Here is a 288358-nt window from a genome sequence, read left to right on the forward strand (position 1 = left end):
TTTTAACATAAATCTTGAGCAAGCATAACATGTAAAACACCACTCAGGGCCATTACAGTTATGTTAAGGTTTTATTTTCCTTCGCCAGTGGGATTTCTCTCTCTGCTGGTATTATCTGTGCCTGCCAAAGCCATATAAAAAGTGTTCATGGAGAAAAGTTTCCAGGGCTAGCAGCCAATCCAGTTCTTTCCCAAATCAGAAGTTTAACACGGGGCCTGGAGACTGGTAGGAAATAGATATCAGGAAAGACGCTGAGTGAGGAAAGCTTGGAGTGCATTCCGAGCCCAGAGTCCTGACCCGAGCTTCGGCTTCGTGGGAAGTCTGTCACGCTTCAGTTCACTAGAGTCACGCTGAAAAGAGACTGAAGTTGGTGGCATGTTTCAGTGATGTTTATCTTCTCATCTGTCAGGAGTTGCTTTCTGCCAGCAGGGATAAGCTGCTAAAAAAAAATCCCCAACCCAACCCAACCACATAGTTCACAATCATCAGTGTGTACCAATGAACTTTCCACACACAGGTACACCAACACTAATCACCTGTCTCCCCTCCCCCTTTAAAATGAGGAATTACTCGGAAAGCCATAGGAGGGAAAATGATTGTCATTGTCTATAATAAATAATAGCTTTGGACACACACACATACATACTCTTCCCACGGCATTTGGAGCAATACAAACCTGTTTTGCACTTTTTATATAATGACACGGACCATACACTCAGGACCAACGAGATAGATAAAAATTCTGAAGTCCCCTGCGATCACCCTGGATGAGGAAGGCCTTGTTTAGCTTGGGGCACTTTCACGGGACAATGGGCTACGTGTGATATAAGTAAATGTGTCCTTTTCCCATTACTGGAAGCTATCTTTATGCTTAGACTGGAATAGCAACATCAATCCTGGGGTTAATGCGACTTCTTGGCCTAAATGGAGAGAGCAGGTTTGAGCAAGAGGCAAAAACTGGGAATCAGACACATGAAGTTCTAACCTTCACCATAGGCAAAGGGTTCTCATGCAATGCTGGAGAATCTCTTTATGTTTTTGTGCCTCATTTGCTGTGTTTGGAACTCACAAAACCCACCTCCCTCAGGAGTATTATGAACCTTTATCAAGAGTTTCACATGAAAGTCAGAAGAGATTGCTAAAGTATTATTATGACATGTCATATTCCCATACAAGACACTTTTCAGATCAGTTTAAGCCCCTGTGTTATGAAGGTGGCACACTGAGAGACATGCATATCAATAAAAAACATTATTAATCAGGGTTAACAGTTATTGTTTATTGGCATAACAATTATTTTTTTACTGGCATAACTGTTGCAGCTTATAAAGAAAACATAAGAAATTATTTATTTTTTTTCTGGAGGAAAAGTTGCCTTACTAAGCAAACTGCTCACACTCTTGGACACCCCCAACCTAACACCAGGAGGTCAAGGAAAAATGGTCTAACTTTGATTTAATTGATCTTTCCATACTCATCAAGGTTACTGATTTAACCTGTGATACAAGTTTTTATTTCCAGAATGCCTGAAAATAACTTGATCAGTTTCTCCAAGTCAATATGCAATAAAAGACAGGAGGGAAGAGACTAGCTTAAAAGACTTGAAGGAAAGTTAGCAAGTACTAACAAGTATATTGGAGTCACTAGCAAAGCAAGCAGAGATGAACATGGGCACATTTTTCAGTGAGGTTGGGATTTCAAAGAGAAAAAAAAAGTAAAGATGTCATTTAAAGGGAGAAAGCACCAAGTGCTGTAAAAGGAAGAGTTCAGATTCTTTTAATTAAAAAGCAAAACAAAGAGTAAAGATAGGCTTGCAACTGTGTGAACATTTACATAGACTGTGTTTAACGTTTGCAAATAAAGAGTTGTTTTGAAGCTCACTTAAAGAGTATCCATCCAAAGAAGTTAAGACATCACCTTTAAAAAACTGTTCTCTGTGAAAGAGGCATTTGGCTGGGTTTCCCATCCAAGGGCTAAAATGGTTAAGTATTTAATTTCTTAGGAAGTAAAGCTATCATTTCAGATTTCATGCATCATGAATCCTTTTTCCTAATTTGAGGAATTATGAAAGGAAAAAGAGATTCTCTGGAAAGTATATTTCTGAAAGAGCTCTCCATAGATGTTTCAACATTAAGTAGCTCTGATCAGGAAGGGGTTCTTAGCAGCCAAATGAGGATCATGTATCAGAAGGTGAATATGTGAAACTCATGTCAATGAGGTGATGTCTACCTTTGGATCTGAGCATGAAATCACTGTATAAATATGACTTTTTGGAAGCAGGGCATAAGAAAAAGAAAACCATTTCAGTAAAGCCTCTGATACTTCTCACAGAAAGTTGTGCTTTGAACAAAACATCCCAGTCTTGAAAATTTAGTAGTAAATTTGTACACCTATGGGAAGAGATTAGAAAGGGGAGACAAGGACAGATGGATGGGGAGGGGTGTTGGATGAACAGAGGAATTACATGTAAGGCAGAGGCCCAGTACCTATGGCAGGCATCAATGATGGTCTGTGGTTTGGATAGATGACTGGACAGAGGGAGGGAAAGATTTTGTGGTCACAAAGAAAGGTCATTTTCTACTTTTTCTTGTGGAACCCCCCAATGATTGGGAAATTGGGACTTCTGATTAAGTTGATTAATATGCCCTAAAAGAGCCACTTAATTTCAAAAAAGCATTTGAAGACCTTAATAACATTCACACCACACAGATCAAGCCAAGCATGATTGATGTGATTCTTTGGTGAGTCACAAAGCCCTTTAGGACACTGCACAGCCTGAGCATCATTTATCACTTCACCGTGCGGCAGAAGCATTCTGCAAACTCTTGTTTTCAAATAACTTGGATTCTTGATGAATAGGCATTTCTTTTATTTGAATTTTAATTTTAGATTATGAAACGTGCTTATCTAATCTACCCTTAAAATTTTGACAAGGGAATTTTGCAATAGGGGGCCATCAGTACTGACCTTTGTTGATGGGTTTGACCTTGGCTAAGAGGGATTCCCCACCGTGGGCAGCTGGGGCTCTGTGAAAGAGCATTCTCTGCAAGTGAGAAGAATTGGCTGATCTAAGCCACAAGCAAAAAGCTGAGGTTCTGGAATTTCTGTCATTGAGTTTTCTCTTTGTGACCTTGACTCCATTTATAATTCAATGGGATAGACACTTTCAATTCTTCCTTAGGTTATTTAAACTTCATTGCTCTTCAAAAATATTTTCAGGAAGTTTTCATATTTAACTCTGTTAATTTAGTGAAATATCTAAGGATCACTTATTCATTGCAGCCAAGAAGCTGGGAATTCATCCAAAAACTGTCCCTGCCCCCCAATCCTTCCATTTCCCTCAGACACAACCTATGTATCAATATGCTTTCCCAGGATTCCTATTCAAATACAGTTTATTTTAAAATTAGTCAGATTGTAGATTCTCTAAAGAATATGCCGGCAGAGGTCTGTGCACATCCTACCTTTATAGAAAAAGCAGGGTGGAAACCATTAACCACAAAAGGTTTCAGGAAGATGCCGAGTGACTAGCTAGGTGCGACTGATGAGGCAACCTGAGGATGACGAGAATCTCTCTAATGTGTCATTAAGACACCTCCAGATAAAACTCTTAGCCCAACAGAAAACCCACCAGAGCTGCTTAATATACACCAGACACCTCAAAGCCACCTTGCTGCCAGTGGAAGTTTCTGTGTCACCTGCTTGGGAGAAACTTCTCAGTGGAAGGCTGGTGTGTAGGGCATCAGCAAGAACTCATTAGTGGCCCCTCCTCCTCCTCTCTCCCCCCAGAGTCCTGGCTTCCTGGGCTGTTTCATGTGCCCGATAAATGTCTGAGTTTCTCATCAGCCTGTTGTTTGTTCTAACTGCCCCCAAAGACATCCTTCCACCTAGGGCTCAGTCTGAGTCTGATCAATGAATGACCCACCTTGGTTCCCACCTTGTCTTGCTATGAACCAAATTATAACCTCCAGGTATTGACCTTGTGCTGATGTATCAAAATAGTTAACATGGACCTGGTTGACCTTGCTCTGAAACATCCTGTGAAGATATAAAGTTTGGTGGAGCTGGGGTTGTGGCTCAGTGGTAGAGGGCTTGCCTAGCATGTGTGAGGCACTGGGTTCAATTCTCAGCACTGCATATAAATAAATGAACAAAATAAAGGCCCATCAATGTCTTAAAAAAAGATACGAAGTTTGAAAGAAAAAATGAATAAGAAAGAAGGACAATTTTCTGATAATATGGTTCATCAACGGGAAGAAAAGGAAGCTAAGCATGAAGACAGAACTTTGAGATGCCTATTAACTATTCAGCATCTTTGCTACTGTGTTTATCTACCATGTAAGGTGATGTTATCAACGTGGATTCAACTGTCCCTTCCAACTAGTGAATGAGGAGTATTGATGAATATCCGCAATCCTGAATGAGCTGGGAGACACTAATACCTTCTATGTGCCAAGTCCTAAAGCTAGTGTGTGACACATATGACCTCATTTAGTACAAAACAACACCGCCAGCTGCACAACACTGCCCTTTCTGTATACGTGGAAACTGAAGCTTGAAAGCCCGCTCACAGTCACAAAACAGAGATGGGATCCAACTTCAGAATAAAGTATGTTTAAGTCTGTCCAAAGCCTTAGGGCTTTCTGCTGAGAATGTGGAGTGTGTGTGTGTGTGTGTGTGTGTGCGCGAGCGCGCGCGTGCGTGTGCTTGGGACACACATCTATCCCCAGGCAGCAGGCAGAGGCAGGAGCACGTTGGCGAGACTGTGCCCCCTGTGCTGTGGTTCTGGCATGCTGGTGAGTTATCTGGCACGCCAGCCCATAAGCTTCTTTAGTTCATTGACTTTCACATTGTCAGTGGCTCACACAGCTTAACACATAAAAGAAACCCAATAAAAGTTTGTTAAATGAGATATTGTGATGTAAATTCTGTATAATCAAGTCCTGGAGGGCTGCCTTTTCCATTTATCTAGAGATCTTGTATCTTGGCTGCATTTACTGTGCTAACTCTAGTTTTATAGGCGTCTGGGACACCTACCTGACAGCCCAGACACAGCGGCCCACACCGCCCTCTCCTTCCTCTGCTGATTGTTATGACTGCTGCCTGCATAGACATTGGGCTGCTGTTGACATCTGATTCACACATCTCATTTGTTTTTGCCCCTGTGGGAATTATGGTTGGGATAAATAAAAAAAAATTTAAAAAGTGAGAAATAAAAATGAGAAAGCAGAGCAGGGGGGTGGGAAGCTTTGACATCGTATTTTTACAAGTTATAAGTGCCGAATGGACACACACACCAAGAATAATGAGGAGGTGAATTGACATCTGGTACCATCACCGACTCGGTGTGATTCAATTCAGCCACAAGAATGCCCAACCCATCAACCAATCATCGCCTAGGTGTTACAAGATTTACGAAATCGGCTTGGGGTGCTGAGAATGTGGAAGTGAGAATTTAACTCTGGGTGAACCTATGACATTCTCCAGAAAGGGCTTGCAAAGCTGCCCTGCATTGTCTCCCCTACCTCACGTGCCTGCAGGGATGTCCAGACAAACGCTGCCATGAGAGGAGAATTAACCGCGCACATGGCCCCTGCTGCAGACATCTCCGTGCTCTCTGTGTCCTTCCCGCGCCCTGTTAAGAGTCAGTACTGGATCACTCCCCCACTGCAGAGCAGGCTCTGAGAGGTGGAATGTTACCCAGTCTGAGAACAACTTTGTTCATTACCCCCTTGGAAGGGGTTGTAGTTTATGTAGGTAGAAGTGGGCAGTTGAGGTATCATCCCTGCTGCCCAGACTTTCAACCCTCACTCTGGCTTTTTAAAATTTAATGGAAATAAATTCGAATAAGAAGAAATTGTGAGTACTCCAAGTCACAACGAAGAACACTTCCCCTCAATTTTAATAGCATCTCTCTTTTAAAGGGTTATGATTTAAGTTTTGTTTGGAAAGGTAAATGAATGGGAAGCTTACAAAAGGGTACGTATTACAGAGGAAGTCTCCTTCCCATCTCTTTCTCCCATCACACACTTCCCCTCCCGAGGGGCAATCACTGCAACTGGTTTCTTGTGTTTGCTCCAGTTACATCATGCATCATAGATACAGTAGGCATTCATTTAAAACACAAGTGGATGCTGGGCTCAAGTGGTGCACGCCTATAATCCCAGCCACTCAGGAGGCTGAGGCAGGGGGATTGCAAGTTCAAAGCCAGCCTCAGCAATTTGGAGAGGACTTAAGCAACTAAGCAACTGGGTGAGACCCTTTCTCAAAAAAAATCTGGGGGTGTAGTTCAGTGGTAAAGAACTCTTGAGTTAAATCCTTAGTACCAAACCAAACCAACCAAACAAAATCCCACACACAAATGGAATTATCCTCTATTTACTGTTTGACAACATGTTTTTATTGTTGTTTGTTTGTTTGTCAGTATATGAAAATTCAACCTCCGCACATGGAGATGTTCTTTTATTCTTGTTATGAGTGGTGTTATGGTTTGGATGTGAGGTGTTCCCCAAAAGTTCATGTGTGAAACAATGCAAGAAGGTTCAGAGGAGAAATGATTGGGGTTGTGAGAGTCTTAACCCAATCAGTGAATTAATCCCCTGATAGGGATTAACTGAGTGGTAGGGTGTGCTGGAGGAGGTGGGAATTTGGGTGTGGCTTTGGTATATATGTTTGCATCTGGCAAGTAGAGAACACTCTCTGCTTCTTGATCACCATGATGTGAGCTGCTTCCCTCTGCCACATTCTTCTGCCATGATGTTCTGCCTCACCTGGAGCACAGAGGAATGGAGCTGGCCTTCTGTGGATTAGGACCTCTGAAACTGTGAGCCCTCAAATGAACCTTTCCTCCTCTACAATAATGCTGGTCAGGGTTTTAAGACGTAGCAGTAAAAAAGCTGACTAAAACAAGTGGCATGGTCCTCCCTTTTCAGGATTAAACCCTCATGTATTTAACAGTACCCTTCACCAGGTAGTGAAGTTATTTCCCACTTATGCCAATACAAATAGTGCTTCCACAAATGTGCAGAGATTGTTTTACCCCCTTGAGTTTATATGTAGGATAAATTCCCATCAGAGGAACTGCCATGTCAAAGGAATAAGTTCTAAATACAATCATCTCTCTTTTTCTTTTCTTTTTTTTCCTTTTTCTTTCATTTTCAATTTTTGTTGTTGTTGTTGTTCTTTAACTTTTTTAATGTTTTTAATTTTTTTGTTTTAATTTTTTTATTTTACTATTATTATTTTTTTAAATTTTAATTTTCATTTTTTATTATCATTATTATTTTTGTAAAAAATTTTTTTCTCTTTTATTTCTTTCTTTATTTTCTATTTTTTTTGTTTGTTTGCTTGTTTTTGTTTCTTTTGTCGTTTCATTTCTTTTCAATTTTCTTATTCCCCCTTCCTTGAATTCTACCTGCCTACTCTCATTCTCTTTAGTGACTTCTTCCCTGCCCCTCTAATATCTTTCCTCCCAAGCATCAAATAAATTTATAAGAGTAAACAGTAACTCAGCACTCAAACAGAACAAGAAGTAACATGAGCAACATAAAAAAGCAAGGAAGAAAAGGACTACAAACAATGAAGAACAGCCTAAATATTCAGGAGGACCTAGAGTCAGCAGAAAAATGGTCACATAAAGAACTCAAGGAATACCTTAGACAGATGGAATGGAACCTTAAAGAGGATACGAGACAGCAAATCCAAACAGTGAAAGAACACATTGAAAATGAATTACATAAACAGATAAAAGAAGAAGTTAAACATCTTTATCAGGAGATAGAGATTATAAAAAAAATCAAACAATAATTCTAGAAATGAAGGAAATGATAAACCAAATTAAAAACTCAATGGAGAGTATCACTAACAGAGTGGAGCAAGTAGAAGCCAGAACATCAGATAATGAAGACAAAATATATCATCTTGAAAAGAGCCTAGCCAACTCAGAAAGGCTGGTTAAAAATCATGAGAAAAACATCCAAGAGATATGGGATAACATAAAAAAACCAAATCTAAGAGTCATCAGGATAGAGGAAGGTACAGAGATTCAAACCAGGGGAATGAGTAACCTGCTGAATGAAATAATTATAGAAAACTTTCCAGAAATAAAAAAGGAAACGGATATACAAATTGTAGATGCATAAAGGACACCGAGCACACAAAATCACAGTAGACCAACGCCAAGACACATTGTTATGAAGATATCCAATATACAGAACAAAGAGAAAATATTAAAAGCTATAAGAGAAAGGAGGCAGATCACATTCAGGGGTAAACCAATAAGGTTAAAAACAGATTTTTCATCACAGACGCTGAAAGCGAGAAGATCCTGGAACAACGTATTTCAAACACTGAAAGCCAATGGATGCCAACCAAGAATTCTGTATCCAGCAAAATTAAGCTTCAGGTACAACAACGAAATAAAAATCTTTCATGATAAACAAAAGCTAAAAGAATTTTCAGCCAGAAAACCAGCATTGCAAAGCATCTTGAGCAAAACACTACACGAGGAAGAAATGAAAAACAATAACCAAAACCATCAGTGGGAAGTGCCTCTATAAAGTCAGAGAGTGGGGGGAAAGCTAACCTTGGAGAAACAAACTAAAAGAAGATAAATAATCAAACATGGCTGGAAGTACAAACCATACATCAATAGTAACTCTAAATGTTAATGGCTTAAACTCTCCAATAAAGCGACATAGGCTGGTAACATGGATTAAAAAAACAAATCCAACAATATGCTGCCTCCAGGAGACACATCTGATTGGAAAAGACACACACAGGCTGAAAGTGAAAGGTTGGGAAAAAATATACCACGCACACGGTCCTCGTAAGCAAGCAGGGGTGGCCAACCTCATATCGAATAAAATTGACTTCAAGACTAAATTAATCAAAAGGGATAAGGAAGGACATTATATACTGTTAAAAGGAATCATTCACCAACAAGACATAACAATTATCAATATTTATGCACCAAATAATGGTGCTGCGACGTTCATAAAACAAATTCTCCTCAAGTTCAAGAATCAAATAGACCACAACACAATAATCACGGGTGACTTCAACACACCTCTCTCACCATTGGACAGATCCTCCAAACAAAAGTTGAATAAAGAAACTATTGACCTCAATATCACAATCAATAACTTAGACTTAACTGACATATATAGAATATATCAACCATCATCAAGTGGATATACTTTTTTCTCAGCAGCACATGGAACCTTCTCAAAAATAGATCATATATTATGCCATAGGGCAACCCTCAGTAAATATAAAGGGGTTGAGATAATACCATGCACTTTATCAGATCATAATGGAATGAAACTGGAAATCAATGATAAGAGAAGGAAGGAAAAATCCTACATCACATGGACAATGAACAATACGTTACTAAATGATCAATGGGTTATAGAAGACATAAAGGAGGAAATCAAAAAATTCTTAGAGATAAATGAAAATACAGACACAACATATCGGAATCTATGGGACACAATGAAAGCAGTTTTAAGAGGGAAATTCATCGCCTGGAGGTCATTCCTCAAAAAAAGGAAAAACCAACAAATAAATGAACTCACACTCCATCTCAAAGCCCTAGAAAAGGAAGAGCAAAACAACAGCAAATGTAGCAGAAGGCAAGAAATAATTAAAATCAGAGCGGAAATCAACGAAATTGAAACAAAAGAAACTATTGAAAAAATTGACAAAACTAAAAGTTGGTTCTTTGAAAAAATAAATAAGATCGACAGACCTTTAGCCATGCTAACGAAGAGAAGAAGAGAGAGAACTCAAATTACTAACATACGGATGAAAAAGGCAATATCACAACAGACGCTACAGAAATACAGAAGACAATTAGAAATTAATTTGAAAACCTATATTCCAATAAAATAGAAGATAGTGAAGACATCGATAAATTCCTTAAGTCATATTATTTGCCCAGACTGAGTCAGGAGGATACAAACAACTTAAACAGACCAATATCAATAGATGAAATAGAAGAAGCAATCAAAAGACCTCCAACCAAGAAAAGCCCAGGACCGGTTGGGTATACAGCGGAGTTTTACAAAACCTTTAAAGAAGAATTAATACCAATAATTTTCAAGTTATTTCAGGAAATAGAAAAAGAGGGAGCTCTGCCAAATTCATTCTGTGAGGCCAAGATCACCCTGATTCTGAAACCAGACAAAGACACCTCAAAGAAAGAAAACTACAGACCAATATCTCTGATGAACCTAGATGCAAAAATCCTCAATAAAATTCTGGCGAATCGGATACAAAGGCACATCAAAAAAATTGTGCACCATGATCAAGTAGGATTCATCCCTGGGATGCAAGGATGGTTCAATATACGGAAATCAATAAATGTTATTCACCATATCAATAGACTTAAAGATAAGAACCATATGATCATCTCAATAGACGCAGAAAAAGCATTCGACAAAGTACAGCATCCCTTTATGTTCAAAACACTAGAAAAACTAGGGATAACAGGAACTTACCTAGACATTGTAAAAGCTATCTATGCCAAGCCTCAGGCTAGCATCATTCTCAATGGAGAAAAATTGAAGGCATTCCTCCTAAAATCTGGAACAAGACAGGGATGCCCTCTATCACGACTTCTATTCAATATAGTTCTCGAAACACTGGCCAGAGCAATTAGACAGATGAAAGAAATTAAAGGCATAAAAATAGGAAAAGAAGAACTTAAATTATCACTATTTGTGGATGACATGATTCTATACCTAGAAGACCCAAAAGGGTCTACAAAAAAACTACTAGAACTAATAAATGAATTTAGCAAAGTGGCAGGATATAAAATCAACACGCATAAATCAAAGGCATTTCTGTATATCAGCAACAAAACTTCTGAAATGGAAATGAGGAAAAACACTCCATTCACAATATCCTCAAAAAAAATAAAATACTTGGGAATCAACCTAACAAAAGAGGTGAAAGATTTATACAATGAAAACTACAAAACCCTAAAGAGAGAAGTAGAAGAAGATCTTAGAAGACGGAAAAATATAAACTGTTCATGGATAGGCAGAACTAACATCATCAAAATGGCGATATTACCAAAAGTTCTCTATAGGTTTAATGCAATCCCAATCAAAATCCCAATGGCATTTCTTGTAGAAATAGATAAAGCAATCATGAAATTCATATGGAAAAATAAAAGACCCAGAATAGCAAAAGCAATTCTAAGCAGGAAGCGTGAATCAGGCGGTATAGCGATACCAGATTTCAAACTATATTACAGAGCAATAGTAACAAAAACAGCATGGTACTGGTACCAAAACAGGCGGGTGGACCAATGGTATAGAATAGAGGACACAGAGACTAATCCACAAAGTTACAACTATCTTATATTTGATAAAGGGGCTAAAAGCATGCAATGGAGGAAGGATAGCATCTTCAACAAATGGTGTTGGGAAAACTGGAAATCCATATGCATCAAAATGAAACTGAATCCCCTCCTCTCGCCATGCACAAAAGTTAACTCAAAGTGGATCAAGGAGCAAGATGTCAAATCAGAGACTCTGCGTCTGATAGAAGAAAAAGTTGGCTCCGACCTACATATTGTGGTGTCGGGCTCCAAATTCCTTAATAGGACACACATAGCATAAGAGTTAATAACAAGAATCAACAAATGGGACTTACTTAAACTGAAAAGTTTTTTCTCAGCAAGAGAAACAATAAGAGAGGTAAATAGGGAGCCTACATCCTGGGAACAAATTTTTACTCCTCACACTTCAGATAGAGCCCTAATATCCAGAGTATACAAATAACTCAAAAAATTAAACATTAAGAAAACAAATAACCCAATCAACAAATGGGCCAAGGACCTGAACAGACACTTCTCAGAGGAGGACATACAGTCAATCAACAAGTACATGAAAAAATGCTCACCATCTCTAGCAGTCAGAGAAATGCAAATCAAAACCACCCTAAGATACCATCTCACTCCAGTAAGACTGGCAGCCATTATGAAGTCCAACAACAACAAGAGCTGACGAGGATGTGGGGAAAAGGGTACTCTTGTACACTGCTGGTGGGACTGCAAATTAGTGCGGCCAATTTGGAAAGCAATATGGAGATTCCTGGGAAAGCTGGGAATGAAACCACCATTTGACCCAGCTATTTCCCTTCTCGGACTATTCCCTGAAGACCTTAAAAGAGCATGCTACAGGGATACTGCCACATCGATGTTCATAGCAGCACAATTCACAATAGCTAGACTGTGGAATCAACCCAGATGCCCTTCAATAGATGAATGGATTAAAAAATGTGGCATTTATACACCATGGAATATTACGCAGCACTAAAAAAATGACAAAATCATGGAATTTGCAGGCAAATGGATGGCACTAGAGCAGATTATGCTTAGTGAAGCTAGCCAATCCCTAAAAACAAATACCAAATGTCTTCTTTGATATAATGAGAACAACCAAGAACAGAGCAGGGAGGAAGAGCAGGAAGAAAAGATCAACATTAAACAGATACATTAGGTGGGAGGGAAAGGGAGAGAAAAGGGAAATTGCATGGTAATGGAGGGAGACCCTCATTGTTATACAAAATTACACATAAGATGTTGTGAGGGGAACGGGAAAATAAACAAGGAGAGAAATGAATTACAGTAGATGGGGTAGAGAGAGAAGATGGGAGGGGAGGGGAGGGGGGATAGTAGAGGATAGGAAAGGTAGCAGAATACAACAGTCACTAATATGGCATTATGTAAAAATGTGGATGTGTAACCGATGTGATTCTGCAATCTGTATATGGGGTAAAATTGGGAGTTCATAACCAACTTGAATCTAATGTATGAAATATGATATGTCAAGAGCTTTGTAATGTGTTGAACAATCAATAAAAAAAAAAAAAAGATTTCTTAGGACTAGAGGGAAGAGCAAGAAGAACCTAATGACCATGATCAGGGCACCCTTAAACTACCAAACCAACTCAGCAATTGCTTACTTCAGGACTTTTTGTAGGAAAACAGATTATCCTTTCTTCTGTTTGTCTGTATGCAGTCAGTAATTAATAAAAACGCATGATTTGTATCTCAAAATAAATAAATAAACACAATCATCTACAGATACAGGACACAATGTGCTATCCCATCTTGTTCAACTTCCTGATATTCTTGGCTTCCAACTAACATGCCAGTCACAGGAAACCACTTGAAAGTGCTGTGTTGTCTTGGATCTCTCTATCTATGTTTTTTGTTTTTTTTTTTCTGACCAAACTGTCTTTTCTTACTAGCCACCTCAACCCCACCCCCTCTTCAACACAAGATCCTTTGGATCTCAAGTTAGATTGTTTAGGTGGATTACTTTCTTTTGGCAGCTGTTTCCTCCCTGGAGGGCACAAAGGCGTTTCCTGGGTCCCCCCACCCCCAACACCTGTGCGTCTACATTATCACAAGGAATATACAGAAAATTAACAGTAAATAAGCAAACCAACACGTGGAAAAAAATGACTGCTGAGATAATGGAAACAAATAGTGTTATGATAGCGAATAGAAGAACGTCCTCTTCACAGGATGTTCAGCATAAGGAGGAGCAAGTCCTGTGAAGAGCCAGGGAAGGACATTCCAGGATGTGTGAAGGGCATAGGCAAAGACCCTATGTGGGGAGATTCTGGTTGTTTGAGAAACAGAAATAAATGAGGTGTAGCTGGAGCACAGAGGGAGCTGCTGGAAGAGGAGTGGATTGAATCTAAGAAGTAGGCAGGGAACAAGATGAGTTAAGCCTGGTGGGCTATGTGGGGAGGATGGATTTTATTCTAAGTACAATGGGGAGCCATTGAAAGGTTTTAGATATATGAGTGACATGTACTTGATTGACGTTTTAGCAAGAGGGCAGACAATAATCGGTGACAGTGACCTGCACCAGCCTCCTAGCAATGGAAACAAGCAGATATTAAAGGAATGAGATATTTTGAAAAGAGCCAGTTAGGACTGGCAGACACAGTGAATGTGGAAGGGAGGGATGGAAAAGGATATCATGAATGGACGTTCCCAGGTTTCTGGCTTGAGTAACTAAATGGATTCTGGGTACTTAAACAAGACGGTGACATCTTGTTTGGGGAGATGTAGATGGATTTGGGAACTATTTAGGAGGGAAAACTAAGGGGATGTTACGTTATCGGATGTGGAAAAGGTTGATGGAATTGAGGTTAGGGAGGAATTATTCCCAAGATTTTTGTTTTACCTAACTAAATACATGAGGGTAAGCGGAAAAACAGAAGGCAGCCTAGGCTTGGGGTAGATAATAGCATGAAGTTAGGATGGTATTGCAGGGTTTGGGGATTAAGGACTTTTGAAACATCCAAATGAAGTGGAACAGACAACTTAGGAAAGTTTTGGATCTTGAAGGAGAGATAAGGGCAGGACATATAGCCATAGGCATTAACAACATCATTGAAAACAGAAGTTGAAAGTGGTTGCAATCAACTAGAAGCAATTTTAAACAGAAAGTAGAACACCCAGGTCCAAACCAGAGGCACATTTAAAGCTCAATTGGAACTACCATATGAAGGACAATAGGGACCACCTAATTCTGAATCTTCCTATTTACGATCCTACAATGCCCATAAATCCAGCAAGGAAAGGCTATAAAATCACTCATGACCCTCACCTTCTGCAGTATGAGTAGACAAGAGAATACCATGGGACTCAAATTACCTTTAAGTAGAAAAACAAACCAAATTAAATGCCAACAGAACTTGTGCTGCCCACCCCCTGCTGCCAGCCTGTGGGTGTGGAGAGCAGCGGAGAGGAGCTTAAAAGAGGAACCAGGGCTGAGGTGTAGCTCAGGGGTAGAACACCGCCTAGAATGTGGCAGGCTCTGTGTTGGATGCCCACTATGGTAGAAAACAAAAAAGGTCTGTGCAGAGATATTAAAGTTGCTTCTGAAGAAAATAAAATGTCACATATTAACGAGCTCAGTCATCTGTTTTTATGGGATTCTAACAAATGGACAGAATCATCTAAGCTTATGACCCTTTCTCAGTGGGTTTCTTGGATCCACAATGCCACTGGCCACTGTGCTATTGATTTAAGGTAACCAGAGCAATTTACTAAAATGCAAATGCAAAAGGAGGTATAATTTCAACAAAAACTGTGGAGTTGTGACCATCTCAACTCCAGATAAGGTGGAGTTCTCTATGGAGGACACAGGTCTCCAGGAACATTTGTGACCAGGGATGGGAAACAGGGACTCAGCTCTTCTATGTGATCAGAAAAATCTGGAATTGGACACACATGGGACAATCACCCGATACAGAGTTCAATTATTTCTATACTGAAGATAATAAGGGCAGGGAACTTAATTAGAATGACAAGGGGCAGGAATAGTCACAGATAGGAGTTAGAGCGCCACAGTGAAGACAGGGGGTCTGACCTCCAGGCTTTCTCAACTTCAGGGGTTGTTTTCTTAAACAAACAATCAACCCCCCAATCTATCATCCTGATTTGAAAACCAAGGGACCCTAGAACTAAGCACTCATCAAAGGCAATCACGGTGGATGTATTTATGACGGGGTTTTAAGAAGCACAGACAATTCAATTGTAAAACAGGCCAAAATTTTAACATTCAATTTTGCTGCCAAGTTTTGAAGTGCTTTTCAAACTTCACTTTATATCATATCACAGATGAGGAAATATGTGAAGAAAGTGTAGCTGAAGCTCACAGTTCTGCAAATGACTGTGATACTACAATAAGGCTCTACTTCGGGGGTCAGCAAAATTGTCCTGTAACGGGCTAGATGGTAACATTTTAGGCTTTGTGGGCCATAAACTCTCTGTCACAACTGCTAACTCTTGCCATTATAGCCTGAAAGTAATCCTAGAAAATACTAAATAAATGGGTGTGGCTGTGTTCCAAGAAACCTTTACTTGTAATAAAAACCACACAGAGGATGGAATTGGCCTTCAGGCAAGGCTATATTGTTCACATACCAGCAGAAAGTATGGGAAAAGGGGGTGGGGAATGGAAGCAGGAGAGAGGAGGAGATAAAGATATTAGGAAAAATATTTAAAATTAGTGATTAGTGAACTATTTCAGCCAGTGGTTTCCAATCCTGGCTGTTCATGAGAAGCACCTCCGAAGCATATTTTAATGGCAGATTTCCAAGTTCCGCCTCTAGAAGTTGTCATTCAGCAGATCTAGGAATATTTTCATATTTCCAGGGAGACTCCTTGATTTTCAAACACTGAGTGCTCATCACCATCCTTAACAGTGAACTGCTGGACCAAGCAGGAGGAGAGGAAAAGGACTGCTGTGTACCAACCCTCACGGGGCAATGGGGAGTCCACTGTTCAGGAGTGCCTAGGCCCACTGGTCACACATTAACTTCTACTTCTGAGTTGGAGGAAGAGCTGAGCTTAAACCCAGGCATTGCCACTAACCACTGTGGTCTCTCCCAGCAAAGGTTTAGTGAAAGATGCCTATATCAAAATGGAGTCACGCATACCAGACCTAACACAATGGAGCAAGGAGGCCAGGAGGGCGGGGCTCTCATGCACAAGCCACTGTGATGAAAACCACTGCAAAGACTCCCTGCACGAAGGCCACTGTAACCTTACACAGTGACTATTTCTACAGGGATGTCTGCCCAGCAATTGCCTTTTTAGTCTTGGGCCAGTAACACCTGGGTTAGGAATCCTTGTAGTCAAGGGTAACTGCTTCAGAACAACTTATGTAGTCTCTCTCATTTACCTTTAAAAACTTGTCTTTGTCTCCCTGAATTATTTATAGCACACACATTCCAGTTTGCACTTTTCTGAACATTCCTGGGTAAAGTCTTTTTTAGATCTCAAGAGAGCCATTCTCTGTTGTTATATAGGTTGACAATTTCCTCATCTGTAACACCTCTTACAACACCGAGTGTGGGATTTTAGAAAACACAGATCTATTGCAGCTCATTCTGGGAAACTGTAATCTTTTATCCTCTCTCTTATGAAATTAAACTGAACACAGTGTTTAAGAGTGAAAGAATATTACAGATGGTGGCATTTAACTAACCTTTGACAGGATTTTCACAGAATCACAAAAAAACAGAACTAAAACAAAGTTCTGAAGGGCGTTTAGTTTTGAAAAAAGGTACTCAACTCTTTAGGGTTTTCTTTTATGAAAGAACTTTCAACAATCACTTTAAGTTTTCAACTCTAATTTCCCTGCTTCTGTGGTCTCCAGAGTCACTTCACCATGAGTGCCTCTTTGATATACCGACAGTTTAAAGATACCAGTTCAGAATAACAGAAAGGGGAGCAAAGGAAGGTTGGCCAGAGGCTGAACAAGGTTGTGTAGGTGTGCTAGTTACTTTTTCTGTCATTATGACCAAATGCCTGAGATAAGCAACTTAAAAAGAGAGAAGCTTTATTTTGGCTCATAGTTTCAGAGGTTTCCATCCCTGGTTGCTTGGCCCTGTCACGGGAAAGAGCGAGTGAGCAAGAGAGAGTAAGAGAGAGAAACATGGTAGGCAGGGGAATTGGACCAGGATCCACATCTCCTTTGTGAGCACACCCTCAGTGACTTGACTTTGTTTCACTAGACCCACCTCTTCTAGTTTCCACCACCTCCCAAAAGTGCCACATACAGGAGACCAAGCCTTCAACACATGGCCTTTGAGGGACAGTCAAGATCCAAGATCCCTGTAGTATCAGGGCACTCCTATCATAGAAATTTAAAAGGTATAGCAGAATTTCTGTCTTTTATGAAGTCTAATTCTTATGTTGTTAATGTAGCAATCTCTACATCATGTGATTGAAGCTTAATAAAATGCTATTTAAGAAGATGGGAATAAAGGAAGAGATGGAGCCATTTATTTTGAGAGATCAAAGGATACACATGCATAATAGTGACTATGATCGCTGATTTGTGCCAACTCGTGTGGGGTGGTGTGGGAGGCCTCACAGACCTCTGATGGTAAGAGTTCCGGGAGTTTAATTCTTTGCTCGACCTCTGGGCCCATTATATACATGCACATACTATGGCCATTATTGCTCATGACACAGAGCTCCTCATAGCTTGCACTTAACTCCTAACCACTACTTCTAAAGTGTGTGTCAAGGGTTAATGCTTCATAACAACTTTTGTGCTTTTTAAGTTAGAAAGAACTAATTTTCTGGGACCAGGAAAATTTTCATTTCAGGAAATTAAATAACAAAAATGAAGGAAAAACACTCAACTCATCCACAGGAAAAAACAAAACAAAACAAAACAAAAAACGAATTAAGCTCCCCGCTGATCAATCAGTTCTGTAATAATGTGACAGAAGTGTACCTAGAAATTAGTTTTAGGCAAAAGCATACAGTAAAAAATCAAATAACTTCTCAGGAAAATGAAACTAGGGGCCCAACACCTTAAAACTACACTACTCATGGTCCCCCCCAACTCAATAAAAAGAGCAGGAGTTTCCAACATGCTAAACGGCTAGAAAATATAAATACCAAAGTAAATACAAAAAATTCTGAAAAATTGAGTAGAGCCTATGATCATGGCTGTCAGAGGATCGCAGCTCTTGGTGATTATAAAGTGGAGAAAGAAGGGTGATCTGAGGCCAGACAGAAAGTCCTGGCTCCAGAGGCAGGTGGGCATGATGCATCACACCTTAGTGAACCGAGGCGCTGGTGATGGTTTGAGGTGTGTCTTGTGTGTTTTTGTGTGGCTCAGTGCAGTTGGTGCAGTTTCCCGTGTTGGTCTCCTGTTCCTTGGGCACCAAACTGCACACAAACAATGTGAAACATGCACCATGTTTAAACCATCCCCTAGTATCAACTGAAGTAGAGTGTGCATTTCCAGAACAAGTGCTACCACAGCACCATGTTTGCTTACCAGGCACCAACAATAGTGGGATGACATAAGATGGACTTCTCTCCATCAAAGTATCCCAATGAAGGTTTCAAAAAATGCTGACCCACAGAACTAAGATGGGTCAAAACTTAAGATAACCATGTGGCTTCTGGGGTATTCTCCAAAGAGATTTTTTTTTTTCTCTACCTGTCCATCTTGAAGAAGGTTTTATTAGAAAAGTAATTTTTATTTAATGAGAAAATAGTTCACACATTGAAGGCAATGCTCTCAAAACTGAAAAAAATTCAAGTTGACTTTTACCTTTTCATGGATTAGGTAGATACTCTGAGTACTGAGCATTTAAAATTCATTGGCAGCACAGAGAAACACAGCTGAGACAAAAGAACAAAGGATCCACCTTGTGAGTCATCAAAGTGCTTTATTTTGTAAAGCCTGGCTCATGACTGGAGTGTATTGTTAGCACTGGGAGATACAAGGCAAACTTCCTCACTCTGTCCAAACAGTTTATCAACAGAAATGATTGACAGAGGCTGTTACAGACAAAAATAAAGCATTTTGTAAACTTCTAAAAGCATACACAGATTGGTGACAAAGAAAATGGTTACTCAAATCATGAATATGTACCTTGTCTTTACTTCAGGGTCTCACGTCTGTAAGTCTTGGGTCAAAGGAACCACGGTACAACTTTGGGACACTGAAGTGGGTGGGGTTGATGCCATAATTAATGGTGGTAGTGGAGAACCAAATCATAGCACTGATTAATTTAAACACATAAAATACAGACTTGTGCAACTATGTTACAGTGGAGCTAACATCACTGGAGAACAGATCATGTAAAGTCAGGAGATGGTAATGGGATGACACTGCTGCTGGCTTCCAGAGACTCTGTGAAGGCAGCCCACATACCCTGGGCATAGCTGCAGCCTCCAGTAAAGTGCCGGGAAGAGGCAGCTTGGGGGGGTGGGTGGGTTGTAGGTCATTATCAAAGGGTAGATTTATTTTTCCTTTTCTGAAACTGCCTACAAAAACCATCTCATGTTTTGAACAAAGAGTTTTAAAGGCACAGCTTTTAGCACAGCATATAAGTTGATAACCTACTCTAAGCAAGTCTAATATTTTATAACTTGATGCCATTTAGAAAATGCAGAGAAATTGGTAGGTCTATGGTTTACGTTGGAATTTTTAAACCTGATTAAACACAATCAGCACAGTTTAGGGCAATGAACTTATATAACCAGATTTGGATTAATTTTTTTTTAAATCATTAGGTTGATAAATGTACATCTGGAGGAGACAAAACAATCCTTTTCTTTTTATTGTAAGACTGTCTACCACATACTTTGAACAAAACATTCACTCAAAAACACAACTGCAGAACACATCTCAAAATACAACAAACATCATTTCACCTACACTGTAAAATGACTTTACATGTAAACTTCAAAAATCACATGCTGTATATTAAATTTTTAGATTCAAAAATATCCCTGTTTTCCTAATAATGTAAACAGTAAAACTGAGGGTTTCAGTTAAAGGGATAATTCGTAACAAAACACCACTGTTGTTTAAATGGTGATCAAACACAAAACTCTTATAATTCAGATCTGCATTCGATCCAGGGAGAATTCAGTTTTATTACTTTGCTCATCTTCCTGCAGCGGGAGATGTAGCTACCATTGCCCCAAACTATGCGCCTCTCAGGTAAGCTTGGTTTTTATGTTGTAGCATTAATTCCTAGACTGCAACATAGGGTGTAACAGTGAGTCTCCAGGCAAGAGAAGGGAAGCAAGCAGTTTTCCTGCACATATTTACGGAGGTGAAAATGTAGACAGAGTCCCGGCATCAGCTTCTTGGAGGAGGAGGAGGGGTGTTACTCCAGGACACTAGGAATCCCCACACTGTGGGGATGGAACCCCAAACCAGTGCACATGGAGATGCCAGCATTCTCCCATCCAGTGCCCGGGGGCTCAGGTGACAACTATTAAGGAGTGTCTGCGTGCTGGGGTGGAAGTGTAACATTCGCAGTAAGGTTTTCTTTTTTTCCTTTTAATCATCATCATTATTATTATCATCATTATTATTATCTTCATTATTATTATGAATACTGTCTCACATCTTTCAACTCAAAAACAATAAACTGATCCACAGTTTATCGTGTGATGCCTACCCGGCTGCTCTGACGTGCGTTTCCTTCTACCCTCCCCCCATGTGCTCATTCATTCCTTCACTCATTCCTTCGGCCACAGCCCGAATCAGAGGGTTTCCTGTGGTAACACATTCTGATTCAAGCCGATGGGTTTTAATTAATTAATTAATTGATTATTTTAAAATGTGCACGCGAGTGTGTGTGTGCACACGCACACACAGAAAGTCAGAAATAGCTAGAACGATGCTGGGAAATATCAGGTAGCTGTTAAAGCGAGTAGCTCCCAAATCAGTCATCTTGGCCTGAAGATGTAAACAAGGAGGTTTGCTTCCTGCAAGATGAGTGCTTCATTGAGTTTGGTTTTCATTTTTCCTACACCGAAGCCACCTCTGTCCTTCCCACGCTCATGTCTGTCCAAGGCTGTGTGGGAGGTTACGTCAAGATGTGACCAATAAAGTCCAAAAAGCGCTTTGAATACTGTTCTGGATTCACTGTTGAGATCTCGGCTCCAGCCTAGGCAGTTTCAGAGGAAAAGAATATTGATATAATGTTTATGGTTTCCCTAAATTACTACTCAATATTTATAGTTATTTCCCATTGCAGATGAATATAATGCATATAATAATATAATGCATATAATAATAATATAATGAATATAATTTTTTTTGGTAGTAATAGGGATCCAATGAAAGTCCTCAAGCATGATGGGCAAGTGAGCTACACCCCCAGCCCTCCAGCTAACAATGTTCACATCTCTGTAGTCTCTAACGTTGAACTGTAACCCAAATTACCTAGGCTTTTTGGCCTAGTAATCAAGATGCCTATGAATCTATGTCTGAAAACGAAGCAAAGGCTCACAGCAGCACTAGAGACTATTATCATATATATATATATATATATATATATATATATATATATATGATAAATATATATATTTTTAGATTGTAAATTTTCTTTACATATATATATATATATATATATATATATATATATATGTAAAGAAAATTTAATATCTAAAAAAATAAAATAAAACTGGCCATGTTTGGTACATTAACATCAAATTGATATGGTTGACATTTTGAGACAAAGGGACAATGCCTTTACTTTGCAAGAAGGCAGACTGGAGAATGACAAAAAGGAACAACTGGCAAAAGTGAAACCTTGATAACAACAAGGATTGTGTTAATTTTTCAGGACCTCCTCATTTTACAAGAGGTAAGTGATAGCAGTGACAGATCCTGGGACACTGCCCCAGGCTCTTTCCTGGTACCATAGCCAGGTGACACTCCTGGCACCCCCAAGGGGGAGGGGCTGGTGTCTTGGCAGCAGGACAGGGGTGCCACTGTTCTCCTTTCACAGAGACCTGCATAGAGTCAGGAAGCATGACCCCTTGCAGAAGCCCAGGGGGGATTTTCTATTCTGAGATGAACAGTGCTGACCGGCACACTCAAGGCAGCTACTGGCCAGCTTCCTGAACTACAAAGGGTAACGCCAGAGTTTAAGTCCCTAGGTTCTATGGTTAGACACTCAAGTTCATGGGCAAACTGGTAATTTCCAGGCCTGGCCTGCTGGGGTTTCCACTGAAGAGCAGGCCATGATGGCAGGCTGACCCCTAACACCAACTTAGCACAGCACCTCTTTACTAAGAGTAATGTTTTGTTCTTACAAACTGCCCATGATTTTAGGCCATGTTACAGAGCTAAACTGGTAACTTACTTGGGAGACTAAGACGGAGCCATGTTGGCCATGGTACACTTCAGTTTCATAGTGTGCTCATACATCCCCCTGTAACTCCCTACCAAGCAAGGCATTAGAACCCCTTTATCAGTCTAGGGAACTAAAGCTCCCAAAATATTTCCTCAAGGTCATACAAGTGGGAAAATGACACAGGGATTCTGCTCCAATCCTGTCTTTGAAATTACTGATGGTTTTCATCTGAGCAGAACCAACATGGAGCCTTCTGAAGACCTTTCCCTCAACTTATGAGCTGGAATAACCAGGGGAAAAAGGACAGTGTGCCTGTCATGTGCATAATGAAAATGGTGCTCAGAAGGTTCTGATGGTGACCCACTGTACACCTCTCTTACTGATGTGCTCACTGGGCCTTGGTCTATGGTCTGTGGCCTGCATATGGCAGAGCCACCATAGCTATTGTTGATAAGACTGAAATATTTCTTTGGCCAGTGGAATATGGTTTTAGGCTAGTTCCATCTCTGGGATGACAAAGAGCCTTTAATTGAGTTTGCTGGTCCTGGTGTATCTTGGTTAGCTCCACACAATCTGTGGGAGGCACCTCTCCTCCAGTGTCAACAAATAGGACCCAAGTTCATCTGCATGGGATGGAGCTTCATGACTTTTTAGTACCTGGAAGGCTGTAATGGATCTCTGCAATGCAAGTTCATATGCCTAGGATAATGATAATTCTGAGCAAAAAGGGATAAATGTGAGGGGTTGCTGTTATGAAACTTAGATATTATACTCAAGAGATTTCTGTAATAGGAACAAAATACAATTTACTGAGAAAAGAAATAGAATCCTGCATATTCAGGAGAATCCTACTTCAGCTTGGAACATTTCATATGAAAACACTAAACTATCTTTCCTAAACTTTTATTTCTTGGGTGTTTTTCAAATACAGAAGAATCTTTATAATATTCTAGTGATGCATGTGGCTATTCATATCCCCAGTGCAGAAACTCCAAGAGACTCTCTGGAGGCACAGAAGTCAGGGTAAGTGCAGGGGTCACAGCTGGACCTTGCTGGCTCCGAGCCTTGCTTTCAGACTCAGGGAACAAGCATCACCTAGAGGACTTGGAACAGATGGGTGTGGAGAGGGCAGAGAGAAGGAAGAAGCTGAGACACTTACGCCATGTTTAACAGTTTTTGCGGCATGGGCAGCCTTCTTTTTTGCGTCGTAATGAGTAAGAATGTCAATGATCGCCATGAAGTACACCTCCTTCCTAGGTGAGTCTGGAAAGGGAGAAGAGCAGAGGAGTGAGCTGGGTGAGGGGGAGTCAGCAGGAGGGGCAGTGAAACCAGCTCACCATCTCTCCTGCATCTCTGCTGTGTTCCCTGGACTCAATACTCTTTCAATCCAAAAAGTAACAACAATAAAAACTCTAAACAAACAAACAAAAGTCAACATCACAGCCCCAGAATATGAACAGCAGAGGTCCGAGGGTGAGATCAAGTGTTTATATTTTTGTTAATCTTTATTTTGTTTCATGATAGTGTACTAATTTGGTATAAAGAAAAATGCTATTTTTAAAATGCTCTAACTAGTAGAACTAATTATGTTCATTAAGGCTTCTCTACTCTTAGATACACTGTTCATAATTCTCATTGGACACAGTATCAGAATTGATGAAGGCTTTCCTTCCATTATCTACTTCCTATATATTTTCAAAATTATGATGTTTCAAATGATAAATGGTAAGAAACGTGAATTTGACAGTAATTTTGTATGTTAAAGAAACAATTTTGGTGAGAAAAATAAAAAGATTAAAACAACTCAAACCCACTTGGTTAAGATGCAGTTTGAGATTTTACAAAATGTTGTGAGGGGGTAGCTCCATGGTAGAACTTTCCTAGCATATTCAATCCCTAGTACAAAACAAAACAAAACAAAACAAAAAAAAGGTGCATGTTTTATTGTTCAAACAACAAAAACAATATAACTAAGACTTTTGAATAAATGGCTAAGGAAGAATATAATATTCCTTCAAATATTCAATTACATAGATATTAAGGATTAAGATGAATCTGACTTATAGAAGAGGGTCCTATTCCCACAAGAAGGCCACCTGAAGGTCATCGTGAGCTCCACACATGTGCCTCACTCAGGACAGACTTGTGATACTTTTGACTTACTTAAAAGATAAGACAGGGGACGCGGGTATTTCTCCGAGTACTTGCCTAGTATGTGTAAGGCCATGGGCTCAATCCTTAGCACCACATGGATATAAATAAATAAGAAAGACAGCTAAGAAAAAATATTTGACAATATTTAAAAATATTTCTTGTATATCTTACCTATAAATGTGTATACGTATGTATATAGATATTTATATTTGTAAATGTATAAATTATAAAGCTAAAATAGTTGGTGGTTTTTCCCTATTCCCTCAACATCACAAAATTCAAGGATCTGATTTCATTTAATTCTAACATCAGAAAGATTCCATTTCCCTTTAACATACTTTTGATCTCAAACCAATTTACTTGCACTTTGGAGAGAAGTCTTACAGGACAGCACACTTGTAACTGGGGTCATGATTACTGATGCATCACGGTGCAAAAAATCAAACGACTTCACTGGTAAAAAGAATTGATGGTAACTGAGCTTACTTTCGTGGCATTTAATTCCATAAACATCGATGTTTGGATCGAACTCCCCGGGTGCCAAGGGTGGTGAGCTGTTGAGTGTATTTCCGGGACTGTCTGGTGGGGTCCCAACTGGATGGGTGCTGTCGCTTTCCCCCTCCTCCTCCCCATCATTCTCTTCGCACTCCACCTCCTCTTGCTCGGCTCTCTCCACGTCATGAATTCCCACCAGAAGGCTGTAGTCCATGAGCTTTAACTGGGCAAGGAACTGGAAGGAGGAGTCGACACAGTCAGCTATATCTTAAGCAAGATTTAAAGACCAACTCACATATAGGGAAGGCTGTGAGGGAGGGGGAGGCAGAGGTGCCAAAGGGGTCCTCCAATCCCCCTGCATGAGGGTCTCACACTCCAAGACAGTTTTTCTGGCTAAAACACAGCCTTGTACTTGGGGCCAGTTCAGAGTTAGGGTTATTTTCCCTGAAATGCAAAGTTGCATGCTGAGGCATGCATTTCTCACATGAGGCTGGGTTACACCAGAGAGCAGAGAGCATGACTGGCCAGAGAGAGGGAAGGGAAAGTTTCTCTCAACAATGAGACTGGCTAACAGGAAAAAAAAAAGGGACCTCCCAAGTGGCTTCCAGCAGTGTCTCGGAGTGGTTTGGGAAAGCATTCTGAAATTCAGCACACCCTGCAGAGGAAATTATTATGTGGTCCATCATGAATAAGTAAAAGCCCAAGTGTCCCAGTCAACCAGCAAATGAATTTTGTTAGTGCTATCACGAGTAGTGGGGTCCCTCTGTCCTGACCCTTGTCAGGCCTGGGGGTGGAAGGAGGGGGATGGAAGAAGCTGAAAGTGCTTTGCCTGGTGGTTCCTTTCACCTGCTTTTCTCTGGTGCAGCCCTGGCTGGAATACACTGTCAGGCAAGACCTAGCTCTGTGGGTTTGGCTACTCCTGTATGCCAAGTTCTTTGACTTTCCATGCCATGATTTTTTTTTCTTCCTTTTTTATTGGGTGGATGCACCCAGGTATGTGCTTTTAAGCGCAGTGTTTCAACTGATTCACTCGGTGTGGACGGGTTACTGGGTGCGCATGGCAGTGGTCCATTCTGCTGGATGGGACTAAACGGCTGGCTTCCTAATCCCCCAGCTGGTGGCTCTGCTTTGATTCTAGTTCTGATTGATTCTGAGCTTACGCAGTCCAAGAAGGTGTGCACCCCTGACTCTTGAAGAACTCAGAACCGTTCCTGATCACTGAGTGGAGTGGCTGACAGGCCTCTGGGCCATTCTAACAGAATTGAGGAGACAAACTTCATACACAAAGGGCAAGCATAAGAAATGACAGGCCTTGAAGTTCTGGCTGAAAATGAAATAAATCTGTGGAGACCTGCAGGCCATTTCTTTATCCTGAGACATCTCAGAGAGGAGCGAGGAGGCACGTTCCCTCACTGGCAAGGATGGAGGACTTCTGGATGCACCTGCTCCAGGGGGCTGCTGACCAGCTGCCTCCCATGACTTTTCCTCTCCATAGGCCCAGGCAGCCTGCTCTGCCACCAGTCCTTTCCCAGCTCCCATGTGGGCACCTTCCCACATGGATCCCTTGGGCCAGCTAAAACTTCCCCATGTGTTTTGAACTCAGACAAAAAGAACTTATATAAATATTATACTCAGATATGGAGAAATAGAATTATTTAAAAGTAGAGAGAAGCACTGGGCCCTGTGGTATACGCCTGTAATCCTGGTGGCTCAGGGGCTGAGGCAGAAGGATGGCAAGTTCAAAACTAGCCTTAGCAACTTAGTGAAGCCCTAAGAAACTCTGTGAGATCTTGTCTCAAAATAAAACATAAAAAAGGGCTGAGGATGTGGTTCAGTGGTTAAGTGCCCCTGGGTTCAATCCCTGGTTAAAAAAAAAAAAAGTATCAATCTTTTAAGTATCGATTTTATTCTTCTTGGAGACGGAACCCTGGGCTTTGCATTTACTGGCAAATGATCTATCACTAAGCCAGCCACAGGACCAGCCTCAGATGACCTTAAAAAGAAGAGTCTAGGGGCTGGGATGTGGCTCAAGCGGTAGCGCGTTCGCCTGGCATGTGTGGGGTGATGGGTTCGATCCTCAGCACCACATTAAAAAAAAAATAAAGATGTTGTGTCCACCGAAAACTAAAAAATAAATATTAAAAATTTTTCTCTCTCTCTCCCTCTTAAAAAAAAAGCAAGTCTAGGTTTTGGAGTCGGAAAGGAGAGTCTTATTTATATCTCATTAGCTCTGTGCCTTAAGTAGTTTACCTCTCTGAGCCTCAGTTACTATAACATAAAATGGGATAATAGCACTTACCTCCCAGGGGTATGGAAAGGATAAAACAGATAATGTAGCCAAGACTATGGTGTCTTGTGCACAATAGTGGGAAACGGTACTACAACTGCCAGTCTGATTTCTACTATGGTAGAAGGCCTTTCTTTGATCATCAAATATGCAAGGGACACTGGCTCAAGCTGATGGGCTGGGAAGAGAATTGTGGAAAAGCCTGTATCACTAGCTCTTGTCTTTCACAAACTTCATTTCAAATATCTTCCGAGGTAGAGTGAAATTAAGTGGGCTGTTGAAACCGAGATTCCTGTTAGAGAAGATCTGCAACATGAAATCACAAAACCACTGTGGGCTGGGAGCCCAGGGGTAGGGAAGGCAGACCGGATGGCTCAGCTGTGGGACTGGCCTCCAGCTAATGACAGGAACTCGAGACACAGCTGCTCTGTTTTCCCTGTTCCTTCCTTCAAGCCTCTAACTCATGTGTTTGGTTTTCAAGTACAAAAGATTTCAATGTGTGAAGATTTTTAAGTCTTTATGTTCCCTGCTTTTCCTTCTTTGTAAGGTCTTCACAATTACCCGCCAGATCTCTGATCTACCTCTTTTTCTTTCAGAATATCCCACTGAGTCGGATTCCTTAATAATTAATTCCTTATTACACACACACACACACACACACAGATAGATAGATATAGATAGAATGGAACCTAGGGCTTGAGCTTGCTAAGCACACATTGTACCACTGAACTGTGCTCTCAGCCTATAACAAATCTGGGTGCTGGCACCTTCCTCACACTCTTTAAGCCCCATCCCAAACTCTTCTACCAAACCACATGTCAGAGGAGCAGTGAATGTACTATCCTTCACAACAGATTTAAATGAACCTTACTTTCTAACTTTAGTCACACATTTGCTTTAATAAATTACCATCTCCCAACACACCTGAGATGTAAATTAAAATTCTAGTCAACCCTATTCAACATTTGATCACTTGTTAAAAATTTTAATTCTCCTCTTTCAGAAAAGAAAATTTCAGCTCTGCTTTCAGAACCATTTTGAATGTACATTTGACATCTGTGTATTTAGGAGTGAGGTCTCTGATGATCTCAAATTTCTGTCTCAATTTAGTAGCTCTGTGTCTTTGAGCAAATTACACAGATCTCTGAACTCAGTTTTTGCATTTATTAAACTGGGATAGTAATAGTACCCACCTTTCACGAGCTGTTTTAAGCATAAAAAGAGATAATGACTGCACAGAAAGGACTTAGGCTCTGTGTGCTTCACACTAACCATGCCATTACCCCCCTACCTCATCCACCTCTTGCTCACTGCCATAGTTATGGGTCCATAAACTTGAGACAGCTGTGATGTGCTGTACTCCATGTGGAGAGCACAGTTTGTACTGTGTAATATCAGCTCAGTGTGAGCCAACAGAAGAGAGATCCAGGTGATTCTCCAGGGTCATGACCAGAGTGGACAAGAAGCAGGGCAGAAAGTGACTTTCATTTTCTACATAGTATCCTCCTGAATGTTTAGTTATGTGTAAAACTATCTGGACTAAAGTCCCCAGCCTGACAAGTGACTAGTAAGATAGGATTTCAATTGTAGGAAAAAAAGCAACAGATTCTCAAATACAATTCCGTTTTTAGGGGGAAAAATAGATCATTTACTGAGTCATAATAGGTTCAGACATTTTACTTTTAAGCAGAATGAAAAGAAAACAAAAATGAAAAAAAAAAAAGACTAAACAAAACAAATTCTACTCAAACTTCAGTGGCTAGGCCAGTCAGCTAAATTAGAAAGTGTGGAACTGATGAGAAAAAGAAAACTAGATTAAATTCTGGTCTCATTATCAAGATCAGATGTCAAGCTACTTCACCATAATTACCTGCTTAAAAATTTAATGATGCTTCTGCATGAATTTCACAACTAAAGACACTGTTATCAGCCATTGAGAAATTTTTAAATGAAAGAACGCTTTATGCTCTGCCTTTATTTCAACAAAACCGCTGAGTGTGAGAGCCACGAACGGGATTAAACTATCCAATCCTTTAATCAACGACATTATTAGAGACAACAAAAGGCTAAGAGGATCCTCGTGTAATTCAACTGTAAGTTTCAACTGCCCGAGTTACGTTATTTCTGGAGGCTAAATATCATAGAGATGTACAGCCAACAGAAAAAAATAAAAAATTTTTTTTTGGGGGGGCAGGCCACAGATAACCCGAGGGCTATTTACCATCATTGCTAAAAGAATATTATTCTCAGGATCAAAGATCTGCTGATTAATCAGTAGAAATCCAAAAGAGAATATTTTCCCTGTGGTACTATTTCATTACCAGTTAAATCAAGTTGACCCCCAAACAAAGAGGAAATGCTTAATAATAATCACTGACAACTGAGGAAAAATACGTGTTTATTAATAAAAGACCAGAGAAAAATGTTACATGATAAAAGCAAACACTATTTTTCTTTTAACTAGACACTTGTATACTTCACAAGTAACCAATACTAATGTTCTAATCCAAATATGTATACCATGGAGGTTAAAATAATGTGAAAAAATTTTGTTAAATGATCTAAAAATAATTAGGAACAAACTTGGTCAGCCTGAGTGTTTTGCAATGAAAAGAACTGTTAGAAGATTAAAAAGAAAATTAAAATACTGCTTCTGCCTTCATGGGGAATCAAATGCATGACATTCATTCTTTGGCTCTAGCCAGTTTAATTGTTTTTGTTTAATGACATGAAAAAGAAAATCTTTCCACAAAGCCTCCCTCTAAGTAGCAGATCTTAGTATGTGGGGAACAGTACGTCAGTAAAAAGAAAAAAGAGCACACACGAACGAGAGGAACAGCCTAGAGAAACTTAGTTTAGTAATTGCCTAAATTAGAATTCTCTTTTATCTGTCTTGTAACTCAACAAATTCTAAGAAAATAAGGTTTTCTCTGAGCTTATTTCTCAAATAATGAAATAAGGAAGCCCAATGGGACAGCTGCAATGTCTTTATACTAAGCAAGACGATAAGAAGAGGTATATTTTTAATTCTTAACACAGTATTTACAAAGAGCTCTCCTCCATGACAACCTGAAAGCCCCCTGGAAAGCTGGGTCTTATTTCTCCCCGCCCTCCCCCAGGGCAAGCCTGGCTCTCCAGCCCCATGAGAATATGCCTGGTGGCTGGTGGAAATTTGAAAAGCAACCAGCGACTGTGGCTGCGTTTACCAACACTGAGATGTGGTTTAGAGGGAAGAGTGCCAAGATTCTAACAGTTACTAAACATTTTTTTTTTTTTTTTTGCCATGCTCTGCTGTCTGACAGAACCCAGCGTTCCCCCACCCTTCCCGTACTGGTGTCTGTGGGCAGGAAGACCGCCATGGGCGGTAACTACTCCTAAGGCCAGCCCCCCAACCACCACAGGGGAACCTGAGGGTGGGGATACCCAGCAGATGATAGCAGGCCTTTCTGGGGTTTGTCATTCTGAACTGGCACACTTCATCTCAGAACCAGATCCCATAACAAGAGGTATATCAGTTTGTAATCTAAGTTGGAGAAGGCAGAATATATATATTTTTACCTTGGTTGCAGATTTAAATAGAAGGGATAAAAGCTCCTAAAAAACCAACAGTGTTGACACAGACACGTGCAGCTGTCCTTCCCAGGTACTTTTCTTACCTCCACATCCTTTCTCAGCTTTTCCAGGAACACCTTTTTGTTGTTGTCATCAATATAGATTTTTTGGCCCTCATTAATGAAATCATTATCCTTTAAAGTTGGCAGTTCTTTGGCCTAAAACAAATGAGAAATAGAATGATAAAGAAGCTTGAATAAAATATAAAAACTTGCACACCCGTAGGCCCTGAAAATTACTTTGCCCTGCTCACTGCAGGGGTCTCATTTAAGGCAATGAAATGTGGGGTGGCTCAAGTGCCGCCAGGGGGCACCAGTGAGCTGTGGTCACTGGACACATCCCCCTAGGAATGGGGGTCTAGCATGCTCCCTATTATAAGCTTTTTGCAAAACCTTTCATGTTCTTCATAGGAATGAACTCCATTGCTTTCTTGGCTTCACTTTCTTAGGAGAGGTCCTCTTTAGAACTGGTATTCTTGGAATACTTGGTCAGGAACCCTCAATTTTCTTACTGGTACAACCCAACTCCACCCCTCCTCAGACTCTTGAGTAGCCTTCGCTGGGTTCTGATTACAAATAACATGCTATCTTGCCCATGAAGTTCCATCTGTAATCATATCTACTCTTTGAGTCAGCTTCCTCTGTCCCTTGAAACCCTCCTGATCACACTCAACTAGAAAGGAAATTCTGTTGTTCGGATAATGTCAAAGAAAACATCTCTTTAAGCATGTTACACATATTAAAATGAAGTCTCTATGTTTGGCAAATTAACAAGAGGGTAAGCCAGCAAGTAAACAGCACTCTGCCAACCAATGAAGCATAATGGGTGACTCAAAATGTGGGTCATGGCAGAGAAAGTTTTAGCTTGTGCTGTGCCATACAGGATAATATAGACACCTAGTTTTAAAATAGTGTGAAATAGAGTAGTTTGAAACAGAATTATCCATTCTGGGAAAGTTCAAGAAACCAAAACAACAACAACAACAACAACAACAACTCCCAAACAAAACAAAACACAACACTTGGTACCCAACTCTTTCCAGCTAAATGTAACTTATCCCTTTGAATTGAAAGGAACTTACTTCTGATATTGCCTTTCTTTGTAATAATAATGAGCCCTGAATGGTCCCTTTCTCCTTAAGTGTGAACCAAATGAAAAAAAAAATCCAAGGAAACAACATATTCTCCTTCCTAGTCCCACCCAGTTTGTTCTCTGCTAAAGAAAACTCACAGGGTATATCTACTGAATCATGTTTCGATTGCTTGAACTGCATAATTTCCCCTCTCACTTGTAAAGTTTACACATGTATGTCAACATATTCACATCTGCCTATATAAATATATGTGTGTATACCATACATTTCTGAATTAACAGCATGGAGTATTAATTTTGTTTAACTTTGAAAAAATTTGAACATTTTGTAACTTTAAATTATGTAGGACTACTGTCAAAACATTATCTTTACAAAGTAGGAACAGAAAAGCTCAGAAAACCAAAGATTTGATTTAACAGGCAGTTATTGCACTAATGTCATATAAAGGGATAGGAACAGGTAAAAATCTCTGTTATAAAGGTATTTGTAGAACTGCATAAGAGAAGGACATGAGAGCCAGTAAACATAGCAGTGTAAACATGTAAGAGGCACAGATAAGTAAGATTCTAGGGGAGACTGAATGATTTTGTCACTTTTATGATGAGTCATGAGAGTCTTGAGGAAATAATGCAATGCCCTTCGTCAAGAAATTCAGAACAGGCCTTGAAGAATAACTCCCTAAATTGGTCATTAATAATTAATAAATAATGTAATCAATGTAAAAAAGTAAAACCCCTGAATGTCTTTAAGATCAATGTTAAAGGTTCACCTCAACCATGCTAGAAAGGGTTAAGCCAGATCTACACACAAAAAAAGAGGAACTGGAGAAGGATCCTGATTCTCCAAGCAGACAACTTGGGTGTTTCTGTGTAACTATGTTAGGAGATGGGGCTGTGTGGGACTGTAGGTGTTAAGGATTAAGGATATCCATCTCAATTCCACAACTCACTTTATATGTATAAGAAAAGATGGGAGGGGGGTGTGAGAGTGTGTGTGTGGTGTGTGTATTTGAGAAACATGAGGGCTTACATGACAGACCACAGCCAAGACAGTAAATTACACATTAGAATGTGTTTGTAACACAAGTCACATTAATGAAGATGAATGCCATTTCAGGTTCACCCCAGCAGAATTACCTCATGTGACAGGGAATGTCTAATCCTGCCTCATAAAACTGTGGACAGTTACTGTATTACTAAGCTTACTTGTGAATTTCACAGGCACTAGGGACATATTTAGATTGGATCAAGTTCAAAAAAGGGCACACAAGATTGGTTAAAAGACTTAAGGGCTTACTGAAAGGATCAAGAGGCAAGGAAGGGTCCTTAGCAGGGCAGCTGAGCAAGAGGAATCCAACACTAGTTAACAAATACCCTCCTCCCAAATGTCTGCCCTAAGGCAGTGCTTAGAAACATCAGGGTTTTGAAGTCATGAATCCTGAGGTTCCAATTCTAGTGCTACCATTTACTTGTTAGAATTGGAGGTTAGTTTCTGGGCTTCTCCAGGATGTTTCTTAATGTGAGGAACGGGAAACACCACTATCCCTGCAGGACCCATAAGTGCTGTGCTAAGTACTCCACATGAAACATTTTATTGATATGCATCACATCAATTACTCTTTCCAACAACTTTAACCATCATTCTTACCCATATTTTACAGACAAGGAAACTAAAAGTATGCAATATAACCAATGTCTCACAGCTTGGCAACTGATGAGTTGAGCTAGGAATCCAGGTAGCCTGACTCAATCATTCTACTAAGGAGAGTTATGCTGAGAATTCAACCAGAAACAGTGTGACACATTTAAATGGTGAATGTACTTATTACCACGACCAGCGCTCATAAGCACCAACACCACCACCAGGACTACTACCATCTCTGTGACCATCACCACCAGTACCACTACCATCATCATCATAACCATCAGTATCACCATGACCATCACCACCACCACCATTATTATTGATGTTAACATTCAACAAATTGCATGGATTTAAAACTGGTATTACGTGTTGAGAGAATGCATACAAAATATTTTCTTAAAAATATTTAAAAGGTTAAAAATATTAAAAACGTTTCTAAAAACCTTTCTCTTTTTTACTAAGAATTAAATGATCAAGATCAAGTCACATAAAAAGTGCGTTGTGGGATTGAGATGGTCATTTAATCCTTAATACCTCCAATCCCACACAATTCCATCCCCCAGGGATTTGCACTCAAGGAAAGTTTATGGCTTAGCTTTTAAAAAACAATTTAAAAAAATCTTCAATAATAATAGCAGTTAGAAATGCACCATTTTTTTTAAAAGTGAGGAGGAACACTACCATGAACTAATGGTCTTAATAAACTCTTGGTGTAAAGCTGTCCACAAAGGTGATGTCTGCAGAGTAGCACAGAATTTTGGGCAGTGATATCTTAATGCAGCAATGGATTCTACCTTTTTTTTTTTTTTTGGAAGGCTGATGGGTTCAGTTTTCCAAGGCTGCAGTCTTTGAGGTCTGGATCTTTAAAACCTGAAACAAAGGGCAGAGGAAGCCAAGAGGGCTGACTGAAGACACACAGAAGAGCTTCCTCACCGGGAATTCCCCACCTGCCTCCAGCTTGCACTCAGCAGTCTTTCTGGCCAACTCTATTTCTTTGCTCTGAAGTCAGTTCTCCTGGATGGTTTCATGGTGTTCGGGAGACTCCAAGGGTGGCAGGGCCATATGTATACTGACTACTGTCCTCTCTGGGCCCTCCCCTGCTCCCCATACCATTCCCAGAGTGCCCGGTCTTTGGCCTGGACTCCTGAGCTGCTCCAAGGCCCCAGCCAGCAGAGGCTCCTCAAATCCAACCCCCACTATGACCCTGGTTCACATTCTAGTCCTAATAGAAAAACTCACAAAAAATCTTAAATTTTTTTTTTTCTGAAAACCAAATGAAAATAAAATGTGGCTATATGATTATAAAAATGGGATAAGTTAGCTTTTTGAATTATCTATAGTTTATAATATTTATTAAATACATGGAATAACATTTAGTGATTTTATATATATATATATATGGTCAAAGACAGAAATTTGCTGACTTTTGTCTAACCTTAATTTTCCATGGGTTAGTTTTTCTAGTGAGCACGATAATAGTGGGTAATTTAGTGAATGATATTTTGCTGACTTAAAGTAAAAAAATCCATAAACTGAAAGCTTAGAAGCCATAAAATACAACCCAAATATGAGGGAGTAGTGAACTCATTCTTAAGGAGTAAGTAGCGAATTCATTGCCAACATTGAACTCTGTATGAGCTGTAACACCTGACATTTTTGTGAAGTTTTTCTTTTAAAGCACAGGATTATAATCTGTCTCAGAGCAAGTCTATATTCTTCAGTAGTAAGAAATACACTTTATAACAATATTGGTCATGGTCAAAATGGTTTATGTGTAACTAAGAGACAAATGAATATGGACATGAGGTCCAGATGTCCACTCCACTGTGCCGGAGCCTGAAGCAGACAGCAAGCGGATACTTTTAAAATGTACAAAAGCCTCTGAATATAAATAATCACTTATTATCCCCCGGGGTTCAATAAAAGACATAAATGATCTCTAAGGACAGATTTGGCCAGGGGTTTGAGATTTGAAAATATTCAGAATGGCTACAAAGTTCAGTGCTTTTATTTTTAGAAACGAACATATGCCTCTGTGGACAGCTAGACAAAGACCCAAGAACTGAGAGAGCACAGGATCCCGCAGGCAAAAGAGACACTGGATTCTGCTTGCTTCCCATTGGAACTGGGTAGAAAGGAAACGAAATTTGTTTAATATAAAAATACTTAGCACTTTTGTATTTAAATATTTCAAATTACTATGAATTTTTGCAGAATCTCTGAAGACCAGCACAACAGAGTGTTACTGAAAGGATTTAAATATATTTATTTCAAATGGGACCTACCCCATTTGTGTGTGTGTGTGTGCACGCGCACGCATGTGGGCGCGCATGTGGGCACTTATTTTATTTGGTTCTGTGATTTGATATTTAACTCCTGTCATTTATATGGAAGATAGCATCATAGGATATCTTACGGTTCAATAAAACCAGAAGTTAAAGGGGAATTTTGTTTTAGTGAGAGTTTAAAAAAAAAAAATCAAATTGACTTTTAGGTGTCAAAAACCATTTTTAAAATATCACAACACATTGAACATCTGTGTCTATGGTTAGAAACATGACTTTAAAATACAGAATTCAAACTAAATTAATACAGGATTTTACTATCATTCTACACTTTGTAAGAAAAGAGCCAACTGTATTGTACATGACCATTAACAACAGAACAGGAAAGTAAAAAATACAAGTTCTTAAAGTGCACGAAGCCCACATCTCTGTAATACAGAGCCAAGTTTTTGTTTTAGTCTGGATATAAACCTTACTGGGAAGATGAAATGCACCCGGTCACACTTGAGTGTTTAATGCAAACAGGATTTTGGCACCAGAAGGTTTCAATGCAAAGGATGATATATATCAAAATACTCTGTGATTAAAGGACTTATATTTTAGAATGAAATGAACTTTTGTTCAATGTACTCATTTAGTAAACCATTAAAAAAATCTAATTGTAAACCTTGATGTCAAAGATTGCTGTGTGGTGTCCCTTTGATGGGCTGATACTGTGACCCTCTCAGCTGCACGCACGACTTAAAATATATACATACTAATTATTGTCTTATGTTAGGGACAGCTTATGTTCCCGATTTACTTGTTATTCCAAGTGTACCTAAATGAAAATAAACTTAGGAAACAGAATAAAACTTCTTTTACCATGCTTGCCAAAAAACTTCACAAAAATCAGAGCCTATGAAGTTGAAAATACACTCCCGAAGCATTTCTGTCAGAGGGAAAATTTCAGATAATCCTTACATTGGAGCCAGGATAAAAATAATTTGATGGAATAACATCATATATGTGGTATCAATTTTTGGGTAACAAGAGATGCTAGAGATTTATAATAAAATCAGTTCTGCTTCTCAAAAGAGCTAAGCCACAAATTTGATACATGCAAAGGCAAATTAGTGAATGTGGATAAAGTTCTTTCAGAAGCAGCAAAGATAACAGGTGTTTTCTCACAAAAGCACATATCGCAGCCTCCCTTAACGATATAAACAGAAGGTCTACATAAGTTTCTGGTTTGCAAAATGATCCAATAGCTCATTACTAACTTCTAATTTCCATAAAGAAAAGAGTGAGAATGTACACATCTGTGACCATCATCCATGTGTGAAAGTTCTGTGATTCTAATTCCGAATCTGTTTGCCTGTATATATGTAAAATATGGAAAGAAGATACACCTCGACATTCTTGTGAAACAGTGCTATAATTAAGAGGCACAAAACTGGATAAACTTTGCTGTAATTCTGCTGTTTTGAATTGTTAAGACTGGTGAGGCCTAGCTGTTGGTTATTTTCTCAAAAACTCTTTGTGTGTTTGCGTGTGTGTGTGTGTGTGTGTGTGTGAGCACACACACAGGCTGCTGGGGATTGAACCCAGTGGCACTTCACCACTGAGCTACATCCTCAGCCCTTTTTAAGACAGGGTCTCACTAAGTTGCTGAGACTGGACTTAAATTTTTGATCCTCCCGTGTCAGCCTCCCTAGTCACTGGGACTACAGGTGTGTACCACCATACACGGCTTAATCTTCAAAAAATTTAAGCTGATACGTAAAATGTGAAATTGACTCCTTTTCTGGTATTTTCATACTCTTATAAATGTAAGTATAGGTAGCAATGCCAAAGTGACAGTTTGGTCTTCCTCCACAAGCAGTGATGTGACCACTGATCTGTATGTAGGATCTACAAAAAGAGAACCTTTGAAACAGCTTTGTTCCCATCTGATCAGAAGACTATGTTGCATAGATGTCTACAGTGACAATCCAAATATCAAAGGCTGAACACTTAAGGAGTCTGCTAGTCCTATTATTTGTGGCTTAATATTAATTATTTTATTATTATAAGGATTACACATCTGTAGCAGTTTGGATTAAATTCAGGTGACATTAAATTTCATGTCTTCTTTCTATTTCCAAGATTTTCTAGAACCAACTGAAAATGCTGTTATCTTAAAATAATTCCATTAACTAACAGCACTGTTCCATATGTGCTTGTGAGTGTCTTGAGTTCATCTAGTGAAATAAAAATTAAGGTAATTTAGAGTTTATATATCACTCTAAGCCAGTAAATCCAAAAGGCTTGAGGACTTTAATGCTGTAATCTGAGAGAAAAGTCTGGAAGATGAGACTCTCTCTCTTTTTTCACATGCCACACTTACTAGTCAGAAAAATTCCAAATGCACTGAAGTTGAAAACCCCTACTTCCTGGCTGGGGGTAGGGGTAGCCCCAGCCATACTTAGCGTGCTTAGCATGTATGGTCCCTGGATCCAATCCCCAGCACAAAACCAAACCCTCCAGAAAACGCACTTCCTAGAACACCCTCATGGTTTGCAGGTAGGGTTCTTATGGCCTGCTTAGACATCTGCTGTTATAATGATACAGGACACTTTTGCATTTGTAATAGCTATCACTTGAACCTATATGTAGAACAGAGGAGATTTTAGCAACTGTTAAATCCAGGAATTCCCTAAGTGAAGTCTACTGCTGAGTGGAATTTCTAAAGGAGGGTCCAGAGAAGCTTCATATGAAACAAGAGATTCTCATAAACACGAAAGCATGAGAACCAATGATACACTCAAATCCTTTAATTTTATAAAGAGGACAAAGTTAAATGACCTTTCTCCAAATCCCAAACTTCCATTAATGGCAAATATCTCCTTCCCCCAGGGATGGGACTCAGATTCCCTGATCCTCTGTTTGGTACCTTTGCCTACAAACTCCCTTTTATAAAACATCTCTGGTCCAGTAGGCAGAAGTTACTAGGGTTGCCTTTAAGGTCTGAGAAACAAGTCCTGCCTCTGCCCAGGAGGGGGACTTTGTCCTGTGCTTTGGGTGGTGGGATAGGTGTTCCTAACACTGCTGGCAGAGGGAGATGCTCCCTTCTGTCTTGGGAGAAAATAAATTTTACGGAACAAGGTTAAAGCATTAGTTGAATTGAGGGTTGAAAACCGTGGCAATCTCTTTTTAACTGATTACTTGCCTACAGTGGAAAAGCAGGTCCTTTTAATGGAGAGGAAAAGGAAGACTTCCAGAAGGAAGCACTGCTGTGCTTTTGTACCTTCTATAGGGGCCTGCCACCCTTGTTACCTTGCCTTTGACTGCAGTCTGAAGGACCAGATAGAGATAATTAATTATAATTTGTTACAATTTAAAGATCACAAAAGAAATGCTGAAAACTGGTTTAGGAAAGCATTTTTAGATGTAAGGGTATTAATGCTTAATTCTCCCGAACCTTCAGTCAGTAATAGGTAAAGTGTCAGAGATGGTGACAGTCTCTTAATTGCTAGTGCAATTCACAATGCATAAGAATCGACAAGGTGGCTTTTTGTAGCCCATTATCAAAGTGTCAACAATGATTATTGCCAATATAGTTACACAAATGCCAATTGCAGGGCAGCTGTTTTCTTTCAAATGGGTTCCAGGGAGAAGGCTGTGTGTTAAAAGGAATCTTCTTATTGTGACCCTATGACTCCATTACACAGGCTTTACTTTACCTAATAAAATCAGACATGAGTTTTGAGAAGAACTGTGCAGAACGATGAACAAAATGCATATTTGTATAAATCCCCAGGACTCTCTCTCTCAAGAACATGGGCTTTTTAAAGAGTCAGGTCAAATCCCCCAGAGATCAAGTGAGTCCAGTTATGTTTTCTTTTACTTCCCCGGATTCCCTGCTGAGTAGCGTGCTAGCTGGCAGCATGCTAAGACTGTCATTTGTAAAAAGCAGTCCGCTCAGCTATAATTACTAATTTGATGTCACACTGGAATTGCAGCGCAGCTGTGAAAAGATCGACCACCAGGGAGATTCGCATTTCTCTGTCTCATTTAGAGGAGGCGAAACTGCTGGAGCCATGAATGGAAGATGCCCTTCCATTAAAAAGGAAAGAATTAAGGAATAAAACAAGTCATAGCAGCTGTCAGAATTTGACAGTGGTTAAAAAAAAAAAAAAGTAGTGTTCTGCTCTTTTTTAAAAAAATTCCAGACATCTGTACATGCATGTTCTGATACTTGTTGCCATGAAAGTGATCCCATTATTGTTAGAATATAACTTCTTTATTTCCTTCTGTTCCATCTTCATTATTATGCTAATGCAAATCACACTAATTATGTGTCAAGCTGAAATCCAAGGGATGGGACTTGTCTGCACCTATATCACTAAATATTTGAAATGACAGTTTCAAAACTTGTCATCAACAAGTGAAAAGTATGGGAAATTAAAACAGTTATAATGATTCCAATGAAAGAAAACCTAAGAAGAATTGAGATTACTAATTAAGCCATGTCAATGGAGATTCTCTATGAAAAATCGTTCTTTGCACTGTAATCATCATTTGAAGAGAACATCATTGCACAACGAGAGCAATGAGAATAATTTTCTTGCAAATCACTTGCTTTCATTTCTAAAAAAGATGCAGAAAATAAATATTTTTAGCCTTCCAAATATTTCAAACCAAAGATAGCAGTGATTGTTTTGATAGCATTATGATTTTATTTGTGAAGACAAAAGAATTTTATGGTTTTTTTTTGAAAGAGTAAAAAATATTAGCTGATTATAAAAGAAAACATGAAAGTTGGCAGAAAAGGTGAGCAAAAAAATTTTTTTCAGAGCTTAAAAATCCAAAGTTTTTTTTTTTTTTTTAAGAGATCAGCTCCACTAATGAATTTTATGTAATCTATTATAGTTTAACAAAATGTTTCTGCTGTAAGCGAGGAGATGCTCTGCTGCCAGGGCCAACTCCTACCGTGGATTATTAATTGCATTACTTTTACTTTCCATACTTATATTGCTCCTCTACCCTTCTAGTGAGCATCTGTAATGTACAATGACAGATGAGGTGGCCTTGTGGAGCCTCTGCCTTTTGGGGAAGAAGAGCTATCAAAAACCTAAGCCCCCAAAGAAGTACAGAGCCCTGGATTCTTTCTCAGGTCAACAGTGTGGACAATTCAAATGTTTACATAGTGTAAGATACAGGGAGAAAGCTCTGTGTCCAAAAATGCACACTTGAAAGTATGTACAAAAACATTCAAACTTCTCAAAAGAGTTGTTTTGCCAACATAGTATGACACTAAATGACTTATTTTACTACTTTAAAAAAAAGACCCAGGATGATCTCTTGTAGCATGTATATAACTCTCTCACAATGTTTCTGTCAATGTAGTGAAGTTTTCCTCATTCATTTTCAAGGCTAATGGAATTAACACGAATTTTTGATACATCCTTAAAAGAAAGAAGACACAGAGAGAGGGGGTGGGAAAGAAACACTCCTAAATATTTAGAAGACAGAATGGTACAGTGGTTAGAAATATGGGCTCTGGTGCTAGAGCACTGGGGATACTAACTGTGGGATCTGGGACAAGTTACTGAACCTATCTGTGAAGTCACTCTGGACTCAAAGGAATTAATAATTGCAAGCCTTCTCATCTGGTGGTTGGACATGACCAAATTCATGTATGATTCAAAATAGTCTGGGGCATATAGCTTTTATCAAAAAATATCTGTTGATATTGCTCACATCTACAATTCTCAATACACTGAAACTAACATTAAAAAAAAAAAATCCCAGATCAAGGCAGGGTTTCTGCATTTGCCATGAGCTGTGTGAGGCTGCCTGGGTATCACCCTAGGTAAGGTGAAAGCTGGACCCTGATCTGAAACCCTCTTGGGTTTGCCCTTTCTCTAAGGCTACCTCCAAAGAAGATATTGAGAGGAAAGAGGATCACACATTCATAAAGCAGCCTAGCAGAGTCCTGAGAAAATATTTCTGCTCAAACAAATTCTATATTCTTATTTCTTTCCACAGAAATCTGCACTAGGCAAGGGGCTGAACTTTTTTTTTGGTTCAGGGCAGTGGAACTGTGGTTAATAACACAGGGTTCTAAAAAGCAGAGAGACCTGTGGGCAGAACACTGGAGAGGGACATAGGGAACTGCACATTCTTCTTCTGGGGAAATCTCACAGCTATAAGGTATCACATAGTTGTGGCTTTCCCTGCTACGTGCTCGTGTGTTGTGATTTAGCCTTTAGCAGCCATCATACCATTAAGCTGCAACTGTCTTTTCTTGGCACTGGTTATCATTGGAGCAGATCCGGCCCTGTGGATTGAACCTGAAGAAATCAAAACCAACAGAGGAAACTGATGCTGCTCATAGTAGTCTTAAGGGACTTGGGGATAAAGAAAAAACAGAGCAACTGATGTGGAATAGGAACATCAGCGTGTCCACAGTTCTCACTTAGGTTGGCATGGGGTTAGGATGTCAAAGATATGTGTGGCTCTTACAATCAGATATTTTCTCCTAAGAGAAAATCCCAATGATATTAAACTGCTGAGTTTCTCAGAGGTTGCTTGCTTAAGTGTTTGGCACTTGACACACTTAGAGCAGCTTGGAAGTTGGCAGGCATCATTGCTGCTTCTTAGGGCTAAAGCCATTGTCTTCAAGGTGACTTGCACTGGGGTTGAAATGTAAAAATACACACCCCACTAAAGCACATTAAGAACACAAATGGTTAAAGGAGAACCCATTTCCTTTTCTCTTCCTCACCTCTTCATGCACTGGAATCTGGCTTCTGCTCCCACCCATCTCCCTCAACCAGATCCCCAGAAATTTCCCTCTTCATAAATGCAGGGGATAACTCTCAGTGCTTATCTTACCTGGCCTTACAAAAGCATCCAATATCCAATTCTAGAAAGTTCTCTTCCTCTAGTTTCTGGGACATTACTAGAGTGCAAGTTTCATGAGGGTAGGGACTGTCCCATCTGTCTTGTTCCTGAAGCATTTCCTATAATATTTGTCAAAATGCTTGCTCATCAGATACTCAAGAATTATTTGTGCAAATGATCCAGAATGCTCATTTCCTGTCTCTGGCTATCCTTTTGCAGGACTCTTCTTGGACTTCCCCTTATATGGTGATGTTCTTCTGGGCTGGACTATATATGCTTCTCTTCTACTCTACACATTCTTGATGGGTGACTTCACATACTCCTCTCTTTGCTGACCATCCTTTCTGCTATGCCGGATTTCAGTGAGTGTGAAGAATCGCTACTCACTGTCCAACCCCGAAATGCAGGGGTCATCCTGAATTCCCCTCCCTCTTGGAATTTCCAGGTCCTAGTCACCACCTGTATTCCATCTCTGAGTTCTGTTGATCCTTCTCCCAAATTTCTCTGGATTATATACATGTACACCATACCAGCTCAGGCCCCATCTTCTTGGGGGCACCCCATCAGTCTCTCCAACTGGCCCTCTTTTCCGGGTGGGCTTATCTCTTTCTCCAGCTAATATAAAGTACCCCCTGGGCCTCAGCACCTGCTGCTCTTCCTCACCTCGTCCCCTGGCTCACTCTTCCTTATTTATCAGGTTCCTAAACATCACCACATTTGGGAAGTTTTTGCCTGACCCTGCCCAGCCTGAGTCAGATGGTCTTGCTACATGCTCTAAGCTCTCTATCATAGTTCATGGGATACCACTATTTCCTACTTACTGGCAATGCCCCCTGATGGATATATCTGGGTGGCCAAATATTTAAGCCTCTGAAGCTGGGACACTAATCATGAAGATATTCACAAACACTTCTGAGTGAATAAGTGAAAGCAAATGAGCAAATTTATAAAATTTAAATCAAAACGGAATGATATGCTAAAAATTTAATTTAAAATGAAAGTTTAAACAAAAATCTTGAATCTATCTTTCAAATGGAATAGTTAAGAAAAGGCACTTCTGGAACCTAAATTATCACTATTTGCAGATGACATAATTCTATACCTAGCAGACCCAAAAGGGTCTACAAAGAAACTATTAGAGCTAATAAATGAATTTAGCAAAGTGGCAGGATATAAAATCAACAAGCATAAATCAAAGGCATTCCTGTATATCAGCGACAAATCCTCAGAAATGGAAATGAGGAAAAACACTCCATTCACAATATCCTCAAAAAAAATAAAATACTTGGGAAAAAGAGGTGAAAGACTTATACAATGAAAACTACAGAACCCTAAAGAGAGAAATAGAAGATCTTAGAAGATGGAAAAATATACCCTGTTCATGGATAGGCAGAACTAACATCATCAAAATGGCGATATTACCAAAAGTTCTCTATAGGTTTAATGCAATCCCAATCAAAATCCCAACAGCATTTCTTGTAGAAATAGAGAAAGCAATCATGAAATTCATATGGAAAAATAAAAGACCCAGAATAGCAAAAACAATGCTAAGCAGGAAGTGTGAATCAGGCGGTATAGCAATACCAGACTTCAAACTATACTACAGAGCAATAGTAACAAAAACAGCATGGTACTGGTACCAAAACAGGCGGGTGGACCAATGGTACAGAATAGAGGACACAGAAACCAATCCACAAAACTACAACTATCTTATATTTGATAAAGGGGCTAAAAGCATGCAATGGAGGAAGGATAGCATCTTCAACAAATGGTGCTGGGAAAACTGGAAATCCATATGCAACAAAATGAAACTGAATCCCCTCCTCTTGCCATGCACAAAAGTTAACTCAAAATGGATCAAGGAGCTTGATATCAAATCAGAGACACAGCGTCTGATAGAAGAAAAAGTTGGCTACGATCTACATACTGTGGGGTCGGGCCCCAAATTCCTCAATAGGACACCCATAGCACAAGAGTTAATAACTAGAATCAACAAATGGGACTTACTCAAACTAAAAAGTTTTTTCTCAGCAAAAGAAACAATAAGAGAGGTAAATAGGGAGCCTACGTCCTGGGAACAAATCTTTACTCCTCACACTTCAGATAGAGCCCTAATATCCAGAGTATACAAAGAACTCAAAAAATTAGACAATAAGATAACAAATAACCCAATCAACAGATGGGCCAAGGACCTGAACAGACAATTCTCAGAGGAGGACATACTATCAATCAACAAGCACATGAAAAAATGCTCAGCATCTCTAGCAGTCAGAGAAATGCAAATCAAAACCACCCTAAGATACCATCTCACTCCAGTAAGATTGGCAGCCATTATGAAGTCCAACAACAACAAGTGCTGGTGAGGATGTGGGGAAAAGGGTACACTTGCTCATTGTTGGTGGGACTGCAAATTGGTGCAGCCAATTTGGAAAGCAGTATGGAGATTTCTTGGAAAGCTGGGAATGGAACCACCATTTGACCCAGCTATTCCCCTTCTCGGTCTATTCCCTAAAGACCTAAAAAGAGCATGCTACAGGGACACTGCTACATCGATGTTCATAGCAGCACAATTCACAATAGCAAGACTGTGGAACCAACCTAGATGCCCTTCAATAGATGAATGGATAAAAAAAATGTGGCATCTATACACAATGGAGTATTACTCTGCATTAAAAAATGACAAAATCATAGAATTTGGAGGAAAATGGATGGCATTAGAGCAGATTATGCTAAGTGAAGCCAGCCAATCCATAAAAAACAAATGCCAAATGTCTTCTTTGATATAAGGAGAGTAACTAAGAACAGAGTAGGGACGAAGAGCATGAGAAGAAGATTAACATTAAACAGGGATAAGAGGTGGGAGGGAAAGCGAGAGGGAAGGGAAATTGCATGGAAATGGAAGGAGACCCTCATGGTTATACAAAATTACATACAAGAGGAAGTGAGGGGAAAGGGAAAAATAATACAAGGGGGAGAAATGAATTACAGTAGAGGGGGTAGAGAGAGAAGAGGGGAGGGGAGGGGAGGGGAGGGGGGATAGTAGAGGATAGGAAAGGCAGCAGAATACAACAGACACTAGTATGGCAATATGTAAATCAATGGAAGTGTAACTGATGTGATTCTGCAATCTGTATACGGGGTAAAAATGGGAGTTCATAACCCACTTGAATCAAAATGTGAAATATGATATGTCAAGAACTATGTAATGTTTTGAACAACCAACAATAAAAAAAAAAAAGAAAAGGCACTTCTGAAGCATGTGTTGATTTGGGTTAGTTTAGATTTACATATAGGAATCGATTTCTCAATTCAAATTCAAATTCTTATTCAAACTGACCCTTCAAGTTGCCTATGCCTCTAATCTTGTCTAATCAACTAAATGTGATTCAAATATTACCTATTGTACCACAAGTCAGAAAAATATTTTTAAAAATATGTTCTCTTTATTCCTAATTTTTAAGCAATCATATATGTATATATATATAAAATTTCCTCCTGCCTCCACCCCCAGACAGGGTTTTGCTAAGTTTCCCAGGCTAGCCTTGAACTTGTGATCTTCCTGCCTCAGGTTTCTGAGTAGCTGGGATTACAGGTGTACACCATGCCCTATTTCCTATCTTAGTTGGAAAGGATTTTGGAAGCTCCTCCAAGCCAATACTTTACAGGTGAGAAAATAAAGACTTAGAAAGGTCAAGAAATTTATTCAAGGTCACATCTAGGTAGTAAGTGGTAAAGTGGCCTTGGGGACCTGGTTCCTGGACCTGCAGGAGAGCATCCTGAGCTATAGATGCCATCCTTGTTAAGCTCACTATTTAGTTAACTAGGTTTTCAGCACATGTAGCACATGAAATGCTTTTTTCAATCACACTTACAACTAATAACTATTTCATTATTCAATAATCTGAGGAAAGGAAATGAAGGAGAATAGTCCTCAGTTCAAAAATGTGAAGGAAATGGGAAGAAACAGTGATGGAAGATGCAGAAAAAGAATTAACACTAGAGGGATGGAGCCAGCAAAGGCCAGGCACACACTGAGAACGGCACAAGGCTTACCTTTTCTTTGTCGCTAGCTTCTCTAGCCACTGTAGAGCCCTGAAACACAAAGAAATAATAAAAAATGTGCATACACCAGGCATCAAGTCTCAAACATATGAAATATGAAAATGGTCATGGGCAGAGCTGAGAATTCATTGAGTGCTGTTCTGCTCCAAGGCTCCTTCCAAGTGAGCTCCTCTTCCTTCCCCAACAAAGCTCTCAGCCTCATCTGGGGCCTCCCTGTAGGTGTTCTTATCTACTGAACACTCTTCTTCAACCCCACCCCTGTTGTCCTTACCTGGTCCATCTTTCTCTGGTTCATATCCATCTGGTGGAAGTCAGAAAACCTGACAATCACTTGAGCAATAACTTAAGTACTCGATTAAAACTACATTCATTGTCAAACATCAGTTAGTCTTAGTATTTTCAAAGGGGAAGGCAGTCATCAGTTGGCTGTGGTGACTGCCAGGGCATTAAGTGCCTTTTCCCTGCATCACATCTTCCGGATGAGGGCACATCCTAACCCTTGGACTGCCTTCTCTACAACACCCACTGTTTCCTCTCATGTGTTAAGAGTTACTGAGGGGCAGTTTCTCCTTGCTCACACCTAAGCAAGTCCCCTGTGAGCACTTACTGATCCCTTTACTTTGGAGATTCCTTCAAAGACACACATTTACTTGTACCTCTTTTGTTCCAGGCCCTATGCTGAGCAGAAAGGTACAAAGTGGAAGAAAACACAGTCCTTGATCGCAGCAGTGTCTAGTCTACTGCAGACGTTTTCAAAACTGTTCCTCAGAGCTCTGGGTGTCCAAGACAACCAGATTCACCCCAGATGCCAACAGGGAGGCTTTGGGGAGGGGGTACAGTTCAAGCAGAGAAACTTCCCTTTTCTTGACTTTCTTTTTTTGTGGAAGATTTTAATTCAAAAGAGAAGCCGGGACACAAATGGTCCAGTATATTCCTACATATGTTAACACAACAATCATTACTTATTCTTTGTACTCTATTGGGATGTTTTACCCACAGCAGGCATTTGCTGACTAAGTGGGAGAAAGATCACAGATCAATGATGGTCCCCCTTAACCCTGCACTAGACACCTGAGCTACAACAGGCCAGTCAAACTATTTGTTAACTAGACTGCAGCTATTGCCTCGGAATACTAAGGTTAGCCAACCATTGAGGGACCTTATATTTGATTTGGGCAAAATGAAAGTAGCTCCCAGCTCTGTCATTCAGAGCAGCTCAGGTGTTGATAGGGATGCAAGTGGCCTAAAATTCACGTATGAAGACATTTGGGCTGAAGGGGCGGGCGGGAAGCCAAGACCAAGCTGCAGTCCCCCAGAATCAGTGTCCATCCCCTAATGTCCAGTGTCCCCAGCACTGTGGATGTGAGAGACCTTACCAATGCAGCACAGAAAATGCTACTGGTGCTTGGGGACAGTCAGAGGAGCACACAATCTATTTATCTAATTTTGCAGTACTGGGAATTGAACCCAAGGCTGTGCATGCTAGACAAGTATTCTACCATTAATTAAGCTAATCTCCAGCCCTTTCTATATTTTGTTTTGACACAGAGTCTCACTAAGTTGCTCAGGCTGGCCTTGAACTTGTAACTTTCTACTGTGCAGAATTTATTTAGGGAGATGAAATTATGAAATGTAAGGCAAAATTTAAAAAATAATATCCAATATACAATTATAACTTATACCAAGACATGTTTACTAGATGCCTACTTGTAGGAGGCCCCAAATTAGGCATTTTGGGGGCCCCAAATTAAATAGAATTGGCTAGAAATGCAGCTCAGTGGTAGAGTGCTTGCATAGCAAGTATGAAGCCCAGGGTTTCATCCCCAGCACTGCAACAACAACAACAAAAAAAACACAACAACAACAGCCTACCTTGAAGGTGCTCACATGCTAGCAAAATGGATGGGATAACAGCTGTGCCTTACTCTGGATGGCACACATATGTATCTCATTTAATCCTCCCAACAACCTCATAAACACAGGTAAACTCATCCCTGTTTTAACAGATGAAGAAACTAAGACTCATAAAGGTTCAGTAACTTGCATACAGCTACCAACTCATAAAACCCACACATGTGTGGGGCAGGGAGTATAACTTAGTGGCTAGCACTTGCCCAGCATGGGAAAAGCCCTGAGTTCAATTCCTAGCATCACACAAAAAGAAAGCCCTAGCATAAGTGTTTTTAGAGGTCACTCTGGCTTTCTGACATGGGACAGTCAAATTAGCACACAGACTGAATGTGCTGAGCAGCTCTGCAAAGGCTTCAAGAAAGAGCCAGTGGGGCAGGAGCCCTGGAGGGTGGCTGGGATTTCCCAAGGGACAATTCCAGGGAAACAAAATGGCTTGAGCTAAGACTTGGAAACAAGACAGGGCAAGGCTGTATGTGATAGGTTGATCCAGTGGGTCTGGGAGATAAGCCTAGATTTCCTTCACTAGGACTAGCATTTCTCAGTGTGGCTGAAAACCTGGGTCTCTTATAGGAGTCTGTAGAGTCGAAACTGATTTTAGTAATTCTGAGTACTTTTATAATACTGAGACACTACTTGTCTTTTTGTTGTCTTGATATTTATACGAATACTGCAAAAACATTAGTGGACAAAACTGCCAGCAGCTTAGCCCAAATCAAGCACAGAGAGGCACTAGATATATTGCTCATTTAAAAACAACAAAACAAACCTCATCACTTAAGAATGTCCTTGATGAAGCACTAAAATTAATTGCATTAGATCTTGACCATGGAGTATACTCCTCCACTATTCTGTGTGGAAGTATGCATGAAGCACTTTTGTTTACAAAGAAATAATGTTTCTCAAGAACCATTTCTGTGATGGTTTCAGTTATGAGCTGAACTAGCCACCTTTTTCATGAAACAATATTTTTACTTGAAAGAAAAACTGACAATCTGTATTTGTTTAGCTCTGAGACTGGCAAATGTTTGCTCAAATGTGAACAAAGCTGCTAGACTCCTGTGTGTGCTGGGGAGCTATGTGCTCTCATTTCACAATTTGTTGATAATGATAAAAGGGCTTTCAAGAGAAAACCAGAATTTTGAAGAACTGATATCTACCTCGAGTTTGCCAGCTTCCCAGTACATGAGACTTTCCCAGTGAGATTGGTGATGATATTGATATGACTTTTTTTGATACAAAATAATGAAATGTGCCAATATTTGGAAGAACCACATAACTTAGGGAGTAAATATGTTCCTGATGACATGTGGCAGAAAATTACCTATGTGTACAAATAGACCAATGGATTTTAATATAAAGAGCACAAAATATTCAATGATATGCTATCAGATTCTACAATGAAACTACACTTTGAGAATTTACCAACAGTCAAGTTTTGATGTAGTATAAAAGAAGAATATCTACAATTATGTGAAAAAGTCATTAAAACACACCCTTTTCCTTCCCAACTACATTATTGTGCAATGTCAGATTTTCATCCTTTACTGAAATCAAATAACATCACATTAAACTGATAGCACAATCAGATATGATATTCCATATTAATTCAGACATTATAGAGATTTATAAAAATTGTAAAGCAATGCTACTTATCTCATTAAGTTTTTCCTTTTGTTTTCATAAAAATATGTTAATGTGTAATGGTCTTATTATTTAAAATAAAATAAAACAAATATTTCTCATATTAACTTCTAATACTATAAATTTCTATAGACACAATCTACATAAAGGAAAGGCTTTTTGGGGGGCTTCTTTTATGAGTGTGAAAGGGTTCTAAGACTAAAAATCTTGAGTACCAACTGCTATAGAACAGAGATAGGCAAACTTTTCCAGGGGTCAGAGGATAATCAAGTCTTTGTGGTCTATAATGGTCCTTATAGTTACTGCTCAACTCCACCATCACAGTGCAAAAGTATCCACAGACAATACAGAAACAACGGGCAGGGCAACATTCCAATAAAATTTTATTTATAAAATGACTCCCAAGCTGGATTGGCAGATCATAGATTGACAGTCTTTAACTTGGGCATTCTTCCACTGAGTCAGTGTTTCTGGAAGTCAGAACACATCACTGTACTCTCTGAATTTCCTGCGGCCCTCCTCACTCTAAGTCTTGGGGAAAAGTCTTCAAAGATTATGGCCAAGAATGTTCTTCCTTTAGCTCATCCCTTCATCTTCAAGTCTCTTTAATGTCATCCTGTCAGCTAAATCTTCCTTGATGCCCTATTTAAACCTACATCCCTTCCCCTCTTTGTTTCTATCTAAACACTTGCCACTTTCCTAATAGACTATGTAGCTTACTTATTATTCTTACTGTCTGCCTTTACCTGCCAGAATGCCACCTCCTTGAGGGCAGATTTGGTTTGTTTTGTTCATCATGCTATTCCCAGCACCTACGACAGTGCCCAGTAGGCAGCTGATGTTGAGTAAAGAGATACAACATCTCTAATATGTACAGTGTCTTTTGGTAAGTCAGTAAGCACTGATTGTTTTACCCAAAGGAGTGCACTGCTAATTTCCTGGTAGTTTTAAGCTCTGAGTGCCTCCTAAACACTCATTATAATCAAATACAACATTTATTACATGAGTGAATAAGCTTGAGTCATTTAATGAAAATACAGTCAATCTTACCTTTAAGTCGTATTTCCTATATACAGATAAACGGTGGCTGAACACATTTCTTGTAACAATCACATATATTTCAACTCCATCAACATTAAGCCGGTACATGCCCAAGAACTGGGGAAGAAGGGTGATGCCGTGACATTCCACTATGTACTGCACAGGAGAGAAAGAAAAAGGAAATCTCCAATCAAAAGATGCTCATTTAGATGTTAAACACAAATTTTCCGCCTCAGGTGCTTATACAAGGCAAAAGCCTGCAACTATTAAATATCTATTTACAGAAAATGATCTCATTTGTACTACTCACCCATTAGATACAGACACAGGTTAGAAAACTCAATTTTATCTGCAAAGATTTTTTCCACAACATTCTAAACTAGTTTGTCAAGTCAAAAACTTTGATATGATGGTGCAAGGTATGAGCACAAGCAATTGGTCCTTTCTGAAATTCCCTTCTACCTCTGTTTCCACTTCAGAAGTCCTGACTTTATGTGGTGGAGGGAAAGTGAGTTGGTCACTAAGGTCAGTTTCTTTAATGGTGCTGACGTCAAGATTAGAGGAAATTGTAGAAAGCCTTGTGTTAGAAGCATAGGAAATTGTAGAAAGCCTTGTGTTAGAAGCATAGGCTTTCTGTTGCTCACCAAGACATTAAGGCTTAGAGTTAAATTGCTCACAATAGCAGGGGTGTGAAGGGGCCCTGGCTACCATGGTGCTCACACTGGCTCCATAGACAGTGATGGAGTCTTTGGTCCTGTGCGGTTTCCATCCTGTCTACTGGACAAGCTCCAGGGCTGACACTGTTGCCAAAACATGGGATGGGTGTGCAGCACCACACACACACACACACTAAAAAAAAAGAGTTGCAAAAACACAACATGACTGGAGGTCTTTAATGAAAATACCCCAAAGGGCCACAAGATGGAGCTACTTCTCCTGGAAAGTAGCTCTTTATTAACTGGTTTTCAAAGGAATGCTACATTTTTCTTTCTTTAAAATGGGGAAAAAGAAGATTCCCATAAAGCCCTTTTATATCCATGACATGTGTGTCAAATCTACAGGATAAAAAACAGCATGAATACCATGATTCCTATATTGTGCACATCATAAACACTGTGCATATTTATACAGAAATGCCTAGAAGAATGCTTGTCTAATGGTAATGGTTGTATTTTGGGCAATTTTGATCCTTTATAAAAATTATATGGCTTGAAATTTTCTTTTTTTTTCCCTTTACAATCAACGTTTAATAAAAATAATTAGGATGTTCTACCAAACTTCTTAGTGGTAAACACTGTTAACATTTAACTATCTTATGAATTAAAGAGCCTTAATTTTTATCTTTGAAGATGAACAACATCAGCATCTGGGTTTAATTTTGGCCACCCAGAGTTTTGACAAATTTTAAACATGCTATGCACCACACTTTTTCTTACTGACAATAATTGAGCTATATATTTAATTCGATGTATTTTCTGAGTCGAGTTTCATCTTAGCTTGTTATTTAAAATCAGATGAATAGAACATTTTCTATTTCTTTCCTTTCAAAACATAATAAATCCACTTGAGTTTTACTAATGCACAACAGGTGGGAGATAGTGCTTGGCTGAGAAGAAAATGTCTCACATGTGATCTAGAAAATAAAAAGGGTTGTTGTTTCCCACCTGGAGAAAGGTGGTCGAATGGGCCTTAACAGAGATTGCTGGCATCTCTACTGTGTAAGTGAGGTAAAAAGATGGAAGGTTTGCAAACTAGAGAGACATGCACGCATGTCTTCAGGTTGCCATTTACTAGCTGTGGAATCTTGTGTAAGGAACTAAATCACTCTGCACTGTAGTTTCATTTTTTTTTCCTCCCCAGAAAACAAGTACCATAATCCTACCTTGAAGGTGGCTGTGGGGATGACAAATAACGGTATGTTAAAATACCTCATGCAAAGCTGTGTACTGAAATAAAGTCTTCCTCCAGCTGCAGATAATGGTAATAATTTTCCTTCATAACCCTGTTGAGAAATTTTATCTGGGCTCAGGGTGTATTCCTGTAATCCCAGCAGCTTGGGAGGCTGAGACAGAAGGATCACAAGTTCAAAGCCAGTCTCAGCAACTTAGATAGACCCTGTCTTAAAATGCAAAATAAAAACAGGCTGTGGATGTGACTCGGTAAATAAGCACCCCTGGGTTCAATCCTCATACAAAAAAAAAAAAAAAAAAGAAGAGGAGGAGGAAGAGGAGTAAGAGGAGGAAGAGGAAGAGGAAGAAGGAGAAGGAGAAGGAGAAGGAGAAGAAGAAAGAAATTTTAATGTTATTCCTATTTTGGAGTTTTGGCTCCAAAGCCAGCCCTGTCTTGGAGGTATGCTCCGAGAGGGATTCTGTGGTAAGTATTTTTCTTTGTGTGTGTGGTAGTTATTTCAGGCCCATAAGATTCGCCACTGCCCTGGGCATTGGCTGCTCATAGAATTCTCATCCTGGACAACCAGTAAGAAGTCCTGCCAGTGGAGAATGTCTCTTTGATTAAAACCTCTGCAGAGTCTCAGAATGCCTGGCTCACAGTGGATGCTAACCATGATCATGCTGAATACATTAAAGCAGTCCTTCCAGTGTTATAGAGGACATCATGGACAATTTTTTTTAAGGGAAAAACACCCCATACAGATTACATTCTATAACTTTTCTACCTTTACAATTAGATACATTTCTACAATGAAAAATCAGATCAGATTTCATCTACTCCATCAACGTGTCAACGTGTACTTGTTCTCAAAGATGTGGCTTACCTGTGGGGCTCTTTGGTGAACATCTTGAAAAATATACATTAAATGAACTTCAAACTCCTGAGTGTATACACATGTACAAAGCCATAGATCATATCAAAGCCTACCTATTAGAATTCAACGCTGCCAAGATGTAGTTGGTATTAAAAGTTTAGAGAGCACTGAAAGGTCAAAATTTTGTGGAACAGAAAATTCTACCCATTCACTGTATTTGTGTGTGGGGATACTAGAAAAAGGATTTACTGCTGCCTTTTAGTAAAGGAAGAGTGAGCTGGGGCTGTGAAGCCAGGGTTGGGGTCCACTGTACTTCATCATGACATGCTGCTATGTGCAGGAGTTAATGAAAAAAAGTCTGTTAAATTTGCACCTGCTGACTATGGAGATGCCACACACAAACTCCTAACACAAGTGGGCATATCTACAAGGACTCCTGCACGTAGAGAGTGCTAGAGGTGATCCCCAAACCAGGGAGATTGTAAATTCATGCTCATGGCTTTAGCTGGGCCCTCAACACCAATCACTAGCTTTGTGAACTTGGGTAAGAGTTATTCAACCTCTCTGCATCTGGAAAATAGGGGTAAGAATAGTACTTAATGCATAGTGTCTCTGTGATAACTAAATTGATTACAAAATTCTTAGAACAGAGCCTGAAGCATTAAAAGTAGTATGGAAATATTATTTGTAATTCAAACTTTTAATGTTTTCCTCAAACCTTAACCCCCCAGCTCTTAATATCCATTCATAAATTCATATTAAAAATGCTTATTAAACATCCATTAAATGCCTACCACTGAGTGGTGCCAACCATACAGTGGGGAACAGACTTGGTTCTCATCCCTATGTACCTTATCCTTCAGCGGTGGGAATAAAATTCACACCCAGAAGTTTACATTCTTGGTTTCCTGTTGCCAAATCTCCCAGCAGCTGCAGGGTGGCTCCACAGCCCACCTCATGCTCTAGTGGGAGGGGTGATGGTGGAGCTCCTTCCTAACGACCAGTCTCTGTGCTCATCCTGGGATCTACCTCATTGGGTTTTCAGACATCATCCACTCCCAGCCCAGGAGCCTCAACCTGTGTCCCTCCACTGGTAGCTTCTCAGCATAAAACAAGTACAAAAATCAAAACACTCCCTCAACTAGGGATTCAGTGACACGAAGAACTGTCTGGCAGTGACTGGACAGGCCTTGTAAGAATAGCTGGGGACATGTGAGAACTCTACTCGCTGGGTATCTGGTGATATCAGGAATTAACTGTCTATGTTGTTAGTGTGATAAGATATATTTCAGAGAAGTATATTAAAGTATTCATAGAGGGAATAGTGTTTGCCATTTACTTTGAAATAATTCAGCATAAAACCAAAATAATGTGAACATGGTAAAATGTCAGTTGTTAAATCCTTGATGATGTGTATAAGCTACCAATTTTCTGAATGTTTGAAAATTTTTATAATAAAAATAAAAGTAAACAAAATCTTTTCTTTAACCTCACATCTCTTCATCTATGGTGTCACTTTTTCTCTCTCACAACTTGTTGTAAGATCTGTCTACACTTTGGTTCTTCCTTATCTCCCATCCATTCTGGAACACACTGCTTCCTGAATTGTGCCCTCCTCCTCTTCAGTGTGACTACTCTCACTAAGATCATCAGCGACGCTCAAGTGGTCAAATATCGGGGTATAGATGCTTCTCAGTGTTTCTCTGAGCAAGTGACCCTCTTGTTTAGGATCTTTCCTGACTGATGTTCTTCCTTGGCTTCTGAGATACCATGTTGTTCTCCTGGTTTTCTTCCTTTCATTCTTTCAACCCTTTTCCGACCTGTTGGTCAATTCTGCCTCCTCTATGTGCCCATGAAATGTGGGATTTCCTCAGGGCCTCAACCTCGGCAGGCTCTCTCATCCCATTCTATACTGTTACAGGCATTTCTATTAGTACCTCCCAAGCTTATCATATCCAGTCAACAATCTTTCTATTGAATTTCACACTCACAGAATTAAATTAGTTTAATGAGGTTTCCATGCCAATTATAAGTTTCATAAAGGTAACACTGTGTCAATTTTATTCAATGTAAGATCTCCTGTGCTTAGTGGGTGGGATGTAGCATGTAAGGGTACTTAATAAATGACTTAGACAAATAAATGAATGGAACTAATTTAAAAAGTAACCTAAGACTTTTCTTACAGATGCCTACATTCTCCACTATGTTCGTAATTAATACCATGACTTTCACCTCTGTTGTAAATGTGAAGATTCTGGAATTTGAAAACAGAAGAAAATCCAACGTGATTTGTGATGAAAGACAAGCCCAGGAGTTTTTATCATGATGCATGATGGCTATGATAAATGAAGAATATGATATGAGAAAAATGTGGGGGATGGGGGTAGTTAAAGGCATATGGCAATCATAAAAGGAGAAAAAGAAGGTATCACAAAATAATTCTTTAAGGATGTTAATCTTATAAAAACCACTGTTGCATGGTTAACCTAGGGGTAAACTTGGAAAGGAATGCGGATGTTCTAGAGCTTTTACTGTCTGGAGAAACTGCACTGCTGGGTGTTTCAGCACTCTCTGCACCATAAAGCCACACATGAGGAATACAACTTTAAGGGAAGGAGGGAGAGATGAATCATAGAATTCCTGATACAATTTATTGCTAAATAAGACCAAAGAATAATGCTCAATGGTTTCTATAGAATCCACACTTAAAATTGTCCCAACTTCCCCAAGAATGTGTGAACTTATAAAACTGATAAATAATGACCTCTTTAAACTGCAGGATCACAGCAATCCAAGACTGTCTGCTCCCTGCCCTTGATTCCTTCCTATTTTCACCCCTGCAGAGGAGAAGGGGTCTTCTGTTTTAATACTGCTTAGATGTGGTACTTAGGGGGCCCTCCATTTGAACAGGAGAGAAACATGCTGTTTTTAAGATGCCCCTCTCTAAGAACAGGAAGAGAGGGACACAGGGACTGCGGATGGCTTAAGCAGGAAAAAGAAGAATAACGTGAGCAAGACCTGGGGGTTTAGGGGGTAATGGAGTTGGGAAGGAAGAAGGAAGGCAGGCAGGAAGGGAGGGAGGGAGACTTCCAGGAGCACCAGATGGGATCCTAAAATGATCTCTGAGAAATGGTTTTATTTTAAATGCATGATGCAAACTCTAAGTTTTAAGGAATCTCCATAAAATACCTTCCAAAAATGAATAATGTTGGGTATGTTGATGTATCTGTGTATCAAGTAAGTAATATTTTGTACATAGACAAGAAACATAAAAACATTATTTCTACCTTCTGATACTTTTAGGCTCACAACTGAGACTGTTCCCTTTAAGAACTTAAACATCACAAACAAATTAACAAAATAACTTGACAATAAGTGCTTCAAAAATAATAAGGCTGCACTGGGGGCACCATAATTTTATGCTTTTAATAATCTATTATTTAGCATGAGCATTTTTTCATAAGTTAAAAATATTCTCAGCATCTATCCACTTCCTTTTAACATTACTGATTCAATTACAAGACAATCTAAGGATGGCTGCTTTCTCCCTTCTGCAAGATTAATTTCTATATTGTAAGAATGGAAAAGTAACTATTTAATCCTCAAGATTACTTTTTAAGAAAAGTACAAATATTTCTTCCATGTTCAACCACTGTCTTCTTGTAGCTACCAGGTACTCCTTCTCCACTGGCAAAAAGGCATAATCAAAATGGGGTTTGCTACCTGTTGTACCAACGTTTCAATTTATAGGCTCAACAGGTACCATCAAAGGAGATTAGGCCCCTGTTGGACCAACATTTAGCAACACTGGCCATTGTATCACATGTGTGGCCTGAAATTAGGAGCACACATTAGACTAGAGATTATTCTCCAGGGAAAGGACAGGCACATTTGTGTAATATTCAAGAGCGCTCCTGTCAGTGGCTCCTCAGATCCGGCTTTCCTCCACCCCACACATTGCTTTCTGTGGTACAATGCTCCCTAGGTCTCTTGCAGCAAAGTTCTTTTCCAACATCAAAGAAGTCCCTTTCTGGAATCTGTAGTGATAACTTTCAAACTTTTTTTTTTTTTTTGGTACCAGGGATTGAACCCAGGGGCACTTAACCACTGAGCCACACCCCCAGCCCCTTTTACTTTTTTATTTTGAGGCAGGGTCTCACTAAATTGCTTAGAGCTTCACTAAGTTGTTGAGGCTGACTTGGAACTTGCGATCCTCCTTGCCTAAACCTCCCAAACTGTTGGGATTACAGGCGTGAGCCACCGCATCTGGCCTGTAGCAGTGACTTTCAGATGCTTATAATGCAACAATAACACTAAGCTTTCCTTTGAATAGATGCTGAATATTTAGTTCCAAATTTTAAAAAGTGAACTTGATTATCATCTATTCTTATTATACTCTTTATATGCAGTCAAATCAATCAATCAATCAATCAATCACAATTGTTTTGGGGGTCAGCTTCCATATTTTCCACATTAAATTCATTGCATTAGCTATGTTTGCATTTTAAAAATTGTTTTTATTATGCATTGTTCACCCTTTTATTTTCATAGCAGGGCACATCATGTCACCTCTTTCAGTTATTTATCATGCAGGGGCTTCTGTTTTTTTCTAAGAGTGTTCTTAGAAACTTATATTTGCTGGTTATGTTTGGTCTGTAAATGCTGGTTTCAACATTAACAGCTATTACTGTTTTCTGTCTTCTTTTAAAAAATGCATTTATAAGTGATGTCATGGTATCATCAATAGAGGCAAAATTTCTTTCTTCCTTGGTTTCCTTAGAACTTTTTCTGGTATAACTGTGGGCTTGTTACAACTGTGATGCACTGATAAATTGACATCATGGAAGCAGACTTTCAAAAACATAAAATGTTAACAGCCACAAGATCTCAGTTCTCTTTGCTCTTAGGCAGTCACTGAGAATAACAAGTATTATGAATCCCTGATTTGTTGCTCTTCTCATGCAAAATGAAATGCCATTAAAAGATTCACAGCTGACTGAAGGCTTCAGCAGAGAGGGTTCTAAGTGATGTGCTCCAACAGATAAATATTTATATCTCCACGTGATAGTGTGAACCTGGGCTCTGGCTTTCGGAAATTGCTGTTATTATCACGTTTCACTCATTTTTTTTTTAGAGGCTTGAAGTGACAATTTAATATAGCTTCAAATTAATACTTCAATGTAAAGTCTTGTTTCACTTAATGTTTTTGAAAGGTTAAATTATCTGTAATCCTTATTGTGCCTCTGGCTATGTTTACAGGCCACCCCAACAACAGAGAGAAAGAGTGAGGTGAAGATAGGAGAAAGGAGAAAGAAAGGAAGGCAGGGGGAGGGAGGAGGCGGGTGGGGGGGGGCGGCGGGGGAGGAAGGACTCAAGCCAATCTGATTGCTTTGTTTTAGAATGACCAAAGAAATAAATAATCCAAACTCCCTGAATTCCTGCTTTGGTATGTTTTGAGACATGGTCTATAAGTATCAGTTAATAAAATACTGATAAGATTACTGGCTTTGAATAGTTCTGAATTCAAAGAAGAACATAAAGATGACTTCATTTAAGCAAATGTAAATACAAAACTCTACTGCTTTTCTTAAGCTTCAGAAAAACCAGGCTTAAAAGGAACAAACATTCTTCTGTGGTACTTACAGTGATTCTTAGCACTAAGATAGAAAGAATATGTGCAAATGCAAATGCTGCTCTTAATTCCATTTGTTCCATGCTACAATAAAGATCTATAAATAGCATCAAGAATGAAATAACTTCGTAAAACATATCACAAAGTACTTTATCATGAGCACAGATGGAATTTACTATAATTGAGAAGCAGAATGGCTGCTTGAGCATCACAACTAATGGGGAATGCCTAACAGGAAGCTTAGCTGCTATCAAAGCCAGGAGGGTTCCAGATCTGTCCCCTCAGCCCTCAAATATTCCAGAGCTGTGTCCTGAGTAACATAGCCAGGGACCAAGGTGGGGAGGGGGTGGACATTGGAACAGGTGTGCCCAAGAGCAGGTGGAGAGTTCAGGGCCCCAGATAGTGTGGGGTGCAGAGTTGGCAGCAGCCAAGAAGTGCTGGATAGAAGCCATCACAGAAATCCTCAGTGAGAAGGGTGAAGGGGGCTGGTTGGGTCCTGAATGGGGAGCACCTTTCTCTGCAGAGACAAAACTCTCTGGGGAAACAGCTCCCCTTAATCAGGCTCTGAGACCTTCCAAGGCCTTCCAGAGATAAGGATAAGCAATGAGCTCAGCAAAGCAAGTGTGGACCAGGGAGAAGTGATAATTAGATCTCTATAGAGATGCCTTGCCACCTAGCTGTAGATGGCCCACAGGTGCAGCTCCTTCTGGATCTCACACTCCATAGTGCCCACCAGCATGGCTGAGGCTCCATCGGGACATCATGGCACTGTGACTTTTCCATTTCCCCAATCTTACTTCTTTCCTCTGCCTTGCACAGGCATTGATCCATGATCAAATGCTGCCCCTAAAGTTTGGGTGTGCATATGGTTTGGCAGGTCACTGTATGAGCGTCAGCAGACATGAGACTCAGCAAATTTCAGAAACCAGGAGTTGCAGAGGTTAAGACCACCAGAAACAGATTTTGAGCAGTTTTGCACAAAATGTTTTAAAGGATGAAATATCATGGCTGGAGATGGAGCTCGGTGATAGAATTCTTGCTTAGCTCATGTGGGCCCTGGGTTTAATCCCCAGCACTTTTTTTTTTTTTTAAGATGCAGTTTCAGAGACAAGCATATTAAAACAAAACAAAACAAACAAACAAACAAACAAAAATCCCCAGTAATGAACTGGCAGATTTGGAAAAATTTTCTAGGAATACTTCTGGGATTAGAAAGATACTTGTTGAAATAAAAAAAAATCATCAGGCAGGTGAGATAATAGATTAAAACAGCTTAGGAAATGGATGATACAGCAGAGAAACTTGCCTAGAAGTGAGCAGGATGGAAAATGGTAAAAAGAACAATTAAAATTAAAGACTGCAGGGCCACAGTGAGAATATTAAATATATAACTCCCAGAGAGATTGGAGAAGAAAATACAGGACAAAGATAATGTTTAAAGAGAAAAGAACTATGAAATTTCTAGAAACTGGAGAAAAACTGCTATAGGAAAGCTTGCTGGGGAGTGTCCTGGGCAGCCCTCTAGATGCTGGGGGACCAAACGGCTGAGAATGCTGAGACCAGAGGACTACACATGTTCTGAGAGCAGAAGAAACTCCATGATGGCAAACATCCTTCCTGAGGTTTCCAGGAGAAAGCAAGAAAAGTGTCACAGCTTTTTCTGGCAGCAGAAGGTCTGGTGGGAGCTCAGGTCTCATAGTGCTTTGGTACTTATAGGATGCAGAATCTTAAAGTACTTTTCAAATTCCAACTGGCCATTCCTCCAGAGAGTGAATGAAAAGACAAAGACCAGGGCAGTGGTGGTGCACATCTATAATCCCAGCTATTTGGGAGACTGAAGTGGGAGGATTGCTTGCGTATAGGAGTTTGAGGCCAGCCTGGACAACATAGCAAGTTATCTGTCTCTAAAACAAAACACAAAAACGAAAACAAACAAGAAAGTCCAAGGGCAGACTCAGGAGAGAGCTCAGAAGGTTCTGTTTCAAATCGCAGGTACTGACCTGTCCTGGGGCATTGAGTCAGAACTTGCGTTTCCACCGGATTCTCAGGTCTGTCACAATCAAAGCCTGAGAAGCACTAATGTAACCCATTACCTTTTCTCTTTCGGAACCACCCACCTTATTCTTTTGCTTTTAGTGTCTCAGTTTTATTCTACTTATGCCTCATCCTTCAAATAATAATACCAATGCCACTGTCCCTCAGGGGAGGATAAACAAAGGTACTCTAAGGAAGTTATGTTCACACTAAAATCTTCTACTGAAAGTTAAGGCACTAACTTAAGGACAGATTTGAACTTGTTTTATTAATTTCATCAATTTATTGATTCAGTCACTTTGAAATAAAAAACAAATTTAAACCCTATATTTGTTTTCTGTAGTTTTTTTAAAATTTGTTCTTTTTAGCATTACATGACAGTAGAATGTATTTTGACATATCATACATACGTGGATCATAACTTCCCATTCTTGTTTAAACCCTACATTTCAGAAGCTTAAAATAATTATTTTTAATGCTATTTTTGTAAGTTCTTCCTTGATCACGCTACCTTGTAACTTTCCAAAAGTTATACTGTAAGTCCTGTAAAAGTTCTAAAATTTTATTGACAGTGTCTCTGAATTTTATACTAGATTTTAGCTAAAAGGCCAGAACATCATTACCTTTTAATTTTAATTTAAGATGAAGCTATATGATAGCCAATAGTTCAGGTGTGTGTGTGGCGGGGGTGGGGGGAAATCAGTCAACTTAGGAGAAATAAGATTCCTGACTATTTTTTTAATGTTCTTCTGATGTGTTTAGCTAATTAGTTGTTAATCATCACGTATAAGATCTGAGTTTGTTGTAGTCAAGCAGAAATTTGAAAAAAAAGGATATTTATACCAAAACATTATATTCCTAATTCAAGAAAGAATTAAATGAAAGAGATTTATGAAGTGTGCAATACATAATATGAATTTACCAGTGGTCTGAGAGATGATGCTGTCCATTCTTAGCACAGAGTGGAATCAGGGTAGAATTTGGGCATCAAATAAAAAATAGGGCAAGAGCCTGAAACCTGCGAGAAAATCCTAACTCCTTATAGTTCAAATCTTCATAAACCTACATCAGTGCTGGGCTCTGCCAGAAACAGGCCCTCTAGTGGATTGAAAGAGTTAATGACTGACATTGGGATCATTTCAGCATTGGGATATAAGAAGTGGAACACAAGAATGGCATTTAATTATCTTAATCAATTCTATAGCACTTCTTATATAAATAAGAAGTTCTAAGCATAAGTACGAATCCATAAGCCTGAATTCACCTAAGAAGCACAATACCCAAACAAAGGAGTACTAAGATCCAAATTTTTAGACTAAGAAGCTGAAGCCAAAAGGTTGCCCAAGGTTGCATCATCGGTTGGGGCAAAACTGGGATGTGACGTTTCCCAGTCTCTGTTCCATACTACTTGCTGCACCACACTGTGGTAAGGGTTATTTGTCAGAAAATTAATCCCAAAAGAATTTAGTTGAATAACAAGCAACCTCTCCAGATGTTGGTTTTGTGGTAGTTTTAATCCTCCAGAATATAGCTGCAACTGTGAATGTTATTTCACTAAAACAAAAAAACAACAAAGGAAAAGAAAAGGCGAGGAAATGGCTATGGAGCAACCAAAGGTGCCAGAAAGTCCATCTAATATGCTCCACAGAAGAGGCCCTCTCCAGAGCCCATCTCCTCTATTGCTATACAATTTGAACAGACTTAATTGCTTGCTGGGGCATGTCCTGGGGCAGCCCTCTAGACTCTGTGGGGAACACATGGCTGAGGATGCTGAGACCTGAGAAGCACAGCTAATTATAAAGTAAAAGTAACAAAAAGCAAACATTTTGAAATAGAAGAATTGACAGTCACCACTGAAGCACAGGACAGAAGCAGTTTAGACCTACTTTAAGTAAGAATAAAGGTCTAATAGTTACACCTCAAATGTCTCTGAACATCTCAGAACAGAATGAGAGAATGACAAAGCTTGAGAGGACCTCCAAGGACTCCAGATGGGAGGCCTGTGTTTGGGCACACGGAATCACATAAGGGCATGTAGACTGAGCTTCCCACCATGCACTATTTATCAAAACCTTGCCTGGAAGTGGTTTTGAGAAGGGCAATTGAAGAATATTCCATGGAAGCCAGTCTGATGGAGGGTCAGGTGGCCAGTGAGCATTGTTTCCCCGCCTCTCTGCAGAGCTGTGTTCACTAAATAGAAATGACATGTCACTGTGGTTTTAGCAGCCCAGACTGATGATTATTTTTTAAAAAAGATCTATAACATTTTTGTGTTTCGCAGCTTGTGGAAAGGATGTTGTTCATAGGATTGGATGTCCTGTGTCTTCTCTGGGGAACTCCCTGGAGACAATCCTGTTGGATTTTATATCAAAAATAGTTGTATTTCTCCTTAGCAACAGAGTGCAGCTAACTCAGGTTGCTCTTTCTACTTTGGCTGCTAGGAAGCTTGGCTCAAATTAGTGGCCCTCAGAGTAGCAGACATGCTACTAAGACTCTTCCAGGCTCCAACTTGTTCCTTCCTGCATTCTATTTTCCCTTTTCTCCCCCATTTATTCTATCTTGTATTTCAAACTTTCTTGAAGGCTACTTTACATCTTTTCTGGAGTAAATACCTGAATAAAACAGGTAAAGGAATGAAATGTAGACAGGAAAACTCAGTTCAGAGATTGCTGACACAACAGGTTCATAACAAGGTAGGATCTATGTCTCCTGATTTCAACTTATTGTCCTTTAAGTAAATTGTATAACAATAATCATTCTCAATCATCATGACCCTTTCAATAATATTTAAAATATTCTATTTTTAAGAAGGCAAAAAATAGATATGGGCTAAATGAACTTTTCTGAGTAAAAAAAAAAAAATACCCAAAATAACAATTTTGTAGGAGTGGTACAAAAAGAAATCTTTAGCACTTTATAGCTCCTGCAGTGTGCCAACAGACTGGTCCCAATGTGTTTTGTGACACTGGGGGTATGTCTAATCTGTAGTGTTAGGTCATAGTAAGTACCCCAGAGAAAACATTTCAAACTGTGATTTCTGTAACATCAAAAGACTGTGAACTCAAAAGTTGTCATCAAGAAGTGGCTACCTGAATTGTGTGTCACATTTTATTAGAATGGTGTCACAGTCACTTGTCAGAATAATATGTTCTCATGAGTCATGAGATATTTCTTTGCTTTGAATGTTGTAAGCCAACTGAAAGGAAGTGTAAAAAGAAAGTGTGAGTATGCATCAAATTCAAGAGCGGGGAACCCGAATATGAAAAATGAACAGGTGAAGAGTTAAAAGCAGCAACCTGCAATTTAATTCATTCAGAAGCCAGTGCCTTGGTGTCTTCCCTCTGGTAGGTACTCTCTGAGCACTTTAAATTCCCTTTGTCATAGGCAATAGCCTGAGCCTGGCAGAGCAAATTTCAAAGGCAATAGATGCTATAAAAGACATGTGAGATGTTAAATGAATTTAGAGACTGACTAATGCTTTTAAGAAAATAAATCAGAGGTGGTACCAAGTTTACAGAAACAGAACGTTGTTCAAAGATTGTTATAGACTTCAGCGCAAGCAAAATGCCACTGATCACATTTGCAAAGACTGGAAGAATAGCACTGCCAAGAAATAATGTGTAGTATTTGAACATGAAGCATGACCCAAAGTAATACTTTTAAACAGACACAAATACAAATAAGTGCTGCCTTCAAAGTAGATATTCTGAGAAGCTGATACTTAATAACTGTGATGGTTTAAAGTCTTTGAGCATTATCCTAATGCAGGCAGGGCTTGAAGCACTTTATTTTGAATATTCTCTGTGAAAGACAATCTTTACCTCTGAGGAGAATTTGGACTCTGCTATAGACTGAATATTTGTATCCTCCCAAATTCATTATGTTGAAACCCAAATCACCATTGAGAGGTAATTAGGTTATGAAGGTGGAGTCCTTGTGATGGAATTAGTGCCCTCATTGGAGGAGGTAGCAGAGAGCTTTTGCTTTCTGTTCTTCCTCCCATGTGAGGATACCAAAAGAAGGCAGTCATCTACACGCCAGGAAGAGGGCCTTGCCAGAACCTGACTATGCAGGAACCCTTATCTCAAGTTTCCAGCCTCCAGAACTGAGAAGTAAATTTTTACTGTTTAGTCCACCCAGTTTATGGTGTTTTGTTATTTCAGACAAAGGAGACAACTAGGTCAGACGTGGTGTGTGTTCTGTGTGTTTCAAATACCAGTTCTAATCATCTAAGAATGATTCCTATAATGTTGCAGCAATGGTCATATTCATGCCATAAGACCACAATTTCTCAAGATGACTTATTGTTATACAATAGACATTATCTTGATAACAGTGAGGCTGCCACCACATCCACCATATGCTCAGGTCCTACTGTGTGACAGATACTGTGCTAAGTACTTGGTATATACTTCCCATTTACTTTTCAGGACTCTGCAGTTAGGTGTTAATATCCTTATTGTATAAATGAAGAAACTCAGTCTCAAAGTCCAGAAATCAGTCAGTAAGTGATAGGGCTGAGATCTGAACCCAAAATGGTCTGGTAGTTTCAATCTGAAGGGCAATTACAAAGGGATAATGCTTAGGAATGAAAAGGGACAAGACGTAAACCAATACACCTACAATTGGAGAATTTCCTCTACAGTAGAATGGGGCTATTCGGTGCATTTTTCTAGAACTCTGACAGGAAGGAAAAGTGGGAGCAAGATGAGACTTGGAGATGTAGGTGGATTAAAAACTCTGAAGTCAACATTTAACTTCTGCCACAGGTAAAATCTTCTGGAAAGTTTCCAAATCTTAAGCAGAATGATTTCAAGACCAGTAGTGATCATTGAAGTGATCATACAGAAGGTATTTAGGAAAAGCATTATATACATAATGACCTCTATAACATACGCAGTCTTAAACGTAAACTGTCAGGAATCTGGCCACATTCCCTTTAGAACAATGGGTGACAGGAGATTTTTAAGTCAAACATATCTCATCATTTCCTACCTACATATTGAGACCTTTGGCCTTGATGACACTTGGTCATGGATGTTAACCTTCTCAGAGATTCAAATACAGATAAGGAGGGCTGGGGATGTGGTTCAAGCGGTAGCGCGCTCGCCTGGCATGCGTGCGGCCCGGGTTCGATCCTCAGCACCACATACAAACAAAGATGTTGTGTCCGCCGAAAACTAAAAATAAATATTAAAAAAAAATTCTCTCTCTCTCTTTAAAAAAAAAGAAAGAAAAAAGAAAACAAAACAACAACAAAAAAATACAGATAAAGAAAAATTACCTGGTGGTATTTCTTCAGGATGTTGTGCATCTCGGCCACATCTTCACTGGTAATGGTCTTGATGACATATCTTTTGTCGTAGGAAGTGTGAAAACGAGCCCCGCTGCGTGCCTGGGAGTCATTAGGAAGGGGTGCACTTCTGGTCAAGGAATTCTTCCCGGTTAGGGTAAGGGGGAAGAGGGAAGAAAATTGGTTAGAGGTAGGGATTTCTGATACCCAAGTAATTTGTTGTGATAGCAACATTTGTGCTTGGAAAAAGTTGACAAGCAGGCTGACACTATTTTATATTCATGGTAACTCAAACTGCAAGTCTTTCAAATGAAATGGAAACAGCTTGGGCAAGTACTATGATTCCAATATTCTCAGAGCAGGCTGATATCTAGAATTAAGGTCACAGTTACTTTATTCACCTTGCTATTCTTTTCAGAATTAGACATGAGCTCAAATTTTTCTTCTGGATAAGATTAGGTTTCAGTTATGAAAGAAAATTTCACAGCCACCAAGCATTCCCTTACATGACGAGTGCATACCAGCATTTTGCACCGGGCACTTCTCCTCATTCTGATAAGATTCATTTGCAGCGGTATCATTATCACCATCCTTTGGTAAGTAAGGAAATGGGACAAGAGAGGTTTAATAACAGGGCAAAGGTCACACAGCTAATAAGGGAAGAGCTAGAATTCCAGTTCTGGTATGGCTGGCTCAGAGATCAAGTTCTCAACTAGTAAACTATGCTGCCTATAAAGGAGGAAGGAACCTCTTATTCTATAAGAGCTTCTCAGAAGATTCCAGATGAGTCCATCCTCTACCCACCCCTCTCTCCTGATGTTTCTGAGCACTACTGATCCCCTGGAGGGTAAACAGGGAAGGCCTCTGAGTAGGACTCTCCTGGCATTATTTCATTATGGTGTCTCATTTGTGCTGTTGACACTAGCTAGGGACATCTACCTCTTCTCCCATAAGCAATTCCATTCGTGTCTCCTCTTCTGCAGAGCTTCCCCACCTTTCCCCATCTTTCTGACATTGGTCATTAGATTAGTGGAAGTAGCAAACTCTGGCACTTGAGGAAGTCTATCCTTCATTGCTGCTAACTGTGCTCTTGTGCTGGGCCTCATTGAACTACGTGTGGGATTCAAAGGCAACTTCTTCTCTAAAAGTGGGCATTCAAAGGCCAGTGAACCAACGTTGTCTAATTCAGGGAACATGACACCCTTGAAAGGAAGGAAGCATCTCTGCCCTATAGATTTCAATGAAAGTGTTCCTTGCTATCTTGTATATTCAAGACTCCTTATCCTTTCTAAATGAAATCCAGCAGTGTCCAGCTATCTAAGGGAGAATCAAATTACAGTGGCCCAGAAGCACATGGAGGCCCTAGGATTGAAGGGGGCACTCTCAATTCTCATGAGCTCATTCTCAATCCTTGGGATGTGTCCTGGCACTGCCACAGCGGTCTGTTACATTCTAAGACAGCCCACCTCAGATCCAAGTGCAGGCAGATACACCTGCCAAAGTACAGAATGGAGAATGTCAATTAACCAAATCTGCTTTCCTTAGCTCATTAGAAAACTTAAGATGAAAAAAAAAATCAGTGTAACTCCCAATGACTTTAACCAGCAGGATTTGAGAGTGTTAAATCATTCCTAAGACTACTGAAATTCATTGAGAATGAGGAAAAGGGTTTTCAGGATGAAAATGACTATACTCACATGAACATTATTTTTGGTCTTAAAAATTTTCCCTTTGTATTTCCTACTTACAATAACAAAGAAGAAAATCAAAGTGAATATACTCTTTTGGAGATTTAAGTGTGAGCTTCCCCAAACCTCTCCAATTGTTGCTCTTTTTTAATTGTTTTACTTTCTCATCCAAAACACCAATTTGCAAAGGGGCATCTATTGCAAATAAAACAAGAACTTCAGGAATTGTAAGACTTCAAATTATCTTCAGGCATAAAATAAAAGCTGGAATGATCAACTTTCATGAAAGCCAGGTGGAACAGACCATAAACTTTGTAAAACTGACAATTCATGTAAAATAATTTTTAGGGGGGTGGGGAATAGTAAGGGATAACTGTATTTAGCCAAGATGGAATTACTGCAGCACCTGTCTTATAGCTCATCTTTTTGTACATCTTAGATAAGAAAGTAAAACATTCTCTCATGGGCCAAGCGGGGAGAATAAAATGGAAACCAGTATCACTAGTACTTTTCAATAAAGTTCAATGAGCAACTGAATCATCTGGGACCACACTAAAATGCAGATTCTGATCCGAGAGGTTGGGGTGGGGCATTTTAAGAAGTTGACAATGCTGATTGTGGTGGTCTATGGACCACATGTGAGATACAAGGGTGTACTGAATTGTGATAGTGTCTCATCTGGCACATAAGGAGCAGAGTGTAGTGTATTCCAGGCGTTATAATGATACTTATCTGCATTAATGCCTTTCCCATTATATTCTCTCCAACTCTGGTTTGGTTAAAATGAGGAACTTTATAAATTCATGACATTCACTGTATTCATTAAGTAAACATTTAATAATGTTGACTCCTCCCAAATTCTTTGCTTTCAATTTCAAAGACAAAGTTATAATCAATTATTTCAGACTTTGCATTAGGATACTGGCTATGTCTTAATCCTTTTTAAAAATTTTATTTATTCTAATTCGTTATATATGACAGCAGAATGCAATTTAATTCATAGTACACATATGAACACATTTTTTCATATCTCAGGTTGTACACAAAGAAGAGTCACACCACTCGTGTTTTCATACATGTACTTAGGGAAATAATGTCCATCTCATTGCATCATCTTTCCTACCCCCATTCCCCCTCCCTCCTACTACCCTCTTTGCCTAAAGTTCGTCTATTCCTCCCATGCTTCCCCTACATCTCCAATATGAATCAGCATCCTTATATCAGAGAAAACATTCAGCATTTGGCTTTTTGGGATTGGCTTACTTTACTTAGCATTATGTTTTCCAGCTCCATCCATTTACCTGAAAATACTATGATTTTATTGTCTTTTAATGCTGAGTAATATTCTATTGTGGTATATATATTCTATATATACCACATTTTCTTTATCTACTCATCTACAGGAAGGGTATCTAGGTTGGTTCCACAATTTAGATATGTGAATTGTGCTGCTATAAACATTGATGTGGCTGTGTCCCTGTAGTATGCTGTTCTTAAGCCCTTTGGGTATAAGCTGTACCTGATTCTGTGTCAACTTTTGTTCTTTTTAGTAATCCCTTCAGAAGTCTCAACCCACAATATGTACTTTCAGAATGTGGGAAAAAAATTTTTTTTTTAAGGCTCCTGGTTTTCAAGTAATCAGTGAAATTTTGTCAAAATTTAGAATGTACCTTTCATATCACTATTAACATAAAAATATATCAAATTTAGTAAAAACATCATCTAATAGACAAGTAGAATATCAGATAAGATAATGCAATTTTACATAAAATGCCTAATCCTTGGAATGACTCTAAAGCCTGGAAAAATCATCATTATTTCATATTTATTCACAACATTACTATGAGGCAGGAGGAGCCAGGTGCAGTTTTCTACTTGATGATAAAAATCTGGCTTACAGTGGAATCAAGTACAATGTCTGAGATACCTGCCTAAGGCTTCCTCTGAGGTAACAAAACAGGCAATTGGCAAAGATAAGACCAAACTTTTGCTATTATGAAACACTATAACCATCGAATTTTTGTAGCCTTTGGAATAAGATAAAGTTATGTTTTAAAGGTAGTGCAGTAAGTAATAATGGTCAGAAACAAAGAACATTCTCTGCCATTCATTCTATCTGCCATTCATCAGCACTTGCTTATGTCCTTTAGCCTCATTGATCCTCATAGACAATAATAAGCCTAGGGAGAGAGCAGGCTAACTTGGAACTCACATCAGATCTTTAATAACTCTAAAAATGTATTTACTCTAAGACAGCTCATTGCTCTCCTGGAGGGCATGGACCTTGAAGGTGATTCAGTACACGTTTCCCTGGGAGAATTCAGTGAGAAGACAGGACACCATCACTTTAGGCCATTCAGGCCAAGGTTACAGAAAAGACAACACTAGTTCTTAGAGCTGCATGAAAATAATACTTCCTTTGGTCCAGATGCATTCAGGACAACTTTGGCAAGGAGGAGCAAGTGAGCAAAGGGAGGAAGGAGGTCTGTGTGTTAAAAGTGGTCCTTGCGCTGCCTCCCAATAGCCTGCTACCTAGCAGAAACTGCATATGAAACTCCTCAGGGTGCTCTGTTCTGTCCCAAGGAAGAATGAGTCACAGCATTGTACAGGATGCTTGGACAAAGTGGGACAGCAAGAAGGGGAGGTTTGAGGGAAGCAGCCTAGAGTGATCTTCCGGCACCCCCAAAGAGTCTTTGCATGTGTAATTAAATATCCTAACCAAAGAGTATTAGAATTGGAAGCAATCTTAGAAATAATTCCAAACCACTTAACTTAGATAGTAAAACAGAGACCCATAAAATATGAATGACTCGATCATTTTAGCTTTTCGCTGTATCAACTGGGATGATACACGTGGAAGATCCAGGTCCCACAGTCTGCTGGGCAGCATGATGGGAGAGCTGATGCCAGTTTTTCCATGGTGACAAACACCTTCTAATACCAATATGGGGTGTGAGTCAGCTGGCAAAAAACCAAACCTGTCCTTATGTTTTCAATTTTGCCAAGTAAAGTGTGCAGAAAATATTATTAACAACAGCTAATGTAATCCAGAGTCCTTTACTTACATTTTTATGAACCTGTGTACCAAGCTATCATGATTCTAGGGCTGTTTATTGCTTGACTGTAACTGAAGGGGACAGGAGTAGGAGCTGTCTTCTCTCGAGGCAAGAGCTGAGACAGATGTGTGTTTGTGGAACAAGGCTTCAGGACAGAAAAACTGCTGCTGAGCCCTGGGCTTGGAGTCAGAGGATTCATGCAGCGTGAAGACAGGCTGAAGGGTGCCTAGTGCTCAGTACTTCATAAGTCTTTTCGATTGTAGAGACAACATCAGCCCTAAGAATTCTTCATATTTCTGACCATGTGGCACATTTCATCATGTCTATTTTAATTAGTTCACATGGTCTAAGAATTGGTGGAGGTTTTCATTCCCCTTCTACCACTGGCTTCTATCTTTAGAACAGTATCCCATCCTCTGCCTTTCTTTGCTCAGAACTGCATGGGTTACGCTGGCAAATAATGGCAAGAACCTAAGTAATCTTTTTACAGTAGGAATGCTGAATTCCAGGTTACTTTCCACAATACTAAGCTGGGAAACAAACACAAACAAAAAAGAACCAGGAAAAGCAGTTAAAATGAAATCAACAAGCTAGGATGAGATCTACGTGAAGAAAGAAGGTCAAGCAGAAGGCAACATGAAAAAAATTCTTTCTCATCTTAATCTCTGGATTTAAAAGACCAAGCCTCAGATTCAAATCTGATCCAATCAAGGCATAAACAGCACCATTTGGTTATCTTCAAGATAATCTCCCATTTTTAAAGTAAAATATTCACATTCAGAAGTCTTTACCCTCATTTGCCTGTCTCTATGAGACAGCTGCCAGATGAAATCACCCTAAGAAATCTACCCAGAATCTGGAAAGATCTACTCTCATTAAAAATTAAATTCCTTGTCATGGACACAGCTTAGAGAAGTATGTTCTGTAATAGAGTGACATTACTTGAACTCAAAATCTGGGATTCTGGACCTATCAGTTCAAAAGTGATAGCAGGAAAAAAGAAAATAATGTACTTATGAAAAAAAAGTGATAGTAGTAAGTTATTTTCTAAGGCTCTCAATAATAACCTACGTTTTAAAAAGGGAATTTAAAACATTCTACAAAGAAGTTTCAAGCTGAAAATTACCAGCTTATCCAATCTTCCTTCTATCCTTGGCCTCACTGCCCAGCACCCTTTCAAACCACAGGGAAAGAGTGGATACAATGAGGTGGGGCCGGGGGAGGGGGTGAGCAGAAGGTGACAGATAAAGATCACAGTCCCACAGCAGCAAGTTAAAGTCAGGGGCTCCAGGCCCCTCACCAACCCCCTCCCCTACACCCCTTATTCTCATCTGATTATCTGTTGAGAGCCACAGCCAAAGGGGCCCCAGCAAACTTCCAGCTCCCAGCTGATGATTGGTTCACCAGCAACATCTAGCTGATTGGCTCCTCTGCGGTGATGTTCATTGGGCTGTTTCCCTGCCCTTCAGACTGCCAGCTGATGATTGGCTCACAGCGGCCCCAGCAACATCTAGCTGATTGGCTCCTCCACGGAGCTGCTCACTGGGGGACTTCTTTGGCTCCGCCCATGCAACCCAGCCAATCGGCCTCAAGAGCAGGAGGATTGTGGGAGGTGGAGAGGCTGGTGTGGGTGTGAGAGGCTTGTGGGAAGCCGGTGGTGGCAGTTGGGCTCTGAGGGTTTTTTCCTGAGGAGCTGTTTTGTTTGGCCTTTGTAGTTCTAAAAATAAAGTTAGTTTCTTTTGACAAGTGGCTCCTGAATTGTGCCCAGCCAGACTGCGGCAATTATCTTCGAGGTAAGACAGCTGGAGTGAATGGTTTCTAAGTTTCCTATTTGCTCTTCTAATTATTCAGCATTAGTTACCTCTGTCATTTCCCAGACATTTAGAAATGGATAATGATTTACTATTTGTTTATGGGACCAAAATGCTGATGATAAGTGTAAATAAACAAATTGCAAAAAAAAAAAGCTCTATTCATCAGTGACTCCTTTCCTTCTATACATTTGATAGTTTCATATTACAAACTATATAATATGACCACTCAGTCCATTCCTTAAATTCACTTGCTCAGAGTGGAAATGGTGCAATCATAATCTGCCTTAATCAAAAGGTATCCAGGGCTGGAGCTATAGCTCAGTGGTAGAGCACTTGCCTTGCATGCATGAGACACTGGGTTCGATCCTCAGAACCACATAAAAATAAATAAAAAACAAAATAAAGATATATTTTAAAAAAGGTATCCAGAATCAGTATGGGGGGAGTCTCTTACTGAATATAAACTAATTTCAAACTCAAGCACACTTCTTCATTAATAGCTTTACTGAAATAGAGTTCACACAATATACCATTCACCTATTTATAGTACATGATTCAATCATTCTCAATACATTCACAAACTTATATAAATACTGCCACAATCATTTTTAGAACACTTAATCTCTCCCAAAAGAAACCCCATATTCATTTGTAGTTACTCCCATTCTCTCTCCCATTCTCCCAACCTAGAAGCCACTAGTTAATTTACTTTCTGCATATGTGAGGCCTTGGGTTCAATCCCCTGTCTGGATATTTCATACCAAAGTAGTCATCAGTATACAGGTGTATGTGATTGGCCTAGACATTCTTCTTACAAGGCCCCTAAACATTCATCCCCGACCAGGTGACCTACTGTGCAGCTACAGTCCCCCACTGTCTCTGGGTAAGCAAGGTGACCCTGTGGGTGCTCTTACTTCAGCCCCTAGATGTGACCGTAGTAGACAGTAAGTGCCACTTTGAAGGACTCTCCAAGGCTTGCTGGGGAGCAGGTGGGGGAGATGAGGACAAAGCGAATGGTTGGACATAAGTTCAAGTTCTAGGGCAGGATTACCAGGTACAGGGCAGGTGAGAATATGACTGCTCAATCCATCTTGGCCTGACTATCCTGAAACTTGGCATGTAAACATCTGGCCTTATGACATCCTACTTCAAACCTCAACAGCTGTGTTTGAAGCTCTGGTGCCATGCTGGCCCTCAACAGGAAATAAAGGAAGATAATGAGATATGAAGCTTCCTCTTTGATGGCCTTCTTACATTTATAATTCGAAATTTATTGTCCCTAAGAAAAGGATAAATGGTGCTGTCCACTCCCTCTCCTCTAACAGTCTGCGTGGAAAATGTTTATTTCCGCAGTGGGAGGTCCAGGATTAGTGAGTCTCCAGAAGGGTGGAGGAAATATAAAGGTCAATTTAATTAGCTCATTCCTATGGCCAATCTTTTATACCCCTCATAAAACTGTAACATAGTAACTGTTACGTTCTCCTCTATTTTTTTTTTTAGTACCAAGCATTCTGCACATTTAATTTTCTTAAACTAATCATAGTCTTGTATATATAGATTTTCCCCCCATTTTGATAGTTTGTACATTTGACTAAAAATCACATGTGAAAAGTTCTTACTGTCATTCAAAAGAAAGGCCACTTAAAATCAATTCTGTCATGCTCAAGTGTGTAAAGCCACATTGTAGCAAGAGCATATGTCAACATTGTATACAAGAACCTAAGTGACAGTCATGTACTCACTTGACTTAATAATAGATTCAGCGATCTGACAGCTTAGCTGGGAGGGACTGGGCATTGTGTTTTTCTCCCTCATTTTGCAGATGAGGAAACCTAGACCCCTGAGGGTTAGGTCAATGGTTTACGGTCACTGAAGACCTGAGACTCTACTGGGCCTCTAACTCCTAGGAAATGTTCTTCTCCCCAACCATGTTACCTGTTTCATGGACTTGAAACCTGGAAACCAATCACTGTCCTGCTGACAACTCAGGATTATGATTACATGCTTCAAATCACACAGCCCGGGAGATGGGAGTGACTTCCCAGAGAAGCCTGCTTTCTGGTTTTACATTTGACATCTCTGAATGAGCACAGATGGTCTTCTGACCTCGTCAGAGAGTTAAAGACCAACATGCTAACTTGAACATCATCATCAAGGATTTATTCAATGCACACTGTGTTCAAAGCCCTGTGTTAAGCCCTTGGGGGAATTTCAAAGAAAGCCTGAGTGTGATCCCAGGTGTAGAATGGCTTTTATTATAGAGGGGAGCAAGACACAGAGCAATCTAGTGCTTATCAATAATGAAACAACTTATCAGAAAAGAAAAAAACATAAAAATGAAAGGTAATGCTCAACAGAGAAAGCAGCAGAATTGCAGGAACTTCATGGAGTGCCATGAAATCACCTTTTAAAACTTCAGACTGCTACTTAACTATGGAGATTAAAACACTAGAGACAGGTCCCCAAAGCTCATGAAAAACAAGCATGCATTTAACTTGATAGGAGCACCTTGTGAGAAGGATGGCTGACTGTCAGGTCTTGGGTCCACAGCATGAGGTGCAATCCCAAGCAGGTTCAGGGCAGGAAATACAGGCAGATAGGAAGTGTATGCTCATAGGTGGGGGCAATCTGTGGTGGGGCTAGTAATTTGTTCAGCTTGCAAAGAGGAGGAGAAAAAGCACCAGAAAAGTCTAATGACGTTGACAGGCAGTGAGGGTAATCCTGTGGGGTTTAGTCCAGAAGCATCTTTGCTCAGGGCAGAGCTGCCTTCCAGGGCTCACTGGGAGGCACAGAGTAGCTAATCCAAGAGGACAAATGTGAACAATGAGCAAACCCAGTGACAAAGGGATAAAAGAGCATAGACAGTTCAAGGAGCAAGCACATACAGGGTAGTGAGCATGCTGGTATGATTTTAAAGAGACAGGACCACCGGGGACTTCGATGACCATGTCAGTGCCCATCCTTCCCATAGTAGGGCTTCTGCTCCTCACCCTGTCCTGACCACCAGCCTCATGGGGGAATCTCACAGTCATTTCCAGAGCCAAGGGGTCAAAAACTCAACTTCCTCCTCCTCTATCCCACCCTCAATCTTCCTTCCCTCTGCAATCTGCATTAATGCTCCTTTGGCTGCTCGCGAGGCCCCCAACTCAATGGCTCCTGTCCTAGGCCCCTGAGAGCCACCAGTCTCCTCCCCAACCTGGCAGTTTACATGTCTTAGTTCTTGGGAAGCCATTCTCTGCTTTAGGGTGTCGGTGACAAGTGCCCTGGCCCTGTCAGGTGTGCCTCCTCCTACTCAGTGCAATACGCCACAGTCTCCTAACATCTATATCTCTACACATAACCAATCAATCATCTCTAGAAAGTACAGACCTCATGTTATGGCTCCTCCCCTGCGCAAAATCCACAGGGCTGTTAGCTGGCTGCAAAACAGGGTTGAGGTCTTCAGCCCTGTTCCCATGTGAGTCTGGCTTTCCCCCAGCTTTGTCTTCAATTCCACCAACATCTAACTGCTTCACATGTATGAGCTCTGTTACCCCTATTATGGCCCCTTGGCCTCTTCTCCCTTTCTTCCATAAATCTCTCTTGAGGGTCTGTCTCTATGCTAACTACTGGGAAGGCAGCCAGGAAATAACAGCCACAGTCCCTGTCTTCAGGCAGTTTAAAGTCAATTTGAAAAATCTACATTTGAAGAACATTTTTTATTTGATAAGACTTAATATTCAGATATAGCAGTAGATTTCCCCCCTCCAAAGGTTAGTATTCACTGAAGAGCTTAATGCTTTAGAATTTGAAACTTGAAACAAGGACCTCAAAAGTTTAAACTGTTAACTTTTAAAATTAATCATTTTAAAATTAGAATTCTTGGTTACAAAAACAAAGAAAAGGCATCAAATGCGAATAATGAGGGATTCTAATTCAGGAGGCGCACGCAGTAGGGGAAAAGTAAACCTGATATTATCCAACACAATGAACAAGAGGGCTCAGTTTCAATTATGTGGTGTATTTAGGTTTAATAGCTGGCTCCGACCTGCAGAACTTTTTGGTTTATGGTGGGCAAACCCTCTCTGCATCTCAGAAATGAACTGAAGCCTCCATCTGATTTCCCAAGAGGAAATGTTACAAGAGGCTCTGAAACCCTGCATGGCTAAAAAGAGTGGCATAGATTTTCTTGAAGAACATCAAAAATTTTAATGCCTGGTTTTCTGCAAATCTCTTTAGCAGCTAATATAGAATTCATCAAAGTGACTGTTTCACTCTTCTGTATTCCCTGGAACGTCTAGCACAGAGCCTGGCATGCACCAGGTACAAATAAACACCCACTGAGTTGATAATTGCGCGTGAAATTATGACGGAAGGGACCAGGTCTTAAGGTGGCAGTGGCATGGCAGAAATAAAACTGCAGCAATGGTAACAGTGGAGGCAGCCAGGGCAGCATTCATTTTGAAAAAAGGGCCATGTGGAGTCACAGTGGCCAAACAATGAGACGAACATAATTCAACTCTGAGCATATTACAAACCAATCATGTTACTTTTAAAAAGTACTAATTGTTTTGGAGAAAGTTCTGAATTTGGAAGCACTAGGTACACACATGCAGAGGTTTACACATCTACGTTAGATGGACTGTTATTAATGATGAATATTCTAGAATTATTGTTTGAATTTGTCTTCAATAGCAAGGAAAATAAGTTTTTGTTTTAAAAGATAATCAAGAAATAAAAACAGGAAAGACACAAATGTTTACTGAGCTAGCAGAAAAGTTTTTTTAGTTCCTTTCAAGAAGTTTAAGATGACAGATAGAGGTCAATTAGGTAGGCAGATTACTATGGTCTACTTTTATCAGACTTCCATTAATCAATACTGACATTTTTCAGGTGCAACAAAAAGGCATTCACACAAACAAGTCCAGCCCATTTATCCTTTTGATTTAATGGAAAAGTCTGAATACAAATTGAATCAGATGATGAAGCTCTTTAATGCTACATTGATTTTAAGTTGCTTGTCCAAAATGCAAGTGCTTCAGAAAATGAACACAGGGTTGTGCGTCCAGAACTCAGGAGCAGTACCAGTGGCCAGTGGGAGGCTCTGCTCAGCTCTAGCAGGGGAAAAGGAAACTGCTTCTATTCAGTGATCATGTGCCAACCCACATCTGCTGCTTGAACTGGCCCTGATGAATGGACCCGCAGGCAACTGATGTGATGGGCCCCTTTGGTCCACGCCTTCCTTCAGCCTTTGCCCCTGCAGTGCACAGGGCCTATAAGGTGTGATTTCACGGCCAATGTCATCAGACCTGCCTTCTTTTCTTTTTCCAAACCAGTAGTCAACAAACCGGGTTAATCTCCACATTTACAATCTTGTCTATAGTTGAAACTCAGGGACTGCTGTCTTGGGAAGTATAGACACTGAGAAAGGGAGGCAGGATGGGGGAGAGAAGAAAAGTGTATGGGAGGTTTACTAAAGCTACTCTGAACACCCACTCTTCTCCCCCCCCCCCCCCCATAGAAACACAGTTGCCAAAGAAAAAGCCACAATTTAAATGCCAAAAGCAGTGAGCAGAGCTGAGGCAGGGAGGGGTGCTGGGATGGTCAATCACACTCACACCCACTCTCCTCAGTACTGATCTCTCAAGCTAAGAGTTTAACAGACTTGCCAATTAGTTACTTGTGAATCATCCTCCACTTGCCTCATTTCCCTTCAAAGTTTGTACTCAGCAATTTGCACTTACTTAAATACCAACTTATACCATTTTGTTTTCAGGGGGAAATAGTAGCATCTTAGTATTTCAGCAACCAAATTGGTCATTTTCAGAGTTTCAAAACTAACTTTTTATCTGCTTCAGGGCAGAATTCAGAAAGCAGTGTAATCAGTTTAGGCCTCTTTGAAGGGTTTGGGCTCTTAAAACTCAGTTTCTGTTAAACGCCAATGCAGCCATTTCATTTTTTTTAAAAAGATGGGGACAGAGGAGGGACACACTCATGTTGGGAGTCAGGCAGAGGAGATTTCCTAAAGATGTCAATGTAATCTGCCATTAATTCCTTTTAAAGTGACTAGTTCATTTTCATATGGCCCATTTAAATATAGTAACAGTTCTTAAATCATATGGAATTATCCCTTCTTATGTCATATGAAACCCTTTTACTATTCCAACAATTATTCTTTAAAAATTACTTGTTTTTTCAGCAATAAGTGTCAAGTGAATAAGTGCCATCTAAGTCTTACTGACAAAGCCCCAGTGAGTGTTGGCTTCAGTGCAGTTTTAAGAGCAGAGCACCCACACCCTGCCTGCTCCCCTCACTTGCCCTCAGCCCAGAGCCTGGGCTTCTGTGGAGACCACAACCCCGATCCACAATAAGGGGATGTCACCGGCAACCTGGCCAGCACAGCTTTCTCAAAGTATGGCAACATCTCATTTTGAGTAAGCATGGGAGAAATTCTTGAAGGCTTTCAACAAGAGCCTGGGTGGGAAGTGGGAGAAAAGATCTTTAGGAAAGAGTACTAAGTGTGACTTGCCTAAAGGATCCTATTTTTTAATAAAAAATTCAGGGAAAGCCGTGCTAATATTCAACTTGTAAAGCCACTGAGAGTATCAACATAAATTAAGATTTTTTAAATTAGGGCAAATAATAGAAAGTGGGTTTTTTGTTGTTGTTGGGGGGGGGTATACTGGGGATTGAACACAGGGGCACTCAACCACTGAGCCACATCCCAAGCCCTATTTTGTTTTTTTAAATTTAGAGAGAGGGGGTCACATTGAGTTGCTTAGCGCCTCACTTTTGCTGAAGCTGGCTTTGAACTTGAGATCCTCCTGTCTCAGCCTCCCGAGCTGCTGGGATTACAAGCGTGTGCCACTGTGCCCCACTTGAAAGTGTTTATTGTAATTGAAAAGATTTAAAATAAGTCAGTACTTAGAATTCTGTTCGTAAGGAAATCCTTATGGATCTGGTTGACTATATTAAACTTTAACCAACGTCAGGTCCTTTCTTAGGAAAATGATCATGCAACAAGAAATATTTAAAAAGTTAAGCTGTATTTCAAAGTTAAAATCAAGACCAGGCAAAGACAGGGAGTGAAGCAACAGTGCCTATTTACATGTGGGAGGAGCCGAGAGCAAGAGGAAGATGTTCCACAGCACTGTGCCAAGAACTGGTGGGTTCCTGGTGGTGACAACAGTGCCATGGCCACTCTACAATCTAGCATTGTAGTGCGCAAAGTGTGGCCTTTGATGAAAACACTGTGGCAAGCGTCAGAGTTTGCCAATTCAACATGCAGCAAATCAGCAAGAAAACAATTTCTGAGATTCCTGTGAATTCAGCGCGCACACACACACACACACACACACACACACACTGGCACAGCTGTGGACACACCTGACCGCAGAAATCAGGAGGCAGCTCCTCTGGTAGAAACTTCCACCTGGAAATGAGAGTGTTCACCAAATGCTCACAGCTTGGTCTCTTTCTAAAGATGAGTCATTTCTTATAAGAAATTGCATACGGGGCCCTAACTTTGAGAACTCTTTACTTCAGAAAGAACATTGAAAACTGCTTATGCAAAATGCAGACTGGTACTATATACACACTTATAATGATAAAAATATACAAATCCAGTTTTACAGAGCAAAAGGTATGATGGAACCCATTTTCCAGCCAAGGCAACTGTTACAAAAGCAACTCACCTGGAAATCCTGGTCATCGATTCCAAACCTCTCTCGCAAGTTACGGAAAACCATCGGGCAGTATTCCTTGAACTTGAAGTGGCTTGGCATGTTTTCTCTGAAATGATCACATTGTGGAATAAAGTTCAGTCAGAAGAGTTAGCCACATTGAATCTGCTCCCATTTAGCTCTTTGTGTACCAAGGAAGTGTCTGGAGTTCACTGTCCTGGATGATTTCACAGAACCAGGTACAACCCAGTAAGATCTAGGAGACAGGGCTGGATTGTGACTCAGTGGTAGAGCACTTGCCTAACATGTGTAAGGCACTGGGTTTAATCCTCAGCACTGCATACAAATAAATAAAATAAAGGTCCATCAACAACTAAAATAAAAAATTAAAAAATATCTAGGAGGCAGAAGGGGACAGATACCACCTTCTGTCTCAAATATATTTGGACTGTGTGACCCCTTAACCCTGGCCACGCATAATAGCCATTCCCCATAGAAGAGGTGGAGGTGGAGAGGCCAGGTGGAGGGAAACAGTGAAGAACAAGAAGCAGGAGTGAGAGAAAGGGGCAGCCCAGCAAGCGCCACAGTGGTCCCCATGTTGTTCTGTTACTAAGGCCCCAAATAACCTGTTGTATATAGATACCACATTCTACATTTCCATGGAGAAAATTCCTAGAAAAGCTAACCTTTACACAACATTACGGGAAGTATGAACACGTCAGTTTCATATGAGAACAATGACCCCATTAAGAAATTTCATGAAGGTCTGGGATGTGGTTCAGTATGGAGTGCTTGTCTAGTATGTGTAAGGCCCTAGGTTTCATCCCCTAGCACCACAGAAAATAGAAAGGAAAAGAAAATGAAAAAGAAATTTCATAATTGATCCACATGTGGGAGGGATTTCTTAGAGAAATTTCTACTCCTTCATGTAGAATTGCTTTCCCCTTTGTGTTCCCATGGATCCAAATACATAAATTACATACACACATACCCCCCCCCCCCCCAGGCCTTTTTTTTGGTTCCGTGGATTGAATCCAGAGGCACTTAACCACTGAGCCACATCCCAGCCCTTTTTTATATTTTATTTAGAGACAGGGTCTTGCTGAGTTGTTTAGGGCCTCTCTAAACTGCTGACTGGCTTTGATCTCTTGATCTTCCTGCCTCAGCCTCCCAAATGACTGGGATTACAGGTATGCACCACCATGCTTGGTGATACACCCTTATTACTGTACTTTGCACACTACGTTACAGTGATTTGTTCATGTGTCAGTGTTCAACTACTGGTCTGATGGTGATCCCTTGTGGGCAGGGCAATATCTTATATATCACTGCATTTCTCACTCTCAATGGATTACCTAAGATCTAATAGGTGCTCCCTGATGATGCCTAAAATAACATTCCATGAAGAAGAATATTCTTTTTTTTTTTTTTAAAGAGAGAGAGAGAGAGAGAGAATTTTATTTATTTATTAGTTTTTTCGGTGGACACAACATCTTTGTTGGTATGTGGTGCTGAGGATCAAACCCGGGCCGCACGCATGGCAGGCCAGCGCGCTACCACTTGAGCCACATCTCCAGCCCCAAGAAGAATATTCTTAATATCCAATATGGCACCCAATTATGTGTTATAGGAATATACCTTAATTCGTTATTGTTCTATGATGCAGTCATTGCTGTTCACAAAATTATCATTTTCGAAGTGTTGTGCAAGAGAGCAGAGGTTCATCATTGCTCAAAAATTCAAGCAATTTACAGCTTCAAAATTTTAAATTGTAATGAAAGTATCACTTTTAACGTATAAGATATTCATAGAGAACAATATGCCATATGGCAAAAGGATATTATCCCAGAGGGCCTGCTGTTGCTTCTCTGAAAATGACAGATGGTTATGTTTATCACAGGATTAACTTCATCAGCAAAACTTTACTCCTACCCATTGAAAAAATTATGTGATTACAGAAATTCACAAAAATCATACTCTTACAGCAGCCCCAGCAGGCCTATGAGAGGTCGCACTTATACTTACTTGTTAAAAAGGTGATTGTCCACCTTTATCTTTGAATAGGCTTTGAAGTCATCTGGCATCAACATGACAGGGATTTGAACATGGCTCAGTTCATTGATCTAGAAAAATAGAAAATAAATAGCACCAGTTATTACCATCCTGGTGGGAAAGGCTTGACTTAAATGCATACTGGCGAAGAAAACCTGGTTGCCTGCTCTCTCTCCTCCCTACTCCTACTCCAAACTTTCTTCCTCACTCCCTCGTCAGACTTTATCCACTACCTCCCGGCTCCCATCCAGCTCTAGCTGCTGCTTCTTATCTCTCTGTCTGATGCTGGACCTTAGTGGCCACTGGCAGTGACCAAGGGGAATACTGGGGGTGGGGGGTAGCCTTTAAGGCTACCTGTCCCTACTTGTCCCCATTCTACTCTCCTCCGTTCCCTCTAGACCCTTGGCCCAGAGCTCCTTTGATCATATTTCCAAGACAACTCCTCTCTGTTCTCTGAGATGGATTTTTAATTTTGAGGTAAATATTCGTTGATTAATAGACGTGATTTAAACTTTGGAGAGCTCAAATAATAATAATGACATTCAGGAGGTCTTTACCATTCTTAAGGGAACTAAGGTTAAAAAAAATATATTGGGGTAGGGCATAAGTTACCAAGAGAGGAACCTTCTCAGAGGGAACAAGGAAGACAGCCGGCCTGGGACTACATGAGAGGAAGACGGACTGGACAGGAGTTTGGAACAAAACAAAGCTGTGGTTCCAGAGGACGCAGGGTAGAATCCAGTTCTGTTTAAATTCCAGTGAGTGACAGGGGCAGCTTCTCACATAGGACTGTGAAAAACTTGACCTTTCTTCTTGATTAACCATTTTTGTATCATGGTTTTCAAAGTACACACCTCCCTTGTTGCTAGCAATATAAGCCACTTTAAAGATCTAGACTTCCAGTAGAATGGAAGGTACTCTAAGGAGTCTCAGTTCCCCAAAGTAAAGACGAGCAAACAAATAAACAAACAAAACATGAGTTCCTTGATACAGCAGTTTTTAACACATTGCTGGGTTCACAGAAAGCAAGTCTCCAAGGCACTCTCCTTCCCACAGTGAGTGTCATCCAAAGGGACTGTGATCATGTTTGTCAAGCAAGCCTGAAGACTAATGCCAATTTCAACCTTTTCTTGAGCCAAGGTTAAAGGGTTCAGAGGCTTAAAGACAACACAGGAACTTAAAAGAGTGATAACAAAATGTGAAAGAAATGGGGTTGGTCTTCTGGGCAGAGCTGAGAGTCGACTTGCAGTGCATGGTAGCTGATTTTTAGAGAAGCAAGTGACCTTGAGGAGTGGCAGGCCAGCAGAATTTGACTTCAGGAGTCCTTCAGGTTTAAGGATTTTTGCTGGTTAAGTGTGATATAAAGATAAAGGAGCAAGGGAGTTCCAGGACAATCACTTGGAAATGGAAAATTGGTATAAAATACAATCTCTGACTATACTGAGTTTCCATTATAGCTAATGGGGCAGGACATCACAACACAAGAGTCAAATACAAGGCAGCTACAAGAAATAGCAAAGTCTTGTCAATAAATGCCACAGGAACTCAGAGCACGGAGTGCACTGTCACAGGTGAGGGTGAAGGGCTTCTCAGAGGGAGCAAAGTCTGATGTGGTGCTAGAGGAACGATGAGCCATGACTAAGGTGCCATTGAAGTCTGGGGTCTAGGGATGTAGGTAGCTCAGTGAGGGTGCCCTTGCCTAGCATGCACAAGGGCCTGGCTTCACTGTCTAGCATGGGGTCAAAAACAAAAACAAAAAATGCCAGGGAAGCAGTATGTGGTGGTGCATGCCTGTAATCCCAGCTACCCTGGAGGCTGAGGCAGGAGGATGCCAGATTTGAGTCCATCTTCAGCAATTTAGCAGGACTTTTTTCCAGAATAAATTAAAAAAGGACTGGGAATACAGCCTCTGGTAGAGCCTGAGGCCCTGGATTTGATCATCAGTGCCCCTTTCCACCACACACACACACACACACACACACACACACACACACCTACCTCCAGGGAATATGTACTTTTAGTTATTTCTAGAAGCCTCATTTCCTATAAATCAGGCTCCCTCCAGAGTTAGGGAATACTTGGTCCTCATCAGTAGGAAGATAGGAAATGAGAAGACAAATCAAAGATGATTACACTTACAGCTTGGTTTACGTACAGAAGATCTGAAACTAACAAAGAACTTCAGATTATACAGTCTAATCTCTCATTGTGCAGATTATAATATGTCCTGGGATAGCTGTAGCTATAGCTTTGTAATTGAGGAGCAGGTTGAGATGAGTTATGCTCTTTATTTCATGGCTACTTTCTCTTTCTTCCAGACTGCCTTTCATTCACAGTAGGTTCAAATTTCCTTTGCCCCCCCCCCCCAAACACACAAATCTACTTCCAAACTTCTAGATGTAATGATCTGTGAACAAATAATTCATGAACCAGAAAATCTACCACTTAAACTATCTATACATATATTTTAGTAGTATACCTATATGAGCCCTTATATTATTTTTTTCTATAGGCACATTTCATTTTGTTGTATATGAGGATTGGCAGTCATTCATCAGGTTTATTGAACTGTAGTAACTCCCACAGCCTGGTCTTTGAAAGGTCATTTAACTTCTTGGGAACACTCTCCTTTAGCTTATTATTGTGCTATTCATTACATACACTAAACTGTGTGGCTTGTTTCTAGTTTAAATTGATGAGCTGGTGCAGGTAATAACAATGACCTACCATCTTTAATAAGGTGGGGTTAATCCTATTAATTTCTGTATTTCAACTGTGGCTCTTGCTTGGGTGTGAACTTGACATTTTCAGGACAAAATTCTTAGATTTAGAAGTCTTCAGTTTGGGAAAATTATAATTTATTGGTTTGATATTCTACCTAGCTCAATCATTCTATATGGCCCATTCCAGAATTGATAACAAAATGAACAATAACTGATCATTAGTTTATATTTATTATCAGTATTTTTTAAGCAAAGAATTCATATGTTGTCTGTCTTTATAGATACTTAAATTGAGGAACACATATTTATGAAGGTTATATAATATTCATGAAAGGAAACAAAAAGATTTGTATTAACTGTTACTGTTTTGAAGGAAAGAATAATACCCCCCTTAGGAATAAGCATACATTATGAAATCCAAAATTTATGGAGATAAAAGTGGTTTTGGAGTTTATTAAAATTTTATTAGGTTAGCTTAAAAATGGAAAGCGATAGTTATATTACTCAGGCACATTGACAGTTCTTTCAGGTTGCAAATATTTAATGAACTCTTATAACAAAAGGGCAATACCACTTTATACTTGTGAAGTACTTAACAGTTGTCAAAACACTCTGGCAAATACACTCTGGTTTTCTATTTCTGCTGATAGTCATATTCATAGTTCTATAATGCTCATTATTTTGTGAGTGTATTAGAAATACTTACACGTGGAGAGGCTGCAGGCTGGGTATTTTTGCACCATGGGAATGATGTGTTCCTGTTTATGCTGGGACAGTCACCCCCAAAACACAGGTGTGGATCAGCACTGCCTCTCTGCCTAGCCATCGGGCATGGGTGCTGACAATGCTGGGGCCCAACATATGAAATAAAGCAGCTTTGTTGTCAGTATCAGTGGAAACAAGGCCAAAAGTGGGCAGGGAGGTTGTGTGCAAAGGTTTAGTACAAAGTGTCAACATGTCCCTGATTGTATTATAATTCAACAGTGAAGGAAGCAGGAGGGCAGAGAGGAGTTGGCATGGTGGGAGGAAGGAGTTTTGCTTAGCTGTGCCTCCGCTCACTTTATTACTCGTTGCTCATGCTTACTGGACATGTGCCAAACATCATGTTAAACACAGTATCTTATCTGATCTTCACAACCCAATGTAGTAAGAGCTGTCATTATCCCCCATTTTACAGCTAAGGAAATTGAGGCATAGTGAGATCAGGTAAGATACTAGCTTCTAAATGGTTGAGCTGTACCTGGAATCCAGCCTAAGCTGAAATCTTCCTAGTCAAGGCAGCTCACTTGAGTTACCTCAGGTACATAATTCAGGGAGTAGGACTGATGGAACCCAAGACCCATTCAAACATCTGTTTTCTGTGAGGTTGGGAGTCATGGTGCATCCATAAGGCATCTACCTTAAGTTTATGTCTTTACTGTGTTAAAAATTGTAAGGATTTCTTGTTTTCTTAAAGTATAAATGCAATGGTAACTGCATGTTTAATTTATTGAATTAACTGAATATGCACCATGATCTATAATTAAACCAGCAGAGGTTTCTACAGCACCATTTAAATTTGGAAAAGGCCTGGGTCACTGAACAGTTATCATCCCCCTGACATTGCCTATCACTTCCAAAAAGGAAAAATAAATATTCCCCAAAGCTCTACTTAAATCTTAATGATTCGTAAACAGTATCCTTGAAGGATGTAAAATCAATTTCCAAAGAAATTATTTATTAGAAATAATTATCTTAGTTTTACTTTAAGAAAAAACATGTTTAACACAAAGTGCAGTAAAATTAATGTGTATTTCCTCTTAAAATGCCATATAGCCCAACTCAGAAAAGGTGTCTCAATTCCTCTCCTCAGCAAGACATTCCAATTTACATCAAATGCAAGTTCCCTCCAACACTGTAAAATACAGGTTTGTTATTTTGTGAGTTAGCTCTGCTGACTGCAGTGAACATCACTCCTGCAGATGTGAGACCGAATTCACACTGGTAAGGAAACAGAGGTTGCAATTAAGCTTCAAAAAAATAGAAATAATAAATAGCTACTGGACAAGAAATAAATAAGCAAGACCCAGCTGGCAACAGTTCTGAAATTAAGGCATGCAGAGGTATCCCCACAAAGCCCATGCTGCAACACTTTAAAAGTAAACCTCACTAATTTATAAGATTTTTAAGTCAAGCAAAGAATGTGTTCATAAATGGTGAAGCAATATTATTGACAATTGATTCATATACATTCATTCTAAACACTATGTTCTCAGACTAATGCATAATTAGCAACTGATTTTCATTCAGCTAAGAATACACAAAAAGGAAAAACAAAAACAAAAACAAAACCCTTACATGTAGAGGAGACACTGAGATAATCTGATTATAGTAAAGAAGATTCCCTACAAATTATGCCTTATTGAGATGAAATAGGAAGTATCCAGTGTGGGAACTGCTGGCTACACTGCTATTATCAACTCTTAACAGAGGGACCTACATGGTGGCAGTGCAGCTTTGGGCTAAGAGGGGAGATGACAGTGGAATGGGATGATCTTGAAAGACCCACTTATCCCTCCTCCAAATCTCAAGATGCAGGTTGAAAAGGGCTTATTTATCTCCCAAGCAACATTCTTACCACTTAAGTATGAGTGCATATTTATAAGTATAATTTAATAATAAAGTGAGAAATTTCAAGGTGATAAACCAGAGCGGAATAAGCACCAAGGATTCGTGATCAGCAAGGACCCAATGGAAAAAGCACAGTAATACATAACCAAAGGATGATAGTTTTGGATACTAGTTTAACTTTCATTCATTTCTTAGGTGAATTAACAACTAACAAATATGCCATACAGAGTCCACAGACTTTACCAGATTTTCAACTGCTTCCAGCTTCTACAAAAGGATCCTGACTTCATGATAAAATATGTAAAATATGACATCACCACTAGTATTAATTTCTCCCCCCTCTTCCATAACTTCTTCTTATCAGTATCTGAAAGTTCTTTCCACTTGCTGGACTTAGCCTAAAAAAATTAGGCCCCAACTTCCTTAATAAGACTCCTGCGGTGCAAGAATTAAAATCAAGAATCAATAAATGGGATGGACTCAAACTAAAAAATTTCTTCTCAGCAAAAGAAACAATCTGTGAGGTGAATAGAGAGCCTACATCTTGAGAGCAAATCTTTACCTCTCACACATCAGATAGAGCACTAATCTCCAGGGTATATAAAGAACTCAAAAAGCTAAGTAACCAAAAAAAAAAAAACAAATAACCCAATCAATAAATGGGCCAAGGACCTGAACAGACACTTCTCAAAAGAGGATATACAATCAATCAACAAATATATGAAAAAATGTTCATCATTAGAAATTAGAGAAATGCAAATTAAAACCACTCCAAGATTTCATCTCACTCCAGTCAGAATGGCAGCTATTATGCATACAAACAACAGTAAGAGTTGGTGAGGATGTGGGGGAAAAGGTACACTCATACACTGCTGATGGAACTGCAAATTGGTGCAGCCAATATGGAAAGCAGTATGGAGATTTCTTGGAAAATTGGGAATGGAACCACCATTTGACCCAGCTATCCCTCTCCTTGGTCTATACCTAAAGGACTTAAAAACAGCATACTACAGGGACACAGCCACATCAATGTTTATAGCAGCACAATTCACAATAGTCTGCAAGTGCCCTGAACCCCTATCTTCTAGTAGTCATGATTTTAGTTTTCTGCTTATCTACTTCCTAAAGTGAATGAACCCCTAGGTTCATTCAAAAGATGAATGGATAAAAGGTGTGGCATATATATACAATGGAATATTACTCAGCAATAAAAGAGAATAAAATCATGGCATTTGCAAGTAAATGGATGGAGTTAGAGCAGATAATGCTAAGTGAAGTTAGCCAATCCCAAAAAACCAAATGCTGAATGTTTTCTTTGATATAAGGAGGCTGATTCATAGAGGAATAGGGAGAGGAAGCATGGGAGGAATAGACAAACTCTAGATAGGGCAGAGAGGTTGAAGGGAAAGGGAGGGGGGCATGGGGTAATTAATGATGGTGGAATGTGTTGATCATTATTATCCAAGTACAGGTATGAAGACACAAATTGGTGTGAACATACTTTGTATACAACCAGAAGGAAAAAAAAATCCCCAAATTCTTTTGTGGCTCCAGTTGATAAACCATACAATTCCTCCCCCTACTAATCACTAACTTTAAAGATTTTTCTGCTTTGGGGTTCATTCACTTTAGGAAGTAGATAATCAGAAAACTAAAATCATGACTACTAGAAGATAGGGGTTCAGGGCACTTGCAGGATGCAGGAATGCATCATAGCTGGAGGTTTTAGAACTGAAGTCACTGAGTTGTCCCTCAGTTATACAAAACCACTTCAGTCCCATTTCTAAGAAAATATTTTCCACAGTATGACCTAGAAAAGCTGTCAGGATTGTACACTCTCTTGCCATACTCTTCATCAGAGGCCTCGGCACTCACTATTCCTGCAGGGAGGGAGGTTTGATGAGGACAGAGAAGAATGTAACAGCTTATAATTGTAAATAGCAATTAGGCAGGCTGCCTGGTTGACACAGAATTAGTCTCCTTGGGTGTGACAACTATGACCACTCCTCCCAAAACCTGGGAGTAGACGGAAGAAAATCTTTGTCTGTCTGTCTGTCTCTCTCTCTTTCTCTGGTAAAATGTGGATATCACCACTAGGTGTGTGCCGAAGTTCATGTTTCTGATGTGAAGTGGTAACAATGACAATATCCTTAGAACAAAGACCATCCTTTTTGCCAGCTTGAGCCAGGGAGTTGGAGACTAACCTTCAGGAGATCCTATCTCCTGAAGAAAGTATGAAGGAGAGAGAAGAAAAGAAAGAGCATAATATTCCTTTACATTTTTCTACTAATTTTCTTAGTAAGTTTGGTGATAGAGGAAACTACCTAAAATTTTTTTATCAGAGTTTATTTCTTTTTATTTGAAAACTATTAGTAACTTCAAATTCTATATTAGGGAAAAAGAACTCCACTGACTTTAGCATCATTTGGAAATAATTTTTATAATGTTGTAATGAATATGGGTTCAAATAATTAAGAATTTTAAAGATGAATTCCCAGTATGACTCAAGTATGTAGCCCATACTTGGAATGGAGTGGCTCCTATTATAACTTACACTGCAAACTGAGTAGCAATTTGAAAGTTCTGAGGTTTCAGAGAGACAGAGCAAATTAGAGTCAATTATAGAGGCAGGAAAAAAACAGGCGGCTGAAAATGTTTGTGAAATGTACTTTTATTTGTCTTAGGGCAAGAGGTCAACTTTCTACAGCTGCTTCATCAATATTCATTTTCTAAGATCTTTTGGGAAAAGTTAATGTCTTTATGTTATAAAGACTGAATAAAGATTGAGTACATTTTAATTAAAACCTTCTTCTGAAATGTGAGCTACCTTCCAATATGCAGAAAATAAATGCTTTATTTTGATAAGCCAAATAAAATTGTCCTGATAGCAAAGCTAAGCTGAGATGTGAATGCAACCACAGGTCTGTCCTTCCAGTACCTGTAAACTCCAAAGTCTAAATTAATACACGTAAGGAATTTTTTTGTTTGTTTTTCTGTTGAACAAGAATCATTAAGTCAGTTTTTTTGTTGTTGTTGCTTTTGTGTGTGTGTGTGTGTGTGTGTGTGTGTAGCTAGGGACTGAACTCAGGCCTTGCACATGCAAGGCAGGTCACTCTACCAACTGAGCTACATCCCCAACCCTAAGTCAGTCTTTTGATTAGTGGCTACTTAACTAAAATTAAAATGTCTTCAGAAATATTTAAACTCTCTGGCTTCAAATCTTACTTTAATTTATAATAGAGATACAAACTATATCATCCGCCAACATGGTATCTTTAAAATTGATCAGACACTTCTGACGCATGTGCCTGGTTGGCTGGCACACTGCCGACTTCATCCAAAGAATGGAGTCATATTAAAATTTCACCTCACATAAACCATAGAACCTGACATGAAACTAACTGAACTAAAGCCAAAGATGTATGAGCTATTATGGAGGTAATATTAGCTTTTAAAAATATCCAGAAAAGACTTTGCCAATGAAAACAAGCACTTACAATATGATCTATTCTAAAGGATCCCAGGCTGAGAGTCAGGAGACTGTGACTGGGTGCTGGTCCTACAACTTGTTCACTGCCTGACCTCGAGCAAAGAGCCCTGGCTCTCCTGATCTCACTTTATATTTTTAAAAGTGGGTTTGAGAAGAAATCTCAAGTGATGTGCTGTTTGGCCCAGACAGTGATTTAGAAAATGCATGAATTAATTGCCAAAATTCAGACTTGAGAAAATTTACATACAAATTTGGATTTCTGGCTTCTTTTAAAAATGGACAGGGATGAGCTGGCACGGAGCCTGGCATTACTCATCTGTTGCTGAGCGGCTGCAGCATGCACCCTCTACTTGGGCACAGTTCCTGCCACTCCCTATAGCCTCTGCCTGGATGACTTTACTCATTCTAGGGTTTCAGCCACCACCGGACACCAGCTCCTGGCCCTTGGAGGAAGTTTCTCAAATATAAATGGAAGATGCAGGGCCCCCAGCAATTCTGATGGGGGCTGCCAACTCTCAGAGCCCTCTGGGAGTGGTGTCTGGCTAGTCGTGCTGAAGATGAGGTAGAGTTTAGCATGTCACACAGTTGTCCCCTTCCACCCTGGTGCCCCAGAGAGCTGCATCTGCTCAAAAAAAAAAATAAGTGATGGAAGATAACCATGCCTTTAGAAACCAATCACTTTCATACATCATTAATAAGACCTGCAAGACAGTGGAGAAGGGACAGAGGTGCACAGTTCTTCATTTCTAAAACAAGGATTTCTTCAGCAGACTTCAGAAGCTATATTAAGGTTCCAGAAGGGAAACACTGAATTCCTGATTCAGAGCTAGACATTGTTCCCCCCCACCACACACACACACACACACACACACACACACACACAATGAGCACAGAACAGAAGAGCAGCCAGTTTCACTGCCTAAGATCTGTTCTAAGAGAACAATGTAAGGAAGGTTACCATTATGTCATTTATGCAGCCTTCCTGGATTCCTGTTTTAAGTGATAAATTGACCATGCATTTTTATCTCTTTCCCTTCCAGAAACTATGCTAAAATGACAAGAGGAAGTTAGAGATGGAAAACAAGACAAAACAAAATAAAGGGGAAAAAAAAGACACACACAATCATGGCAAGAACAACTACAGAGCAGACAGCAGAAGAGGAGAAATTTCAATGATTTTTTAAAAGGCAGAAAATAAGTAGAGGATTTTTAACTGACAGGAGAGGAGAGGGAGCTGCCAGCTCCATGCATGGCCACTTGATGCCTGGGTCTCACAGAGGCCAGCAGGCTCCCCAGCTGGAGTGCAGGTAGGGCACAGACCATGCAATGCCTGTGGTCAACCACGTCAGCCCTTCCCACTGAAGACAGGGTGTTGATTTCTTGAGACCCAGACCCAAGAGACTTCAGGTTTGGAGAGGTCAAGATCAGAGCAGGCTGGGTGGAGCACCAACTGAGCACAGGAATATATGAAATCTACGCTCTAACCCCTGGGACCTGAGCCTCCAGCACTGCTCTCTGCTGCAATCACTGTACCTGCAGCCTGGGCACACGCACATCACTTTGAGATACAACAGTAAACACCAGGGCAAATAATTATGTGTGTCTGTGTGAACTAGAGTGCAGGCAGAAAATGAAAAGTGCTCAAAGAAAGAGTGTAAAGTGAAAAAACAAGATATAGATGTGTTTAATTTGCTTTCCATCTTTTCTTTTTATTTTCTTTTGGCACTGCAGATTGAAGCATGTGCTAAGTATGTGTCCTATCACTGAGTTACACTCCCAGACCCCCTACCTATCTATCTACTTACTTACAGAGGTTATACATTCATATATTTGTCCTTGCAACTTACAGAAAGCACAGACAGAGCTGGAGAAGTGGGTTTAGGAATCTGAGGGAGGTTGAAGCTCACCTTCAGTTGGGTACTTCTGTACTTTTAAATCCTATATTGATTGTTATTTTCATAAGTGGAGGACAGAAAAACCAAAACACCGGAAGAGTATGTGAGGCAAGGGCACAAGCTACATCTAAGGCAAAGCTCCTGTTAGGATTTATGCTCTCTGGGACGAGACAGTAGAATTTCCATTTATATTTATTTTGGATCTAAAAGAATAATCTTTGGGGGCTGGGGCCAGGGCTCTGTTTGTTGCCTTATACATGTAAGGCACTGGGTTCGATCCTCAGCACTGCACAAAAATAAATAAAATAAAGGTATCGTATCTATCTATGATTAAAAAAAAAAAAAAAGAATAACCTTTAGATCTTCCTGGCTCATAAGCATGATGATTGGGTGTTTGCAATGTTGTGTGAGATATGCCTTCTCTAAACCTTCTTTCCAAGTTTTGGCACATATCTGTCTGATGTTATTTATAAGGATAATCTTTATAAAACTGATTAGACAGTTTGACATATGCCCTCAGTAGTCCCTATGTGAAACAATCACGAGCTGCCTCCTACAAAGGAGGCATCTTGAGGAAATGGTAGGAATCCCATAACTTAGAGGGGTTGGCAGGGAACATGCTGGGTCTTTCCCATGACCTGTGTACTGTTCTTGTACAGCATACTGCAAATGACTGAGGTTTAAATGTGCCCAGTTAAGTGTATACACAGATCAGACCATCTGGTTTGAACTAAGTTAAATTAACCCTCACAAAGCAAACAAGTGCTTAAAAGGATGCCTACAAAGAAACCACAGTCTGAAGTTACCACTACAAACAAGCAGCAGTTAACAAAGACCTGCCAGAGCCAAGGCAGTTCTCTCCATCAGTTTAACTAAGAGGGGAAGGTGTCATAAGATAGGACAAGAATTGTTCAAAACCAGTTGAAATAAATAGGAAGACTTATTTTAAAACATGGGCTTCCATCCATTTTTATTACTGATAACTGTCCCCAAGTGATGCCTCGAGGTATTAGTTGAGGAAGGCTAGGAATTGCTGAAATGGGAAAGTCATCCAAAATCTCATCACTCAAGGCCTGAAGACAAACATAATGACAAACCTCATGTATTACTAAACTATCAAATTTAGTGCTTCACAAAATTGTATTAAATTTATGATTAATGTACAGGACAGGAACTTCTTGTTAGATTTCATTAATAGCAAAATGCCCTCCACCAAAAAAACAAATAAACAAACAAAAAACCATATGCCACTGGAGAAAAGCTTGATATTCCTACTGAGGTCAAGATGGCTGAAAGTGCACAAAAAACATGAAATCATATTCACATGAATTCCTTTGTCAGCAAATATTCATTGGCAGATGCACAGAAAACACTGGTCAATATTTCAAGACTCAAGAAGAAAATGAGTTACACAGCACAGGAAGTTTACTTTATAGCTGCATCAGAATAAAGATGATTCTAACTTTGCTTTGGCATTTGCTAAATTACTTGCTATCTTTTAAGAACGACTGTGTGGTTGAGAGGAAAGCAGAGCACAAGTCCTTTAAAAAGTGGTATAATTTAAAAGATGAGTCATGCGCTTTTCCTTTACAAATTGGTGAACCTTGGCAGGGGTCAGAGGTGCCACTTGGCACTATGCTACCTAGCAGCAAAAAAATAAACACCTTAAGCTTCCTTTTAGAGTCAAAGGTGAGACTTAAATGAAATAAGAAAGTAACTGCTTTTTAACAGAATCCAAAGCTTTGAAAACAGTGGTCAAAAAACAGACATTTGGAAATGTTTCCACTTGTGTGATCTGGTTGCCAAAACAATATGACTGGGTCACTTATGAGAACTCACATCAGCACACTCAAAAACAAATGTTCAACCCAGTTAGAAACATGGCCAGAGAGTTTCAATCCATTTGTTAATGGATTTTGAATACTTTGTTAAAAGTTTAAAAATGCAAACATCTCCCAGAATCCTTTGAAGTTTTCAGGAAAAATAAAATTTTGCCATCTGAAAGTGAACTAAAACTTTCATAAAGCCAGGGGGATGGGTCGAGAATAGTATGATGATTTTCTACATGTGGCCAGTGATACTATTCTTCCTTTCGTATTTACAAATTTTTGTGAGGTATATTTTTCAACAATGAGAGCCTTAAAACCGAGAATAAAAAATGTGCAAAACTTGGGCTGGGGTGGTGGCTCACTGGCAGAGCACTTGCCTTGCACATGTGAGGAACTGGGTTCAATCCTCAGCAACATATAAAAATAAATAAACAAAATAAAGATATTGTGTCCATGTATAACTAAAAAAATTTTTTTAAATGTGCAAAATAGAGCGAGGCTTTAAAAATGACTATTAAAACAAAATTTTCTAAAATATCAAAAATAAATTACATTGTTCTCACTAAAAATTAATCTTAAGAGCGAGAGAATTTTTATAGTGTTGAAAATATTTTAAAAATGTCACCTGGCTTTTTTAGATTTTATATGCTGTAAAATGAATATAACATTAATATTTATCCATGAATAAAATATATAACTCACATGCATGTCACTATGCTCAGCTTTCACATATACACAGCTATGTAGGTGATTAAAACCAAAAAACAAAACCAACATCTTGGAGTCTATTGTTCTAGGGAGATTCTCCACAATACAATTATTTTTACTCATCTATACCCCTGGGCTGGGAATAGGGTATTTGGCTGTGGGGCTTGGGGAATTTGAAAATTCTCTGATACAATGCTTTCCTCCTCTGAGTGCTGAGGAAGCACCACGGAGAAAGAAAGTGATCCCATCATGCTCCTGCTGACTGTCAACACTTAGTCATCGCAGCAGCACCATTTAAAAGATGGCTCAGAAACTTTCACATAGACATGGTTTTCCCCCCTTATAACACTGAAGTCATATTACTCTCACTAAACGGAGAGACAAAGTGAAGTTATTCTCTCTCAGCAGAGAGAGAATAAATGGCTTTCTCAGGTCATGAGAAGAAAATATACAAATGGACTCCCTTCGGATGAGCCCCATGCTTCCACCCACCTCACATCCACACAGAAATCTGGAGTCCGACACTGGACCCTAGGGCCCTTTCTACATGGACCTTAGAGTCCTCAAGCAAGTGCCATATAGAGTTTCCTCTGTGGTCTAGCAATTCCCATGATATTTTTCAAGGAAGTGAAGGAACAGCTAAGTCTCCTTCAGTGGGCTTGTGGAAGGATGCATTTGATGAGTTTGCAAAACTTTGACAGTTTGGGATATAAATTGATACCAAGCCAGATACAGTGGCACATGCCTGTATTACCAGTGATTCCAGAGGTTGAGGCAGGAGGATCCCAAGTTTGAGGCCAGTTTCTGTAATTTTGTGAGACCATTAGCAACTTAAACTAAAAAAAAAAAAAAAAAATTAAAAAGGGCAGGAGAAAAAACTCAGTTGTAAAGCACCTGTGGGTTCAATACCTAGCACCAAAAAACAAACAAAACCAAAAAACCCCAAAAACCCATTATCAAGGAGTTGGGAATGGAAGTGTGTAGCTCAGTGGTAGAGTACAAAACTTAGCATACATGAGGGACTGTGTTGAATCCTCAGCACCAAAACAAAACAACACCTAAAAAAGATATTAAATAATTGCAAGGATTAATACTTTCAGTATTTAAATTTCAATTTTCCATGTTAATTTCTCCTTCCTCAATTTCTAAAACACACTCTGTTCAGAAACTTCTGAATCTAAAAAGTCAATGACCAAACGCAGGGTCATCCATATTTTTTCCCTGTTATTTCCTAAGAGTTTTATAGCTCTGTGTTTTACATTTAGATATGTGATCCATTCTGAGCTAATTTTTGTTAGGGTTGTAAGATCTCTGTCTCTATTCATTTTGTTGATTATGAATGTCCAGTTCTTCAATGGACATTGAGGCCTAAATTCTAACAAAAAGTGGTAGTCATTTACTTATTTAACAAGGAGTCCACTGGTCCTGAACGGAATAGGTGATCCGTAAAACTAAATGAAGTATAAATTAGCCATTCCCAAAGGAAACTAATACTATTCACTTGAAAATAAAAAAATCACCAGTTGCTTCTTGGGGAAAAACAAAACAAAACAAAAATTTCTAAGCTTAGAGCTTTCCTATCCGATATGCTTTATTAGTCATATTTCCCTGGTGAGTTACATTCTTTAGCCCCAAAGACTATTTCAAGCATGTGTAAATTGCATTGAAAGAAAGCAAGCCAAGAGGCAACCCAAGCTTTGTCTAAAAAAGAAATAATTGTTTAGCAAACAATATTCCAAAGCTATTGTATTCAGAATAAAAGGATATTGTTTATAAGGTATGCCAGACTACATTTCTTATATAAATTTCTTTTGTCACTGAAAATGTTTCTGAAAATTGAGGATAAACTACCCTGTTCAGAAAATTGTTATAAGACTTTTCAGCTTAGGTTTTAGTGTACCTACCCCTTATCTCATCACACTGAACTGAGGAACACCACTTATTCATAGAGATACAAGTTTATTTCATGTTTTGATACAAAGTACAGGGATATGGTTTTAAAAAAAAAATCATTAGCTTCATCAATTTCTTTTTCATGATTGGAAATCGTTCTTTGTTTGTTTATTTATTTTTTGTTGGTACTGGGGATTGAACACAAGATTGCTTTATACTGAGCTACATTCCCAGAACTTTTTATTATTTATTTTGAGACAAGATCTTGCCAGGTTGCCCAAGCTGGCCTTAACTTGTGATCCTCCTGACTCAGCCTTCCTAGTCACTGGAATTATAGGCGAATGCCACCAGACCCAGCTGGAAAAAAGATATTGGTAACTGTTTGTTTATTTTGTACTAGAAATTGAACCCAGGAGTGCTTATTCACTAAGCCATATCCTCAGTCCCCTTTTTTTGTTTGTTTTCAAAACAAAAATGGCTCGATAAATTACTAAAGCTGGCCTTGAACTGTAATTCTCTGGAGTTGTTGGGATTACAGGTGAACACCACCATACCTGGCTGAACCCTTTATTTAGATGCATGTATATTCACTAATAATGTATTTAAGTGCTTTACAAATAACATTTTTTAATCTGGTAAAAAAATAACTGTCACTGTTTCATGATTAATTAATTTTCAAAAACATGTCGTGGCAATTAACATATAGCTCTTATCCACAAATACTCCTGTTCTCAAACTGTCAAAAGAACAAAAATGCTTCTGTTTGTATTCATTATTTTAGGAAAAAGAGCACTTGCCATCTCATGAGGTTGCATAAATAATTCTCTATTCTCCCTACCTCCTCCCACACCATTCTATGTACTCAACTATAAAAATAGATGAGCAAAATAAACCAGAGATCTGGATGACAGAGAATCCTAATTCTTAATTAGATCAACGAACATAATTTTTCATTCTCCATATACTATGAACACATACAGGCAGTTCTCATTAGATTTTAAATTCAGGAACCTCTAAAAGTTTGAACAGGGAACTGTACTCTTAGCTATTACAAAATACCCTAATTTTCCTTTTGTCATGATATTTCAACTACCTTTTGGAACTTTTTCTGAATCACAGGAGGCTGCTCATTTCCATCAATTACCCAACATTTGCAATCCAACATTACAGATAAATTCCTAGGAACAACATATAACTGCCCTAAGTGGTCTTTCCAAGGTTCTGAGGTAAATGTGCAGATCTTAACAGTGCCTTTGTTTCCTTAAAAGTTTCCCATGAATGCCTGTCTCTTTTACCTAAACTCCAGGCAACCAAAGGTGACTTTCCTTGCTTATCAAGGATGTGAAATCTAATGCTTGAAATAAATTTGCATTTGTTAAACCAGAAATCTATCATGTAAAGAAAGATAAGGAAAGCCACTCACTGTGGCTTTGTAAAACCTGCCCTGACACACGACAAATGACACTTTTCTTTGCTGCCATCTAACTATTCGATGGTTTTGCCTGTGTGAATTTAAGAATTCCCATGATATTTAGTGACAGCAATTATTTGAGGATTGTAATGATTCCTCATGTAAAGATAGTCTAAGGAAAATGCAAGAATAGAAGCATCATTAGCTGTAACAGCAGGATAAAGCAAAAATTTTTCATAATGAGAGAAAAGTGGGCCTACAGATGTCTTTTTTCTCTGAAGGTGGGGACAGATCTATTCATCTTTCTATGTTCCTGCTCATCCCCAGGGACAAACTACAAAAAAGAGTTGCTGAGCAAAATTTTAATTACTTCTTTCACTTATAAACTACAAAAGTGATTTACTATTGCATCTAGCAAAGATCAATCTGGATACTCATATTGATCTCTCAGAAAACCAAACACTACAATGTCAATGATTAAATTCCTATTTCCCCAGTATGCAGAGTTTGTTCTGCTTAAATGCAAGACGACTTATAAAAATTATTTTAGTTGCATAAAATAAATGAAATAAAGTATTTATTAAACACTAATTCCACCAGCATAGTAATTCTTGGGGAAGGTTTATTATTATACATTTATATAGTATTTTTAATTTAAAAAGATATTCACATCCATTACTGGGATGATCTTTTTAATATTATAAACCTTTGTCATCATCTGCAGGTCTGGAAATTCACAGAAAAATGATAAATGCTTTAAAAAGTTACTGTATACTAAGGAAATAGTAGTTCTCCATATTAAATTATTAATCAAACATTAATGAAAACAACAGACAACTTCCTCTCTTACTGCCATACAGTCTGCTGACAGCTGATCAAACAAAGCAGAACACTTACCAAAACTTGGGTTAATAATGCTGAAGGATGTGTTCAGCCTTGATATACAAGTACCTTTAAATTTAGCAAACTCTAAACATAGACTATTGAAACCTTGAAAAAGACAACAGCAATTAACAGTATGTTTTATTTACTATTTCACTTACATCTGGTTAAATTAACTACTTGCATTCTTTAAAAATGTGGATGCATAAACAGGTCCCTGGACCTCCAGTTATTCTAAAACAACTGCAGTTATACCTCGACTGGTGCAGGATGCTAGAAGACGATAACATTTTTTATTTTGAGGAAAGCAATCTCTCCACTGAGTCAATTATAAAACCAGGTTATCCGTTTATAAAAATACAAATTCTATATTATATTTCAAAAACCGAGTGATTTTTAAATAATACTTGGAGATAAATTTAAAAACAAAAACTAACCTACGCAAAATTAAGTTTCAAGCGCTTTACTACTTTGACTGAACTAGGTATAACCTTATCAGAGCTTTAGGAAATGTCATTTCCAAATTTGATGATACAGTTAACTTTAGTCTCCCTAGTGTTCTTCTTTTTGAATACTCTAGGAGGAATATACTTCCTAATTAGAATTAGTCAAATACAACAGAGTCCATAGTTATTTATGACAATAAATGTGTTCAATTCTAAAGGAGGCAGAGGGTAGGGGGCAGGGAGCCTTCCTTTCTAAAAGTTTTTTTTTTCCCTTCAAAATAGGTTAACAAATGATATGTAAACTTCACTAAATAATGGAAAAAACAGAGATGTTATATTAGTTGTTCTTCAAAAATGTTTGACCCCTTGGCTGACCAGATCACTTGCATTACCTACATGATACTCTGTGTATGTGGTCAGCAGGCTCCACCTGGCTACAAACCTGTGCCTACAAGGACAGATTTCCAACTGTCACCTTGTTTGATATGAAGTTGTCAGTGTTACTATGCCACTTCCTCTACCCAATTTCTAATTCCCACAATGACTTACACTGCCTCTAATGATCACAATAAGTTTCTTCCTGTGGTTTACACTCTTTGCTCTGACCTTAGGGCACAGAACACTGAGATGGAGAGTCTGGATTGTGTTTATTATATACTATAGATGTTATAATGAACGTTTAAAATGCCCTACTTTGTAGATATTTAGAATGTGTTTAAATAGATATTAAGATACAGAATTACTGAATGGCTGTTAAAAATATGACTGGACAGAAATGATCCTTATAACATATGCAATGGAGATTTGGCAACAAAAACTGCTTTCCCTTGTCGATGTGAATCCACCAAGTCAGCAGCTTCTAGAACTGTTGTGTTTGTTCGCTTTTACAGCAATGACCCTACTGTTCTGTTTTGGGACATTAGCAAATATATGATTATCAGCAAAACACTAGAATGAGCCACAGAGAATAAGAAAAAAACAAAAACAAAAACAAAAGACCCTCATGTTCTGTAAGTCTTGGTTTCAGAAACCCCACACCCACCTAAAGCTCAGAAAGAATATGCAAATTTGAGGTATAACTGCAAAGTAGCTGGGGTCTGAGTCTTCTCACTTTTCATTGCCCTCCATCCCAATTAAGCCAGCAAACTCAGGCGCCTTAGTTTGGATACATCAACTCTCTTTTTCTTCCTACAAGAGTAAATGCTAATGGATAGTAATGTGGAAATGGGGGGTGAGGAAGGTGGGCAAGAACTGCAATGACAGCCTCACACATTGGGATCAAGTCGTGCACACTGCCCAGAAAGCAGCACAGTATGGCCACAGTACACTAACGAACCGTAAGTCAATAAACAGGCTCTATGCTTTACAAGGATTCCTTCTTCTAAATAATTTCTAAAAGTAAATAATAATAATGGGTTTTGACTGTTCTGGCCTTAATGTTCATGTCCCCTCAAATTCATATTGTAGAAGTCCTAACTGCCAATGTGCCTTTATTTGGTGATGGAACTTTTAGGAGGTTTGAGGTTAAATGAGGACATCAGGGTTGGGGCCCAGCATCCTTAAGAGGAAGAGACACCAGAGAGCTCACTGTCTCCTTTACCTCCACCCCTGCAAACCTATGTAAGGACACAGCCACATAAAAGGTCAGGTGAGCATACAGCCAGAGGTGGCCATCTGCAAGCCAGGGAGAGAGGCCTCACGAGAATCTTGGGCTTTCCAGACCCCAGGACCACGAGACAATGAATACCTGTGGTTTGAGTCACCTAGTTTATGGCATTTTGTTATGACAGCCCGAGAAGACTAATACAGTAGCCTGCAGAAATGAGTCTGTCACCAGAGTAGTTCACAGAGAGGAGAAACCTGACAAGAGGGGTCATTGGCATATGTGACACAAAAGAATTTCAGCACACAGCAGTTAGAGAGACACACTTATTTAAGAAAGCAGATAGACATTCAAGGGAGAATGTGGGCCATCTCCAGAGGGAGAGATGGCAACCTCTTTAGGTAAGGTGTTCATACTTACAGAGGGACAGTTGCTAGGGGCTGAACTAGAGTCAGAAGGAGTTACAGTTCTTTGCCAGTTTTCCCTGGGCTTGTGTATTGCCCTCTGGTTAATTTTTGCAGGCAAGGGTGTGGGCCAAGGCTTGGGTGTGTGTGTGTGTGTGTGTGTGTGTGTGTGTGTGTGTGTGCTTGTTTTGCATTTCAAAGGCTCATGGGCATTTCCTGCATGCCAATGGCTCCAGGGAGCTTATCTTTCGAGATTCAGTCTATCTAACTTTTTCTGTATCCCCAAATTCTGATCTGAAGTTCATGCTGATTTTTAAAACTATAGGTGATTAAATGGGGAAGAAAGGCAAGCTCTTCCTTATAGAATTCCAACTAACAAATGCAGACAAATTGATGAAAATAAAAAACCATTGATATGTAAATACTACAGTAATAACTGTTGCTGGTAAACAACAGTTAACAATGCACACTAAAATTAGTGACCCACAGCATGAGAAATAGGACATTCACATAATCTCCAACTAACTCCTCACAACACTTCAGAATAGTGGGAAAGATAATTAACTTCAGAGTGCAGGAATTGGATACCTCCATAACGAAGTACTGTTGGTTACATATGATGTGAGCATCTGGATGGCGGGGATGTGGGTGTTCTTCATATTATTTTTTGCAACATTTTTGTATGTTTGAAATTATTTCAAAATGAAAAGTAAAAACACTGAAGTGGTACTTTTATTATCGTACACGTACCACCGTTTCTCTCCCTAGTAAACTGCACTATGCTTACACAAGTTAACAGCTTGGTCTTAGCTCAATTTGCACTTTTCACCCACACAGTTCATCTTACATATTGGAATATTTCTCCCATGCCCCACTGGGATGAGCAATATCATTTGCTCTATTCCATCAGCAGAAAACATGTAACTCAGGGGTAAAACACACACATTCCAGGCACCTAGATCAGTGCCTAGCTCACCTTTGAATGAATAAATAAATGAATTCCTAACATTTATTTTAAAATAAAAATTATGGAAACAAAGGCAGGGGAACAGGACATAAAACATTCTGGATTCTGACACATCGTCAAGTTTAATACGTAATTTCCCATCAAGGAGGAGAAAAACATAAACTTGACTTTTAGAAAGTAGTTCAGTCTTATACTTTGTTTTATATTCTTTGGTTTTCTATTTGTGCAGCACTTTTTCATCTGAAAATTGATCATTTCTAAAAACTGACAATAACAACACAACACCAGAGCTAACATTTATTCAGGGCTTAATACATATTTGCTAACTGCTTTATAGTGTCCCATAAAATCATCTTAGCAGCCCTGTGAACTGGGCACAGCAATTACACACTCCTCCCCTTTACAGATAAGGAAACTAGGCTACAAGTGGCTAAGTGGCCAGCTCAGGGTCATGAAGCCCTCTGGGTGGTGTCCTGGGTTCTATATCTGCCACTGCAGCTCCAGAACCTGGGCTCTCAGCCAAGGCTTTCAACAGCCTTCTGATTTATATACACATAAACAAATGAAAAAAAACAAAACAAAACAAAACAAAAAAACGCTGCTCAACTACTTAAAGAAGTAAGGCTGGGGGCCGACTACTTAGGGAGTAGACAGCAACTAGATAAAACAAACACAAGTGTCCATATAAAACACACTCACCCACTTCATGTTTGTACAACTTCCTGCTCTTCTCATTTTACCCACTCACAGTAAAAATTGCCTCATGCAAAAAAAAAAAAAAAAAAAAAAAATCCCAACTTTGCCCTATCTGATAGTAGGGGGGTGGGGGAGATAGAGAAAAACTAACCTTATCCTTGTCATTCAGGACAGGTGGGTGCTTTGGGATGCTCCTCAGAATAGGGAGCAAAAGGTGCAGAGTTCATCCTCCAGCAGGAAGAAACTGCCAGGTGATGCTCAGGGGGAAAGGGACACAGGGAGCAAAACCCAGCATGCAGGGAGGTGTCAGAGACTTGGTGCCAAGTCCTTCTCAACAGGACTGTCATTATTTAATGCCACCCTTGAAAGCTGTTCATAACATACTCTAAACACACTTCCTACCAACGGGCAGTACTACTTTGCCCCAGTATGGCAGTAACTGGGTTCAAACAAGTGAAAGACCAGGCAGCAAGAGTCCACATGTAGAAAAGCTGGTATGAGTAAGCCTCTCACATGGAGCCTCAGGAGCTCAATGTCTCTAGCTCACATGCCTGGGGCTGCTGTAAGGAGCAACTGAGTCTGCAACAGAGCCTGGCACATGCTGAGCAATTCTTACCATCACTGTCATCAATGTTCCCAGGATGCTGCTCTGGAGTAGACACTTAACATATTTTTGCTGATATTTGCTGAAAACAAAATGGAATTAAAACAAAATGGGATTAGTTGACTTAGTTGTTATGAGTGTGACTAAACTGAGAAAGTTGCAGCTGATGATCCACAGAAGAGAGGCCCTGCAGATGAGCGGGGGCTGCCCAGGGCACCTGTAGTGTGTCCACGGATGACAGCACAGACCAAAAGCTTAGCCAAAGGGGTTAGGAAGAAGTAGGCTCCACTAAAATGTTCCAGAATTGGCATTAGCTGTTGCCCTTCCTCACCATTAGCAAATCTAAACTACCATGCAGCATACCTTTGGTTCTAAGAAACTATGCTTGTCTCTGGCGCATCACCTTCCTTTCCTATACTGCGTCTTGTTTACTTTTCAAGTTCATTTCCTGTAATGGTTGCAGTTTGAGAGGAACATTTTGATACTTGCTGACAATGTTGTTCAAACAACTTTAAAACTCCATATCCTTTCTTGTTTAGCTTTGTGTAGCAATATTATACCACGCTCTGCATACATTCCTGCTAACCTGTTTGGCATTTGCTTGCTTATTTATTTTAATTAAATAGCATCTTTTAGAAGTCCAAATTTAGAAAGTCAATTAAGGGTTGATTATTCACATTATCAAAGGAGGCTGCTTTAAAGGAGGGTTTGCTGGAGTATTCCTTTCCAAGATCCAATCTCTCTCTAGCAGAGGTGAAAAGTGTTTTAGGAAGCTGTGCTTTTTAAATCATGGAGAAACCACTCAGAAGGGAACACATACAAACATTACACAAAGCAAAAATCACTTCTAATTTCACCAGATACTTATTCACCTGCACCAAGCTGAACATCATCTCCCTTAACCTTCACATTTCATCTTTCTAAAAGCAGACTCAAAACTTGGTGGTTGGTGTCCCCTTCCAAAATTCCAAATCTGTGTAAAATCCAGGCCTTCCTTAGGAGATAATTACTGCTTTTTAATTGGGATTTTAAAAATGTAATACATATTTTCATATCTTTAGAGATATATGGAGTAAGGGGGAATTAAGACAGGGGTCAGGGGTGGCTCATAACTTAGTGAGAGAAACTAATACAAACGTGAGCAGGGTTAGCTGCTTCTGGGTGAAGGAGGCACCATCAGGCAGAGCACAGGGGATTTTTAGGGCAGAGAAACTACTGTGATCTGCAATGGTGGGTATGTGTCATAGCACATTAGTCAAAATCAACAGAGTGTAGCACACAGAGAGAGCCTTGATGTGAACTAGGCACTCTGATAACAAGATGTGACTCTAGTTTGATGAATGAAATGTCCTTATCTGGTGTGGGGTGGATGTCGAAGGTGGAGGAGGCTGAGTGTGTGTTCAGAAGGGTATGTGAAAACCCTATGCATGTTTCATTCAATTCTTCTGTGAACCCCAAACTTAAAGAAAAAAAAAGTCTACTAATAAAAAATGTGAACATCATGAAATGCTAATAGTATTGAGAAAGAAGAGACTGTTATTTATTGAGTTGGACTAAGAAGATGTTGGAAGGGGATACTGAAGTAGGGAAAGGACTTGGGTTTGGATAGGAGAACACATCATTAAACAAGGGAAATGACAGTAAAGGGTTTCAATGGGCCAAACTGACCAGACTCTGACAGGCTGAGGAACCTGGTTTCTGTTCTTTGACATTTGGGAGTCATGGAAGGTTTTGGACTGGGGGATCATAGGAGATTGTGGGATGGGCATCTCTGAGGTGGTTAGCTCAGTGTGTGGAACTGAATTTGGAAGAAGATAAAGACTGGAGGCCAGGAATCACAGTGCAGGCTTGAGCACCTGCCAGGCATAGGATAGAGGTGAGTATAAAGGGGGAAGAGGCAAGGGATGGCAGGGCCTCAGAATGCGTGAGAGGTTTCAAGCCTTTGAAACTAGAACAGTGAAACTATTGCCTGAAATAGGAAATGCAAGAAGAGAAGTTGGTTTAGGGCATACAGAGGATGCATTATTTTGGAGTGTGCACAGATCCATGCAGAGATGTCTACCATGAAGTTACAAATGTAATTCTGAGGCTAAAAATACAGAGAAGTAATCTGCAAACCTAAACTTGGAAGAGCTGTGGCTGTAAAAAATGATAATGTCAGAGAGGGATTTAGAGTGGAAAAAGAAAATGGCCAGAAGCAGGACATGGTGGCACACACCCATAACACCAGTGACCAGGGAGGCTGAGGCAGGAGGACCACAAGTTCCAGGCCAGCCACAACAACTTAGAAAGACCCTGTTTCAAAATAAAAATAAAAAGAACTGGGGGTATTCTCAGAAGTAAGGTGCCCCTTTGTTTAATCCCTTGTACAAAAAAAAAAAAAAAAAAGCCAGAATCTCTAGAAGACAATGCCCTACAGGAGAATGAAAAGAAATTTTATTGAAAGAAGAACCAGGAGGGAACAGGCTCTCTCTAGCACACTCTGGGAAGTACACCATCTCCTTCTATCACCACAGATCATTTATTATGCTCTCCTCTTGCATTACAGGGGCACAGATACTGTTAAGTGGAAGTCACCCTGTTCATTTCTGGAAGTTTACAAACTACAACAGGGCACATAGACCTATACTTTAAGTTGGAAGGACAGACATCCAGCATACAAGTTGAGGATATAAATATGTGGCAGACTGCATATTAATCCCAACAAGTCAAGCCTCCTGGTGTCCACACCCTCCCACAGCACCCTCCCACACTGACCTTGATCTTCCCCATGAGCATGGCTTTGGCCAGTGGGACATCAGCAGATGAATCTCAATGCCTGAGATCTGGACTTCTCTTTCTAAAATGTTGCTTCTGCAATAGCCCCAGCTGACCACCAGACATGTGAGTGGGGCCATCCTGGATCATTCATCCTGTGGATTTCCCAGGTGATCACAGCCATGTGAATGAGATCAAGAACTGCCCCACCAAGCTGAGGTCAAATGGCCTCGAATCATCAACCAAGAGAAGGGTAACTTTAAGACACTAAGTTTTGGGGTGATTTATTTAAAGTTAGGGGTAATATATATATATGTAGAGAGGCAAAGATGAGTAAAAGTAAAACAAGTTTTAGATTTAGAGTTCAAAAACCCACAGAGATCGAAAATGGCCCCATGATTGGAAACCTAAGCTGGTCCCCTTGGCACGGAGCAACATTCCCAGCTGGATCTTATAAAATTGTCATAGCCTCATCTATTGATTCATCCACAATGATTTATAGATATGGAGTCAAGATTTTAAGAGTAGAAAGAATGAAGAGATGACCAAGAAATGATGAAATAAAATTTAAAAAGTGACTCATTTCTAAAGTAACATAACAAATTACTTATGGTGTCAAAAACAGATTCTGGACCTGCTACCACTGAATCCAGTGCACTCTGGACTGTGAAAATGCCCAGTCATAACTACACACCCTGCATGATTTAGGCTGCTACAGACTCTATTTATAGATCTGTTATCTTCAAGAAAACTTGTCTTTCTCCTGCCCTAATGCACACAGGGCATTTGGTCTTTTATTTCTTGCACTGTGAGTGAGGCTCAATGGCTGGATGGAATCATCCAGGGGGCGAACACATAGTGTCAAGTATACCTGCTAACAGGTCATGACAATCACACTGCTAAGACAAAATCAGAATTTAGACCCATCCCCACCAACTCAGCTCAGGCACAAACAGCACACCTGCCTTACACTCCCATAGAACCTATTTATTTGGCATTAAATCCTGATGTACACGAAGTTGCAAGATGTACAGTACTTGTATACCAAAAGGGTCTCACGAGTGTACTTTGAAACAGATATTTCTAATTTGCAGAAAAAAATTTGAATGGATAATTTGAAAATAAGTGTGAAGACAGTTCTGTAATGAATCTGGAAATGAGTTCCATCTCTGGAAAATCTGCCCTTTAGAAATCCTTCGTTTTGCAGTTTGATCAGCTTATTCCCATCACCCCTCTTCCTGAGCAGTCCCCCAGGATCTTGGCCTACAGTGGAATTTAAACTAATGATCCCCAGTGGGGCTCTAGGAGGGCTGGATTTTGGATAATAATTTGCACTTTGAAGCAGGTTTCATCTTCCTGGTGGACTATACTTGCATAGAATGAACAAAATTAAAATAGAAAGTATTCTGTTTTGATTAAAAAACATCCTATATAAAACTAGAGTTGGGGACATTAAAAGCACATCATATTAAATGAACTCCACTCGTCTCTGCCATGCTGTCTCCTTTCTTTGAAAGATCTCTCCTTTATGTCTCCTTATTAAGTTCCTACATGCACACAGTCATATTCTTTGGTTAATTTGATGTAAACTTGCAGCTTTTCTCAATAAATCTTTACCTGCCTTCTATACAGAATCATTCTTCCTGATTTTCTGTCTTCATTTATTCTTTAAAATATCTTTTAAAGTATTTCTATGTAAGTATAAAGCCAAAGGAAGAGGGCAGGAAGAATCCAGCATAACTACTTAGGTTCCCCCTTTCTTCTTTTTCCCTACTTTCTCTTGATTCTTATCTTTCATTTTTTATTTCATTTATTAACATTTTAAATGAAAACTTTTTACTGTTCCTCTATTAAACTGGGATCAATTTTTAAGAGGGAGGAAACAAAACACTTTTCTATTATTGTTCTATGTTCAATTGAAAGACACACTTTATTAGCTTTTGTTTTATGAGAAATATGTTGTCCTTGAAATTTAATGAAACAGGAGGTTTAAAATTTAGGATGCCATGAAATATTTATTATAGATTTTCTAAAAGACTAAAAATATTAACCCATGTTAGAATCTTTCTAGTAATTATTCATTTTTAATCCTCACATATTTCAAAAATTTTAAAAACATTTACTTTGTTAACACCATCCTGAGGATGTGCTTGACTAATAAGGCCATGGGAGTTTAGCTGGAAGATGTCTTCTGAAGACCACAGACAGTAGCACTGGCACACATCTTCAATGGTGGCAGCAAAATAAAATTAGTTAGATTATATTGATAGGAAACACAATTACTCATGATCAAATCTTGTAGCCAGGAGGTGGGAGAAGAACAGAATCTTCAAGACAATTGCAGCTTTTCTCAATAAATCTTTACCTGCCTTCTATACAGAATCATTCTTCCTGATTTTATCAAATAAAGGTAACACAGAGGGGACTGGGGTTGTGGCTCAGTGGTAAAGCGCTTGCCGCCCACGTGTGAGGCTCTGGGTTCAATCCTCAGCATTACATAAAATAAACAAATAAAATAAAGGTATTGTGTCTATCTATGACTAAAAAATGTTTTTAAAAAGAGATAACAGAGAGAAAGTTCAAGGCCTATCAATTAGTCCAAAAAAGGACAAATACAGAACTTTTACTAGGCACATGATAAAACCAAAAAGTGTGTAGAGAAGACACCAGAGGAGTTTGCCAAGAGCATTTATTTATACTTAATAGAAATTAAAGGAAAATTTTAAAAGATGAACATTTTAATTAAGATAGAGACATAAAAATTTATTTTTCCTCATGTTTTCATTCAAGAGTTAGGATTAATAGGTGTAGGGGTGTGTGTGTGTGTGTGTGTGTGTGTGTGATTTTAAAGTATGCACATTCCCAACTTTTTTAAAGTCCTAATCGATTTGCAGATGAGCAGGAGAAAAAGTGGATAATACATGCAAGAATGCAAATTGGTAAGAACACAGAGCATGCACAATTCACAGAATACCCAACTATAAAATTTTCTTAATATTAGAGCACAATTTCTTACAATATAAAATGTCTCTAATTGTCTTAATTAAAATCCCCAAACAAAGGGGAACTCTGATCAATGGATATAAAATTCTATTTAGCTATGAAGAATAAATTCTTACATTCTATTGCATAGCAAGATGAATATCATGAATTATAATGTATATTCAAAATATCTGAAAGAGCTATAGTAACAAAAACAGCGTGATAATGGCACCAAAACAAACATGAAGACCAATGGAATAGAAGACAAGAGACAAACTCACATAGATATAATCATGCAATACTTGACAAAGGTGCCAAGAGCATACACTGGAAAAAAGATGGCCTTTTAAACAAATGGTGTTGGGAAGACTGGACAATCACATGTAGCAGAAGAAAACCCCTACCTCTTACCTGACACAAAAGTCAACACAAAGTGTATCAAAGACATAGGAAGGCTGCAGTGGTAGCTCAGTAGTAGAGAGCTTGCCTAGGATGTGTGAAGTACAAGGTTCAATTCTCAGCACCGCATATAAATAAAAAAGATCCAATGACAACTTAAAAAACATTTTAAAAAAAGACTTAGGAATTGGACTAGAAACTCTGCAGCTGCTAGAAGAAAATATAGGCCCAATATGACAACATATTGGTGCAAGCATTGACTTCCTTAACAAGACTCCTAAAATGCAAGAAATAAAACCAAGAATCAATTAGTGGTATGGCATCAAATTAAAAAGCTCTGCATGGCACAAAAAAAAAAAACAATTAAGAGCTTGAACAGAGAGCCTATAGAATGGAAGATCTTTTCCACTTACTCCTCATGGGATTAATATCCAGAATACATAAAAAAACTCAGAAAACACCCCCTGCAAAAAACACCCAAGTCACCATATTAATAAACGGGCAAAAACAAACAAACAGATACTTCTCAAAAGAAGAATTACAAACGAACAATATTAAAAAAAATGTTAAACATCTCAAGACATCAGGGAAATGCACATGAAAACTACATTGAGATTTCATCTCACTTCAATCAGAATGGTAATTATCAAGAATACAAAAAATAAATAAACATTGGTGAAGATGTGGGGAATAAGCGCACTCATACATTGCTGGTGGGACTGCATATTAGAGCAACCACTTTGGATAGCAGTATGGAGATTCCTAAAAAACTAGGAATAAAACCACCTTATGACTCAGTATCTATACTTCTCAGCATATATTCAAAAGATCTAAAAAAAAAAAAAGGCATACTACAGGGATGTGGGCACATCACTGTTGGTAGCACAATTCATTATAGTCAAGCTGTGGAACCAATGTAGGTGCCCATCCGTAGGATAAAGAAAATGTAGTGGAGTTTTACTCAGACATACAGAAGAAGGAAATTATGGCATCTGCTGGTAAATGGATGGAACTGGAGCTCATTATGCTACATGAAAGAAGTCAGACCCAGGAAGTCAAAGGTTGAATATTTTCTATGATAAGTGGAGTGGAGGAAGGGGATTGAGGGCAAAGGAGGAAGGACCTCCCAAGGGAAGAATGGTGGGATGGAGCTGACTTAATTTTCCTATGAACTTATATGAATGTACCATAGTGAATCTCACCTTATGCACATCCACAAGGCACTAATTAAAAAAACTATAAATAAATAACAGAAAGATCAGTAGAGGGAAGAGAATAGCTGGAGGGAGGAAAAGAGGGAAAGTGAAAGTACTGAGGACTGAATTAGAGCAAATTATATTCTATGCTTTTGTAATTATGGCAGAATGAACCCTAATATCATGTATTACTAAAATTAACTAATAAAAAATAGTTGAAAGAAAAAATTTGAAGTGTTTTCACATTGAAGAAATGACAAAATCTTTGAGGTGATGGTATGCTAATTTGCCTGATTTGGTCATTCCACAAAGTATACATGTAAAAAAGCATCACATTGTACTACATAAGTATGTAATTATTATTTGTTGATTAAAAATAAAATTAAAATTAAACATTCAAGTGGACAGTTAATAGAAAGTAGCCAAAGCTTAGAAATGAATTATTGCTGGCATAGTGGCACAAACTTGTCATTCCATTGACTCTGGAGGGTGAGGCAGGAAGATCACAAGTTTGAAGCCAACCTGTGCAACTTAGCAGAGCCCTGTTTCAAAACAAAAGGGCTGGGTATATAGCTCAGTGGTAAAGTGCCACAAAAAATCTGAGGGGTTGGGGTTATAGTTCAGGGGTAGAGCACTTGCCTAGCAATGTGAGGAACTGAGTTAGATCCTAAGAACCACATTAAAAATAAATAAATAAAATAATGTACTGTGTCCATCTAAAACTAAAAAAAATTTTTTTAAAAATCTGAATTATCTATTTTAGTGATTGATTACCTTCAATATGCATAAAAGAATTTTTGTGAGCAGCAACAAAAATAAAAAGTTGTATTTAATTCATAGAAGCAGGCACAATTAAAGTCATGTAAAGTCTTTATCTACACAAACTCACAGTTCCTGCTTTAGAACACGGAGAACATGTGAAGGAAATTACTAAGCTGATTTTCATCCAATATCCTGCTGTATTTCAATTTTCAAACTTAATTAAAACTGGCAGTTTTACTAAGAAGAATCAAATTTCAATCAAATCGGTATACCATCTTTTTTTTCTCCTTTTTTTAAAGAAAAGGCAAAAGAAAAATCAGGTTTTCCCAAGCAAAAGATTAACAGAGCTTTGATTAGAATTGAAAGTCATGAGTTAAATAAGTGTTTTGAATTATGACTTTTATTAAAACACAATCCTTTACATGAAGCTCACTAGATTTTTAAAATTAATTCTAGAATATTGAAAGAAAATGTATGTTTGACTTAGCCTAATAGGAACTCATAAATCAGGAGGAATGGTGATAGAGTTGCATCCTGGGAAAATCCCTCCTTCAATGGCTCCTTTGGTGGCACCAGGTATTTTAGCACCCAAGAAAGAGCACCTCTTAACCAAGTCCTGTTCATGGGAATGAAGCATGAAAGGGCCTAAGGAGCAGCAGAATTGGCTGGCAGGGCAGCAGCTGGGGCAGGAAAACAGGCTGGCCAAGACCCACTGCCCCACAAAGGACCTGGGGAGTGGATTATGCTGATGTTGTGTAATAAGGCCACACGCCCAGTGACCCGTGCAGAGCCTCGGGGATTGCCTGCCCTCTTCATGGAGTTCTGCTGAAAGAGACAATGATGGGCACATCCTAATATTCAGGCTTCTTACTAGATCCAATTTATTTACCCTCTCCTTGGCCTGGGAAAATGGATTCTGGACTCAGTGATTGACACTAAGTTGCTTAAACATGGCTTGGTTTTGTATTCCCTAATGTGAAGTGGAAATGAAGTGCAGCTGCAACAGAGCAGAAGCAGTTGCAGTGGATGAAAGGGAATGAAGTTTAATATTCTCTAGAAACACAGAGCAAGGATGTGGAGCCTAATAAGATCTAGGGGAAAGCCAAAAAGTAATTAATGGTTCTAAAAGCTGTGAGAAAGATTTGGAGACAAAATATAATTTTATTCATGTTCCACCTTCAAAAAATATTTTAATGCCTGTATCTTTTATGATCATGTCTTATCAATCGGATAAATGACAATATATGCTTGTGTGATAGCAGTGTTTTTTTAATCATCATAAATCTTATTGTAAATTCTATTATATTTTATGACACATGGTGCTGCAGACAGACACAGCAGTTTTCCACCTCGAGGGGACTCTGGAGACCACCCCATCTATCCCCTTGCTTTATAAATGAAGAGACTGAGACCTGAGGTCACTCATGGAAAAGCTGGGTAAAACTCCAGGGACTGCCTAGCCAGAGGCCTCTATTTTACCCATAGTCCGAGTGACATAGTCCTGAACTGACCAAGGCCACTCTGCCACTAAGAGTCTCTCTTGGAAAACGTGTCTTTCATTGATGACACTAAAACAGAATTTAACATGAGTGAATTATGTTTCTCCTAAAGAGACTTCATATTTGCTTATTTAATGTATACTCCACCCTCTCTTTGGAATGCCCAATTTACCACCCATATCCTACTCTCCCTGGACTCCAAATATACCTGGTTTCCATGGGAGTAATAATTCTGTATGACTATAACCCTGCTCCCTGGCCATAACTGCTCAGTCCAGGGTTGACCAGACCCAAGCAGGGACAATGAGTCTTCTTTTTCAGGGTCTCATCAGGGGACCTTAATGTCAGCTTCTCCCCACTCAATGCTGAGATAGATGTACAGAGGTGGTCAGTGTCCAACACAGTTTGGCCTGTAGGAGGCAGAGAGGCAGAGGAAAAGAACAATCCTGGCAGTGTCTGCACCCCTGGTTCCAACTTGCTGCAGGCTCGGCCACATCCCTAACTGCGGGCTCCAGAACCATTCCAGGAACCTGGAGGCAAACTCCTCTTTCTGCTTATCTTGAATTGGGTTTCTGTCAATTACCTCAGACAGCACCTTCAAGTTTCACTGAATTTTGCTTTGAAGATACTTAACATCTAATGTATGTTTTCAGGCAAAATAGCATTATTTAGGCGAATAAAAGTAAACTAATAAAAAAGAATATGAGGATGGGCTGGCAAAATCAAGTTTGCCACTCAAAATCTTACTAAATATTCAATTTACTAAGGCAAACAATAAAGATAACTTTAACACATAACTTGAGACATTTTAAAATATATGGTATTACATACTCAAAATTATGAGTATTTATGACAGTGCTTGAAAGACCTGCTTCTTACTGATTTAGAAAACAGCACGTTCACATGAAAACATCTAGAGCTAGGAAAAGACCAGCAACGATTGTGCGGTTTAAGTTAGAGAAGAAAATTGGTCTTGTTCATTAAACTCCTAACAACCTTCAAATCTTCAGAGATGGTTAATTGTATATTTCACCATTTTCACTGCCAAGAATTTTCCTTTATACATAATGTGTCTCCTGTGAATCTTTAGTCCATTTTCTTAAGGTATTGAGTAAGGTCAACAAATCCTATTAGGCCCGAGATTACCTGCCTCTTTCATTAAGCCATTTCCTAAAGGCTGCTGCCACAGGGAGGAGGGGTGGAAATGACAACTACTTCCAGAGGGAGTGGGCCCCTCATCAGGATGCAGCCAGGGCAAGGACTTGGATTCTGAAGCTCTAGTTTTCCTAACTCCAGGTCTCAAGCCACTTCTTCCCGCCCACCTCCTTTCACCCAGCAACAAACTGCCCTAGTTTAGGGTTGGAAAACTATAACTTTCGAGCAATTTGGCTACCTCCTGCTAGTGTAAATAAAAAGTTTTTATTGGAACAGAGTCATGATCGTCTGTTCCTGTGTGATCTGTGGCTGTGTTCATGGTATAAGGACAGAGTTGAGTAATTGAGAAAAGATGGATGGGCTGTAGGGCCTAAAATATTTATTATGTTTTGACAGAAAAAGTTTACTTATGAATCTGGCTTAGGAAGAAGGGCAAACCAGACCTTCCACCCCTGGTTAATTCAGTTGTTACAAGAATCACAACCCCATTGAGTTAGTGCCAAAGATCTCCTAACCTGATCCAGCTGAACCCTACATCACAGATCTCCAAATCCTTCCCTGGACCTCTCAAAAGTCATGATTTGTCGTTGACAAAAATTAACCTCTCCACTGAGGCTTTCTTTGATCTTGCAGCCAAATTCTGACTGTCCCCAAGGCCCATGCTTCCTTGCAGCCCTCTCAAGTGTTACCTTCATGGCCAGGAATCACTGGGCCAAGAGGTGGGGCAGGGGCTCTGTGTCCCTCTTTGCCCATTCCTGACCCCCCCTTCCCCCTCCTCCCTCACTCACCATTTCCTTTGAAGTATCATTGTCAGATTATACAATACCCCCCCTGCCTCCTGCAAAGCTCCTGGCCACCGTCCCCTGCCCTGGAAGTGCTCATCGTTCTAGAAAAGCCAGCAAGCCCATCTATGATGCACTGGCTCTCCTGTTGTTACCCTCGCTCCCATCTCTCCTCTGAATTCTAGACTCAAATATTCTGCCTAATCAGCATTGCCAGCTGGGTATCTAACACTCATCTCAAAAAACAAACAACTCACACAAATCTGGGTCTTGCTTTCCCCTCCAAGCTCTCCTGCTGTTTCTTCATCTCTGAGTGGCACTTCCACACACATGAGGGCTCCGGTCCCAAGCCCTGAAGTCCAGCTTGGCTCCTCTTTCACCTGCATTCAAATCACCAGCAAATCTTGGGGCTCCTTATTCAGAACATGCCCCAAGCCAACTGTTTCTCACTGCCACTGCTTCTCCTCTAAGCCACCAACATGTCTCCTCAGAATACTGCAAAGCTCCCTAGGAGGTCCTGGCTCTCTATCAGTCAGAGCTCCACTTTGAACTCTTTTTTGCTTTTGTTTTTGTTTTGTACTGGGAATTTAACCAGGGGTGGGTTAGGGAACAGTTCACCACTGAGCTACATTTCCAGCCCTTTTTATTGTTCATTTTGAGTCTGGGTCTCACTAAGTTGCTGAGACTATCCTCAAACTTAAGATTCTCCTGCCTCAGCCTCCTGAGTTGCAGGGATTAGGGGCATGTGCCACCATGACCAGCAAACCCAACTCATCTTTTATGAATTTAATATCAGGTTATTTTTCATATTTGCCTCAACTCCCCTAAAAGTCCTTAACTTGGCCAAGTCCCTGCCTGGTCCCTCTGCCCCCACAACCTTGCTAGTTAGTCCCTTAGACTTTCAGTCTTCCCTCCATTCTCTGAAGTCTCTCAAACATTTTCCTCCCCCACCGCTTTGCACTGGACAGTCCCTTTGTTGGAGCAATCCCCAACCTCCTACCTCGAGTCTCTGCTCAGATGTCCTCTTCATCGAGGCTCCCCTGACCCCATAACTCCAACCTCGTTTCTCAGTGTTACTTTCCTCCTGAGCACTTGCTATACCTGACATTATTCTTCATTGGTTTAATTTTTTAAAATTTATTTTATACTTTTAATTGTTAATAGACCTTTATTTTATTTATTTATATGTGATGCTGAGAATAGAACCAGCACCTCACACATGCCAGGCAAGTGTGCTACTGCTGAGCCCTAGCCCCAGTCCCATTAGTTTATTTTTTATGTTTCATCTGCTATCTTAGAATGTAAGTCTTCCCTAGTGTATATTATCTATCCCCTGATCCTATACTAGCGCCAGATAGGTAGTAGGCAGCCCACAAGTATTTGATAAATGAAGGAATTTAATGAAATAACCAGCTAAGTCCCCATGATATATTTAGCAGCAGCTTCCCCTAATTGCAGAAGGAACAAAATTTCAGATCTATAATCAGTAAATTTCTGGCTCTGGTTCTCAGGGTTTACTGTCTGTTCTTCCTCTGCTGGGCACTTACTAAAAGGGCAAAGAAATATCAAAATATCAGATGTAATCAAAGTCATTACAATTGGTCAGAATTTACTTTTAGATGATCAAATTCCCTAAAGAGAGCTCCCTGGCCATAACATATTCAATTTCTTTATATTGCATAGTCTTCATACTAGGCTAAAGAAACTCATTTTTGAAAATACAGTATTTTTATTGTTTCAGGAAAATGGGTGAGGATTACAAAAAGCAGTAACCTATGATACTGCAAATGCATTTTGCGAGTTATTAAAAATAAATTAGTTTTGCAGGAATACAAACGAGAAGAAGATACTGCTGCAAACTTTGCTATAGGTAAGAAGTGGAAAATATCTTGAAACAATTAGCCCATATGTTTTAGTTTTAATAATGTAATCAACCCAGGTGAACCATTTCTAATTTCATGAACAAAGTCCCTGTGAAAACCAATAAGACTGGCAGTACCTGTAACCAGTCAACAAAGAGATTACATCTGAGGGCCAGCTTTCCTACAGACACATTCCGGAAGGAAACAGAGTCCTGCTTTGGTGCTTTAGTCCTGAAAGGGCCACCCTGCATGTGATGTGCCTCTCACTGAAGACACTGCTTGTCCCCAAATGTGGCCTGAGAATGAGCCAAGAGAAAGCAGGAAAGGAAGGTTAAGATTTCCACAGGCTTTTCTTGCATTCTTACTTAAATAATTCGGATAGCCTTTCATGGAGTTTTTCTTCCTCCTTTGTCTCACATAAAATAATTTGTCACTGCTCCAGCACTTCATTTTGTAGTTCCTGATTACCTAGCACTCATCTGTTAGGTGGCAGCGGGGGCGGTGGTTTTCAGTACATATATTTTTTCTAACAAACAGCCTGGAGCTCTGAGAGACAGGAAGCCCACTGGTTTAAATGGCAAAGAATCAAGACCACCCTTAAGTTCTGCTGAGAATAATTGTCTGGAATGTTGATCAGTTTATCAGAGTAAAAGCTACAGTACTTAAACTGCATTTCTAACGGTGAAGGGCACTTTTCCTTCCCTCCTTGGCCCAGGCAGGATAGGAAGCCAAGGTGGGTCCACCTAGGAACATTTGTGGGGGCAGGGCCTGTTCTCAGCACCTTGCAGTGCAAGATGGTGAGGACCTACCCAGGGATCTAAGCAGGCTTATGAGAAGAGACAAAGGTATCTAGTTCAGTCATTTCTTAGGTCAGCTAGCCAATACATACTTTTCTGTAATTGTTGTTTTCAATTCTATGTAAATTAAGTGGAACTTGGACTCTTCACACAGAATCAGCAGGAAAAATAAAACCCAGAATGCAAACTGACAAGAGCATCAGCCTGTCTGACACATGGGTGTTTTCTCTCATTATGATAAACAAAATGTATTGTTTATTCACACTATAAAGCTTTTTCAAACAAGGAGCAAAAACTGCTTTATCTGGCTTTACAAAAGTAGCTTTATTGCTCTCTGATAAAAACAGGATAAGAAACACAAGGCCTCATAAGTACTATTATTAATAATAATTACTCTCATTATTTCATGGGCTCTTAGAAGCCTCTTGAGAGAAAGTGTGTGTGTATCCACACACTACTTTCAGTAGTGCTACCCAGGACAGGAGAATAAAATTCTAAGTCTTTCCAGATAATTCAGAATCTAAATAGTACTGTGTGTGTCTGGGTTTTTCTGCTTTGTCTTAAAGTAAACACAGTGCTCTTGCATGCAAGGCTTTTGGGACAGAGGTACAGGCAGGGATACAGATAAGAAAATGAAAGGCGCAGGGGAGGCAGATGGGAGAGATAAACATGCTCCTGGGATTTGAAGGCTGAGGTCCCCCATTACACCTCATCTGAGAGTTGTATGATCTACACAGTGTAGAAGACAGAACAGCGAAAAAACGATGACAATACCGAAGTCTGCATTCAACAACATGGAGAAGACAAAGTGACTGGTATGATGGTCGGCACAGAACACTTCTTTCGATCATCAGCCTGTCTCATCTTTGTCACAAGTAGCAAAGGAAATGCCCCACAGATGACAGCAGCCAGGCAGCACGGTCCACTGAGGGAGCTTCCAGATCAATCCATAGTAAATGACCCAATGAAAATATGCTACTGACAACAAGTACAGGCAAGTGACCCTTTGGGATTTTGAAAACAAAATCTCCAGGGAATTGCAGGAGAACTCAGCATTAGAAGCCCTGAAAGCAGAGAGCTGAGAAAAACAAAACAAAAACAATGTGTGAAAAGAAATAAGAACCATGTTCTGAGAAAAGAATCTAGAAGATTAAAACAAAATATCACTTATGACGGGCCACCCTTATCTAAAAGTCCTCCTGAATCCTTTCCTAAATCTACTCACCCATAAAGGCCATTCAAGTTTGATTTCCTTCCTCCTCAAAGGCTTCCTGGAACATTCTACCCCTGACTGATCTTCCTGCCAGTCTCTTTCCCTCCAGAGTTACTTGCCACACAATTCAGTGTGTTTATCTGCATAGTTTTCTTTCTTCTTTTCTGCAAAGGTTATATCTCACAATATACTGAGTAAAAAGAGGGGGAAAGTGCCATTATGTATAGAAACTACTCAGAGAGCTAAAAAAACTAACAGTTAAAAAAGTGGGGGAAGCAATTAATTCCTCAAGTCTTCATGGTACAGTGGCTCTGTTAATACTCTGTTGGCTGACATTAAATGGCCCTCAGGTCATTACTGTACCAAAGAAGAAAAATCATGTGAAGAAGGTTTCTTCCATGGGACAACTTCTTATTCTTTATTCCTTTCATTGAAATTTTTATGAACATCTTTGAAAGTATTTAACCACTTGTTCCAGGACAATGAGCAGTTAGTCTTTTCCAAGTATTTTCACTCAGACTGAGAAACCCTCATTAATATTTGACTTTTTCCTGTTATTTCATACATCTTTCTGATATTATGGGAGGGACCCTGATACACGTGACCTTTTCTGTATGCAGTTTCTCTCCAGGAAGAACAGAAAACAGATTAACCACAATCAAACATAAAAAACTTCCCTTGCTCTTGTGGTCTGAAACAGGCACATTTTCTTTGCATGCTTCAAGGCAACAAATATAATTGAATGTAACTATTTAAAACCTACTCCAAGCCTAATGAGCAAGAAGCAGCTGTGCCAGACCACAATGTCTCTGAGAGATCAATTTGGCCAATAAAGGCTGGAGACTACACACATTCCTCAAACAAAAAGAAAGCAATTCCACAAAGAGGTATTTGTGATCACCAGAATATAGCTCAAAGAGGTACCGTTTGCCTGGGTGTGTAGAGGTACCTCTACACACCAATATCTTACTTTCAAGAATTAATCCTCTGATTTCCCTCAAAATGTCATTTTTATAAGTCCAAAAGCCCGAATAAAAATTATTCACTAATTAGGGCTTTGTAATATTTTCATTCATAGCTCTAATTTGAATTGGGTGATCTTTCATCCAATTTATCTGAATAAAGATTTCTCCAAAAACTTTTAAGGCTGCATGACGCATTTGTTTAATGGCTTCTCTAAAAGGCCTTGCCAAATTCTAAATGTTCCATCATGCATTTATTTACCAGTTATCAGGCAACTTATGAATAATTTAATGTTTTCCGGTATTCCATTATCAGATGGATCTATAATGTGTCTCAGATTCTTTTTCCTTCAACTGTATTTTTTCCACTCAAAAAGAAGTTCCTTTATTAAAGTTCTCATTTTGAAACTATTAACTTGGCTGCCAAATGCATTGTCTTTCACATAAATGGGCAGTGATTGGAGCCACTGTTGAATTTCAGACACCAGCCTGGGCCAAAATACAGGTCAACTGTCATTTCTTGTCTAGGGATATACCGTGTTGCACCCAGCACAGAGCTGGTGGCCAGAAAGCATAAGGAAACATGCTCCCTGTCTTCCAGGAGTTAGTTAATAAAGTGACTAGAGAAGTGACCTCTACACACAAAGAAGGAAAAGGCTTGCAAGCACCTGTCTGTAGGCTGATGGTTAACATGAATACACCAATCTAGCTCGCCTCTGCGGTGTGAGCGTGCTACATGAGTGGAGACACAGGAACAGGGTGGGCAGCCAGATAGTACAAACTCCCCAGGTAGAATAGACCATAACCACAGCAGTCCCCTTGGTGACCTCATATGGATGGACTGACCCTGAGAGAAACGTTAAATAGAATCATTGGTCAGTAAACTACCACAAGCTTTGCTTATTTTGTTTGTTTCCCCTAAGGCCATTCATTCCATCCTCCCCTGCTGTCCCATCTGGTCACAAAATATCCCTTGTACACCCTGCAGGAGAACTTCAGGAACACCCATCTCAGTGTTTAAACCTCATCTGTACCTGTTTTATCTTCTCCCATCAACCCATAAACTCCCCAGACAGAGATTAAGTTTCGGCCCAGAACCAATCCCTGGGTTTGGTTCAACAAACATTTGTACTTAACTAACATGCTTCCAGACTGGCCCAAGACCCTGCTAGGCTGTTGCTCCATCATAAGTGGTATGCCCTGTGTCCCACTCCCTTAGGGATGTCTCAGGTGACAGATGACCTGACAATCCATCAGAGGAATTTACAAGTGGGTACAAACACCTTGCTGTCTTGTCACTCTTTTTTAACCTCAGTTTTCTGAACTATAAAATGAAAACAAGAATATTTGTCCTACATATCTTGCCATGAACTATCAGAGTACAATAAAATAGCACTATATAGAGAGTAGATTTCAGCTCAATTTTATTGCTAATAAACTGGACTTCTGGCCTCATATAGTCTCACATTTAGGTGTCATTTGTGGTATATCAAGAGAGTTAATAATCTTTACAGAAATTCATTCTTTATTTTAAATTAGCTTTTCCAGGTATGGCCCAGGTGCCAGCAGTACTGGAAACATGAATCAACCTCTACACTCTCTAGAAATGGTCTGTTTTCAAAAATAAAAATATTACCTGCTAAATTAGATAGTTTCCTCTTTGGGAATATACCAATTTTACCTGAATGTCTTTCTACTTTGTGCAGGCTGTCCTTGCTCTGGCTCGGCCTCTCATGCCACCCTCCTTTTCCCCACTACATGACTCTTAGCCTCATCTCTCTATGCTCTTGCTTCTGCTTGCTGATGCCCTCTGAGCTCCAGACCTCCATATCCAATGACTGTCTTGGTGTCTCCTTTCAGAGGGCTCAAAAGCACTCTCATCACCCAGGGAATTATGCCAGAAACAAGGGCTTTCTTTTTCCTGCAAGTCTTTTGCTCTAGTGTCCACTGCCTATCACTCAGAGTCCAGCTCCTCTGCCACCACCCTAGATAAAAGCCACCGTCATCCATCAAGATTTTCCCATCTGCCACAGCAGTCTTAACTGATCTCCTCCTATCCCTCATCCAAGCTATTCTTCAAGTGCAGCCACTGAGAGTTTAAAACACTCATTTGCTCTCATTCCTGAATTTAAAAGTTAACTTACAAGTGTTATTAGAAAACATCCTTATGGTGTCCTCAAGTTTTCATCAGAACCACCCATGCCGAGCTCTGGGCCCTGCTGCCTCTCACATGAGTTACACTGAGCTTGATTCTGCCCTCCCAACAAATTCAGGCCTCCCATTTGGTCTCCCTGGCATTCCCCTGCCTGCCCCATATCTGCTTCACTTGCCAAACTCAATGCAACCATCGCATCTCCACTCCCAAGGCCTTCCTAGCATCCCACCCTGCCTCCAATTTGGATTAGACCCCCTTAATACCTATTTCTAAACACCACAGAACTGTCCTGTGCAGCCTCATACCATAGGAATCTTTGTTACTTGTCCTAGGTGTCTGAAGTCTGTCTCCTCTAGACAGCCAGAGAGCATGACTGTGGGCTCAGTGGCTGCTGCAGTGGTGCCAACAGCAGATGTGCTCTTCCTCGAGTGCCTTCCTGTACTACTCAGCTGAGGAGCTAAAAGTTATAGTTCTCATACAAGTGGCGAGCAAGGACCTGAGTGATCTGGATACAGCATCACAATTCCCTACCCACCAGCTCAGCCCACAACCAATGTTCATATCAACTAATACAATTAATTCCTCACCATCAAAATCAGCTACAATGTATCCTGTTTTCTATAACTGAACTCTGATACTCAATACATGTTGGATAATCACTAATATTCATGAATTTATAAACCACATACTAAATTCTCAACCTACTTTAGTAACTGTCCCACAGTGAACCCCTGAGCTGTGACATTTGGGGGGATGACTCCCTCCACAAAGCGATGTCTTCACCATAACCAAAACTGTGGTTGTAGTGAATCCAAGAAATAACTGAAAAAGTTTAAACATCTCTGTTAAAAATAAGCATTTCATGAGCTGAAGGTAACATTTGCTTTTAAAATAGTCAAATGTGTATGAAAACTAAAAACTGAAAAAGTCTGCACTGTGGGATAAATTCAGTCTTACAACTCAGGTTACGGTTAATGTATGCAACACAGGGAAGTGAGAAATGATATTTATTCAACAAACACTACATAAATAATTCCCCACTGAAAAATGCTGCTTCTTGTTCTACTTCAATACTGCTTTTAAATGCTTTAAAGAAAGTGTCATCCCTGGGGTATGAATCATAGTGTAAGTTCAGGGACATTCCAAGGACAACTATGAGGAGGAAAATCATTTTCAAGAACAGATAAGGAGAAGAAACATATAGAAAAGAAGGAAAAGTCCTCCCTCTGGTCTCCCATGTGGAGGGTGTGAGAAATGAGAAAATGAAGGAGGCTGAGTATGTTCCACTGAAAACTGAAGCCATTTCCTTCCCTTTCTCCCAGCCCTTATTCTACCTAGTCACACTGAGGGCCACCTAAATCCCTGGACCATGGTAATTTAAAAAAAAAAAAAATTCTCTAAAACTTCTAAATCTCTTCTTCTCTATTTGAGGCAGTTTCAGCGAGGGAAGTGAGCTCTTGGCAAGAACAGTCACTCCATCCACCATATTAATCTTTCTCTAGAGTTCTCCATTTAACAGATGCACACTGGGAACACTTGAGTGTGAAACAAAAAACAGTAAAATAGTCCCTGCCTTTCAGCAGCTATAGTTTGGCCTATTAAGGAACAGCCTGAGGTGTAGCTCAATGGTAGAGTGCTTGCCCAGCATGTGGAAGGTTCTGGGTTCTAGCACCAGGAAAAAAAAAATTGCTGGGGTAATCCCATTGCTAGATGGTACTTCAGGATTTTTATTGGTACCCTCTTTATCCCTTTTGAGGGGAGGGGTCTTGCTGTATTTCCCAGGTAGTCTCAGAGTTCTGGGCTCAAGTGATTCTCCTGTCTCAGCCTTTCAAGTAGCTGGGACTACAGCCATGAGCCACCATGCCTGGGGAAATTAAAGTCCGTGAAGACTTTGGTAAAGGTTTGTGTTCTGAATATCAGACAATCTGAGGTCAGTATTAATACCAAGAGGAAAACAGCTGTTGCCTCTGAAGTGACCCCACATTTTATAAACAGTGGCTTGTTGGGGAGTGCTGCACTGGCCTTGCTTGCTACTGGCACAGATTTAATGCAAAAGAGGAAAGGAAACCCTGCAGTTAGGGGTTCTGGACTGATAAATAATTTTGCTCAGTACAGATGCCCAGGGCCATTAATATCTCCAATTTAAATCTGAGAAACAGATGTCTCAGTAATTTTTTTTAGGAAAATTTAATCTAATTATTATTTCCAAAAATGCTATGAAAAATTTCCTTGAGGATGAATTATTTTCTTTCCTCAAGGTTGGTCAGTCAGTCACTCAGCACTTACTGAGTGTTCCCCTAGGAGAAAAATCAACGTCAAGGAAATGGAAAACACAGCTCTCACTTTCCAAGAATTTACTGTGCAAAAAGAGAGAGAGAGAAAAAAAGTACAAACTAGACACTTGAGAGCAGACAAATGATCCAAATTACAAGATATAAAAAGCTAAGCATTCAAGAGCCCGATTAACCATGACACCTGTGACAGGCATTCTTAACATGGGCTAAGACCTTAAAATAAAAAAGGTGGCAGTTAAAAGGCAGTGGTTAACTAGACCAAATGGTGCTAGTTTAGTTGTGTCTGAAAACCAAAGTCTTCAAAGATAAGAAAGTTTTAAAGCCACATAAAGAGGGGGAGGTGATGTGCAATTCCTAACCAAGGATCTGGCCTTCCAGCTGGTTCTGGCCAAGCATTCCCACAGGTATGAAGCAACACAGGACCACAGTAAGCAGCAGCTCTGGAGGCGGAGACCCAGGTTGTGAAATTCTGGGTGTGCTTTCAGACCTCTGCACCAGGTGCAATGTTGTAAGCCTGTAATCCAGTGGCTCAGGAGGCAGAGGCAGGAGGATCAAGAGTTCAGAGCCAGCCTCAGAAACTTAGCAGGATCCTAAGCAACTTTGTGAGACCCTGTCTCTTAAAAAAAAAAAAAAAAAAAAAAAAGAACCGGGCATGTGGCATTGTGTCTCCAGACTCAATTCCTGGTACCAAAACAAACAAACAAAATCTCTGGATCCTCTTCTCCCATTTTAAACGGGGACTACAGCATCATTTACCTGTCACAAGACATTAAGTGACATAACGAAGAATGTTTTTGACAATTATGAAGGTTATGCCTGTGAAATTTCAAATGAAAGGTCAATGATGAAGTCTGTGACTAAAGAGGACATGGGGCCTGACAGATAAAAATGCCTGGGACAAAAGATCCAGTGCCTCAAGAGAAGGAGGAAAGCAGACTGTGTTGTACAGAGAGAAGGATGTACCCAAGGAAGCTGAAGGAGGTCCTGTAGCACCTCCAGGTGGAAAGCGATGACTGGACCCAAGGCTGGAAGACACACTTCTAAGGACTCCAGGACAGATATGTTCTTAAACCAATGTACCAGCTGCCTGTGCATGCAGACATGGATGGGGTCTTCTGGGGCCCAACCCTTGGAAGGAGCTAAACGCCCTGTGACTGCTGCCACAGCTTTCAGAACTGTGGCAATTCATGTTCTCTCTTTGCAGAAACCTGATGCCCCATATTTCAACTGCTATCTCTTGATTCCACTAGTTCACAGCTGTGTGATCTTTTCTTTTCAAAGTATAAAGAACAGAGGCAACTGTGGTATTCTTTTGATGCACTTTCTTCTAGGCCTTTGTGTTCTAAGGAGTCTACAGATGGCTGAGCTTGTACTGCAAACAATCCTATAGATTAGTTTATCTCATTAAAAAATTCCTCAAAATATTTTAATGAGTAGGTGCTCAATAACTTCTTCCTGAAATGTAAACATCACTAGATGGCTAGAAAACATTCCAACATGCATCTGTACCGTAACTCATTTATGTATGTCCTGGGCCACTCCCCAGAGTTTCACACTGTGCATTATTTTTTCAAGTCTAGAATTTAGTTTCTTGATTCCTTTGCTGGCCTTCAGGGCTGGGTCTATTATGTAGTGCTGCACTGTTCCACTGGAGGGTCACAAGGGGTTGGAGTGGACATCTTCAATTCTGACACCAGGCATTCACTTATTAGCACCTTTGAAGCATAGAACCAAGAATTTTACCCATCCATAAGAGCCAAGTTCATATACCTCTTCTCCAATGTCTCTTTTATGTCTCAATGTTTACAGCCCTATACCACATCCAATGAAATCATATATACCTGTATATTTAATGTCATAATTTTTTTCTTTTGGATTAGTCTGTCTCCCACTGATGGTCCCTGGTGGTTCTTGCTGCTGGGCATCTACTCATCTCCTTCTGCTAACAGTTTCCCATGTCCTCACCTGTATACCAGCCCCCTTCTGACCCCTCATCCAGCTCCAGAAGTAGAAGATGAATTGTTCCCCGGAAATAAGCACTTTCTGGTTGCTGGGACATGGCAGCTCCTTCCTGGCGGATATAAACCCCAACGTGGGCCAGTGACAGCCAGGCTTGAGACTTTAATCACACTGTTAGACTTTAAGAGACACTATCTTGCTGCACTCAGTGATGAGAAAAGTCAGGCTGGGCCTGTTAAGGCTGTCTTGCCACCACAAGGGTAAAGATAATGCAAACACAAGGAATAAAACAAGAGACAGGCAGTGGCAAACTGTGTGAGTCCTCTTTCCAATTAAGCTAGTTGCAAAACTGATCTTGGGTCCATGGTTTATTTTGCTCTGTAACTGTCCCAACACCTAATACTATGATTGACTATCAAACATCTGTTTGTTACTCTATAGAATTCAGGTCTCCAATTGGAACAAAATACCCTCATAAACATCAGCCACACTGCAGCCTGCTGGTGGAGACAACTCTGTTGGCAACTCAGTGCTTCCTGCCCTCTGCAACAGGATGTGTCCACCTCCAGACATCCCCAGAGAATAGCTGGGAATCATCCCAAATCACTCAGGCAGCGAATGATTTTTAGGAACAAAGCACCAATCTTCCATCAGCACTTCCATATTTCAAGGGACTAATATTTGTCTTTTCAAGGAACTTCATAAATTTTACTTTTTACCATTGTGCATTTGGAACAATTTCTCCAAGAGCAATTTCAGATTTTGCTCGTCACCTGAAGGATCTCCAAAAGGATGCCTTTAGTCTTCCCAATCCAAAAGAAAGAAAAAGATAGACTGCTTTGTCAATAAAAATATAGGCTAAAATCAAATTTTGATTATACACTGGTAAACACCACATTCAATACTCTTGAAAAGGTAGACAGTATAGCCAGCTTGTTCAGTTGGAAAGCTAATGTCCAACTTTCTACATATGGGATCAGAGATACTAGATGGGAAGATTGTTATTTACACTACCAATATTTAAAATGGATATGCTCATGAATTTCAGATTCAGTATTTGCAGGGGGAATGGACATAAGTTGGTACAATTGGAAGTCATTTTTCAGTTAGACTTATAAAATGGGACCTTCCTATTTCGGGGGGTTACAACCTCCACTGATGTCACTACTACAAAAATATGTGGCGCCAGAGTACAGACAGGAAAAGAAACGGGTAATTTTTTTCTAAGCAATCAGCTATGAATAAAATGCACAAGTACTTTACTTACCCTACCGGAAAAATGTTTTGTAAAAACTTCCTTCGTTGATTTTCTCAGAATTACATGTTTTAAGGTTGACTTTACTTTGACTATGTGGCAGCAAAATGTCATGCCATAATACACAGCATTTCAGAAAAATATTGCTAATTAGAAAACATAATAGTTACAGAAAGTGAATGAAAAGTGTTGAGTGTGACATAAATCAAGATGGAAGAGATTTGGGGACAGCTAGGTTATTCCTGGAAAGAAGTGAAACACTGTGCAAAATAATGCCATCTCTGATATAGAAGCCAACCATAGTATATTAATGTTTTATGTACACATAGGAATCTGAAGACTTCTAAAAAATGCACGTTAAAGTGATACAAATAAATTAAAAAGAAAAACAGGAAGGATAACAGATTTAAATTAGCAAGCAGACAAAATACAGAGAAAGAGTTAAAGAAATGGAATTAGAAAAAAGTGCACATTTAATTAAAAAAAACCTTAAAATAAATTAGCCTCTGTAACCAGATTTTCTCCAAAATTCCTCCATTTCATAAATCCACTGGGATTATGTAGTTGCTTATGTAGGAAAGATCTCAGGAATGACATTGAGGGCATCCCTCCTTTTTAACTAAGTAGTTATCTTAAGTCCAGTAATAACACAGGCATTTTACATATATTATTCCATAAAGTCTGCAGAGTGATTCCATTAGTTATGGATTTTTATTCCATTTTAAAGATGACAAAATTGAATTCAGAGAAGTTAAATAACTCACCCAAGGTCACAAGGTCATCTTTAATCCCACAGATATTGGACAAGAAAGCCTAGAGCTTGTCACATCCTCTTGAAAAAAAACTCTTAAATGTCCCTAAGCAAGTCTATAGGCTCCTTCAACCTTCTTGGGACAGCTTAACACTAGGGAATATACACAAACCACAATCCAAGAAATCTGGAGACTGCCCTCAGCTTCCCTACAATTCAGACAGGGTAGTATGGATGGGTCCTGGCTCCTTGGGGCTTTAATAATTAGATTCCATATGAAAAATCAAGCTCCCCCCATCCCAGTCTCCAATGGTTTTCTTTTTCTTTGCCTAAGCACATACCACACCATATACTCATAATGCATGTCCTTTTAGCCACAAGATGATGCAAGCACCAAGAAGACTAACTAGAGGCTCTTATTTAATAGCCATAAAATACAGATCTACTGGGGCTGTCTCTCTAGAGGTTGTTTTTGTGGACACGATGACTGTGGCAGAGTTGGTTATCTTTAATTTAAATGTCATGTCTTATGAAGCTATCCCTGCTAGACCTCACCCCTCTTAGTGACAGCAGAACTCAGTCCCTCCTAACTGTGAGGCACAGACACTATGTCTGTCCTTAAGCCCCACACACAACTGGATTATTTCCAGGACTTCCTGTCTTGCTAGACTGAGTCGCAGGGCATGAATACATCTCACATGTCTCTAACTCCAGAACCTCTTTGCTACATAATGCCTGACATACAAAGGTTTTCAAAAAATGCTTACTGAATCCTAATTTTCTTTTTTTGAAAGGCAGGTAGGAAATTAGATGAAAGAAAAGATCTTGGTGATCTATGTGCTTTATGACTCTGTATCCCATTTAAAAAAAAATACAAAGTATGGGCCCATCTCATTTTACACAAAAGATGTATTCCTGAAAGGTAAGGAGATTCAAAAGTTGATTCATCTTGCTAACAACTTCTAAGATTCTTATGTTAATTTCAAATGTAGTGCCTCCTTAGATTTTCTTGAATAATCTGTATAGCCTCCCTACTTCCTGATACCAATAAATATTTCAATACACTGAACCTTTGTAATTGAAGAAAATTTATGAGACTTTTTAAAGCAAAAAGTTGTGTAAGGTGGATATCTGTTATTAAATATTTGCCCAAACCCATAGGATATACAACGTTAAGAGTGAACCCTAATGTAAACTATGGACTCTGGGTGAAAATGAATGTAGGTTCATCAATTATAACATATATACCACGGTGGTGTGGGATGTCAACAGTAAGAGAGATTACTATGCATATGAAGGTTTAGCAGGTATATGGAACTCAAAATTCTTCTGATAAGTTTTGCTATAAACCTAAATGGCTCTGAAAAAAAGGCTGATTTAGAACGATCAAGGAACCTGAACCACATCAGTTAATCTAAATTGTTAGAGTTCAGTATTTTAACTCAGACCACTTATTCATCCTGACAGCTGCAAAACACATTAAGGCAAAACCATTATTACCTGCAAGCATCTAAAAATTAATTGCATTGAATTTCCCCATGAAACACAACAATTTATCCTCCAAATTCATCTTGTTTTAATTCAGACTGTGTATATTAGGCTACACTTACCTGTACAAGTGCTTTTTCTATAGGAGAACCAAGACAGGAAGTGACACTTGTTCTGAAATGAAGCCTCAGAGCCAGATGATAACAGTCAAGAAGGCTTCAACAGAGGGACCTCACGTTAAATGGATTTTGAAAGAGAAGAGTGAACACAGACTAAAGAAGGGATGTTTCCTAATAATGAAATATACAGGAGAAAAGAAAGAATGTGGAAGGACAGTGTGTGAGGGACAGCAAAGGGGAGAAATCCAGATACAGGCAATCCTCCCTCCAGGGTAACTAGAAGATGGCTAGACAAGCTCACGGACCACCCTCTTGCTGCCAGGCTCTCCCAACCCTTCCATCTATCATGTGCACCCATGCTCCCCTGCAAGCCACAATCACATTACAGCCCATGATCCCTCTATATTCTGCAGCACTTTCTTCATACCACATGCTAATAATGTGGTCTAAGAAAGTATATGCTTTTAAAAATTAAAATATTAGCTCTTTGAAAACAGAGGACTTGATTTTTATTGCTTTATATTCCCCTGATATGTAGTATATGCACCCAATGAATGATGTTTGAATGAATGAACCAATAAACAAATATACTATTTTCATTGTTTCAGAACAGGGAGTTACAGATACTAGATGGAGATCCTAGGGTGGAGGTTCAGAGAGAGGAGGTTGAAAATTAGAGAACCAGTCTCACTAAGGAAAGAAAATATAGAAAATGTGAAAAATGAAGAAAGTTGATATGGAAAGAATCCAGTAAAATTTAGCCATAAACCAAAGTGGACCTCATGATTTGTGAGAACTGAAATTCCTTACCTAGGAGAAATAACAGTCTTGACAGTTTATTATAAATCCAATTCTGAAAAGCTGGTGGCAAAGAATGATAAGAAAACATAAATAATACCCATTACCTATGCTGTAGGAAGTAGAGGCAAAAGCCTTACTACCTCTAATACTAGATTCTGCACCACCTTTCTTACTACATGCTACTTTCCTATCCCAAAATATTTTGATGTCCCCAAATCTCAATTGCTTAATAAACAGAAGAATCTACAACCCTTTATCAGACTATATTCCTTCAAAAGTTATATCTATCTCCCCATACTCCAAATCCTCTTCTCTTCCTAAATATGATTCAAAGCCTTCTGTAAGATCAGAAGAGTGAACAAAGACTAAAGAAGGGATGTTTGGGTTTCATATTTCAGGGAGGTTTGCTGGATGCTGAAGATAGTTTCTGGAATGTTGTGCTGTGAAGTTTCCAAAGGGCAACCGCAATTTGACATTTGTGTGCACACCAACAGATTCAACTGAAAGCATTTTACACGTAAGTAGAGGTCCTTGCCTTCAGTATTCAGCTCTGCCCCTTTAATATGCAGGGTACATTAATTTTCAATATAGAGAGATATATAATACCCATGTTAGCTAAAAGCTCATTTGACAAGATATGAAGTCTAATAACATAAAATGAACCTTTAGCTGGATGACCACTTGCATGGCTTAAAAACTCACAGGCACCCATTAGGAAACAGAGAAAATACCTGACCAAGCTAGGAGAAAATAGGAAACTCTGTGTGGGCTGGGGATGAGCAATGTAGCCCCCATGCAGTTCAGCATCATCAACTGGCCTAGGATGAACAAAGAGAAGTTGATAAACTCCAAATTTCTGGAATTAGGGTGCATATTCTTTTAGGTTCTGCTCTTCCTACTGACAGTGAGATGACCTGAGGTGACTACTAGTAGATCAACCACTTGACCTTCATGTCAGAAGTAAATTGAGAGGATCCTGACAATTCTGGCTGGATTTAAATCCTTGGCTTTCCTCTGAACTAGCTGTGTGTTTCCAAAGGACCTATCCTAAAACTATTTCCTTGTCTAAAAAGAACTGTTTGTTATGACTGTAACACAGTAATAGATGTCCAATATATACTTGCTAAATTAGTAAATAAATGAATACTTAGTTGAAATAATATATATGAAGAACTGGCATACAATTAATACCAAATATTCACTATCATTACCTTCCTTTTCCCCTCTAACTTCAAAGAAATTTTTCATATATAATTTCCATGTGATTGGGTGGGGGAGGTTGGCTTTCTTTTAATGTATTACATGGCATAAGAAAATTTTTTTCTTATTATAAACTAATACATGTTCATTATAAAAGTGAAAAAAATTGCATATTATATTTGTAAGCTGAGAAATGTACTGTGTGTTGGTAGCATATTTCATTATAGATCTGGGGTTATCAAAATATTAAAGCAATACTAAAAGAAGAAAATAAAACTCACTCCATCATCCAGGGACTGAAACTATATGTTTTGATACACAGGACTCTCGACTTTTTTTTTTTTTTTTGTGCAGTGTACATAAGAATTTTGTACAGAAATTGAAATCATACTATACATATTATTTTGTTCACTCATTTTCCATATAAATAAACAGTCACATCATGATTTGTAACATGACTAAAATTACATAGCTATACCATAATTTAATATTATTATTATTTTTCTCATGTGGCCATTATGACCAGAGTTGCATAATAAAATTCACTGTGCATACATCTTTAAAAGATGGCCCTAATTAGACAAATCATGATAAATTCCTAGAAAAGGAATTTTTAACTAAGATCAAGGATGTGTGTGTGTAAGTGTGAGTATATTTCTTATCTGCTGTTCAGATATAATAAGCCATGCATAACTACTGTTTTAATTTATACTGATTATTACTATGGCTCATTGGTTATTTATATTTCTTTAAAAAGAATTGTTTTGTCTTGTTGATCACACACATGATAGTATGTCCTCATGTTGCCAATTTTTCTCCATGTTTTTCTTTTCAGTTCACTTATGTTAAGAATTGAAGTTAAATCTATCAGTTTTTCCATCTGCATTTTCAGTTCAGTGTCTATGTGCTCACAAGCAAAAATTCAACAATCCTGAACTTTAACTTTTTGACACCTATAAATAATGTTTTAGGGATTTAATACAAAAGAAATGTTTAGCTTTGTGACTTCAATACAAATTACTATTGAAGAGCCACAAATATTTTCTAGGTATGAAGACATGACGGCACATTTCATTAGAAGTTTGAGGTTCATATCAGAAGGCTAATAACACAAAGTTGAAAATTAGACATAATTTTCCTTTCATGTGCTGCTCCATCAAGTTTTATTTTTCTTTCACATTATATAAATACAGAGTTCTTCTTTTGAACATGGAGTTCTTGAAAATGAATTCAAATAAAGAAAACAGGAAAAACATGAAATATTCCTGTAACTGCAATATCGAAAGGTATTGATCATTTTTGTATGTATATATTTATGCAATATTTAATACTCATATACAAATAAGCATTAATTTTTACATAAACAAATAATTGGTTTTATAATATCTGTCTTTATTACTTTACTTTTCTCCCCAAAACTCATCTCACTCTCAAACCTCACAGCCAATGTGGGTACTTGGTTGGTTTATATGATGATTTAAAAACAAAAGAGAGAGAGAGAGGGAGACACACACACACACACAAATGCTTTGTGTTTTAAAAATTCTAAATTTGGGGCTAGGGTTGTGGCTCAGTGGCAGAGCGCTTGTCTAGCATGTGAGGCTCTAGGTTTAATCTTCAGGACCACATAAAAATAAATAAATAAATAAATAAAGGCATTGTGTCCATCTACAATGGAAAATATTTCTTTTTAAAAATTAAATCTTAAGATACACTGTCTAAACCTTGCATTTCATGAGTTATATCATAAAGATCCCTTCAACTTAACTGGTCTAACTCACTTTTAAGTATTCCAGAATATGAATGCAATATAATTTATTTGGCAATTTCACTACTGAAGGTCATTCACTGTTTTCAAATATACATAAGGATGAAATAAACGTGTGTCTATGTGAACTTATTAAGCAGTGTTTCCTTTCAGGAGGGCTGTGTGATCAAAAACTATATAGTTTTAAAATTCTGATAGCAATTTTCAGATAGCTTTCCTGAAAGACAAACATCCTCCAAAACATCTGAGATAGAATTCTCTCTCTCTCTCTCTCTCTCTCTCTCTCTCTCTCTTTTTCTATCTCTCTCTTAATGTGGTGCTGAGGATTGAACCCAGTGCCACATGCATGATAGGCAAGTTCTCTACCACTGAGCCACAACCCTAGCCTCTAAGATATGTTTCTAATAAATTTGACCAAGTAAAGGTTGGTCAAAAATCTTCAGGAAAAAGAAATTAAATACCCATGGAACACATTTTAATTATTCTCCCCAAATTCCAATGGTCTGGTTCTGTGCCACTTTCATTACTCCCACTGTTTCCCAATAACTCTTTCTTATCTAATTATTAGTATTACATAGTGAAGCACAGAAAAGATTATACATTTTTTACACCATAAATTTTAAAATAAATAACCAAAAAACACTGAGACATCTTTAAATTGGTCATCTAAATATGGGGGTAGGAAACTTATGTATAAAAGTCAGAAGTGAAACCAGAATATTTTAATGCCTTTTTCCGCAATTTACCAAAAAAGAGCGGCCTCTTAGGCAGAATGAGGGCATTAATTTCGGAAGCCGCTTTGGAACACTATCAATCCAAAAGGCTATAATCAAATACTTAAACAAAACTGGAGCAGCTCTGCAATCCTACTCAGAAGACAACGCCAAACACCTAGCACAGCCATTCTGTCAACATCTTGCAGCTGGTACGGTATGTGGCCCGCACAAAACCCAACTGCAGCTGTTCTCAAGTCGTCCCGCACTGCTTCCATTGTTCTCACGGACTTTGCGCACTGTTTTCAGGGACCTACTTTTTTCTTTATAGGCTCTTTGGAAACAGCTCTTCAAGTAGTCACTTGTTTTTGGTAAGTTCTCTGACCCCTTTGATCCCCTAACATAGAATTTTCTATTACATTGCAGGAAAAAAAAAAAAAAGAAAGAAAGAAAGAAAAAAAATCCTATGTAAAGAATAATATGCCAGCACAGCATCAGAATAGCCAACATTTGTGTTTCTGGTAGAAACTTAAATCACTAGCTGATGCATATCAATCTATGGTGCATACCTAAATAGGGCAGGTGGGGGGTTGGGCATGTAGTTCAAGGTAGAATGCTTGCAAAGGCCCTGGATTTAACCCCCAGCACTGCAAATAATAACTAGAAATATATCTTCCAGACAGTTTTGCCCAGAGACTGATACCTGCAAAAAGGGTATCTGAGAAAAACTTTGAAGAGCAGTTTAAAACTCTTTTGTATTTGCTCAGAAGTAGGTTATACTTTCAGAATTGATAATGACTCTGAGCCATGGAAAAGTCTTAAAAGTTTTCTGTGGACTTCTATGTAGTATTTTTAAAATCAATCTTTTAAAATCCCTGCACTAAAATTTTAAGATTCTGGAACAGCTTTTTGTTTGTCTGTTTGGTTTTTGTAGTTGTAGTTGTAGATGGACAGAACACCTTTATTTGTATATGGTGCTAAGGATCGAACCCAGTGCCTCACACAAGTAGGCAAGCACTCTGCCATGGAGCTATAGGCAAGCACTCTGCCATGGAGCTATAGCCCCATCCCTGGGACAGATTCTTGGTAGGCCTTTTCATCCCAGACTATATCACTAAAAAACTAAAAAGACAAGAAGTTGATTTCAAAGCAAAATTAAGACCTTTCTGGGGTAATTAGCAAAAAGCAATGCTGGATGAACTAGAAATTGCTGGACTATATTTCAAAAAGTTACCAAGTAAAAGCCCTTTGTTAGTTCCCAAGGTTTATAGCTCCCCATAATAAACTGGACTGTTGTTGCAAAAGGGAATTTCTAAGCTCATTACTTGAAACTCAATTCATTTTCCTGAAAATTCGATGTTAAAAACAGAAGTTGTTTTTCTAAACCTGTCCACAAAATTCGTTATGGTCCATAAAATAAAAGAAATGCTATGTGGATCAATGTAGAAAATATACATAATTTCCTTTGTAACATTAGACATTAAACAATACATAAAATAAATTATCTATGAAACATTTACTTCTCTTGATGGCTACTGCTTGAAGAAAATCTGTTTGATTGTTTAAAAAAACAAAATAATTTAGTAGCAAACATCGGGGATATATCTTTATGTCTCACTTCTGCTATCCAATTGTTTGTCTTAATGTATTTCATTTTTAATAGAGTAAGCCTAGCTTTGATACCCCTCCTGTTACTGTTGATAACAATACACCATAATTACACAAGGATTAGTTTAAAATTGTTGAGGACAAAACAACTATGAAGTTTCAAGAGCACCAGAGCCCCCAAAACAGTGTGTTTAAGTCCCATTTTACTTCAAATTAGATGGCTCTGAAATTCTTTAATGAGTAAGTGTCAAAGGAACAAACCATGTATTTTTCAACTTTAATCAGAGGAGACCTTGGGGACACACAGAGAATGAGTGTAAAGGAAAATAAGAGAAGCTGAAGATCAAAACACAAGGGAGGAAAGGCATGGCTGTGTATATAAAAGGGAACAAACAAAAACCCTAGACAACCAACAAACCCAGCTTCATAAAATATATTTCATGCTAGTTTAAATATATCAAAATAGATTCTGTCATGTATAACTAAGAAGAACCAATAAAAAAATAAGTATAAACAACAATAAACTAAGTTATGAAAGGAAGAGTGAAAAGGAGCACCATTCCCTCAAAACTCCTTTGCATGGCAAAAAGAGCAAGACTCACGGTGCAAAGAAGCCACATGCAGACATAGAAGCTCACACCTAGTGTGCCCCCGGCAGAGGCAGCTCATGCTCAGACAGGTGGTTTTCCACTTGGCAAGTTCTGGAAACAGGTGCTAGGGCAGTGTAAGCTTGGAAGACCCAGCACATTCACTTTTTAAATGTTTACCAAATAATCTTTACTTGCAAATACATTTGGCTTTCTGGTTTGTAATCTGCACATTCCATTGTTTGCAGAAGTGCAGTGAGAATGAATGAACACAGTGCACATCCTTACTGCCACTAGCAAAAGGGAGGCTGTGGTAGTCACTAGAAGCAGACCAGCTTGATCTCAATGCTATTGAATGGGATCTCAGGAAGTATCCAATTACAAATTACTGTCTAACATAACAATGTCTTGTGGTCTTTCTTAGTGCTTCCATTAATTAAAGACTTTTAAGACAGTAATCAAAATAGCACACATAATTTGAAATTCATTTGACAATTTAAAAAACTACGATTGAAACCCACTCTTCTAAATTCTATTTGACTGATGAATTTCTCTGGCATGTCAATAGCTGTGCCCTTACTTCTGCAGGGTGTCCACTAGAAAGCCCATGGGTCCATTTGTTCAACATTTCCTCTTATTCAACAATTATTATTGCATATACACTGTGTACCAGATCTATTCTAAGGGGTAAGTAGTATAACTAGCAATAGTTATAAATTATTTTTCTCATCCATATATTCTCCATCTTCTATGAGACTATATTGTTTATATAATTTGAAAACAAATTAGTAAAAACTTACTTTTATACTTCTTCAGAGTATCTAAGAAGTTAGTTCACTGTACATCAAAGAAATCTGAAAAATACGGCTTCTTATCTGACATTGCCAAAAACTGATGTTTATCATTAACCTTCAAACTCTTGTTGGGTGTGCTGGCTCATGCCTCTAATCCCTGCAACTTGGGAGGCTGAGGCAGGAGGATGACAAGGTTGAGGCCAGTCTTGGCAACTTAGTAAGAACCTACCTCAAAATAAAAAATAATAAAACAAAGACTGGGAATGTAGCTCAGTGGTAAAGTACCCCTGGGTTCAATCTCCAGTACCAAAACAAAATAAATTTTCCCCTAAAAATTCTTGCTAAGGATAGTGATATAATTCTAGTTTTAAATTTTAAAAATGGCAATGTAAGTATGTGACACTGGAAACTATTATTTGAGTGCAATTATAGTCATAGCTGTAGTGAATACAAAGTTTCTGAAACAAATTGGCTCAAAGTGAGATGGAGTAAGGAAGCCATGATACTCACATCTTCACACAGGACACCTAGTAACTGCAGGCTGACATGTGATGCCCCTCCCTCTACGAGCACCCAGCAGACACTGTGGTGAATACTAGTATATGCAAGTCATTTCTTAGTGAAGATCTGGGGGAAACATACACTCATGCACACATGTGCGCACACATGCTTAATTATACATGTATATGTACAAATATATATAAACGTTAGTCTAAAATCTCACAATGGCTAATTTTATAAACTACTGAATGCCTTTGGCTATAGACAATTAGAGAAAGAACTATGAATAAATAAAGAGAAAGAAGGAAGAAAGACCCAATGAAACTTATCTATCTACTGGTCTCTTCTGAATGGAGACAGCACACCTGATTAATTTTTAATATGAGCTGGTATTGAAAGATTACTCAATCTGGTCAGTCTCCATTCCAAGAGGCTTACCTAAACCATTTCACTGAATCCTCCCACCAGACTATGGATGCTGTGGGTGATGGAGGCCTCAGCATGACCCTGCTGGGGAAATAGCAACAAACACAGAGTTGTATGGGTACTGACAGGCATGCTGGGTGCTACAGCAAAAAGGTGTGTATGTAGGGGGCGTGGGTAGGGGACAGATCAAGAAGGCTTGATAAAGGCCCTCTTAACAAAAGTTCTTAATTTTAATTGCCTGATTTTCTGAATTTAGTTGGAACACACACACACACATTTATGCACATGCACATACATACACTGGTGATCCAGGACTCGCCTCCAAGAATATTGTCTAGCTAAATGTAGAAAAGCTGTTGTTCTTTCATAAAGTAGGCAGGCCCGTTACCATTAAAAAATGTTTTGGATTAGCACCTGCTGGAAGTAGTAAACTGTCAAATAACTAATAACATTTGTTAATGTGCAATAAATTCTTCTGACAGTTTATATTTCCATGTATATCAAAACTATTATAATAATATGCAGCTTTACCCATCATCACTCCCTGACAAAACCCATGTAAGGTATGTCTCAACCTAAAGCAAATATTCTTCCTCCAAAAAGACTTCTTTTGATTTTTATTTCAGTAGAAAACAGTCAACAGCATGCAGTTATTATTTAAAGCAGAAAGCATAGCCACTTAGCACACTTAATGCCACTATGTCCTGAGTCATCTACCAGCACCAGCCCTCTGGAATCAGCTCTTCTGGCTGCCCAGCAGCCCTTACAGGAGGGATGGGACTAACAGTTGGAATTCAACACAGTGAACCTTCATGGCTAGCTCCAGAGAATTATAAAACGGATAGATTTCTTATCCAAGTGATTTAACCTTAAAAACATGCTTATTTTGGTATCTTTTAGATGCATATTTCTTACCAATGCCAACTTTTGAAAATACATGTCTGCCAAAGGGGCACATGAGAATGTATGTGAGATAGAAACCAATCCAGCCAAATCCACGGGATATCTACACATAAGGGGTAGGAATGAGGAAGGGCTAGAGAAAATCAAGATGAACGTTTTAAATCTGGAGGAGATGGATGCAGAGATAAATCCCATCAGGGCAGATTAAAAAGGGACAGAAAGACACCAAAGCCTAGATAAGAAGGAACGGAGATAAGGACCAACAGACAACACAGGGAGAAACTTAAGAGTCTTGTAACAAACCTGAGTCATGCCAACCTTGATTTAGGACGTCCTTGTTTAAAATGTTGCCAAGTCAATACTCAGCCATGGACATCCTAAAAATGTTGCCCAGCAAGTTAATAGGTCATCACCAGAAGCCACAGAATGAAACTTTTTTGAGAGAAATTAGTGAGTTCCTTGAAAGTCTTCTAGTACTGACACAGCTGCATTTTTCAAGTGAGGAAACCAGGACCCAGAGATCTCATTCCTGCAGCCTCCTCTCCTACATCCCCGCCAGGGTACCATGTTACTTGCTATGAGATTGCTTCTGCTCTGAATGACCTGCAAAGCTCTTGACCCCACTCCCACCCCCAGAGGGGCTACTTCAGGTCTCACATCCTCCAGGGAGTCTTCCTCCCTGTTCCCCACCAAGGATGGTCTGGGTTCCTTATATTAGGTCATAGAACTGTCCATATTCATGTCTATCTTGGCTGCTGATCTCTGTGATCCTCCAACTAAACTGATTACTATGGGTAGGAACTGGATTTTATACATTTCTATAGGTCCAAAACTTAATGCAGGAGAATAAAATAAATGTTTATGAATCAATTCATTGAACAGTGAAAGGAAAACCTGGGGTTAAAACCAGTTGCACCAGCTCTGGTCCCCAGCTCTTGTTCTAAATTCCAAGTAGGATGTGATATTCAGAAAGAAATCTTAAAGGGTATAAAATCTTAGAGGGGGGCTGGGGATGTGGCTCAAGCGGTAGCGCGCTCGCCTGGCATGCGTGCGGCCCGGGTTCGATCCTCAGCACCACATACCAACAAAGATGTTGTGTCCACCGAGAACTAAAAAATAAATATTAAAAAAAAAATTCTCTCTCTCTCTCACTCTCTCTTAAAAAAAAAATCTTAGAGGGCATAAAAGTTATTCTAACACAACTTAAACATATACCACATTGTAATCCCTAAATAACTCCTTCCTTCTCTGTTCCTGTAGCTCCTCACACTAGACCCTTCTGTGAAGAGGTGAAAATGCAAAAAATAATCCCACTCTCCTGTAACTGTGCCCCATTATGTAACAGGGACACAGAAAGCACTGTTCCCAACCTAGCCAATGATAAACTAGACCCTAACACTAGATGACTGACAGTCCTTATAATTTTACCCTAGGAAGAACAACAACAGAGACTATTTTTATTCATACCAGTATTTAATCCTTTTCCTCAGTAATATACTAGATGGCACTAATTTCTATGGGTTAATTATATATTCCTGCAAACAGAACAGGTTTTTCTTTAGCCTTGTTTTACTAGATTCACAGAGCCATCCCAGAGGAATATTACAGTCAAATGAAAAGTTATTTTACCAATTGAAATACTGACTTATTTTCTTCAGAAATTTGCTATGCAAAAATGCTTCTAGGCACAGCATAAACCACCCTCTTGGTTTTATACACAACCTTTGTCTTTCTGTTGCTTTTTTCCTTTATAGCATTTTTTAAAAGTATATGGATTACCAAACAGTTTTGTTTTATTAAGAAATTTCCAAATATACTTTTCACAGGCAGCCAGAAGGTAGCTAATGTAGCCATTAGTCAGAGAACTTACTTAACTGCCTTAAAAGAACAGCTCAGAATGGTATGTAACATCTTCCTGAAACTTCATTCTTATTATTGATATTGTTTTACAAACTTGAGTGGTACATTGAGTATTGGGAACATCTGTATTAATACAAATAATAGAAGTGCAGAGACAGTGGTGAGCAAATGAAATTCTTCCATCAGAGGCATCACCATGAAGAATTACCTGACACCTTTGATTTTACTTTTAGAACACCACTGAGAAGAAAATAGTAAATAAGAAATGTCAACAAACAAGTTTTTGGGGTTTTTTTGTTCTGTTAAATGAAACAGTCTCCTGAACATGCAAGATGGCTCTCTTCAGTGCACTTCTTAGAACATAAGAACTGGGTTGCACAAAGAGAACATCAAGTCCCCTTTATACAATGTTCAGAGGAGTCACAAGCAATGCCACAAATTTCAAAGCCTCACTAATGCTTGGTCTTCATCCTTGAACACTATTTATTTGATATTTCCTGAATTGGAAAAAAGAAATGAACTATGTTTTGGGAAAATAATAATTTATTGTATGTTATCTCTTCCTGAAATGCTTTTGGGATGTCAGCTAGATTTCTCTTCACAAGAAAGTGGGCCTGCTCCAAGTCCATGCTCTGTGATGGCAGTGAGCAGTTTGGCTCCTTTTCTTCATCTCTTTCTAAGGTACAATGCAGAGCATTTTTCAAATGTACTATTGTTCTGACATCACAAGCTCAAAAACTCCTGCTCTGGCCTGGTGCTCTGGCATGCACCTGCAGGCCCAGTTACTCTGGAGGCTGAAGCAGGAGGATCGATTAAGCCCAGGAGTTCAAACCAGCCTGAGAAACATATAGGGATCCTGTTAGATAAACAAACTGTTTTCTTTTGCTTGTCAAGATGCTTTACACCAAGTAGCAGTAAGAGCAAAGCTTGGATTTGATTTGATTTCATTAAAATTAACCCACATGTATTCTCCTTAAAAATTAACATCAAAAAAAATTTTTAAAAAAGAATTAACATCAACAGAACTTCACAGTGAAGATGTATCTCCCAACTTCAAATAGGTCAGCTCTCCATCAGAACCTTTTATTCACCCTTTAAACCAATCATTTCTCAGTTTTCTGCCTAAAGAAAATAGCATTTAATATTTAATGTATGGTGGCCAGATGAAGAGATGACCAAGTCATGGGGTGTGTTTCTTCCTCTACTAGACCATCGTTCTTTAATATAAATTTCCCAACACAGAGGAACAGGGCAACAGTCTAACCAGGGGGACGTTTGAACTTCGTGATGGGCTGATATGGCAAACATTTCTTTGACAGTTGTCCCCAGTCCAGCTTTTCATAGGCCCTTCTTGCTGAAGAATCAAAGTGAGAGAGCAAGAAGTAAAGCAATCACTCATGAATAAGCACCTTCTACAGATTCTGAGCACTGTTGTAAGTGCCCAACAGAAGAGAAAAAAACATTTCTTGCCCTTATGGTAATACTCCATGGAGGAGACAGAGGATAAAAACCAGTGGCCAGTGATAGGAAGTGCTGTGAGGCAAAGGCTTAGTTGGTGGTGGGTGGGAGGTGAGCATGGGATATTAACAGATTGTTGTTTTGTCTAAGGAAAGGCCTCCTTGGTATCTCTATCAGACACCCGAAGAAACCAAGGAAGCAAGCCATTCAGGACTATTCCTTTTTAAATGTCTGCATTCCTGTGTGTGTGTGTGTGTGTGTGTGTGTGTGTGTGTGTGTGTGTGTGTTATAAAGACATTAGCCAGTGTTTAGAACTATTATTTACTGGTGGGTTAGTCTGACACAATCTATACTCCCAGTACTAGAAGGAGGAAAGGGAAAAAAAAAAACATTATCTTATTGCAAATCACTTTCCCTATGTCTCTTTTATGTTACAGTTAGGGTATTATATTCATTTAAAGAAATAATCAGCCTGGCGAGGTGGTGCCTGCCTATAATCCCAGTGGCTCGGGACACAACGATGAGGCAGAGGGATCTAGAGTTGAAAGTGAATTCAGCAAGGCCTAAGCAACTCAGTGAGACCCTGTCTCTAAATAAAATACAAAATGGGACTGGGGATGTGGCCCAGTGGTTGAATGTCCCTGAATTCAATATCCGATATCCCCCCAGAAATAATCTATAACCTGGGATGTAGCCCAATGGCCCTGGGTTCAATCCCCAATACTATGAAGGAGAAAGAGAGAGAGAGAGAGAGAGAGAGAGACAGACAGAGAGAGAGAGAGAGAGAGAGAGAGAGAGAGAGAGAGAGAGAGAGACAGCATGCACAAACAATATTACAATATATAGGTTTTGTGCAAAAGAGGTACTGGGTCTACCAGAGTGGAGAATTCACTCCTGCTGGGGTGTGTTTGTTTACTAGGTCATCACTGAGCACCTATCTCATGCCAGGGCCTTCTGTGTGTGGACTCAGGGAGTCAGACTGAAACTTAATAGGCACATCAAACAACTATAATTTGTCAAAATAATATAAAGGAAGAAAACAAGGGACTTCCACAGAGGTAGGATGGGGGTAGGTTGTTTAGCTATGAGGGCCAGGGAAGAGCTCCCTGAGAAGCCCCAGAAGATAAAGAGCACTGCTAGAGTAGCCCTGAGGCAGCATTTGACATTTGCAACCTACCTAAATAGGGACTAGCTACTAAGCAAGTGCTCGCAGCCACATGTAGCTAGTGTCTGCCTTGTGGACCACACGGAATGATGAAATGAAGACGGCTCTGAGAAGCTAGGTCACAGGTCTGTGGGTGGTGGTGGGGTGTGACTATTTTCTGTACTTTGAAATGCTTTAATGTTTCCATTAATAAAAAGGGAAAAGGGGGACAATACCCTCAAAGCCACTTCTCTTAACAATTTTCCTACAAATTCTTTGCCTTAATTTAGCTTATGTCAAGCAATAACAGATCCTAAAACCTCAGAAAATGTTTTTAAAAGAGCTAAAATAGGTTAGCATCTCAATCAGTTGCTGCAGCCCTAAAGCAGTCCTCTCACTGAAGTCTAACTAATGGCAACAATTTGAAGGTTTATTAAAAGGAGGCTAAGTGTACTCTAACGAAGAGTCAATATGATAGGCCTCTGTGGGCTCTTAAAAGAATCTAAAAATACTAAAACCCTCATCTGCTACTCTGGTTCTTCTAAATGAGAAGCTGACCATTAATTATGTTAACACTGATTTCACAGGGCCAGGGCATCACTTAAAGCTCCGGTAAGGTTTTCACTTCTTTTAAACCATTATGAATAAGTGATCTAAAAATCAGACTCAAATTTTAGTTGTTGGACTTTTCCTTTTTAAATGTCTGTATTTTGTCATAATTGTTTGAAAAACGTTGCTCCAGTTTCAGCCCTGCCAATCTCCCTTTCAACAACTCTCAAGAAACTGAATGCCAAAGACCAGAGCGAAGAGGCGCACAGGCCCCAATTTCCCCGGGGCCCCATCGGCTTGTGTATCTCTACACGTGAATCCATGCATGCGCCTATCTTTATACAGTCTCCACCCTTTTTAGTAGGGCCTGATAACACACACACACACACACACACACACACACCTCCAGGAGGACAGGGGGCACTGGCACAGTTGTCTGTCTCACTCTTGCTCGATGGGAAACAGTCTATTCTCCCACCATAAAGGAAGTTAAGAGAATCAGCTGCTTGAAGCCCAGCAGACAGTGAAGGCAGCCCAGCCCTACCAAACGAATTTACAGCATGGAAAACTTTCAGACAGCGGGTTCTTATTCTTTCTTCCTAACCAGCTGATCAGTGTTCACATTCTCCTGGGAGGCAAAGCTTAGCGACTTGGATTTTAAGGCAACCTTCCCATTCCACCCTAGGTAAATATCCCGCAAGACTTGTGGTACCAGAATGAAATTATTGTCCAAGTTTTGCAGTTTTGTTTGTGGCAAAAACTGAAATAGAAAGACTTTATGCCCATAAATAGGTAATGATGGGATAAAGTATACTAAAACCATAGAATAGTCACCAACTATTAAAAGAAGGTGCTTCACATGTATTGTTCTTGAAGGATTTCTATTAAACACACACATACACACACACCCACACACACACACACACACACACACACACAGTACTAGCAATAAGGAATCTAAGGTAAGAATAAGTGAATAAAATGACATGTTTGAAATTCTCTAAAATCTTTCTGGCCTTGGGTTAGGCCAATGGTTTCTTAGATATGGCACTGAAGGAAGAAGCAACCACAATAAGAAAACAGAAACACTGGAGTACATCAAAACTCAGAATTTTGATGCTACAAACAATAGAAAGAAAGTAAAAAAAAAAAAAGCCAACAAAATGAGAGAATATTTGGAAATTACATTTCTGATATAGGATCTGTATCCAAAATATATGAAGAACTCTTACAACTCAATAAAAAAGACGACCCAATTAAAATTGGAAAAAAAAAATTTTGATATTTCTCCAAAGAGAAACATGGCCAATAAGCATATGAAAAGAAGCTCAACACCATCAGTTATTTGGAAAATGTGAATCAAAACCACAATGAGACACCACTTTCAAACCCACTAAATGGCTATAATCAAAAAGACAACATCAAGTGTTGGCAAGGATGTAGTGAAATTAGAAACTTCATACACTGCTGGGGAGAATGCAAAAATACAAGCGCTATCATGACTATTCAACTCTGCTAGTTCAGGGCAAAAACTACTATAAATAGGCAAATAAATGAGTGTGTCCAAGTTCCAATAAAACTTATTTATGGACACTGTCATTTGAATTTCACGTAATTTTCATGTGTCATAAAACATACATACAAACCATTCTTACCTCATGAGCCACACAAAAAAAGAGCCAGATCTGGGCCACATGCCATGGGTTGCTAATTCCTGTGCTATAGTTAATCTAAAAGGTGAAATGCAAATACCTAAACAGGAAATTCTCTGATGAGTACCTTATACACACATCCACACACATTTCCTATTTAGAGTACACCACTCTGAACCAAAAAAGAAAATCGAATCCAGGTCCGCAGTAAGTACGTTCTACCTACCCCTCCCCTGACCATCTTTGCTAAAATTTTCAGTGTTCTTCAACCGTTTGCCAAAGAGGCAATTTTACCTTTCATTAAACTTGTATTGTGCTTCAACTACTATTTTTTTCAATCCATTTGATCATTTCTTACTGTTCATCTTCTTGGCTAGGAAGCCATAAAGTTCTCAAATTCAAATACAGATACCTTGCCTTTACTATTAGAAAATGTCAACAACCTAAGCACAAGGAGAGCACCCTGATCTGATCATTCTATTCCTAATGAATTATTAGGACTATGCCATTAAGAGTCTTCAACAAACTTTAAAAAATAAAAAGTGCTGACAATTTGACATTTTCTGGTTTTGCTAATACACAAAAGGAACAAGTAGCACTATCAGTACTAGAGGTGGCAGAAGCAGAAACAAGTTGATAAAGCATATAAACGATGAAAGGGCTTCTAAAATAATGAAAGTATCTGTTCTTCCACTAAACCTGCCTTAACTGTAAATTCCTCCTGATCTGAATTTGGTACCTTACGCCTTTATTCAAGAAGGAATAACTACAGGGTTAGCGAGGGGGAACAAGCCACATTAACTCTTGTTGGGAACACTTGGTATTCTCACCAGGCATCTGAAGAGGCACAGATGGTCCAATAGCCCTTAAATATGCATCGTGTGTGTCTGATAATCCTGGCACCCCCAGCAACTGAGGAAGTGAGCAATGTGCAATCATCTACCACATTACCTATGGTCCTTTTTTCACACGAGACTGATCTTTTGGATCCTTCTGCTTTTTGCCCAGCAGAAGCCATCTCTGATACAATGAGGAAACAAGGAGCTTATTTTACATCTCAGAATAGGGCAGATAAATATGAAGGGACTTTATGCTGGACTAAGCCAATCAACTTATGCCTGTCAACCGCTGTCAGCCTCTAACAAGGAAAGCTATGACATGACACATTGCTCTCCTGGATTCAACCCCAAGTCAAAGCTTTTCTTTAGGGTCTTAATAATGACCACATTTGACATTTTTTTACTTTATTCTATAGAATAAAGACACCAGAGACAGACTTGACAGGTGGTATATACAGATTCTGAGTCTTCCACCCTGGGGTGTAGACAATATGGAGTGTGTAATGTGGAGTGTTTAACACAGTGGGACAGGTGTGAGGGCCCAGGGTCAGCTGGGTATGATCCCAATCCACTGCTTATTGTGTTAACCTAGCCAACTCACTAATTCCCAGCGTCTTCTCATCCGTCAGATGAGAATAACAATGTGTCCCCCACCCCCAGTATGGGACAGCTCAGATGACAAAGGTGGAACTGCCTTGCAAACCATGAAGCAGACAAAGATATCTTCTTCTTCCATGAACTCTCCTCCTCCAGCAACAGCAGCCGTCTTCTGTTCAGTTCTGCAGGGCTTGATAAAGAAGCCTGTGGAGCCCGTTGGTTTTGTTTCTTAATCACAGCTTCATCTTTCAAGAAGGAAGGACTATTTGACTGTAATTTCTTCTTGTGGTTTGGTACCTCTACCAGCTGCCTCCTCTTAAAATTTCCCAGCTCTCCTACCTAACAGTAAATTAGCACACACATACACATACACACACACACAATTAAAAATATAAGCTCCTAGAGTAGTTTCTTTGTACCTGTTCTGAAACTGCCTAGCACTTCCTCACTGTTATTGGCTGTAATAAGCAGCGTATTGGCCCAACAGACATTAGAAACCTGTCTGAATGATCCCTGTCTACCAAGTAGCTCAGAGCTTAATATGTGATAAATATAATGTTGAACCCAAATGCATTATTTCACATCTTCCTGTACACAGTATGATAGTTTCTCTACTTTCACAGTTTTGGGTCTGTAGCAAACCATCTTTTAGTTTATTTTCCACGTTGATTTGCTGCTTTACTACCTAATATCAAAATGTACAATTATTAGGCAACCTCAAAGATATAAGTGATTTTTTAAAATTAAAACCCAGCACTGTTGAGCGACAGTAAGTGCCCTCTGTCTTGCTCCATTGTTTTGTTCTCTTACAGCCCATTCCTCTACTCCTGTGGCCAAGGAAAATCACTTAAAAAAATGTTGAAGCCTATCTACCCATCCCCACAACTGCTCCCACCTAAAGTATTTTATCATATTCTTTGCCCTGTGCCGCATTTCATTATATTCTCTTATACATACATTTTCATAATTTAAAAAGTTATTTCAACTGGTTCACCTTGTCCTCTTGAGAATATTTCCAAGCACAAACAAAAAATGTTATCACTGAAACCTGATTTGTTTTTTCAGAGAACCTAAAGCTCCCTCAGTACTGGCTAGAGCTGCCGGTTATCAAAAGGATCCCTTTTCTGTAGAATGCCAGAGTCACCATGGGAGTCCTCAATGTAAGCAGAGTCACCTGCAAAAAATCTGTTCAAATGTAAGGGAGGTGACCACCAGCATAAGGTACCTTTGATTCGCTGAAAACTTCTGGCAAGATGCACAGTCTACCATGGTTGCTCCTGGGCAGTTCGCTGCCCTGCCACGTCCTCTGAAGCTGTGCTTTAGCAGGTCCTCAGGGTGCTGGTCCTGCCCAACTTGCCTGTGCACCCCACCCCATACAGCTGCTTAGCCTTCGCATTCTTGGCTATTTCAGCAAGTGTCCAGCCTATTGAGGTGAGGATTATAGTTATACTTGTGGAACAGATGCAATGAAAAGAGACCTCATTATTGGTGACAATATTATTTATCTTCAACTATGGCACAGCTGCCACAAATATATATTTTTCTCAAGAATTTTGATGTTTATATTTTCAATAGAGCTTTGATTTGGAAAATGGTTCTGCTTTAATTTGAGAGTGTTTAAAGCTAAGGGTGGGAAACTATACTGTGACTTCTAATTACATAGCATAAGAGATTATATGTGTATAATTTTTAAAAGGGGTTTAACAATGTACAGCTGTATGCTCTTCAACTGCTCTCTTGTTTTTTGAACCAAGATTTTTGATATTCAGTATCAGGTCAAGTACCTGCTACAAAATAAAGAGAGGGGGACTAGTACATAAGAATCAAAGTCTCCATTTCTCAATATGCCACAGTATCAATAATAATAAATTTCAGAAGAAAATGAATCGTTAAAATGTTCCTTATAAAATTTTGGTCATGGCAAAATCAAAGTCTCAGGGTTTAAAAGAAAAAAAATTAAAAGCTACCAAATCCTTCCACCCACCTGGTGCTGATGTCCTTCAACAATGGCAGAGTATAAAGTCAACAGACATCAACTCCAGTCACACATATTGGTGACTGTACAATACTCAATTATCTATTTTGTTATAGTAAAGATTAAGCATTTCTAAGCTGGAAATCCAAAAATTTAAAATGTTTCAAAATCTGAAATTTTGAGCACCAACATGATACCACAAGTAAAAAATTCCAAGGTTGACCTCATGCAGTGATCATAGCAAAAATGCAGGTGCACTTAAAATACTGCATGAAGGTTCCTTCAGGCGATGTGTACAAGATATAAATGAAACATAAGTGAATTCCATGCACTGACTTGGGTCCCCTTCCCAAAATACCTCCCATATAAGAAACTATTTCCAACTCTGAAAGGAGTCAAAAGCCTAACACTTCTGGTCCCAAGCATTTCGGCTAAGAGATACTCAACCTGTAATTTGGTACTAATAACAGATTTTTCTAATCGCTTGCTGTTTATACATGAACCAAGTAGATTCTATGCCCCATCATATCTCTTTCTTGAGTGAAAGGGACAGGGATGGAACCACAGCTGGTGTCAAGAATGGTGCACAAACCTGACTCTGTCCATGAGTCCTCTCTGCTTGTGAATGTTTATCCAACTTTTCTGTCACTGTGGAAAACAACTATGAAACATGCTGAGCCGGCACGTACTCAGAAAATTTCAGGAACAGGAAATTCATTATACCCAAAGAGTTGACTGCGTCCTTGGACAAACTGAACTTGTAGAAATTTGTTCTTATCTACTAATCGCCCAAGAATTTCCACAAATTACATCTTAATTAAACTCCACAAATGAATTGAGGGAGAGGACGTTCAATCTCTGGATTGCTTTCAGAGGGCTGACAATTGTTCCTAGGTTTCCAGTGGATATCAAAAAGACTATCTTCTTCCTCTTAGTTATTCTCAGTTGAGAAGCAGCTCAACTATTGAAGAAAGCAAACCCTACTTTCTGCTTTAATCTCTATGAATAAAATGGGATTAGTTCAATATTTTAAATTTCTCATGTTGACACAGATAAATTAGCCCAGTTTGATTTTTATAAGTCTTAAAATCCTGGAATCACATTCAGGGCCTGTGTTTTCGAGGCATCCCACAAGGGAACAGGGCACATGTCTGCCTCCCACCCGGCAGGTACTGAGAACAGCACAACGTCGAGGCTCACTCCAGGATGGATGAAGTTGTGGGGGTTTTTTGCGATTAAGAGCAATGAAGGAATGTGATGGGAAAACTACATGTGTCTAAGGGCTTGAAATATTTACTGAAGTGTAACATTGGCAACCATGTTAGAAGGTACTCAATTCATCCTTAACACTAGTCAGATGGTTAGTATTTTGAATCTGGTACAATCTAGTCATTTGTTTATTATTAGACTGGATAAAGAGGCACTCCTATACCTAGTGAGTTCCTTACATACATGCATACCCAGGGCTTTTATAATTTATCACACATCTCAAAATAATGGATTCTCATGAATTAGATTCACAGCTGAGTGCAGTAATCCCAGTGACTCAGGAGGCCGAGACAGGAGGATACAAAGTCCCAGGCTAGCCTCAGCAGTTTAGTGAGATCCTAAACAACTTAGCAAGACCAAAATAATAACAACTAGATTCCTGAAAGCAGTTATTTAAATATTCGTTTGTCTGTAACTTTAGAAAACACTGAGCTATCTTTTTCTTCCTCCTGGGCAGGTGTGAGGTAGTTTCGGAGGAGTGGCTTCCTCCACAGCAGGCCCTGTGCTGCCTGCCCTTCCTCTGCCCCACTGTCCAGGCAGCCCTGGAACCAGTCCCTTTCTTCCCCCTACAGAAAGCTCTCTTTAACATGCATATAACACATCCTGAGCTAACTCCTGAGTGTTCAGTTAACAAAATTCCCTATATCTAAAGGTATTTTTTAAAAGGTTAAAAGAGTTATATATCTATGTTGATGGGAAAAAAAATACATAAAAATGTAATTTGTAACATCAATAATAAAAAATGAAGGAGGCAGTAAAAAAAGTTAAAAGAAAAAGCAATGCTTTGTGCTTTGCAACAGCACACTAATCCCCTAGATGAAATGCATACATGCATTTCAAGGGGCATAACAGGAAAGGAATACATCCCTTCAATTTGGAAACAAACAATGCATAAAGGTATAACCTCAATAAAAGTAGAAGCATGTGAAAGCCACCTAACAAAGCACACCCACTGCAAACTGACAGCTGTGGCCACCACGCCCTGCAGTATCGCCACTGACCACTCCAGCTTTTCTTTAGCAAAGTTTTCATGTCAAAAAAGACTGAGGCACAAAAGTAGGATCATGTAAATACATCACTGAATAAGGCCAGAATTTGCTTACTCTTTTAAAAGCTTGAGTCCTGCAGAAAGGGGGAAAAAATTGTAACTGCTTATCCCAAGAAGGCATTTTATTCTAATTATTTCTTTAAATTTACATTAATCTTGATCTCACTAGTATTACAGCAGCAACAGCAGCATAACAATAAATGGCAATTAACTGTTCATGGATTCTAAGGGTTTCATGTACATTAACTTATCTAAACCTCAAAACTACTTCATTTGGGGGTAGGTGGTGAGGGTGAGAAAAACAGTATGCCTCTGAGGCACAGAGAGGTTAATTAGCTTGCCCAATGTCACAGAGCTCATAAATGCTGGGGCCAAGATTTGAGCCCAGTCAGCTAAGTTTAAATTGTCAGGTACTATGCTGAACTGCCTCCCAAAGTCAAAACAGCATCAGGTCACATTTAAATCATTAGGGTTCCCCCTCAGAAATCATTAACTCCACTAATATCATTAATATTGTTTACTCTCTTAATGTGTTTTTCACAAGTTGGAACATTTTAAATAATGTTTTGAAAGATTTTCATTTCTGCCCAGAGGAAGACAGTGATACAAAACTAAAGTGTTTCCTTTTTTAAGAGAATTTTTCAAGGAGCACAAATACCACAGAAGTGGGTGGGAGGGTCACTAGTGCTCACGGGGTGTCCTGTGACTACATTAACACCACCAGGCACTCGAGTCTTACCTCATTGTGTCCTCACAGCCACATGGCAAAAAATACCATCCATTTCACAGAGGAGAAAACGGAGCTTGGGAAGACAAGTAACTTAGTCAAAGGCAAAATAGACTAGAATTTTAAACAGTCAGGCTCCAATGTCAGCGCCGCGCCTCCCATGCAATGCTGCCTAGATTGTGAAATGTACTTCCTCTAAACAAGGAAAAAGACTAACAAAGGGATCCAACACAAGAGCAGTGGCATACAGTTAGCTGTGGGGGCCCCTGAGCAAATGCTTCACCCCCCTCCCCACCCCGGCACCTGCTGGGCTGGGCGGCAGGGCCCCTTGGGCTCATGTGTCTGTGGTCCCCCACAGGAATGCAGAAGCTGTAGGATCCCTGCTTCACAAATGAGAAAGCAAAGCTATAAGAAATGCTGGACTCAACCTCTGCTGTCACCTGTGCCCTGTGGGGGGTGGGTGGGGGAGCACTCCATTCAGCTCCCAGGACCCAAGTTGTGCTGAGCTGTTTCCCCCTGGCTGATTTCCTATCAGTCTGGCTAGAACGGGCTGGAATCCTCCCTAATTGTCTCGGACCTTAATAAGGTGAAAAGCCTCCACTGGGTGCTGTGGCTCCTGCAGAGGTCCCAGCTACTCAGGAGGCTGAGGTAGGAGGATGCTTGAGCCCAGGAGTTTGGGACTAGTCTGGGCAGTATGGCAGATCCTATCTCAAAACATAAACAAACAAATGGATGTCAATAAACAAAGCAAGCCAGCCTGAGATACTTTCCATATCCATCAATTTTCTTTCTCCTCCATGTGCAATAGAGAGATTCCTTCCCCCTCCCTCATTCCTTCACCTCTCAGGATGATCTGCTTCCAGCCTGTGCGTTTCTTTGTACAGGCATCTTTGCACAAGGGATTTCTGTGGTTTTCCTCCAGAAGTTCTAGTAAAAGTCTCTCCTTCCTGAAGAGTTTTTGTTTTTTTCTTGTTTTGTTTCAAATTTCACTCCTTCCTTTTGTTTATAAAACAAAAGTCCCAGGCTGGGGCTCCCTGGAGCATGAGCTTCAGCATGCACAAGGCCCTGGGTTCAATCCCCAGCACCAACAAAAAGAGGTCCCTACACCATCATTTGTGTAAAACAGAAACACTTTTAACACTTAAAATCATTCATTCTCTACATCTGGCCTACCTGATTCCACAAATGATGAGACAGTACTTCCATTATCGCTACGTTGGGTTGTCATTTTGTGTTTTCAGTCATGAATTCTCAACAAAAAGAAAACCTGGCTCTCAGCCAAATGCTGACCCAGGGGGGCTTTGCCAACACCTCAGGGATACACTCCAAAGAAGCACAACTCTAACTTCTCAAAAACCAGTGCTCTTCAGAACACATTTCCAGAAATTACTAAGTAAGAGCTCCTGAAAGCGTCTTTGAACTCTAGTTGCCACTGGTGGTCTGTCAGTGTCTTTGATGATGGAAAAGAGTCTAAAGTCCACACCAGATCCTGTGAGGAAGAGGGCAGGACAGCAGGTGACTCTGACAGAGGAGCCAGAGGCTGCACGGAGCTGCTTGTCTAACTAAGGCCAAGCATTTGGTATCCTTCCTACTACTTGTCTTCTGTGCTTTGACGCTTAAAATCTGGGGGCTTCCACTGAGGTCTGTGTAGAATGCTTTATCAGAAATACCCAGGTCCTACCCGTAGCCTTCCCTAGAGATGGACAAGCCCCTCATTTGAGGCCAAGAATCGGGTTCTCGACCTAAAAAGATACAGTCTTTATTACCTACATAGTGTAGAGACAATTCAGTTAACAATGAACATGAAAACATGTCCTTTCAGCACTCACTGGTGACCTCAATTTGTCACCAAGCCAGGCTGGAAAACTTGATTCTTGCAGGAATCATTTACTGATCTCTGTAGAAAGTCAGACTGGGTTAAAGCCACACACCTGGGCTGTGTCACCCTGATACATGGTGTCACATTTTGCCTTGGTTTTCACTGAACTTGATATTAAATAGTCCTGCCTACCCAACTACCTCAGCCCTCTCTTAATCTGCTGAGGTCATTTGTTTTGTTGTTTAATCCCCTTCATAACAAATTTCCCTCAGAACCCAGGAATGAAAAGAAAACAGTATTTGTCCTCACATAAGACAAGAATAGTTATATCACAGTTTTGTCAAGGAAGCTAAGAAACCGAGACCCAAGTTTCATGGTCAAATGTCAGTTTTCTTCACCAGGACTGCGAAAAGTGAAATGGAAAACATTTTTTCCTCCCTCTCTTTACAACTCGATATTTAACTAAATGCTTTTTCCTTTTCTTTTGTTTTTGTTTGTTTGCAATCAATATTTCTTTTAATCAAGGGATTTCGGGGGGGGGGGATGCAGTTTTTTCTAACCTATGCTTTCATTTGTTAAGTCTTGAAGGATTCTGAGAATAGACACATGATAAGGATTTCACCTTCATCACTGAAAGTCAAAGAGACATTCATTGATGCTGCATTGCATCTTGATCCACTTAGAAGGCTACTTCTCAGGAAATGAGAATCTATTTATGAGCCTGCTTCACATTTCAGTCATAGCTAGACGGAGCATGTGTCTATAAGAAGGAAGCAGAAAGAGAAAACACTATTGATGATTTCAAGGCCATATGTTCTGGGAGGCAAAGGAAAAGAGCAGAGAGATCTGAAAAGGAAATTAGTCTTCAGGAAGTCAGACGTCAACAGATCCCCCGTGGCTTGCATCTGGGAGCTGCTGGTCATCTACATGTTGTTCACAGATGAACTTAATAGACACAAGCCTTGTGCCCGGTAGGGACAGAATTCTAGTGCCGGCTCTACCACTCAGTGCTATTCCTCTATTTCTCTGTCTCAGTTTTCTCATCTATAAAATGAAGGGACTGGGGGTAGGGGATCACAAGAACCATCTGGTTCTAACATTTTATGATTCTGGAAATGGGATCCAAGAAACAGAAGAGAACTTGATGGAAGAAGTGTGACTCTGGAGTCACGCAAGCTCTCCTTCATTTACATGATGTGCTTGGGAATCTCCAAAGGCCTGTGTACAGGGGAGGAGTAAGAGAAACCATCTCAAGGGGCGAGAAACAGCGCCAGGAAAGTCTAGACCATCTACCTGCAGTCAGTCTGACCTCAAAAGGCAGAAATGCAGCTTTTATCAACAAGGGCCACACATACTTGGATTCATATGTTAGATGGCTGCACCTCACTCCTAACTCAAAAATAGATCATAATTCTTTGGTTCATTTATAGGAGGATGCTAGGGACATGGTATTAAAAAAAAAAAAAAAACTTTACCCAATGAGGTAGGGTGAGACACAAAAATATTTTTATATTTTGTACTATACAGAAGTGTTCCAGCTTATTTCTCTTAGGGCAGAATAAAATAGAATTATTTTAAGTATGATTAGCATTGCTGGGTGCGTTGGCACACACCTGTGATCCCAATGGCTCTGGAGGTTGAGGCAGGAGGATCACAAGTTCAAAGCCGGCCTCAGTAATTTAGCAAGGCCCTAAGCAACTCAGCGAGACCCAATTGTATTTTTTATTAAAAAAAAAAAAAAGAGAGAGAGAGAGAGGGAGAGAGAAAGCTTGGGATGTGGCTCAGTAGTAAAGCACCCCTGGTTTCAATCACTGGTACTAAAAATTAAACAAAACAAAATGAATGATTAACACATTTTTCTTTACATGAGTACAGTTTGTTCCAAATTTATACACTAAACAAACATTAAAACAAATAATACACTACCCATCAGGTACTTTTTTTTTTTCTTTTTAATGAGCTCACTTCATCAAGTGCAAGAAAATAATGGTTTTTCTGGGAAATTCATTCTATGGAGAAAGCTCTTTGAAAAGAAATGTGCTTTTGTATTTATAGAGAACTCGGAAGCACTTTTCTAAACTACCTTAAACTTTTCAATGAATGTAAAAAGGTTTTTCACTTTTAACCACCTACATCCTTATTAATATAAACTGAAACACATTTTGTGAGAATTTAATGATCTTAGGGAAAAGATGCCTGATAAATTTTAACCAAAATTTATGCATAGCTGGAGGGTAGTTTGAAAATGAAAATCAATAATTAATAAGAATAGTCAACAATATACTTCATCCATGTGAATATTGCTTTGTGAGATAACGTTTTTAGCTATTATACCTTTTTTTATTTTATTTATTTATTTATTTATTTATTTTGGATACTGGGGATTGAACTACCCAGGGGTGCTTTACTACAGAGCCTCACTCTCAGGCCTTTTTTATTTTTTTTTGAGACAGGGCCTTGCTAAGTTGTTGAGGCTGGCCTTGAACTTGTGATCCTCCTGCCTCAGCCTCCTGAGCTGCGGGGATTACAGGTGTCTGCCACCATGCCTGGCCCATATATTTTAATGATAATTTTTAATGACCTCAATAATGGTTTTTAATGAGAGCAAGTACTTAGTTAATATTTGTCTTTAGTGAATCCTTTCAAAATGTGTATATTGTGAACCAAATAAAATAATCCATTATTAATAAACATTCATATATTGAAAGGACATGCTCAAATTTCTCTCTGATGAGATGTGCAATAAAAATGGACACCTGTAGGTAAATTAGTGGTAATCAGAGTATGTCTTTGTTTTTTCCAAACTCACAAAAAATGACACTCTCAGAAAAACTTATTACTTAATTATTTCTCCAAATACAAACAATATTTCTTTTAATCAAGGGACTTTCTGGGAGCGGGTACTTTATATCAAGCAGATATACCCATTTTACAAGCCAAAATGAGTTATTTCTGCCTCAGTAAATTCAACATACAAAACATTTCTTCCAACCACCTGTTTTACCTTATAACCCTTTTTGTTAGTTATGAAAGGACTACACACTCAACATTTTTTTTAAAATCAACCTATAAAAAGATAAGTAGGAAGTGAAAAATTTTCTGCAATCCCTTCTCCCTCCTGAGACATATGACATTTTGAATCTACACCAGGTTCTCACTTAATATATGAATTAGTCACTTCATTTCTTCACACCAACCCCTGTCAACGTGTAATAACTAGTGTGTCAATGTACAGATACATCATATTAGCCCAAATATCCTACTGATGGATATTCTATATCATTTTCAACTTGTTTATCATTATGTAAGAACTGAGATCAGGTTTTTGTTTGGATTTGTGAAAGGAAGCGAGTTATGTGGGTCCCATTCAATTGTACCCAACAGTTACAAGTAAATGTTTTTAGCTTAGCTTATAAATTAAGACAATTTCATGAGCCATCAGAAAGCCCTTTCTTCTTATAAATACCCAAACTGAAATGAGTTCTTAAATAGACCTTTGTTTTATAGGTTTAAAACTCTAAATAAATTTATTTTAAAATAGTGTTTATTCATACTGTTTAACAGGAAAGCAATTCCATCCAAAATATCACTCTATACTGAAGATTCTTGCAACTCTTGCAGAAATTTTTAAACACAAGGAAACAACGTACTTTTTCAAAAGTAGAAGGGACATGAAAGATTTATATCCATAATTTTGTTTTAAATTTTAAATTAGTGAAAGATTACATACAGTTCATTCATACTAAAAAGTCATCTACTTCCCAACACCTATTCAGAATGATCTGGTTTTGGCAAACACTTAATATTTTTAAGTAGTAAGAAAATAAGAAATAATTCTCTATTAGGTAATCATACAAATTAAGTATATATTATCATCTTTTACAAAGGGTCCTTAAATTTCCTACTTAATTTGAGCTTGAAAAAAATGATAATCAATTAGGATTCATTTTAAAAGAAATTATTATCCAAGGGCTAATTTTAAAGCCTGCATCCTCTAAATAGTAATTCAGGCCCTCTGAAATTGGCAACTATAGTTACTACTGTCACAATAACATACATCCACATACAGCAAGTGACAGTTGCTGCAGTAGCTTTGGTTTATATGCATAACCTTTCCTTCCTTCCTAAGAGAGCTCTGCTTTTGTTCTTTTGGGTTTTTTTTTTTTTTTTTTCAGGGTTCTCAGGAGGTTCATTTTCTTCAGCAAAAAAAAGAAAAAGAAATTGTACTTCCCCTATAGTATGTTAGAATTAAAATCCACAAGCACTTTCTCCCTTCAGAAGATCTCTTACCTACACAGACCTAAGCCTGGGCATGAGTGACCTGGGAAAGCATCTCCCTCTCCTACCTGGCCATGCTGGCTCTGAGGTCAGCGGAGGTGACTGACATATTTATATCAGATAATGCTGAACAACACAGTGGACACACATGGAATCAAGCTCCAAGCCAAACTGCAGGACCACAAAAGGGTGATAACCTCTAGAAAGAAACACGGACCTGGGTGGATGGCAGGGCACAGTACATTTTCTAAATGGTTTCAGCTGAATCATCCATAGGTTAAACCTAATGTTAAGCAGTCAGACTGGATAGCCAGCTACAGACCTACCTACTTATACTTGAGGAATTCTGCCTGCCATCAAACACTTTGGGTACAGTAAAAGCAGGTCAGGTGAAAACTGCTCCCCTTCAAGGGCAGCCTCCCTGGCCAGGACACCTACCTGGGAGCCAGGCCAGCCTTCAGCTGACACCCCTCACCACCCATATGTGCACCTCTTTTTGTTGAACTGGTAACACCCTCTAAACAGGGATTAAGGGTCTGTTCCTCAGCTCTCCCTCACTGTGACGAAATACCTGAGATACTCAAAGGATGAAAGGCTTATTTTGGCTTGTGGTTTCAGAGGTTTCAGTTCACGGGTGCTTGGCCCTGTTGATTTGGGCCTGTGGCAGCACAGTATATCATGGCAGGAGCACGAGGAGGAAGAGGCTGTTCACCTCCTGGTGGAAGGGAATAAAATGGGTATGGGGGAGACAAGGTCTTAAACCTCTGTCAAGAGCACACCCCCAATGACTTAACTTCCTTCCACTAGCCCCCCCCATAAATGTTCCCCCATCTTGCAGGAGTGACACAAGATGGTGATCAAGTTGAACACAGGGCCTTTGGAAGACAAGACATTCAAGTTCCAAAATACAGTAAAGAGCATATGTTGAAAATGATACCTATTTATTTTGATTTTTCTTATTCAACTTAGAAATACTCAAAACAGTTGGTCGCTGTGGGGCACGCCTGTAATCACAGAGGCTCGAGAATTGAGGCAGGAGGATCATGAGTTCGAAGCCAACCTCAGCAATGGCAATGCACAAAGCAACTCACTGAGATCCTGTCTCAAAATAAAATGCAAAATAGGGCAGGGGTTGTGGCTTAGTGGCCGAGTGCCCCTGAGTTCAATCCCAGTAACCACCCACTCTTGGTAAAAAAAAAAAAAAGAAATATTCAAAGCAGGAGATTGGGTGAAGTGATCACCACATTACTGGGATTGTAAATTGTTATAACACTGTTTGAAAGGAACTTGGCAGCATGTACCAAGAGCCTTAAAATATTCATACACTTTGACCAAGTAATTCCCCAAAAGGAGAATATGTTCTAGGGAAATCATCCAAAATGAGAAAAAGTTCATACAGAGAGATGTTAGAGCAGCATTATTAATGACAGCAAAAAATCAGAACCAATGTATAGACCATTAAAACTTCTTTAGATTATCAAGGCAGCCATTAAGAGTTTAAAATTATCATTGTGAAGAATACCTAAAAATATGAGAAAATATGTAAACAATGTAATCTCGATGGAATGAAAAAAAAAGGTATTGAAAAGAAACATAGTCATGGTAATTTTCTCTATACTTGTGTTTATTTTTCACATTTTCCAGATAATGTGCTACATATTTGTACTTATTAGAGTTTAAATTCCACTGAAGTCATGAGAGCTTAGAGTTCACTTAAATACACAGAAAAAGAAGTTTTATAAAACATAAAATATTCATTATTTGCTATTTACGAGATCAAATATTCATTGGAATGTTTTAAAGCTGTGAATATGATACCAAACTGCAAGAGAAAAGTAAGAAAAGGAATATAGTAGCTTCCCCCAATCTTTTTTTTAAATGTCAATTAAATTTGCTCTTGTCCTCCTATTTGGCTCAATGCACCAAAAAAAAAAAAAAAAAAAAAAAAAAAAGTGCCTTATGGCTTTATCATAATCATCACTGAACAGATCTTTCTATGCCAAAGCATTTGAACTTCTCACCTGGATGCAGGCAGTACCTAATTTATAAATGGGTTGTATTCCAAATATGCATTGGTAAATTGGCTATTTATTTCTGTGGGAAATGTATTCCAAGTTCTAATGCTATGGCAAAAGCCTGAGGTCTTGCCTCTGAAAGAGAAGGGCCAGGTGAAAGGAGACTTTCTTCTAACATCCTTGGGCACAGAGGCAAAGTTTGGAAAAAGGTAGTTGCTTAGGGTCAAGGCACATCTGTGAAAGATCTGAACATACCTGGAGTGAGAAAATTGGAAGAGTAATGAGGTCCAGCAGGAAAAATCAAGGAAATTTAAAGGGTCTATCAAGAAATCCACTTTCAGGGTGCAGGCCAGTGGTAGAGTACCTCCCTAGCATACTGAAGCCCTGGGTTTGTTCTCTAGCACTGAAAAACTAAATAAAATAAAAATAAGTTTTCTGCTGTTTACAGTAGCATCTTTTTACTCTTTTAGGCTATAGACCACTTGGTCAGCAAAACTTTCCCCACCTCTATACCTCCCTATCCCTGGAACAAATAACCAACAATGATTACAGTTTCTCTGGGAGGGTTCCAGCCTGAGCACACAGTTGTTCAAAATAAACTGTAAATGCAAAAAGTTCCTGCTGTGATGCAATGTATGTATTCCCGAACACTTTAAGTTCTCAGGTGAACTAAAAGCCAGATTTCAAGCAGACCATTAAAATAAAATTTTAAATACCTAAAAATATTGAAAGCCTAAAAATACACATACCAGTTCTCAAAATTGTTTGATTTCTAATAAAGGTAGATGGGCTTTAAAAACACAAAGGTGAGGTGAATGAAGATCACTTGAAGGAAGGAATGTAAGGAATAACTAAATTTCTAAGTTATACACACTAGAACAAAATGACCCAATATTGAAGAGAACACTGAAATCAGGACTTCCAAGAAAGCACCTGGCACTGAAGTCAAGTGGAAGACCGGCAATGCTGAACAAGGTGCACAGTCGGGTTTCTGACCTGGTTTACCAACAGTGATGTACTCAAGGAAGACTGCATATGGTCCAATTCCTGCATCATATGTGACATTTTTCATTTACCATTCCTACGTTTAAATTCAGAAACAGGCAAGCAGCAGAAAAGATTGCCCCGATGGTGAATTTCCTAAAGTCAAGTCAAATCTGCAAGAGGACTTTTAAATCCCGCTTTCCTTTCTTCTTTCTAGCCTAAACACCTTCCTAAAGCAGGAGCAAGAGGGGTAGCTGCTAGCACGTAGGACACCACCGTGCTCATTACAAAAAGAGCCTCTTCTTTGTGGGCAAGTTAACAAGAAGGGTGACTGTCCATGGCCAACGCAGCCCCTTGCCATGGTGTACGGCTGGCAATACTGATTTTAGCCCGTCTATGATCTACTTTCTCCAGCTTCTTCACCAGGTTAATTCCAGCTCAATTTCTAAAGAATTCCAAGATTCCACTCAATGCCAGTCACTATTCCCAGTTTATTATTTCTCTGCTGTTTCACAGCATCTGTATAACCTATATAATCCTGGGTGTCTGTGTGGAGTGGACACCTTGCCCAGGAAGACCTTGAGGCTTCTGTCCATGGAGGTGGTGCTCAGCAGCCAACCTGCGCTACAGGAGATCCACTCCTAAAAACCACAATTAGTTGGATCAAATTATCCATACCAATAGTTATAAAGCTAGAGTACTCACCTACTCACCAGAATAGTTAGTGTGACAAAGAAAACACTCCCACAAACTCCATTTTTGACTTCTACTGACAGTGTATGAGAGCACACAAGAAGCAGAAGAGCTAGCTGAGAATTACATGTGGATCATCACAAACTAGTCACACTACTGGAAAATACCTTAGGTCATTGGTAGACTTTAAATATTAAAAATCACACCTTATAAAATGAGGTATTAGGGGTTGGGGATGTAGCTCAGTGGTAGAGCACTGGCTTAGCATATGTGAGGCACTGGGTTTGATCCTCAGCACCACATAAAAAATAAATAAATAAAGCAAAGGCACTGTGACCATCTAGAACTAAAAACAAAATTAAAATGCAGTACTAGATAAATCTGGATCGTTAAACCACATCTCAGGGATCTATTAAGATTGGTGACCTTAAATGCTGAATTATCCATCAAATGCTGTTTATAATCTGATATTTGTGAAAATTTCAAAAATAGAAAGTATAATCATTTCTGCATATTAGTGTAGAATATGAATGGTAGAAACCTACTTAGGGACTCAAACTTGAAAACTTGGGTCACCTCAACTCCTCTGCTACAATTTGGATGCTGAATGTCCCCCAAAGGCCTGTGTGTTAGAGGCTTGGTCTCCAGGGTCGGGCTACTGAGAGGTGGTGGGACCTTTCAGAGGTGCGGCCTTGTAGGAGGTTTGCAGGTCACCAGTGGTGTATCCTCAAAGGAGTTTGGGGACTTCAGTCACTTCTTTCCTGTCTTTGGCCAATGCGGTGGGCAGTGGGCTCTGCTGCACACCCTGCCCTACCATGCTGCCTTGCCATAGGCTGAAGGCAGCAGGGCCAATTGATCAAGGACTGAAACCTCCAAGATTGTGATCCAAAAGAAACCTTTTCTATTTATAAGTATATTATCCCAGGTATTTTATTATGTAACAGAAATCTGACAGACACACCTTCCTACCTATTCTTTCAAGTAGTCACCAAATGCAGTTGATTCTACTTCTTAAACACCTCTGGGAACACCTTTCTTTCTGTTTGCCACACAGCCCATGCTCAGGTTCTCCTATCTCTACTCAATTGATGGCATGGATTCCTTCCTTCCTTCAGTCCTTCCATCTGCCCCATAGACTTCCCTCATTAACCCATCCTGGGGAAAGCCCCAGAACTATTCCAGGGCTCTGACATGTCACCCCTTAATTACTGGGTGCCATCCCTTTTCCCAAGAAACTTCGGTGCTTTGTAGGGTGTAACGCAGTGATAGAACACTTGTTTAGTATATATGAAGCTCTGGGTTTGATCCTCAGCACCACAAAATAATAATAATAATTTTTAATAATAAAATTAAAAAGAAGAAACTTTGGTGCAAATTTCCAATGCTGCTAATAGCATTTCCAATGCTGCTAATTTTCCAATGCTGCTAATAATAATTCAGATCAACACTACCACTGAAAACAAGTAAACATTTGGGTTTTGTCAGCTTTGATTTGGGTTTTAGTTAGCTTTTTGTCATTGTGACCAAAATACCTGAAAAGAACAACTTAGAGAAGTTTATTGGGGGCCCACAGTTTCAGAGCTCTTTGTCCACAGACCACTGCCTCCATTGCCTGGGCCCACCCTAAGGCAACATATCATGGGGAAGGGCCCAGAGGATGAAAGCCTTTCAGCTCACGGCTGGGGGCAGAAGAGAGGAGAGAAGGAAGGGGCCACAGGGAAGATGCACCCTTCTAGGGCATGTCCCCTTGACCACCTCCTCCAGGCAATCTGCCTAGATTAACCCCCCAGCCCACTGAAACTAGGGTGGACTGATCAGGTTAGAGCTCTCACAATTTAATTGTTCCACTTCTGAAACACATTAACAGGAGCGTTAGGGGGATACCTCATAATCAAACCATAATACATCCTGAATTTTATATACGTGTGTGTGTGTGTGTGTGTGTGTGTGTGTGTGTGTGTGTGTATGTTTAACATCTTACAGGCATCAAAGAGGGGCTCGGGCTGATGCTCAGTGGTAGAACACTCACCTAGCACTGGGTTCGATCCTCAGCATCACATAAAAATAAATAAAGGTATTGTGTCTACCTATGACCAAAAAAATATATATATGTTAAAAAAAAGGCATCAAAGAGCTGAAATGGCAGGAGAGGGTCACCCTGTCAAAACTGAAGTGAAAGCTCAATGAGAGAGCTGAAAGTTAGTGAGGGACATCACTTTGGCTCTGAGAGACCTGATGGTCCTGTGGGTTGAAAAAAACAGAAGTCAGAACTTAGGGCCCACCCAAGATGTGGGGTCCAACAGGAAACCCTTTCTCCATAAGACTACATTGGAAAGGGTGACACCCTAGAGTAAGGGTGAACCAAAAATAAACCCAAACTACCCATCAGGGACCTGAAGCCCAAATTCATATCCCTATATGGTCCAGAAACCTCCAAGCGGTGACTTTAGTTTAAAACAGTGGAGGTCTATAGTGCCCCTAGACACCTGACATAAATAAGCAGACCTCTTAGGAGGTTCACACTGTTACCCTAAGACTTGAGGACTCCTCTGCAAATAATTGTCCAAGGGCAGTGAACAGCTCGTAGCCAAAATGAGCCAAATACACATAGCAATGAGGCACCATGAGAAATAACCAGCAGAAATAATACACAAAGACCCACAAGGATTTGAGACACTAGAATTATCACTGTTCTTTCAATGCTTATGAATTTTAATTTTAGCTTATGGCACACTTCTGCATACTGGAATTTTTAGAGCACACCGAAGCCGTTGAAAGACCCCCAGTTACTGGGAGCAAGTCACAAGCAACAGCCACAGTGCACTTCTGTACATAATAATAGACTGTTTAGAAATCATTCACAGTCTTCACACAGTTTGGCTGATGGCCCTTGGGCATTCTGACACCATCTGAGAGAAGCTGCTTATTCTCTGAACCTTCCCTGTTCTGTTCACAAGGCAAAAGTCCTGCATGGTCTGTAAACATAAGCTCTTTCTTTGGCAGGGGCCTGCGGTTATCCCACATCTCTTATCATCAACGTGCAGCAAGTTTTTCCCACTCTCCAATGCACTGCACAACTTGCTTATCAAAACGCTCTAAATACTGTGCTCAATCATAATAACAATAAACTTCATGTGTTGGTGAAAATTAAAGGTGGAAGGGTGTTATGGTTTGGATGTGAGGTGTCCCCCAAAAGCTCATGTGTGGGACAATGCAAGACAGTTCAGAGGGGAAATGATTGGATTCTAAGAGCCTTAACCCAATCAGTGAATTAATTCCCTGATGGGATTAACTGGGTGTGCGGCTGGCAGGTGGGGCATTGGGGGTGTGGCTTTAGGATATATTTATATTTGGCAAGTGGAGTCTCTCTGCTTTCTGATCATCATGTGAACTTCCCTCTGCCTATGGTGATGTTCAACCTCACCTGGAACCCCAAGGCATGGTGCCAGACTTCTGTGGACTGAGACCTCTGAAACTGTGAGCCCTCAAATGAACTTTTTCTCCTACAGTTGTACTGGTTGGGTCTTTTAGTCAGAGCAGTGAAAAATGTTGACTAAAACAAATGGCTCATCACCAGCTGCGCACTAATGGCCTACTGTACGCAGTCCAGCTCATTTGTTAATATTTACTGAGCTCCAACCATGGAGAAGCACTGTTCTAGGTGTGGGGATACAGTTAGTTGTGTGGAACTTACCATTCTAGTTTGGGAGAGAAAAATAATAAACATGGAAACAGCTGAGTTTCAGATGACATTAAGTGTCATGGGAAAATAAAGGGGGACTGTGAGAATGGAGGAACTACCTTAGAGGAGCAGGTCAGAGAAGGGAGCCATTTAGCTGAGATTAAAATACCAGAGAGGGGGCCATCCATTCAAAAATCTGAAGGAAGAGCATTCTAGACCAAGAGTAAGGTAAATGCAGAAGCTCTGCGGCTGTTCCGAGTTTGTTTATTTAAAGACCAGAAAAGACCAATGTGGCTGGAAAGTAGGAATAATGAAGAGAGAGTGTTAATGAGGGAAAAGAGGGAAGCGGGGCCAGGCCAGTAAAATCTGTGAGCCACAAAAAAGAGTTTGGGATTTATTTTAAGCGCAATGGGAAGCCTTCGGAAAGTCTAACTGGGGAAGTGACCTGGTATATATACATTTCAGAAAAGTCATTCTGTCACTGCTGTACAGAATCTGGATGGGAGTAGAGCAAGGGTAGATACAGTAGACCAATCGATACTGAGTGACAGTGTTGAGGACAGGGTTTAAGTGGGAAGAGAGAAGTATGCAGATTCAAGACACAGTGGTAAGGAAAAGAGGAACCCAGGCTGGTACCCAAGTTTCTGTCTGGAGCACCTGGGGAGATGGTGGTCCATTTACTGAGAGGAGGAAGACACTGGTTTAGGGTATATGGTGGGGGGGGGGAGTAGAGGAGGCGGAAGAAACCAAGAGTTCTGTTTGCGACATCTGTGATGTCCACTAGAGATTCACATGTGATAAGAAACTAAATTCAGAGTCAGAGAGAGAAGAGCAGAAGATACAAATTTCTCAATCAGCATAAAATGCTATCAAAAGCTGAGATTAAGATCATGCAGGTAAAACACATGGAGTCATGGATGGCCCGCCCCAGCCACAGTCCTGGGGCATTTCAACATGTGGGGACTGAATAAAGGAAGAAGAGTTCAATAAAGCACCTAAGAAGGGATGGCCAGCAAGGCAGAAGGAAAACAAGAAAAGACAAAAACAAAGGAACCGCCTGGATTAGAACACCTGGTGTCACTACTGATGTTGAGAAGAACAGCTTCCTGAGAATGAGGGGGTTGGAAGCTAGATTGGGACAGGTTAAGGAGAACAGGGCAGATGAGTGGGGTAAAAGGTAAGAGGAGACAGCAGAGAGACCAAGAGACTGCGTGGAAGCGATAGTGAGAAGAGGTACATTTTACTTTGTTTCAAGATAGGAGGTCTTAGAGCAGGGAGCACCAGTATAAGGTGCTGTAACAATGGAAATTGACTATGGTGGCACTGTCCAAATTCAGTAGTCACTAACCTCACGTGTATGGGTCACTTGATACGAGAAAATGAACTTAAGTTCCACTAAGTAAAATCAAAGTAGCCAGCCATGTGTGGTTAGTTCCTACCTAACTAGATGTCTGTGGACTGATGAATTCAACAGCCCAAAAGTTGGCAGACTGAGGGGTGGGAATTGCAGAAGTTGAAAGCTTGTACTTGTCCAGTGCTTTCTAAGGGAGGAATCAGCCAAAGGAGGACTACGGGACAAGACAGTAAGACAGAAGTTTAAGGAAAGGGGGAAAAGTAAATGATTTCAGAGAGTACAGAACACACGAGGAGGCAGCAGTAAAGTATTGGAGCCCCCTTGGGGTAAATTATAAAGCAACACTTGTCAGAACTGCTAATAGCTCTTCCCTGCAAACGGCTACTTAGCCCTTCCAATCTGGCCTCAAACTATTTTTTCAACTATCTCCTTGACATTCCCCACAATTTACCTCTGTGGTTCTCAATCTTCTTGTCTGTAGAACCTTCATTTCCTGGTACATATTATGTTCAGTGCTCTAATTAAAGAAAGAAACAAACAACAACAACAACAACAACAAAAACCCCAAAGACAACAAGGACAAAAACAAGCTGCTCTGGATGAAGCTGAGTTTGCAGCTCAGCCTCCCTCCCACCTGCCTCTGGGGCACATCCAAAGAACCCTGGGGCTTGAAACCAAAGACTGCCCTAACCAGTGCCTGTCCAAACTGCAGGTACTTACAAATTGCCCATCTAGTTAAACTGCATTCTGTTCCAGTAATCTGCAGGAAGGCCCAAGACCCTGTATTCCTAACAGCTTCCTGGGTGACCGATGATGTCACTGTTCTCTGAACTACAGAGATGGCCACAGCCACCGTAGAGGACTCACTCTACTCCACTAGCTTTTGCCAGTGGTCAACCTCTTTACCTCATAATACCTATCTTTCCCTGTCTTCCGCACCTGGGAGATTCTACTTAATCTTCAATGTTCTCCTCAGTGTCACCTCCCCTCAAGTCTTCTCCAAGTCTCCCAAGTGGAAGTAAGCAGTATCCAGCCACTGTTACCACTTGGTCCTCATTCCTACCTTTAGCCCTCTCTCACTCTGCTCCAGCTGCACAGCCTTCCTTATATTTCCCTGGACATGCCAAGCAAGAGATAGTCTCAGGACCTTTGCACGGGCTGATCCCTCCTGATCCCTCTGCCTGAGGGGATCATTTGGGGGTGGGGGGGGGTAACCAGGGATTGAACCCAGAGTGCTAAGCCACATTGCAAGCCCTTTTTAATATTTTATTCAGAGACAGGGTATCACTGAGTTGCTTAGGGCCTCACTAAATTGATGATGCTGTCCTTTAACTTGCAATCTGCCTGCCTCAGTCTCCCGAGCCACTGGGATTACAGGATGTGCCACCACGCCCAGCCACTCAATGTCCTCTTAATCAAGGCCTATACACTCTCTACCCTATTTCATACCACTTACCCCCAGCAGTCTTGATTCTCTAGTTAACTGTGCATGTATCTATTAGAACTTTCCTTGTTCCAGCAACTATTTAGGCATCTGAGAAACAAAATCAGTCCCCAACATACAGTTTTTCACTTTCAGTACACTATCAATAAGTTACATGAGCTGTTCAACTTTATTGTGTGAGATGACTCTACCCAGGTGTAGGCTACTGTAAGTGCTCTGAGCAGGTCTAAGGCAGGCGAGGCTAGGCCATGATGTGTGATAGGTTAGGTGCATTAAATGCACGAACAATATTTTCAACTCATGGTGGGTTATCAGGATGTAACCCCACTTTGAGCAGTGGAGCCTCTGTGCTCATTTAATCCACCTAACAACCCTCTGGAGTAGGTACTCTTTTGCATCGTTTCATAAGCAACGAACCAAGAGGCTATATAAATAACTTGCTGCAGGTCACACAGCCAACCAAGCACTGACCTCAGAGCTCAGATCTTAACCACTTCCAGTGGAAAAGTATAACACAGCATTTAAAAGCCTGTCTGTAGGTAAGTTACTGTTTTAAAACTCCTAAAAAACATTTTTCATGAATAGATTGCATATTGATTCTCTATCCACCTGCTTTGCACATAGCTATGATTTTCTTTCTGTAAAGGAAAAAAAAAGTGTTTTCTAACAGCCCCTCCCCTCATATTAATAGCTAATAATGTGTCCATCCAAGAACAGCTTTTAAGACTAAGAATAGGGACAACAAGATCCGAAAGATGTGACTGACACAGGTAGCCCAGTAGTGGCTAAGGGTATGGGCCTGACCCCCACCGTGAACTAGGCACTGTGAGTCCAGCAGGGATGAATTCAACCTGAGCATGTTCGGTCTGCATACTATTCTTCCTGGCTGTGGCATGCTCTCCCCCATTTCCTACCCCATACCGCCCCCATCTTATTCTTTCAACAGTTCTTAACTGCCCCGCCAAGTTCTTAGAGCCCCCAAATAGTCGCTGGATAGAACTTGAGGGATCTGTGAACTTGACAGGATGAAACCTGTTTCCTTTGTTTTAGAGCATTACTCTGAGAATAGAATCCTGACCTTCACACAACCATGAGACTCCACAACACCAAAAAGGAAAGGAAAGGTAGATAAAGGTAGCTGTAGGAGCCTTAGCTCGGAGGATCTGATGGCAGTCGAGGGAAAAAAATAAATCTGGCTAGGAAAAGTAGAGGTGAGAACGACAGACAAGAGACGGAGTCAAAGAGAACCCTGGGAATTCCTAAATTAAATGACACCTTTCACTCTCTACTTCTAACCTTCTAAAAGAGGAGCCGCCTCTATTTCACTTATTCACTCTTTAAGAATTTATAAACACACACACACACACACACACACACACACACACACACCCTCTGAATCAACCACTCTCAAGAGTACATCCACAAACAGCAAGTTCTCGGGAGCACCTAATTCTCCAGTCTCCTTGCTGGGTTTTCTCTTTGATTCTTCTTCCTTCTTCTCTCATCTTCCCTCAGAGTTGGCCCCAACCTGTCCCATCAGAGTTCTAATTAACCCCCATAGCTTTAACTACCAATTCTGTATGAATAATTCTCAATTCTTTATCCCAGCCCTCATCTTGCTCCTGAGTTTGAATTCCATCTTTCCAACATCCCATGGGATATTATAATTGGACTTTCCACCCACCATCACCTACAAGTCAATATTTCTTTAAAAAAAAAAAGTTAATATCTTTCCAATACACAATACCTTCTCCTAACTTTCCTAATTCCATCATGTGGTCCCTGTTCTTCTAAAGACTCGTCACATACCAGTCAGGGGACAAATTCTGAACATTTCTCCTTACTTTTAAAGCTATTCCTTCTACTGCTTGGCTACTCAAAGTACAGCCCATGGACCAACAGCATCAGCATCACCTGAGAACATATTAAAACACCCCCATCAGACTGATGGTAATTTTAAAAGCCCCCATGATTTGTGTGATTCACGTGCATATTAAATTTGGAGAAGCACTAGTCTAGTGCTATTAATATGCTACCATCTTACATGCATCCAAATTCTATCATTTTAGGCATCATCTACTGAATCCTTATTATGGATCAATTATAGGACTAGGCCTTAAATACATTATCTCATTTAATCCTCAATATCATCATTGTCTCCATTTTAAGAATATGTAAATCAAGGCTCAAGCAGCTAAAAACCTTTTTCAAAGAGCCCATAAATGATGGAGCCAGGATTTTTACCTAATCTGACCACAAACCATCCTACCAATGTGCATTAAAAATTCCTTTGAATTCCAAAATTTGTATTTCAAAGTGTATGCTAGTTGAATTAATTACTCTGGTTGAGTGCATTTTCTGTCAACTGAAAGTACATTTTGTTGGTTTATCACAATTCTTGCTGAAAATCTTTCTAAAAGCACAGCAGATCCTTCAGCTTTGGGGAGCATTCTAAATACTAAAGTTCATGCTAAGGTATCTGATAAGAGAGAAGAAACTGTATTCTGTTCTCCAGATATAACCCCATGTTTTAGAGCATTAAGCAACTTCTCCCAATAATACTGCATGCATGTCTACTTAGCGTGCTTCTTTCCTCTGAAAAGAAAGAAAAAAAAAGTGTGAGGAGACAAGTTCTTGAATGATGGTTGATTCAATTCCCTTCAATGAGTTTCATCAAGCTATTTTTTATTTTAATTGCCTTATTAATTTATATTCAGTTGATATAATTTTATAGTCATTTACATCATTTTAAAACCTAGTTTTCTTCTTTCATCTTTTTTTCAGAGCCCAGATACGAATCTATGAACCTAAAAGAAATCACTATTTCTCCAATACCCTATTGGAATCCCCATCTTTTCTGGGAATACAACACAAGCTACGGATACTATACCTGGAAAGCTGTATATTCTCAATTCACACAAAACTAGGCACTATGTTGGAAGGCTGGCCCTTATAGATCTCCAAAGGCAGGACCCAGAGACATCAGATTAAAAACTGCCTGTTGGCTCTTTCCCAACTCCACCAGGCAGATGCTGCCAGGTTTTCATATCTGCTTTTCCAGAAGGAGGCTATAACTAACCCAAATCAGACCATGCAAAATATTTCTATGGGGTAGAAATGACAAAGTGGGAAATTCAGAAACTATTAGTTCCTTGGCCTATGAAGAATGAAGCCAAAATGGACAGAAAGTCCCAACAGCACCCAAGTACCTGTTTCTTCTCATGGTTTGATTACCGATCTGCCCTTCTACCGTGATAGAACCACAAATAACTTGTTTGATTTAAATAAGTATAGAAGAATATGTATGTATTACTTGAATATACTTATATTACTTAAATATACAGTATACTTAAATAAGAATAGAAGTAGTATGTGACAAATAACATCCTTCACAATTTCTCTATAGAGACGATGAACATCTTTCTTCGGCTATTTAAATAGAGTTTTAAATACTAATTTCTAAAAGCCTCATATTTCAGTGTATAAAAATCTTTTGCAATATCTATTTAAAACAAGTCTTGGCTCAGATCATTCAACATGTTCCACACACTATTAAAATATCATTTTAAGAAGCTAACCGCCTGATCATTTTTAGTTTAATTCCAAAAGTAACAAGATAAAACTGCCTTCTTAAGTCATCTTTTCCTTTATGTATTCAATTATATTCTCAGCTTAAAATACTTAAAATAAAAATTGGCACTTGTCCATTCACTGATGGGTATTTTTAAGTTAGAAAGCAGTAACATATCAAATTAACCACACAATGGCAGGCTTATTGTCAGACACTGAGCATTGTCCAAATCAAGATTTTCATTACCACTACAATGGACTTGAACATTTTCACCTTAATTGCAAGTTTTTACATTTCAATCTAATAGACTTTGACTTAATAGACTGTAACACAGTCCAACTACAATCGATCTAGCAAACTCTTACTTCACAATCTCTTAAAATCACCATAGATTTCTTTCACCTCTAGTCAAGGCTTGGAAACTCCCTGAATGCTGTTGCATTTGCCACTTCATAACAGCAATGCAACTTCTATTATATTCTATTACTACTTCTGTGGGTTCAAATATAATGTCAAGCATCTATTGGACTATAAAAATGTTTGAATCTGAAATTAGAAAAAAAAAAAAGCTTAGAAATCATTCAGTCCAACAACTTCATTTAACAGATACAAACACTGATGCAAAAACAGGTTAGCACACCAAGGTCAACAGTTAGAATTAAAGAAAGAATTAAAACACAGATCCAGTGAGATTTTCACCATAGCAATGGAAAGATGCCCATCATAAGATGCCTACATGATAAAATAAACATGCAGTTTACAGTCCAAAGAAATTTTAAAATTTATCATGCTATATTCATGATAAGTCATTTTTCATTCTGATCATATTAGAAATATAGGGCAAGACATGGTGACCCATGCCTATAATCCCAGCGATTTACTAGGAAGGCTCACAAGTTCAAAGTCATCCTCAGTAACTTAGTGAGACCCTGTCTCAAAATAAAAAGGGATGGGGATGTTGCTCTGTGGTTAAGCAATCCCTGGTACCGAAAAAAAAAAAAAAATATATATATATATATATATATATACACACACACACACACACACACACACACACACATATATGGAAAATATTCTGTCTGATACGATTATCTATTCCTTCTCTACTATGCTTTCTCAAATGTTCCCATTAACTACACTCAGCTCTCTGATTCTTTGTTGTTGTTGTTGTTGTTGTTGTTGTTTTTGAGATTTTCAATTAGTCTTTTTTTATTTGTTCTTTTTAGATATACATGACAGTAGACTGTATTTTGACATATTATACATACATGAAATATAACTTATCCTAATTAGGATCCCATTCTTGTGGCTGAACATGATGTGGTGTTATGCTGGTTGTGTATTCATATATGAACATAGGAAAGTTATATTCAATTCATTCTACTGTCTTTCCTATTCCTTCCCCCCTTCCCTTCCCTTCATTCCCCTTTGAGCTTGCAGATTCTTAATACGTTGGACATATTTTCTCCACATTATTCTGTAAACTTTGGTGCACAGAAGGTCATGATAAAACATTTATCTGGTATCACACTTTGCCACCTAAAACAAAATCAACCAGATTTCATCAATCTGGATTTCATCTCTATATACACCTGCATTCTTTAAAAAAACATATATATATATATATATATATATATATATATATATATATACACACACACACACACACACACATATACATATATATGTATATATATGAAAATAGACATCTGAAAATAGTCTGTGAAACAGACCTTTCTTATATCAACTCAGAGCCTTCAAAATAAAAATATCTGGACAAAAATATGATATGCATTTTTAGCAACTTTTCCTACAGTGGGTGGCACTATATGTGCTCAATACATATTTACTGAATGAATAACATGCTTACATTGTACACTATGGAATCTCCAGTACTCTGGCTATGTATACTTAAGAATGCTAACTTAAGCAAAAGAAAATAACAATAAATGTACTATCTGGTAATCATACATTGTTTTTATAAGGTTTAAGTAGTTTCAAAATGTTTCCAATAGAAAGAAACTCAAAAAACAAATGTAGCAATTCATAAATATAAGGTAACAACGTAAATGATTACAGCAAATTATGCTCAGTTATAGGCTTTCCTAAAGTAACATGGAAGTCCAGACTAATTCCCAGAGAATGCACACACATTTTTTTCAGCAGCATATTGTTTTTTAAAAAAATATTTTTTAGTTGTATTTGGACACAATACCTTTATTTAATTTATTTATTTTTATGTGGTGCTGAGGATCAAACCAGGTGCTAGGCAAGTGCTTTACTGCTGAGCCACAATCCCCAGCCCTCAGAAGCATATTGTTGACAATTCTAGATTCAATCCAGAGACACAAATACTCTCTGGACTAAAACACCAGAACTCCAAAGGAGATAAAAAGGACCCATAAATATGAGTAAGCACTACAGTACACATCCTATTTTCATTATTAGGTCCTATTCTAGTGAAGAGAATTTCAACTAAAAAAAAACATAAAAACTTACCAAAAGTAAACATAACTAAATTGTAAACATTATGTAGGAAAATTTTCATTTCATTTTCTATTTAAAACTGGGGGAGTTCCTGGTGCAGTAATCTATAGACTGTCCTAAGGGCTTAGTTTACATTCCTAATAGTTAAATTGTCAGGACCTTAAAATGAACTTCAGTGGAAGAGGAATTAATCTGTCAGAAAATAATAATCTATCAACTAAAAAAAAGTCACTCCATAAAACACTATCAATTCTAATATTGTTTCTCCTTTTCCCCAACTCAGTTTAGGGAAGGAAAATATTTTTAAAAATGTTTATGAGCTATTTTAAGCAACTTTGTCAATTTGGGAGTGAAAACAACAACAACAACACGGTTTTCTGACATTTCCTTTATGCTGAAAAGGACACATCGGCACCCAGAGAAATCAAAAGCACAGAAAGCAGGCTTACACTTTTTCCTCAGATGCTAACTGCAGTGGATAAGGTCACGGTCAAAATTCACAAGCTCATTTAAACTTTCATGGCTCTGTCAAAAGCTGCCTATCACGTTTCCTGATCCTATATCTAAGTAGATTAAAACTGCAGGAGTTTCTTGCTGTAAGATCAGCAGGAGGCTATTTCAGACCCTCAAACCGCAGTCCGCATAGCCCGCAGCGGCGCATCTTCCTCCACTCCTGGCTGTGGTGTTAAGCTAGCCTTTCCAAAGCGTTCTCCTCCGGCCTTTTAAACAAACCCCAAAAGCGGATGTAATCAACTCAAGACCACCTTTCATCCGCGTCCACCGGGACCCCTCCAGCTGTCACCGCCCCAGCCGCCCTTCCGCAGTCGGTGACTTCTGCCTGGTTCCCCAAGGAGAGGGAGGAGGTGTGGGGAAGAAGACTCCCCGCCAAGAGCTCTTCAGCCAGCACAGCGGCAGAGCGATTCAGGAGAGGAGCAGAGAAGATGCTCAACACTAGTGCCATATTCACATTGGCTTTTTCTTTGCCAAAAAGACTCCTCGTGTCCACTAATATTGCCTTTAAAGGAAAAAAGATCCTAAGCACTAAAGCTGTTGCCCCAAATCTCCTAGCACTCCAGTAGTCTCACCTCTGTCCTCTCGCAAGAGGTTCTGAACCTGACCAGCCAGGAATACCTACACCTGCCCTCCCGCGGAGGACACCGGCGGCCACACCGCACCGCCCCCTTCCCCCAGCAAGGGAGCGATCACCCGGACCCGGACCCGGACCCGGACCCCAAGCAGCCCCCGCTGGGGCTGACAGACGAGGCGGAGCTGTGCCCCACACAAACTTCCCACTTCCCCAGCTGCTGGGACCGACCCGCGGGTGGACGGACGGGGATCGGCACAGGCACCAGATGCAGGGCTCAGATGCAGAGAAGACCTCCCATCCCGCATCCGGCCCTATGTCCAAAGAGGGCGCAAGTGGCTCGGGGCTGCCCGGAGCAGAGGGCGCAAGTCGTGGGGCTAGGGACACCGAGGCGGGCGGGCAGCTCCGAAGGCGAGCAGCCAAAGGGCTGGGGACCCGCTGACCCGGCCGGCTCGGGCTCTCCGCCCCGCCAACAGCTGCAGCGGGAGACGGAGGGGGGCGCGAAGGAAGAGGAGAAGGAAGGGGACTGCGCGCTGCAGCCAAGCCCTTACCGAGTGGTTTACCCCCCACATCAGGACGCTGAGTAGAGGGTCGCTGGCCCGAAACAGCTTCACTTTCTGCGCTACGAAGTGCTTCTTCTTGGTCTTGGTCTTGCTCGCCAGGACGGAGGACCCCAGGTTGCCAGGGGTCGCCATGGCCGCCTCCTCCGTCCCCTCCACCGCCGCGCTCCCGAGGCCGGGGACCCGCCCTCTCTACACACCGGCCCGGGGAGGCAGCCGCATCCCCTCGGCGGCGGCCCCGGCGCGCAGTGTCCCGCTCCGCCCGCCGCCGCTGCCGCTGCCCGGGTGCTCAGCCCGGTGCGGCTCGTGTGCCCGCTCCGCCCGCTCGGCCCGGCTGGGGCAGGAGGCTGCGCTCAGCTCGCGCCCGGCCCGGCTCCCGCGCCCGCCGCGGCTCCGCGCTCTGCCCGCGGCTGGACCAGGCGCGCCGCGAGGGCTTCCGCGTTGGGCGCCAGCGTCATGACGCAGGGGGCGGGCGGGCAGCAGCTGCGGCGCCGCCGGGCGGGGCGCGGCGCGGCGGCGGGACCGTTAGGCTGCGCCCTCCGGGTCGGGCTCCCGCTCGGTGGCTTCCAGGCGGCCCCCTGTACTCAGGCGAGCTTGGCCAGCAGCTCCTGGCCCGCTTGGGAAGCCGCGCGGTGGGCAGTGCGGTGCCACGAAGACTCCGGCGGAACACTGCCTTCCGCTCCCCGGGAAGAAAGGAGAAAAGGACGGGTTTGTGGGGGTGGGAGGTCTAAGGAGGAGAGTCCCTAGAGGCGTGGGTCAGCGGAAGGAAGCTGGCCCTGGGAACCGCGACTTACCAGTGCCAAGGGCCAGGAGAGGTAGTGTGACCTGAAATGCTGCACCGAGACAAGAGCTTCCCTAGCACCTAGGGAAAGGATCGTGGCACGTGGTCAGCCGCCTCCCAGAGCGCCCCTGAAATGGACTTCTTAATCCCTTTGTGACTTTTAACTGTCAGGCATTCCCGCACTGCGCGTTTTGCAGAAGGGAGACTCCCACCTAATACACTGAACTACTATTCCCATCCCACCCTCGGGTTCCTCATGGAAAGCCCTTGGTTTGGCCGAGAGAATCATGCCCCAAGCTGTACCTTATGCTTCGAATGCATCACGGTGCTTCTTGCCAACCCTTCTCTCTTCCCTGTATACTCACCTTGGTGCTTCTTGCCAACCCTTCTCTCTTCCCTGTATACTCACCTTTTATGGAAATCTCTTTGCTCTCTTCATCCTCATTATAGGAATACCTGGTCACCCCCAGGAAGCTGCCATTCCAAGCATTTCAAGCTGCCATTCCAAGCTGAGGCCATGCATTTCCTCCGCCTCAGCCTACCCATACACCCAAAGGTGTGTTATTTCTTATTATTACTCCACTCAAATATAGTGAATACCTTCTGTGCCTCTGGTGTTTTGCTTGGTTCTATGACAGAACATTGTCCCTCATGGGGGCCATGGTTGAGGGGAGAGGCAGCAGATCCTGTGGTCACCTTCGGTTGTGTCTCTTCTTCCTTGGTTCTTTAAACACAGATGTTGCCAGAAGGCCTCTGGTTCTTTCTGGCTTCCTTCATACTATTGTCTAAAACAATATCTACTTCCTTGGAATCATTCATCAGCCCCCTTCATGGTTTAAAGAAAAAAAATTCTAAATTTCTAGTAAGACCACTATGCTTCACGTGTAGCCCTTTTATTTGGTTGATCAAATTAACGTCTCTGAGCCTCAGGTTCTTTGTATTAATGGGCATAATTAGACATAAATATCATATTTGGGAGTACTTTATAGGATGTTTGTTAGAATAAAAATCAACATTAGCTAATGGCCATGAAAGCCCTTTGTAAACCACCCAACACAAGGTAAAATGTAGAGTACTCCAAATGACCCACAAACTCTCCCCTGAGCTCAGAGAAATGCCTGGTTGAACATGTCTGCATCATTTGTCCTCAGGCACCTTTACAAAGGTTTCTAAAACCAAGTTTATCATCTTCTGCATCAAGCACATTGCTTCATCTCTTGTATTATATTGGAAATGGTATTCATACCATTCAGTCAACCCATTAGAAGTTCATTTATTTAACAAATTTTCATTGACCCAGGCTTGAGAGTGTCACATCATTATCAATTATTGCTTTTCATCACCACTCCATATAACCCCCTTACCAGATCCTGCCCTTGAAAACAATTATGCTCAAATCTTTTCTTCTCTGGTGCTTTCCTTATCCTCTTAGTTGAAATTAATCCTTCCACTTCAGTGCTTCTATAGCACTTTATTTGTTTCATAATAGCTATATTATACTTAATTGTATATTAATAATGCAAGACAATGGGCTTTTTGCAAATGCTGAAAAACTGAATTTAATGATGACAAAGTGTCGAATGAGTCTACAGGAAGAGGAAATGGATACCTGTGGCATTGTCAGGCAAGATTTCGTACAGGAGAGTAGCAATCTATGCAGTGGGAGCAGAGACTAATGTCATTCCTATGAGAGGCAAAGGGCAAAGCCTCGGAAATGAAAATCCAGGTGGTGTTTTTAGATAGGAAGAGACTGGTAGGGCATAATTCTGGGTGATTTAACTTACTTTGATGACATTTAACACGATGCCATTCACAAATACATCATTAAATGATTTTGCCAATAATCTTTCGTGTTATCTTTGTGTTCTGTGGAGGACATACAATGCAGGAGTTCTAGAATCACAGAAATGACTTCAAAAAGTACCTAATCCAATTCTCAAATTGTATACATTATATAGACAACTGAATTCTAGAGAAATGTGACTTGTTGGGAGGCAAGAAACTGGCACTTTGCTTCCTACTCCCAGAATCCCTCTACCACTAAGTTACACCCCTAGTCCTTTTTTTTTTTTTTTTTTTTTTTTTTTTTTGAGAGGATCTCATTAAATTGCCAAGACTGGTCTCCAGCTTGTCACCTTCCTGCCTCAGTCTTTTGAGCCAACTGGATCATAGGCTGTGCTGCTGCACCTAACTTTTTTGGTGATACAGGAGATTTCAATCTCACAAGGGACATGCTGGGCAAGTGCTATAACACTGAACTACAACCCCAGCCCTAAGAAACTTTTTGCGGTAAGTCCAGGGTGTACCCGCTTCTAAAGCCTCCTTATGAACCTGGTATGTCCCCTTCCCCATAGCACCTAAAGCAAAGTTTTGATGAATAAATGAAAAGGAAAATTTCATAGGTGAAGTTTCCACAGGAAATGTTTGTGCAAGATTTACTTATAAATACTTAATTGGGAAATAGGATAGGCTAGGCATAATGTTTCAGATCCACAGCTAAATACTATATGGGTTTAACGATCTAACAATTTGATCACTGTTTTCCTTTGATGTTTGCATGATATTGAAACAATTGGTGTGTCTTGCTTGTACTTGACTAGGCATCTGGTTCAGTTTGCTTACATTGTCAAGGATTGGAGAACCCAGACCACCAGCATTTACCAAAGGTCTTGAAAAGAGGTGTGATTAGAGACAAGAGCAAGTGGGGCCTCAAGAAAGGCACGTGGTTGTGTCAGTCAAGAACCTGCTCTCTGTGTCCCTGACTCCCCAGGCCACACCCTTTTGTATTTGAACTGTTGGTTGTTCACCCAGTCACCAAAGTCATTGAAGTTGCAAGAAATGCCCCAGCAGCAAAGTTCATTAAGAAGAAAAAAGAAAGTGGGAAGATCCAAAGGCTACCACCAGTACTGGATTCATTATACTTCCTGTTGCTGTTGTTTTGATTTTGCTTTTTTTTTTTTAACTATAGTCAACTTACTATATCATAAAACAGTATGAGTCCGCGTCATCAAAATAACAATAATAAATAAGCAGAATGCTCAAAGTCTTAGGATGACTAAGTCTAGAGCCAGAAATGGAACTTGAAATAGTATAGATACTATGATATTTATATTATTATTACCTTTTTATCAAAAAATACTTCCTCAATTGAAGAATTCCACCTAGAAATTATCAAGAAAGGAAATCACTAATTCCCTTGATTTAGTGTTATTTGGATACATTTCTGCTTTTCATTGCTTTATGTAGAAAACAGAGTAAGATGTGGGGTAATTCTTCAGTCTTCTGTGGTGTCATCCAGAACCTTCATATTTGAAATTGTTATTATTTTGGAAGACCGTTTTTAAAGTATATATATTGTCAGACTTATCCAAAAAGCTATAAGTTGGATCCAAATGCAGTAAGTGGACTTCAAAAATTCAATCATGATATGTGAATTACTCTTTGGAGAGAGAGATTAACAGTTGTGACAGAGCTTACTATCTGGGAGTTCCCAGGAAATGCTATGCTTTCCAAATACCTTCTGGACTGACTGGGGTATGGCACCACCTGGTTGGGGTTTTCCACTTCAATTAAAATATTAATGGTGACTCTTCTGGCTTTGGTAGCTGGCTGGGACATGTGGCAGCAATTGTGGTAGCAATTCCAGGAATCTACCAGTTAGTAGGCACCTATTTGGTTAGTCTGATATTGAGAGGCTGGACTTGGAAAAGATCAGGTATGAGGGGCTTACAAATGCACCAATCATTTTCCAGCCTGTCTACTCTTCTCCATTCTTTAAGCAGAGTCCAAGAACTAAAGCTAGCCCCTTGAAAGTAAGGAAGCTATATGGAAGACATGAGTCAATTTCCAGTGCATTATATTTTTATTACATGCATTTTCATAATAAAAACAGAAATTTCCAATGTTAGAAAAGCAATTAAGTGCAGGATTCCAGTAGATCCATATGGTAGACTGTGGCACCCAATAAAAATGGTATTCTAAGGCTAGGGGTGTAGAGTGTGTTTATCATGTGCGAGGACCTGAGTTCAATCCAGAGCATCAAAACCAAATTTATCTTTCACAGAAAATATGATGGCAAAATCATTAATCATTATTGATTGCTAATTATTAAAAGTCATAATAGTAATATAAGTGAAAATAGAATACAATTGCATATATGATATTGTTTTGATATGTGTGTAATATGAAACACTAAAAAATACTAAAAATACATCATAGTGTTGACTACATATGTTGGCTATATCAGGGGTGAAGTTTGGATTATAGAGGATTTTTAAAATATATTTGTCTTCATTTTCCATTTTTTATAAGGTGAATATATATTACTTTTATAATAGTAAATTTTAAAAATGCAACCATGTTCCATCATTAAATAAGAAACATGGTAATGGCATTCAACATACTAACCCAATTTCTGTACAAGACAGACTTTTTGGTGCTCCTTGCTTTTATTATTACGATTAGGTAAAGGTGAAGAAAGCCTGTAGCAGAACAGACCATTGTCCTCTCTGTGGGAGGGAAGAGAACTCCTCTGAGTTTGCAAAGAATTTTTTTTTTTTTTTTTGCAAAGAATTCTTAAAAAGAAGAAGAAGGAGGAGGAGGAGGAGGAGGAAGAAGAAGAAGGCGGCGGCGGCAGCGGCTGCAAACAGGAAAACAGAAGAAGCATCATTTTACTATTTGATATCATTTACCCAATGCAGAGGGTCTGAGTTTTTCAGGGAACTGGAAAAAGTTCAAAATGTGAAAAACAAAAATATTGACTTCAAAAGAGGACAGCAAGGTCAATACCAATAATAATCACTTGAGTTAATGTCTATAAAACATAATACTGTTTATTAAATCCAAATTTAGAATACAAAAGTGACAATACTTATAAGCAATTTGCAAGATAGTTTTTCTTCTTTGATAAGTACACATAGCAACTGATAAAAATAATAGCCAATTGTAGTTAATCATAGCTAAATATTCCATGAGAAAAATTATAAAAATCTTTTCTAATGTATTTTATAGCAAAAGTTTTATATTAAATGTAGGTTATGAATGTATTTTAATATGTTTGATACAACAAATGTATGAAACCTGTGGAAATAAGAATGCCCATCACTTGAGGTAGTTTTTAAATGCCCTGGGAAAAGGGGGTTGCTATGGTTGGAATGTGTCTGTTAAATTTCATGTATTAAAAATCGAATCCCCTAAGTTATAGGTTAATATTTGAGAGGTGAGACATTTGGGAGGTGATTGGTTATAAGGGTTCATCCCTCATGGATGGATCAATCCACTTGTGGATTAATGGCTCATCAAGGAGTAGTTTTGTTATAGAATTTTCCTTTCTCCAGCACACTTGCTCTGTCTCACCAGATGATATCCTCTGCCATGTTCATGGTACAGAGGAAAGGCACTCACCAGATGCTGAGCAGATGTACGCACCATGTTCTTAGACTTCCCAGCCTAAAACAGTGAGCCAATTTATTCTTTATACATCTTTATAAATTACCTGTTTTCAGGCATTTTGTTATAGTACCAGAAAATTGACTATGACAGAAGAATTTATTCTTTGTTGATCAACAATGTCCATACAAATTGGTATGACCTTCAGGCCAGAAGCCAATGGTGCATAAAAGCAGAGGAATTTGATCTTAGCCTGAGTTGTTTGTCCTGGTCTAGGGAAGAGACCATGATGTCTATAAGCCAGAAGCAAGGGCCCTCACCTTTTGAAAGCTGGTAAGGATTATACTAGGAACTGAGGAAGCCCTGAAAAACACCTGTGAGTTTGCCCAAACTCCTGACTGTAGCAAAAGTTAAGTGTGACAACTGTGAAGGAGGGTATTTTTACTTTTTTGCTCTCAGAGCTATTTTTCATTTACATTTAAAATAAAAATGAATTTGTGCAGTTAATATTTATTATTCCTACTATGTGCCAGATAATTTTCTAGGTGCTGCATATGATTTCTTCCTTTATACAGTTAACAGTCTGAGAAGATAAAGACTACCAGCTGGCAAACAACCATATATTTGCAAATAGGAATAAAGTTTCTAAAGGTAGTAGGAGAAAATAGGTAAAATGATCAGGAAGAGCCCCTCCAAGGAAGACCTCTAGAAGTCTGAAAGAAAAGGAGTTGCTTGTATATGGAATGAAGTGAGAGATGCCTGGAAAGAGGTATCACCAATCATGAGAGCTTGTACCAGGACCCAAAGGAGGCCTATGCTGGCTAAGCAGGCAGGCATCAGGTCACTGAAACCCTGGCAAGGAATTTGGATTTTATTATCAGTACAACAGGAAACTGAAGATGATATATATATATATAATCTTCATATAAAATATTTTCCCCCCCAAAAAAGTCAGTGGCTCTTTCCTATGTGGAAAACAGATCAAAGAGATTTAAATGTCAAAATAGGGAAATAAGAAAACAATTACAGAAATCCAGATAAGAGATGATGGCAGAATGGACTTAAGTCTTGGCAATAAAGATAATGGGGGGAAATAGGCGAATTTGGCTACAAGGGGCAGCAGTGGCTGCAGGTAGAGAAAGTACAAACTAGGCTTCATTGCCTAAGGTGGCTTGTAGGGAAAAGATTGCAGTCACTCCTTTGTGCTTTTAACATGCCTGCTACCAAGGGTACCCTGCTCTTTATGAGGGTGAAATCCCCCCTAAAGACTGCTTTAATGGAGGTATTTTTATTTTAAAATAGGGTATACACCACACTGATGCTTCACTAAAGAAAATCTAGAGAAATGATTCTAGAATATATTTGAAATACATCCAAAGAAATGTATCTTGAGATTACCATAAGGAAAAGTATCACAGCCGTCTTTGTTTTGTGCTGTCGTGTCTAATAATTAGAGAGGGGGTGATCTGTAGTCTCCACTGCCATTTGTGAGCTGAATAGAAGATACAAGGCAGTAGCCTTGAACATCGTGAAGGAAAAACGTCTGCCTGTCCCACTAGTACTACAAAGTGCCTGCGTTGATTAGCCCCTGCAGTTCCTGTCCATCACCCCAGGGGTAAGAAGTGAAGAGTTGAAGAGGAACCAGGAGTCCCAGAGAGATTTTCACTGCTACCCAAGCTGTTTCCACTTCCTCCTTGCTGCTCTCAGTTCCTGAAATTAGTCACTGCCACCTCCTGCAGAAGCAGAAGCAAAAGCAGCCCCAGAACCATCAGTCAGGAGGCATGCTTTAATGGGACCCCAAACCCATCTAAACCCTCAAGCCTTTGCTCCCAAACCTGGAGAACCTATAAGACTTACCCCAGCTGATTGTGCTGGAGTCTACAAATCCACTGCAACTTCTGTGTCATGTCTAGTCAGATCTCAGAATTCTGTCCCTGAGCTTTCTCACTATTTCAGATTTGGGTGCCTGATGCAAAGTGCTATCTACTTTCATGTATCTAATCTCATGTTCCTCCTGTCACCTCAGACCTCTCCCACCAACCACTTTCTCAAGACTTGTAAAATCTCAAGAGAGATGAAAAAGTTGGGCTCTATGGGCTTTAAGACTCAAAAAACAAAAAACAAACAAACAAAAACCCACCTTGTAATTCCCTTACATAGTTTTAGTGCTAGCTAGCATTCCAGTGTCGAACTAAAAGGAAGCTACAGATGAAATCATTGTTACATAAAGATCCAGGCCTGAATTTTAAAGACATGGGACTGTTGATCATTTATCATATTCATGTAATTTATTTGTACTTTCATCTTAAATATGGCATGATTCTTCCTTGGAGAGTTGGTAGATGTTATAAAATTTACTTTCCATGAAGGATGCTGTTTTTGCCTTTGTTAATTGAGGCTTTTCTATCTTGGCTTTCAAAATCAAAATTTAAGTAAGTCATAGTACTGGTATTTTAAAACTTGATAAAATAGAACTCAGGGACTGAAGTCAGAAATAGGCTTATTATCATTTTTTCCTCATTGATTTATCCCATATAGCTTGAAATCCTAGAAGAATCTCAGCTCAAAGATGAAGAAGACACATCTCTGGTTCTTGAGAGGGTCACAGTGTGGTGGAGAAGCTAAACCCATAAGCCAACCATTTTCAGCACATGCTATAGCAAGGCCCTATGGTTGGTTCTCTGGATGCCCCAAGGAAGGAAGAACCACTTGATCAACTGTGGGGGCAGGAGAAGGAGGGAAAGTAGAGTGGGCACATCCAAAGAAGGAGATCCCGAGATGATGGTACTCGAGTTAAAAAAAAATTATTCAGCATAATAATATCTTCTTATTTACACAAAATTAATTATATTTCTTTAGAAAGCACAAACAGTACAGAAGTGCATGGACTAAAAAGGGAAAGTCCCTCCTTCTACACCTCCACCCCTGCTTCCCACTTTCCCCTATCCCCTGTGCTCCCCTGCTGTCTTAGTAGGTCCTCCAAGGTCCTTTCTGAGCACATATATGTACATGCACTAGGATATGTTTGCTTTTATTAAAATGACAATGTACTGTACATATTATTAATAAAAAAAGAGAAAGAAATCATATTTATTCCTGTCTATTTAACATTATATCTTGACGATCTTTCCATATTAGAATAACAAGAATGACTTTCTTTATCACAAATGTCATGTATACAAAATTTTTGTAATTTCCTTTTTCTATCCTGTACTTAATTTGGCATTTAGCTCAGTTGCTAGCTAAATTACAGAAACCTTGATTGAGTCTCTTCTAGTTTAAACTCAGACAAATTCTGAGTTTCTCTCAGTCTCCAGTAGAGAATACTTGGTGAAAGTTAATCCTTCTCTCTCTCTCTCTCTCTCTCTCTCTCTCTCTCTCTCTCTCTGGTGACATAAGATGCGGGTAGAAGGATTATATGCTCTGGCTTTGGAATAGAGATCACTATTGGATTGTTGGTCTGCTTGTCTCCACAAGGGTGTCTCCATCACAATGCGGTCTTTTCTGCTCAGGCCTGGGCTCCTGGAACTTCTCAGCCAGGCAGAGCTGCTCTTTCCTCTTAGCCACCATTGCCACTCTGAGAGAGTCACGTGGTTTGGGCTTCCCTGGGGCTTCTCCCCTGGACCCTCAAGTGATCAGCACTATTAACTGCTCTGGTCCTGCTTGGTTCTTTTCTGTCAAGCTTTCAGCCTCCTTGGACACCCCTAATAAGAGAGGCCTAGATCTTCTCTGCTTTGAGATGCCTTCTGGCCCACACCAGAGCCCATTCCACTGTATTCCCATACTGAGAAATCTCCTGCTACACCAGCAGTTTTGTAGAGACTGGATGATTGCTTCAAGTAGCAATGTTTCCAGCTCTTGATCAGGTGTTCTCTCTCTCTCTCTCTCTCTCTCTCTCTCTCTCTCTCTCTGTGTGTGTGTGTGTGTGTGTGTGTGTTTTCATTTCACAGACATTAAAACTGGTATCCAGTTGGCCATTGTTACTTCACAAGTCAGGGAAGGTGGCCACCAAGAAGCCCTGCCTTACCAAAACTTCTGCACAGAGCTTACTTGTTCCAGCATCCCTTTATCAGTTCTATGGCAGGTCTGAGATTGGGCCTCTTGGGACTATGTCCACAATCAGCCCAATGCACTAACTGACCACGACTTGGTCCTGTGCTCACCATCATACCAAGACAGAGGAAGGAGCTATTGTGATTGACAGCTCTACCATCTCATTTCTAAGTGATATAGAAAGGATTGGTTTTCCAGAGGAAGAATTCTGAGCAGATTACAAAGCAGCATATATAGTATTGTTTGCAGTTTTGTTTTTTGTTTTTGTTTTTTTACAACTAAGAACAAAATTTCAATGTACTGCTTTATGGATATCTTTTTATACAGATATACTAGATTTATCTAAGTACCTTGAGGTGAAATTGATGGATTATGGAAATTTACTTTATGATGGTGTGTGAAAATGCAGTTTTTTTTTCTCACTCTCACCAACTCTTAGTATTGCCAGTCTTTGAAAATGTTGCCAATCTAATGGGCAAAATAGGACCTTTGGTTTTTAAAAAATTTACATTTCCCTAATTAAAGGATGGAGATAAGCCACCTTTTCATACTCGCAGACTCTTGTAGTTCAAGTTCTGGGAAGCAGAGGCTGAAATGAAGAATTAAGCAATAAAAATCAAGAAATAAATGAATTAGGTGCAGGAAGCTATTAGGGAGTACTCTATTCATTAACATCTGAGAGGATGGGAATAAGCAAGATGGGCAGAGGGAGAAGTTCTGCTTCCACTTGTCACAACTAAGGTCTCAACTGACCCCTGGTGATCTCTGAAGCTAAGATGGCTTTTTGAATTGCCCAGGATAAAGCATGGTGGTCAGAGCCCCAGATCCTCCAGTTGTTGGATGAGGGGTACCTGGGAAGTGCATGCTCTTGGATGAGGCAAGTCTTTTCCACTGACAGCAATTCCCAAAGAGGGCTGGTTAGGGCTGTCAGCCAGCAACACTTTCAGCACTGGAGAAATAAACCCTTCATTCAGTACCAGAGCACAGCACAGCACAGCAGACATTATGCTCAGTATATTCAGAATTTGTGAATTATTTGTTTAAAGGCTTCCTGTTTCCTTATTGCTTTGTACTGAGGCTTTACCTTGGATACAAATCCTTTGTATATTATATGTGTTACACATATTTTATTTGAGTCAATCATTGGCCTTTTTGTTAAAGGGTTATTTATTTTTAAAAACTAGTTGTTTCTATGTACTCAAATTTGTTCATCTCCCTTCTCCAAGATTATAAAAATATCTCATATTTTTTTTAATATTTATTTTTTAGTTGTAGTTGGACACAATATCCTTATTTATTTTTAGGTGGTGCTGAGAATTGAACCCAGGGCCTCACACATGCGAGGTGAACATTCTACCACTGAGCCACAACCCCAGGCCCCTCATATTTTCTTTGAATACTTTTATGCTTTTATTTATTTTTTAATGTCTAGCTCTTTAATTCCTCAGAAGTTAATTTTTTAATCATGATATGAAGTAATAGACCATACATTTAATTGGTTATTCTATACAGACTAATGTAAGAGAGCATACTAACCAGAATTAAAATTTTAATTTAGATGGGAAAGTTTTTTTTACTTCTGATTTCTAGCAGTTTTTGTCTATTTTTTCCTCTTAATATCTCACTTTAAAATCACTGAATTTATATATTTTGGTATCCAGTTGACCATTGTTACTTAATTTAGAAAAAATAGATAATACTTAGGTATTTTCTCATTGTCTTTTTGGCACCAGGAATAGAACTCAGGGATGCTTAACCACTAAGCCACATCCCCAGCCCTTTATTTATTCTTATTTTGAGACAAGATCTTGCTAAGTTGCTGAGACTGGCTTTAAACTTGCAGTCCTCCTACCTCAGTCTCCAGAGTTGCTGGGATTATAGGTGTACCACTACACCCCATGACATTTTCTCTTTCTTGTGAATTTGAAGATGACATTGAGATTGCATTAAATTCACAGACTAAATTAGATATTACAATATGACAACATTGGGACTTCTTATCTAATGATAGAGTTGTCCAGTTTTGAAGTTTTTCTCTATGATCTTCAATAGATATTTATCATTTCATTCACATAGACCTTACACATTTCTTGTTAGGTTTGGTTCCATGTACTGTGTTCCCTGGCCCTTTTTATCAATGGAATTTTTCTTTTATTCCAATGATGTGATATTATGCATTAAACTGTCTAGGTTTGATGGCTAGCATTTTGTTGTGAGTTTGGTTAGTAATAATGTCTTTATCAATACATATTATATGGTTTTAGTAAAGATAAATTAGGAAGCTTTACATATTTTTTTTTCTGTCGAAGGAACTATTTAAATAAGATGTGAGTCATCTGTTCTTTAAAAGTAGAGTAGAACCCACTCATAAAGTCCTCTTTACATAATGTCAATTTCTGAGTTTGAGGGTAGTTATTTAACCTGTTTATATCTAGTCAATTATTATAATATATGTTTCTAGAAAATTAGCCATTTAGATTTCATATTTTATGGTTGTAAATTACTACATGGCATTTTCTTGAAAATTAATATTGTTTGCACCAATAATTATAAATAATTTTCTATTAATAATGCTTTGAATTATATTTTCTGTTTTTTTCTTGATCTTATTCACCAAAATTCCAGTTTTTTTTTCTTTATTCTTATTCTTCTTTTTCAAAAGGAAGTTTTATTGATTAATTTTAATTCCTTTGGCTCATTTTCTTATATCTTTAATTTTAGGTTTTACATCTCTTAACGAATTTCTTTTCTAGATTATTGAGCTGAATGATTAGATATTTTGTTTATTTTTAATCTCTTGTAATATCCACCTTTGTGTCCTTAAATGCTTCTCTAAGTACCACTCTGCCTGCACTCATTTTATATTTTATTTTTGCCCTTTTCTAAGTAGTTTGTAGTTTCCTTTTCAATTTTTTGAACGTAGCAATTATTTGGAAATGAAGGTCAAAACATAACAAAAATGTTTTCAATAAATAGCTCAGCTAAAATGGAAAAGAAGTCTCTAGAAGCTAGAAATAGAGTAAGATATTTTAAATAAGTGGTAAGGATGCCATGTCTGTCCATGTGATAGCTGATCTCTCAAAGGGCCTGAGAGACAAGCCTGCCAAGGTTTTAAAATCCAGGAGTAATGGCCTTGGTCAGCACAGTTTGAAAGTTGGAACTGAGCTGTGTTTTCAGGATGGCTCAAAAGTCTGTCCTGCCTGTACTCTGTCCCTTACCTGACCAAGGAGCAAAGAGACTGCCTTCTGCAAGTAGGCTAAGTCCACAGTGTAGCAGTTTTGCCAGACTGTATCAGTTTCCTATTGTGGTAGTTACAAAGTATGGTAAAATTAGAACACTGTAGCATGTCAGAGCTGCTCAAATTAGACCAAGCAAAGGGTCCCTCCTAGAAGGAGGCTGGCATGGGATTTGGGAGAATGTAACAAATTAGTAACTTTAAATAACAAGCTTATTATTTTATCCTTCTGGAGGTGCAAATCTAAAATGGGCTTCAGTGGGCTGAATAAAGTCAAGGTGTAGATAAAGCTGTGTTCCTTCTGTGGGCTCTAGGGGAGAACCCATTCCCTCCGTTTTCAGCTTCTACAGGCTATCTGCTTGCCTTGGCCCACAGCCCCTTCCTCCACTTCAAAACCCAGCAGCTTAACATCTTAAGATCTCCAACTCTGCGCACTGCATTCATCCTCAGGTCTCCTTATCTTTCTGTGTCTTTTACTCATTGCTTTCTCTGACATTGACTTCTGTTTCCCTCTTATAAAGACTTTAGTGATTATTCTGCTCATCTGGATAATCTAAGATAATCTTCCCTCCAAAATACTTAACTTGAAAGAAAAAACAAAAATCAAAAATGTTTATTTAATCACATCTGGGAAGTCCTCTTTCAAATCTTTTGACCATTTTAAAATTGGAATGTTTGTTTTCTTATGGTTGAGTTTGAAGAGTTCTTTGTATATTTTGGATACAAGTCATTTATCAGAAATAGATTTTGCAAATATTTTCTCCTAGACTGTGATTTATCTTTTCATTCTCTTATCAGTCTGTTTTAAATGTTGATAAAATCTGACTTATTGAGTTTTATTTCATAATCAAACATTTTACACTGAAACCTCATCACCAAGTCCAGAATCATGTAGATTTTCTCTCATGTTTCCTTCTAGATGTTTATAGTATCATATTATACATTTAAGTCTGTGATCATTTTGAGATAAATTTTGTTAAAGGGGTAAAGTCTATATATCTAGAATCTTTTTTTCTAGATTATTCCAGCACCATTTGTTGACAAGCCTAGCCTTCCTCTGTTGACTTATCTTTGCTCCTTTGTCAAAGACCAGTTCACTATATTTGTGTGGATATATTTCTGGATTCTTGATTCTGTCCTGTTGATCTATATGTCTGTTCTTTTGTGATAATACACTGCTTTGACTACGATTGTTTTACAGTAATTTTGAAGTTTGCCTTTCTGTGTAAACTTTAGGATTAGTATTCAACATACATAAACTGGCTTGCCTAAATTTTGATTGGGATTGGATTGAACGTATAGATCAAATAAGGAAGAAATGGCATCTTAACAATGCTTCCTGTGTTATATTGACTAGAAGTGCTAGGAGCCACAAGCAAATATACGATGTATGGCACCTTTGGTTGTAAAGTGACGCCAGCTAGCCACTGAGATATGATTATGTTAAGATTTACATTCATATGGAAATTGGACTCCTGCTGTTCACCTTGGCCTGCTACCAGACTCATGTTACGGGACTCATGGAGAGTTCCCATTGGTTGGGGAAGGATAGTAGGAGGGAATTCCGGGGGAGGTCCTGGGGACCCCCGGTTCCGGGGAACCGGGGGTTCCGGTGGAGGCCCGCGTGGGAGGACCGGGTTTGGCTTGCCAGCGCCTACAGAGTATTGGCGGCTTTTTCAAAATAAAGTTTTGTTCCTGCTTGAGTGGCTCGTGATTCTGTGCCCAGCCAAGACTGTGGCATAGAAGTAATAATAATAGGAGGTGATCCTTGCATTAAGCTTGATATTAGCTGTAGGTTTCTTGGAAAATGTTCCACAGCAAATTGAGGAAATTCTTCTCTATTACTAGAGTTTTTCTCATGAGAAGTGGTTGGATTTTTGTCAAACACTTTTTGTGCATCAACTGATGTGATCATATGGTTTTCTTTTCTAGTCTGTTGACGTGGATTGTGTTAATTGATTTTTGATTGTCGAACCAACCTGGTATAATGCTCACTTGGCTGTGTTGGATGATGCTTCTTACACATTGTTGGATTTGGTTTTCTAACTTCCTTTGACAATTGCAATTATGTTAATAAAAGATATCATTCTGTTAATGTTCTTTCTTGCAGTGTTTTCATATTGGAGGAATTCTGGCTTCATAGAATAAGTTACATAGTATTCCCCATGCTTCTCTTATTTGGAACAATGTGGGGAAAAGTGTAGCACCATTTCTTCCTTCAATGTTGAATTTAATTCTGCAGTGAAACCATAGATACCTGGGCTTTCCTTTATGAAATGTTGTTTATTATTGATTCAAGTATTTTAGTAGAGTTGGGTCTACCTAGATATTTATCTGATATTTTTCCTTATTCTAAATTCTATTTTATCTGAATTTATAGCTACTACAACTTTCTTTTGCTGAATGCTAGGATGGCATATCTTTATTGCTTTACTTTTAATCTATTGATGTCTTTCAACTGTACCCAGCATACAGCTGGTATCTTATTGTATTTTTTATTCACTTCGATAATTTTGTCTTTTTTAGTTTTTATTTTTATTTTTAATTTTTCCATATTTATTAAGGTAGAATTGACAAATAAAAATTATATATATATAGTGATGTGTGTGTGTGTGTGTGTGTGTGTGTGTGTGTGTGTGTGTATATATATATATATATATCTCAAAGTGCTTACTGCACTCAAGCTAATTATTATGTTCATTATCACACATACACACCTATTTTGTGTGTTTGTGTGGTGAAAACATTTAAGATCTACTCTCTTAAAAAAAAGATCTACTCTCTTAGAGAATTTCAGGTATACAATATAATATTATTTTTGTTGTGGTGGTGGTGGTGCTGGGGGTTGTATAAAACAGTATTATCAACTGTGGTTATCATGTTGTACATTAGACTCCAGAATTTATTTATCCTACATAGCTGAAACTTTGTACTCTGTGGCCAACACTACCCCATTTCCTGCTATCTCTCCTTCAACTCCCAGAAACTAACATTCTACTCTTTTTTTGTGAGTTTGACTTTTTTACACTGAAATATAAGTGAGATCATACAGTAGGTGTCTCTTTGTGTATTTATCACTTAGTATAGTGTCCTCTGGGTTCACCCATGTTGTTACTAATGACAGAATTATCTTCTTTTCTTGGAGCTGAATGATATTTCTCTCTCTCTCTCTCTCTCTCTCTCTCTCTCTCTCTCTCTGTGTGTGTGTGTGTGTGTGTGTGTATGCATGGACACCACTTTTTATTTTTCCATTTGTCCATTAATGAATGCTCAGGTTGTTTCCATATCATGGCTACTGTGAATAATGATGCAATAAACATAAGAATTCAGCTGTCTCTTCAAGATGCTGATTTGCTTGCTTTGGACATATATACCCAAGAATATAATTACTGGATCATATGCTTTTATTATTTATTTATTTTTATTCTAATTTGTTATATATGATAGCAGAATGCATTACAATTTATATTACACATACAGAGCAGAATTTTTCATATCTCTGGTTGTATACAAAGTAGAGTCAAACAATTTGTGTCTTCATACATGTACTTAGGATAATGATGTCCATCTCATTTCACCCTCATTTCTACTCCCATGCCCCCTCTCTCCCCCTCCCACCCTTTTGCCCTATTAGAGTTTGTTTAATCCTCCCATGATCCCCCTCCCAACTCCACTATGAATCAGCTTCCTAATATCAGAGAAAACATTCAGCATTTGGTTTTGGGAATTGGCTTACTACACTTAGCATTATCTTCTCCAATACCATCCATTTACCTGCAAATGCAATGATATTATTCTCTCTTATTGCTGAATAATATTCCATTGTGTATATACACCACATTTTCTTTATCCATTCATCTACTGACGGGCATCTAATTTGGTTTCATAGTTTAGCTATTGTGAATTGTGCTTCTATAAACATTGATGTAGCTGTGTCCCTGTCTTTAAGTCCTTTGGGTATAGACTGAGGAGTAGGCTAGCTGGGTCAAATGGTAGTTCCATTCCCAATTTTCCAAGGAATCTGCATACTGCTTTCCATATTGGTTGCACCAATTTGCAGTCCCACCAGCAATGTACGAGTGTACCTTTTCCCCCACATCCTCATCAACACTTATTGTTGTTTGTATTCTTAATAGCTGCCATTCTGACTAGAGTGAGATGAAATTTTAGAGTAGTTTTGATTTGCATTTCTCTAATTGCTAGAGAGGCTGAACATTTTCTCATATATTTGTTTATTGATTGTGTATCATCTTCTGAGAAGTGTCTGTTCAGTTTATCGATTGGATTATTTGTTTTTTTGATATTTAGCTTTTTGAGTTCTTTATATATCCTAGAGATAAGTGCTCTATCTGATGTGTGAGGTGTAAAAATTTGCTTCCAAGATGTAGGCTCTCTGTTCACCTCACAGATTGCTTCTTTTGCTGAGAAGAAACTTTTCAGTTTGAATCCATCCCATTTATTGATTCTTCACATGCTTTTTTTAATTTTTAACTTTTTGGAGGAAACTCCATTTTGTTTTTCATAATAGCTGTACTAATTTCCAATCTCAATAATAGTGTATGCGATTCTTTGTTTCTCCCCATCCTCTCCAACACTTGCTATCTTTCATTTTTTTGACAGCAGTCATTCTAACAAGTGTGAAGTGGAATGAGGCCTTAAATGAAAGGCCACAATGTGTGAGGTGAGGGCTCAATATGGTTTTAATTTGCATTTTTCTGATGATTAGTAATGTGAACATTTTTTGATATACCTATTGGCCAATGTATGTGTTCTCTGAGAAATGTCTAATCAGATTATTTAGTTTCTTATGATTGAGTTGTTTGAGTTTGTTATTTATTTTGGATATTGATCCTTGATTAGATGTATAAAAAATTTTCTAGTATCTTCTCCCACTTCAGAGGTTGTCCCTTCAAGTGGCTGATTGCTTTTTTTGTTGTTGTTCATAAATGGTTTAGTTTGTGCAATCCCATTTGCCTACTTTTGCAATTGTTGCCTGTGCTTCTACGGTCTTATATATATAATTGTGTGTGTGTGTGTGTGTGTGTGTGTGTGTGTGTGTGTGTGTCCAGATCAATGTCAAGAAGCTTTTCCCCTAATTTTCTTCTACTAGTTTTATTGCTTCAGGTCTTTCATTTACAGCTTCATTCCATTTCAGTTGGCTTTCATGTCTGGTGTGGGATAGGGTCTAATGTCATTCTTCAGATGGATGTCCAGTCTTCTCAGCACCATTTATTGAAGAGATTATGCTTTCTCCATTGTGTGTTCTTGGGAACCCTGTTGAAGATCATTTAACCATAAGTACATAGATTTATGTGGGGATTCTATCCTGTTCCATTGGTCCATATGTTTGTATGCTAGTATCTAACAGTTTTGATTACCATAGTTTGTGGTAGAATTGTGAAAACAGGTGGTGTGATACCTCTAGCTTTGTTATATTTGTTCAAGATTGTTTTGTCTATTCAGGTTCTTAATTTCTGTATGAATTTTAGGATTGTTTTTCTATCTTTGTGAAAAAAATGCCATTTGAATTTTGATTGGGTTTGAACTTAATCTGTAGATTTCTTTGGATAGTATGAATATTTTAAAAATATTAATTCTCCCAATCTGTAAACATGGAATATCTATCCATTTGTGTCTTCTTCAACTTCTTTCATGTAATTTTCAGCCTGCAGATCTTTGCTCTCCTTGGTTGTTTTCCTAAATATTTTACTTTTTTATGCTATAATAAATAGAATTGTTTTCTTAATTGCTTTTTTAGGTAGTTTGTTATTAGTGTATAGAAAAAACAAATTTTTTTGTACTTTGATTTTTTATCCTTCAACTTTTTTTTTCCCTTTTTTTTATTGATTATTTAAAGCATTACATAGCTCATGATATATCATCTTTCATACATTAGACTCAAATTGTGTTTTGAACTCCCATTTTCACCCCAAATATAGATTGCAGAATCACATCTGTTACATATTCCCATTTTTACATAATGCCATATTAGTGTCTGTTGTATTCTGCTACCTTTCCTAACCCCTACTATCCCCCCTCCCCTCCCCTCCCCTCCCATCTTCCCTCTCTATCTCCCCTGCTGTTGTTCAATTCTCTCCCTTTTTTTTCCCTCCCCCTTGCCCCTCATAGCCTCTTATAATTTTATGTATCCTTGAAGGTCTCCTACCATTTCCATATGCTTTCCCTTCTCTCTCCGTTTCTCTCCCCCCATTCGTCTTTGTTTACTGTAGTCTCTTCCACATGCTCTTCCTTCCTGTTCTGTTCTTAGTTGTTCTCTTTATATCAAAGCTGACATTTGGCATTTGTTTTTTAGGGCTTGGCTAGCTTCACTTAGCATAATCTGCTCTAATGCCATCCATTTCCCTGCAAATTCTATGATTTTGTCATTTCTTAGTGCTGCATAATATTCCATTGTGTATAGATGCCACATTTTCTTTATCCATTCATCTATTGAAGGGCATCTAGGTTGGTTCCACAGTCTAGCTATTGTGAATTGTGCCGCTATAATCATTGATGCAGCCGTATCCCTATAGTGCGCTCTTTTAAGGTCCTCAGGGAATAGTCCAAGAAGTGCAATAGCTGGGTCAAATGGTGGTTCCATTCCCAGCTTTCCCAGGAATCTCCATACTGCTTTCCAAATTGGCCTCACCATTTTGCAGCCCCACCAGCAGTGTACAAGTGTACCTTTTTCCCCACATCCCCGCCAACACTTGTTGTTGTTTGACTTCATAATGGCTGCCAATCTTACTGGAGTGAGATGGTATCTTAGGGTGGTTTTGATTTGCATTTCTCTGACTGCTAGAGATGGTGAGCATTTTTTCATGAACTTGTTGATTGATTGTATGTCCTCCTCTGAGAAGTGTCTGTTGAGGTCCTTGGCCCATTTGTTAATTGGGTTATTTGATATCTTATTATTTAATTTTTTGAGTTCTTTGCACATTCTGGATATTAGGGCTCTATCGGAGGTGTGGGGGGTAAAGATTTGTTCCCAGGATGTAGGCTCTCTATTTACCTCTTTTATTGTTTCTCTTGCTGAGAAAAAAACTTTTTAGTTTAAGTAAGTCCCATTTGTTTATTCTGGTTGTTAACTCTTGGGCTATGGGTGTCCTATTAAGGAATTTGGAGCCCGACCCCACAATTTGTAGATCGTAGCCAACTTTTTCTTCTATCAGATGCAGTGTCTCTGATTTGATATCTAGCTCCCTGATCCATTTTGAGTTAATTTTTGTGGATGGCGAGAGAAAGGGATTCAATTTCATTTTGTTGCATATGGATTTCCAATTTTCCCAGCACCATTTGTTGAAGATGCTATCCTTCCTCCATTGCATGCTTTTAGCCCCTTTATCAAATATAAGATAGTTGTAACTTTGTGGATTAGTCTCTGTGTCTTCTATTCTGTACCATTGGTCCACCTGCCTGTTTTGGTACCAGTACCATGCTGTTTTTGTTACTATTGCTTTGTAGTACAGTTTGACCTCTGGTATCGCTATACCTCCAGATTCACACTTCCTACTTAGAATTGCTTTTGCTATTCTGGGTCTTTTGTTTTTCCATATGAATTTCATGATTGCTTTATCTATTTCTACAAGAAATGCCGTTGGTATTTTGATTGGCATTGCATTAAACCTATAGAGAACTTTGGGTAATATCGCCATTTTGATGATGTTAGTTCTGCCTATCCATGAACAGGGTACATTTTTCCATCTTCTGAGATCTTCTTCTATCTCTCTCTTTAGGGTTCTGTAGTTTTCATTGTATAAATCTTTCACCTCTTTTGTTAGGTTGATACCCAAGTATCTTATTTTCTTTGAGGATATTGTGAATGGAGTGGTTTTCCTTATTTCCATTTCAGAAGTTTTGTTGCTGATATATAGGAATGCCTTTGATTTATGCGTGTTGATTTTATAACCTGCCACTTTGCTGAATTCATTTATTAACTCTAGTAGCTTCTTTGTAGACTCTTTTGGGTCTGTTAAGTATATTATCATGTCATCCGCAAATAGCGATAGTTTAATTTCTTCTTTTCCTATTTTTATGCCTTTAATTTCTTTTGTCTGTCTAATTGCTCTGGCTAGTACTTCGAGAACTAAATTGAATAGAAGTGGTGACAGAGGGCATCCCTGTCTTGTTCCAGATTTTAGAGGGAATGCCTTCAATTTTTCTCCATTCAGAATGATGCTAGCCTGAGGCTTAGCATAGATAGCTTTTACAATGTTGAGGTAAGTTCCTGTTATCCCTAGTTTTTCTAGTGTTTTGAACATAAAGGGATGCTGTACTTTGTCAAATGCTTTTTCTGCATCCATCGAGATGATCATGTGGTTCTTGTCTTTAAGTCTATTGATGTGGTGGATAGCATTTATTGATTTCCGTATATTGAACCATCCTTGCATCCCAGGAATGAATCCTACTTGATCATGGTGCACAAGTTTTCTGATATGTTTTTGTATTCGATTCGCCAGAATTTTATTGAGAATTTTTGCATCCAAGTTCATTAGAGATATTGGTCTGTAGTTTTCTTTCTTTGAAGTATCTTTGTCTGGTTTTGGGATCAAAGTGATGTTGGCCTCATAGAATGAATTTGGAAGAGCTCCTTCTTTTTCTATTTCTTTAAATAGCTTGAAAAGTATTGGTATTAATTCTTCTTTGAAGGTTTTGTAGAACTCCGCTGTATACCCATCTGGTCCAGGGCTTTTCTTAGTTGGTAGTCTTTTGATGGCTTCTTCTATTTCTTCTTTTGTTATTGGTCTGTTTAAATTGTGTGTGTCTTCCTGTCTCAATCTGGGCAATTCATATGCCTTAAGAAATTTATCGATATCTTCGTTATCTTCTATTTTATTAGAATATAGGGTTTCAAAATACTTTCTAATTATCTTCTGTATTTCTGTAGTGTCTGTTGTGATATTGCCTTTTTCATCCCGTATGTTAGTAATTTGAGTTCTCTCTCTTCTTCTTTTTGTTAGCGTGGCTAAGGGCTTGTCTATCTTATTTATTTTTTCAAAGAACCAACTTTTAGTTTTATCTATTTTTTCAATGGTTTCTTTTGTTTCAATTTCATTGATTTCTGCTCTAATTTTAATTATTTCTTGTCTTCTACTACATTTGCTGTTGTTTTGCTCTTCCTTTTCTAGATTTTTGAGGTGTTGTGTGAGTTCATTTATTTGTTGGTTTTTTCTTTTTTTGAGGTAAGAACTCCAAGAAATGAATTTCCCTCTTAAAACTGCTTTCATTGTGTCCCATAAATTCCGGTATGTTGTGTCTGTGTTATCATTTGACTCTAAGAATTTTTTCATCTCCTCCTTTATGTCTTCTATAACCCATTGATCATTCAATAACATATTGTTCATTTTCCATGTGATGTAGGATTTATCCTTCAACTTTGATGAACGCATTTCTTAGTTTTAACAGATTTTTGATGAGTCTTTAGGGTTTTCTATATACATGGAATAAAATCTACCAAAGTATGCTATGTATATGTAGGAATGTACCACAATGAATTCCACCTTTACATATTTCCATAAAGTGCCAATATAAAAACAGTAAATAAACAGAAAGAAGGGAGGCCAGTGGAGTACAGGAAGAGAAAGAGGAGTGAAGACAGAGGGGAGGGAAAGTGGAAGTACTGGAGACTGAAATGGAGCAAATTAAATTTCACACATGTATGACTATATCAAAATGAACTCTACCACTATGTATAACTAAAATGCACTAATAAAAACATTGTCTCACATGTGGGCTTTGGGGGACACCTCATAGGGAGAAGGGGCATGGGAGAAATAGATGAACTCTAGATAGGACAGAGGGGTTGGAGGGGAAGGAAGGGGGCATGGGGTTAGAAATAATGGTGGAACATTATGATCATTATTATCTAAAATACATGTATGAAGACACGAATTGGTGTGAATATACTTTGTATACAACCATATATGAAAAAATGTGCTCTATATGTGTAATAAGAATTGTAGTGCATTCTGCTGTCTTAGAAAACAAATAACAACAACAAAAAAACATAACTTCTAGACATCATAAAATCCTGTTAGTTCTATCTTCAGGAAGGTCCATTTCTAGTTTCACCGTTTAATACACTTCTCATGATTCATCATCAATCCCACCTGAATTTACTACAATAACCTATCTGGTTTATCTGCTTTTATGTTTGTCCCCAACCCCCACAGTTTATTTGCAAAGTGGAATCCAGAAAGATCTTTTTTAAAATGTAGGTCATATTGAACACCTTTCTACTCAAAACCCACCAACACTTTCCATTTTTCTTAGATTAAAGTCAAAGTTCTTTCAATAGTATACCCATTCCTATATGATCTAGCAGCCCCAATTTTCTCTCTCAAACTTCTCTGTTCTGACTACTTTGCTCTTCTTGCTGTGTTTGAAGTATCACCTGCCCCAGACCTTTGAACTTTGATTCTGCAACTGAGGTTGTCCCTTCCCAGAGAACTTTCTCCTTCACCTTTTTCAAGTCTTTACCCAATAAATAAAAGTTTTAAAGGCTTTCTTGTATATTTAATCTCTATATTCCTTGAAGATTTGAGCCCATATTTTATCTTTTCTTGTAACTCTAATTCATTATTGTTTATCTTCTCATGTGTCCAGGGGTTTTGGATTGCGAGAGTTTGAAATTCTTTGAGGTCAGTGAAGAATGTTCCTCTAGAGAGGATTTTTAGCGTGGGCCTCTTCATAAATAATGTGAAGTTGGCTCCCCAAGCTGTGTGAGTGCATACTTGTGGCTACAAATGCTCAGGAGACTTTTTGCCCCTCTCGGCTTGCCCAGAGCAAAGGTTAAAACAGGCTCACTATCTTTTTCACTGTGTATCTTTTCTGGTTCGACCACTTATCATGCCATCATTAGTGGAAGTTCCTGGATTTTGTGGGTAGCCTCTATCTGACCTGCTTGGCTGTCAGATCAGATGCTGGCTAAGGAGCATCCCTCAGTTGCTCCTTAAATGCTGGCTTGAGTGTTTGCAGATCATGCTTTCTAGTGCTTCATAGCCTCTGATTGTTTTCCTTTGCTTTCTGGAGAGCTGAGAAACATCTTTTTGAAATATGTATGTAAAAATTGTTCTGTACTTGGGTGGGTACAGGCAATCCACCAAACTGCTAAAAATAGAAGTCAGGAGATAGCATTTTAAAAGGTAATGATTGAGAAGTTTTCAGAAAAATTTTAAAGGCTCTTATATAAGAAGGATGTCTAGTTTTGAACAGATTGAATTAAAAAATCAGAACCTAATCACATTATAGTAAACTGTATAATGTCAAAGACAAAAATATTAAAAACAGAGCAATTAGTCACCACACAAGAATGACAGTTAAACTTACAGCATTGGACACCAGATGACAATGGGGACGTAATTGTCAATTTAGGATAACATTCTGAGCTAAACTTTCCCACATCACTCCCAGGAGGCATAGATTTTAAAAGTCTAACAATACAAAGTGGGAAGATCAGAACTTTCAGCCACAGCTAGAGGAATATAAATGGGTGCAACTTTCCAGCACAGCTTAGCAATGCATAGCAAAGGTGCAGAAGTGCCCTACCTATTGCCCACCAATCCCACTTCCCCAAGAAATGCCTTTGCATACATCAATCAACGTAGATACAAAGGCACACACTGCAGAATTATCATAATGGCAAAAAATGAGAAGCAACTTAGTCACTCAGTGAGGAGAATGAATCATTGAATCTAATACTTCACAGTTACACTTTAGTTCATTTATTTTAGAATAAACTTGATCTTAAGTATTTAAATGGATTCAGCTTGGTTATTTCATTTGGAATTTTAAAATATTGTGGGCAGATAGCTACTTACTTACATCATTTAAATTTTTTTTACTTTCAAAAAAAGTGAATGTTATTTTATTATTTAAATTGATAGATAAAATTGTATTTGCCATCTGCATGTTTTTTTTATTGTTCGTTGTTCAAAACATTACATAGTTCTTGATATATCATATTTCACACTTTGATTCAAGTGGGTTATGAACTCCCATTTTTACCCCGTATACAGATTGCAGAATCACATCAGTTACATTTCCATTGATTTACATATTGCCATACTCGTGTCTGTTGTATTCTGCTGCCTTTCCTATCCTTTACTATCCCCCCTCCCCTCCCCTCCCCTCCTCTCCCCTCCCCTCCCCTCTTCTCTCTCTACCCCCTCTACTGTAATTCATTTCCCCCCTTTGTATTATTTTTCCCTTTCCCCTCACTTCCTCTTGTATGTAATTTTGTATAACCATGAGGGTCTCCTTCCATTTCCATGCAATGTCCCTTCTCTCTCCCTTTCCCTCCCACCTCTCATCCCTGTTTAATGTTAATCTTCTTCTCATGCTCTTCATCCCTACTCTGTTCTTAGTTACTCTCCTTATATCAAAGAAGACATTGGCATTTGTTTTTTAGGGATTGGCTGGCTTCACTTAGCACAATCTGCTCTAATGGCATCCATTTCCCTGCAAATTCTTTGATTTTGTCATTTTTTAATGCAGAGTAATACTCCATTGTGTATAAATGCCACATTTTTTTTATCCATTCATCTATTGAAGGGCATCTAGGTTGGTTCCACAGTCTTGCTATTGTGAATTGTGCTGCTATGAACATTGATGTAGCAGTGTCCCTGTAGCATGCTCTTTTTAGGTCTTTAGGGAATAGACCGAGAAGGGGAATAGCTGGGTCAAATGGTGGTTCCATTCCCAGCTTTCCAAGAAATCTCCATACTGCTTTCCAAATTGGCTGCACCAATTTGCAGTCCCACCAACAATGTACAAGTATACCCTTTTCCCCACATCCTCTCCAGCACTTGTTGTTGTTTGACTTCATAATGGCTGCCAATCTTACTGGAGTGAGATGGTATCTTAGGGTGGTTTTGATTTGCATTTCTCTGACTGCTAGAGATGGTGAGCATTTTTTCATGTACTTGTTGATTGATTGTATGTCCTCCTCTGAGAAGTGTCTGTTCAGGTCCTTGGCCCATTTGTTGATTGGGTTATTTGTTATCTTATTGTCTAATTTTTTGAGTTCTTTGTATACTCTGGATATTAGGGCTCTATCTGAAGTGTGAGGAGTAAAGATTTGTTCCCAGGATGTAGGCTCCCTATTTACCTCTCTTATTGTTTCTTTTGCTGAGAAAAAACTTTTTAGTGTGAGTAAGTCCCATTTGTTGATTCTTGTTATTAACTCTTGTGCTATGGGTGTCCTATTGAGGAATTTGGAGCCCGACCCCACAATATGTAGATCGGAGCCAAATTTTTCTTTTATCAGACGCCATGTCTCTGATTTGATATCAAGCTCCTTGATCCATTTTGAGTTAACTTTTGTGCATGGTGAGAGAAAGGGATTCAGTTTCATTTTGTTGCATATGGATTTCCAGTTTTCCCAGCACCATTTGTTGAAGATGCTATCCTTCCTCCATTGCATGCTTTTAGCCCCTTTATCAAATATAAGATAGTTGTAGTTTTGTGGATTGGTTTCTGTGTCCTCTATTCTGTACCATTGGTCCACCTGCCTGTTTTGGTACCAGTACCATGCTGTTTTTGTTACTATTGCTCTGTAGTATAGTTTGAAGTCTGGTATCGCTATACCGCCTGATTCACACTTCCTGCTTAGCATTGTTTTTGCTATTCTGGGTCTTTTATTTTTCCATATGAATTTCATGATTGCTTTCTCTATTTCTACAAGAAATGCCATTAGGATTTTGATTGGCATTGCATTAAACCTATAGAGAACTTTTGGTAATATCGCCATTTTGATGATGTTAGTTCTGCCTATCCATGAACAGGGTATATTTTTTCCATCTTCTAAGATCTTCTTCTATTTCTCTCTTTAGGGTTCTGTAGTTTTCATTGTATAAGTCTTTCACCTCTTTTGTTAGGTTGATTCCCAAGTTTTTTTTTTTTTTTGAGGATATCGTGAATGGAGTGGTTGTCCTCATTTCCATTTCAGAGGATTTGTCGCTGATATACAGGAATGCCTTTGATTTATGCGTGTTGATTTTATATCCTGCCACATTGCTGAATTCATTTATTAGCTCTAATAGTTTCTTTGTAGACCCTTTTGGGTCTGCTAGGTATAGAATCATGTCTTCTGCAAATAGTGATAATTTGAATTCTTCTTTTCCTATTTTTATGCCTTTAATTTCTTTCGTCTGCCTAATTGCTCTGGCCAGTGTTTCGAGAACTATGTTGAACAGAAGTGGTGAGAGACGGCATCCCTGTCTTGTTCCAGATTTTAGAGGGAATGCCTTCAATTTTTCTCCATTCAGAATGATGCTAGCCTGAGGCTAGCATAAATTGCTTTTACAATGTTGAGGTATGTTCCTGTTATCCCTAGTTTTTCTAGAGTTTTGAACATAAAGCAAGCTGTACTTTGTCGAATGCTTTTTCTGCATCTATCGAGATGATCATATGGTTCTTATTTTTAAGTCTATTGATGTGGTGAATAACATTTATTGATTTCCGTATATTGAACCAGCCTTGCATCCCAGGGATGAATCCTACTTGATCATGTTGCACAATTTTTTTGATATGTTTTTGAATCCGATTCGCCAGTTTTATTGAGGATTTTTGCATCTAGGTTCATTAGAGATATTGGTCTGTAGTTTTCTTTCTTTGAAGTGTCTTTGTCTGGTTTAGGAATCAGGGTGATGTTGGCCTCGTAGAATGAATTTGGAAGTTCTCCCTCTTTTTCTATTTCCTGAAATAGCTTGAAAAGTATTGGTATTAGTTCCTCTTTAAAGGTTTTGTAAAACTCTGCTGTATACCCATCCTGTCCTGGGCTTTTCTTAGTTGGTAGTCTTTTGATGGTTTCTTCTATTTCCTCTATTGTTATTGGTCTGTTTAGGTTGTCTATATCCTCCTGACTCAATCTGGGCAGATCATATGACTTAAGAAATTTCTCAATGCCTTCACTATCTTCTATTTTATTGGAGTATAAGGATTCAAAATAATTTCTGATTATCTTCTGTATTTCTGAAGTGTCTGTTGTGATATTGCCTTTTTCATCCCATATGCTAGTAACTTGAGTTCTCTCTCTTCTTCTCTTCATTAGCGTGGCTAAGGGTCTGTCGATTTTATTTATTTTTTCAAAGAACCAACTTTTAGTTTTGTCAATTTTTTCTATTGTTTCTTTTGTTTCGATTTCATTAATTTCAGCTCTGATTTTAATTATTTCTTGCCTTCTACTTCTTTTGCTGTTGTTTTGCTCTTCTTTTTCTAGGATTTTGAGATGAAGTATGAGATCATTTATTTGTTGGTTTTTTCTTTTTTTTAAGGAATGAACTCCAAGCAATGAATTTTCCTCTTAGAACTGCTTTCAATGTGTCCCATAGTTTCCGATATGTTGTGTCTGTGTTTTCATTTATCTCTAAGAACTTTTTAATTTCCTCCTTGATGTCTTCTATAACCCATTGATCATTCAGTAACCTATTGTTCATTCTCCAAGTGATGCATGATTTTTCCTTCCTTCTTTTATTGTTGATTTTCAGTTTCATTCCATTATGATCAGATAAGATGCATGGTATTATCTCTACTCCTTTATATTTTCTAAGAGTTGCCCTGTGACATAATATATGATCTATTTTTGAGAAGGATCCATGTGTTGCTGAGAAAAAAGTGTAACTGCTTGATGTTGGGTGGTATATTCTATATATGTCATTTAAGTCTAGGCTATTAATTGTGTTATTGAGTTCTATAGTTTCCTTATTCAACTTTTGTTTGGAAAATCTGTCCAGTGGTGAGAGAGGTGTGTTGAAGTCTCCCATGATTATTGTATTAGACTCTTGAACTTGAGAAGAGTTTGCTTGATGAACGTAGCTGCACCATTGTTTGGGGGCATATATATTTATGATTGTTATGTCTTGTTGGTGTGTGATTCCCTTGAGCAATATGTACAGTCCCTCTTTATCCCTTTTCATTAACTTTGGCTTGAAATCTATTTTATTTGATATGAGTATGGACACTCCTGCTTGTTTCCGAAGTCCATATGAGTGATATGATTTTTCCCAACCTTTCACCTTCAGTCTATGTATGTCTTTTCCTATCAAATGTGTCTCCTGTAGGCAGCATATTGTTGGATCTTGTTTTGTGATCCATTCGACTAGCCTGTGTCTCTTAATTGGTGAGTTTAAGCCATTAACATTTAGGGTTATTATTGAGATATGGGTTGTTCTTCCAGCCGTATTTGTTTATTTATGTTACTAAACATGGTTTGTTTTCCTCTTTGATTACTTTCTCCCCCTTTACTGTCATACCTTCCACTGTTGGTTTTCATTGTTATTTTCCATTTCCTCTTCCTGTAATGTTTTTTTTTTTAAAGAGTGAGAGAGAGAGAGAGAGAGAGAGAGAGAGAGAGAGAGAGAGAATTTTTTTAATATTTATTTTTTAGTTATCGGCGGACACAACATCTTTGTTTGTATGTGGTGCTGAGGATCGAACCCGGGCTGCACGCATGCCAGGCGAGCGCGCTACCGCTTGAGCCACATCCCCAGCCCTTCCTGTAATGTTTTGCCGAGGATGTTTTGAAGAGATGGTTTTCTAGCTGCAAATTCTTTTAACTTTTGTTTATCGTGGAAGGTTTTAATTTCATCTTCCATCCTGAAGCTTAATTTCACTGGATACACGATTCTTGGTTGGAACCCATTTTCTTTCAGTGTTTGAAATATGTTATTCCAGGATCTTCTAGCTTTCAGAGTCTGTGTTGAAAGATCAGCTGTTATCCTGATTGGTTTACCCCTAAATGTAATCTGCTTCCTTTCTCTTGTAGCTTTTAAAATTCTCTCCTTATTCTGTATGCTGGGCATCTTCATTATAATGTGTCTAGGTGTGGATCTCTTATGATTTTGCACATTTGGCGTCCTGTAGGCTTCTAGGATTTGGGATTCTGTATCATTCTTCAAGTCTGGGAAGTTTTCTCGTATTATTTCATTGAATAGATTGCTCATTCCTTTCGTTTGGACCTCTATACCTTCCTGTATCCCAATGACTCTTAAGTTTCGTCTCTTTATGTTATCCCATATTTCTTGGATGTTCTGCTCATGGTTCCTTAACAGTCTTGCTGAGCTGTCTATGTTCTTTTCAAGTTGAAATACATTGTCTTCATTGTCTGATGTTCTATCTTCTAAGTGTTCTACTCTGCTGGTAGTATTCTCAATTGAGTTTTTAAGTTGGCTTATTGCTTCCTGCATTTCTAGGATTTCTGTTTGTTTTTTATAACCTCTATCTCCCTATATAGTTGATCTTTTGCTTCTTGGATTTGTTTATGTAATTCATTGTCAAAGTGATCTTTCATTGTCTGATTTTGCTGTCTCATGTCTTCCTTGAGACTCCAGATCATCTGAAGCATGTATATCCTGAATTCCTTATCTGACATTCCATCTGCTGCAGCTATTACCTCTTCTAAAGTTGAGTTGACCTGCATTGCTTGTGGTCCTTTCTTTCCTTGTCTTTTCATACTGCTCGTGTTTCTTTCTGCTTAGTGAAACTGTTGTGTTTTTGAAATTTTCCCCCTATATATTTATATTGCTCTTGTATAGTTGAAAAGTCTCCCTTGCAGGGGCGGGCGGTGGCTGTGCTCCTCCTCCAATTGGGGTGATCTGTCTACCACGCTGATGGGCCGCTGGGTCTGTTCTGCCGGTCGGTCGCAGGTCTGCCTACCTTGTAGGCGCGGGTGGAGGCTCTGCTCTGCCCCTACTCCAATTGGGGTGACGTGTCTACCACGCCGGCGGGCCTCTGGGCCTGTTCCAGGTGCGGGTGGCGGCTCTACTCTGCCCCTACTCCAATTGGGGTGACGTGTCTACCATGCCGGCAGGCCGCTGGGCCTGTTCTTCCGGTCGGTCACAGGCCTGCCTACCTTGCGGGCACAGGTGGCAGTTCTGCTCTGCCCCTACTCCAATTGGGGTGACGTGTCTACCATGCCGGCAGGCCGCTGGGCCTGTTCCTCAGGTCGGTCACAGGTCTGCCTACCTTTCAGGCGCGGGTGGCGGCTCTGCTCTGCCCCTACTCCAATTGGGGTGACGTGTCTACCACGCCGGCGGGCCGCTGGGCCTGTTCTGCCGGTCGGTTGCAGGTCTGCCTACCTTGCGGGCTCGGGCAGCGGCTCTGCTCTGCCCCTACTCCAATTGGGGTGACGTGACTACCACGCCGGCAGGTCGCTGGGCCTTTTCCGGGCATGGGCGGCGGCTCCGCTCTGCCCCTCTGGCCTGATGACAAAGTGAGAGAGACTCGGGTGTATGTGACTCACTTTCTTTACCAGGAGACCAACTGTTTCTGTCGCCGCTGGTATCGATGAAGTTATCTCCTCTACCGCTTTCTGATGACCTCAGATCTCTGCCATGTTGGTATCCCATGCAAATGGCAGCATTTTGTTCCCTTTGCCGGGTGACCAAAGCAACGGGTGAGTCCTGACCGGCCCTCACAAGCCCCGTCTCAATCCTGTTGCCACTGCCTATGAAGGCTCGGTTGGTATTTACCTCCACAGTATTCAGCGGGACCCGGATGGAGAAGCAGTTTCCGTGGGTTCTTTAGCCCTGGGCCAGAGCAGTTCCGGGAGCCAGAATTCGGTTGCTCCAGGCTCGGTGTATGTTCTGATAGGAGTAGGCTCCAAGAAGCAGTTTCTGCGGGTTCTTTAGCACTGAGCCTGAGTAATTTGTCTGCGAGACGCAGGTGAATGGCAGCCTGAAATTACCTGTTCTATAGCTGAATCTAAATTTTTTTTATGTTGTAGGGGATCAGAATACACCAACCCAAAACATAGTACTTTGGCGTAAGGATTACTTTGAGTTGAAGGCAATTAAGAAATTTCCCTCCCCCATCTGGCTAAAAGCAGTCCATAAATTTGCATTTGTTCAAGTGTCTCTCTTTCTCTCATAACAGAAGGAGGCAAATAACTCTTAATCACCAGAATTTTCAATTATCAAAGATGACTCTGACTTGTTTCAAACTGGGAAAAATCTGCACACCTAACCTTCTGAAAAAACCCTTATCATCCATTAGTTTACCTTCCCATAGTTTGCCATCTCTAAAAATCTAACCACCCCCCTTCATTTGTTTTTTCACTTCTCTACAAATTTATTCTTTGTAAAGTGTTAGGTAAGCTCAAGTTCTGACCAATCCTGTTACTCCTATATGTATGAGCTACACATGTTAATAATTCAACGTTTCTTGGTTAATCTGTCCTCTGTTAGTTTAATTTCCTGAGCCCCAGATACAAAACCTAGAAGGGTAAAGGAAAAAAGCTGTGTTTTATTTCCCTACAATGCAAATCTTAAAATATATGAAACAATAATTTTTATTGTTTATGGAAACATATATATAATTTATGGAAATATATATATATATATTTCCATGTATTATTTATGGAAACATATATATAATTCAAGTGTAAAACCAGGTTGGGAAATTCACCATTTTAATAAGAATAGCTGTGCTTTCCAGAGAGGGGCAGAAGTAAATGGGATAGGATAGTATTATTGTATCTGTAGCATTTTATTTCTTAAAAACAAAACAAAAAGACCTAAACAAATATGCAAAAGAGTTAAGCTTTAAAAATATCCCCATGGCAGGTACATGTTTTTATGTTATCCTCTGTCCTTAGGTTGGAAATAGTACATAAAAGATAAATAAGAATATTTGATGCATTTTCTCATATGTTGAGTATAGATTTTCTTAAAATATATCTCTTCAATTAAGTTTATTAATTATGAAACAATTCTCTATTTTCACTTATCTTTACAATTATTTTTAAGATTTTTAAAAATCAAATTCCCTTTTATATTAAAAGTTTTTACTTTATATATTTTGAAGTTACACCATTAGGTATTTAAAAATTCATGACTTTTGTATATTCTGGTAAAAAATGTACATTTTGTCAATTTAAAATATCCTTCTTCATTCAAAAATATTTTTACCTTTTCTTGTTTTTTTTTTTTTGTTTTTTTTTTGAGGGGTCTGGTGGTGGGTACTGGGGATTGACCTCAGGGCACTTGACCACTGAGCCACATCCCCAGCTCAATTTTGTATTTTATTTAGAGATAGCATCTCACCGAGTTGCTTAGCACTTCATGTGGCTGAGGCTGGCTTTGAACTCCTGATCCTCCTGCCTCAGCCTCCTAAGCTGCTGGGATTACAGGTGTGTGCCTCCATGCCTGGATTTTCTATTCTTAATATTGCTTTTTAGTTATGTTATTTCTGTGTTCCCTTATTTTCAAAATATTGGTGTCATTTTCCTTTTGTAACTCTTGCAAGTAGCAATGGATTTTCTTTCTGTCTGCTGTGCAAATGTAGTTTAGTTTAATTTGTTAATAAAGTCCTGCTGCATAAAAAAAAAACCATTCCACAATTCAGTGGCTTATAACAACCTCCATTTTATTGCTTAATATTTCAGTGGGTCAGCACTTCTGGCTGAGCTCAGTTGAGGTTTCTTCCACCTGGGGCCACTGATGTAGGTGCTGTCACTTGGCCGCTCAAAGGGGACCTTAATCCTATTTCTGCCTGTTGGTGCTAGCTCTCAGCTGGGCCTCTCTCTCCATATGGTCTCTTATGCTCAAGGTAACTATAGCAGCATTCCAAGAGGATGATAGCAGAAGGTGTGAGGCATCTTGGGCCCAAGCTTGGAAGGCCCATAACATCACTTCTGCATCATTTTGCTGGTCTAAGCAAGCCAGCCTGGAGTTGGAGGGTGGAGAACAGGAAACATCACTATTTAATGGGAGGAATGGCACAGAATCATTGTAAAGCGGGGTGTGGTAGACAAACTTTTAGGAATTATAATCTACCAGAACATGGATCTATTAAGCATGTCCTTTGCTCTGTTTGTTGCTGTTGTTGTTCCAATGATTTAAAAATTATTCTTATCCTTATAATATTGTAATTAACATTTTACCCTATATATTTGATCCAGACAGTTTCCATTTACTCTATCCACACCCTCTCTTTACCCTTATCCACCCTACCCTTCCCTGGGAGGCTAATCTGCATGGGTTGCATTGTTGGGCTGTATGGTGCTCTGATTTTTTATTGGATTTAGCAAGTGAGGAAACTTTGCAGTAGATCAGAGGAAGGGAAGAGATGCAGTTGGAGTACTGGTTTCCCCTGCTCACTTCCTCTGTAATGGGTAATTCAAGCTTACCTATAGATGCTGCTTCTGATTGCAGGAGCTTATCTTTGGTGATTATGGGGAGGGACAATATGATGCCATTGGAAGAATGCCAGTAGCTTGCCATATGGTGCTGGGTTTCCCTGCTCCTCATAATTTCAACTATTTGTCTTGGGTACTACTTCTCTCAGGCCAAATGCATGCATTCTTTCCTCTATTCTGAGTCTAAAGACAAAATTTGAGTCTGGACATATGGTGCACACCTGTAATCGAAGTGACTTGGGAGGTTGAGGCAGGAGGATCGCAAGTTCAAGACTAGCCTTGGCAACTTAGCAAGGCCCTAAGCAACTTGGTGAAACCTTGTCTCAAAATAAAAAGTAAAAAGGGATGGGGATGTGGCTCAGTGGTCAAGTTACCATGGGTTCAATCCCTGGTACCTAAACAAACAAATAAATACAGTGTTGCCTATTGGTATCCCTAATGCAATTCTCCAATTAGTCTTCCTCCTGCACCCACTGTGTTCAACTCAGAACTCTATCCATTTGCTGTTTGTGTTCCTTTCCTTTGAGCTTGGAGCACTTCTAAAGCTCCTTCTATCTAATGCAACATGACCACTTACCTTGAATGGTCTCACTTCTCATGCAACCGACAGTGTATTGTACCTTGTTTGTATAATATAGAAGTCTAAAGGAAAAAAATTAACCTAGCTTCAGAACTTACATTTACCCAGTGCTATTTTATAGCTATGTGAATATTTTAGGAAACTGTGTAGAGTACCTCACCTTACACATTTATTACAAATATGGCTATTTTCCTCACCTTAAAGAATGCAATACCATGAGAACTGCTTGTCCAGTCCAACAAACTCATTGCAGACTGAAAATATTGAAGTAAAAAAATACATTTAATGTATCATAGTTTAGCGACACTGTGTACTATACAGTATTGGTTATTCAAATTCAAAATTGGAACTTTAGTTTTTACTGAATGTGTATAATTTTTATACTACTATACAATAAAAAATCATAAATCTAACCATTGTAAGTACATAGATTCTAGAATACTCAAAGTATGAGTAAGGAAAATCCTCCATATTTCTATTTTAATTTTAGAGTAATAAAAACCAGAATTTACTCACTAAATGTAATAACATGTTCTCTCTCAACTAAGGAAGCATTCCTTTTGCTTCAGAATCCAACTAGTTGTAACCTAGATTATCTAAAATTTTCATTACTATAGTAATCAGCACACCAAAATCCAAATCAGCTTTTAATAATCTGATAGAACTACAGTATTTCAGGTCATCTAGAGCAGTTACAGAATAGTAATTAGAGCACAGCTGGTATTTTAGCAATTTAGAGTTTTGGTCTGAAATCTTTAGTATATTAAAAATATGATCCTTGAGAAAGTTTGGGGACTTCACCTGCTACAGTTCCATATATTAGATAAGAAAGATAATGTTCTTTTATTTCCAATTTCATCTTGTTTACCAAACATTAATAATACATCTCTGAAGGCTTTTTGTTTTTTCTCCCTATGTTAGTTGATTTTTGCTATGTAATCAACCCCATAACTCAGTGGCTTCAAAAAGCAATCATCTCTTAGCTCGTGAGTCTGTGGATCAGCAATCTGGACTGAGCACAGCCAAGCAGTTCTGTTAGTCTTGGTTGGGCTTGTTCAGGCTCTGTAGCTGGCTTCCAGTTACATAAGAACTGGTTGGTGCTGAGAGTTCTGCTGGAATAGCTCATCCCTCGCCTGGGACCACATCATCTCACCTTGTCTCTCATTTTCCAGTAGATAATCACAGGTTTTCCCACATCGTGGGAAAGCTGCAAGAGAGCAGGTCTGAATGTACAAATGACTTTCAAGTCTGTACATGTGTCATGTTTGCTAATGTCCTGTTGACCAAAGCAAGTCACATAGCCAAACCCAGATTAGGAGTGGAGAAACAGACTCCACCTTCCAATAGGAATAACTTCACAGGGCTGTGGATAAATATATAGGGATTTTTAAACAAACTATCTGTTCCTTAAGGGACAAAATTACATTGGTATGGAGTTGTACTTGCCATAATATAACACTAAGCCCTCATTAGCATTTTTGTTAAAATATTATTCTCTGGCCAAGTACAAATGTTGAGTTGTCTTTCAGGAAGTCCCTCTGAAATGCAAACACTATATAATATTTTTCTAACATGCTTTATTTAAACAAATAAACAATGCAACAATTTCAAAATGATATACAGAAATTATTAATATTCTGAAATTTTTATTTGATTAAAAAGATTCTTCTTAGATAACAAGAATCATCCTAGTAGATTAAAATAACATTCAATTTATTAACTTTCACTTATCTTTTACTGTAAATACATATGTGGTAGGGTGGGGAAAGCATGGAATGGGAAACTTGGGGTCTAAGTCTAATTTTTGGCACATCATATAATCTTCTGAAGGCTCAGTCACTTTGCTGGTGCAGTGAAATTATGGATGCTGTTTCAGGAATACTTTTTGGCAAAAAATTACTAAATTTTAGCTAGAGTCTCAACTATTTGAAATAACTGATTAGCTCAATAATCAAATTTACTTATTAAACAAATGAATGAATTTGTGTTGGTGTGGCAGGACCATATTCTCATGTGGTGGTAGGGATCTAACTTGTCTTATTTGCTTTATTAGATATTATTTTTTTCAGGGGGAGTACCAGGCATTGAATTCAGGGGCACTCTACCACTGAGCTACATCCTCATCCTTATTTTGTATTTTATTTAGAGACAGGGTCTCACTGAGTTGCTTAGCTCCTTACTTTTGCTGAGGCTGTCTTTGAACTCTCCACCCTCCTGCCTCAGCCTCCCAAGCTGCTGGGATTACAGGTATGCATCACTGTGCCCAGTTTATTATATGTTCTTGCTTTTTAAAACATATATTTCTTCTTAGAGGTATTCTGACATAGTGACATTTAATTAAAGTTAAGTGGTATATGGAAATAAGTTATATGTAAGCTCAAGTGGTGTTTGTTACTGATATGAGTGGCAGTAAGAATTACTAAAAACTAATTTTGAATGTGCATATAAATGAGAGAGCAAGAACAGTGGGAAGGGACAGGAACTTGACCAGGGCTTACCTACATATTTTTTTTTTAAAGAGAGAGAGAGAGAGAGAGAGAGAGAGAGAGAGAGAGAGAGAGAGAGAGAAATTTTAATATTTATTTCTTTTTTTAGTTTTTCGGCGGACAACATCTTTGTTTGTATGTGGTGCTGAGGATCGAACCCGGGGCGCACGCATGCCAGGCGAGCGCGCTACCGCTTGAGCCACATCCTCAACCCTTACCTACATATTTAAAGCAGTTCATCTACAAAATGCACAACATGTGGGTGCGCTGCTCATAAATCACCTTGCAATTTATGCAAACTATTGCATAAACAACCTTTAGTAAAATGTACAAATTTTTGAATATGCACATCATTGGACATAATCCTTGGAGAAAAATAATTCAGAACCTGAATCGCTTCAGTTGTTTTGAATTGAGTCTTTTTGTGCCTTATCTTGCTGACCTCTCAGCTGCCTCTGGTGGTAACTGGCCACTTCCTTCTTCTTGAAACTCTTCCTCCTTTAACCCCTGAGATGAGCCCTTTCTTCTGCTTTCGTTTCCCTGAGCATTCCTCACTGTTCCTCACCTCACTTGCTTTCTTGCCTCAGATATTATTGTCCTTCTGATTCCACCTTCAGCCTTCTCTTCTTATCCTGTCCACTTGAATCTCTGTCTATGGTTGAAATTACTCCCCCTGTATCCACCGTTGATTCCCCAACAGGGGTCTCTAATCTCCAGCCCTCTCCCACGTGTTAGATACATGCATATTCTCTGGTACCTTCAACTCAACAAATCATCAGTGAAACTCATTATATCTTTCTCATAAACTGCTGTGCCCTCTCCCAACGCCCCCCAATATATGTGTCTTGGTCTCAATTCATGAGAAAACCTTGAAACAGTCTCTATATTTTATGTGAATCACTTTCCAGTTCTTGGAGTTCCTTATGGTGTCCTTCACTCCAGATCCCCCAAAGCTGGTAATACTCACTTTATTTGTTGGGGATGGGGAGGGTGGTTCTGCTGTGGATAGGACTCAATATTGTCTGGTTGTTTCCAGAAATAACTAAAAGTTCACTTTATTTAAAAAGACTTTTATTAGGAGTCAAGGCATATCTTCTGAAAAGAGAACAATGGGGAAGTGAAATCATTCATTAAACAAATATTTATGCCTACTCCGTGCCAGGAGCTGGGAATACCATGGTGAGTACAAAGGGGTGTACGATTTTTCTCGACTTCTAGGTCTAGGGGCAAGAGGTATATGGAAGGAACAAAATAGACCAAAAGCAAATAATCACACAAATACGTGCGCAATTCCAACTGTGACAAGTGCTATGAAGAAGAGGTTCGCAGAGTGAGCCCATAATAGTGTGATTTTATCTAGGCAGGAAGCTTGTGAAAGGCTTCCCTGAGGAGTCTTATCTTAAGCCAATATCTAAAAGATAATATAGTAGATTGATTGCAAAAATTGTTCAAATTATTTCTGTCCCTTTACAAGGTCACTTGGCAACTTCTCCCATCTGGAGAATGTATTTCGTGACTCTATCTGGACTGGCTTTATGGCTTATTTTAGCTAATAGAATGGAGAAGTGATATTAAGTCAAAGCTGAACTTAGCTTGAAGAGGCTTTGGACATGACCATTCATTCCCTGAAAATCTTGGCCCTGCTATATTAATAAGCTGGGCTAGACTGATGGATGAGACACATAGTCTGGTTCTCCTGACACTTTAGCTAACAGCCATGTGACTGCCAGACATGAATGAGGGCATCTAACTCCAGCCAGGCTGCAGCTGCCCTGTTAAGTGAGCAAGTCCAGCTGAAATAGGCTAACCCTGGCTCAGAGCAGTGGAACCATCCAGTTGATCTCACAGGTCTGTGAGAGGTCATCAACGTCTATTGTTTAAACAGACTGTGTTTTGAAGTATTGACTAACTAACAAATAGCTAACTGGTACTGATAGGAAAAGATGAACTTGGCATGTGCAAATCCTTGGATGGGGAGGGATCAGGAAAGTTTCCTGGGACTGAAAAGCTTGGAGGAAATGATGAGAGTGGGGTCTGAGTAGGTACAGACAAGACCAAGCAGAATATGAGAGAACATGTTAAAAGACCTGAGTCATTAAGAACAATGAGAAACCACACAATGGTCTCAGAAACAAAGGATACAGAGTTAGATTTAGGCTTCCAAGTTTGTCTGAAGCATGAAGCAGAGTTTAAATAGGGCCAGAAAAGAAGAGTATTAAAGAGTGTTAAGAGAGCTGGCATGGTGTCATACACCTGTAACTTCAGCTACTCAGGATGGGAGGCAGGGGGATTGCAAGTTTGAGGCCAGCCTCAGCAACTTGGTGAGCCCTGTTTTAAAATAAAAACCAAAAAGGACTGCAGCTATAGCTCAGTGGTAGAGTACCCCTGGGTTCAACCCCTAGTACTGCCAAAAAAACCCCCAAAAGCAGCAGCAGCAGCAGCAACAGCAGCAGCATTGGAGGCCTTTGCCATAATCAGACACCAGCCAAATATGTCACTAGTATAGTGATAGTGACAAGATCACAGCCTTGTCCATCTCCAAAGGGGTCCTCTATTCACTGTGGTTGCTAATGTGAAAGTTGAGTCCCCAGAATCATCCTAAGTGCAGACCTGCAGTGCTGGGAGTGGAGAGATTTGGATGGATTCAAGAGACAGGAAGAAAGATCGAAGGTATTAGTGATTAATAGGATGTTGGGAATGACAGGTGTCAGGGGTGATTGCTGGCTTGCTTTCTGGTGAATGGTACCTATCACTGAGCTAGACAATAATGGAAAAAGATCAAGTTTGGGAAGCATGATTAAGTTTAGTTTTAGACATGTTGACTTTGAGAAGCCTTTGAGATTCCCCAGAAGATATCCATGTAGGCAGCTGGATGGATGGGGCTGTAACTTAGAGAAGAGGTCTGGTTGGAAACAATTTTTGAGCCACCTGTGTATATGGGGTTCAAATTCTTGAAAGCAATTTCTTCAAAGGAGCATCTCACCAAGTTTTAGGGTATTGGTTCAAAGTTCCCAGTGCCTTCAGAGATGATCACTGAGCTCTTGGGACTTTTGTTCCTGGCAATTAATTCTAAATGTGAGGTTCACACACCATCTCTTCTTCCTGATAAATGTTGAGCCACTCTCTTTTGCAAATCATTTCATCTAAAATAAATAAATAAATAAATAAATAAATAAATAAATAAAATGAGGGTTTCCAGACACCTCTCAGAAGGTGATACACAATCAATCAACAAATATATGAAAAAATGTTCAATATCTCTAGCAATTAGAGAAATGAAAATCAAAACTATTCTAATATTTCATCTCACTCCAGTCAGAATGGCAACTATTAAGAATACAAACAACAATAAGTGTTGGTGGTGGGACTGCAAATTGGTGCAGTCAATATAGAAAGCAGTATGGAGATTCCTTGGAAAACTGGGAATGGAACCACCATCTGACCCAGCTATCCCTTTCCTCAGTCTACACCCAAAGCACTTAAAAACAGCATACTACAGGGACACAGCCACATCAATATTTATAGCAGCACAATTCACAATAGCTAAATTATGGAAACAACCTAGATGCCCTTCAGTAGAGGAATGAATAAAGAAAATATGATATATATATATATATATATATATATATATATACATATACATATGTATATGTATATATACATACATACATACACACACACAATGGAATACTATTCAGCAATAAAAGAGAATAAAATCATAGCATTTGCAGGTAAAATGATGGAGTTAGAGAAAATAATGCTAAGTGAAGTTAGCCAATCCCCAAAAACCAAATGCTGAATGTTTTCTCTGATATTAGGAAGCTGATTCATAGTGGGGTTGGGAGGGGATCATGGGAGGATTAGATGAACTCTAGATAGGGCAAAGGGGTGGGAGGGGGAGGGAGGAGGCATGGGGTTAGAAATGATGGTGGAATGAGATGGACATCATTACCCTAAGTACATGTATGAAGTCATGAATTGGTGTGAATATACTTTGTACACAACCAGAGATATGAAAAATTGTGCTCTATATGTGTAATATGAATTGCAATGCATTCTGCTTTCATATATAAAAAAGAATAATAAAAAATAAATTTTAAAAAATGAGTGTTTCTTGATACTTGACTGAATGACCTTCATCAAAGTAGAATTCTGGGTACTTCAAAACAATTATTTTTGTGTTTTTCCTTAAAATAATACATATGAAAATTCAAATCCAGGTAACAGTGATGAATAAACTGACTAAAAGCATAAGGAATGTCGATGTTTTACACACACACACACACACACACACACATACACGCTTTAAAGACAATGTGAACAACCAAATTGATGATGTTTCACTGCTCTTGACCTTCATATCTGAGGATGGAAGGCTACAGAGTTTAAGGATCAAATGTGTTTTTATTTGGGATATAGAGGATATGCCATCACAGATTTTGTTTTTGTTGCCATCTACAGGTTTTAATTTCTTTTCTATTTTCTTGTTATTGAACAGACCTATTCCAGACGTCTGTGTTTTTAAAGTGTGTAATTAAAAGAGATATATGGCAAATGTTATAGACATTAAGTTGATATTTTATGGTAGTTCTTTTTGAAGAGAAAAAACAGCTTACAGATTTTAAAAACAGTATTACATTTAAATATCTATTCTTAAAGAACTCAAAATATGTAATGACACATCAACAGATGATTGTTGATGACCAGGGTCACCACCTGTCCCTCATTCTTGTGCTCCTTTTTTATGGTTTTCTGTTTTTTCCCCACAAAAGTGTATGCACATATGCTTATACCCTCTATTCTTCTTTTTAGTCACAATTTTACTGTAAAGACAGTATCTAAAAGTAAATTATTTGGCCTTTGAATTAATTAAAGTTCTCTTTTTATAGATGATAAATCAGGGCCAATTGATTAAGAAAGTGGATGGTAGTCATAAGAAGATTAAGGATGAAGAGAATAACTTTAATAAATTAAAAGTTTTTCTTTGCTTCTTTGCATATTAAGGCCATTCATTTTTTTTTGTTTGTTTTATGCACACACAAAAGCAATACAAGTTCTGGATATGAAAATACTGTCTGCTAATTGACATATTTAAAAAAAAATCAGAAACCTTGTCTTCTTTAGTTCTATCTCTAATCCAATGTGTAATAGACCCCAACAGTCAGACCTCTCTTAAACACACCCCATTTCATCCTTATATCTTAGTCTATTTCTGAAGTCCCTTCATTTGTCTCTTTGCCTCCGCTTTACTTTCCTGTAACACATTCTGTAGACAGCTGCCAGGGTACGTTTTCAAAAATGCCAATCTGACCCTATCAGTGCCCCACATTAGTATCAGGATAAAATGGAACTCCTGGGCACAGCTTTCAAACTCTGTCTGGCCTGTTTAGACTTTTTCAGCCTATGTCTTGTCTCTGGATATATTACCAAAATACACATGGTGTTTTAAATTCTCCCCTGCCATCTCTATCTACTTCCAGGGTCTATTTCTAAGAATGGCGTTCTGCTCCTTGAGTTTCCCATGATGATTCTAAGTAGAATTTTAGCAGAAAAGCCTAAAAAACAACCTGTATTTGCTCTAATGATTGGCCAAATCAAAGCCATAAGTAGCTCTGGGTAGGCACAAAAGCACAAATAGAATGACCATATTCAATGATAGTCAGTATTAGTAAGGCTGTTAAGATTGTAGATGAAATTGAACTTTTGGTAGCTGCACAAAACCTGAGGTCCTAGGATCACATTTACCTTGTGCTTATAAACCAACATACATGTTTGGTTATTGTTGTATGGAATAGCTCATCCCATTTAAATAGTATACCTAGAATTTGTTTCATGATGCTATAATTGCTGTGTAAAAATATTTAAGTTCCATATTATGGTACTTGGTTCTTAGTTATGATTATTAATTTTATTCCATGTTTTTTTATGACGTAAGGAAAATATTTTGCACAAATACCATTATCAATTTTTCTTAGATTTTTTTTCTTTTCCTTTGAGAGGAAGGATTTTTTTTTTAACTTTGAAACTTTTCAAGATGATTTTGGCATTATTCACCTGTTCTATTCCAAATGGTTTAAAAATAATCATTTCTCTCAGATGGTAAACAAAATACTGTTTTAGGTTTAGAAGACAAATAAAAATGTCTTTAGTTTCAATTTGCAGTTCTTTAGAAAGAATTTCTCTAGCATTTATCACATAATAAAACTTTGGAGACAGAAGAAATCCAAACCTGAAAAGCAATTATCAGCAAAGTGTTGGATTTGCAGTGCACCTGTGTGAAGAACCACTTGACACAGTTCCCAGCGCTTTAATAATTTCCAAACACTTTTCAATCATAGCTAAGAAAACAGTTGTCTAGTGTCCAATATGGTTTTACTGATCTATGTGGTATTTTATGCCTATATTCCACATATATTTATCTTAAAAACTTTGTAATTTCTTTGCAGATGGGTGAGTATTATTTTATATAGAATTAGTAACATGGAAACTATTTTCAGGTTTTAAAATACCTCCCAATTCCTTGTCACTATTAGATCCAAAGTATGTGCTTAACAATGTTCATTTAGAATTCTTGGCTCATCTTCCTAACTCTTTAGTTCCCTCCTGTTGGCATTGCCTTCACGGGGCCAGCCATCTGTTGTAATTCGAATCCTGTCCGATTTGCCACAGGAGAGTTAAAGCCCTGAGCCAGTCACGTGGTGATGTACCTAATGGCAGCACTTGACTGAATATGGCTTGGAATATTTTCTGGGTATGTGTTGCTGGGTCAGCAGCTGTTCTTCCATTCCTCCAGCCTAGCCTCATGACATTTCTTTGAAAATGCATGGAAATGCTGAATTCATCCCCAATGCCTCGCCTCCTTTTAATCTTTATCCTTCAAACTATTTTGTTTATTTAAAGCTTTGTATATTTCAGTGTGTGCATACAGATAGTCCTCCACTTACGGTGGTATGTCCTGTGATTTTTTTTCAACTTTAAGATGGCATGAAAGTGATTCATATTCAATAGCAATTATACTGCGAATATTGAATTTTGGTCTTTGGGGCTTGTGATAGGCATATGATATTCTCTTGGGAGGCAGGACTGGGGTACAAGCACAGCTCCCCATCAGCCACCTGATCATGTGGAGAAACCCATTCAGCTACAGTGTTCTGCATTGTCAGAAAATATGTTTTTTTGTGTGTATAGATTTCAATCAATTTCACGAGATGGTCAGCACTTTATTTTAAAGTAGGTTTTGTGCTACATGATTTTGCCCAAGTGCAGGCTAACATAGGTGTGCTGAGCAAGTTTAAGGTAGGCTTGGTGAAGCTAAGCTGCCAGGTAGTTTAGGTATCTCATGTGGATCTTCAGCTTATGATATTTCCAATTTATGATGGGTTATGAGAAGCATCTGGGGTTTTTTTCCCCACTGTCTTGATTATTTTCCAATCTCATCCTATGAGTTATATCACAATGCTATGATGTGACTGTATCCTCTGAAAAATTCCAGCATTGAAACTTAATGGCCAAGGTCAAGGTGTTCAGCAGTGGAGCCTCCAGGAGGTGATTAGTTTGTGAGGGCTCCTCACCTTGACACCCTGAAAGCATTAAGGCCCTTAGGAAAGAAGCTGCCTGCAGCATTTGGCTTGTTTGCCCTCTGCCTTTATACCAGGTGGGACCTGGCATTCCTCCCTTCCTGTCCCCTCCTGTGAGTGCTGCAGCAAGGTACCTGCTATAGTCTGGGTCTGGAATGTCCCCCAAAGGCCCATGTGCTAAAAGCTTGGTCCCAGCCTTGTGCTATCAGGAGGTGGTGGAACCTTTAAGAGGTGGGGTCTAATGGAAGGTCTTTAGGCTACTGGGGTTGTGCTGTCAAAAGGGACTGTGAGAACCTAACCCCTTCCTTTATCTCTTGCTTCCTGGTTTTGCTCTGCAACATGCTTCTGCCCTGGTAGGCCCAAAAGCAATGCGGCCAATGGATCATGGACTGAAGTCTCCCAAATGTAATCCAGAACAAGCCATTTCTCTTTGTAAATTGATTTATCTCCGTTATTTTTATGGTGGTGGAAAGTTGACCAACACAGCACTGTCTTGGAAGCAGGAAACAGCCCTTACCAGACAATGGAAGCTGCCTTCAGAACCGTGAGAAGATAAATTTCTGTTCTTTATAAATTACCCAAACCTCAACTATTTTGTTATAGCAGCACAAAAGCAAGACACATAGTCCAATACTGTTGTAAAGTATAAAATGTTTTCAACTCTGAGCTTCAGGTAGGCTAATTTCCAAACTTATTAGTCACATTTCATCACTAATTGATCTTTAGGCTAACATGAATTACTTATTTGTAATTATTTAAAAGGACTTCTCTTAAGATTAATTGATTTATGGTCTCTGAAATGTCTGAATCTTGAGGGCAGCAGTGTATAGTACAGTGGCTAAGTACATGGATGGTAATCCAAGGCCGAGATCTGAACTTCAGTTCTCTGTTTACTAGCTGTGTGCCATTGGGCAGAGTCATTTAACCTCTCTGTGCTTCAATTTTCTAATTTGTAAAGTGGGAGAAAACAATAGTACATAAATCCTAGAGGAATTCATCTTGAAGATCAAATAAGAAAAACCCTTAGAACAGCTCTTGGCTTGTGGTAAGTGCTACTAAAGTGCTGGTTTTATGTATAGTACTGTATTTCAAACATAAAAATCTAAATACCAAATCTTTGTAAATTTTTTGAGTTGCCGAAGTTCGGGCTTTAGTATAGTATTTATTTATTTATTTTTGTATTGGGGATCTAACACAAAAGCACTTGACCACTGAGCTATATCCCTCCCTTTTCATTTCATTTTTTAAAATTTTGAGACAAGGTACTAAGGGTCTTCCTGAGGGACTCTGGTGCTGAGGCTGGCCTCAAATTTGCAATCCTCTTGTCTCAGCCTCCTGAGTTGCTGGGATTACGGGCATGTGCTACAACCTCTGGCAGCCCTTCTGAATTTTGAGGGTAATTTTTGTTTGATTTTATCTACCACTTATTTTAATGAATTTCGAACCATGCATAAGAGCTATGCATAAATTGCATAATTTAAATTACATAATTCTCTAACATATATTGATAGTAGATGTACAATGATTAGTCAGCGAAGGAAAGGAAATGCTAGATTATTTTAGGTTACTAGTATTCTTTGAGATTCTATTTGATGTGCAGTGGTTGGGGTAAAGAAAAAATCTGGAATTTAAAAAAACAGAAAATGGTTAGAATGATTTGTTTTAACATAATTTTCAAAAACTAAAGTTACCAGAAATCATAAAAATGACTGAAGAGGAGTCGGAAGCCTGTGAGCCAAGCCCTGTGTGTGCCCATGTGCATCAGCAGGTGTGTGTCCTTGGGTGGACAGCTGGACAGAGCTGATGCTATTGAAATGTCACAGGCAGCTCAGGCACAGCAATGGGACCGGTGCTTCCCCTCACTGTTGTTTTGTATCTTGATGAGTGTGGGAATAGGATAAACAGAAAGAAAACAGTAAAACTGCACGGAAGTCCAAGGAATGTAAGACTTTCCCATCAAGTGTGAAAGGACAATTAAAAAGAAAAATCAATGTGTCATGAAAATTGGTAGGTGATGTGAGAAAAAAAGGATGATCAGATTCACACTAGATGCTAAATTGATTCCAGGTGGATTAATGAGCTAAATGTAAAAAGAATACAGCAAGAAGCAGGGTAGGAACCCTTTTCAAGAATGATGCAAAAGGTAAAAGTTTCAAAAGAATAGATTTAAGTCATGAATATAAAAACATAATGAACGTAAGACCCTATGCACGCGCAAGGCCCTAGGTTCAATTCTAACACGCACACACAGGGACATACACTCCCCCAATAATAAAAAAGAAACAAATAAATAACAGTAAAATTTTGCAACATGTATTTCATGAAAAGAACTTTTCAAATTAATAAAGTAGATATAACAAAGAACTAAGAATATACATGCAGACTAAAATGCAGTATACATTTTTATAAATACTATAAAGATATACAAGAAAGTCTTATAATCATGTAGTGAGAATATGGGAAATTTTGCTTTTATGTCTTTGATTGCATTTTCTAAGCAATCTTCAATGAATATGTAATAAGAAGAATGCATACAAATAGAAAAAAATAATAGGAGGAAATGGGTACTTTAATAAACATCAATTGGCATATTGTCTGAAGGGACATTTACCAAACCATATTCATATACTCCTTTCATATACTCTTTGAATAATGTCAATTTATTCTAAGGAAATAATTAGGAATATGTAGTTAGATGTAGCTGTAAGAATGTTGTTGACATTGTTAAAAACAGGAAGAAATGGAGACAGACATAACATCTCCCAGAAAGGCTGGATTGAATTAGTAGTGGGACATGTCCTCAGTGGACTATCACAAGGCCATTAAAATGTGATTGTGATTACATGGAAATATTTGGAATGCTTACTGAACAAAAAAGGCATGTTATGAAACACAGTTCAAATAACATTTTTATAAACTTTACAATGGATATCTACATCTCTGTTTTTCTCTGTATATGGGTCCATTTTTTTAAAGACAGGAAAGTTATCCCTATGAGAAATGGTTACCTCTGAGTAGTGAGGGTCACACAGAAGAATGCTTTTTAAAGCAAGAAAAAAGCATTTTTAGAAAGGCAGTCATTTTAACTAATGATCATATCAGTGAGTTTATTATTGAGCTTGTATTAATTGTTTTAAAGTATAAATATGAAAAAGACTTCTGTCACACAGCATGGTAAACATGAAAGCTGAGAGCTTCCCTATATAATGGTCCTAATCCATATTCCACATTCCCTTAAAATCAGGTCAATGAGATTTCATTATGTAAATTATCATTGATGAGCTTGAGGAAGTTCTGCCTTATATTAAATTCAGTGATAAGGGAGTAATTTTCTGGCAAGGTTTGAGCATCATTGCTGAATGACTTTAATTTTTCTAGCAAATATTATCATATTTGTCTAGAAATGTACAGTTTACACAGCTTGTATATACATTACCTTATTTTAAAGCTCGAACAGTTATGAAAGATGAGGAATTTATTTTTACATATGAGAAAACTGAAGTTTCAAGATGTAAATGAACTTGTTCTTAAACTTAGTCCATTTTATGTTTCTATAGTAGAATCCCACAGACTGGGGAGTTTATTTTTTTTAAAAATCAATTTATTTCTCACAGTTTAAGAGGCTGGGAAGGCCACTATCAAGGTATGGGCATATGGCAAGGGGGCCTTCTTGCTTCGTCAGAACATGGCAGATGGCATCAGAGGATGAGCAAGAAGGAGAAAAGGCACCTTTGTATGATAACAAACCTGCTCCTACAATAACGACATGGATCTATTCATGGGGTCCTTGTGGCCTAATTACCTCTGAAAGGTCCTACATCCCCCCTCCTCCTCCTCCTCCTCCTCCTCTTCCTCCTCCTCTTCTTCTTCTCCTTCTCCTCCTCCTCCTCCTCCTCCTCCTCCTCCTCCTCCTCCTCCTCCTCCTCCTCCTCCTCCTCCTCCTCCTCCTCCTCCTCCTCCTCCTCCTTCTTCTTCTTCTTCTTCTTCTTCTTCTTCTTCGGTACTAGAGATCGAACCTGGAGTGGTGGTAGTGATTACTGCTAATCTACATTCCCAGTCCATTTTTCGTAATTTTTAATTTTGAGGCATGATCTCACTAAGTTGCTAAGCCTGGCCTCAAACTTGTGATCTTCCTATCTCAGACTCCCCAGTTGCTGGGATTTCAGGAGTGTTCCACCATGATCCTGCAGGGTTCCACCTCTCGATACGGTGGTAATTAAATATCAATGAGTTTTGGAGGGGATAGTCAAACCCCAGCAGTCACTCACTAGTAAACGGAGGAACTATCTTGGACCTTGATCTTTGAATGAGAGACAATCAAGAGAAAACAAATGCCACGCACCTTACCAAATAATTTTGCTAACATTTAAAAATGTTAATTTATTAGGTGAAAATCCAAACTCCAAATTACATTGCCGCCTTCCTGTGTAGAATCCTACTTGTCTGAAGAGCCAATAAAGAACACCTCAGTGATTCCATCTTATTGTTCATTACCCAGAAGAACATCATTAAACTCAGAAGCTGTGAAGTCCTCACAGATTATAGAGTAGACCAGGGTAGATTGGGGTTCTTGATAGGTTGGGGTTCTTAGTCCATCATACCCTGGCTGTCCTCATCAGGTCCACAGCACCCTTAGAAAGAATATACCAAACCTATGAATACCCTTGATTATACCCAGGGTACAGTTGAGAAAACCAAGGCTCAGGATTGTGTCACTCGGCTGGTGGTAGAGAAAAATGACACTGGAATTCAGCTCTCTCTAACTCCAAATCCTTTCCACTACTGGACTCTTCTTCCCTTAATTCAATCTGTAGTTGGATTTCACAGAGCAAACATGACTTCCTGTTGCCCACTACAAGTTTCAGAGAACGAGACTTTGTTCGAGAGGAGACTGTGTGTTCACTAACTGGAGATCTTGCCTGACCCCAGGGGAACACTAACGTCACTAGAGAAGTATAGCCTTTCCCAGGCAAAGGGAAGCATTGGAATGTTTTCTACTTCTTTTTCCCTTTTACATGTTTTGCCTACTATTAATAATTTTCTAATTCTCCTTAATGAAGCTTCTATTATTGACAAAGAAGCCCTAAACTTCCCACCACCGCAAACCCTGCCCCACCAAAGCCAATAAACTACCAAGAAAAATCTATATAGACTTTTCAAGTGTTTGATGACGTCTCCATCATCTACAGTTTCCTGTGTAAGTTGACTTTTTGCCCATCCAACCAAGAAAGACTCTTTCATAGTTCAGATTAGAATGATTCTAGATATTTGGGAGAATATGTGTTAGGCATTTTGGTTATTGTTGCTATGGCCTATAGTAGAAATAACCTTCATTAAGTCACAGATTGTATTAGATCTGGAATCAAGCCAGGAGAAATAGTGCAACATATTTTACTTCTTTTGATAATTAAATACTTTAAAGGTCTTGGTATTTGTATGATATATGATGAAAGCTGTAACTTTCAGTTTAAGCTTAGAGTTAACCATATTTGCTGGTTTGGTTGTCTGTGACCAATAGTAAAGTGTCAGTAATCACAAGATTTCAAAATGAACTTTTCAAAATATGAGTGGGTAAGTTGAATGAGAAAGCATATAGATTTAGAACGAAATCCAACCATCTATGTGTGTGAATGTGTGTATGTGTATACACATATGCACATACACATTTCATATCTGTGTATGTATCTACATGTAAATATATATATTATATAATTATAATATAAAGTTCATATTATATATAGTATATATATATAACATATATTCAATACTGGGAAAGTTTATATTATATATAATATATGTCATATATTATATATAATAATATATAATATATACTATATAATATAAACTTATATTATACTTATGTAATATAAACTTATTATATATATAATATAAACTTTCATATTATATATATAATATAAACTTTCCCAATATTGAATGATTTTCAGAAAATTAAAGATCTTTTGTTTTATTACTTCAAATCACATTTATAAAGTTCAAAGGGATATAGAAACATTGCAATATGGGTAGTCTTCCAAACCACATGCTTATAAATCTTTAAGCAGGTGTTAAGAATCTGTTTCACTTATAACACATATTCTCCCATCCTTCTTGGTTGGATGGGCAAAAAGTCAACTTACACAGGAAACTGTAGATGATGGAGACGTCATCAAACACTTGAAAAGACTATATAGATTTTTCCTGGTAGTCTATTGGCTTTGGTGGGGCAGGGTTTGTGGTGGTAGGAGGTTTAGGGCTTCTTTCTTCTTTCTGTGCTTCCTCCTTCTCTTCCCCAGCTTGACTTTTTCAGAAGAGCAGAAACAGTGAAAGAGCAAAATGGTTCAAAGAAGGATATGTTTTGTTTCTTGATTTAGTTTTTAGACATCAACTTATTATTTGAGAAAGGAATTATTTGTCACAATTTTAGTGGTGGAATTTTCAAAATCTTAGCAACATAAGCTGTTCCTGACTTATAAATAGCAGACAATTACAAATATTTATCCCTTACCTCAACTGCTGGAGTTTCCACTATTTCCAAGAAAACTGTCTTGGCAGGGAGAGCATCAGAAGGGACATTTAGAGTTTCTTCAGATTCAAAAAAGAAGGAAGGAAGAAACTGTGAAAGACAGGTGCAGGAATCTGACTTCAGCAGATTTCATCTGCCCATGTGCTCAGATATCTTTCAAACCTAAGGCTCTTTTCTCCCCCTTTTAAATTGCATTTTATTGCATCCACCTTCTCACTAGTTCAAAGGACTGGCACTCACATGCTCTCTCCTGCTCTCTCTGCAGGATGTCATTAAAAATGCAAATGACTTTAGGATATGCAAGGATTATTAGCCATTCATATCTTACTGTAAATTGACTTAAAAAGGTGGTTTTTCTTAAAGCACCTACAAGAAATAAAAGATAACAAAGTTTGCTGTTGGTATAGAAGTTTTTATTTATTTATTTGTTTTTGGTGCTGGGAAATAGAACCCAATGACTCCCTCACCTACTGAGTTTTGCCACTGAGCTACACCCCCAGCCTGGGTCATGGAAGAATTTTGAGATGTGATACAATTCAAAGGAGTAGCATGCAGAGCCTGCAAAATGCAGCCATACTTTTGTGGGGGACACAGAAGAGAGAAAAGGATTCAACACATGAGGCCCCAGAGTGGGGACTAAAAAGCAGAAAGAGAATGAGGGTGGTATTGGGAATACACTACTCACTTTGATGATTTGTATGTATCTGGTCATGCCTTAAGTCTTTAATTTTTAATTTAGAAAGGGAAAACAAGTATCCATTTGAACCCCCAATTCCTTTCCCCCAGGTAGACTAACTTCTACTTATCCCCTTATTGTAGACTGGGTGGGGCAGAAAATAATCCTCATCTGAGTTGGTGCAGAAGTTTCCTATTTCCTGTTTTTGTTGTATCGCTGGACAATTTTCCATATATATCTGCTGTGCATTATGGTTCCTTAAACTATCAGCAAAACTGGAAGAGTCCCATTAGGTCCCTTTTTGTGTGAGCCATGTCCCAGAGAGAAGTTCTTGAATTTTCAGAGCAAATTGATGGTAGATCCAAGGATAGAACCTCCCTTGCCGGTTCTATAACATGAACTAATAAACACTTTGTATAAAAATATGGAAAGCAAGTTAAAACAATGGGCAAAAATAAATGGATTTGTCAGTAGTTTGGCTTTCCCAGAGTGTTGTGTTTTTAGGCCAAACTTTTGCAGAGATTTTCTAATCTAAGCATGGATATGATGCCGACTAAGTGGGTTAACACTTATTCATGGCTACCCAGCCTTTTTTTCTTCTTGTGGTGGTTGTGTGATTGTCTCAACCACTGTCTTAGTTTTCCCCTGTGTTCTTCTTGAAGTGGATTGATTTTTTGGCAAAGAGAGTGTGGTGGGTGGTCGAGTTTCTCTTCCTCTAACAACTTCCTTTCCTTTTAGAAAGAGGCTGACTGGGGCATGAAGAGCCCAGATTGGAACTGGTTTGGAACCCAGGGCCTGACTTGTCTTTTCCTGCATCAATTTACATGAAATAATTAGGATGTAATTTCATCTGATGGGTGTAAATGAAATAAAAACCTACATTTACATTCACACTAGGTTCTAGTCCTCCAGAACGTTGAGGGGTGGGATAATGTCACTGGTTTTACACACCAACAACATCCTTCTTTTATGGCTACCTTCTAATGCGCTTTTCTTGAGATGGTGGATTTACGATCCAAGGTACTTGGTGAACCCTTAGCATGAGTAGTTCTTTCAAAAATTATGTGGGTCACCATAATAAAGCTTCAAGCAACTGATGTTCACAGAATGCATAAGGTATCTGAAAACTCCTTCATTTAGATGCATAAACATTTTCATATTTAAATGAATTTTACACTGCATAATATAGAGTTTAAGAATCCCTTCATCCCTTTGGAGGGTGTGTGAATTTTCAGCTTCAGGTCTCAGAGGATCCCGTGATCCAAATCAAGGTAAAGAGCCATGAGTCCAGATGATCAATGCCTCATTTAAACCATCTCACCAGTTTCTGATTTTTGTCTCTGTCCCATTTGAATGCATTTCACTATTGATTTTCTTTAATTTATGGCTTAAAACACTTCAATTGACAGGATCTTCTTATACCAGCTTCCTTTGATCTATTTGGCTCCCTAATTGGGTAAAAGCTGGCCATAGAGAGAATAGACCTTTTATCTTAGAGCAAGGTGATTTCTTTGGTGAGAAGAACTGTGAGCTTCAGAAGGTACAGATTGGAGTTGAGCTTGGTCAGAAAAGGTCACTTGAGATTTATTTTACAATTTCTTTGTGTCTCAGTTTCCTGATCTATATATTGGGAAAAGGGCATCTACTTCACAACACTAAAATGCAGAAGTCATAAGATTAAACACGTACAAGGCCATCTGCCACCGCTCCTGGCACCTACGAGGTACTCAACAAATATGACTTTTCTTCCTTTGTGCAACCGACTGTAGGACTTGGTTAGATTTGCTCAAGTTGCACTAGACACGAGGACCACACTCCTTCCAATACATGTAATATTTACCTGTGGGTTGATTTCCAGACGGCAGCTCTCAAAATAGCAAAACTCCTATTCTGAGACTCTACCTTCCTCTTTCCCCATTCTGTCTTCTGCCTTGTTCTCCTGCCACGTTCTTGTTTTCTGCAAATCCTTCCACTTTTCCTTTATCCACAGGAAAAGTCAGTTGTAGTGATCTTACTGTTTCCAAGGACCCAAGAGGAAAAAAGCTATCAAAGGGAAGAATACATATAATACGTTTAAAGCATGATAATAAATTACACAACTTCATCTCAAATTTTGCTTTAGGGAAAGGTCGACATGAAACGTTTGAAGAAACATGAAACAGATCCTAAAGACAGATGATTTTTCACAGTGAAATGTATTTTTTTTCAAGCTTCAAAGCAAGGGTTCCTTTTGTCATCTGCATGATAGGTTATTTTTGACAGGACTTAACTTATTAAATCATTCCACTGCCCTTTAGAAGGGTCTGGGCACATTATTGTGCTAGTGAAAATGATTAATGTTAGATCTTAATTGAAATTTTGAAATAGTCATGGCACAGCATGGTAAACACACTTGCTCTTTTTAAAAGTTTCAAAAATATAAGTACCTTCCATAGTGCTGCATTTATACTCAATAAGCAATAATAGGGTGATCTGAGAGATAAGCTAGGAAAGATATGCCTTTTGGGGCAGTATTATTAATGTGTCACTTGTTTCTGGGATTTATTGAATCCTTTAAAGATTCTTTTCTAATTTAAACATAATTCTTTGTTATCTCATTAAGAATCTTCATGCATTATATCAATTAAAAGGGTGACTATAACTATAAAAATTATTAACAATTATTTATACTCATAGAGAAACCTAATTTTTTTGGCTATCAAAAAAGTTTCTGAATTTTTAGCATCCTGTATACTTTGAAAATATTTCCATAAAATTATATTAAATTAAGAAGAAATTTAAGTAACTTAATTGTGATAGAGACTGAAGGATTTTAATAGCGCTATATAAGCAGTAGTAGTATTATAGTTGCAGGAACATATTAATTAATGAAGTATACTTATTATCAAATTTTAATCTAAAAGGTCCTTTGAAGGATGCATAATTTATTAAAAAATTAATTGCTGAGCAACACTTTCATAACCACTCTATCAAATGACTATCATTTCCTATTTCAGCGACATCCCACTTCACAGAAATGATATTTCTGAAAAGATGTCTTTATGTTTTATTGCCACAAATTAAATCATATAGCTGCATTACCAAAATTTGTTCCTTTTAGGACTTCATAAAAAATCATTTGGTAAAATGTGAATAGGTGCTACCTATTATTTTAAAATTCTAAATGTGTATATAAGATATGAGAAGGGGAGAAAAGTTGGAGGCAAGTGTACCAACATTGATTGAATATCTGTTCTCAGGATTTGGCATCTCTTTTTATCCAAAATATGCAAATTATATATTCTTGCCTCATTTTACAGAAGAAGAAACTGCTTAAATTCACACAGTAAGGAGGGAAATGTATCAGCCCTCAGTGATCGGATTTGAACATCATATGTACTTATATGTATGTACACATTCTATGAAAATTTCAAGTAACTTAAACATAGTAGACCATGTCTCTCCAACATTTAGATAAATAAATGAAGACTGACATATTTGCTCCATCTCTCTTTTTCTTTTACTTTTTAAAATTCACGGAAGCATGTTAAAGCAAATGTCAGATGTGCCATTTAGCCATGTCAGACCCCATCTCTATAAAGTAAAGACTTTCTTTTAAAAATAACAATGACATTATCACCCCTAACAAATTAACATGAGTTTCATGGTATCATGTGGGTGTTGTACCGTAATTAATTCCCCTAATTTCCTTAGAAATATCTTTTCCATTTCAAATCAAATTATGATTTAACAAGATGGCCAACCAAGCTCCTGTGATCCCATGAAATGGAGCAATGATAGAGTCAAGGTCCTCAGTCTCAATGTCTAGTGGGGACTATGCCAAGTATGATGCAATGTCCTTAGGTGTTTGAATCCCATAGTCCATCAATAAAAAGAAAAAAAAAACTGGCAGATCTATGAAAGAATTTTTTGTTTTGCTCTCTAGAAAGAAGGAAAATGTACCATTTACCAGTACCATTATTTTATATTTCAGAAGGGCATTTTTATCCCCTGAAATACGAAAAATGTTATCTCACAATGGCAGGTTTTTTTTAGGAAAGAGTATTTAGCAAATCTGGAAGTATTTCTTAAAATGTGGATCTGACAACTGAAAGAAACTTCCAAATTATCCATATCCAATGTAACAGGTATTGGGTGAAAAGTACCATCATTCATGTACTAGGATCAAAATAGGCAACACAATACAATGGTTTAGCCAATAGGGTCTGGGATCAGACAGCTCTGATCTCTTCCTCAACCTTTCCATATCTCAGTCTTCTCCTTTGTGAAATGGGATAATATCATTCTTATTTCTATGGTTACAGCCAAGAGGCATATAAACTACCTATACATTATTTGGCACAGGGTATGTATTTAACACATTCTAGCTAATGATTATCTTCTAAATTTTCAGACAGTATGACCTAATGAACTGAGTTCCTCCTCCGGACTTGGTTTTCATGGGAACTTGGAAGGTTGGTTGGAAAAAATCCATTTTTATCTTCTTAAGTCAGATGATTGTTTTCTCTTAGCCTGCTGATGTGTAGAGATGTCAGAACTAATGACACTTCTAGGGAGATTTTTTTAAAAGAAGTAAGTGTGAACAAGGACAAGGTCATGTCTTTATTACTTGTTGGATACTTTCTGAATGTGTCTCCCAAGCTGACAACCTGAAATAATTTTTAAAACCTCTCCAAAATATTCTCCTAATTTTTCTAAGTCCTATAAATTTAGTAAAAACAAAGTTTTATATAATGATAAACCAAGGCATGAAATGACTAAGTAATTTAACATAATAATAACTAACAGTTTTTGAGAATTCTGAGTGCTTTTTATTTGTAACTCATTGAACCCTTGTTACAGAGCTGGGCCTTCAGAGAAACTGAGGCTGTACAAAGACCAGCCCTTCAAATCTTGATTCTTACAATTAAGTCAGACAGATTTTAGACATGTTCCTCAGAGTAACAGGAACGAGGAATAGGAAAGGGGAAGGGGACACTCTCAAGGGAAAGAGTGGGTCCTCTCAGAGAGGAGAAGGTCAGTGTGCCTCCCCTGCATTCTAGCTTTATTGGGAATCCCAGTGAAGCTCCCAGAGAATCCCACCCAGGTTCACCTCTTGACTTTTGACTGACAGCAAGATGACATCAGACTTTTAAGTACCTAGTGCCAAGACGATTCTAAATCCCCTTGGCCCATGCTAACTAGTTCTAATTGGTTTCCTAATCCTTTTTAAAGATTTTATGGTTGGGAGGAATTATCCTTATCTTCCCGAATCTGGCCTGTGAAAAGGGTTATAACTATCTGTCCCTTCAAAGTAACTTGGGTTCCTCTAACAACGTTTATTCCTTGTCTCCTTTTCCTTGCAGATAACAGGTAATTTGCTGAGAAACTTGACATATTCTGTCCACTTAGGCAAAGGCAGTGCTATGGGTAAATTGCTTTTTGGCTAAAAGCATGTGGAGGTCAGCACAGTGAGCCCATTTTATAGAATTGTTCTGTTAACCTCATGTTCCCACCATCCTCATCTGTCTGTCTCCCAACATCTTCAAAGCAACTTTGAGAAGTGGATGTGATTTGACTCTCATTTTAACTCACATTATCTCATCATCCCAGATGTGAAATGTATATAAAAGTTTAAATGTTATATAATTACATAATAATAAAAATTGTATTATAATATTAATTAATATAATAATAATAATGCATAAGCTTTCAATTATTTCTAACCTGTTTTCATGACCCTGCACCAATTTCACTGAAATACTGGCAGAATTGAAAACATGGGATTTAATGGGTTAGAGATGAGGAAACTGAGGCACAGGGAGAAACTTGTTTAGGATCACAGAGTTGGAGCAGGGATGGTGTCAGGATCAACACTGAGCAGCCTGGATCTAGAGTGTGTCTTTCTTCAGTCTTTTTTTTTTTTTTAATTATTTTAGATGTAGATGGACACAGTACCTTCATTTTATTTGTTTATTTTTATTTGGTGCCAGGGATTGAACTCAGTGTCTCATGCATGCTAGGCAAGTGCTCTACCACTGAGCCACAACTCTGGCCCCTCATGAGTCTTACTGTGTCTACCCAGAGGACAAGGTTTAGCATGGACTGTTCAGATATGGCTGGGCTCTAGTCTCTCATTTAGTGAAGTATTTTTTCCATGGTTATGGGGGAACTTTTTCATTTGCAACTCTCACCCCTAATTTTTTTTTTCTTTTAGATGGGATCCTAGTCTGTTGCCTAGACTGGTCTTGAACTCCTGGGCTTAAGGGATCTTCTTGCCTCAGATTTCCCAGTAGTGGGGACTACAGGCACACCCCACTATGCCTGGCTTACCCCGCATTTTTAAAAGAAAAACATTGAACTAGATCTTGTTCATGTTACCCATCTCCCTAGCCTTCCTTCCCAAAGTGTCACAACAATAATAATATTAATTAATATAATAATGTATAAACTTAATCAATATAATGTAATATAAGCTTAATTAATATAATAATGCATGCTTATTTATTTATTTTCCAGTACTGGTGCCTGGCAGCAGGCTAGGCGAGTGCTCTACAACTGAGCTATACCCACCTAGTCCTGTTTTACTAAAGAGCAGCTCATCATCTCAGGCTGGAATTAGGAGAACTCAAGGGGGAGGTAGGCAGCCCTCTTCCACCATCTGTGAGCTGCCTCCCTGGGTCTCTCCTCTCCATCACAGCCTGAGCCAGGAATGCAAGCTAGAGGCTGTCTCCACCCTGTTCTCCCACCCCCAGACTCCACTGTACCTCTTTGTTGTACCACAAAGCTCTATTTGTTTGATCCTTTCATCTTCTCATTGTTTCAGTCTAAATTGAGAGGCAGAGATGAGGGCAGAGGAGGCATTGTACTCAAATCCTTGGTAGAGGGTGAGGGGATAAAAATGCAGGGGGATCCAAGTACTCTTTTCCTCAAAATGCTTCCTAATGTCACACCTTTTCTTCTTTTGACCTTTGATCTGATTGATTGTGTGGAAGACATTGCTTATATATCTGAGGGAAAGATCTGTCCTGTCCATTCAGAATTTAATTTAGCCATATGAAGCTGTGATTGTGGCCTAGCCCAGGTTTTGATAGAAGATCAGGTAAAACAAAACAAAACAAAAACATCTCTCACATTCTGATCTCATGGTCCTCAGGAGCTAGGAGAGTTGCTTGAGGTAGGGCGTGGAGGGATGGGGTAGGCGAGAGAAAGAGACACTTTGGCTTTCCAATGTGTTGTTCCACACTGTTCCACACTATGGGAGTCATTCATTTGAGGAAAAATGTATTTTTGAGACTAGAATTTCAGTAAAAAATTTCTATGCTTTGAAACCCTTATTTTTTTTCTTGAAGAAATACCAGGAAATGGGTTCAATGATCCAGGGATGTGGTTCTGAGGATCAGAAATTAAGCAAAATGACAAGAGCATCAGGAACAGGAGCTCAGGCTTCCAAGATTCAAGGAAGTGAGCCATTCTGCCAAAGGTGATCCAACTCACCCAGACCCACCTTGTGGCTATGTAAAACCTCAGGTCTTCAGGGCACTTCTGACACCTGCTCTCAGGCAAGGGCTCTGAAAAATGACAGGGAACTGGTGGTAGTGAAATGGAGAAGGAAACTAGCTTTAATCATTCCTGCTAAATAGCAAGCTGTATATGTATAATACTCCCCTCCCGGCCCCCACACACACTGAAAAGATGTGTGCATTTGAAATTAGCTAGCAGAAAACAAAATGTGTGTACATCACTTTGTATGAGATGTTGTGCTCTCATATCCGGGGGATTTTGGGTGTGCAGGGATCTTTCTCCCTCTGACATGTGTATGTCAGTTCTAACATGCTACCTGTTTCACATGTAAGGGGAAGCCCAAGATTTCTTACACAAGCAAAAGAATTCAGGGTATGTTTATTCTGAGGTCCTCTTTTCCTCCTGGTCCAGTTTAGCAGAGAGATAGTAAATGTCTACTTAGCCTTCTCCAGAAACTGTTTCACTCCTACTTCAAAGCAAAAATTCTCAATTATCTTAATCAAATAAAGACATGATATATTTCCATATTTCCTCCACTCAAGCCTTTAAAAGAGCTAACTAGAATTGCTACCAATAGATAAGTGTATAAACAATCTCAGGGGAAAAAAGAATAACTGATGCCAGTTGCGTGATGTATCTTAAATGCAAATATCTTCCAGACCAAAATTACCAGCGTCTCTAGGGCAATGATATAAATAACCTGTGCTTACTTTCCAACTTATAAAAGGGATGGCAAGAGTAATGAGTTTTTAATAGTTTCATAAATATGGTGTCTGAAAATAGTTCATGAATATTTGGGGCTCATTTATGAAATGCTTACATGTTGTTTCAGTAAAGTACACATTTTGTCACAGTTTAGTGGCTTGTAAAGAGTATAATCAATGCTGAGATGAAAGAGAAGTGTGCAATTTGCATGGGCATGAATTTAGTTATGAGCGAATTTTTCGCATTTGTACATGTCTGCTATTCTGACATCTTAGTATATTTGCATGAAGGTAAGTGAGGACCAAAGGTGGGGGGACAACCAAACAAACAAAAAACAAAAACAAAAAACCCACAAAGGATGCTATGCTATGCTGTGTCCATTCAAGACCCTATCAAATTCCCATTTTGGGTGCGCCCATTTGGTTGCTACATTTGAAGGTGAAATTGTTCTCTTACTTCCTTTTCTTTTGTTCCAAATTGGTCCTCCAAAGACAGGCTAAATGTGCACCCAAAGAGGAAGCTCACATTTGCAGCCAGGCCCTTGCACTCACTGGGTTGAGTAGTAAAACCCTTCCTTTATATTGGCCAACAGTGCTGATGTCAAGTTCTACATTCTATGTGGGAGGCTAAGGGAGAGGTAATAACAAATTTTAATATTTTTACTCTCCTTTGAGGGTCAATGTTACTGTGTAATGATTGAAATATACCTATGACATAGGACATTTTAATTTTAGATCCTGTGAAATCCCTCCTTTTCTCCCTTTCTCCCTCTAATTTATTTATTGTTCTCAGTTCTGATTCTAGGCAGCTGCTGTCTTGCTAAAATAAGTAAAATCAATGTTTAAATAGTTTTATGTTGTATTCATAGTTTGCTGGATATTTTAATTTAGCCCAGAATGTTACTGGGACTTCTGGATTTTTAGTTTAACTTAATATTTCCTGAAGGGTCTGCCAAAAACTACAGAAGAGGCAAGACAATTTCGAAGGGTGTGGGGGTGGAATAGAGGAAGACTTTTCCTTCTTGTTCAAGATTAGGGCACATGAACTGTCAACTTTATCCTGGGGTCTCTTTCACTAGAAACTGATGGCCCAGGCAGCTGGTGGCCTTGGGGGAAGATGGCTTGAATTGAAGAAACTGCCCTTCCAAAGGAGAAGAAGTTTGCAAGCAGCAGAAAAGGGCCCCTTGACACACATCCTCAGAGATCACATGCTTGCTCATACAGCTGGCTTCAAAGGAGATAACAGCTTAAAGTGTTTGTGAAAAATGACTTCCTTTCTGCTCTGTGAGCAGCCCGTCTCCCTGGCCCTGCCTGCTCCTCTCTGGCTCAGCTGTGTTGCAAGCACCCTTTCCTTGGGCTCCATGTAAGTTCATTACATTTAGTTGGTATAAAACATAATCTCACTTATGGTTATATGTGCATGTTCCTGTTCTCTCTCCATAGCTAACTTGTAAGTTTAGAGCAAAGTGCTCAGGAGAGTTAGCTCCAGCCCCCTGACCTGGGTTTAAGACTGATTACTGTGTAACCACAGTCCTCAACTTCTCTAAGCCTCAGCGTCTTCACAGCACTTCCTGGCAGGGTTGTTGTGAAGATGAAATAAGATTGCATGCAAAGAGCTTAGCAAGTGTGACAGGCAGATTGGAAGCTCACTTTTTGGCAATGCTGGGGATCAAACCTCGTGTATGGTAAGCAAATGCTCTATTATTGAGCTACACCCCCTGCCCAAGGTTAGCCATTATTACTTAATGGTCCTTTTGATAAAGAAGGTGTTTTTACTCTGTCAAGGGCAGGATTTCTAGATCTGATTAAAACATACCTTGACCATCTTCCTTTTAGTGACTTCAGTTGCCAGAGCATTTAAGAGGTGGTAGCAGTGTGGGTTCAAACCTGTGTTCCTCCCCTTATCTATTAAGGGAGCAGAGAAAAAGCAGTGTGGTCCTGTGGTGAAGAAAACCAGGCCCAGCTTCGTTTCCCATCTGGACATTCTGTGTATACATGTGTATCATGATTCCCAGAATTCCTTCCTGACAGCTCCCTTAGTTAAGGGGCAAGGAGGATTTTCTCAGGCCGGCCTCACCCAGATCTGCCTCAGAGGAGAAAACCAAATAATTCCTATTTTTGGTCTTGTGCTTAGAAATAGGGGACAAATTGCTAGTTTTAAGAAACTTTCAGGACATTAAACAACTCTTTTTTTTTTTTTAAGGCAAGGATATTATTTTTAAAGGAAACAGACTAGAAGATCCTCCAGTTTCACTCTATTGGGAAGGAAACATTTTCCTCTCATGTTCTTATTCTTAGACATGCTTCCCTTGATTCTTCTATCTTACCTCCCAGGATATAGAAGAAATACAAAGTACAAACAGGAGAGTGCTGCACTGTCCCATTTGGCTTCTCTGCTATCCTGTGGAGACACACTCAGCAGCTTTCGGCTGAGGTTCCCCTCAGCAGTTCATCAGGGTGTGTATGGGGGTGTGTGTCCATGTTGGGTGAGGTTGGGGCTGGGCAGGCCCTGGATGGACTGGGGTGGAAGCCAGGCCACTGGTCGATGGAGGATCAAACCACAGTGTGCCGTGGGCTCTTCTCACGGTCAGGCTTGCTGTCACACCTCTTCCTCTGACAGCTTCTCACGCTCCTAACCATTGAACCAATGTGCCTTTGTGGGATTGCTGAGAAGGTTGCTTCAGAGAACCTGCCTCTGGCCTTGCTCTCAGCCACCTCCAGCTGTACTTCCGTCTGTCGTCTGTAGGGCGTCCCTCCTTCTCTTTCCTACCCTCAACCTTTTCCCTTTTGTGTTGAGGTCTCATATTTTCCATCTTACATACTGAAAAAAATTTTCCTTATGTCTGATTTTTTTTTCCACTTTCGGTGAAGTTCTTCATTTTCTACCAAAGCTTTTCCTCTTCAGTGGCAGAAACCCCCTTAAAACTTTCCCTACTCTGAGGGCTCCTGATTTAGGACTTGTAGAGTCTCACCAAGAAAGGAAGTAGCAGTTTTGATCAAAACAAAGAAGCATACACAGCAACAGCCGCAGCAAGTCACACGGACACAAGATCATGAAGAATCAACTCCATCTATGTATTGTGAAAATATCGAATAGCATTCCGAGAATTCTATCAAGTGCTGAAAGAACGAGGACATAAAAGCATTCCATTTTTTAAATGGTCACATGTAAGAATTCATAAAGGGAAAAAAATCATTCAATCAAACACATGAAAATATATCCCCCAATGGAGATATTTTTGTGTTCTCTCATTCTAGCCTCTGAATTATCTAATATAAATTTATATTCTGGGAAAATTTTACCACATGTGAGAAATCTGTGTAGCATCTTATTAAAGGGTGGCCTCTAGTATCAGACTAATCTAGGTTTAACTTTTGCCTTAGCTACTTTATTTGCTGCATAAATTTGAACAAGCACTTAACCTTTCCAACTGTTAGCATCCTCACCCCTAAAATAAGCACACACCTGCCCCCATTGTGGGTGAGCATCAAAGGAGAAAATATACACAAAGCACATTGTACGGTTGCTGGCACACAGAAGGCACTCTGTTTATTCCATATTTGGTTTGTGCCTCTATACTAGTTACTGGGCCAAGATACAACCAACAGGGCCTCAGTTCTCATAGTACTTATAGGCTGGATGAATTAGCATATGGCTCCATAACATCTTCATCTTTTGGTTCTGTTTTGCATGGAAGAGTGTCTCTATTGCAACATTAAACAAAATAAAAAGAAATATTGGCAATTTCCTGGAAAACTGATCAAAGGCATAGGCCATTCCTCTCTGTATTATACTTATGGTATGACGGATGCCTCTTGGTTTTCTAGTTCACAGGGTCATCTGTTTGCCTTATTTATCAAAACACTCTGCTCTCATTTACCCCAATTCTCTTACTTCCGTAAGCACTAATCGAGCACCTGGTCTATGCTAGGTGCTCAAAAAGAGAAAAATGAATGAGAAATGCTATGTATGATGGAAGCCTATTTAAGAAAACACAAGGGAACACCTGACGACGTGGCTATTGTGACAAGAGAAAGCTCTTGGCTGGAAAGAAAGAGTGGAAAATGGTCAAGTCTTCCTAGGGAAAGCTCACAGAAGGACAAGAGAGGAATGCTGGGAACTGAACTGGGGTGGAGGAGTGAGTGGGATGAAAATATAAAAGTAGGCAGAAAAAAAACCCCAAGAAGACAGAGAAAGAGCAGCCCCACACTACAGAAAGAAAAAAGAAAGGAAATAAAACAGAGGGGTCAGGGGGAACCCGGGAAGGGATCGTTTCCTGAGGAAGAGAGGAGTCAGGTAACCTAGAGGTCACGGTGAACACAGTTTCAGTGGTGTGGTGGGTACAGAAGCCACGTCATAAGAAATGCAGGCCTGAGTGGGAGATGAAGAGTAGAGGCGGCTAGGCTGGGCCACTCCACCTCTAGAAGAAGGAAAAGAGATAAGAATATAAACAACTAAACATTAGCACCAAGTGATAACCAGTGGTGTATATTCCAGGCAGACAGAGCTCGGGCTAACTGCTCCCTGGCTTTGAAAACTGACTGTCATTTCCTCTCTGCGTGATTGTGAGGTAGTTATTTTACCTTGCATCCCAATTCCTTCATCTATACAGTGGGGTTAGTACTAGTTTCTTCTTCACTGAGTCATTGTAAAGATTAAAGATAAAGTGACTGGTGTAGAGTAAATGTTAATTATTCTATTTCAAAGTACTGTGGAAACACAGTATATGACTTCACCCATTCTGTTAGGTAAGCAGAGGTAGAGAATAATTTATAGAGGGGTCATGGAAGCCAGACCATAATGCATAAGATTTTATTTTTCAAGTAGGGAAAAAAATTTAGAAAGCATATTTGAAAAGTGAGCACAAATGATACAAAGACAAGTGCATGTGAAATCAGAGGGTGACTTGGGTCAATACCCACACCAGGACTTTGGAAAGATCCACTACTAAGATATGAACTCTTGAGGTACCAGTCTATTTTTCATTACTTTTACTTCTTGAAAAATATCAAACATAGATCACGACGACAGACAAAAGCCAGTTATTATTTTTATTGAAGGAAAACTGTATAGTGAAATTCATTATTTGTTTCTGGCTAAGTTTCTGTTTCCAAAATAATTTTCTGGGCTTCATTAATGGCTTCAGGCTTGCATATGGTCCTTGTATATCTAGAGGTGGGATGGTGGCCTTCTGGAGAATTGCTTTAACTGAATTGTGCTTCTGGGTGACTTTGATGGGATTATATTATTTGCCTGTGTCAGCAGATCGGTTGGAAACAGTCCAGGGCAATTCATCATCACATTTAATGTACAGGTATTGTTTAAAATGGATTTCATTATACTCCATAGTGTCTGTTTATGAGGATCCTTAGGAGACAGGCTTCATGGTCTTAACATACGTAAAGAACATTTGTGCTTCACTTGACAAAATGGTCTGATATTGTAACATAGATACCAGAGTTTACTGGGTGCTTGCAAAGACTGCTAAAAGCTAAGAGTAAATTTGTAGCTCAAGGTAAGCAAGGACTACATATTTCACAAACTGGGCTAATTCCGGCCCTGTTTCTATTCCTGTTCCCTATCCTAATGCAAGTTCTTTTGATATATAATGTGTAACTTTCAAAACTACCTTAAATTCTTTTTGAAGCAGAATAGTAGTACAGGAACGTGAGATCTAGAGTCAGAATGTTTCCTTTCAAATTGCTGTTTCACCACATACTGACTGTACCTTTGGTAAATGCTAGAGATTGGATCTGGAACGTATTGCATGCTTGGTCACTAACCTGTGGCAATACTGGGAAGTGGTGCAACCTTTCAGAGGTGGGGCCTAGTGGAAAGAAATGAGGTTTTTTGAATAGGACATAGGGACCCAAACCTTTCCCCTCTCTCTTTCCTGGGTGCCACAAGAACAGTTTTCTTAAAAGCTACAGGGCCAAGTGACCATAAACTGAAACCTTCAAAACCATGAGCCAAAATAAACCTTCCCTCCTTATATTTATCTCAGATGTTTGTTACAGTAACAGAAAGTTGACTAGCATAGGAAATTACTTAATGACATGAAACCTCAGTTTTCTCATCTGCAAAATGTGTGTAACAGTTTTTACTTCACAGAGTTTTATAGGAGGTAAATCATGTCAAGTACTAAGTACAAGGCCTGGCCCATCGAGGATATTCAACAAATGCATGCCATTGTAACAAATGTTATTTGATGTTCATATTAATAAAAAAATAAAGAAACACATATGTGAAAAAAAGTCTGACTATAATTCTTAAGAAATTAAAACAGTTCTGCTTCCTCCTGGTTTAATTGAAATTTACATACCTTGATATTCATGACAAGGAGCCATTTTCAAGAAATAGATTTTCAAGTGTTAACAACTCAAACCAGGCAAAAGATTATACTTGATAATTAGCATCAGCCATAGATAGTTAAATGGAAATACAGTGCCTTTTCTATTTGTGTCTCTTTTCCTGCACATATAAGCTAGTCTTCTGTCTTTAGTCTGATGGGTCTATTTACATAGTAATTCTAGAAATGTTGGTGAAATGCAGAAGATTTTTCTCTCTTGTGATTTAAATGAAATATTGCACAGATAATTTCAGAAAGGAATTTTCCAGACAGCAAGAAATAGTTCTCAGCAACATGAAACATCAGGAACAATGCTAGATCTAATTCTGCAAGAGCATAGCCATATGCTGAGTGCACTATTTCATTTCTAAGGACATAGATTTAATTTCATTTGACAACCTGGCATCAGAGTTTTCCTCTGGTCTTTTTCCCCCCGAATAGTCAAGTAATATGAAAATGAAGCATAATAGTAAAAGATTAAATTTGGGAGACTTGACTTGCAGGGCACCAAGGTTATTATGATGCAGTAAATGAACAAAATAAATTAAGGAAAATGCCAATGATACTTGTACAATATAAACACATCTAACACATAGCTAATGAGAATCCTATGTGCACAATGAAATGTCACCATTTTTCTAGCTTTTTTTTTCCCTAAACCATTTCCATCTATCATATTTGTAAAATCCATGCAGGAATTCTTAATGGTGTTATAGTAAATTATGTAACATTTTTCTCCTTACCAAGACAAAAGAGGAATCTTTTGTATTAGCAATGGTGTTTCATTTTCTTCAATGCTAATGAGCCCTTTATTTAAAATGGTTAAAGCTAGCAAATTTATTTTAGAGGAATCTGGCTATAAAAGTAGCCCTTCCTAACTTATATCTAAATATTTGAAGATTTTTTTTGTTATTGTATAAGAAAATAATGATGGATTACAATTTAGTGCACAAAAATTAATTTGAAGGTTTATCTTATTCCTATTCCTAATAAATCCATTTATTTGTGTTACATAGCTTATTTTAGCTCTGGTTATGCTGTTTTAAAGATATAATAAATATTTATCTACTTTAATAGCATATGACCATTGATTCTCCATTTAAATTTTATTTGTTGATTCTACGTTGTGATAAAAATGTAGGATTCTACATTGTGATAAAAAGAAGTAAGTTATAAATTTGAGGCTCAATGATAATTTCTCTTTTTCTTTGTTTAGTCTTCCTGTATGATTAAAAAACAAAACAAAACACCAACCAAACAACAACAACAACAACAACAAAAAAAAAAACAGCCCCAAGGGAGTCTTTGATCATATGTTTCAAATTGTCAGTCTAATGTTGGGCTAGCTTGGTAACTTTATGGACATCAGCTGTCAGGCAATGGGTGTGTATGTCAGGGACATTGATATTCTTATGGCCAGCTAAGTGGTTACCACGTTGCCTTGGGAACACCAGCTCATCCTTGTCCATCATATTTCTCATCTGTTCCTAGGAGACAAGGAATTCCCATTCTTTCAGAATGTTGCTCATTAAACTTCTCAAATGACTTAGGAAACCATGGTCCAGGATGACACACGGAGCAGTCATTAATGTATGTTTAAAATGTCTTTTTTTTTTTAAAAAAAATCTCATTTACTTTTGTACAAGTCAGTGTTATTATTACAACTTCTGGACAGTAAGACTACATTGTAGAAGGAATCAAAGATTTTCTAAAGTCAGCTGGGGAGTTGAAAATAAAAGTTTAAGTCTAGAACTCTAACCACTTATTTTAGACTTCAAATGTTTTGGCTTTTAGATAAAGCCATGAAAAATTCTGTTTTGATTAGAGGACTGACTGTTTCTTTGTCAATTGTCTCAATTGCACTGAAATGAATGCACCTGGGGGGGAAAAAACCAACTTTTGTGGGGCATGTATTATTGCCTGATACTTCATATCCATCAATTCATTTTATTCCTTATAGCATCCCTATGAGACAAATATTGCTGTCACCAATTTATAGATTAAGAAAATAAAGCAAAAAGACAGATCCAAAGAGATCTAGGATGAATCCCAAGTTTTTGGTTTAGGTTTGGGATCACTATGCCAAAGGGGAGGAGGGATTGTTAAGGGATTGTGGAATATTTTCAGATTTTACTATGAGTTTCACGTACGTGGTAGCAATGTGTAATGATAAAGAGTGAAAAAAGTTTTCTCGCCCTGGGGGAGTGGCAGCTTGCTCTTTTTCCCAGAGGATTAGTGACTCCAAGATTCGAAGGCAATGCACTGTTTTCATATTAATATAATCTATGATATATTATATAATTAACATTTAACACTTCAAAATAAATGAAGACCCTTCAAAGAAAAAATCCCAAAGTTTCTTCAGGCAGGGTTTTGCTCCTGCTCCCTTCTGTCCTTGGGGTACTTGATGACAAGTTGGACAGCTCTGAGGTGCTCACTTTCATTATGGCGGGATTTCCCTGGCTCACCAGCTCACTTCATGGCACGCTTTCAAAGTATGAGAATTTACTTTGTAGAAAAAGCAACTTTGGAAAATGAATTACTCTCCCTGAGAGGATAGCAGTTCCCATATACATTAAAAAAAAAACTCTTTTAGCAATGGTTGGATATAAAAAAGTTTCTGTAAAGCAAAGCCAGTTAGCAATGTGGTGGACACTCTCAATGAGAATTTAAAAAATGTTTTGGCACTATGTGCCTGTCAGCAGAAATACCAGAATCTTGAAACTCTCCAGTGTCTTTCTCTGGAAGTGTCAAAGAGAGCTCAAATTGTTTTTTTGATGGTCATTAAAAAATGTCCTGGGATGGTTAGAATTGACACCCTCTGTAGCACCCTGTGGTACCTCTTCTCATAGTTGTGACTGACCCCAGTGTTTGCTTCTGTACCTCTTCATGGCTCCCTATCCTGATGGTAGTCCTCTCTGACGGATGGTGTCCTCCTAGTGTGCAATGCTCCTGTGACATCCAGTACTTCCCCAGCATTGCCCTAGGGGTTGTTTACTATAATTGCTCATTTAACTGTTTGTCTTTTCTACCAGATTATAAACTCTCTGCAGGCAGGGCCTGTTGCTGTCTTAACCACCTTAAAAAGAAGTTGTTTAAATACATTGGATGAACTCATGATGGAATGGCCCTGGCCAGTGCTTTTTCAGAACTGGCAGAGGGCTCTCTTCTCTGCAGAGTTATAGTTCTTCACAAACTTTTAGAAAAATCATTACTGCCCTTCCCACCTTCCAGGAACCCTGGTAAAGTTCCTGTGGGTCTAGGTTACAGAATGTTTGAGAAAGACCAAGCAGTTGCTTCTGCAAAAAGTTAACCAGTACTTAGGTCAGAGTCCAGATGCTTCTGACCCTTACTTTAGGGAAGAATGTGGTTCATCCAAAGCCAGTAATATCACATAGGAGGTGGCTATTGTCCTCCCACCTTATCTGACCATCTTAGCCCAAGGACTAAACCATCGAATTAAAAAATGGAGATGAAAAACAAGCTCTGGACTCAGATTGCTGAGGTTGAATGCCAGCCCCGTCACTCCTAGAGGGATGACTTTAGGCCAATTGCTCTGCCTTGAGAAACTTGAGCTGCATCTGTGAGGTGGAGCTAATTAATACCAGCCTACCTCACATGGTTGTCATAAGAATTAAAGGAGACAAAACTTGAAAAGTATTTAACACAGTGTCTGGTATGTAGCGCATACTATAAATGTGAAATATGCTAGTGTTCTTATAAAAAATTCTAGAACATTCTAGTATTATAATTTTATATATGCTGGAACTCCCTGAAAGTGTGCCACATATAGATCCCTCAGTTCATGTATACACACATGCACACACACACACACACACACACACACAGAGAGGGGGGGGAGAGAGAGAGAGAGAGAGAGAGAGAGAGAGAGAGAGAGAGAGAGAGAGAGTTAATATAATCAAACAAGAAACTAGCTTGCTTATTCTGGAAAATGGGTTAATTGAATCAAGAAAAACAAAGGCATGTGTATATTATGAGTCTCTGACCTAACCGGGGAGGGGTGTGGGGAAACAACAAGAAACACAGCAGAAATAGTAATCTATTCCAAGAAAAAGCAATCTCCCTGGCTGCTGGCCCATTGAACTGTAGCAACCTCTGTCACTGAGGACATTACTCTCTGCCCTCATGTTCCGTCCTAACTGCTGTGGGATACTGAACCTGGGAACTTGTTATTAACTGAAGGAAAACCACAACAGAGTACTCAAGAGGTGGAAATTTCATCAGTGTGTTCCAGGGTGACATGGGCTTCTGGGTACTCACTCCTCGAGGTCAAAGTGCCCCAGCTCAAGCTGGGGGAGCCATCTGGAAGAACTAAGGAATTCCTCAAGGAACCCAAGGAATTCTTCAGAAGCATCTGGGCTTTTCTCAGGGGGACAGCAGTCTAGCCAATGCATGGTGAAACCAAGCAAAGGGTTCTGCTGCCCAGTAGTGAAAAGAGCCTCCTTTTTTGCAGGCTTATGAATATCAATGAATCTAAAGGAAAGAGCCAGAATGTATTGCAAAAGTTCAATTGTAACTTGGCTTCTAAAGCTTGGCCAAAGGAACATATGAACTCTCGGGTGCTGGGACTGTGCCTGAAGGAGGGATGGGAGAAATCTCTGCTGTTTGTTTTTCTGTTTTTCTTACCATTCTTATAAACTAGGCCAACCAGTCTCCCAAAAGTCAAAATGAAGCATGTTCTTCACCTGAACAGAGAAAGAATCCAATGCAAAGAATATACAAGCTGATTCTGCACAAATAAGAACTTAATGAATATTGAAAAGCAACACCATTCTTTCATTCAGCAAATATTAACCAGGCACTCACTCTACGTCAGGTCTGTGCCAGGCCCTGGGAATATGATAGAAAAGAGGAAAGAATTCCTTGGTCACCAGGTGTTGAGAGTGGTAGAGGTGTGGCAGGGAAAACAAGAAGGAGCAAAATCTTCCCCTATTGATTTCTTGGCACCTTATGGAAAATTCAATTGACCATTTATGTGTGGGCCTCTTTCTGGACTCTGAATTCAGTTTCATAGATCTGTGTGTCTGTATGGCTTTACGGTATGTCTTAAAAGCAAGTAGTGATTGTTCTCTTTTCCAAAATTGTTTTGGCTATTTTAGGATTCTGTGTTTCTGCATAAATTTCTACAAAACTATCCTTCTTGGATTTTGATTTAGTTTGTGTTGAATCAATAGCTCAATTTAGGAGCATTTGTCAAGTTTTTTAGCAATATTCAATATTTGTATTACTAGTTTAAAAAAATTTAACCATTGTAGGGTGCATGGTGATGATAGCTCATTGTAGTTTTATTTGCATTTCCCTAATGGTGAATGATGTTGAATGTATTTTTATGTGTTGTTTTTGTTTTTGCCATTAGTATAATCTTATTTGGTGAAGTTTCTTTTCAGATCTTTTGCCCATTAACAAAAAAAAATAATCATACTGTGTGTATATATGTGACTGCATGACCAATGTGATTCTGCAACCTGTACACTCAGAAAAATGAGAAATTATATCCCATCTGATTCAAATGTATGATATGTCAAGGTCGTTGTACTGTCATGTGTAACTAATTAAAACAAGTAAAAAAATTTTTTTAAAAAAGAAAAAAATCAGGTGATTTGTTCTATTATCAATTTTTAAGAATTCTTTACAAGTTCTTTTTTTACCCATATATTTTTTGTGCATTATAGTTGCACATAATGGTGGGATTTATTGTTACATATTTATACATGCACACAATATAAAAATACAATTTGGCCAGTTTTACTCCCAGTGTTTATTATTTTTCTTATGGCTCAATAAAACTCCATTCTGTGTATACACCATATTTTCTTTATTCATTTATCTATTGATAGACACTTAATTAGGTTCCATAGTTTGGTTATTGTGGATTGTGCTGCTATAAACATGGGTATGCATGTATCACTGTAGCATTGTGCCTTTCATTCTCTAGGACAAACACCGATGAGTGCTATAACTGAGCCATATGTTGGTTTCATGCCTTGCCTTTTGAGGAAGCTCCATACTGATTTCCATAGTGGTTGTACTAATTTACAATCCCACAAACAGTGTAAAAGTTTTCATTTTTTTTCATATCCTCTCCAATATTTATTACTGTTTATATTCTTTTTTTTTAGAGAAATAATTTTAGTATTTATTTTTTAGTTCTCGGGCGGACACAACATCTTTGTTTGTATGTGGTGCTGAGGATGGAACCTGGGCTGCACGCATGCCAGGGGAGCGCACTACCGCTTGAGCCACATCCCAGCCCCACTGTTTATATTCTTGATGGCTGCCATTCAGACTGAAATGAGAAGAAATCTTAGTATAGCTTTGGGTTTTTTTAATATTTATTTTTTAGTTGTAGTTGGACACAATATCTTTATTTAATTTATTTATTTTTATGTGGTGCTGAGGATCGAACCCAGGGCCTCCATGTGCTAGGAGAACGTTCTACCACTGAGCCATAATCACAGCCCCTTAGTATAGTTTTGATTTGCATTACCATAATTGTTAATAATATTAACATACATTTGGTGGCCATTTGTATTTCTTCTTTTGAGAAGTGTTTGTTGAGTTCCTTTGCTCATTTATTAATTGGGATATTGGTTCTGTTGGTGTTTTTGAGTTCTTCATATATTCTGGATATTAATACTCTATCAGAATAGCAGCTAGCAAAGATTTTCTCCCATTCTGTAGGTTCTCTCTTCACATTCCTAATTGTTTCCTTTGTTGTGAAGAAGCTTTTTAATTTGATGCTGTCCCATTTATTAACTCTTGGTCTATTTCCTGAGCTTTAAGGGTCCTATCAAGGAAGTCATTGCCTGTGCTCTTTTGACACAAGTCTTTTACCAGATTTATCTTTGCAATTTTTTTCCCCAGCCTGTTTCTTGTCTTTTCCCTTCTCAACTGTATTTTGAGAAACAGAAGTTTTAAATTTTGATATCTGCAAGTTTTTACTTATGGTTTGTGTACTTTGGGTTTTAGGAAATCTTTGCCTAGTCCCAGATCACAAAGATTTTTCCTCTTGTTCTTTTGTGGAAGTTTTATGGTTTAAGGTTTTCCATTTAGGTTTAGCATACATATTGAGTCAATTTTCTTTGGTAGTGTAAGATAAGAGTTAAGAGTGGCATTCTTTTCTCTTATAAAAATTCAATTTTTTCAGGCCCATTTGCTGGAAAAAGTATCCTTTTGAAATTGTTTTTCTTAAAAACTTCACCACTGAGTCACATCCTCAGCCCTTTTTAGTTTTCATTTTGAGACAGGGTCTCTCTTAGTTGCTTAGGGTCTCTCTAAATTGCCAAGGCTGGCTTTGAACTTGAGATCTTCCTGGCACAGTCTCCTGAGCTGCTGGGATTACAGGTAAGCGTCACTACCCCTGGCTGGAAGGATTTTTAAAAAACCCTTTCCCCTGTTGATTTCTTGGCACCTTATGGAAAATTCAATTGGCCATTTATGTGTGGGCCTGTTTCTGGACTCTGAATTCAGTTTCATAGATCTGTGTCTCTGTATGGCAACACCATATTGTCCTGATTATTTTAGCTTTACAGTATGCTTTAAAAGCAAGTAGTGATTGTTTTTTTTCCAAAATTGTTTTGGCTACTTTAGGATTCTGTGTTTCTGTGTAAACTTCTGCAAAAATAGCCTTCTTGGATTTTAATTGAGTTTGTGTTGAATCAATAGATCAATTTACGGGCACTTATCAAGTGTCTTAACAATACTGAGTCAATTGAATTATGAACAATGTATGCCTCACTATTTATTTAGATCTTTAATTTATCTTTGCAAAGTTTTAATGTATCTTCATCTACATACCATCATGATTTTGTTAAATTTATTTCCAAAGAATGTATACTTTGTGATACCAATATATATAATATATTTAAAATTTTAATTTTCATTTGTTTGCTACTAGTATAAAGAAATACAATTGATTTTACTATGTTGACTTTATATCCTGTGATCTTGTTAAATTTACTTTTTAGTTATTGTTGCTCTTTTGGTAGACCCCTTAGGATTTTCTATGCCAATAGCCTCATTTCTAGTGCATAATTAGAATTTTATATATTATTTTCCAAACAACTTAAACTTTATTTTGGTTTCTGGCCTTATAACACTAACTAGAAACTACCTTTGAAAAGCATGGTCAAGAGGAGACGTTCTTCTTTTCTTTCCAAGCTTAGGAGGAGATACTTCAGTTTTACATTATGGGATTACCTAGGTTTTTGGTGGATTTCCTTTGTGGGGTTGAGAAAGTTTTCTTCTATTTCTAGTTTGCTAAGGGTTTATTTTTAAAATCATAGATGGCTACTTGAAATTTGTTAAAAACTTCTGCACCTTTTCAGACAATTATCTATTTTCTTTTTTTGTTTGTTACTTTGGGAGACTACATTTATTAATTCTTACATAGTGAATCAATCTTAGATTTCTAGGATAAGCCCCACTTGATCATGATGTATTATTTTTACATGAGCTGGATTTGATTTACTAAAGCTGTTAAGGATTCTTGTGTCTGTATTCTTTAGGAATATTGGTCTGTAGCTTTCTAGTCTTTCATATTTATTTTAAAGTTTTTTTATTTGTTCTTTTTACATATACATGAAAGTAGAATATAATTTGACATATTATACATACATGAAGTATAACTTATTCTAATTAGGATCAAATTCTTACATTCTTGTGGTTGAACATGATGTGAAGTTACTTAAATTTCTTTACTAGTATTAGTTTTGGGGTAAAATCAGCCTCATAAAATAAATTGGAAAACATTTCCTTCTACTGTTTTATAGGATTGGTCTTATTCTTTCCTTAAATATTTGGTAGAATGCATCAGTAAAATCCTCTGGACCTAAAGATTTTCTTTGCAGGAAGGTTTACAATCATAATTTTGTTAGCTAGGGATATTTAAATTATTTTGTTATGAATGAAAAAGAATGGCTGGTCATTTGTTCTGATCTTTCAAGGAACTCATTAATTCTATGTAATTTGATGAACTTATTGGCATACTTTTGTAACATGTCTTTAGTGTGTGTGAAATTGTTCATTCCTGATGCTGGCCACTGTGTCCTCAGCTTTTCTTGTCCAGTTTGGCTAAGGACTCACCAGTTCTACTTTTCAAAGAATGAGCTTTTGGTTTTATCCATCTTCTCTCTTTGTTGTGCCTTTATTATTTTATTAATTTCTGGTTAATTCTATTCTTCCATGTAGTTTGGGTTCTGTTGCTCTTATTTTTCCTAGTTTCTTATGGTGGGATCTTAGATAATTGATTTCCAACTTTTCTTCTTTCCAATGTAAGAATGTAAGTTATCAATTTCCCTTTCAGTGCTGTTTTAGATGATCTCCCACTTTTGATAGATGCTGCTTTCATTTTCACTCTGTTCAAAATATTTTCCAATTTTATTTGTGATTTCTTTTTTTGACTAGTGTCATTTATAAGTATGCTGTTTAATTTACAAATTTTGGAGCATTTCTAGATGTCTTCCTATTTTGGGTTTCTAATGAATTTCATTGTCATCAAAGAACATACTTTGTATATTAATCCTTTAAAATTTATCAAGCCTTGTTTTAGAGTCCATTGTGGTTTTATCCTGATAAATGTTCTATGTGTACTTGTGCCTTTTTTAGGTGGAGTTTTTTTTTTCCTGAGTACATTTGTTTAATCTGACACATTACATCAAAACATCACACTGTACACCATTAATAGGTTATTATTTCTACATATTTATGTATCCATTAAAAATAAATTTAATTTAGATTTCAAAAATAAATGTCAAAATTTTATTCTTTGATTTTTAAAAGCCATTTAAGGATTTAAAAAAATGTTTTCAGCTCCCAGATTTAGATCTTTTCCTATAACAAAATGCCTGAGATAATCAACCGAAAAACAGGGAAGGTTTGTTTTGGCTCAGAGTTTTGAATGCCTCAGTTCATGGTTGATTAGTCTCATTGATTTTGGGCTAATGGTGAGGCAGTATATCCTGTCAGGAATGCATAGTAGATTTTAGTCTTAGAGCTGTATTGAAGTCCACAAGTGGACTTGGGTTTTAGCTCAGTGGTACAGCACTTGTCTAGCACATGTGAGGCCTTGGGTTCAATCCTCAGCACCTCTTAAAAATAAGTAATTAAAATAAAGGTGTTATGTCCATCTAGAACTAAAAATGTATATAAAAAAGTCGACAACTATAATTTTGTCTACTTCTTTTACATTGACTGGTTTTGCTTCATGTATTTTGAAGCTCTGTTGGCATTGTTATGTTTTCTGATGAACTGATCCCTTTATTACTATGAGCACCTGATCTGAAATTTACTTTGTCTACTATTGATATAATCAATTTCCTTCTTTTGGCTTAGAGCTTACATAGCATATATTTATCTATCATTCGTCTGATCTTGGGGGTAATTTTTTGGGAAATTCCTTTTATTGCTCTTTCATTTTTAACCTGTCCATGTCTGTAAAGTCTGTTTCTTGTAGACAGCATATAGTAGGATCTTATTTTGTACCTAATCTGATAATCTGTGTCTTCTAATGTGAGTATTTAGACCACTTACTTTCAATACTATTGTTAACATGGATGACTTTAAATTTACCTTTTTGATAATTATTTTCCTTCTGTACCATCTATTTTTTTGCTTTAGTTTTTTCTTTGTTCCTTTATCCATTTGCATCAATCAAATATTTTTTACGATTCAAGTTTATCTCCACTATTGGTTTACTAGCTTAACCTCTTCTTTTATGATTTTTTAAAATTGTTTACTCTAGAGTTTATAATATTTAACTAGTCACAGTCTCTTTTTAACAATATCATGTCACTTCACATGACAAGTGAGAACCTTGCAGCAATATACTTCCATTTTCTTCCTCTTGTTCTTTGTGCAATTATTGTTACACATATTACTTTTACATATATTATTAACCCTCACACTTTGTTTCCTTTAAATTGTCAAATATCTTTAAAGAGATTAAATAGGAGGAAGAATATTTTTATATATACATACATGTTTACCATTTCTAGCATTCTTTATTCCTTTGTGTGGATTAAAATTTCCATCTGTTATCATTTTCTTTCTGCTTGAAGAGCTTCCTTGAACATTTCTGCAGTTGTGTTAGTGATGAATATATGTTGTTTTACTCGTGATGTCTCTTTTTCACCTTTTCTTTTGTACAGAATGATTATATTTACAGTGTAGGAGAATGTATGTTTAAAAATGCATCGAGTACTTGCTTTGGCAGCACATATAACAAAACTGGAACGACAGAGAAGATTGGCACAGGCCCTGTGCAAGGATGACACACGCCTTCAAGAAGAGTTCTACATCTTTGTACTCAAAGCCCTGAAATGTGCACTTAAAATGCTTAAATATCAAATCTTATGCTATGTATATTTTACCACAATAAAAAAATGCACAGAAATTGATTTTAAAACACACATATAAAACTGTTAATACTAGTTTACTCCTAGAAGAAAGAGTTGGAGGTAAAAGGCAACTTTTAGGATTCTTTAATTTTTAAACTTTTAATATGGAAATACACACACACACACACACACACACACACACACACACACCCTATTTAGGGCAAAGTGCTCATGAACATTTCCTAAAATTAGGGACATTCTCTATAACCATAGTATATTTACAAATACAATAAACATAATTTTAATTTTGTTAATTAGTTAAAATTGTATGTAAGTTATACAATATGAGGTTTTTATGTACATATTCCTTGTGGAATGGCTAAATCAAGCTTTTTAACATAGGTATTACCTTATATACTTATCATTTTTGTGTGATGGGAACACTTAAAATTCACTCTCTTGGAATTTTCAAGTATAAAATGTGTTGTTATTAACTGTAATCAACATAATATACAATAGATCTCTTGAACTTTATGCCTCCTTAACTGAAATTTCAGGTCCTTTGACCAAAATCTCTACTCCATCTAACCTCATAGTTTCTGGTAACCACCATTTTACTCTCTGCTTCTATGAGTTAGACTTTTTTTTTTTTTAAACACTCCACATGTGACTAATATTGTGCAGTATTTTTCTTTCTTTCTTTTTTTGTAGACAGCATATAGTAGGATCCTTGTTGTCATTAATGATAGGAATTCCTTCTTTTTTTAAGGGCTGAAAATATTCCTTTATGTATTTGAACTATATTTTCTCTATTCTTCCACCTGTCAATAGATGACTTAGGTTGATCCCATGACTTGCTGACTGAATACTGCTGTGGTGAACATAGTCATGCAGGTGTCTCTTCAATACTCTGATTTCATATTCTTTGGGTGGACACCCAGTTTTCTGGCTCATGTGGTACTTCTATGTTTAATTTTTTGAGGAAACTCCACACTGTTTTCCATAATTGCTATAATCCCAGTAATAGTACATGAATCTTTCTTTTTCTCCACATCCTCTCCAACACTTGTGATCTTTCATCTTTTTGATGATGGCTATTCTAACAGATGTGAAGTCATATCTCATTATGGTTTAAAATTGTATTTTCCTGATGATTCGTGAGGTTGAACTTTTTTTTTTCATATACCTGTTGGTCATCTATATTTCTTTCTTTCTTTTTTTTTTTAATGTCTACTCAAGTTCTTTTTTCACTTTTTAATTGGGTTGTTTTCTTACTATTCAGTTTTTTTAGTTCCTTATGTGTTTTGGACATTAACACCTTATTGTCTGTATAGTTTATAAATATCTTCCCCCATTTTAGGTTATTTTTTTAATCAGTTAATTGCTTACTTTGCTGTGCTTCGAATTACATTTGTTTCCTGCGTTTTTGGTCATACCTCACCCTAAAAAATAATTGTCCAGAACAATGTCATGGGCTTTTCTTCCTGTTTTCTTCTAGTAAATTTATAGTTTCAGTCCTTACAGTTAGGTTTTTAATCCAGTCTGAATTGATTTTCTTTTGTATGGGGTGAGCTAAAAGACTAATTTCATTCTTCTTATATGTGGATATCTAGTTTTCCCAGCACAAATTATTGAGAAGGCTATCTTTTCCCCTTTGTCTGTTCTGGTATCTTTGTGGAAAATCAGTTGACCATAAATGTACTAATTTATTACTGGGCTCTCTCTCTTCTATTCTATTGGTTTATGTGTTTGTTTTTATTCTCGTACCATGCTATTTAGATTACTACATATTTGCAGTAGATTTTGAAATCAGGAAGTGTGACATCTCTATGTTCTTTTTGCTCAAGATCACTTGTGTGTCATTTGTGATTCCATATGAATTTTTGGATGTTTTCTTATCTCTATGAAAAAAAAATCATTGGAATTTTGATAGAGATTGCATTGGCTTTGGATAGTATGAACATTTTAACAGTATTGATGCCTTCAGTCCATGAACACAAAATATTTTCCATTTACTTGTGTCTTCAACTTCTTTCATCAATGTTTTACAGTTTTTAGTGCACAGATCTTTCTCCTCCATGGTTTACTTTATTAGAAAGTATTTTGGAGGTAGATATTGTGAATGGGGTCGTTTTCTTGATTACTCTTTTGGATTGTTCATTGATAGTATATAGAAACAATACTGATTTTTGTACAATGATTTTGTATCCTAACTATTGAATTCTTTCATTCTAGCATTTTTTGGTGGAATCTTTAGGATTTTATATATATAAGATCATATCGTCTGCAAATAGAGATCATTTGGATACCTTTAAAAATGGCTTTCACTTGTCTAATTGCTCCAAGACTTTCAGAACAATGTTAAATAGAAGTGGAAAGAGTAGGCATCCTTATCTTAATTCTGGTCTTAGAGAAAAAGTTTTAATTTTCCCCTATTGACTATAATAGTATCTATGGGGTTTTCACAGATGGTTTTTAATGTGTAAAGTAAGGCATGTGTATATGTACCTTTTATGTGTAATTTTTATAAACATTCAAGGATGTTAAATTTTGTCAAATTTTTTTTCCACATCTACTGAGATAATCATATGGTTTTCATGCTTCATTCTGTTAATGTGGTAGTTTACATTTATTTATTTGTGTATTTTTAACTATCCTTATATCCCAGGAATAAATCCCACTTGATTGTGGTGAATGATCATTTTAATGTGCTGTTGAATTCAGCTTGTTAATGTTTTGTTGAGAATTTTTTTTCTATGTTCATCAGAGATATAGGTCTTTAATTATAGTTTCTTATAGTGTACTTATCTGACTTTGGTGTCTGGATAATGCTGGCCTTGTAAAATGAGCTTGGAAGTTTTCTCTCTAAGCTTTTTTGAAAGAGTTCCAGAATTCAGCTTTGAAGACAGCAGGTCCTGGGCTTCTCTTTGACAAGAGATGTTTATTGCTGATTCAATTTCCTTGCTCATTATGGATTTGTTTAGATTTTCTATTTCTTCATGATTTCATCTTGGAAGGTTGTACATGTCTAGAAATATATCCACTTCTGGTTTACACAATTAGTAAATTTATCATTGACAAAATACTTTAATCTACCATTTGTATTTCTATTTTATTGATTGACCTAATGAGAGCCTTTAGTATTTTCCTCTCTTTTGTGCAAAACATAGGTTCTGATTAGAAATTGAATTTAATTTTCATGCTTCTTTAGTCTCATTCATTCTTGAACTTTTCCTTTTTAAAAAATGACTTTGACATGTTTGAAAAATGCATATTTCTCCACCACAACTGTTAAATAGCACTGTAAACTTATTTCGACAGTTTCGTGTCTGTACATGGAACAACACACTATGGATATCCTTGAGTGTGGTCTGGCTTTAGGCTTGAGATGTTTCATTTTTTTGGTGAGCTGTGGTTTGTATATTTTTACCACTGCATAATATTGTAGTGGGTAAAGATACCAGAGTATTCATTCATTTTCTTGTTGATGAGCCTTTGGGTAGTTTCCTGCACTGGGTTATTAAGACTTTGGTGCTAAGAATGTTCAAGAACATGTCTAGATGTGTGTATATGGAGGGAGATAAGGTAGTTTTATCTATAGCTTTAGTAGATTCTGACAGTTTTCTGATGTGGTTATACCAATTTAAACTCCTTCACATGTATATGAATGATCTGAATGCTTCAAAGACCAAAATAATTAAGTACCACTAGAGCCAGAGCAGAGATGTATAAATCATTGAGAAAACCTTTTTATGGGTCCATATCTGCGATAAATACATCAATAACTAAGGAAAATAGGGAGGCTTCTTCTTAAAATAGAATATCAAGTGCAAGTAGTAAATGAGGAAAGAGCACTAGAGTTGGAAAATGGCTATTTGTCAGATGAAAGTAATAAATAAATTCAAGAGATCTATTGTACTTCAGGATGACTATAGTTAATAACAATGTATTGCATAATTGTTGCAAAAAGAGATTTTAAGTGTTTTCATCACAAAAAATTATGTGAGGTAATGCACTTGTTGATTAGCTTGATTTAGTCCTTGCACAATGTAAATATTTCAACACATAGTGTCATACATTTTATTTTTATCATTTAAAAAAGAACAGGAATTGAATAAAATAACAGTTATAAAAAAATTGAGCCTTTTGTTTTGTTTATTTTTTCCGTTGGATAAAGTAGTTCTAGATGTCAGTTATGTCTGGTTGGTTGATGGTGCTGAGTTCTGATACAGAAATCTTGAAATATCCAACTAGAATAGTGGATTTATCTACTTTTCTATTTCCATCAGTTTTGTCTCATGCATTTTGATACTCTGTTGTTAGTTGCATAAATACTAAGAATTGTTAACTCTTCTTGGGGGGTTGACCCATTTATCATTATGTAATGCACCTCTTTTTTTTAATAGGAGGTGTCTATTTTAAAAAATATTTTTAAATTGTATTACAATTTAAAATGTAGATGGAAAATACCTTTATTTTTTTTTATTTACTTTTATGTGGTGCTGAGGTTCCAGCCTAGTGCCTCACATGTGCTAGGCAAGTGCTCTACCACTAAGCTACTACCTCAGCCCTATAGCGTCCGTCTTCATCCCTGGTGACTTTTCTTACTCTGATAACAGTTCTGTCTGAAATCAACATAGCTATTCTTACTTTCTTTTGCTTAATGTTAGCAAGAATATCTTCCTTCATCTGTTTATTCACTTTAGCCTACATGTGTCTTTATATTTACAATAGGGTTCTTGTAGATAAGATATATACAGATTTGTTTTATCCACTGTGACAACATCTACTAATTGATCCATTTAGACCATTGATTTTCAAAGGATTATTGATATTGTTGATTATTATTTACCATATTTATTACTTTTTTTAAAAATTTGTTGAACTTGTTGTTTACTCCTATTACTGTCTACTCCATTTCTGCCTATTTTTGGTTTTAATTGAGTATATGATATGACTCTATGTTCTCTCCTTTCTTAACCATATCAATTATGTTTTTATTATTTCGTGGTCATCCTAGTGTTTGTAATACATAATTATAATTAATTCGAATCCTGTTCACATAACATTAAGCTGCTTTTCTAGTCATGCAAGTAATTACTCCCTGCACTCTGTTGCATCATTGCTGTGACTTCCTGTGTGCACGCACACACAACTGCGTGCACACACACAACTAAACATGTTGTTGCCTTCATTGTCTGAAGAAAACTTTAATCTTTTGCATCAAAAAAGAATAAGAAACGTTTTTCTTTTCCTCTCACTTAGTCAATTTCTCTGAGGTTTTTAAAACTTTTCTTCACGTCGATCTGAATTTCTGACATGTTGTTTTCCTTCTCTGTGAAAAACTTCTTTCAACATTCCTAACAAGGCAGGTATATTGGTAACATATTCCCTCAATTTTTGGTTGTGTGAGAAAGTCTTTATTTCTTCTTTACTTTTGAAGAACAATTTTGCAGGGACAGAATTCTAGGATAGTGAGTTCATTCCTCCCAATACTTTGAATGTATCATTCCACTTTCTGCTTGTATTGTTTCTAAAGCGAAGTCACATGTAATTCTTATTTTCACTCCTCTATGGGTAAGTTCTTAAATTTTTTTTCCTTGGGTTCTATAATCAGCCCTGGGACGGAAAAAAAAAAAAAAAAAAAACCAAGCTTAAAAAAAAAAAAAAAAAAAAAAAGAAAAACCTGGTAAAGCTCCAGGAGGTGAAGCTCACAAATGTGTGAGACCCCTTTAAAACTTGGAGATTTTACTCCAAGTCTTGCTCACACTCAGCATCTAGTGATTCATCAAATACAGGTTAGGATTTCCTGCCTTGGCAATGGTTCTTGGGTAGGTTTCTAATCCTGTGTTTCTGCTCTATTAAGTCATGATTCTTACTATTTGCTAATTTGGGGAGCATCAGTATTCCCTGTGGCCATGCATTGGTTGTGATCTCACTTCTCTCATGAGAAGAGTGAATCTTTCAGATTTTTACCTGTTGTTGGGAAGGAACGGCGATTATTATGTATTTATCATAGGGGTGGACTCATAGTTTATAATTTACTACTGTGCTTAATTATTTTGGTGCTCAGTTGCCCTAGGTTTGGATAGTGAAGCCCTTACTAGTGGGCTCCTTTGTTCTTATGATATGAGATAACCCTAGTCATTTGAGGCACTTAATATCTGGCAGAAAAAGATTACCCAGGCTTTTCTTGTGGGTACATGCTTTAGTCTCAAATTCAATCATTTTTATGAAGTGTCTTGGTTCAGGGAAGTTAATAGGGATCAAGATCTGGTGCAAGATATGCTCATTGCTTCTGGAAAATCTTTTTTTCTTGTACCTTTATGTTGAGAGAACAAGGATGTTTCTACCTATACATACAAATACACGTGGACCTGCATGAATATATACAGATAAATACATATACATGTAAACATATATATTTTAGTGAGTTTATAGAAATTTCTTTTTCAATGTATCTCTGCATTCTTTTTTCTTGTCTTTTTATAATTCATATTTGTGGTTTTTTTTTTTCAATTAGAGCTCTGGGTCTCTACAACAACACTTCTACTTATCTTCTCAGTACATCTAAAATAGTTTCAGAGTTGCTTCATCCTTCCCTCTACATAAAACAAGTCTGGGAGGGGGAATTAGAAATTGTTTGTAATTTTGCTCCCTGACCAGTCACCCACCATGAACTGAGGGTACATAGTCAAATATCGCATTCATTGCTAGGATTAGTTCTTTCTTTTCCTGTTTTCCGTATGTGTGATTGTACAATTCATTTGTAACCTAATTGGAATGATTGTTTCCATTTGTTCTCCCTTTTGTTTCTCTGGTCCCATTCTTATTGTCTTAGTTAATCTTTGAGTATAGGAAGGGTCATATTCCTAGAAGAAACACTATACAGAAAGGTATCTTGAAGAGGTGCTATTTTTTCTCCCTCTCTACTGCCACATTCCTCTTACAGGTAACCAACTTCTTGCTTTGCTTATTTCTCACCTTTCCTATGGTTCTTTTTGTAAAGGTAAAAAGATAGTTATGTTTTTCTTTCTGTATGTACTAATGGTAGAACACCACATGCACACTTTTTAAAAACAGCTTTATTCAGGGATAATCTACATAGCATGAAATTTACCCACTTTAAGTGTGTCTTTACACATCTTTTAGTCCCAATATATAGTTGTGAAAGTGTTATGATTTGAATATGGCTTACACTCCCAAAAACTCATGTCGAAATTTGATTGTCATTGGGGCAGTGTTGGAAGGTGGTGGAACCTTTAAGAGGTGCTTCCATCATGAAGAGGGATTCATGTAGTTTTTGCAGGATTGGATTAGTTTTGCAAGAGCAATTGTTGTGCAATGAGGTTAGGTTGCTCCTAGTATTTTATCTCTTCTGCAGGCACCCACTTGCCTTCTGCTTCTCTGCTGTGTTATGACGCACCTGAGGCCCTCACCAGATGTGACTGCTCAATCCTGACTTCCAGCCTCCAGAACTATGAGGTAAACAACTTCATTCCTTTATGAGCTTACCCAACCTCAGGTCTCCTGTTTTAGCAATTATAAAATGGACTAAGACAGCAACCATTGCAATAATTCAATTTTAGACCACTGCTATAATTCAATAGCTTCTCTCACAAAGTATTGGCAGATGGTCCCCAATCTCTAGTCCCAAGGCAGCTGCTGATCTTCATTTTGTCTCATTTTCCCCTTTCTAGACTTTTCATATAAGTGAAATTATGCAATAGGCAGTATTTTGTACCCAGCTTTTTACTTAACATAATGTTTTGAGGTGCATTTATATTGTTGGGTGCACCAATATTTGTCTCCATTTTATTGGATAAAACAAAATATTTTCCCATCGTATATTTATACCACCAGTTGTCTATCTTTTCAGCAGCTGATAGATTTTGGATTGTTTCCAGTTTTTTTGTTATCATGAACAATGCTCTATGAACATTTGTTCGAGTGTTCGAGTCTTTGGACAGACCACGTGTATTCTTTGCTTTGGGGTAGATATCTATGAGTAGAATTGCAGGGGCATATGGTAAGTGTATGTTTACTTACACATACAGAAGCTGTCAAACTGTTTTACAAAGTGGCTGTATAGTTTTACACTCCCATGAGCAATGCATTTGTATTATTATATTAAATGTGAGCAAGTTGCTGAAAATTAAGTAAGCCAGATATTGTACTTGATATCTTGATTGTTTTTCACTTAAGTGGTCCTTTTCTTCATGGGTAGTTGAAAGATAAAATAAGAATATAGAACAAAGGTGACCAAATTAAAAAAACACAGAGACCCAGAAAACTGTTTCCTCTCCCTTAATAGTGAATGGAGACACATAGGGTGACATTATGAAGGGAAGAACTTCTTAGCCTCTTAAAAATAAAGGTTAGCTGCATTATAAATCTGAATTACTTCTCTCCAGTGAGATAGTTTATGGAAGGAAGCATCTCTTTTTGATGATAGATATGTGGAAAATTGACGAAGTTAGGATGAGGTCATTAATGCCACATTTTGAGAAATTGAGAGAGAATTCAATAATCTAAAGGTTTTTAAGAGGAGAAAATTTAATACAGTTCCTAAGCTGTGCTTTTTGCTTTGAACAGGGTGCTTTGGTGGTTGTAAAAAATCAGCCATAGAAGCAAGAATCAGCTGCTCATTGAGTACTTCCACCCAGAGTGGGACAAACACCATATCTTTGCACAATGCTCCCAAGTGCAACAAGACAAAGCCTGCCCCTTAAACAGAATTGGACACAACTGTAACTTCTTAAGAACCAACACAGGTTTATGCTGGCCATTTTTTAGGAGATCACCCATATGGTACATTGGGAATCCTGTAGGATTCAAGGTAACCCCAGGATCCATATCAGTAAACAGACTTTCAGTTTATTTGTAAGTTTTTTTTTTCCAATACTGGGGATTGAACGCAGGGCCTCCCACATGCTAAGCAAGGGTTCTACCATTGAACTTCATCCCTGAAGCTCTTTGAAATCAACTTCAGTTACATTTAAAAATAATCAAAGTTTTTCTTAAAAAAAAAACCTATTTACATTCCTCTTCAATGTTTACTTCTCTTTGTTTCTGATATTCCTCTAGAATAAATTCTCTGTCCCACATACCCAGCTTACGTATCATTTTGGGGGGCCTGAATGCAGTCAAGATAAATACGAAGCAGTAAAACTCTCTTTGATGAAAGATTCATTTAAAAATATTAAGCTTGTATTATGTGCTTCAGCAAAATGAAGGAATAGTAGGATAGTAAAAGATTTTTCTGATATCCATCCAACTATGTCATGTAGGCGGGTAGTTGCTTTCTCATAGGTTCAGCTCTCTTCAGGTTCATGAATTGCTGGGCCCAAAGTTTTTAAAGAATTTTATTTTTTAAGAAAGAGGAAAATTATGCCTGAGAGCTTAGGTTGTATTTGGATAAACCAAATAAAATATTTTCTATGTCAGGAAAATATTTACCTCTGTATCTGGTTAACTCTAGCTTTATAGAGATATAAGTAAGTACTGAGTAATTATGAAAGGAGAAAAATTGAAGGATAAGATAATACGTGTCCAGAGGGAATGGTGGATATAGCTGACAAGATGTGCCTAACTATCATGTAGTGCCCATTGTAATTCTCATTCTGTGTGGTTTCCTTATTTCTAGAAATCATTTTCCACTTATATAGGCACACAGGTATGCACATGTGCACATGCCACATTGATTTTTATCATGGGTTTCTCTTTTTAAGTTCACAGCTGTGCCATTCCACTGATGGGAGGGTATTTGAGAAATGTTAGAACTTCCAGCATGCTTGAGCAGTGTGTGGATTCAGGATCAACGCCAAGCTGTTCACAACATCCTGTGTGCACTCTGGGCTGGCCGTATGATGAGTTTTGGCCAAAAGTCTAGTAACAAACGCAATATAACAGATGGTGAGAAAACCATGAATGTACACCTGGGATGCTGCTAACTTCCAGTGAATATTTATACTTAGAATACTTTTGACCATTCTATCTCATTCCTGTGGTTACAGAATTTTATTTTGGGGGGATAAATCTGGCAGTTTGGTTGCCTTTCCCTCTATTTAGTGATGTGTTGGTAAATATTTTAACAACTAGTTCTCTGGGAAATTAAAAAGCATTAATTTACTGGATTTAAAGCGTTTCCTGATTTCTTTTTTAAAAAAATGTTTTTATTAAGTGGGGTGGAGTGGTATATGCCTGTAATCCCAGTGGCTACAGAGGCTGAGGCAGGAAGATCCCAAGTACAAAGCCAGCCTCAGCAAAAAATGAGGCGTTAAGCAACTCAGTGAGACCCTGTCTCTAAATAAAATACAAAATAGGGCTGGGGATGTGGCTCAGTGGTTGAGTGCCCCTGGATTCAATCCCCAGTACACCCCCTAAGGTTTTTTATTAGTTCATTAGAACTCTACATACCATAATATCATTTTTTAATTTTTTATTTGTTCTTTTTAGATATACATGGTAGGGGTTCATTTTGACATAATCACCCATGCGGGGAATATAATTTGCTGATTTGTGTGGTGTGAACACTCACTGTGGCTGATTTCAAGCCGCCAGTCTGACGTCACTCATTATGGAGTTAGGAAATTAACATTGTGCAGTATTTCCACTGAATAGATGCAATAAATATGAATAAACCGTAAGCATAAACAATAGACAAAGATGAGAAATAATTCTGTCATGATGAGTTTTCAGTATTGACTACCTTTGATAGTAATATAATTTAATTTTATATGCATGTAATTTTAGTTTGTAATCATGGTTGTGTTTACCAGCAAGTGTGCCAAATGCCTATAACTTTAATTGTTGAGTCTCACAGTATGAATTGGCTGTGGCCCCTTCTGTGCTTTTTATCCTTTCAGAGCTATATTGATCTCCACAAGAAGGAGGCTCCTGGAGGTATCTCATCTGGGAACTGGAATGAAGTGGAGAAGCAGGCCAGAGGGATGGGAGGTGGGGTCGACTCAGACAGAATCGCTGTTGGGTTTTTTTTGCAGGATTTCCTGCCCTTTTCTATTGTGGATCTCCAGGTTTATAGGCAATGCTGACTACATTGTGTACGGAAACCAGCTCACAGCAATACCCTTGTCTCTTACGACTTACTCTTTCCCCTTCTATTACCTTCTTGATACTCCTGGCTACATAAGCTCAATCTCTAAATACTGCACATTTCAATTGTTCTATTTTCTAGTATTTCTTTCTTTAAATCAGGGGTAGAACAGTGGCCTCAAGTTCTGCCTCCACTATCTACTCTGAGAGTGCATAATTTCTTCATTTATGCTCCATTTGTAAAAATGTTTCATTATTTAATGGTAACATATTCAAAAGCCATAGTTCAGGGCTGTTACTCTAAAGTTTATGCACTTAGCTTATCTGAGCTTCCCCCTGCCCCTGCATGTGTGTGGATTTCTCTATATCTCAGTCTCCACCTGATCTTCCCCCCTTGTTTTTTTCCTCTCTTCCTCTGTCTATGGCTCCTTCAATTAGTCCATACACAGAATTAATTAATGTACTTTATGATTTGTCATTTTTATGAAATGGAATATTATATTCTCTTTTCTTTATTTTAATTCTATGTTAATAGTATGTCTACTCTTTTGAACAACAACAACAACAAAATAACATGAATTTTATGTAGGAGTTCCTGATTAGTTTTTGGAGGAACTGTTAGTTGCCTTTGAGAGAGAACTGCCAGCCATTTTTTTTTATAAAAATCAAAAGAAAAAAAGAATCTAGAGATATACTAATACCCCAAATTCTATACAACACTAAAATCTGAACCAGCCAATGACATTGAATCTGAACTTTCACAGTAGCTTGTCCTCCTGACCAGGGTGCTGTTCTTTAAATAGCAAGAAAAGATGGTCCAAGTGGTAAAATGTATGCCACATATGCACTTGAACCAGGGAGAGGAGTGCCCAGCTGGATCACACTAGATGTGTGAGAATGGCAGCAAGCATGGATACACTCACAGATGCTACAGGGACAGCCAAAGTGGTGCCTGTTGTTTAGACAAAGAAGCTATTTTTAAAGTTTAACACAAATGGAAAGCTTTTGGCTCCACGAGATGGGAAAGCAGCATCTCAATTGGATGAGACCCTAGTAGAATCCTCAGCATATTCTCAGAAACACATTTTATGAGCTAGAAGTATCCCAAAGCAAAACTGTATAATTAATACTTCATAAAATAAGATCCAAAGGGAAATCATTCTAAGGTCACTGGAGTCATTCAAGGGCTGACAACCTCAGACAGCTTTATTTTGCAGGTGGAACAAAAGATGTCTCTTAGGTGTTGGGACCGAAGACCTCCATCTCCTTCAACTCTGACAGTTGCACTCAATTAACAACTATCTTATGGGGACTGATGATAGGCACACTTTTCAAAATGGCCACATCAATGATCCATCTCCTCCACTTCCCTCCCCACCACACAGGAAAACCGTGTTACAGGGTGTATTTCTAACCTGAGGCCAAAGAGAGGTCTTGGCTCCTTTCTTTGAAGATTTCCCAGACTCTGGAGTTCTGGGGAGAGGGTTACTGCATGGGTGTTAGTGCACATCATGACTTTCAGGGGACAGGAAGCAGCAAAGAGCACTGTTCCTTCTCATCTATCAAGGAATAGAGGATTTGTGCAAGATGGAGCTCAGTGACCCTTTGTACGTGTGAAACATGGCTGACGGTCATCAAGCTCTGGAATATTTCTCCCTAACATTTCTCGATGGGGGTATAAGTAGATGCCCTTTCCTCCATGGGCCAATTTGGAATTACGAGTAGGAGGAATAAATATTTCTCCTCACAGTAAAACAAGTGAGCATGGTTTTAATTTAGATCAAGGAGATTCAAGGGAGATCCATCAGTGTTTTTTTCAGTAAGACTTCTTCACAATGAAAACAGTTCTCACTGAACCATGACGTGTGAGCCAGTGCCTAATTAAAGTCAGGTTTCCATATTGTTCATGCATGTGCTATAGGGAATAAAAGGAAGGGGATGGAATGAAAATAAAATTAGGAGATTCTAGGCACACAGAAAGCATGTAAAATCAATACATTTATCCATTAAGATTGACAATAAATATTCTATGATCAACCATAAATGATTTGTCTTCACGCCACATTAACAAGGAGAGATTGAGTTGAAATGTATATTCACATAAGCATCCAGAAATGTGTGGGAAAACTAAAGTCCTTCTTGTTCCATTGGACGAGTGTTTTATTTGGTTTCAGGACTTTCCTGAAGAATTAAGTTTCATTCTTTGTCAGAATGCTCAGGTGTGGAACCAAAATCTATCTGCAGAGTTGCTCAACTTGAAACTCGGGTTATCCTCTCCCATTATCACCCTGTGTGCCTGAAGTCCCCATTCTTGAGCTATCCCTTGCTCCTTCTCAGATGAAAACTTTTTCAAATCTCACCTGTTACAGGAAGTTGCTTTTTTTCTTTTGCCAAATGATCCAGATAATTTGTGGATTGAGCTGATTGTTCCTCCAATCCCCCAGGTGCCTAATCTTATAGGGCACAAAACCTTATTCCCCAGGGCTTTATTCAGAGGAAGATTCTTTTGTGAATCACAATACAGCTGGCATCACTTGAGAAAGTGTGACGAGACTAATTGGATGAGCTGGAAACCAATTACTATTGAGTGAAGGAGGAAGTAACAACTGAGGATGGAATACATTGAGCTCAGGGATATACATCTGCTGTGCTTGATGCTTTGGGACCCTCAGACTGCTACTTGACTTCCATTCAAAAGATACCATAAACATTTCAAAGAGAGGTCTACTTCAATGAATTTTAATATTAGCTTACCAGCTATCAAATAGAATAAGAAGGATACAGAGTGAAACTGGGTGTAAATGAAATTTTAGAAAAGGTATAGTTAATGGCATTGTGCGAGGGAAACTTTATCTGTGTAGGTCCATCGCTAAATCTTGAAATCGTTATGCCTCATTTGGCTCCCTATTGATTGGGAAGATAGAGTGTGTTTCCAAGGTAATTTATAAACAAAGGCGAGTCTTGATTTGGATTCTCAGTAAGTACCAGAGGGTTCATACAACCTTTATCATTAGAATCATGCACCAGAGACATGGATTCTTAAACCACAGGAAATAATGGACCTGGAAAATTGCGTTTTCTTAAAAAAGAACATCTTCAATAGCAGGAGCAACACATATTTTGCGGTCACCTTCTGACTGTGTGTGTCACAGGAGTTTTCCTTGCAGAATCACTCTCTGATTCTCCTTGTGAGGCTGTATCATATGGGCCCAGGTGGAGGTTCTGCCTAGGAGTTCTATTAGCATTTACTGGAACCAGTGTGGAGAAAACACAAATGACTAAAGTCATTGCTTTTAAAACCCTTTTCACAATTGAATTTCCTGTGGAGAAGCAATATCCCAGGAGCATAATAGATCCCCCTCCCCCTTTCTTCCATTTACACAGATACTTTCATGGCGGACTAATCAGTTGCAATTCTAATCTATATTTCTGATTTGTTTACATGCATCATGCAGGCTGGCAATCTTTTGAATTTAAATGTGACTTAAAGTAAAATAAAATAAACCACAAGCAAATGACACAGAATTGCTAACAGTAGGGACCTTGTTTACATTCCACATTCTGAAAATATTTTGTTCAGCTGGCTAGGAAAACCACATGGTTGAGACAGACTGGGTGATGATTTGGTTTATTGCCTGGCTGGGACCAGGATAGAAAAAGGGATGGCATGTGATATGGTTGTCTGTCACCTCAAATCCAGAGAAAGAACACATTTCCAGTACACATGTGATCTATGCTTTAACAGAAGAGCTCTATAATCCCAGCCAGATCATCATGTGCACCTGGCACTGGGCCAGAACAATGCACCAGTCTTTTGGAGTCCTCAGATAATAACTGTCTCTTCCTGTAGTCATCAGCCGATGCCGCTTGTTTTTACAGGACTCTCTCTCTCTCAGATACCGTTGGTTCTTCAGGTCCTTTGTTCCTTCCTACTTTCTTCCTACATTATCCTCTTAGACATTCATATTTCTCTCAACCCATATTGAAAGGTCTATCAAGAGGCTTCTGAATGCTTATCATCCCCATGAGTTGTCCCAAATGTTTATTCCAGCTCAGTTCCATGAAACTTAGCAATAGCTCAGGAGCAGTCACTAGGGGGACACGGCACTCCCAGAGGGCACTGAATATGCAAAGATGCTCCTTAACGTGGTTCCTGTCTTCCAGAGACTGAGCATCTCAAGGACAAACTTGTGGCCGGATGCAATGTAAAGTTGCTTGGTGTAAGAAATAAGAAAAGAGGGCAGAGGTGTAGGTGAGGATGGAATTTAGAAGAATTGGGCTTTAACTAGGCTTTTCTAATATCAGGTAGGTCCTCCTCAGGTACAACTCAGAAAACTAGTTACAGGTTGAATCTCTTCTTGCCTGAAATGCTTGTGACCACAGTATTTCAGACATTTGGGACATTTTCAAGTTTTGGAATATTTGTATATATAATGATATCTCTTGGGGATGCATCCCAAATATAAACACAAAATTTGTTTCATATACACCTTACACACGTAGTCTGAAGGTAATTTTATACATTATTTTAAATAATTTTGTGCATGAAACAAACGTTTTATGGTGTGAAATTATCTGTTTGTGGCATCATGATTGTGTTCAAAAAGCTTCAAATTTTTGGAGCATTTTGGATTTTGGATGTTTGGATTAGGGATACTCCACTTGTATTTTATTATCTGTTTGTTAGGGATATATTGTCCACCTGAAATAAACCAAGGGAAAATTTTCTTTAGAGACCTATGTTTGCTTTCACATTGCTTTTTTTTTTCTTTTATCTTTGGAAAAAAACCCATCTCCTTATGCACATGTGACCTGAGAGCTTACCAAGGAGTACATCCTGCTTAGGGATTTCAAGAGCAGGGAGTGGTTGGAGTAGGTTGCAGAGGCAATGGAAGCAGGGACCTCCTTTCCCAGCCAAGTCCATATGGAAAGGAGAAAATGTCTAGGAGCCAGTGTGAGCATCTGATTAGCTGAAACTGTTTCCAATCAATCACACAGGTATTTCTGCAGTTCTCCACCCTCTCTTCATTCTCCTCCCTCAGGCTTAAATTCTCCTCAGCTGACCTCCAATCTCTGCCCTCTGCATCTGATGAGTGGGCTTGGGGCAGCACTGCCCTGCTTTGCTATTCTTGGGTCACACTTGGAGAAGTAGGGGTGTCCATGTTCAGAGAATGGTCCACAGAACCTTCAGCCTGCCCCTGCTTTCTGCTTGATGACTTTTCATCTCAAGCTCCACGGATTGTGTCCTCCATGTCTCTCAGCCTCCCCTTCCAGACTCCCAGGCTGTGGAAAGCGCCTCTCAAGGGTCATCAGAGGGTGGCAAATCAAACCCCAGGACAAGAAAGGAGACAACAAATGGAACCCTGAAGAAATTCACCAACAAATTTATAAATACCTAGAGAAAAATGCTTTCCCCATGAAATAGATTCATTCATAACACAGAAGAGTAAGGTACTTAATATCTCCTTAGTTCTCAATAAAAGAGGATATTTGGAATAAACACACACACACACACACACACACACACTCAGGAGCTCATATGAACTGAAATAAAATTTTAATTGAAAGCAACAAAAAGACAGACCTAAGACTATGGAAAACTGAACCAGGTTTAGATGACTAGCTTAAGGAAATGATTTAGAAATTGCAGGATTTTTCTTTTTTCTTTTTTACAGCTTCATTGAGGTTGAATTCACATGCCATCGTCCAGGTTAGGCACATAGTTTGATGAGTTTTGGTCAATGTGCATGGTGGTGTCATCACAACCACAGCAAACTTTAAGAACACTTTCGTCACCCCAGAACTTTCCCTTGTGCTCCTTTTCAATGAATCCCTACCCCCACCCAACCCTCAGCCCCAGGAAACCAGTGACCTGCATTCTGTCACTATACTTCAGCTTTTATAGAAATGTCTATCAATAGAGTCCGACAGGATATCCACTCCTGTGTCTGGCTTCCTTCACTTAGTATTGTGTTTTTAAGATACATATATGTTGTTTTGCATGTCAGTGGTTCATTTCTTGTTGTTGCTGGGTTCCTTCTAGGGATAGAACACATTTTGTTCATCCATGGATAAACATTTGGACTGTCTCCATTTGGGGGATTATTACAAACGGTGCAACTGTGGACATTCACATATAAGTCTTTGTGGGGGCACATTTTTATTTATTTTGGGTAGGTACCAAGGGATGAAAATATAGGTAAGCTGGTATGTTGGTATACACATATGACAAATAGATGTTTTTTCCCTTTTTTCTTTTTTTTTTTTTTTTTTTTTTTGCAATTTTGGGAATTAAACCCAAGGTCTTGTGAATGCTGGGCAAGTGCTCTGTCACTGAACTTCACCCCCAGCCCTGGATGTTTGATTTTTAAAGCAAAGGGGTTACAGCATTTAATACTCTCACAGGACAAAGATGAGGGTTCGAGTTGTTCCACATTCTTACCTATATTTACTATTATCACTCATTTTAATTTTAGCCATTTTAGTGGATATGTAGTGGTGTCTCTATTAATTTTTTATTTCTCTATTAACCAATGATATTCAGCATCTTTCGATGGGTTTGTTGCCATTCATTCTTCTTCTTTTGTAAATGTCAAAACTTTTTTGCCCATTTTCCAATTGGATTTTTTGTCTAATTATTGAGTTTTAGGAGTTTATTTTTATATTCTGGATACAAGTGCTTTTTTAGATATATGACATATGACACACACGTACATATGTCTCTATATGTATTCTGTTCTGTGGCTTACATTTTAATTTTTTAAATGGTCTTTTTCAAGGAACAAACATTATTAATTTTAGTGGAGTTCAGCTTATCAGTTTTTTTTCTTTTATGGTCTGTACTTTTTATCCCCTACATAAGAATTCTTTGCTTACGTCAAAGCCACCACGATATTCTCCTGTGTCTTCTTCTGAAGCCAATATTTTGACTAAAGTAGAAAATATGGAAAATGGATCATGGAGAGTTGCCAACCTATAAACTACTGTTATACAAAATAAATGGAGCAAAGAATTCAGAAATAACAAATGAAAGGGAAGAGAGGAAAAAAATCTTTTATAAATCTGAAGACATTTAAATTTTAAATCTAAAACAAATCTAAAAACAAAAGCATATGATGAGTAATCAGAGGCAGAGAATAAAAAGAGAGAAAATATACCACGCATGTTCCAAAGACAATAAAAAACCAAAGTATATACTAGAGCTAGACACTTCAATTTAGAAAGGATCTTATATTTGAAGCCCTAACACTTGAATCTAGGCTGACTTATCCACTCTTAGATCACATACCTGCTGGTTCCTGAAATGAGAGACCATGATGTTTTCCTGACTTTGACCTGCTATCTGCTCTGCTTTTCTAATTGTTCTGTTCTGGACCCTGTGATATATGCCCACTGGAATCCAGCCTTAGCCTCTGCTTTTACCCTTCAGGTGCTCATCTCATGTTTTCTTAGATATGAATGATCCATCAAGCCTCAGAGAAATAGCCAGAAATCCAGGCTCCAGCCTGGCCAACCAGCTGACAGTTCATCCTTCCATGAGGTGGGCGAAAGGAAGACTTTGGAAGATGTTTCTTTCACAAGAACTAAGGCCAGCTTAGCTTAACAGCTTCTCTCCAACAATGGAACAAATAAAATAAATGAAGCAACATCTAGAGAACTTAGCATAAAAAAAGAGAATTTAATAATACAGTGGAAGCAATTGGGGGAAAACCCCTCAAATATGCATATATTCAGCGTATACATGATCCCAGTATGATTTCTGCAAAGTTGCTTTAAAATAGGCTTCAAATACTAAGAGAAGAATTGAATTCATGGAGAGTGTGTGGGTAAAAAGGACTGAGAGTAGACTTCAAAGTGATCTGAAGATGGGGATTTGGTGAAAGATATTAAACACTGATTAGGACAAGGACTGTTCTTGGAAAGTTAAAAATAGTGTTAGCAGATAAAAGCACAAAACTGAGTGACTCAAAGGAGAGTATCAGGACATAAGTGATTCCGCAAAGATGAGTTAAGAGCTTACTACATGCAAAATGCTGAGTTGGGCACAATCAGGAAGACAAGGACATAGAAAAGCACAGGGCTGTCCCTGAGGAGTTTATGATATTGCTGGAAAAACAAGGCTTACTGTCTCAGGCTGTGACTCGGGAGCAGCTGGCCAAAAGGCTGGGTGTTGTCCAGGAGCCTGTATCAGGGAGTACACTAGAGCATAGGTAGTTGAATAAAGTGGGCCAAGTCCTAAGGAAGATACTTCTAGAACACTCTGGAAAATCTGTATTTATCTCTGGCCAGAATGAAAAAAAGGGTTTGTCAGGCAGGAAGTCAGGTGAAAACAGTTACATCCCAGGGGTTGGTCAGGCAGGAAGATGGAGCCCAGAGTGATTTTCCAGTTCATCAAAGTAAAGACACAGTTACCATGTCTTGGTGGACATTCCTTTTTCTGAGGCAAGCCTTCTGTCTGCATGTCTTTGGCATGTTCTGGGCAGTGGTAGCAGCTTGCTGCGGACTGGGAAAACCTGTCATTGAAGGTGCTTATAGGTGAGTAGCACCACTGAGATCAGCTGTTGAAATGTGTATGAGTACCTGCCATGTCTGAATAAGATGCCTCACAGTGCCCGTGTGGAAATAGCTTCTGGTTTGGAGTGAAATATAGACATGCCAACAGATGACTTCTGTACCGTGGATTATGGTAAATGCAGAGCAGAAGTCTGCATATTGCCTTGAGTGCAGAAGGAGAGACACTCAGCCTCGTGTCAGGGCCAGGGCTGCTGAAGAAATCATACTCAAAAGAGAAGAGAAATTTTCCACATGTAGGTAAGGCTGAGAAGAGAGAGGAGGGAAAGAGGAAAAAGATCAGGACATAAAGTGTGCTAGTGACAATGTACAGTTTGTGATGCTGAAAATTAATGGTGTGAAGCAAGGGATAATGGGGGCCATCCCCAAAGACTGGGGTATATAAAGATGCTTATCCCACACGGAGTCTGCACCAAATCCTTTGGGGGATATGGAGCCACACAGGAATTTAAACAAGAGAATAATATTGCCAGACCTGCACATTAGATAGCTCATCCTGGTGGCAGATGGAGCAGAGAACCTACCTGATCAAGATGAGATCGGATGGGAATCAATTACATCTCAGTGAGCCATAACAAAGACTGGATTGAGATCAGAAGAGAAGGGGAGAAGTGAGCAGACTGGAGGAATGTTGAGGAGGTAAAACCTGTGGTAGGTGAGGGAACTGGGTTTTCTCCCAGGTGCCTGACAGGGCTGCTGGATGGATCCTGATGAAATGAACATATGATACAGAAGACCAGCAGATAAGAAGCAGGGATAGGAGAGATGGGGATGCAGGGAGATTTCTTGCTCTTAAAAAAATAGCACTTTATTATTACAAGTGCAGTAAGAGACTATAACAGTAAACTAGAAAATGCAGAGAAGCCAAAAGTAGAATAAAAAGATCCCCTTCAATCATCCATTATCACTATTACATTCTTAGCCTACACCTTTCTAAATCTCCTCCTCACCCAGGAGATCATACTTTCTGCACTGGCCTCTGAGTTACTTTTTTTTTTTTAAGTTAACAATCTCTTTCTTTTCCTGTCCATAAATTTTCTTCTTATCTTTGTCCTCAAAACGTCCTTTATGCTTGGTTTGTCTAAATCCAGTTCTAACCTAGAACCATGAAATGCACCTGATTGCTACATATCAGACGTTATTTCATACCTCATGGTATTTTCCCCCCTCAATAATACTACCTTGTTAAAGAAACACTGGCTATAGAACACCTGCTGTGGTCAGTTAACTGCAGAACATCCCACCTTTTGGATCTATCTGGGACAGCCTAGAGGAGGTATCATTTAGTTTATTTCTCTATCCTACAGGGGGATTCTTTCACAGTCACCAATGAAAGGATAACAAGTAATAAGCATAGAAAATGACAAGTTTAAATGAGGCAGAAAGACAGGAAGTGCAAAATCTTCAGCAAAGAGGAGTGGTGTTTGAGAAGGTCCTTAAATATGGGTAGAGCATGAATAGTTAATCAAGAAGAATCCCAGAGAGATGGAATCATGAGTAAAGGTTCAGATGAGAGAACACATAAAGCTCTGACCTATACCTTAGGTTAATTCTGCCATTTGGAGAATGCTGGCAGTGCTAACCAAACTACTCAATGGTAGATGCTCCTCCTGATTTTCTTGATACATACTGAAAACATTATTGCTAGAAGTGTTTAAAAAGTATATCTTTCAGATTACCTCACCAAAGAATACTGGTGATTCTATCAATTTTACCACCAGAAAGTGTTCAATCAAATGAAATTCATTTAGAATGTGTATTTGATACTCTTTTACCTTCCGATCATGTTTTATTTGGATGTACTTTGGCCCATGAGTTCAAGGATGATCTAAATCTTCAGTTTGCATTGTACCTGAGACAATGCTACTGACTACTGATTTCTTTGATATTCCCTGGAAACTTCTCAGATATTGGAGTAGATAGTTCCCATTAGAAACTAATTGAATAAAAAATAATATAGAGCCATGCTTCTGAAAATAAATAATATCAAATGTCTGTTTAAATTTATGTTGGTAATCTATATATTCTTATAAGATTGAATGATTGAAATAAACAGAGCCTTCCTTCCTATTAGTTTGTTAATTTAAGATTGCCATTATAATCCTAACAAGAAGATGTTTAGATGCAGTCTTAGAATGTTGAGAGGTCTGTTTTCTCCCAGTGTCCTTACTAACCTTAATGAAGGAGCTTACTAACTTACATTCCAAACCTCAAAGTCATCTTTACCACCTTCCTTTCCTTAGTTACACAGAGCAAACCAGTCCTGAAATCCCATGGATGCTTCATCTGAAATGTTTCTTGTTATCATGCTATTCTGCAGTTCTTATTTTGAACTCATTCCAGACACTCATCATGTAGACTATTGTAGTAATAAGTTGACTCCTTTTTCTGCTGTTCTACATCTTCACCTACACACCTTCTACCAGATAAGTTATTCTGAAACTCAAACTCCAGTATACTACAAACTACTACTACTACTACTACTACTACTACTAGTACTACTACTACCACCACCTCCACACTTAAACCCTTCAAAGTTCGTAAGACAAATATCATATTCCATTAGTCCCACAGAGAAAACTTCTGACACAGCCTGACTTGTCTCCCTCTTACCCCTTAGACTTGCTCCACAGTCATTCCCAACTCTAATTTTTTGCTCCTGCCACATTCCTGTCTGGATGCTCTTCCTTCTCTGACTGTATCCAAGTCCCACCTGTATTTTAAGGTTCATCTTAAGTTTATGGAGCTTTTCTAAATGCACAGTAACCTTCATCTTTTATGACATGGCATAATTCAATTGATTCATGTCATTCATTTTGTTTTGCTATTATTTCTCACTTGGCCTTTTGTTATAACTTAACTATTTTCATGTTTAAAACTACACAATCACCTCCACTGAATTTTGCTGGAAGAGAGGTCACATACTTTGTGCTATCCTTTGGTTTAATGGGAATTCATTTTCTATTAAATATTTCTTTTAAAACAACCACAAAAAAATGTTCATTTTTAGGCTGCCCAATTATTTTATCTTTTTGTCACCTGAGTTAAAGTCTGTTGGAACATTAAAAAAAGAAAGAAAGAAAGAAATTAAAAATTTTCCAAGACTAAATTAAAAAATAAAAACAACTTTGCAGATCAAGCATATGGCAAATTTAAGACATCTTTAAAAGTATGCCAAGAAAAAAAAATGTTACCTTTAAATGTGACAAACAGTTCCCACATACAGAACTATAATGGCCTGTTTCTATCTTCAAAAAAGTGGTTTACTTCTGTAATAAAAATCCACTTCCATTAGCAAAGTAAAATTTGTATAACCTTAAACTCTGGGCTGGACTTAAACCTGATTGAATGAACAACTCATACTTCATTGCTTTATTCTCTTGTAAATTTTCAAGTGCAATAAAATACAATTAAAGGTAAAATAAAGCATAGATTTTGTGTGTTTATTTGCTAGAGACTCCCATTTCTTTTGTATGCTTTATGACTCTGCCATCGATACTAATGTCTCTAATTAGTTTCCTTAAATTCTGGCAGAGAAAACATTTTCTTATACAATTAGGTATTATGATTTTTGGGTGAGTTACAGAATATTTTCTAAGACAAATTAAAATTTTTTTTTGCTATGATATATAGAAAATGTCAGACTTTTCTGCTAAATATTAATTAATAATTTATTCATCTAGAACTCAGAGAGAATCATGTTTCCAAGGTGAATTTTCCAGAGAACTCAAACTTACCATTAAGCATATAACTATGGGGAAAAAAATCAGGGGCTTGGGTGTATCCCAGTGGTAGAGCACTTGGCTGGCATGTGTGAGGCCCGGGATTCCACCCCTAGCACTGAAAAAGATGTAAAAAGAGAGAGAAAAAGGAAGAAAGGAAAGAAGAAAGGAAGGAAAATGTCAATCAAAACAAAAACTTTAAAAATTGATCCTGCTATTGCCCTTCTCGGACTATTCCCTGAAGACCTTGAAGGAGCATGCTACAGGGATACTGCCACATCGATGTTCATAGCAGCACAATTCACAATAGCTAGACTGTGGAACCAACCCAGATGCCCTTCAATAGATGAATGGATAAAAAAAAATGTGGCATCTATACACAATGGAGTACTATGCAGCAATAAAAAATGACAAAATCATAGAATTTGCAGGGAAATGGATGGCACTAGAGCAGATTATGCTTAGTGAAGCTAGCCAATCCCTAAAAACAAATACCAAATGTCTTCTTTGATATAATGAGAGCAACTATGAACAGAGCAGGGAGGAAGAGTAGGAAGAAAAGATTAATATTAAACAGACATGAGATGGGAGGGAAAGAGAGAGAAAAGGGAAATTGCATGGAAATGAAGGGAGACCCTCATTGCTATACAAAATTACATATAAGAGGTTGTGAGGGGAATGGGAAAATAAACAAGGAGAGAAATGAATTACAGTAGATGGGGTAGAGAGAGAAGATGGGAGGGGAGGGGAGGGGGGATAGTAGGGGATAGGAAAGGTAGCAGAATACAACAATTACTAATAGGGCATTATGTAAAATTGTGGATGTGTAACCGACGTGATTCTGCAATCTGCATTTGGGGTAAAATTGGGGGTTCATAACCCACTTCAATCTAATGTATGAAATATGATATGTCAAGAGCTTTGTAATGTTGTGAACAACCAATAAAAAAAATTAAAAAAAAATAAATAAAATGTAAATGGAAAAAAAAATGAATATACCTTGAACTTTACCTTCCCTCAGTATCTTAGGGTCTCATCATAGACATCAGGTAAGATGTAATACTGAAATCAAATGAGGTCTTCAGAGATCATGGAGCTTGTGTATACCAATTTGTATGTTAAATGGGTACATACTATTCTGTCTTGATACCTGAGTTTCTTTTTATTTCTCCATAAACTTGTACTTCAAATCAGTTACCCCAGCCCTTCCTTTGCCAAGGCTTCAAGAGTTTTATCTTCACCTTTGCCTACTTCTGGGCTCTTGGTTGTGCTCCATGTCCTCCAGGGTTACATTTTGTGAGAAATGTGATGTACAGGAAGAGGAGATCTAATGGTTCCTTCTTCTATCCCAAACCTCTTCTGTTAGGAGAAATAAGTCTACTATGATAAGTTTATAGAAACAGAAGCTTAAATGATCTCACTGATGTTTGAAGGAAGCGGGAGGATCCATGGAGTGGGGGAGGTGAATGTAGCTTGTGAAATCCATACTGTATTCTATCTTCCAAAAGTAGTTTACTTCTGTAATAAAAATCCACTTCCATTAGCAAAATAAAATTCGTATAACCTTAAATTCTGGGCTGGACTTAAACCTAATTGAATGAAAAAACTCATATATCATAACTTTATTCTCTTGTAGATTTTCAAGTGCAAAAAATTACAATCAAATTTAAAACAAAACATAGATTTGATGAATGTACTTGCAGATTTACATTAGTGTCAGAGCAAGCTCAGGAAGAACTGAGCCGGTGAATAGACTTTCCAATGTGGAAATACTCTTGAGAGTTAAGGCACATCTACGTGTTTTTCTCCCATCGGGCTCCAGGTACCTTACATAAAAATCTACTCTGAACTAGACAGTCAAGACAGGACAGGGACTCTGGAAGCAGAGAGATGAAGACAATGTATGAAATGTCACTATCTTTCCAAAGAAAATACCCCTGTCATTCCAAGATCCTTGGGGAATGCTGAAGAGCAGCCATTGACCCAAAATTCTAGATCTAGATCCCCAAGTTTCCCTTCCCAGGACCCCTATATGCTGATCTTGGGGAGACTCTCCCTTACTCTGGCCTGAGCATCAGTAAAACCGGGGGATAGATTTCCACAGCACAGCTGAGACATTCAGGGGCATGCAAAATATTTGCCTAATAGATGTGTCACATTTCTATCTACTTGCCTCACCTGACTTGGATCTTCATGAGGGGAGAGGCTATTTGTAACTCTACCACAGAGCAATTGATGCCCACATCAAATGTGGGATCAAATGAGTTAAGCCACAGGAGACACTTTTAGAAACTTTTTGCTGCTGTTGTTGTTGTTCTATTATCTCTGAATCTTAGACACCGACATTAAGTGAGGCTACCCAAAATTATTGTTAACCAGATATATTTAGCTCTGGTGTATCAGTTTTCTTCTATAATCTTTGATGTTTGTGAGATGGAAGGTGATAATGGTCAGAACGAATGTCATATATTTACCTCAAATTAACTTCAAAGTGGAGAAGAATGTGAAATTTGAAAGCTTATTGTGGAATCAAGCTTTGTTATTTCAGAGTAGATTAATAAACCATACTGCACTATTTTGTATATGATTTATATTATTTCAACCAATAAATCAAAATGGGGAACAACTTACAACTTGAGGCATCCTTGCTTCATTCATTTTTTTTTTTTTTTGGTACTGGAGATTGAACCCAAGGGCTCTCTACCACTAAGTTACATCCCCAGCCCTTTTTTAACCTCTTAAAAATTTGAGACAGGATCTCACTAAGTTGCTGAGGCTGGCCTTGAACTTGTGTATCTTGTGTCTCAGTCTCTGCTTCATTTAATTCCAATGACTATTTTATATTAATAACTTTCACATTGTACCACCAGAGACTTAAATCTCCTTGGGTTTGGGGGCCACCTACATGCCATTGTTAGATTTTTGCATTTAGATAGGTTACTACTTAATTAAACCTTTTAGCTGAATGAATTCTAATGCTTTTTACTTTATTTAGGCTAAACTGTCTTCAATATACAACATGATTTTAGTTCAGTGCTCAAAAGGGAGGCTTAAATTCCTGGCTTATCTGAATACCCAGGAAGTACTTAGATAAATTTGTTAGGTGGCAGGGGGAAGAAGAGAGGTCTGTTAGTTGTTTGCCACAAATTATAAGATGTTTAAACAGATGGTGGTCACAGTCACATATCTTAGTGAAATGATGTTTCCTTTTTCAAAAGTTCCTTGTGACTTCCTCCTGATTATCATAAGCTTGTGATTTAGATTATCGGATTTTTATCATTTTACATCTGCAAAGATACAAAGGCTACCCCAGCATTTATTGTCTCATAGAGGGTATTTATTATTTCATCAACATGTTTTAATTGTACCTATTTGTGGGATTCAGTGTGATATTTCCACACATGTATACAGCGTGCACTGTTCAAATCCAACTTCCCTTTATCTACCCACACCCCAATCTCTAGTAATCACTATTTCATATTTGACATTTTTTAGCTTCCCCATATGAGAGAGAACATGTAGTACTTGGTTTTGTTGTTGTTGTTGTTTGTGTGTGTGTGTGTGTGTGTGTGTGTGTGCCTAGTTTATTTCACTTAACATAAGGTCTTCCAGTTTCATCGAAGAGATTTAATTGGGAAATTCTTTCAAGGCCAGTTAACACTGCCCACAATCATCCTTATCCCTCCCAAACATTTTAATCTAGAATAGGTTCTCCTGTTTCTGTTGGCATTTCTGGGGAGGTTTTGTTACTTACAGAATTGGGACACTGGTAGTAAAAGTTTAATTTAGACAAAAATAAATCTTGCTATTTCTCAATTATTTACTCTTTTTACCAAAAAGGAAAATTTTTTTCTTTTTTTTTTTTTGGTTTCATCTTTAAAATATTTCTTTGATGCCCTTCTGATCTCACCAGTACTTTATCTAACCCTTTGGCAGAGCTTTGGAGAAACAGTGCTTACTGTTGAGTATTACATTTGTCAGAGAAGTAGAGAGTCTGAGAGTCAATATAGATCATTCCAGCTTTCTCCGTACTTACATTTAAATGAGTGAAAAACAGATCTTATAAATATGTAAGTTTATAGACAGGGTTAACTACCTCTTTAGCAGTTTTAAATAACAGCTTACTTGTACAAATGCAAGGTTGTTGGATTTGTATACTCAGACCATTTGTAAGAGATTCCTTTAGTGTGGGTGGAGGAGAATGTGAAATTTGAAAGCTTATTGTGGAATCAGTCTTTTGTGATTTCAGAGTAGACGGATAAACTATTATATAACAGCTTCCATTTCATGGTGACTTTACAAGCGAGGCACTGTCCCAAGCACTTTCCATGCATTATTTTATTTATTTTTTCATAACAATTCTTTTTCTTCTTTTTTTTTTTAAAGAGAGAGTGAGAGAGGAGAGAGAGAGAGAGAGAGAGAGAGAGAGAGAGAGAGAGAGAGAGAATTTTTAATATTTATTTTTTAGTTCTCGGCGGACACAACATCTTTGTTGGTATGTGGTGCTGAGGATCGAACCTCGGCCGCACGCATGCCAGGCGAGTGCGCTACTGCTTGAGCCACATCCCCAGCCCTTTTCATAACAATTCTATGAAGAAGATACTATCACTACCCACATTACATGGGTTAAAAAAGCAGAACCAGAAGTAGGTTAAATAATTTGCCTGCCCAAAGTCATGTACCTGGAGTCTCACGAAGTGGCACTAAATGACTGACCCAGCTTGTCAAGGGAAATTGATCATGGCTTTGGCTTGTGGCAAATTTCCAGTCTTTTTTAAGTTGGGATTCATGGTCTCTATCTGTTCTCTTTGGGGGCAGGGTTTCAATTATATTAGAGGGTCTTTCCCTACACAATTTGTAGACTTGAAGATTTTGCATGCTATTTAAAAATAGTCTCTTCAGGTGTTCCTATTAATAATTTTGATAGAAGGAAGAAATGCCAAATAAATATGGAAACTGAAATGAACTAAATGAACCTGAACACTTGATTTCCTTACCAGGTATTGGAGACAGTGACCCCAGCTCATGGCATTCACAATCGCATCCCAAGCCACATCTCTGCCTTTTGCCTTATCTCTCCTCCTCTTGTAACAGGCCCTGTACCTCTGGCCACAGGTTTAGTTAAGTGACCAAAGGTGCGTGACTCATGGCACCTCACCCTGCCTGGCTCCAGATATGGTAAGATTGTGTTTATTTAAGAACCATAACAAGCAGGTTATATTATTTGGGTTAATTTATGCTCTCTCATTTTAACTAAAGAAAAAAAATTCATTGTTGTTTTTAATTCAAGGAATCTGGCCAATAAACTGAGCATTTCTGAGAGGTACTATTAACTGGTCTGACCACTTTAGGCATTAAAGTCCTGCTGAAACATACAGTCATAGTACACCTAGGTCAAACTGGTCTTAATAACAATGCCAGAAAGACTTTCATTTTACCTGTAACATTAGAAGGCAACACAGGAATGAATTGAAATCGACAGAACCCAAACAGCTTGATAGCACTGAACATTTGATTTGTACCACAAACTCCTCTTGTTCTGATTCTAGGCTAACCAAAGTTCTTACAAATTGGTTTTTCACACAGTTCACTTATGGGTATGTGTGTGCGGGAGTGGTACTGGGGGTACAGATACACCTGTATCTTTCATTAAAAATGAACCAGTTGGCATGTTGGTTTATTAACTTCATCTCCAGTGGCCTTGGTTAAGGCGATTCAACCTTCCTGAGCCCAGTCAACCTAAAAGAGAGGCCAGCATGAGCTTGTGAGTATGCAAGTTGGTGGGCCATGCCTTGGACAATGGAGGATTGGAACTAGTGTCACTCGGGTGATCATTCTGTAGCCTTTCCCCCAGAAGACACCCAGATGTGGCTGTTCACTCTGTTTAAAACTTTTATACCATTCTTAGCTATCAGAATGAGACTTGTGTCTTCCCCCGATTTACACCAGCAGGAGTATGTGACTCAATCAGCTATTTGGGTAAGAAGACAATTGTCTTATGCAAATTCTCTCTAAAAATATATTAAAATAAAAGAGAAAAATGTCTTAACCCAAATTATCCTGTGTGATTGGCATAATTGTCTCAAGTAGACACAACCTTAATCACTGAGGCTGAATATTATTCCATTTATAAAAAAAGGAGAATCATGATTATCTAAACTACTCATTATATCTAAAATTATTTTATGCCATGTTGTGAATAATCCCAGAAAGAAAAGTGTCACCTAAAAACAAGGTAAGAGAGAAGGATGGCTTGGATTTAGTGAACACATATTTTGAACACCTTCAGTGTATTCAGGTGTCCTGCCAGGTGCTTTGACCTGTTACCTCACTTAATTTTAAGAACAACTCAGCTGAGTGAACAATGTCCAAATTTCACCATTGAAGAAATGTAGGATGGCTTCTTAATTTTGATGGTTTAGAAACTCGATTAAGATCAGGAGTAAAAAAAAAAAAATGGAAGAACCAAATTTTAAACTGCATATCTCTATCTGCATTCTATAAACTACATTATTCATTTGGTCAGATATTAGGCTGACTTTTGGTATTTTTTTAGAGCTCCAAACAAAGTTTAAAAATAAGTTATCTGCATTTAACAATAGGAAATATTCTAATTAGAAATAGTTAAATAAGGATTATTCTGTGTTTTTTTTCTCTCTCTCTCTGGACATATGAATTGTTAGAATCATCTGACATAGAAAATTCTATAGCTCATTTAATCACTATGGCAGATGTTTCACTTTGAAAGAAAAAATATTCATCAGAAGATTAAAAACTCGACTTGTTCTTGGCTGCCACTGTGGACCCAAACTCAACTTTTGATTCTAGTTTCTAATTCTGCCTACAAGTCCACAGCTGACTGATTAGATTGATTTAATATACTCCAATTCAAGAAATGTTCATTGCAACTACTATGTGATAGATACCCCCTTAAGAAACCCCCAGAAAATGCATAATGTACAAGTAAATAAACAACTATAATATAGTGTAATAAATACCACTAAGTCCCTAGGCTGTCACGGAGAAACCACAGCATGGCTTTGTGAAGATTTATTGGCTGTTCTCATTGTTGGTAAACTCTTGATCCAGGAAAAAAAAATCATTCTACTAGATAAAACAGGTGTTTGTCTTCAGGTGTGCCATTGTTTATTTCTTTGTAATTATATGTACTTTTGGATTTTTAAAAATGAGCATATATTACTCTGAGAACCCAAACAAATAAAGAAGTAACTAGAAGAAAACGTGAATACAATTATCCCTTGCTGCATGATCACTACCTGAGTCAGACTTTGCTCTGTCCCTTTTCATTGGGTGACACTGTGATAACTGAGTTCTTTGGGTTCATGGGAACAAAACAGGTGCAATGACAGCTTAAAACCTGGTAGGTTAAGAATGACGTGCCCAAATTTAACCTATGATTATAATTATTTTTTGCTTTTGTTTTTCAATTGGGTATAGGAATTAGAAACTGAGGTCTAATTATGGTTAGGCCTACAGAATGGTGATTATATCAACAATTGAATTTGTTTCTGTACCTTAATCAAGATTCGAGAGGTCAATCCGTTCAGAGTTGGTTGACTGAGTAGTGAGGGCTGTTGATACACATGAACTCTGTGTGGGATCAGTTCTATTTTTCCTAGGACATCTCTTTTTCCCATATTGGTCTGATATAAGCACATAACTGAAAGGAAAAATACACCAAATCACACTGTCATCCTCTCGATGAAGAAGTAGGAGTTAGGACAAAGCCAGGATGAAGGGAAGTGGTGTTTGAACTGCCATCGAGCTGCAGAAGGTTTTGGAACAGGCTCCCCTAGGGAGCAGAGGCACGGTGGTGTTCCTGGATGTGTTGATAGGCAACCTATAGACAAGCAGTTTAGAGCCAGAGAGAATAAGCACATGCTTCAGTGGCATATATGTTAGGCTCTTTGGGGAAAGGACCTGTTTTATTTGATTCAAATTT

General features: G+C 38.7%; 1 protein-coding gene across 2 annotated transcripts; it reads right to left on the minus strand.

Moving 5' to 3' along the window:
- Positions 1–19233: 19233 nt before the first annotated feature.
- On the minus strand, positions 19234–179156 carry PIP4K2A (phosphatidylinositol-5-phosphate 4-kinase type 2 alpha). Of its 2 annotated transcripts, XM_081300457.1 has the most exons (10): positions 178690–179156; positions 83734–83831; positions 81721–81817; positions 67481–67633; positions 51776–51922; positions 47165–47203; positions 31264–31377; positions 25312–25555; positions 23831–23934; positions 19234–21477 (listed from the first exon to the last, which is right to left on the minus strand). In XM_081300457.1, the coding sequence occupies exons 1-10, from the start codon at positions 178831–178833 to the stop codon at positions 21397–21399; spliced, it is 1221 nt and encodes a 406-aa protein (XP_081156583.1). In that variant the 5' UTR covers positions 178834–179156; the 3' UTR covers positions 19234–21396. The 2 variants fall into 2 exon arrangements, with proteins under 2 accessions (XP_081156583.1, XP_081156584.1); XM_081300458.1 differs by lacking the exon at positions 178690–179156 and having other exon boundaries at positions 67481–67619; positions 83734–83830.
- Positions 179157–288358: the final 109202 nt, after the last annotated feature.

This window comes from Spermophilus citellus, assembly GCF_964194105.1.
Source record: "Spermophilus citellus genome assembly, chromosome: 6".
Taxonomy (NCBI): Eukaryota; Metazoa; Chordata; class Mammalia; order Rodentia; family Sciuridae; genus Spermophilus; species Spermophilus citellus.

Bases quoted from the DNA above. Each gene is read 5' to 3' on its own strand.
- PIP4K2A (XM_081300457.1), bottom strand. From the start codon at position 178,833: ATGGCGACCCCTGGCAACCTGGGGTCCTCCGTCCTGGCGAGCAAGACC. The intron at 81,818-83,733 runs GTAAGTATAAGT...TGATCATTTCAG, and splicing joins GACAATCACCTTTTTAACAA to AGAAAACATGCCAAGCCACT. The intron at 23,935-25,311 runs GTAAGCTCAGTT...CTCCCTTTCCAG, and splicing joins TGGAATTAAATGCCACGAAA to ACTCACCTAGGAAGGAGGTG.